This window comes from Pezoporus flaviventris, unplaced genomic scaffold (assembly GCF_033815535.1).
Source record: "Pezoporus flaviventris isolate CSIRO_AGI_PZ_B2104156 unplaced genomic scaffold, CSIRO_AGI_Pfla_v1 ptg000001l, whole genome shotgun sequence".
In the NCBI taxonomy this organism is placed as follows: Eukaryota; Metazoa; Chordata; class Aves; order Psittaciformes; family Psittacidae; genus Pezoporus; species Pezoporus flaviventris.
The window spans coordinates 15893680-16113002 of NW_026892549.1; the positions used below are offsets into that span (position 1 = coordinate 15893680).

General features: G+C 42.4%; 3 protein-coding genes and 2 long non-coding RNA genes across 18 annotated transcripts; 2 read left to right on the forward strand and 3 right to left on the reverse strand.

The window, feature by feature from the left end:
* Window positions 1–21869: 21869 nt before the first annotated feature.
* On the reverse strand, window positions 21870–36390 carry ARL5A (ADP ribosylation factor like GTPase 5A). 2 transcript variants are annotated; one of them, XM_061446151.1, is made up of 7 exons: window positions 36063–36390; window positions 35255–35356; window positions 33957–34017; window positions 30795–30942; window positions 29606–29689; window positions 26993–27144; window positions 21870–26464 (listed from the first exon to the last, which is right to left on the reverse strand). In XM_061446151.1, exons 4-7 carry the CDS (start codon window positions 30936–30938, stop codon window positions 26416–26418), a joined length of 429 nt encoding a protein of 142 aa, XP_061302135.1. In that variant the 5' UTR covers window positions 30939–30942; window positions 33957–34017; window positions 35255–35356; window positions 36063–36390; the 3' UTR covers window positions 21870–26415. The 2 variants fall into 2 exon arrangements, with proteins under 2 accessions (XP_061302135.1, XP_061302129.1); XM_061446145.1 differs by lacking the exon at window positions 35255–35356.
* Window positions 36391–36440: 50 nt separating this feature from the next.
* Window positions 36441–40875, forward strand: LOC133265526 (uncharacterized). 4 transcript variants are annotated; one of them, XR_009742005.1, is made up of 3 exons: window positions 36441–36469; window positions 38381–38521; window positions 39322–39622. It is a non-coding gene; the product is annotated as an uncharacterized LOC133265526 (long non-coding RNA). The 4 variants fall into 4 exon arrangements; XR_009742008.1 differs by lacking the exon at window positions 36441–36469 and adding an exon at window positions 36494–36630; XR_009742009.1 differs by lacking the exon at window positions 36441–36469 and adding an exon at window positions 40346–40875 and having other exon boundaries at window positions 37620–38521; window positions 39322–39490.
* A 4636-nt stretch (window positions 40876–45511) lies between these two features.
* CACNB4 (calcium voltage-gated channel auxiliary subunit beta 4) lies at window positions 45512–164640 on the reverse strand. 6 transcript variants are annotated; one of them, XM_061446091.1, is made up of 15 exons: window positions 164524–164640; window positions 164326–164409; window positions 76019–76138; window positions 75579–75701; window positions 71567–71697; window positions 69113–69189; window positions 68727–68746; window positions 68539–68619; window positions 66331–66389; window positions 62055–62164; window positions 60286–60437; window positions 58181–58276; window positions 51497–51682; window positions 49790–49842; window positions 47252–47389 (listed from the first exon to the last, which is right to left on the reverse strand). In XM_061446091.1, the coding sequence occupies exons 1-14, from the start codon at window positions 164530–164532 to the stop codon at window positions 49792–49794; spliced, it is 1299 nt and encodes a 432-aa protein (XP_061302075.1). In that variant the 5' UTR covers window positions 164533–164640; the 3' UTR covers window positions 47252–47389; window positions 49790–49791. The 6 variants fall into 6 exon arrangements, 4 of the variants coding, with proteins under 4 accessions (XP_061302061.1, XP_061302066.1, XP_061302093.1 ...); XR_009741976.1 differs by lacking the exon at window positions 49790–49842 and adding an exon at window positions 50500–50565 and having other exon boundaries at window positions 47320–47389; XR_009741977.1 differs by lacking the exon at window positions 47252–47389 and adding an exon at window positions 50500–50565 and having other exon boundaries at window positions 49791–49842.
* Window positions 117289–137156, forward strand: LOC133265539 (uncharacterized). 2 transcript variants are annotated; one of them, XR_009742010.1, is made up of 4 exons: window positions 117289–120331; window positions 126961–127073; window positions 129236–129363; window positions 136876–137156. It is a non-coding gene; the product is annotated as an uncharacterized LOC133265539 (long non-coding RNA). The 2 variants fall into 2 exon arrangements; XR_009742011.1 differs by lacking the exon at window positions 117289–120331 and adding an exon at window positions 120850–120982.
* Window positions 164641–166617: 1977 nt separating the features above from the next.
* Window positions 166618–194229, reverse strand: STAM2 (signal transducing adaptor molecule 2). 4 transcript variants are annotated; one of them, XM_061445772.1, is made up of 14 exons: window positions 194090–194226; window positions 184881–184965; window positions 181901–181976; window positions 181596–181691; window positions 178767–178913; window positions 176802–176871; window positions 175921–176107; window positions 174994–175088; window positions 174154–174236; window positions 173866–173953; window positions 173034–173088; window positions 172239–172392; window positions 170514–170683; window positions 166618–170289 (listed from the first exon to the last, which is right to left on the reverse strand). In XM_061445772.1, exons 1-14 carry the CDS (start codon window positions 194127–194129, stop codon window positions 170055–170057), a joined length of 1581 nt encoding a protein of 526 aa, XP_061301756.1. In that variant the 5' UTR covers window positions 194130–194226; the 3' UTR covers window positions 166618–170054. The 4 variants fall into 4 exon arrangements, with proteins under 4 accessions (XP_061301756.1, XP_061301764.1, XP_061301774.1 ...); XM_061445780.1 differs by lacking the exon at window positions 170514–170683 and having other exon boundaries at window positions 194090–194229; XM_061445790.1 differs by lacking the exons at window positions 181901–181976; window positions 194090–194226.
* Between the last annotated feature and the right edge of the window lie 25094 nt (window positions 194230–219323).

Sequence of the window (219323 nt, forward strand, 5' to 3'; positions counted from 1 at the left end):
GAGTAGAATCGCAGTAATGATAACAGAAGTGACCTCTTAGGCCATCTAGTTGTCTCACATTATAGGATTGGCTTTAGTTCTTCAAGAAGGTCCATTTAAAAGCCAGTATCAACAATACTCTCTTTTCATGCACTGTATCACATAATTCAGTAAATGACTGTGAGGAGACCTTGAGAGACATCTTCTTGTTCCCAAACACTTTCTACAAGTTAATATTTATATCCAGATGAAATATCATATCTCATTCACTACTGCCAAGAATTTTATACTTTGCACAGACACAGAGCTGTAGATCCTTCCCTTTTTCTTTTAGGCAATCTATATGCTTGCAATTACTTAACATTTTGCTTCACTAGGCAATCCTTCCCTTTTAAACTTATTTCTGTTTATTTAAAAGTCCTTCAGTTTCGTAGCACCTTCTTCTGAAGATGTTCAGAAGTGAATATAGCATATTAATGGAGTCTTACAAGAGCAATGCCAGCTTAACCTTCTGCTCTGTGATCCAGATCTCATGTGTGTGCATTCCAGTAATAACAAAGTCATTTTTTCTCCAAGTACTGCTTTCAATTGATTAGATGCATAATCTGACATCTACATAAGTGATGACAAACCTTTATGTAGTGAATGGCCACATTTTTTTTATTAAAAATGTAATTCATTATTATAATTTCCAGCTCAAATATCAGTTAATGCCAAAGTTAGTGCCATGGCCAGTGACTCACTATCCCCCTTGATTCTGGGTTCATGGCCTCTTTTTCAGACTCAACAGTTGTACTTTACATTGCTCTTCCTATAAGTGGCATTCCCCCATGGTTAGTGCTACAATATTGAATGTTGTTATGCCTCATTCCAACTACCTGATTTAAATTACTCTATCAACAGAAGCTTATATTCCTCTCTCCTGGTGGTTATTCTGGCAAAACCAGCAAGCATTTTCAAACAGGATGCAATTTTCTCTACAAGTTTTTCTTGCAAGTTCCTGAAAATAATCGCTCCCTTACTGATACACTCTGCAACTTCTAGGTTACTATAGCATCCCCTTCAGACTCTTTTATAGTGCCATTTGGTACATCTTATTTAGAAAGATACTAAAGAAGGCCAAAATTACATGCAAAATGCAAGTACCACTTTTTCTGCTATTGAAATGCAGCTGTCTTTGGTGTGAAACATGGCAGATCTTTAGCAGCAGCCAGGGCTGCAGTTCAGGGCTGGAAATGAAGCATGGAATAAACCATCAAAATTAGGGGTTTAAGAACCAAAGGTATTATTGCCTAAATGAAAGGTTGGACAAACATAAGATTTATGCCCTGACATCAGAACATGAAGAAGGTAGGAGAGTGCTCTTAGGTCACCTACAGCTGCTAGCAAATCTTTCAGTTCTTACATATGCTCTTTCAGCTCCAAATCTCTGAGAACAACTCTCACAAAACTACCACTGCTAGTTTCAGTTTTGTTTAAAACTGAAAAAGAACCCCCCCAAAACCAAAACAATCCACTACATATACTGTGATTTCTACTCAAGTCCACAATTGACTTTTATTGGTGAAACTTTGGTGTTCACCTCCTTAAGTGCTTTTATATACATGCAACACATACCAATAAATATTTATATATATTTATATATAATACCTAAACACATGCACACCAATCTTTACATATGTATAGACATACACTGGTCTTCACTGTGGAAGTAAACTATTATGCTCATTGTTTCATTTCGTATCATTCACTTTATCTGGACAATTAAGATGTCAGTGTTACATATTCATAAAAAAAATCAGCAAGTATTGCATGCTGAAGTAGAATATGCATGAGGAATGGAGTACTAGTGGTTAATATTCCCTTCATATCTTTTAAAATTGCTTTATTATGAAAATTTGTGTCTGTGACTTGCATTTCAAGTCACTCTGAGGGAATACTCTAGGAATACCAATTCGATTTTCTGGGAGACAAATGTTTTAAAGGCATTAGGAAAATTCTGCTGTAGGCGACAGCCTGGTTCTGGTACAGGTTAGCACACCAGACCAGACTGCTTTATCCGCAATACATAAATATGCATGCACTCACTGGTTTTGAACTAAAAAGACAGAATGCTGCGAGGTGACTAAGGTAGAGGAAGATGTTGTTTTGCATCCAAATGGCCCAAAATTTTAAAGGAGAAAATATTTTTCTGTACTTAACTTTCTAAAATATTAAATATGTTCAGTCTTACTCTACCAAAGAGTAACCACTTGGGCCAGGGGGAAAGGAAGGAAATAACACATGACCTTCTCTAGATTTGTTTAGAAGGTATATAATACTAGGACTACAAAATAACAGCCTACAAATACTCATTCTCCCAACCCACGCAGCATTCACATACAAAAACTCATGTGGTTTTGGTTTGGTTGTTTTTCTAGAACTGCCTTTGGCTTGTTTTGGGAAGGAGTCTTTCAGCTATGAAAAATACATAAACTAATCCTTGAGCCTGATCAGTAGAGGAGCAAGGACCATCGGACAGCCACTCTGTAACCCAATTGTCCCAAAAGACAGAAATTCTAGCTTTCCCCACCCTCCCTGCTAGCTAGTGACATTTGTGTATTGGCTTGGTCATTGTTTCCCTTACATTTCTTTCATAGTGCATCCCTCTCTAGATCCCAAGGTAGAATTCAGAAGAATTTTAATAAGCCAAGGCCACATCCCACATCATGAAACCCAGCTAGTACATATCACTGAACTGCAAGCCTCCAATTACCTCTTGAAGACAACTTCAAGATTCAAGAGACTTTTATCCATCCTTGCCTCTGTTTTACTGAAAATTACACAGGCTTCTCTGTGTCTTGCCCTTTGGATGAATAAACTTACTGACACCATGGGTACTATATTTAACCTCCTGAGGTAATCATGGATCACCCGCACTTAACAAGCATTGTATCATTGAAAAAAGACATTTTCATACATATTTGTGTCATTGTGTCATTTTTTAGCTCCCATTAGTAAGTTACATCTCATTGTTTTTGCCATTTCCTTTCTGCCTACAAGATTTTGCACAGGAAAAGAAAATAAGAAATTAGAAAACAATCTTGTATTTTTTTTAGCATTTATGAGGCTCTCACTGAAGTTAATTGTGTGTCCAAAACTTCCCTTTAGAGTGCAGTCTCCATCAGAAATCTAAAAATGCACTGTAGACTATAAGGTGTGAAATGTACAATGTATATATACAACCTGCAAGACAGAAAAAAGCGGTAACAACCAAGAAGCCTTAAACATGAAAGCTGTTTAGTCTGGGAGGAAAGTTTTAACTGAAGAGCACAACACAAGCTTCAGAGCCCTAAAAATAAAGTATTTCTTGTTAGATAAGCTCTTACCAGCCTCTGTCAGGAGGCGCACAACCTATATTTGTATTTGCACTCTAGGGATCCAAATGACGAGAAACAGGTGTAGAAAATGTGAGTCATAAAAACTCCACTAATGAAAAAGGGAGTGAAAAGGGGAGTTAGGTAAGGGTTTTCCCTCACTGTGCTGTTCTTGCAAGGGCTTGTTGTTATCCAGTATTTATTGTGTCTTCCTAAGCAGGTAGAGATGAACCATCACCTATTACAAACTGTGGTAATCACATCAAGGCACAAGTATGTGTGCTACCAATGCCAGCACAGTTTAATGCCTGCATGAACACTGTAGTAGACCATTACCTTGTATTTAAAAAAAAACCCAACATTTATCACATTCAGACCCTGTACAGGCTTGACTGTACCTGGCTTATAGATCCCAAGTGGACTTGATGAAGTCAGGTGCAAAGGTACCAATCAGTAGCAGGACTGAAATAGCTAAGGGGGCATTCTCCCAATTTAGGGAGCCTCAGTGGGTTTGCAAGTGTTAAAAGCATCTGGGGTAAGGAGCTCAGTGCTGAATCTGTGTGGCATTTAAGTTGGCAACGTTGATTGAATCATAGAATGCTAGAATGGTTTGGGTTGGAAGGGACCTTAAAGATCCTCCAGTTCCAACACCCCTTCCATAGGCAGGGACAACTTCAACTAGACCAGGTTGCTCAAAGCCCCATCCAGCCTGGCCTTGAGCACTGCCAGGGATGCAGCAGCCACAGCATATCTGAGCAACCTGTGCCAGGGCCTCACCACCCTCACAGGGAAGACTTTGCACAAAGGTGAGAATTTGAGCAAAGAAATATCTGCACCTGCCATACATCTCTGCAAATTCTGCAACTGTCATGCAGCCTAGTAACTAAGACTTGGTTTTGAGTGTGCAAGCAAAGGAAACTGCATGCTTTCCTAGGCCTAAAGGCCTTGATTTCTCAGTATTTGTCTTATTTTTCTTGCTACTAATAATCATGTGGTAAGAATGGCATATCATCTTAGAAGTACACAAAAGCCATATCACAAGAACTTCAGCTCTATTCAAGGAAGAGCTTACAGAAGTTGAACTTGTGCATTTTTAATGGTCCAACTAAGCTTTCTCTTCATAAACTGCAGGTGTAAAATTGACAGATGATGATATGAAATGTGGAGTATGTAACAATGCATTTCTATGCTTTAAAAAATTCATGTGCAGTCTATGCTGCAGACACATGCAAACATCTCTCTTGTGTTATTGTTTTGAAACTAAGAAGATTTATTAGCACATGAAGCCATGAGGTGTGTGAAGCATGAGTGGAAGCCTGACCAAAATCTGATCAAGGCCTCCAAGATGAGTAAGATTTAGATGTGTTGTTGACAGAGGTGCCTATGAGAACAGAGGCTGTTCTAGAAGGACTTCATCTGGGGCAGAGTGAGCATCCACAGCAAGAGTCAGCCAGGCTGACCGATTGGAACAGCTTACCTACAGGATGGCTCAACTGTGAGGAGCCGCTGCACAGGACCTCTGCAATGGGGGTAGGAAAATTTTGTGCTGAAGCGTAGAAGCATTGTGGCAAACGGGGAAATTTTTTTAAACAAAAACCATGAAGGGTTCGGTTTGACAGATGCAACTGACTGCCTTAGAATTATATATACATATGTGTATATTTCCCCAGGACAGATGTCTACAATATGACAGTACATTGAGCCAAGCTTTTTTCTTCTGCATGAAGACAGGCTAGGAGCACATGCATTGTCACTGATTGCGTCTTGGTTTAGGAATGAAAATGTCCATCTGACAGGGAATTTAATTATTTAAATTATGGCTAATCCTCAGAAATGTCAAGTTACATTGAGTAACGCCCACAGTCCATGCGTGGTAGACAGTGAACTGTTAGTTGCTGTGCAGAGGCTATAAAGGCATCTACAGCTCCAATGATCCACTGAGCCTGAGCCACTGTGTCCATGTCACAACGACCCAAAGCTGCATTTAAGAACCTGAGCATGACCGTATCACGGACTCACTGTTTTCTAAGGATTCCTGAACACAGGAGGCAAGTCAGTATCTAATGATGAATGGTTCCCTAGTTCATTAAGAGCTGAATAATCAACTCACTGCAAATCAAAAAAAAAAAAAAAAAATTAAAAAAGATGCAAACTGCAAACTGAAAAGAACACCTTCCCTTGATCCTGTTCTCTGGAATTGAAAGTGCTGGAATGAATGCTTATGTCTTTGTAAAAGTAATAAGGTGATTTTTTTACACCACTGAGACAAATATTTGCAAACATTATCTTTTTGAATGGAAGTACCATACAAATGTGAGGGGTTTTTTAGGAAAGGACACATGTTCTAACAAGATGAACTTCACCTTTTACTGCCGCTTATCCTCTTTCTTAAAGTATTGATAGAAAACATTAGATCATAACAAATAATATGCTTAGAGGCAATGCAATCAAAACTCCATGAGCAAGTCATCTACAGTGTCTTGTTTTCGTGTTTATTTTTTGATACTGACAGATTAATGGAGGGTGAGTAGCAGCACAAGCCCATAACTGTATGGTACGTAAACCAACCACTTAGTACACTGCCACGAGTCAAAAAGACTTTGCTGGAAGAGGAGGAGAGAAAGGAATATTGGTGTGAAATCCATTTTGTGCTTCCTAATGTTTTTTGACAGAGAAGAAACTGTCGTCTCACTGACCAAATTGTTTAGTTAGGAGATCTGTCTACATGACAAGGTTCTGTTTACTATCCCTCCTCACTCTCCTTGTGAGATTGCAATCACTGCTTTCTCTGACATGTCCAAGCTGCAAAACAAAATCCAAATAAATGTTAACCCAGTGCTTGATGTTCTTTGGATATAAGACTGAAGTTTTTAGCATAGAACAGCGTTAGAAAAAAACCCCACCAAGGTGCTTCTCTTCCCTCATCATCTTACATTTAGGTAACACACATTCAAGCAGCATTCAAAATCACCAACCCATACGTCTTCAGATAGCTTATTATTTGAGCTCACAAGGAAACATATATACACTGATATTGTATTTGCTTGATGCAAATATATCTCCTCAAAATCCTATATCAGCTTTTGTTCTCACACAGAACATTTACTTTCTTTGCCTGATCATGGAAATCTCCCATGGTCACCTTTGTCAGTGTCCAACCAGGATATTTAAAACATTGAATCAAAAGAGGATTCAAAGCAAAAAAAACAAAAACAAACCACAAAACCAAACTGAAAAGAACATGAAGATGCCACCAAATATTTCTTAATTTTTTTTTCATTATGAGATATCATGAAGCAAAGAGAAATTAGATGAACAAATGCATCTCAACCGAACTCTCCAACTAGTTGTAGAAACTTCAAAATTAGTATATTAAAAAAATAAATACAACACTGAAGGGACAAACATCACAGCGTAAAAGATACCGTACATTGCCACAAGATGTTTATTTGTAATTAAAAGTCAGCAACAACCTTGGTTTGGGTTTTGTTTTTCCCAGCTGACTCTGGTCATTGGCATGAAGGGTAGATCTCTTGACATAACAGTATCTGTCACAGCCTCCACTGTTCTTTACTTAGGTCCTTTAGGAGTCTTAAAAGAAAACATTTATCAACAAGATGATGTCAAACAGCCTAATTTATCTCTCCTACTAATGTTCCCAAGACAGCAACAAGGCTTTTCAAATAGGTACTGAGCAGAAAGAAGATACACCAAAGGAATAGTTCCTCAGGAATGTAAAACCAACTCTGATTTTATTCATCAGATTTCTGAATATTAATTTAAGTTAGTATAACCTAAGAAAGGAAGGAAAGGTTCTTTTCAAATATTTTCTTCTTTCTTCTATTTGTAAGATAAACTTTCATATTTTTAGAACAGATGTACAAATATCAGCTGTAAATGCCAGCAAAAAGCCATGACTGGTAGCCAGAATTTCAGTTCTCATCCTATCTCTAACACTTGTCCCTTTGGGCAGGCCTCTGCCTTAGTACTATGTAATAAAGATAACACAGATCTGTTCTCTTTTGACAAACTTTTTTATTATTATTACTACCATTGCAAATCATTAGCTTACAGCAACTACAAGAGAAGTTACAGATGTTATCTTAGAAGCAGACTGATCTATAATTAAGAACCACAGACACACAGTGAACAGTTGCAGAGGGAAAATAGTGCAGTGGCAGACAGGTATACTCTGCAGGGATAGAGATCCTCTGAAGTTACGTAGGTACGTGATCAGCAAGTAATGCCTCTCCCATTTGAAGCACCTGGGACAAGAATGGTGGCATGAGGACTACACTCCATCACATCTCTTCAGTGTCTACTGCTTGTTAGCATTGATGGATCTTTTTCCTTTCAATCCCTAAGCTGGGTCATTGTTGCACTTATGCTGAAGGAAGAAATATAATTGCTTCTTGGTGGGACAAAAGAATTGTCCTGCTGCAGAAGTGAAAATGCTGCTGGCTGTTACGACATGGTCCAGTTTTGTTACAACATGCCAATTTAATTTCCCTTTGACTTTTCAAATTTACTTATCAGTTTCAGTGTACATGAATTCTTCTCCCAACTTCTCACTGAACTCAGCAGAGCCTTACAGTGAATTTAGAGGCACAGTTGTTGTGGTTTTTAATGGAACTGAGCTAAAACAATTTATTAAGAAAACATAAACAGGTCCAGGTTCATTTATATCCCAGTCCACATTCAGATCATTTCATAAGTAAGTCTATTATTTCTTACAAAGCTTGGCAGCAGGAAAGTTTCATGTGGCTTGGAACAGCATCGCCAACTTTCCACATTGCCCCAGCAGCCACCAATAAATGGGAAGATAAACACAGCTATAACTTAAAAGCATTCTCTGTCACAAATCACTTGGGAAGAAGCAACAGGGCTGAACACATTCTTTGCCTTCTGCAAAACCCATGATCAGTCCCTTAATTTTGAAATCACCTCTGTTGCTTTTTCAGTTCAACAACAATTGCACCAATATTACTGAAAGATGTTAATGCCCTATGTGAGAACAGAGAGGATACATCCAATATTTACTACTTATGCCCCCATGCCTTTTTTCCACCTAGGACATATTTTCTTCCAAGAAGGGAAGAATATATATAAGAGAAGAATATATATAAAAGAATAAAAGAAGGTCAAGATTTAGATCAAAGCTCAATGAGTATACTTGAGAAATACCATAATAACCAAATCTTCCCATCAATATACAATTCACATTTTTTGTAGTCTTCTTGATCTGAAGAATGCTGACTAAGTAATGGACTAAAGCACACAGGTCTAAATTCAGTGTTTTAGCAAACTAACCTGTGTCCGAGAGCCATTTTTTTAAATTTCTTTTACTCTGCTCATTTAAATAGAAGACATTTATACGAAAGGTTACTAACACCTCCAACTGGAAAATGAGGGGGGAAGATTGCAACATGCTTCACATTCCTAACTTGCATTGCTGAAATGATCTCTCATCCTGAAATACAATCTGCAGTAGTCCATAAAATATTAAGACTACTCACTGGTTGCGGCCAGTAATATTTTGCAGAAGCAGTTCCCAGTGGCAGAATGCTCCATGAAAGGTCATTAACACAACACAAAGGTCATTAACACAACAGCCACCATGAGAAATTCTTCTCTGGACTATTATTAACAGCACTAACCAGCCCTAAAGAATCTGCCGGTGCTCCTATTGCTTGGCTCTGCAGCAGCACTAGGCAGTAAGATAACTACTTCATTACTGAACTCAATAAAGTGACACTTAATTGTCATAAGGAGCGACACCATCACAAATAATATCCCTTAACTCATTTGGCATTATGCCACTCTACCCCAAGAGCAACACCCTCAATGGTGTAATCTGCAGGAAATCACAACAAACTTCTGCAAACTGAAGTCCTCCCACTGACTCTCCCCCAGTGACGTAAATGGCGATCTTACCTGAGTAACTCGCACTAAGGATAGGAGGAAAAGAAACCCCCAGGAAAGAAAAAAATATAAAACTGAAATTCAGCCCCCTGGAAATTATTTATTTTCTTCCCCCTTACATTACGCAGCATTTTCAGCTCTAGGTGTCATGCCATCAGGATCAAAACAAGCCCTTGACTCCAGTTTTATGTACAGGTAAGCCATGGTCCTGCCACTCAGCCCCACGACAAAAGGGTTGTAGCTGCCCCTCAGGTCTCCCAGTCCCGCCCCAAGCACATGAAGTACAGTCTTACTTAGCCTCTTGCATACATCTTTCCACATTGTCTCACTTATCTGTCAAAAATGACTCAAGCTTCTTGATGCATTTTGTTCTTGACAATAAGGGAGCAATGGGGAGGAAAGCTTTATTTGTTAAATAGCTTTCATTTCAATGAGCAGACTTCCAGCTCATTTCTTTGAAAATGATTCCATAGGAGACTAAACCACTGGTGACTTCATGGGTCTTTTTATAAAGTAACATAATGATGGTGGATGGACAGAAACAGCTGCAGAATTACCCTGGCTGTGGCAAAGATGCCCTGAGCACGGCAGCCTTCAGCAAGTAAACCACCCCATGGCTGTCAGGCTGCTGCCTTGTAACCAGTGGCATAGAGAAGCTGAGTGTGTGCAGGACGTGTTAGCATCATCGCTGTGGGGAACACACTGGCTTTCAGGAAAGGAGACAACTTACTTTGAATAACTTACCTTGAATTTGGGAATGTGTTGTGACACACCATATCATAAAATCACAAATAGTTTCGGTTGGAAAGGACCTTAAATACAACACAATTCCAGCCCCTCTGGCAAGGGCAGGGACACTTTCCACTAGACCAGGTTGCTCAAAGCCCTGTCCAGCCTGGCCTTGAACACTGCCAGGGATGGGGCAGACACCCATGAAACAATGCCTGACCACCCTCACAGCGAAGAACTTCTTCGTAATGTCTAATGCAAGTCTCCCCTCTGTCAGTTTAGAGCCATTCCCTCTTCACCTGTCCCTACCTGCCCTTGTTGAAAGCCCCTCTCCATCTTTCCTGTCAGCCCCTTCAGGCACTGGAAGCTGCTCTCAGGTCTCCCTGGAGCCTTCCCTTCTCCAGGCTGAACAAGCCCAGCCCTCTCAGCCTGTCTCCACAGGAGAGGTGCTCCAGCCTCAAAGCATCTGGATGGACCTGTTAAAATGAGTCCAGAGGAGGCCTCAACCTTGCTACACTTGAGCACATTCTGAGCATATGCTCAATGGTGTTACGGAAAGATGGGATGGTTTAATGTGGTTGTTCACAATCTAAAAGTTAAGCATAATGATGTAACAACCACGAGCTTACATCAAGTTCAAATGCTTTCATTATGGTACATCATCTTTTGTTTTAGGTGGCCTATGGTCCTCTTTCATCAGATCGCAAAGGACATGATGAAAGCCTAAATACCAAGTCACTGGAAGTCAAACAACCCTGGGGCAACAACTGTCATTCAGTCAGCAGGGCACAGGCAGCTCTGCAGCTCTCTCCTGTCTGTTCCAAGTCCTGCGGCCAGTCTTGGGCTGGATTCAGCCCACAGCAGGTCCAAAGCACTGGAAATATGCTGTCAAGAATACCTTGCAAAATGTGCAGTAAAGATTGAAAAGTAATATAACTCTTGCAGAAGTGCTCATAATCCACACATTTCTGAGCAGCAAACATGGAACAAATACTTTTTGGTTTTTAGTTTCTGAATTTCTTTTGGCTTTGACACTGAAAAGCAGATAAATAATTTTCAGGTTTGAATGGAGTCCTTCCTACAGTGAGACTGTTAAAAGCTACCAAAACCTGTCAGGCTAAAAAGAACCCGCCTTCTTCACCATTTAAAAATACCAGAAAACATGTAGATTATGAATTTACTAAAAAAAGACTTTTTTTAAATAAAAAGAAACAAAACAGAATAAAACAAGGCTAAAGATAGACTTGCACAGGCGAAGTGCCTTTTCAAAGATCTCCATCAGACTGTCAACAGTGACGTACAACTTCTAGTGAGGCTTCTGTTATTATTCCTAGTTTCAAAAGCTGTTTTTCTAATTGCCAGTGAAATCCATTACCTTTAAGCAGCCTATAAAGATACAACAGCTTATCATTAAGGGCCTGGACCCCAGATGCCTAACACACAGACTGGCATCTTATTTTAGCCCTACAATCTTTACCCTTCAGCAGCAATGATGTTTTAAGTTGTTTCTCTTCCAGGCTGCTTATTGCAGACACTGAAGGCAATTCCTCGCTCTCTCCGTGTGCCAGACCTGACTGCTGAAGTGATTCAGGTGACAGATGCTGCAGTGACCTGAGCAAGACCAAAGATGTTCCTGGGTGATAACTGAGGAGAGAGGCACAAGCCAGGAGCAGCACAGTGTGGAGGAAGCATCACAGGCATGGCAGGAAGCCAGCGAAGTCCCCATCAAATCACCATGTGACTGTCTTTGATAAAAGCTCATCCTGAGGCACAAAAAAGTAATGTGAGTAATCAGTTACTGGTCCCTGAAACAGATCATTGCATTACTCTGTGACATTGTCAGCATTTATTTGGGCGAAGAGGCGACTGAGTTTTTAGCAGCACATTCAACTGAAGATTTAGAAGAAAGATTATCATCTACAAAAACATGATTGGCACAGGAGAGACCAGACAGGGATAACTGCTTTTGTGCTGCAGAGCCAGCTGAAAACCATTAGGCTACAACTCTAGAGCAAAACCCAGGAGCTTTTAAAAGCAGTTGCAAAACCTCCAGCATGAGCAGGATTTCCACCTGAATACTTAATGGAAAGAAGAAAAGCTGAAAATACAGCTGAACTGAAGAGCAAGGCCATGCAACTCAGAGCTTAAGTTTAAATAGATTAAGATAGGAGTTTAGGGAAGCTAATTGTGCTTTCACTTTCGTTCATGTAAAATCAGAACAAGCTGGTTTTATATATGAATACCTGAAAGACTAAAAAACTGGCCTGTTTTAACGTGACACTGGGTAAATTTGAAAGTCAGTATATGTTATATACTGACGATATATATATATTTACTCCAGATGATAAAAATATTGGCTGCTACATCTGCTTCCTTAAGACAGAGGCTCTAAAAGCATCATTTTCTGAAGGAAGACCAGTAGCAGTAGCTTTATGAGCTTGAAAGTTTTCCAGTTATAGAAACACTATTTCTGTGGAACTACAGGCTCAAATCTGAGCTACAGACAGAGGCTCAAAGCAACTCTTCTTTTAGGTGCAGATGAAGCTGAGCGCCACACAGCAGAGATTCAAGGGCAGCATCTGCATGAGGGAACAGCTACTGCACTGTAGAGCAGAGCTGCTCCTTTTACCAAGGGGCTAGCAGGAACCTCACTGAGTTTAACAGAGGCAAATGTTATGTTCTGCCTTGGGGCAGCACAATGGGAACAGACAGGGAGTCAGGCTGGAGCTGGGACACAGGCAGTGCCCCAGGGTGAGCACTAGTGACAGACCTGACCTCCCTCCTGGCAGAGGACAGGGGCTGTATACTGTAGCAGCAGCCTGAGTGGCTGAAATGCCAAGTTTTCAAACTCAGAAGCAGCAAAACCCATGCCACTGTCCCCCAGAAACAGCAGCAGGAACTGCTGCAGGAACAGGTGTGACCAGCAATAGGTTTAATCCCTTGGGAGCACCTTTGGGGAGCAATAAATTGTACAGCAAATAAAACATTTGCTTAAGAGAAGAGGTCACCTCCTTTCCCAAACTGATGCAGCGCTTCCCTCAGTACAGAATTTAGGAAGTTACGCTAGGTGCACAGGGAACAAAGACCTTGCTACCACCTGATGGAGGGAATGAATGGGGCATTCAGCTGCCAGGAGCCTCTTCACTTGCCACTACAGGACTGAGCCCTTCTGCTCCACTGCTTGTTGAAGAGCACCCACAGTGTGCTCCCTTCAGAAGCCATTGGTGAGCTAAAAAACATTTTCCAGCGTTCAGTAATTGATTGATGTTTCTATTTGTTGCCTCTCAAGTGCAGCTGCAACTGCCTCTCCCCCGCCCAGGTCCTTGCACTCTGCTGTTCTTTCTATGATACCTTTGATGTACTGAGCTTATGCATCACCTTTCCTTTAAACATACTGGACTGAGGATTCAGCTTATTCATCAATTTGACCCAGAGAATAAGATCCAGCCTACTACAGGCAAAGATCTAGATCTATGTATTTGTGCGTATCTCAGACTTAACCAGACTTTTCTAGTGGAGGTCATAGGCATGTTGAGACAAATTTCTTTCTTTCTTTTAAAAGTGAAGTGTTAAGATTCCTCATCCTTTGCTCCTTGCTTGTTTTCAGGCTGTGTTGCCTACAGGGAAGATTTCTGAGGCTGGTGTCCTGCAGGTGGGCAGAGGCAACATCTGTCTGTGGCAGCAGGCTCTCCTGTTGATGCTAGGGCAGAGCACCTCTGTCACACAGGTGGCCACTGCATTGGCCGTGGCACAGCACTACAGATTTTCTGTCATGAGCTCATCTCACATTTAATGGAGAATGTGGCCTTAGATTCCAGTTCCAGAGCCATCAGCTTGTCCATGCACTTCGTGCACAGCAGCACCTCGCAATAAAACTCTCTGTCAGTTTTTTTGCTTTCTACTTGATTGCAGTGTGCAGCAGACTTAGCAGTAAGTGTTTGCTGAACCCCAAATCCTCTGAACAACGTACAACAAACTTACTGCTGCAAAGATTGAGGAATTAACACTTACGGTAGAGACCATTCTTCTCAGCCATTAAAAATCACATTGAATCCATGTCAGATCTAGTACTGATTGGCAGGGCTTGGACATGACCGACCCCCGATGGCTCCTGCTCAAGAGCAGCACCAAGGAGCACATGCTGAGACACAGGGACATACAAGCTGCTGCTAGGAGAAGCCTCATGCATGGTGCAAGGGGTGGCTTGTCAGGAAGCTACCAGGGAGGGCTCTGGGACTTGGTTTAAATACAGAATCAAGCACTAAGGCTTTATGGTGGATTCAGTCAAAACTTTGTATCTGGATCTGTGTGTTTGCAGCAGTTCTTGGACTCTGCCCCTGGTTTGGTCATAAGAACTAAATCACAGTTTCATCACATTTTATTAGTGTTTGCATGGTGAGAACTGACTGAACCATTTTACACAGACGTCCATCACCTGCAGCTACATCACCTCCTTAAACACCTTCCCTAGCCTGAACCAGGGGTCCGGGGCTTTCCCTTCAAGCTTCCAGCCCTGCCTTAGGGACCAGCTGCTCCAGACTTACTGATGGCATGACTGGACGCAGCACACTGCTGTACCACTCACAACACACCATTGTTGTCCCAGGCACTTTCTGCTTTTCCATCTAAAGGATCTGGTTCCTAAGGAAACCACCAGCATTTGCCCACCAAGGGTTAGTAACAGTTAAGCACAATGTGCCACAGTTTGGGAAATAAGGCAGTTTGTATGACACATCCTACCCATGCAGATGGTATTACTCAAAACTGTATCTCTTGTAACCTGGTCCTATTTCCCCCATTTTTTTGCTGTGTAAGAGGGATCTGTGCAGACAGGTCACACACAAGGACACACAGTGACAACACTGCAGCTCGGGAACCCATGCACCCCGGCAGCACTGGACAGGGTCTGCTCTTGCCACAGGGTCTCCCCAAGCAGGGCATGCAGCGTGGCTCACCGAGTCCCTGCCACAATGCAGCTCCATACACAGCAGGACAAGCAGCAGCCATAAGTGGTGGTGCCCCATTTGCACAGCTTCTCAGGAGTCCTCCATCCCTCATGCTGGCCCCAAATGAGTCACTGCAAACCTCACCCAAACAAGAGACTTTCCTTAATTCTGCCACATTCACATATTGAGTTTATTGTGCCTATGAATCCTGAAGAACAAAGGCCTGGAGCGGATGGAGGTATTTTGCTGAGCAAAGGTAACGCTACCTCAGATTTTTAAAATAAAGACAGGTTTGAAATTTCACACCTTTCAGGATTTCCTTCCCCTCCTAAGATGCTCTGCCCTTTGGGTCCCTTGTTACCGATGGGTCAATTAATGCAATTATTCACATCTTGTTTGTATTGAAGTCTGTGATGATCTGCATCATGCCTAAGGACTTCAACACATGCCCTTTACCCCATAACCTCATATCAGTGACAGCCTCTGCTGGGTCCCCGGTTTGCCACTGCTGTTTTCAGCTGTTAACATTACCCGTTGTAGGCTAATAAATAGGACTCTGCCATAAAAAGGCCACAGGCTTTCTATCCACATGCCAGTGCAGGGTCTCAGCCTCAGAGCTCATCTGGTCTTGTCACTGTAACTGGACCAACAACTGTCATGTTGTGATTAGACGTTAAAACATCAGGCTAACACATTCCCAGTTACACATAGAGAGTTTTATCTTGTTTGCCCAAGACGAGATGTTACGTGCAATGCTATGCCAGAGTGGGGCCACTCAGCTCACCTCAGTTGAACAGCAAGCCACTATCTGGGCACAGGCTTCATCTAAATTAATCAAAATTATAGTGTGTATGAAAGCATGCTCAGGTGCTAAACCAGCATTAGCGCCACAGGCACCAACCCTCCCGACATCTCCAGCTCTTTTCAGTCCCACCTACATCCTGCCCTCCTTCTGCTCCTCACCACCTATTCCTAACCCCTTGACCAGTGACACAAAAAGATCTGTTTGAACAGTCTGACCCATACCAATTCAGCTCTAACTTATTCAGAGGTTACAAATAAAAGTAGTTCTATGACAGTTAGGTTCCCAAGACCCATGCAAGTATTCATGGTGCTGCAAGGGACAGAGAGGGGAAGGGGATTTCTTAAAGTGTTTTATAACCTTTGACATAGCAAAAAGAGGGAAAAAAAAAAATAAAAAGAAAAGCTTTCTACTAGAAAAGTATCTGCTAATAAAAAGGAGGATCCTGCCCCCATCTGGCCTCCTGAGAGGGAAGCAGCCCAAGAGCAACCTTCTGAAGGATTCGCCATGAGAAATCCTTGGCAGAGCACTGGGCAGGATGCGAACGCTGGTTCCTGAGGCATTTTCCAGTCCTAAATGGGTAATAATTCAGGTTTTGGATCAAGATTTGACTGGCAGAAAAACAGAGATAATTATAATCTTTCTGGAGCAGCTCCAGTCATGCTATTGTTTGTTGTGGGGTACAGATGGGTCCAACTGTGCTGTGAGAACGGGAATATATAAGCCGCACCATCTGCAGCCGATGTGGGAAGGGAACCAAAGTGCCCTCAAGAACTCTGTGCCACCACCAAAAACCAGAGAAACACTAGTTTTATTTGTTTTGCCTCTATAAATCTGTAGCACATCACATACTCTGTATTATACTTCCAGACAAAAAACGGCTTTGGGAAAAACTACTTGGTCTGCAAAGCTGAGCTGCCTCTCCTCATGTGCTACAAGAAAGGGAAGGAGAAACCCGGTGGCCAAAACCCAGAGGAACCTTTTCCTTTCAGAAAATCAGAAATAAGGTTTAATTTTAAATCTCAAATTAGCTGAAGCCCAGATACCCTCCAAATGCCATCCCCTTTTCCCTGCCCTAGCTGCCCTCCATCCTAGACCTCTCATTCCTTTGCTGGGTTCAGCACAAAATAGTGGCTGTTGTTGGTGACTGGCAGCAAAACTCCCACGTAAGAATGGGATTTTCCCACCTTATCTCATTTAAGAGCTACCTAACTTACCAATACATGCATTTTTTTTTTTTTGCATTATCCCAAGATTCTCTTTAAATGCAACAAGACGGATAAGAACTTATGGTCTGAACATGTGATGGAAAAAGTTTCTGCCAGGGCGCAGGCTGCTCTTGTCCATAGGATGGCAAAGAAGGGCTTGTTCCTCTCGTCAGAAGTTGACATTTAAGGAATAGTCGAACATTGACAAAACCAGTTTTGCTATGGCAGTTTATCAGTGCATAGATCACTAAAGGGTTCTTCGTATATGGCATCAAGAGAGTGAGCAACACCAGGATTCAACATCTGCAACTGGACTTGGGCTGCTGTTGCCAGAACCAAAAAATCCCAAACAGATCTCGCTAGTGGCTAATACATTTTATGTAAAATCAGTTGTTCTAACCACTTTGCCTCGGATATATAAGCAGTTTTGCATTTTCTGTGGAGGGCCAAAGGTGACGAGTAGAATGTATGTGCATGCAGGAGGAAGGTGCGTGGGTAGTTAAGGTCCTGGCAGAGAGGGTCTCAGCAGTCTTACCGACTCACACCACACAGCCGGCAAACGCTGACCAATGAGACATCTGGCCCAGCTTAGCAAAGACCCTCCACAACCCATGGCTGGGTGGAGCAACTGTGCTACAGGCTCCTTTGCAGCATCTTGCACACCGCTAGTCCTCAACAAGTGTAGTCACGATACAAGGATCGGTGACAATTTATTAACTCACAGCAGTTCTAGTTTCTCTTATGCTCCTGGCTGATACACGCAGGAGCTACTCTGTGGAGAGAGAAAATTTACAGTTTACATGTGTCCCTTACTATGTTAACACGTTCTTAAGAAATGAGTAATTCTCCTGCTTTGTTTCTCAAGACATGTTTTATGACAGTTTGGATGAAAAATAAGGTATTGGAAGTTCTCACCAAGATTCATGTATCAAGTAAAGTTCAAGACATTCCTTCATTTATCAGCTAGACTGTTCACTACACTGTAAATACTACAGCACCTTTGGCAAGAGAAAATCCACACATACTGACAGAAGCATATTGCTTACAGGAACATGCTACCAACAACATCAACCTGTACTCAAATATGCTGTCAAATATATTTAAAGCCTTTTGAAACAAAATAAACACTTCTCAACCAACAAAGCAACTGGATTATTTGTTGCTCAGTACACTGTATACAACTGAGTATTTTCTAGAAGCACAAGAAATCCATATTGCACCAGTAAGGGAAGACCTAAGGACTTGCAGAACCTCACGTGGTGCAAGCTGAACTCTCCCGAAGCAACCATCCCCCAAGGATGAGACCAAACATACACCCAAGTCATCACTACCCATGGGCTTAAAACCAATGCACATGTACCAATGCGAACAGCGGCAGCTGCACTGGCAAAACCTATTCTGCTAAGCAAATTCGGAATTATTACATGTATAACTTTGAAAATCAAGTTGTCAAGCTTACTCTGAAAATGGTACAGTGAGTCTGAAACAAAAAAATTATCTGGCCAATTTAATACAAATTATTAGGTTTATTAGTCCATTAATTCATGTTTCAAAGCTGTACATATCGGTAGTAATGGGGTGTCTGATAGGATTCAACAGTACAAGGACTCCAGAAGGAAGTCTTCAACAATACCAGCATTTATACTAAATCTTTATGAACAAAAAATTCAGACAATTTTCACTGTTACTATTCCATGATTTGCATCTCTTTGCATGACTCCAGTTGTTTGGCTACGGATACATATACACATAGAGATTGTGAGGGGAGGAAAAAAGCCTTCCAATTCTGAAGAATAAGGGGCAAAAAGCAAGACAAAACAAAGAAGTTAATAACAAGAATCAACCCTGAAGACACAGACTATTCTGTAGTTTTGCATCTAATTTGACCTCATGTTGAAGAGCCATATTCCGAGAAAATAAATTAATGTGCAAGAAAAGAGTCATGACATGACCTGTAATCTTAAAAGCAGCAATAGGATTGAAAAAATGTACTGCAATTTTAATTAAAAAAAAAAAACACAACAAAGAACACAGCAGTCTTTAACTTTCATACAGTCAAGGACAAAAAGCCAAAAAGAAACAGCATTTTCTGTCAAAGTCTATTTACAGTTTCATACACCAGATGTAAATGACTGTGCCAAGGCTCATTTCAGCTCTACACAAGATACTCAGTTGTTGGATGCAGAAGCGGCTGGAGTTCAGCAGTGAACATTTTTTTCGTGTGCCGTTAAAATAAAGGTATTTAATGCTAAAAATCATACTGGAATAAGAACCTTCAGGAATACTTATTTGGCATGTATTTTTAATGGACCAATGTGGTGATATACAGACCGAGATTAGACAGCACCAAGGGCATGAGAGGCAGGCAACAGGCACATGGCCCAAGAAACAAAAGAGTTCAGAGGACCCTTGTACTGAAATAGACAAAAATAAGTATGTGATAATGGGGTGTGTGTGTGTGTGTGTGTTAAAATCACCTTGTATTTAATCAGAATCAAAAGGAAAATAAGAGTTTTCAGAAAAGTTGTAGCAAAGTCAAGGAGTAACTTTGTTAAGAGTAAAAGAAACAGCTCCAGGCAGCCTGAGCGTGGCACAGCGCTGAAGATAGCTCACCCTTCCTTCTCCTCCATACGATTTTTGCTGGAGGGTGGAGTACAGCAACATGCGACACAGCCACACCAGCTGGCATCAGGGAGCAGCTGGAGAAAAAGCCCACCCAAAAGGGAAAAGGGTGTCACAAAGGAAGAAGACTTCCGCTAGTCACACAGCTGAAAACAGAGGCCAAAGGACAGAGAATGCAGAGAAGCATTTTTCCATCTCTCGCACCTTCATACCATAGGGGGGATGTGTTTACTGATTCCTCAGAACCCTGTTAACATCATCTGACTGCAATCACAACGTTACTGCACAAAATTACCACATGGATAACAAATATTGCACAGTTTGAAATCGAGCAAGAAGACCAAAATTAACAGGTGGAACAAGGCTGTGCAGGTTGCAGAGCCAAAGAGCAGCACACCTTTAGTACAGTACCATGACAACTGTACTTTTTAACCCAGCTTTGGTGTCAGCTCTTTTGCTTTCTAAGTTACCTGTGATCCCCTACCACTCCCAAGGCTGCAAATACCAGCAGGTGGTATGTGAATATGCAGGAGTGGTACACCACAGGAATTAAGATTTTTATAGGAAAAGAATATTTCACCATTCATTTTAATCTCCATTCTATGTGAAACCACCCAATACGTACTTACTACCCAACTTGCCCCAAATGCCAAACAATCTCGTAATACAAACCCCACAGTGGCGGGTGTGGCAGAGCAGTGCACCTCATCCTCAGAACACCAAGAAAACCCCATACAGTATGTCAGAAATTGTCTCTTTGCTTAAAAAGCTTCACTGCAACACACACACACGAAAGGTTTCACACAAACAGTAAGATTTTGACAAGTTATTGCATCTTAAATTAATAAATACTGATAGGTTCTCAAGAATTAGCAATTCTGACACTGTCTGTAAATGTGCATATATACTTGTACACATCTCCCTGCCCCAACAATTCTAGACCAAATTTGTGTTTGTTTCACAAAGAATTAGAAGAAAAGAATTGAGAAGACATGAACGAATCAGAGGATGTGAATAAATTCCCTTCAACTAAATGAAAATCAGATTTTAAAAGACAGGAAAGACAGAAAGAAGCAAAGGGGAAACAATTCAAGGCACATTCTGATAAAATTCCAGGAAAAGTTACTCAATAGAATCGTAACTGAACTTTATTATAATAAATAGCTGTATAAAAAGTTTTAGCCAAATTACTTAGATAAACATGTGGAAGTTCCAGACAGAAGTGCTCAAGCCAGGAAGTGCCAGCCCTCGCAAGTCTTGTATTAATTTGAAGCAATAAATTTGTACGTTCTGGAATGAAATTTTATTGCAGTATCAGGGTTAACCATATACTTTATGCATTTCTTTCAGAAAGAAGACCAACTTTTTAGAAAGAGAAGAACAAAATACAAGTGATCAAAAGAAATACGACTCTGGTCATATGATTCATGAATGTATATATACGGATGTTATTTTGCATTCATAAAAACCAGACAGATAACATACTATAACATAACTGCATCATTAGCATACTAATCTGATAAATTTATACTCAAAGGATTGTAGGTTTAGTGCTGGAGGTTAGTATTATCATCCAGTTCTTGGCAGAGCATAAGGACAAAGAGGTCAGTTCCCTTTGACGACTCCTGGAGAGACAGAAAGGCAGACTCGCACTTAGAGCAGCACGTACAGGCTGAGTACAGAACTGGGGCCACAGGATTAAAGGGTTTGGAAAAGGATGTTACAGGAAGGGCATGCTGCAAACATTCTGGAAACCATGATATAGAGACAGTTTAAACTGGACCGGTTACCATTCCTCTATCGTATACTACCAATTCTTCAATTTATTACCCATAAAAGTGCTGAGGCTTTCCAATCTGAGGAGTTTTGGTTTTCAATCTCTGAATGTCTCAGCAGGAGAGTAAATCTTCGCCATTTCTTCAACCTTCCACAGTGTTTGATGAAGAACATATTTAGACAAGAGTAACACTTAGCTGATGGTTTACAACGATTTATAGCCTTCTATGTAAAGCAGCATGTTCTACCTTAATTCAGCATGAGCTAAGTTTTCTAAATTTACAAATATGAAAAGCTTAAAAAACATACCCAGCTTGTGTCCTTACTCACAGAAGGCCTGGCTTAAAAGGCTAAGGGTAGTACATGAGTGTGACCCTGTTATGGATAAAGGCTATCTGATATGAAGAAAGTTTTCAAAACCAGTTTCTGTACAATATAAAAATTAACCAGTAAAATCCTAGTAAGGCAAGAATATAATTTCTGCTTATGATTCTAAAGCACATTGTAAAAAAGTTACAGTGGCAACCACTTACAGCTTCTCATTTTTGTACATTTAATATATTCACTGCAACAATTATAAGTCACATTTGTATTTATAATACATATCACAACTATATGCAGAGATATTTTTCTTTCTTAGTGCCATTCTTCATGACATTAAATCATTCCCATCCTGTAATGCTCAGTGACGTACCAGTTCAAGGCTCAATATTACATTCACTGGAATTAGTGAAAACGGTTTTTCAGATATAGTTAGTCTGACAGTCGCAAGAACATAATGTTTTCCTAGCCAATTAAAAAGGAACTACTTACATTAGGATGCTTACAAGGCCAAGTATTCTTGGAGTAAGTTATTTAAAGAGAGTTCCTTGAAAAAAATTATAGCTAACCAGTCTGATACAAGGACGAATTTCATATTTCCTTTTATAAAGCAAGCTAGCTATGTGAAGCCTGATAAATGGAAAAGTGCTTGGAAGGCAGAGGATAGAAAGAACTGTAACAAATTATCATAAATCATGTTAAAAGCAGTTTGTAGGGAGGGGAAAAAAACACTAATTTACAAACATTTAAATGCCTTTATAGAAATATATCTATTTTAGGGAAAATGGAAGTTGTAGCATAGGAAGAAAAAACCCCGACCACTGAATTAGTTTCAGGCACTTGAGCTGCATAGACGGTAGAAGGTGCCTATCAGATATGTTTAACATTCACACCACTACACCTAAGAACATACTATATAATGCATAGGAAAACAGGTATTAAGCCACCTGGAAAAAAAAAAAAAAATGAAGCCATGTAGATCCCTGTTCACATTTTCCAAGCTCTATATTCTGCTTTTCCTCACAATTTAAAAACCTACATAATTTGCAGGTCACAGAGGCAGCATATTATAGAGATTATTTACCAAGCTTACTACCTGCTAAACCAAAATAAACGTTTTAAGGATTAAGTTGTTGAAATATGACTTAATGGCAAAAAAAAAAAAAGGCAGTAAAATGGCATTCTGCAGCGTAAACTTAACCATTTTTAAAGACCCTTCCCTTTTTCTTTAGAATATCCTAAGAATGAACTTCATGAAGAACAAAGGTTAACTAAGGTTAAGCTTTAGCTGAAAGCAAAGGCAACACAACACACAGAGGGTGGAAATACAAAAGCAATACAAATCAAGGTCATGACTCATGGTAAAACAATCACTTCCAAACAATAACGAGTGAAGCTGAAAGCAGCACTGAGGCAAAGTTAACTTGCTTTTCTATGGACACAACTATGAGAAAAATGCAAAAGGTCCTACAGGAAGAAAAAAAGAGATGTAAACAAAAAGCACATGTGAAAAGGGGTTCTGGGTTCAGAAGTTTGCTGGCTCTTCTCCAGCTCCACTAGGGGACTAAATTTAAAAGCATTTCTAGCTTTACACAAAAGGCGAGGTGTGTAGGAAAGGACCGTCACAGCACAATGCTACCTGAGGGTACCTACTTGTATATTCTTCTAAGATTCATCTTGTCAGTATCTGAACATACACTTGTTCGCATGAAGAACCTCCAGGCAGGTGAACTTTCCTACAAAAGCTTCCACCGCAATGCCTGGATGATACTATACCACTTTCACTCTGCTTTGCTCTCTTTAAAACACACAATCACACCAACCACACAAAATGAGGATTTTGAATCCCTCTAGAGACTGCAAATCCAGCATTTAAAATGAAGGGGCATCTTCCTTCAATTCCTAAACCCCTGTCAAGAATGCTATAAGGCAGGCGATGCATCAGCAGGTACCAGCCACCACTTAATTCTAACTCCTGAAGAGCACATATCCACTCTAAGATACTAGGGGGGTCACAAAACAATAAAGAACTCATCATTGTATGTGCTTTTTTGTAGTTGCGTTAAGGCTGAATTGTTCACTATCCAACACACAATTTAATTTTTGGATTATAAACTCTTTAGGGCACAAAAGTCATTGTTTTAAACAGGTGGTATTAATGCGTGCAGTTATTCCCAACTCTGCTAAGGTCTGGGAAACAAAGATGAAGTGAACCATGCAATATCTTAGACGTTACAGAAAGAGAAAGTGGAAGTGGCCAGGTTACCCAGAGGGAAAAAAAGTCAATGTAAGTTTGCCTATGTGTAAACAAAATGTCTGGTTGCAACATAAGCCATACCTTTGAAAAAACACCATACTTTCACTACATGGACATATTAAGACCTACAAATTTAAGCGAGGGAGTAAACAGCAGAATACTGCCTCATGATTTTTCTTCCAGTAACTCATTTTCTTAAAAACAAAAACTCAATGCACACAACCTGCGTAGACTGGATGCAGACCGGATGGGGCTTTGAGCAACCTGGTCTAGTGAAACGTGTCCCTGTCCATGGAAGGGGAGCTGGAACTAGATGGTCTTTAAGGCCCCTTCCAACCCAAAGCATGCTGTGATTCTATGATTCAGACATAAGTATGCAGTATTTAACACTACTAAAGCAAAGTATTTTAAAGGGATGAAACAGAAGACATAAGACTCAAAAAACAAACACTTAGGTTTATAAGCAAGTCTGCTTTTTCTTTTTTAAGACTAGAAAATGTACAATTCCATTTCATTTGCAAGTGTGCACAGAGCTCATTTCTTGAAGATACTATCAGATAAACTGAGAAAGTCTTTGCATTGTTGTTTCTTCAAACATTTATACATTTTGCAATACACCAGTTAAATACCAATATCTATGTGCATGCACTATAAATATATGCATGTACACATTAAAATGTTTGCCAAAGACAGCAGATTCCCTAGCCAATGAGCATCATAAAGAGATAAATATATTAAAAAGTTCTTTACCTGCCTTTGTTAAACAGAAACTTTTGAAATGTCCTCCCTTCTTTTCCCCACAGATACCCCACATGACCTGCAGTGAAGGAGGCAAATGAGAAGGCAGGTGCACTGACTGTATTATCCCGTAACCAAACATAAGCACCTTAAAAAGTTCAAACTAAGCTTTTTCTTTAAAATATCTTTTTCATCCTTATCAGATGTGTGAGCAAAGGGAAGGACATTTTAAACAAAGTTTTATTTCATTTTGCTACATTCCCCAAACATCCATCTCCAACATAAAAAAGCCTATGGCTAAGGCTATGTGCACCTTCACAATACTGATAACATTTCAAACCATCCAACTCCCATCCCACTGAAAAGCCTGTATCCTTTAAAAAAGGAATGCTAAACAACTTCATATGGACATCGTCCCATCAGGTACTACAGGAAGATAACCACATAGTGCTCTGATGCTTCTTTGTAACTCACCTGGGGACCACACAAGAAAGTTTTATTTTCAAGAAGTACTGCCCTGGAACTTCTGTGGGAACACAATGAATGGGTCACTTACAGCTTTTCAAGTAGTGTCATCTGTTTTGTTCCCCATCCCAGTTCCATCCATTGCATATAGATAGGTATATAGATTTTATGCTATAAAAGCATGCCTTCCTCAGAAAAATACTTAATACAGATTGTGACTTGGTTTATAAGATTCCAGTGGTACTTTTAAACATACTTTTGTGCCTCTTCTTTGGTTAAGAAAAAAAAAAAAGATGGTATTTTTCCCTTTATGACAGCTAAAGGTACTCCTACTAGACTTGAACCATAAATGACCAGCACTGCAAAAAAAGAGCAGCAGTACCATAGGACAGCAATAGGACAGCATGACATGCACTTCTTGGAATCACCAAATCCAATTATGACTGCCATAGGAAAAAAAAAGAAAAAGAAAAACCCCATTTCATTTTAAACTCTTTGGCAAATGCTCACTGTTTGCTGACACTGTAACTCGCAGCTCAGAGTCTATATGCCCCAATCCATTACAGCAGCCTCCCTAACTGAAAAATGAGCAATGGTCTTAAGAGAAAGTTTTCTTTATAAAGTTGTGGTGAGCCAACTGCCTGATGGATGCTACAGCCATACAGATAACAAAGGAAAAGAACTTGTGACATGTTGGCAATGTCAAGTATTAGTATTACTGTCAACATACTGATTCAGCTTTACACACTGGTCTGAACAGATTGCAATTAACCTAAAATTGAGGTATAAATATACACAAATATGTACAGTACACATACAGGAAAATATTTTGCATTTGTAACATCAGTAACCTTAAAAATACTGGAAAGTTGATATCTATGCCATTGATTTGCTTGCTAATTTACTGGAATAATGAAGCCAACATCTTCAACTCGAGAGGACTACAATGGAATAATAAAACTCAAAATTAAAAGCTCCTTCCTCTCACTTCATCTTTGCCATGCTCAACATTGGATTATTCCAAGTGGCTGTATCTTGCAAAGAAGGTTGATCAGAGCTTTTAACGCATCTTCAGAGGAAAACAAACCAGAAATCAAACAGGAGCGATAACCGCATCTTTCTTTTGCTGAATGGTCTTAATTTATATACAGGTATGTGTGTGTGCATCTATGTAGAAAATAAAGTCGAAGTCAGTTCAGTATAAATACATCTAACCCATTAATTCTGCCACTGTGAAGGTAATCCTGGGTACAGCTCTTTTTAAGCAAAGTCTGTGCAAAGAGGTCATTAAAAATCATCTGATCTTAAGTCTCGACATCATCCATTCAAGTCCTTGGCACAGTCTGCAAACAAAAGAGAGAATTTTTAGGGAATACATACATTTCTTGGACTAACTTCAAAGATTAAGTCCACAGCACCAACTTAAATTCTTCCCAAGAACTCTGTAATTTTCACTGAGAAAACAGTTTTCAGAAACAATCTACTGAGTGCAGCATTTCCTAGATTTTACTATGCAATCTATGCTTGTGAGACTTCAGATCCCAGCACTTCAAGACATACACTGACGTGATCTCTAATGGTGATTACTCTTAATACACCTGAACAGATTATAGGTCTTTCCCATCCCCACCGTCATTAGGCCCAAATTATGAAAAATTTATCACTGTGAGACAGACTGTGGATTTGATGTGAAAGTTGGTTTTCAGATCATGCTGATCCTAAGTCAGTATGTTCTGAGCTCAGAAAAAAAATCCAAGATTACTATGTAAGATTATTACTGACAGGGGAGGAATGTGTGTTAAAACCAAACACCACAATAAAAATACAAAATGATTCAAGATTCCCCTCCTATAGACAAGAATACCTCTTACCCCTCTCCAGTTAGAGCACAGCATGCCTGAATGTGCCACTGGTGATCCTTAATTGAAGTCAATTTCAGAAACTGAGATATTTCAGCTACTGTCATACACTCTTTGACATCCTGCTTGTTAGCAAAGATCAGCAAACCTGCTTTTTTTAAGTCCTATGGAGAAAGAAAAAAAAAATTATTACCAATCAGCTCTCTCTTAAAATTACCAATTTTGCCTCTCTCAGGAGGCAAAAGATGTGATACCAAAGTTGAGGACCTTAAGCCCTAGCAAAAAACCCTAAACTATAAAATGCTGCACGCTGAGTGACACGTAACTTCAGAAAATCCTTTGACCAAGGATTGGACCAACGTCCAATTTTGGTCCAGGGTGATCAGAGGCATGCTGTATCGCTGTATGCATGCAGCTGCACTAACGCCACACACCAGTCAAGGCCTCCCATTTAACCCTGACCTTGCACGTCATTCCTGCCTATGTATCTATCCCAAGCACTGCATTCTCCTGAGTCTGGCTTTTATGTACATACCACACTTTCATGTATTACCATACTGTTATGATTGGTTTTAGTACCAAAATACTAGACTGTGCAGCAGCATGGGGCAAGAGTAGGTTACCACAGCAGAACTTTTTAAGCACTGGTAAAACCTTGCCCACTGGTTAATCCCACTCATTAAGAAGCATTAAGACTGCCTCTGACAGAGTAAAGCAAGATGCAGTAATATTTTATTTAAAGGATAACAGTATTTGTACAAAATCATCGCTTACACTGCTTTAGAATCAAAGGATAGACATCTACATGAACCAGTGCACTACAAAAAACTTCTCTATAAGGCACATGTAATATTTAAAACATCAGTATGAACAACTCAGAGAACTGTGACTGCATGGGCAAGCTTATCTAATCTCAAAATGCTTGGAATTACACTGGTACAGCCATGTGTTACTGAAAATCTGTCCATCTGAAAGTAGAAAGGTCTTCCCAGAAAGCCAAGTCAAGTCATTCACTTAAATGCCTATCAGGCACACTCATTTTTACAACCAGTAGAATTCCCAAACAATCTACTGGTCCAGAAAATAGTAGGAACTGACCCAGGCAACTCAATTTTGCCTTAACAGAAATTCAGCTGAACTGGTTAGCAGAAATAAAAGCTTTTCAAGGACTGAAAGGAAAAGCTATTCTAAATAAATATTTGACTTTCATCTCAGCTTATATGCATTGTTGTTCTCTTCAAATGTCAGAGCATCTGGAGAGTTAGCAGAATATACTTGAAAACATCCTGTTGTAAAACAATGGGCACATTTATTGTTTGTTAGATGAGTGCTTTTGGAGCACAGAAATAGACTCCCAACACAAAGTAAGGGCATTCATGCTGCTTAGAGTTTGACTTCTCATTTCAAATTCAGTTAATTAAAAACTTCTGCATCTTCTTATATAGATTACGAAACAGAAGATGCGGATTTTGTTTAGCAACTGCAGATTGAAGAGTACATCTCAAGTTCTAATTCTGACAGCAGCAGACCCAATGGCAACGTTCTCCTCAAGCTACATTTAACACTCCAACACAACCAAGAAAGCCACACCTACTTTATCAGAATTATATTAAACACAGTTTTAATTTAAACACCAAAAATTAGAAATTCCAGACACTAGGGAAAGCACTTATTTCTTCTCTTTAGATTACCATAATCACTCAGAAGAAATACATGGACAGTCTTTGCCCTTCCTGAAGTCTACTAAACAGTGGCTATATTTTAAATATAGATGTACTATTTTGGTATATAATGCCATCAATTTATGCACATCTTTGTATTCTGACACTTGAATTTGGAAGCTCAGTGTCCTCCATGTTATCTCATACAAACTGATCCAGTTTGCACTAAACTTGTCTCAGCAACAGTCAAGCTTATATAAACATCTTCAGCAAAAAATCAGGGCTCCAGTCCTGCTGCACTGCACAGACTGAAGCCGTCAGGACACCCAGGTCACACAATAGGTACTCCTTGTTTACACATTAGTCCAGTATTTATGAATCAGACTCTGACAGCTCAGTTTTAGACATGACACAGGGCTCAATTTTAAAGAGGTTCTTTATCAGATAGCAAATTATACTCTAAAATTCTGTAATTCCAAATACACATAGAATGATGGCTACAATAGCCATAAGGCAGGCCGTTTCTTCAGTTTTATAGCTGGTTGCTAAAAGAGGTATTATTAAGGCTGTACCTGCTCCACTGCAAAAACAGAAAACACTAAGCAATCATCAAATTATCAAAAATAGTAAATAAATTGCTGGAGGCAATAATGGGGTTTCTTAAACTATCTCATTCAGATAGTAACACAGGTTGAAGTATAAAAAACACAAAGGTCATTTATGGGTCCTAACTTCTGTTTCAGAAGCACTCAGGAACTGAAAAGCTACTTTTGTGGGAGCTCTTTTCAGTAATTTGGAATTAATTTACAGCTTTACTGGGAGCTTGACAATAGACAAGCAGGAAGACAACAGCTCTGATCCTTCCTCTATCAGGAAGAGGACAGCTCTGATCCTGCACTACCCACAGCTGGAAGACCTTACCCACAATAAACATTAAACCAAAAAAACCACAAAGTCTACTCACCTCATGTGCTAACATTTTATACAGTTCTTCTTTAGTCACAGAAATTCTCTCTCTGTCTGTGCTGTCCACAACAACTATCACAAACTTTAAAAAGTGAGAAGTTATTAGTAAAAGAACAAACTCTATCATTCTGGCCACACATTTGTCTGCAGAACAGATTAATGTTCCTAACCCACTGTCCAGACAGTCAGATATCATCAGGACCATCACATATCATCCTGTATCAGATATGCTTCTTCCAGCACTGGCATAGTTTACAACTTATGCCACAGTTTGTATACAAATGTAGCTCTGACACATAATTTGACTTTCCATTTTTCATTTCCAAATGAAAAATTTACACCAAAAGCAAAAGTTTCTCTGTAATCCAAGAAATCTTTGCTTAGCATAACTGAGGTAGCATTTCAGATACCTCAAATCATTTGCTGTAGCCTTTAAAATGTAATCTCTACCAGCTTTCTCTCTCTACTTCAAACACTAACATGCAAATAGACATTTATTTATAAAACCCCAATAAGCTCCATACTTCACAAGCATACATGCACATACATGTCACACATCTGTTATAGATAAGCACAGGAAAAATTGATTACTATTAAAAAAAGATTAAAACCCCACATTTGATAACACACAGGAAACCTTGACTGAAATCATTACTTTAATCAAGTATGTATGCTGCAACTTCATTGCTAAAGAGCTCTGAAAGTTCTTAGGAGCACTTAAGTAAACTGATTATGGAAGTTTTCACAACAGAACTCAGTCTTGGAAGAAAACTTTTAGGCTTTCAGTCTTACTCCTGAGGGGTTAGATGGGCTTTAGAGTACCTGCTACAGAAACAGAGGAGTCCCCACACAAGAAGAGACCTGCAACCATAGGGACCTGCAATACTAAGACAAACTGAGCACCTGCCCTAAGGCCACAGATGCCCAGACACAGAATTCTTGCAGACAAATGGGTTTTCATTGCAACTCCGTATTATGCATTTTATGTAAGAAATATGAAAGCAAGTCATACAACAGCTTGCTAAGGAGGAGACTTAGCAGGACATCAAAACATGAGGTGCCCTAAGGCAGGTACAGTAACATTCACTGCACAGTCGTAACAGCCCTCTGGAAGTATTTCTGGTATCGGGCCCTCCCTCCACCAGCAGTGGTGACACTAAGTCTTCTAGTAAGGTGCTCATTCTTACCTCAGTGTTTGTATAGTAGGTGTTCCATGAAGACCGAAGAGACTCCTGCCCTCCGATATCCCACATCAGAAAGCGTGTGTTGTTAACCACTATCTCTTCCACGTTACTCCCTATAGTGGGTGAGGTATGCACCACTTCATTCATGGAGCTGCAGAGAGAAAAATGCAAGTTGGTGAGAAACGGTGAGAACTGGGAAGTTACCTGCCTTATCAAGTAACTCAGGACTCCAAATCAACCTGCTTCTATAAACAATAAACTTGATGGTTATTTCAAGGTAGAAAACTTCATGGGAAAGCTACAGAAAACACTTCTTATGCAGCAAACAGGACAAGGTATAATGGTGAAAGGCAAATAAAAATCAGTAGCAATAAAAAAGGACTCAGTGAACTATATAATAATCAATTACAGAGCTGAGAAAGCATTCACAAACATAATTATAATTAATTAGATCATAAGGCTAAGAAAATATTTGCTTCAGAAGCTGTTTCAGGCAGTCAGCTTTTCTTTTTCCAGGCTGATTTTGGCACGCATGGGAGAGAGCAGTTGTTTTGCTTCAAGAGTGCGGTTAAGCCACAAGATTTCCAAGGTTGCAGAAAAACAACTCATCATCCAGCTTCATCAAACACACTACATCTTGCTTTCCTTCCAGTGTAAGCCACTAAGAGCATACTTCTTTCACAATTCAGTTGCTTTATGTCCAAACTTCCTTCTCTTCTCCCTTCAATGCAGTTCAATAACACTACTTTCTGGAAACAAATGCAGACATTATATATTTCAAATATATTGTTTTAGAGATACTAAGTGCAACTTTGTCATTAAGACCACCAGTTTCATATCAATAGTAATAAACAAATGTGTACTCTGGGCACTCCTAAAGTTCAAATTACTTAAATGTAAAAAACATAAAAGTACCTTCAAGGAAAACATCAACTATTTTCAAAGAACTTCATTATTTATTCCTCTGATAATCCAGATATATTTTTTCATTTTATATGACCATGTCTTTGAAGCTTTAGCAAAGGTTTTTGTTACACTGACAGCAATTTGAGACTTGTAACGGTGATGGAATACTTCTTCAAAACAGAGAACCAAGGAGAGAAACGACTGTCCAGTGTTCTGAAAAGGAATCTCAGTTACCCAGTGCCTTAGCAAGGGTCATCTTATTAAAAAGAACAAGAAACTCTCTCACCACACACATTTGAAGCAACTATACAAAAGAAAGAGAAGAACAAACTATAGGATAAAAATGGTACAAGATGATAACTGTAGCTGATTTCATATGTTAAAAAAAGAACAACAACAAAAAAAGTAAACCCCAAAACCAAACAAAAAAAATCCCAGGTTTTGGCAGAATTCTTTTAATGCTTGGAAGAGGTGTGTCATTAACCCCCTTTCCTTGTCTGAACCTTCAGCCTTTCTCATTCAACTTGTTGGCATCTTGCAGGGTGCAATATGATAGGCAGATTTTTCCCCCTCTTCCCGTTGAAACAAGGTGAACTTGAAGCTTAATGGCGTCTGTTGACACCTGATCACAAAAACCTCCTGCTACCTGAGAGAAAGGAGGAGATCCAAGTACAAGAATGGGAAGAAACTGAGTGTCTGTGAAGCTGCCATAATCTGTTAGAAGAATCACCACTCCAACATCTGCTGTGACCCTCCACATCATCCAAGGAACAGCCAGTGCACTAACCTACACTAGTTATCCTACTAGTTGTCTTGGTCCATCTCTCACTAAAAGTGTTAAACATATTCATTCATGCTCAGAACACCTATTTACCACGAAGAAAGGGTAAGAAAAAATAATGCAAAGATAGAGGTAGGGGTTCAGGAGGAGTCAAGCAGCAGGAACAGAGGACAGTACTCATACAGAGCTCTGTCAAAGCAGCAAATGGGAAGAGGAATACAAGAAGAGAAGGGGAAGTCCTGTGGAGCTAAAACAGACATAAGGGAAAAGAAGGCATATAGAGATCCACTGTACAAAAGGGAAAATAAAAACACTGAGACGGCAGAAATAAGTAGATGAGAAGAATCATAAGACATTTGTGGAGGAAGTGGAAAGACACAGGCAGCATCAAAGTGCACCAAGGATGGCCCTCAACTGAAGCAGTTACTAGTCTTAAAAAATATTCTTCATTCTATGTACGCTTCTTAAAATCACTCACTCACGATTTAAATAACTACAACCAACTTCATCTTTTCACTTTCTCTGCAGAGTGTGCTAGGTTATACATGGCTGGAAATACTGCATGAGCTTCATGTTTCAGCAAACCATAATTTGTCAAAACATTTTAAGTAAGCATATTTTTAAGCATAGGATTGGACCAGTATGTCCATAACACTTAAGAGGAATTATTTCTGATACTGACTCAGAAACACTTTTTAATACCAGACTACTTCATGCGAGAAATCACAAATCTGTTTCTAATATAAACAGATCTTGAGCTGCCTGTCCAACCTAGAAACTTCTGAGTCTGTGGACAAATTTGTTCCCTTTTATCAAAATGCAGTCGAGGACCAGAGATAATGAAGCTCATACAAATTTCACATAAACAAGTAGCAAAGTTAATGCAAGACAAACACAATTCAGTGCCATTACTAAAGGCAGAAGCTGCACGACAGCATGGGCTGCCACCAGTCATGGAGCTGTGTTGTCCTAGCTTCAGCCAGTGGTCAGCCCTCCTCCTTCCCCCTGTACCACACATGACATCAAAGTACATCTTGGCACAGAGGACACAAGTCATGGCAGGGAGAAGTTAGGCTTCCCTGGTTTTGCTACTTACTCACAGAACAATTTGTTGAGTATTTACATGCTATGGCATGGATCAGTTTAGCAGCATGTCTTCCTCCATATAATCATATTTTATGGAGCTGGCAAACATCCTACACTGTGACAACAAAGGCAGCTGTGATTAAGTGATAATAGCAATGTAATGTGATAAACAAAAGCTCTGAACAAAACCTTATTCATATACCAGACAAGCGACAGACCTTTACAAACTCTAGAACACGTGCTCTGATCCACTGCCTCCTATAAGTGTTCAGTAATCTTCATTGTGATGCTCTCAAAGTAAACCTTACAAGGAAAGTGGTGACCACAAGCCAAGAGTAATATATACAACGCACACCTTTAAATACATGACATCATCAGCAGTTCATACTTACAATTGATAAAGAATGGTTGTTTTTCCTGCATTATCCAGACCAACAATGATTACTTTGTGCTCTGAAATAAAAATATCACCAGTAAGTCACATAGTTAACTTTGCTATCACAATAACAACTACGCAGTGAAACAAAGTTAGTGTTGCATTTGAGACCGATTTCCTAAGCAAACACTGCCAAACTTCAGGTGCCACATTTCACAGGCCATACGTAAACGTTTATTTGTGGAGGTGTACAAACCCATGTATTGTTCCGAGCAGGTAAGTGATTGTCAATTTTTCCCCATCTGAGTATCAACAGGAACAATTTCTGAGCAATTATATGTGGATTTTTTTCCTCCTCTAACATGCTAGGGCAATCTCACTTTAGAATCCTTTCACAATCTTCTACACATTTGTGCAGACTCTTGCAGACTGCACTCCCCCAGCCACAGCAGCTCTTCAGAACACATCCTTACCAGGACAACATGTTAAATGTTAAATTTCATGTTAAAATTGTAACATATTAAATGTAAAATGTAACATGTTAAATGTTCATTTCCAAGTCTAGACCGTTATTATGGCCTACAACATCTTAATCTCTTTGAAAAGAGCTGCTTAAAAGCACAGCAACACCGATTTACACTGCAAGCAGAATGATCCACCTATCTCCCTTAGTGTCCTCTTCTAGCAGGTTTGGAAACTGGAGAACAGATTTGCCTACAAATACTATACAGTATGCATTCACACAATTTAGTTTTAGATGAACCAACAAGTGTAACACAAAACTACTCTGACTTCTGCAGATGCAGTTTGGAGCTCAATGCCAGAATCAATCACTGCTTTTATTTAGCACCTTCTTTCCTATACATCACAAAATTAAATTTGATTTTTACAGATGGGTGTTGTCAAGCACGAATTTATGATATCCAGGATAAGTGAGTGCTGCCAGCCCTCAGCTGTATTACACAACCTTTACTTGCACAAATAACCTTGGCTTCAACTGGACTGCTCATGCAAGGAAAAGTTTTGTGAGGTGTTTTTTTTCGTACCTCCCCAGTGGTCCACAAGGGCAACAAAAACTCATTACAAATGTGCCCAAGCTTTGGGCAAACAAGGAAGAATTCCTTCTGTTAGCAAAGTACACTCACACTGACTCAGCACAGAGGGACAGGATAGGGGTCAGGTAAGTGGGGTTTTCTCAGTTTTTATTTTATCAATATTGTGTGGTTTTGCAGAGTTGTCTTATATACCATCAGTAAAAATTCCAGTTTTAATAACTTTGCATAACTGCACAATATTGTAAAAATATCTGCTTACCTGACCCCACATAACTAGGAACTTTTGTTTCTGGTGTGATGTTGCCAGCATAGTGGACGTTAGGAAATCAGTGGAAAAGAAGATCTGAGGTGGGGCTGGATGCTACAAGACAAAAATACTGTTCTGTATTTGCACTAAGTGTCAACGGGCACATAACTGGGACATTCAACATTCATGTGCAGAGCATTTAAATTCACTCATAAACAAATTCAAAAGACCTTATCAACAGCAGTAAAAGCGTCAGCGTGTGTTCTATAGTTAGTTTAGTTAGTTACAACTCTCATTAAAACCTAACTGTAAGGAGACAAGCATTACAAATCTGAAGTTATAAATAACATTTACTCCATAAATGAGCAATTTTGCCAGCTATCGAGGTGTATAACTTAAAAGTGTTAGTAGAGCATACTCTGCAGACGACAAGATGAAACTACGCACTACAATGCAACACAGCTGTATTCTTTTCGGCTCATATTAATAATTTAACGTCCACCTTTCAGGAAATGAGCTTTGCATTGACTTAGAGAGGACAGAAAGGTTAAACCCCCCAACTTCTCTGGCTTCATCTCGCCTGCCAGCCACCCTGACCAGTGCTGGGGAAACGCCGCCAGCTCGCCCTTTAGCCTCGGTACCCAAAGCTGTGCCAGTTTACCGAGGCGGGCTCCCTGCACCCCCTATTCCTCACCGCGGCCGCCTCGACCCCTCCCGCAGCCCCACAGCGGGTGCACAGGCAGCGGGGATCCGCCGCGAGCGGGCCCGGCCCGGCACCTGCGCGCCCCGACACGTTCGCGGGCCGCAGCCTCGCCCTCACCCTGATGGTTGAACAGCCTCCAGATCCTGGTGAAGAGGATCCCCATCCTCAGCCGGGGCAGCTCCGGGCCTCGCCGGCTCCTCAGCACCTACCGCGGGCTCACCCCGCTCCCGGGCCAAGGGCGGCTCAGGGCCCGGCCCAGAGCCCGGTTTGCCGGCGGAAAGGCGGGCTAGGGCCTCGCCGGGCCTGCTCACTCTCGGACATAGCCGCCGCGCCGCTCCTCTCGCCTCACCGCCTGTCCGGGCCGGCCGCGGAGCGGTGGGAGCGACGCGACACGACGCGCTGCCGCGAACGACTCCGCGGCCACCGTAGGGACGGGGGAGGTGGGGGCGGGCGCGTCGCTGCGACGCGACGTAGCGGGGGCGGAGCAACCGCGCAGGCCGCCATTACGCGTCTCCGCCTTAGCGGTGTGTAGTGAGGGCTGTGGTGCGTGTGAAGGGGTAGGCGCTCAGTAGCTGAGGGAACGCAGAGTTCGCATTGGTACTTGCGGCCGTTCAAAGCATCCGGCCCGCCGCAAAGATAAATCCCTGTGCCCAGACCTGCCGCAGCGTTTAAAGCCGCAGGGATGGTGGTGCATTTGGTTGTGCTGGGGTTTACAGTTGGTCATCTTAACGGGCTTTTCCAACCTAATCGATTTTATGATTATTTTTATAACCCTTTAATAAATAGGTTTTTAGTGCCCGCACGTGGTATGCTAGAGACAAGACATGGGGTGATGGCTGCAATTTTATTTTATCCTTGACCAAACCAGTGCTCTAACAGAAGCACCATGGTGTTACCCTTATGTGTAAAGCTGCCCCGTAGCCCATGCATTTCAGCCCCAAGGCCTTCATTAGCTGCTGCACAAACAGTTTTACATGTGACAGTCATGTTTGTCTTGTGACACCAGTGATGGTGTGAATTTGGGCAACAGGTATTTCTAGCACTAGTATTCATACTCCAGGGAGCCAGGGGTAGGTTGCACAGCTGTTAGGCACATCTTCATTTTAAACAACACTGGTGGGCATGGTAAGGAAAAGCGAGGCCTGCACTTCTATGAAAGAGCAAACACAACTTTGGGAGATAATGTGGAAGAGCGAAACTGGTGGAAAGCCTGTTTTTATATTCAAAAGGCATGTTCTCTGAAGATTAGGGTTTGGAGGCTTTGCTTACCACCACAGCAATCACATGCAGTTCTTTGTTGATAGCCAGGTGGTAACTGGGCTAGCCTTGGAGTTGTGCTCTGTCCCTAGCTGGGATGGAGAAGCCTCCATCTCAACATGGGGAAGCTTATTTTGGGATGGGATGTCTTACCTGGGACAGGGAAGCTCCTTGCCTAAAGTCCTCTGGGCATGCTTGTGTTCCTCATAACGATGAGTGTTCCATAACATAACTTTCCGTCATTGCTAGTACATGTTGATGGCTTTGCTTTTCATTACGTACTGCCCTCTCACCTGCACCACAGCCTCCCTTTTCCTGTCCACAGAGGCGCTTACCACTGGCTGTGTTTTTCCCCCTGCTCCTTTGCAAGCTGACACACTTCTGCCCTCAGTTCTATCTCCACCTTCCTTACTGGCTGCCTGGTATGCTGCTTTCACCTTCTCACATGGCTTCTGCCCCACCTCTGATATGATTTACTCCTTTCTCATTTCAGAGTTTTTTGCTTCTTTCCTTCCACCAGCTTTTTTTCTGATTGTGGCTTCTTGCTTTTATTTTCCCTGGTGCAGTATTGGCCCATACTCAAAGTAGCAAGGCCAGTAGTAATCTATGAGTTTCTGTCTGTGCCTGCAAGCTTTAATGCTTTCTGTGGCAGTGAACGGGACTATATGGTCCATAACAGTTGAAAAATATCCTGATAATAAACTGGCATGTTCCAACTTTAATAGGATAAAAATAAATAATGCACTGCACTAGTAACAGATCTGTAGTCATTCAGGTTTAAAATAACTAGATATAATGTAGTATTGTCCATGGTGCTCATGCTTTACACCTTTTTCAGCATTGACAACAGTGATGCGGTATGGGCTGCCTAATGTGGCAGGGAAAGCATGGTTAGCCCAGACACCCTCCGGCTCTTCTGTGAAACCACTGTTTGCTAAACAGCCACCAACAGTCTGTGAAAAAAAATAGCATCTTGCTCGATACAAAGGCTCTTTGCCCTGTATTGTTTGGGACTGCTGTTTTAGAGCTACATTGCTAATTTTTAACCTCAAACATGACAAACACCATGAGGTTGAAAAAGTAGCAACACTTTATCCTGTATAAGTGCAATGCATATATATCCTGCCATACTGTTCAGCTGCTGGAATTACCAACATTTGTTTATTCATTCCTCTTAGTAAAAACAAGGATGTCTGCTGGCTTGGTGCAGCGGCTTCGGAGAAGCTGGTGGGGGAAGGCAAAAAGGAAATCATGGTATATAGCAGGAACTGTCCATCTGTGTGAGAGCTGCAGTCAGAGGGATGGTGTGTGACTGACAGGTAAATGAAGCAGCTCCTCCAATGTGATACTTTCCACAGGTTCAGCATTCAGCCTGCAACAGAATTAATTATTCATAAGCTGACAGTTATCCCTCTTTCTGCCATACCTCAGCTGAGAATTTCAGATGCATTTGATTCATTTCTGTTCTCAGTTCTCCTGTTGTAAACACGGAGTGAGCCTGAAATCCATGGGTTCATTCCAGGACTGGGCAGACTGCACAAATACATGAGAATGTAGCAAAATTCAATTAAACCATTTACTTTGATTCTGCAAATATAAGAGCTTTGAGGGTTTTTTCATCCATGTAGTTTTGTTTTGTTAAACCTTGTGCCTTACCAAAGCAACTTCAAAGAGTCTGCCACCACCACTTGTTGGAGTTACATCAGACTGTGTTGGACAGGACATTGACTGCAGCCAGCACCCCTTGGTCCTGCCTTGTAACACCCCATGTAACGACTACCACCGGCTTGCCTGCACACAACAGCTGCAAAACAGTGATGTTTTTACAGAATGAATGAATGTATGGTGTATTTTAGGGCTAGGAAGCTATTGTTAGGATTTCACCTCTGTTTTCCCTGTTAGTTAAATTATCAGGACATTTGTATGGCAGCCTAGTTTATCCTGTATTGCACTGCTGTTTTTCCACATGCTAACATGAATGTTGGGCTTCCTATTGCTGGTGGCAGCTTTCTAAGAAAGCACTTAAATCAGCATGGCTTATTGTGAATACAATCACAGTTTCCTCCTGGAGTTCTGAAAAGCTTTTTTCAGGTCATGTACATTTTGTTTCAATGCTCAGTGGGTCATCTGAGCATTTCTACACTGTGGAAGCGCGTTGTCTGCCTACAGCAGACTTTCACCAGTGGAGAGGAAAATACTTCTATATGGAAGAAACTAGAACATGTGGAGAAGACAATGAACTTCTAACTTCCTGGATCATACGAAAACACGTAAAAGAATACATTTATGTATACATGGCTCAGTTATATTTATTTAGAAGACCTTAAGCTTTTTATTAACAGCTTAGATGACAACTTGTATGTTTATATCTGATTCTGAACACTTTAGACAAGATAATTCAATTAAACAATTTTAAAAGCCCTGCTTCTGCATTAGGTATGTAAAAGCCAATGTTAATTCACACATAACATGCAGCTTACCTGGCGAAGTCTTTCTGTTCTTCAAAGGCAGGCTTCTGACAGAAATGCTGAGGTGCAAGCACATCATGCCACTGGTTACTGCAGGCACTGCCAGGCCTGGACACCCTGATAGGTGACACATAGCTGAACCCTGCCAGCAGCCACCACTGCTCTCCTCAGGGCAGTTGTACAGGGGAGCCTAGCAGTACAGTTGGGCACAGAGCCCTTACTGCTCTGCTGGGGCTCTGCACAGCTCTGGCTTGGTCTCCTGCTGCCATACCGAGTTTATAAGCTCTGTACTTCCACATTTTTTTGGTGATCACAGCATCTCTCTTTGGTTGCTGGCTCCTGTTATTCGCCCTTTGGAAGCAGCAGCATTTTTCAGTGCTTTCTGTTTTTCAAGCTGTTATAAACAGCATTTTTTTTTTTTTTTAATAACCAGACCTTAATGCCTCACATCATTCTGTTGTTTCTGTCCAGGAACCCACTTTACATTAGCATGAGATCATACTGAGAACCAGATCCAAAGACCATTAAAGTTCATGAGAATCCTTCAACTGAGCAGTTGGCTGCAAATATTTTACTTCCTCATGAACAGTGAGATATTATATGTATTTATGTACTTTGGAGTTGCAGCTATTTAAGAGCAGATGGATTTAAAAATAAACATCATTCATTTCACAGACCAGATGCATCTCCTTCATCAGAATCTCATTAATTTTTACTAAAAATTCCATAATACAGGAAGCTGCTGCCAAAAGCTATCGGCAAACAAAATACCGCAATGCTCTGAACGGTTTCTCAAGTGATGGCTCTGAGCTTTTTCCAATCTTGAGTGCAGAATGCGAAGAAACTTAAAAGACTTTTAAACGGTTTGTAGTTTTTTCATTTATTGTAGAAAAGTTATTGTAATGCAGTTCATTTTTGTACATCTAAATTCCATAAAACAAATCCATAGAAATGAGGATACTATCAGCATGCAGTCTGCATTGTCCTTTTTAAATGATTCTGATCACAAAAATAACACCACTTTTTTTTCTTTCTTTGAAAGCCACTAAAAGCAGAGGGAGAGCAGAGCATGCAACACTGTACACATTTGCATAGTATATTTTACCCAGCATGCCTTGTAGAATGCTACACATACAGTATCTATAGAAGGAAAACCAGAAAGGGGCAAATCAGCAGAAAACACACATTTGTGGGTATTTCTTTAGTTTTGGTTGGGTTTTTTTTGTAAAGTCAGTAACACCTTTACCAGCGTGACTCTGAACTGGCTCGCAGTGAGGCCGGAGGTAACACTGCCAAGCTATCACTGGGAACCAGTTTGGGTGAGAAACGGAGATTTTCTAGGATCTGAGAAGGCCAAGGTCCATAGTTTGCAAATTGAATGACCGTTTTCATCTTTCTTCACCCCTCTATTTCTCATGTGTACATACAGTTTGCATTTTGCTTGATTCTCTTTCTATGCTTTTCCTGTACAATATCACTGACTTTCTCTCTCTGCATGAGAAGAGAAGCTGGTGTGTTTCCAATGCAAATACACCTTGGCCACAGACACACACATTCCTTAAACTTACTTTCCTCCCATTTTAAATTCCCAGCAGTATCAGTGGAAGGTTTTGGGTGTACTTCTCCACAGCTCTTGCAGTGTAACGTTCTTCTCTCCCCACCTCCCCATCCCCCCCATACATTAAACCAAGTAGCTCTGTAGCCCCAAGAACGAACTTACTGGGAGTATTTAACTCCTGACCTTGGGTTCTTAGTGCATTTGTGGTGTATTCATCAGTCATATGCCAAAAATCTATACACCAGCCAAAATCAGAAGTTATTAATGCAATTTCAGCATTGAGGAGGAAATTAGCAAGAAATGCAGTGGACTTTCTAATTCAAAAGGTTTGTTTTTTTTTTTCCTTAATTAATATGGAAGGAGACAGTTACTGAAAAAACAATCACATATGCATAAAATAAACTGCTGACATATCAGGCAGCAAGTTTAACTGATCAAAAATGCAATAAATCCACTGACGCAGGATCAAAAAGTCTACCCCTTTTTTCAAAAATACACCTCAAAATGCAACAGTGGAATTATTGTAAATTTGTGCTGTTATAAATGTGCTTCTTTTTCCTTGCTCTGTTTGTACATCATTGGCAAAATATATTATTCTGTACTGTACAATAGATTTTCTCACTATATTGATTTCCTACTGCTTATACAGAGTAGAATGCATACCAAAGGGGACTGTGGCGTTAAATTTAATTACAATTTGTTTTTCAGGAGATATTGATAAGGCATCAGATAATCAGTATGTAATATTTGTGGTCAGACCTTGCAAATACCGACTCTCGGAGCAGACAGTTATAAACTGTGTCCAGTTGTAGGTGTCTGTAGGATCTAGTCCAGATAGTAACTCACTGCCAAAAAATCTGAGGGGAAAAGGCAGGCCTCGTAAACCTCACAGAGACCCAGCCAGTGCTATTCCCAGTTTCACCATGTTCAAAGGAATAAAGGAATGACACACTCTTACTAACATTTTTAAATTACATCTACCTTCTCCCAAAATTGTCTCTATGGATTCAGTATTTCTCTTTTTAAATGCATTCTACAAATTTCAATACTAAGTAGCATTTTCAGCTCTTTCTCCAAGTTAGTTCCTTACATATATTTCACCACGTTATTAAAATGTCCTTTTATTTTTCTATGTAAAATAAATTGAATAACAACCTAATAAAGGTTATTCAAATGCTGACTCTTCAAATAGTACATTGCTTTTGTCATTGTTTTACAGACAGAGAGAACTTAATTTCCCTGGAGTTAAAATTGGCTATATTACCATATCTTGCAGTCCTGTTACTCTTTGTAGAGCTATCTGAAGAAAAGAGAGGCAACTGCAACAAAATACATGGTGGCAGAATCCTATGAATCCAAACTTGTATTAATACCAACTGTAGTAATATAACCCAGTTTTAAAATACACATTTTTAGGAACAAAATCAGATTTGTATAAGTGGTATTTTACAAAACATGCATCTGATTTTTTAATATGTGGTCTCCAATTACTTGTGCTTTAAAAAAAAACAAAACAAAAAAAAGTCAAGGTTAAGCTTCAGAAGCACTGAACCTGTAAAACAAAATATAGCAGAGGTCACATTTAATATATTCTTAAAGAAAAAAGGACGAATGATAGCCCTAACTTACTCAAATCAGTATGTCATAAAGTAATAGTACTAGCAGTATTATTTTGAGAATGGCAGTGCCAATAGGGAGATGAGATTCTGGGATGTTTCAGAGAAGCCTGTGGCACTGAGTCCAAACTGAATTCAGATTTTCAGTCAAACTGAACTTGGAGTTACAGGCCTATGCACACCCAGAGGAACTACTGTCACCTTATTATTCCTACAGCTCACTTCCTCCTTTCTGCAATTTTCACTCTCTGAAGTATGTATTAAACATTTTAAAAGCAAGGAGCACAAAAGGTTAATATCCACCCCCCCACCCCCCCCCTTCCCAACTTCAGAAGCAGCTTTCAAACCTGGAGAAAACACAGTAAACCCTCTATTTGCAGCAAACCCAGCACTAACTGTGAGTGCCACCACTGGCAAGGCTGTGAGTCGTGGAGCCACATCCCCTCCCAGGCACACGGAATTTATCTGGGCCCATTGGAGTTAACACAAAACCATATGGGATCAGAAGCAGGCTGAGGAAACAGCAATTGCTTCACGAACCAATCATGCTTATCAAGTCCAAAGTCAGGGGTGCCACCTATTTTCATGGCAAGATGGTTTGTCAGGATAAAATCTCGGTCTGGGCCGTACTATGCCATGAAGTCTTGAGCAGAGGGACTGACTTTTGTCAGACCAACCTGTGTACAAAATGATAGTCTGATTTGGCCCACTGTTTTTAAACTAAAATTGGATACAGAACAGCTTCAGTTACATTCCTTTAAGCCTAATTTCATACTCACAAAACATAATCAGTTGCACGTTGCACATCCCATGGGATAAATGTTCATATGTGGAACTAGTAAAAGAACCTGTATGTCTGTTAAATACAACGTGCCAAAGTACTTTAAAGTTTACCAATTAATTGTCTTTATAGTGGCTTCAGGATTTTAAAAACTTTTGTTAATTCATTCACAAACATATGAATGCCCTGACATATACTGTCTTTAAGATACCAAGATTGTTGTTACCACCTTTATTGGGTAAATTGTCATTAGTGCAAAAGCATCCTCACGAAAACTCAGATAACAACTTAAAATGTTTTATCAGTATGTCTAAAATCCTCTGTATAAGCCAGAGCTTATGAACAGAACTCTGATCTTTAATAATATAATAACAAGAAGAAATGGCATGAGGACTGGAAAATTAGTCTTACTCGTGTTCATTCAGGAATACATGAACTTCACAATTGTATATAGTGCCATTGCAGAAGAAATCACAATACAGCTGGCTAGCACTGCTGAAGTTCTAATACAAATACTATGAGTTAACATGTCCTGATCAACGTTGCAGCTTTTACCGATTACCGCATTTCCTAAAAATAATTTACTTTTTAAAATAGAGTTCCCATAGCTTGTATCTAGAATAAATTAATGATCTATTAGCAAGTTCGGTATATTTGTACTTAAAGATGTATCTGTCTTCAAAGAATAAAAACCAGCAAGCAAGGAAACCTGCTGGATCACTGCTGATTTCTTACATTAAAATGGAATGGGCAGTGGGAGAAGAGAGGGTAAACTAATTGCACACAGTAGTAAACTTAAACCCACACAGTAAAGGAATATGGTGTGTTCTTTCAAGACAATACATGACTTCCCTCACAAGCTTGTTTTGATTAGAACAAACGAATAGTTTTGGCACTTCAGATGCTGCAGGTGATGGAATTTGTGCATATATGTTTTGTAGACCTTTCCCTTCACTAACATGACATGGAAGACTTAAAAACAAGGCTCCAAAAGGCTCTAGAAGTAAATGACATTTCTGTCTAGGAAATGATAAAGCAGTAACCTTGTTTACTAGAAAATATATGTAGGTGCTTCACAGCTACCTGCCATTAAAATGCAAATATCTTCAAGCAGTTAAATGATCTGATCCCTAATGCTACTACAGAATAAACAGCTAATCTAGGTTTATACATCTCAGTGCATCCTTTGCAATTAATACTTTAATGCACACAAACAAGAAACTTATTAAAGCTTATAGTAAAAATGTTTTGCCTAATGCCTTCTTTCTCATGCAGGTATGTGTGCTGTACATGTAACAAGAGATTTGTAGAAATTACTGGAAAATACTCCACTGTGCTATAGCAGAAAATATTAGAGAAGGCAGCCCAAGCCACCCTTCCCAGGCCAGATCCTGCCATGCTCTCTCAGCCTAAATGCCCTTTTTGAACCTGCAAGCACTTAGGCTGAGAAAATTATACAGGAACAGTCCTGTCACATCAATCCTTAACTCTGCTACTCCAATGGATGCAGATATTTTCCTTTTTTGATTTGGTAACTGGCTCGTTCAAATCATCCAGTGGTGCTGAAAGCTGCCTTTTAGGCAGTGAAGTTGTTTAAAAAATTAATCATGCATCCGCAATCTTTTAACGCTGCTAGAGATGTACCTAATTTTTGCTTCTACTGGATATGGGATGAATTACTTTTCTTGTTGCTAACATCAAGAAGATAACCAGACTCAATGGTGGTGGAAAATACCAGTGATCTTTGCTAACTGGTACAGAAAATAGAAGAAACAGTAATACAGTAATATTCAGGAAATTAATTTTGTGCTGCGTGGTTAAAAGCCTACTTTTAGCAGGCTTTGGGAAGAAAATAAAATAGAAAATATATTAGAAAATAAAATACAAAAGTCAATGATCCTCATTTTTTGTGGGAAAAAAAGCAAAACAACAACAACAAAAAGTTTTGACAGGAACCTGCATAAAAAAAAGGATGATCAGCACAGTTCTGTCAATTTTAGAAATGCAGTGGGGAATTCCAGGAGTCTCTGCTTAAAGACATTAGAGAGTTGTACAAAACGGTCTATTATGGTGAATTTTTCAGTCACACTGGATGTAAGGCTTCACTGATCGCATAAGACATAAGGTCCAATCACATCAACTTATCTAGTTAAAGAAATTGAAGACTCAGTAGGTGAAAAGAAGTGATTGTTAGGAAGTAAGGCAGCAACATCTCCAAAGATTTATCATAGTTCTTTGAATCAAAAATGTCAGTTCTACCACTTTGCCATGAGCTGATTTTTTTCTGATACTCCATTTTTATTGCAATCTAATTCTGACCAATGTGTTATTTTAAATGCTCATGATTTACAAGTATTTAACCCCTCTCCCTTCCTCAGATTTCATTACTGATATTTAAACTGATCTTCTGGAGAGTTCTTGTGCGATGCTGGAATTTTCAGACATTTCAGAGATGGATTTTGAAGTATGTAACACATAGGGAGTTACTCAGATGTACTGGAATGTAGTGCTCTACACACTGGGTAAGAAAAGTGTATCATTTTCCATTTAAAAAGGCAGAATACTAAAAAATGGGAAAAAAGATATGTATCTAAACACTAATGTTCCATTTTGGGACTGCTAGCTAGGGAAAACAAGAGGGAAACAGGTTAAAAAAAAGCTATTCTCAACCTCTAACCATACAAACTAGTTGTAAGTTTGTTCATTTTCCCATTTGTATTTCCCCTTCTCCTGATACAGTTCATCATTGCTGTCTGCAACAAAAATGTCAGTACTGGCTAAACTAAAGGAATTGTTTTGCTGCAACATTCACGCCAGGTCTAAAAAAGAATTTCAAACTGGAAAGTATTTTATAACTGCTGCAATAATTTGTGATATTTGGCACTCTCAATAGTTTACATTTGGTCTGTCTGAAAAAAACATTCTGGAAATAAGTAGCTAGAATAAATCCTCTTATTCTAACTTTAAATGTAAATTAAGCTTCCAGCAAACAAACAGCTGACTGTCCGGCTTCTAGTGGTTTCTAATTTTCAGATTTTTCATTTGTCTTTTTTTTTTTTAACCTGATTGCAACATGCTCAAGTCGACTTTCCAGTCAATTCACCCGAATTCCAACAGGAATTGGTTTATAAATTGGTTCCAACTGGAACTGGTCATTTGGAATTTCCAGCACAGGAAATTATTTTATAAGTGCCTTGATAAGTACCCTAAATTACAAATGGATGTGTTCAATATCTAATGACAAGAAAATATGGCTATAAATGCAAATGCTGTACTAAAAATAAAATAACCCAAAAAACAACCTATATGATCTGGCATAAACGTAAGGGCCTGGTCACTTTTTTTTTTTGCCCCCTACTTAACATCAAGTGACAGCAGAGTGCAACTTCAGTATGACCGTGTTACATCTGCCAAATTAACATGACTGATTTTTAATTTCTTTTCCTAGGTATGTTATGGCAATTATTAACTGATGGATACTATTTTTCCCCGGGTTCTTGAACTCAAAGCCTATGTCGTGAATCATGGCTGTATCCTCCAGGGGATCCTCGGTTCCTGTGGGGTTTGTACGTGCCCTGGTATGAGTCAGAGTATTCTTCTTCCACTAGAGGATAGTGATCTCGGCTGTGTTGGGAACTGGAAGACAAGCGGTTCCTGCTCTTCCGAGCCCTTTCATTGTGATAATTTTCATCTGAGGTCATTAGACTTCGTCGCTCAATTGGAGAGTTCTCTGCGGAATGGCTGCTGTGCCTCATACGCTGGCTCTACAAGTGCCAAAGAATTCAAGCATTAATGCAGACAAAAAGTATTTCACATTTATTAGCTTGTTTTGAGACTTATTCTGAGGTCTTTCAGAATCCATCCACTTTTGTGTTATTCATTTTATATTAAAGCCTATATGCTACAGGAATGGGTTACAAAAATAGTCTGGTTCCTAGAGCTGAAAGCAGACCAAAGGCAGTGTTATAGTGCGTACCTCTCATAGGATTCACCTTGGTAAATATTACAGGCCATTTAGCATGAAAAGTGAGCTGATGTATTCAGCATTTATCACTTTTCTCTGATCATGAACATAACATTTATGCTGCTATTCTGCTTAGGAAATTTGGAGCTCTGATCTAAGTGGTCTTAAAAAACATCTGAAGATGTTTGTTGTATTGTTGGGTTTTTTTAAAAGGTGCAGCTCTGAGTCCGAACTAAAAACCTTCATATGACCAAGCAAACAATGGGCTGCTAAACAGGCAGCTAAGGGGTGCCTATAATTATTAGATATTAACAGATTCTTTCAACTAAAACATAATAAATATTTTAAATACGTTGACAGAAAATCCTTTTCTAAGATAATTTATTAATTGAAAGGTTTAGCCTTTGCTATCCTTATATTCCCCTAATGACAATGTGCTACACTTGCTGACCAAAATCAGTCTGTATTTTTTGCCAGTAAACCAGCACAATGAAGAAGCTGCCTAAAAAAAAAGCATTTCATTTGCTTAAACCTCTGCAGAGAACAGCCGTCCATACTCTCAGTACAAACTTAGTCCATACTTTCCTTTCTCTAGATTAGACACCTGATGTAATTTGCCCGTAACTGCCAAGAGAACACTGCCACAATGGCTGTACCTGTTGCAGGTACAGGGAGGTAACTGTGCAGGCGGGTATTCATTTACAGCATGGCAGTCACATTTCTGTCTGATGCGACCAAGGTAATACTCACTGAGGTTCCATTTAATGAATGGCACAGAAGAGGGGCCCTTCTGCAAATTCACACACACAGGTACTGACTAGCAATTTCTACCATGTTATCCCCGAGTTCTCCTTACAGCATCAGGTTTTAGTAGTGATTATATGTCAAAGTCCACATATTTTCTTCACAAATTATGCTTCTTGCATTTATTCGGCATGCAGTTTTGATATATAATCACCTGTGCTCACACCCTCCATCTTCCTTGTAGTAATTTACCTCTGTGGCTGCAACCTGCTCTTTTCTACAAACCCTTCTGTTACCCTGCCTCAATTGTGTAGCTATTCCAATCCCATTATTTACCTCCCAAGAGGTGTAAGTGTGGCACAAAACTGGTGTGGTTACGTGCTGGTCTCATGCCCCCAATAATTTTGATCCTGCAGCACAACTGGAATGATAAACTGCATTACATTTTCTGCAGTAAAGGCACCTGAAATGCGAATCCTCTGGAGCCTAAGAAACACTCCTCCCCCAAACTCAAACTACAGGATTTAACTCCATGTGCTGAAATTAGACTGAACTATGTAGCTTTAGAGCTCAACAGGGATTAGATACAAAGGCAAATGACTGGTCCATAAAAGTTAGCAATGACAAAATTTACTCTTCCTATTGAGGACTGCCACACACAGAGCTCAACATGGACATCCTCCCCTTTTAAGTAAGGTCATAATCAAGGAGGACAAAATGACCAGCAGCTTTGGTAGGTGTACCAGACAGTGTGATGGGAGACAGCTGGAGCACACTGTCCCCTACACCTTCTCTTTAAATCAGACTCTTCTGTACCTATGCCATTCAGCTTCACCCTGATGACCTATGCCCAGAGAGTTAAGTTACATCAGAAGTTTCAGTTCTTAGTAAACTACGTTCCAAGACATAATGAGTAAAACAGGGATGGATAACTCCCAAGTCCTGATTAGGTGATATAAGAACAGACTGTCCCAGTGAATCTGTATCACTCTCAGGTGTGACTGTTACACGAGGCTCTGGGCTTTTGGTATTCAGTTCCTCCAGGTATCAGGCAAGAAGGAGTCGCAAGGTCATAAGAAGTATAAATTCTTAATATATCATAAGCACCCAAGCTGATTTAATTCCTAGGATTCACACGAGTGCTTTTTAATTACCACACTACATCTTTACACTTAAAACTGATGCAAATCCTTCCAAAGGCTTGAATTAGTATAAACCGTTTTTGTGGATAAGCCCTCCAGATGCTGGAAGTCTTTACTATGAGATAACCATGTGAAACATCAGCACTCTTTAAATGGCCCGAGCATCTGAGTGGCACTGAAAGCCAGATCCTGCAGTCTCTAGTTGGGCATCATTCACTCAGGGAGAAATTTACCCCTCTGCAGAGAACTAGCACCATTCAAGTCCCACCTAAGCCTTCACGATTAGGGTGAAGTGGGGATTATGTGATGCATACCTTCAGCCAGCCCACTGCACAGGGGTGATTTTCATCTTCAGTGTGAGTTTTCCCTAAGTAAATGGAGCAACATTTCACAGTTACTGCTGGTGTCCATTGATCAGAGAGAAATAAATGCCTGAAAAAAATTCTGTGGATACACCCAGTTTTCAAAATGAAACTGAAGAAGTGGAAGTTCTGCAGATGGCATTTTATTGTCATGAAGGGATGGAAAAACTGAAATTTTAAGGCAAGTGAAAATGGAAACAACAGTTTACATGTGCACATCATTAGTAACAGAACAGTGCTTGTGCACTCAGCCAGTGAGGAAACAGTGCCTTACTGATCCTAATAAAATCAAGCACAGCATTAGAAATGTGAGTATCAAGTAACATGCACCTCCAGTGAAGTGCAATTCACTCACAGGAAAAAGAGCTTTATGTTAATTGAAAACACTGACCAAGGCATCAATTCCTTCAAAATTGTTACCTGCTTCCAGACACACTACAAGCAGAACAAAGGTTAAATTTCTCAGGTGAATTATTCATTACATGTAATTCACTCAGCTCTACTGTTGACATGTTAGAAAATGCACACTCCTAGAAAGTCACACACATACAGAACTCCTGAAATATTCAGAATTAAAAGTTTGCTGCAATCCTAGTGTTCTCAAGCATTCATAACTATTAATCAAAAACATTTTCTGTTTTCAAACTTAGTAAAGCACGTACTTCTCATTAAGGACTATTTACATGCCACGTTTGAAGTTTCAAAGTTCAGCCGTTTTTGAGCTATCCCTGTGGAAAAAAATGGTCAGAATTTTTTTCAACAGGTTAAAAAAATGTTATTTTATTCATACTCAAAAAGGTGAAGACATTTTGCTGATACAAAAGACAAGTATGGAAGTTTTTCACCCCAAAGTGAATGTTTTGTGATGAAGTTATGAGAATAGACATCAACAGGATCATCACAGGCACTGTTCTGCATTCCTAACTACAGCTCAACTGCACTGACATACTATACATGCTTATTCTCAACCAGACAGGTCACATTTGCAATGACGTTTTTTCCAGATTAAAAAAATGGGTCAATTTCTAATATGGCTACAATGCCACTTGATACGAGTGTCATTTAACTCTTCCTCAAGAACTCACTCCTTGCCAAAAAAAATTATGAACATGTTATTCCCCATTAAAGAGCAGTCGCAGTGCTTCAGCACTTGGATCATTTGACTGCTGTTTCACCAGTTAGAGGCTCTAGCTTGACTTCTTACTGCTGGTGACCAAACAGTGAATAATCATAAAATCACAGAATGATTTGGGTTGGAAGGGACCTTAAAGCTCATCCGGTTCCAACCCCCCTGGCACAAGCAGGGACACCTTCCACTAGACCAGGTTGCTCAAAGCCCTGTCCAACCTGGCCTTGAACACTTCCAGGGATGGGGCAGCCACAGCTTCTCTGGGCAACCTGTGCCAGTGCCTCATGACCCTCACAGTAAAGAGCTTCTTCCTTACATCTAATCTAAATCTCTCCTCTTTTTAAAAATTTTAAACTTTTAAAGCTTAAAGCCATTCCCCCTTATCCTATCCCTATGTGCCCTAGATAAAAACAACTGATAAAGCAAATATAAGTTATGATATATAAAACATATTATGCTATTTCCCCATTAATTAAAAAAATCCCCATCTAATCTGCACTGGGGTTTGGGGCTGAAATGTATTTACATACCTGTAATCCAGAGATTGCAGCAGGATATGGTGAAAGTGCAGTGGATCCTAAATTTCGCCCAAGGAGAGGAGTCATGGGTGTGCTACTGGTGGTGTGAGTAGCACGCCAATACGCCTCAAGATATTCTGCCAAGTGTTCGCAAGCATCTTCAAGCTGATTTTCATCCAAAATTACATCAAACATTTCCTGATCACAACAACAAAGTTCAGTTCATTACGATATCAGAGATATACAAGTTAAACAATTCTCATCATGGTAATCCTTTAGAATTTAAGAAAATAAGAATCAGAACATGGGATTGCAAAGGAAAATCATACAAGTGGGTTTCTAAGGTGATCAAAAGCTCTCAGAAATCACTGTATCCATTCAGCAAGATTCACTACATCTTGTGTGAGCCCCGCCACACTCAAAACATTCAAAACCCGCCTGGACACATTCCTGTGTAACATTATCTAGGTGTTCCTGCTCCGGCAGGGGGATTGGACTAGATGATCTTTCGAGGTCCCTTCCAATCTCTAGCATACTGTGATACTGTGATACTGTGACTCCTTTACTGAATTCATTTTGCTCCAAGATAGTAACTGAAGCTCAATGTCAGAGTAACATAGAGGTGCTCTGCACTGGTTCTGGATGGAGGATTCACACATACTTCTCTCATCCTTATTGTGAACACATTTCCAGTGATGGTGCCCCTAAACCTATTTCCACTCCAGTGAACATGGTTTGCAATTCTCTTAGCAGCAGAAACAGTATTGCTGCTTCAGAGGCTCCTGCAGGACATCCAGCTGTTCAGAGACTTAGAGAGACTCCTTCAGAGGCTATTGTTTTTTTAACTACCTCCAATTCTGCCTGTCTGGAGAGCCTTATCTATCTGACCTCAAATCTGCACGACCATGCAGGTACGATCTTTCCCCTACTAATCTCTTTACCAGGGGATAGCCCCTGACCATTAGTGCAAGTACCGGTCCCTGCCTCAGACCAGCTCACCATGCAAACCACAGGACAGCTCTTTACTAGTGAACGTAGAAGGAATTAAAAGCCACATGGCTCCTGAGCCACCCAAGAAGTCAAATGGACACTGTTTTTAGATTAGCAGCATGACAAGTGCTGATAACAAACAGCAGATACTAATCCATCATAAACTGAGTTTCTCAAGAGAAATGTTACCAGCATATTTTCAGCAGTGAAATCTCATACCTCATCTTTAATCTTAACTCGCACTTTGTGGAAAAAAATATTGTGAAAATAGCACAGGAAATGAAAAACAAGTGCAGGTGCTGCAGGTGTTAAAGAGTAACTGATACAAACCATACGTTTATAGATCTATCCAATACGCGCAGAGCTGACACCTCTAGAATAAGATGTAAAACTGCATGATGAATTTGTCATGTACCTCGATCACACATCTACCTTCTGCCCAAAAGTCTGGTCCAGAAGCTGCTAAGGCGATTTCATTTCTTTTAAAATATATTCTCTCCTGTCAGTACAGTAGAGCAACGTTCTCTCCTCTGCCAGCAAGTGTGGAGTCTTCTAATAAGAACACTCCTAACACTACATCCTTCGTACAAATTCAGTGTTTACTGATGCGTTTTTGTTCTTCTCTATCTATACCCTTTACACCCTCCTTCACTACATAAACACATGCTGATCCATTATGTATCCTATTATATCCCTCATCATCATTTCTGGAAGTTAGTAATTCAAACAGGAAATAAATGGATGGAAATAAAAGGATGTGGTTTGCTTACATATACTTTGCTTTGGAAAATACTGAAATTAAAATGTTACACTTGGAATGTAATAGGTGTTTTCTTCAAGAAAGAAAGGAATATTGTCATTTTCTGGTGTGAGACTAGTAAGCAATTTTCCTGCTCTGCTCATTCTTGGCATAGCTGGCCCACTGATTTGAAGGCCACTCTGGCTGGCTCTACAAAACTCAGCTTTGCAAGGGAGTTGCAATGGAGTTTTAGCAGCAAGCAGGTCAATTAATACTCCAACCAACCTTCTCCTGCTAAACTAGGGAACTGTTTCTCAAGTTTCTTTTTAACCTGTATCAGCTGATTCGGGAAGCTCACAAAATGCTGCACGGGCATAACCACACATGCTGCAAGGTGTAAGCGAGACAAAGAGACCAGCAATGGGAACACCAATACAGCTGCCCATAACTTCCTTTCTCAATTTCTAAGAAATGCACAGCTCATACTCTAGCTGACATACCTAAACCAGCCAGTTGTGTGATGGTATGTAGCTTCGTGATATTTTGACAGTGAACTCAATTAAAGTGCATTTAGGGAAGAAGAACTTTTAACAGTTGCAGTAGTACTGTCACCTTTTTAACAGTTAACTGTAAAATAAGGCTAGGACTGATAATGGTGAGCCTCTCTGGCTGTCACCTGAAGGTCACCTGGAGAAGCTGCAAAATTAGCAGGATCCTGATTCCAGACCTCTACGGTGTTTTACAGGGAAAATGAATTACAGAGAAAGCACTTGTTTTTTTTTCTTGCATTTAACAGATGTGCTCATAGCTAAACTGTGTTTGTTCTTTGTATTTGGGAGCAAAGAATCTTTTAAGGAGATGCTTGCTTCTACGGGTTGTGGAGTAAAGCAATTTCTTCCTGGTTCTCTTTAAAATGCATTTTATTCACCACAGTATGCTCTCTACAACATGCCTAAAATAGCTATGAGTATTTCCATATACCACTATTTCTGAAATTATATACATTAAAGCAGTGGTCTTTCCAGAAGAGGAGATAAAATAGTTGTTACTGCGCTCTGCTATTTCTGCTATTTTTGGTTTACTGTATAACCACTGTGAAATACCCTAGGTGCATCATCCCATGTTAGCAATGCAAAATAAAATGGTCAGGGCTACAGAGGCATCCTCCTCACCCACAGGAAAGCTTGGGAGAGGGAGGGGAAGAGGGAATAAGCCTCAGGTACAGCCCAGAGTCAGTACAGGTATGGGCAGTCCCAGATGGCATTTGAGATCAGACATGTGAGCTCAAGCCCTGGGGGAACAGATGCCCCAGCCAGAAGTGTAAGGATGAAGGTGTATCCGAGAAAGAGGAATTTGAACTTGTAGATATATCTTGTGTACTGGCTATTTTTAATTATACCAATGCACTTTAGTTCTGCTAGAGTATAATTTCTAGCATTTTTGAGGTTATATCAAATAGAGCACAAGGATATGTATCCTCTCTTTACACTGGCATGATTCTAAAAGTTTAAAAAAATAATCATAATGAACTGTATACAACAAATGTACTTAAATCTTTATGGTTAGCACAGCTCACATTTCTTTGAGCCATAAATACTATTCTTGCTTAACGGAGTCATGCAGCAGTAGGCACAATTAGCACTGGCTTGAGCAGCATCAGTGAAAGATTAGCAAGGAATTAATAATGAAAGCAGTTCTGAACTTAAACATGCCAAAAAAGACAGCTATTTTTAACATGTCTAGACATTCAGCACCATCTGATTACTTAAGGCTGGCTCTCAGCAAACGAAAGAAAAGTGAGGGTTTTACGGTTTTCAAGTATCTTCATTTAAATACTCCTCTTGCAGGAATTTGAGCTGCAGGACAGATGAAGCAGGTCACAGTGCAGAAGACAGCAGAACCTTTGGTCTTAGCAGTATACTTTTACTTAATTAAGTCATGGATCAACTTTGTCCTTTAAACTAAACTTAACCAAGACTGTCATCTCCCTTCACATGCTCTAAGGCAGCAGTAATTCTCTTGAATCAAACAGTGCACAACTGATCAGATGGTTTCTCCATAAGCTTATGCCAAGTCAGAGTGGGAGGCAGCCTCTGAGCAAGTACGTTTACATGTTTGAAATCTGGATACTCTGAAATTTTAAAGTATTTATCCAGTGGGGTCTCACTTTGTTGCCTCAGGCAATAAAATACAATTACCAGATTGGGTGTAAAGGCAGAGTTTACTGGATCCTGAGGATGGACAATCTAAGTGCTGTAATGCAATGAACAAGGTACAACATGCATCCTGCTGCTGCATGTGGTTTATTTCCATCAATACAGCTATTTGCCTCATTTCAAGTGATGTGAGCAAACCTAAGTGGAATTAGGGGAGATCACTACATAAAGAGCAAAGACTGTCAAACATGCACAGGTTTCTCTGTGCAGGTGGAAAAATACATAAACCTTTCAAATGTGAAGAATGTGCAGTGCGTTGTTCCATGTGTAAGCTCAGTGGAAGCTTGGTGTAAATACCACAAGCTATATTCAGACAGGTGTAACTCCATTTAACTTGGCTTACACCCATTAGGAGTTAGGAAGGTATATGCTTTTCCAGAAATTATTCTGTAGAGTTTTGTTTCAGTTAAGGGGACCTGAATGGTTCACAGGAATTCTCAGTCACCATTTTTAGAGAGAACAATTTAGTAGATTACACATGAGAAACACAATACAGCTGAGCTCTCCAGAAGAACTTGAGATGGCTCAAACATCTTTCTGTGCTGCTCAAAGTGGAAAACAAGGATGAAAGAGTGAGCAAAGCAATCTACAGTTACTGTAACCAGAAGCTTACAGGTCAATGCAGTAACATGACCAGCTGGATGTATACGTGGACACCATCTACTAGTTTGGACAGCTGGACACCTGCAAGTGCTGCTGATGGAGCGAGGGGTACACAAAGCGTGGCTACAAAACCTGCACCCACAAGGGAAACAGCAAGCTGTGTGGGGCAGAGCTTGCACTGCAGGAACTGGAGAAAGCAAAGTATGCCCCCCCATATCCACACCACCAACAGCACTTTTCTGGATTATTTAAATTCTTGCTCTGTATCAGGCACAGGAAGAATATGAATCAGATTTCTCATTCTAGACATGTCCTTAAACCATTCAATTTTTAAGGAAGACAGAAATGTCAGTCAAGCCTGACATTTCTGTCCTTACTTTTCTCTGGTTTCTAAGACTTCAGTGTGAAACTAGCCTGAACATACACCAAAACACTACAAAACCCTGCAAAAATTCAGAATTTTCATAGATCCACATTAATTATTCTTCATTTTGTATCTGTCAAACTACTACGTGAACATAACCTGAACTCGCCAGCAGTGCCAGTCAGCTTGAAATGACATTTTTCAGAAGGCAAATCAGCACATGTGGAATTACCCCACTCTCTTGCTAATCCAAGGCAGAATCATTGGGCAGACCTGAGGCCACAGAGGCTGTTCCAGGCAGGCACACAGCTGCCGCAGAAACTGGCAGTCCCCATACACTAGCTAGCAATTAGGCGGGTCTGTCTGATGGCAAGAGCTACCTTAAAAAGCCAACCAATGGGCAAGAGAAGAGAGAAAGAGAAAGCTCTCTCCAGGTCTCCATTTCTGCTGGATGGAGTACCACCAGTCCCAGCAACAGCAGCTCTGGAACATCTGAGGGGCATGAGAGCACTGACCTGTGTGGCCCAGCCTCAATTCCAAACAGGAACATCTATTGCTGTAATTTAGGAGTGCTCAGAAATACCTGATTTATCTTCTTATGGCCACGGGGGACAAGAGAGAAAGAGGCTGTGAAGTCTGGCATCTTAAAAAGTATACAAGTGAAGTTTCATGGAAAGAAATCCTTGTGGATCATTGCTCCAGAACAGAAGCTTCATGAACTTTGTTACTTGCATCTGAATTAAGAATAAAAGCCATCTGAAATGGAGGCAGCTGCTTTAACATCTACATAACACAACAATAGGTCTTCTAGAAGCATTATCTGGGTATTAGGGTTTGGCATTCATTCGGCCTATCTCAACTCTCAGATTTGTTCCTAGACTGTTCCAAGACATCTCTTTTGTCAGCACTTTGCCTACATTCAGAGAGAACAATCGTGGAAACCTTTCCAGTGTCTATTCTGAATTTCTCTGAATTAATCTGATTTCTACTCAGTTCTCTGGCATGAGAAAGTTGGATAATCACCAAGCCATGGTGATGATCATTCCCTGACTGGACTGATCATTCCCTGGTATGAACAGTCATTTCTGTGGTACCAGACTGATGTTACACACAGCTGTTAACGCTGTAAGAACAAGTCCACATCCAAGTTTGCTTCCACTGAGTGGCTTTCTCTGTCACAGAAACCAGGTGTTGTTTTCAAAAGTAAAAGCAAGTTTGAGCTGTCCTGTCCAAACACTTGTACAGGTTTTCCCCACAGCACTGTCTGCCTAACTGGCTATCTAGCAGGACCTCTGGTCTTTAAGCAGCAGGTCATTCAGTGTGAGTAATAGGTATCTTTGATAAAATGGTTTGTGAGCGGTGGCTCTGATAGGTACCTGTATGGTGTGTCTGGACTCACTGCACAGCTGAAGGAAAGTCCTCTGCAGCCTCCTCCCAAGCCAGGAGTCTGAGACTTTGCCCCTTTGGGACCTTAAGATATTACTGCTCCACAAATGATGTCATTTGTTCATATGCTAGCAGATCAGTTTTCTACACATCATTTTTGACCTATGACCTTGCCAAAGATCATCACAAATCCAGCACAGGAGATAATAAGGATTAAAGTATCGCACAACTTGTTTCTTAGCAATAAAATCTGATCGAGAGTTGCAACTGCAGGGCTGACTGAATCACCATAAAGTGAAGTGATAACATATGAGCTTGGCTATAATCAAGGACCAACACAGCAGGAATCGTTAAAACTCCACGTATCACAAGTTCTTTGGCCTTTCTTCTGTACTTACTGGTGGGCATTGTGCAAGTTTATCGGCTGCCACCAACTGAACATTCAAGTGTTTACTTTGTGACTTTCCTCTAGATTTAATCAGCCGCTGCAAAACCTGACAGAGAAAAAGAGGAAAAAGTGAGCTTAAGAATCACATATCTCCATAAAGCTCAGCCTGCCATCCCATTGGAGGGTTTCCAAGTTTAAAAGCTCTCCTTCCTGATCAACAAAATTGGTAAAATTTTGTCCTTGAATAGAAGCACAAACCTTTCTGATAACCTCCCTGAAAGCTGCGTACATTGCACTCTGCTCACACTTCATCCCTCGCAAATATTTCAAGTGCAATGTAAATGGTAATTTTGCTCTCTTATACTTGAATAGGTTATTTTTGACAAATGTACTCTTCTAGAGGACCATGAAAATTATATGCATACAGAATTATACTGGATTGTTGCAGCACAACAGTTGCTGCAGCAAATTACATTGTGTAGCAATAATACTGTTACTTAATCTATTCTGAAGTGTATTTTGCGCACAGAGATATTTTACACACACAGTTTATATCACTCTTCTTTTTTCCTTCCACTGTGTTCATTACCAGAACCTGAGGGGTGGAAAACTTAAGAATCCTAAATCATTCCTCTGTAAAGTTTCAAGGAAAATTACAAGATCACAGAACAGGTTTTTAAGTTGGAAGGACTTCTAGAGGTCTGTGTGCCAACCCCTCACTCAAAGCAAGGCCAGGATCAGATTGCTCGGGTCTTCATCCCGCTGAGTTCTGAACACTTTCAAGGAGACCCCACTACCTCTCTGAGCCAGGACTGACCCATCTTTGTACAGCTCAACATACGGCTGATTCTCTGCTGCAAGGGGACACTGCTCACTCCTCTCCAAACTGTTACCCACCAAGCCCTCCCAGGGTCCCTGGCTGCAGAACTGCCCCCAGCCAGCGAGCCTCAGCCCAGCTGGAAGTAGGAGGCTACTCCAGCCCAGGCAAAGTAACTGGTATTTGCCTGTGCTGAACTGCAGGAGGTACCTGATAGATCGTTTCTCCAGCCTGCCAAGGTCCCTGTAGATGACAGCCCAGTACAGATTCCCGAGTGACACCCTGGCAACCAGCTGGACTTTGTACCTCTGACCAGCATGCTGAACCCAACAGGTTCTTGGTGTAATCCAAGAAAGGCTTTCATGGGCTCCTGCTGAACAGACCCCTGAACAAGCTACTTCTAGTGCCTAGGTCTGCAGTTCTGTTAATTGTACTGCTCACTTCTCTCAGGATCTTAAAATTCCACCATCTCATGGTTTCTGCAGCCAAGTTTGTCCTAGACCTCACAACTCTGTCCAGTTCTTCCTTTTTCCACCCAGAAGCAGGTCCAGCAGAACCTCCCCATCTCTTGCAGGTTATCTGCACCAAGAACCATGTGCCAACATGGCTCTCCAGAGTGCCACAGTGGTCACTCCAGCAGGTGTTGGGCATATCCCACAACTGCTCTGCTATTCCATGGGATCCAAAGTCTCTGTCATGACTCTAGGCCCCCTTCTGGACTAATAGCCATTATCATGGTAGGGTCCATGCTGTGCTCCTGAGCAACAGTCACATTCCCACTGTATGGCAAGAGCTGGCCCAGTGGCCAACCACCATGCCCTGGTGGAAGCCACAGACAAAAGCACACAGGCTTTGTTTGTGATCAACAGACAATCATCATTCACTGCGTGGGGAGTGGGCAAAGGGCCAAGTGCCGTCTCAGAAGCTCAGCTTAAGGTTAGGGCTTGTGGAGAGACAACCCAGAACTACAGCTGTGTTGTGGAAAGAGGGCTGCAAAGGGACTGCCAAGGGGAACTGAGAATTACAGGAAGAATTTGCTCATCAGGAGTATTTTTTGTCTACTTAACTGGTGGGTTCCTTCTCTAAGGCTCAGCCTAAGACTTTGTTAATGTTTAGGGCAGAAATAAGAAATTGCATCAGACGCTCACTTGTCAAGTCCTCGATCGAAAAAAAAAAATCTTTTTTTTTCTCTTCATCTTATTCTTGATTTCTTCAGGTGCAGGTATCTCACTGCTCCCTCCCACACTGCCCTCCAGGTCCCTCTCAAACGCACATTCTTTAAAGGTGAGATACATTACCTTTGGAGAAGACACCTTAACATGGACAATAATTGGTGCTAAAGATGTCTTGATAAGTTGTGCAGGGTGATTGATAGTGTCTGCATCTAGGACAACCAGTTGTAAGGACCTTGCCAGCTCAAAGATTCTTTCAATTTCACTCTGTACTTCAGCTAGCAAAGGAAAACAAACCAGGTGAAAGCCATTCGACCCCAGCATTGCATAAGACAAAAATATCATCACTCATTTATTTTCACAGAAAGTATGCATTCATTATGTGAACTCCATATGTGAATTAAAGTAATTGCCAAAAACCAACCTATTACTCAAGGCAATTTTTTAAATAAATATTACCTTCAAGACAATTCTGTACAGACTATGTCTGTACTATGTTCCTTTATAATATCAGTGTATTTAAAGACTGCGTATGATTAAATATATGATTCTATTAACAGAAAATAGACATAAATGCATTTTAAAAATCTGCTAAATAGCTTTTTTTTTTTAATTTAGAGAGAAAACAATGTTTTAACAAATGGATATTTCTTAAAACTTTTTTTTTTGTTCTTAGATTGCAATTCTGATTTAACTTAAACAAGAGTCTGTATGAAAAACAGAACTGTGACTTCCTAATTCTATAACGACAAGAAAAAGCTTACGTTAAATAATCAGCAGAGCATTATTTAAAAAGACAGTAATGGCAATGTTCGTAACAAAGCACTTTTGTCTGTAGAAAAAAGAGCAATTTATTTCCATGCAAATTATATTTCTGTTATTCACTATTCTGACCCTTCTTAATCATTCACGTGCACAGGACAAATTTTAAATAGATAAACTCAGCACAAATTGAAGCCTGTAAGTTATACCACCAAAGCACAGAAGATCTGTGTGCCAGCAACTCACATGCATTTAATCTGCCTGAGAGCTGTTCCACAGAGCAATGTGTGTTCACAGGCACAAAATGATTCAGTACTCATCTTTGCAGCACTTAATTTTGGGGTGCTATTCCTGTATTAGAAGGCCAGCTAGAAGTGAAGTGTCCTATGACCTACACCTCTAGTTCAAACAGTCACTCAGGATGTCAGAGAACTGGGTTTAAGAGCCTTTTCTTCCTGAGAAGGCTGAAAACCAACTCCTTCTAGGATGGTGCCCCAGAGACCAGCTTACTGGTTGTCATGGTTTAAGCCACGACACTGGCACACATATAATGCTACACACACATTTCCACCCTTGTGAAAGAAATAAAAATTCACCAGGCCACTGTAACCCAGCAGTCATGACACTGTGAGGAGAGGGTGGGAAGACCTAGAGTCTCATGGCCAGACAGCAAAAATAAGCTGAAGCTGTTGAACATTAAATACAAAACAAGTCCCAGGGTCACGAGCACCATGTCTCCTTGTCTGGACAAGGTGAAAAGCTATTTGGCACCTTGTAACATGGAATTGAAGCACAGGGCTGAGAAGAGGGAGCTGTGAGGCCAGCTCACCTTGGAAGGAAAGAGCAAACCATACTATAGGCCCCTAACTCATCTTTTACAAACAGCACCTGTAATACTGCTTGCTCTAGCTCAGGTAATTGCTTAACATGAGGCTAACACAGTACCCTGTGCTCTGTTCCCCCTCAGTTAGCAAAAATGTCTCCCATTTGGGTATGTGGAATTCAGAATTGTACACTAGAATGCTGTAGATACATTTCAAATTGCAGAACTGATGACATCCTGAATGCTGAAGTCCTGCCACTTTCCTCAATATGCAACCATATTCATAATTACCTATGTGTCAGTGTCTTACCTAAACTGGATCTTGTATTTGACCGCTCAATTATTGCCCTCTTGCTTGGATTATTTAGAACAGACCTCTTAGCAAGAGAAATGTCAGCTGTCACTCTAGTTATTGATATCCTATGAGTAAGAACACACGACAGAACAAAAACACAGTAGTCAAATTTCCAGTGCACTGTGCATGACTTACAGCTACTTTCTATTCCAAAGTGAAAATACAATAAAATACCATCCAGAAATGTTTTGTAGGTGAGTTACATCATCATTAAAGAACAATTTAAGATAAATTATTTCCTACACTACTGTAGACTCTGGCATATATTTTCTGCTATTCTACTTAACGCATTAGTTAACTTCTCCTCCCTAACTAAGTCATCTCCTACATGATTTTATACAGCACCGCAAACACTACAAGTTAAGCGAGTCTTGAGGCATACAAAACAACAGAGTCGTAACAGTAACAGCCCTTCTCTTCCCAGATAGTCAAACCATTGATTAATCCTGATATTGCTGGGATGTAAGGAAGGGACACATCTGGACACCTGAGCAGACCATGTCACTTATAGCTGAGTGCCTGTGAGTCACTGAACAGAGCTCCTTGCTTTGGGACATTGGTCCTCCAACAGACACCCTCCTTTTCCAGACAGGGAGCTCTGCTGATGAGCTAAATGCTTGGCTCCTGGTTGAACAGGAGAAAAGTAAGTTGAGCCACAGCTCTCTGTACTGCTGAAGCCTGCTCTTTCATTTAAGGAAGGTGATTTTTTTACTTGACCTGTCAGTGAGCTAACAAGAGACAAAGGGTTAAAAAACAAAACCACACAATCACTTCATGTAACATTCATTTAGGACGACTGTGATGAGCCAAGGAGCCATGAATAATGAAAAGAAAGCAGGCTGGAAATGACTAGCAGCTATTCCACAGAATGTAATTTCACTTAAGAGATGCATAAATCTTATCAGATGTAGGGTTAAAAAGAAGTGCAAGTATTTTTCTATATAATGCATAAATAAATAAACTGCCAGAAAATGCAGTAGAGACCAGAAGTATAAATGAATTTAAAAAAGAAATGAGAGAAATTAATGGATCATGGGTTTAGAAGTCACCACGACAAAGTGACAGTAAAACATGGTGGTCCAGATCACATCTCTGGCTCAGGGAGTTCTTAGATCTCTGACTGCTGGAATCAGAGACATGTAACAGAGAAAGGACTGAAAATGCTCACCCACTGTGCCAGATATAGGAAACATTTCATTCTTCCTGAGTAAGAAGTAATTCTAAGTATCGCTGTTGCTGAAAGATGTTAAGGGAAAAAAAAGTGCCTTTGCTATGTTTTGTATAGAGTCAGGCTGCTCTATGCAGCAGTGGTTAAATACAATCCATTTAGAAAATGATACTGTTAGAGCCTCTGCAGCAAGCATTCCCTGAAGGCCTCCTGTCAGATAGGCTTTAGCAGATTCCTTTCAGCTGGCCCGCACAGCACAGCACTCAGGCCTTTTCTTTAGTTCACTGGCCAGAAGAGGATGTTGCAGTTACAAAAAGAAGAAGCTGACAGAAACCAAGGGTATTAAGACATGGGAAAGGAGTCCTGGTAGTATAGGTCTTACTGGAGTCTTTTGAAAAGCTCATGCTTGGACAGTTAATTCCTTTCTTGGTAACGTGGACCTGTCACAAAATTGTAGAAGAGACGGAAATAAAGGAAAGTGTTGGGAAAAGAAAAACTGCAAAGCCATAAAAGTTGGCAGGAGGATGAAGCAGCAGCATTTTTCTGAAGTTACTCAGAGCTAAGTCACTGGTATCAGCTTGCTTGTGGCATTTTACTTTTTCAGTGATGAAATTTCATACTTCTACCTGATATAGTTGCCAGTATTACTAATAGGATTACCAAAAAAATACCTCTCTCCTGACAGAATCTCTCCCTTTTACCACTTTGTGCAGACCAAGGGCATGGTGGGAGAAAAGACAGAAGAGCAAGGCAAGGAGCAGTCCTGCCTCCCATCAGTTCAGGCAGCCTAAATGGGTGCATCTAAGTGTGCTTTACATCTCCTCCTCTCTATTTACGCACTGCTGATGTTCACGGATCAGGCCTCTACTGAGTACATAAGATCTTATCACCATGTTCCAGTATTTAAAGGGTAGCTACAAAGAAGATGGAGACTTATTTTCACAAGGAGTCATAAGGAAAAGATAAGGGGTAACGTATATAAATTACTACCGGGGTGATTCTGGTTGGACACAAGGGGAAACAATCAGTCATGGGAATAATCTCCTCAGGGAAGTGGTAGACTCAACAACACTGGACACTTAAGATCCAGCTGGACAGGGTGCTGGTCATGCTTTGCCTAGAAGGGTTGGACCAGATGATCCTTGAGGTCCCTTCCAACCTGGGATCTAGATTCTGTGATTCATATAGGGCATAAAAATATACCTTATAAAGGATAGACTCATAGCAATCACATTGTGGCAACTGGAGATGACTTACCACTTCCAGTTGCCATGGTTTCCTACTGAAAACAATGACTCTCAATGACAGGCATATGCCAACAGCTGGAAGAGAACATAATGCTGTGGGGTTTTGTAGCTATATGTACTGTGAACAGGCACCGGGGCTCACATGGTGACCTGCAGTGGAACCAGAGCAGTCACAATGCTTGGGAGTGGGGGCGCTGACAAGGTGCACAAACAGCTCAGAAAAGTGATAAATTTAAATGCAGGCTGCCACATACAGTGCTTCATCTGTCAGGTTTTAAATCAATCACTACATTTGTAGGACCTGCTAATATCACTTGAGCTGGGCAACAGAAGTAGGGAAGGAGATGAGGTATTCTGCATGGAAGTTGACCATTAAACATTTCATCTAAGCTGCTTGTGGGTTAGTTCAGCACTGCCACCTCCTCACTGCACCCCAAAGGTACCCCGACCATAAAACTTACTCCACCTTTTCTAAACAATAGACACTATTCATTGTCCTAGTGCCGATCTTCTAGGTATTTTCAAAGCTGACTTACTGTTACACACAGTATAAACTCCTTTCCACAGCTAGAATATACTGAACAAACTAGGATGAAGGAAGGGCAGAGCATCCCAAAGATGTAGCAGACACCTATGATTACTGATGAGCTACAGTGGAAAGGAAGAGATGCCATGGACCAAGCCTATGTTCCAAGCAAATAAATCCAAATTATCCTTCTCACAGCTCATCTGTGTTCCAGCTGAACAAGATGAACCCTCCTTACAGCTTCTGAAGTTCTGACATACTTTTTGTCTATATTTTAAGTTCTCGGCATTTCCTTCTTCAAACTGCCTTTTTAAGTGTTTTTTACTACCAAGAATATTTAAGAGTTGATTTTTTTCTTAGGTGTTGGTCTGAAGCACTGCTCTGCACCTCGTTAAAATCTGCTGTTTCTGATATTTATTTCAGGGCTAGGGTGTGATTAGTTTTATTTAGAGAACATCCTGCTGTAAAAGAGCCTGGAACTTCACAAGCGCTGGAATGAACCTAGCCCAAATACAGCAAACCTCAAAATAAAATCAAGAGGCGCTTATTATTCACACTTCAACAGCTGGCTGAGCTGGGTCCAGCAGCACACACACTTTTGCATCCAATGGTTAAGGAATTTTCACACCCCTGAAGGGCTGTGAATAAAACTGTACTTCCACGTGCAATCACTCATGCTTTCTCACCTGTTCCATGGCATGAAAGGAACTGGGCAGCTCTTTGAAAAATTAGAAAAGAAGGGCAATCCTCTCAGTTCAGTTTACCCAATGCACAGTCAGCTCAGTGGCTTGGGAGCTCCAGGGGAAAGAGGGCCAGCAACGACCTAGGTGCCAGGCTCTGCCAAAAGGGCTCTAGCCTGAGTGGCACCGTTCCCTCCAGCTCCCAGCTTAACAAGGGCCACAGCCCACCTCCAAGGGCAACATTAAAAACCTGAGCCTAGTAAAATGCCATCTTTAAAGATATTTTGGCATTTCCCATGTTCCCCAGTCACCTTTCATCTCAATTTCTCCTGTAACTTCAGGCTGGTAAGATAATGAAGCAGAATTATGCTGTTAAACCTAAGAAATCCTACTACAGGCACAGCAGATATGGAGATACATGCACTTTGAGTAATACATCAGCTGTGCTCCACTCCACAGCTGGCTGCATTTCAGTGTTGATACAGAGCCAGTAAATCAGATTTGAACATGCATCAATCTTCTTACATTAAAAATAATAATAAAAAAGAAAATCGCTAAAAATTAGTAATGCATGGGGAGGAAAAAGCATGAAAAGGACAGTATGTCTCACCTCCCATCAAACCTGTGCTTCAGGAAGTCAAACAGAGCTTTCTGCATCATGTCTGTCACCTTTGCAGAGGTGAGGAAGATTGAACAGGAAGGAATGACAGGGAGAAAAAGAAGTCAAATATAAGAAAAGAGGTAAGTAGAAGATAAGGATACTTCCAACAATCAATACCATTTATAGGCAGCAATCATTTATTTTTCATGCTCTCCGCAGCACGCTTTGTAATAAATACTTGCAAGTTTTCTGACTCATTCTCCAAAATACGGAACGGAGGACGTGAGAGCTGTCACTCTTTCTGCTCTTGTCTTGACTTGCACTGAGGCATTAGGGCACACCTCACCACCTTCCATAGCAATACCATATCCCAGCAGGCTTCAGAACACGTCAGAAGCATATCGGACTATTCAGTTGAACAGAACGTTTGTTTTTTCCAGCAGTAACATTATTAGAATGGACTTAAAACTCCAGATACAAGATTTATCATGCTGGATGACTGTTGTAACAGAAGAGAAAAACTACTCTCAGAGAAGCGTGGAAGCAGAAAAAATGGATGCTCCTATTCCTGTATATGGTAAAGCATCCAAGAGGTGCCCAGCCCCAACAGATGAGCCCCAACAGGTGTCATCTACTTTTCTGAATGAGCTCCTTGTCCTTTTCAGGACAACTCAAGCTGACACCTATTACCTGCCAGTTCTAGACAGGAACTTAAAGCCCCCAGGTCTTTGACTGTTTAGCTTTCCTAGGTTATCTTTCAAAACGGTTCCTTCAGAATTTAGTCAGAAAAACAACAGTCACAGGAATTTTTTCACATAAATTGTAAAGTAAGATCAATGAGTTTGTTATGTAGACCACTGTTTGTAATTGAAATTAATATCCTATGTTACCATTTATACACCTTTATATGTCCAAAATGTCACATTTAGTATTATTTTTGCAAACAAAGGAAGGATGGTATATATATACAGGCATGTATTTTCAAACAGCCTCTCTCCCTTCCAACCTTGAGAGTCCCTAGGCAAATTAACCTGTGGTGCAGCACCTTGGAAGTCAATGGTTGAAATTCACTCCTGTCAAGAAACATCATCATAAAATCAAAAGGTAGAGAGTAGAACACAAAGTACCTGCATTGCTAAACTACACTTCCAATCATTCTCACAACAAAACTCAATGCAAGAACACTGCATTATGCTAATAATGGTACCATGCTGTAATCTTCCAAAAAGAATCATTCCAGTATGTTTAATAATATCCTGTAAAGTACTAACAACATTAATTAGGCTAAATGAAGTGTATCTTTGATTTTATGTTCATGTTTGTTTAGTTTCCAATTCAGCAAAACACTTAACAGATGGTTAAGTTCACTGAAATGCCCTGCTAAAAGCCTATGCTCATTTAGCACGTGTTAAATGCTCATTTGAATCTGCACCAGCCTTGAAAAATGGGTGTCGTGTTTATCTGTGCGTGTTATCATACCCACTTCTATGCTGAAATAACTTAGAAGGGTTAAAGGTTTATTTATATGTGTATTTCAGTATACTAATAATCTTAAAAAGTCAAGAAAACCTGATAATAGTAAGAATCTTTAGTTCCCAATTCAGTTTCAAGTGCTGGAGAACAAAACTGAATACACTGCTATAGTCCAGCCATTCATGAATTCAGGGAAGATGGATGCAAAGCTTCTATAAGTGAAAAAAGAAGAACAACGAGGAAGCTTCTTCAAAATTTTTGCTAATTAAGTTCAAAGCATGTGCTAGTCTGACTAAAATTTGACACGTATACAGAAGTTTAGGAGTTAATTTCACTACTCCAACTTCTTGTAGTGAAGACAAATTCTCCTTTTCTTACTTGATTTATCAAAATATCTGTATTGAAAATAATGGATGTGCCCTGTGCTTAAAGCAGTAAAAGTGCCAAGAGAGCACCATGTTCTTATGCTACTTATGTTACCTATCCATTAGCTGAGGTATCAAAAGTAACAGACACCGTTGTTAAGGCAGAAAAATATTCAGCTGGTACCTCACCTAAATGGTGCAAAGTGCTGATTACGCTCTTGGTTCTTATACAACATTTCTGACAATTATTTAAGCTAAGACTACTTTAAATTATATTTAAATTATCATATCAAAACAGTCACACTGAACCACAATACTGTATGTACAAAGGAAGATCAGAGATAAGAAAACAGCAATTTCAAGTACCTAGACTACATACCTCATAGCCTTTCAGTGATGGACCCACCAAAACAACAGGCCTCATTGATGGTACTACATCATACGGGGGAATGTGTTCTGTCTAGAAGAATAAAACAACCCTTCAGATCATTAGTCAAAGAAGACCCAATCCTGGGAATTATGTTTTGGAATTAAATAAAATAAAATGGAAGCAAAAGTACTACTTACCACTTTCTGTTTCTGTTTTGCTAAAAGACCAAATGAGAACTTGGTTAAAAAAGCCACACTGTGTATAACAAACAAAATACTTGCAAACAAAAATTCCTTTGTCAGGGCACTCTAGATTTCTCTCAGTGCACCTCCCTTTTGGTCAGCCCTCTTTAAACTGGACATTCATTCCATTCTGGGGCACCTGCCACTTCTCCTGAGATTTTTTCCCAGTCCCTTAGCAACTGCCGGAAGTCTAGATATAGATGTCTTTCTCCACCTCCGCACACAAGCAATCTCTGTAAAATGCCTTAATAAGTCAGCAAAGGGGGGAAACCTGCATTTTTCATGCACATTTTTTAAAATAGAAGTATTAGTAAGAGTTTCCTTAAATAAATTTGTCTTACCCGTGGAAGTAGGTGTGGCTCGAAACGTGCCAGAAACCATTTCTCCAAGACTTGAAGAAGAATTTCCACTCGATTTCCTATGGTATCAAAAAGAGCCCCATTAACACTAAGTGCCCAGAGATGCAAATGTGTGAGGTTTTAGGCAGCAGCTATGAGAAATTGCCCAATAAGAAATCAGACAGTAAAGGAGTCTTCACCCACATTCATGCTACAAAAAAAGCTTCCTCTGAAGTGACGGGTGAAGAGAACCAGACAGGGACAAGAGGAACCAAAGTCTCTGTAATTAAGTAGACCTCCATGGCTGGAAGAGCTGCTGTATACGGGCTATGAGGGGAGAGTGGGTTCCACTACAGACTGAACAAAGCTTTTCTGTTATCTGCCCGTAGGCTGGGAAACACAGAAGCTCCAGTCACAGGCATCTGCTAAACTCAGAGAATACCCCAGCTCTGCATGAGAGCCCCCACCCAACACTCCGCTGTCTTGCTCACCCAACACTCCGCTGTCTTGCTAGATCTCTCTGCCAGCATAAATGACACATCTCTTGAGAGGTTTGAGATCTTAACTGGCGGTTTAAACAGCTTTTGTTGTGTAGCTATAGTGGTCCATTCACTGTACCTCCAAGCATCCAGCCAGGCAGTTCTGCCTCTGCTGTGCCAAGCCCTTCCCTCCTCTCCTTGCGTGATGCACCCAGCACAACTGCTTGTGCACCAAACCCACAGCAGACTGGCAGGAAACTAGTTTGGGGAGGGAAAAGATGTTCAGGTGAATAAGCTTTGTAATCCAGCTCACTGCACAAGCAGCTGAGCAGGACATGGGAGGAGGGAAGAAGAGCTCAGGACAGAGAGAAAAGGACTGTTTAAGCAGTCTGATTCCCGCAGGTGACAGCCTCATGGTACAATCCATGTCTTTACATACAGACCAGCAAGAAGATACTACTTCCCATCAGTATTTTGCCTTTGCTTTCCTGCCATATGCTCTCCAGAGCAGGGATTGTTTACTCCTGCACTTGACAAATTGTTTGTGAACATATACTAGACTCTTGAAACCCTCTTTATTAGATTACTTTTCACTGCCTTACTCAGACAAAACTAGAGTTCTTCTTAATCATGTAGAGCCTTAGTATCACAGCTGGTCACAGCTTTTAAAGAAATCTTAAGGTACAGAAACTGTATGACTGTATCTAACAAAGGTGCTCAAAATAAATTATTTCATCACTATACATTACTTCCAATTTTATCATACAAATCCAGGAGTGTTAGTGCAGGCTCCTCAAAATCTTAATAGATATCCTTTACAATATTTCTGCTCTCTTTCATACTTGATTTTATTCCCAATATTCTCCATAGGTGAGATTAGAGAAAATCTTTGCAAGAATTGGTGATGCGTGGAGTCATGCCCTTTCACACAAGCAGAGAATTTTTCTAATATGCTGTATCTGAAGCAACTATGCTAAATACTACTAGTGTCCACCTCTGAATTAGATAATCTTCTTTCTGTACATTGAGATACACTGGCTTCCTCTGAAACTATTTCAAATTTATAAACGCAATTTGGAAAAAGCACAGTTAATGCTGTTCAGTCATTCTAAAAACAATTCCCTAGATAGTTTATAGTTGAAACGATTCCTGACCTTGATTAAGTATATTAGTGTGCAAATTCCCTGACAGTACTATACAGGCTAAATTTATGCTCCTCTTACTGATATCTATTAGGTCCAGATTCAGTTGGCTCACATCTCTTCACAGTACTAAAGGTTTTGTTATCTGTCTGAACATTTAAATTTGGTTTTCAATTAGTGGGAATAATACATTAGTAGTAATTTTTAAAAATCTAAAAAAAAAAAAAAAAATGTGTTTTCAACCAATAGAAGAGTGACTTGAGCGTCTTAACTGAGATTATGAGAAATCAGTTCTACTTCTTAGACCTGTGACCAAGCTTGTATTTTTCCAGGGACTTGTAATCTCCAGCTCTAGCAGCATGGAGACACAGAATGGTGAAGCTGGAACATGAAGAATAAAGCAGGTCAAATGACAAAGTTCATATTACAAAGGTTGAAAAGTCTGGTTTTGGCCAAAATGGAGAGGAAGACAAAACAGAAAGAAAAAACCCACAACCTTAAGAACACAACTGATGGGAAAAAAATATGGCAGGCTTTGGGCACCAACACTGACTTAAAGCCACGGGGATGTGAAACTCCAGCCCTTCAGAAATTTCTGTTGTTACTACTCATACTGTATTACTGATCTTTCCTAAAGTCAATACACACTTTTTTGTTGTTTCTCACTGTCAATATCTAACACGTCTAGTCTCTGCAAATATGTATTTTCATTTGGAATCCCAAATCAAACATTCCTCCAAATGCACTGCAATAAAAACAAATCAAGTGACCTTTGAAAATATTGTCTAGTGTCAGAAATGATTTTAAATTATTTTAAAAGGTTACAGCATTCTTACCCTCCATGGAAACGTCCTCTCTTCTGCTCCTGCTGAATGCGGATATTCTCCAGTCTAAGCGGGCTTGGAATAAAGCCAATCTCGCAGCCCTCTTTAACCAGCCTTCCTATCCACCAGTCATTATTATATTTCTGGAACATAGAAAGGTTACTGGCTTCAGTTCAAAATGCTCCATGTCTGAAACTCGGTTTTTCACAATCCTTAACTCCATGCTGATCAATGAAACCAGACTCATACTGACACCTGAATGCTGGGCAATCCATGTGAATCTGAGTTAAGTCAAAGGTATTTGGAAGGTTAATGTGTTCTTTGCAGCCAGACAGTGGAAAGCAGCGTTATCTGCAGCAGTACTGGCTTATCTCTTAACTGCCCCAACACATCGTGTGTGCTGTGACTTTTCCTCTAATGTCACCCACTAAGGTGCTGAGTATGATGGTGATTTAATGAGACAAACCAATTTCTGGTGAAGAAAGGCCACCAAGCTATGTCACAGCAGCCATATAAACCAGTCAAAGTAACATCTTCAGATCACCATCAAAACAACAGTTAATGGTTCCTTGTAAAATGTAATGGTCTACACCAAAGATACCATCACCACCACTGCCAGTTTTCCTCCCTGCTTTCTAGATATTTGTACGGATGTTATTACCATGTTATCCCTTTGGAAAAACCTCATCTAGTGGAAAAGCTATACAAACACCATTCTAGAAACCCAAATAAAGACAAAATTATCCAAGACAACATAGAAAACTTACCAGCTTCAGCAGTGAACCAAACCCACATCTGGTTATGCTATGGCTATGCTCTAACCAAAGTTGCGACACCTCTCTACAAATGAGGCTTTTATAGTGCCACTGCCTAGAAGTAGCTAAACTCTTTGAAAGCATACACTTTTAAATGTATGATAGCTGAAGAAAAATTCACCTTTATGAAGAAACTTAAATATATACCTGAAAGTATAAGATTTAATTTTATCATTAACCTTTAGTAACACATTTTTCCGCATTACTGGAAATCTGCCCTAACTTTAATGACGGAAAGATGAAAAGTGGTACCATAGTGGATGTCGCAGTGGAAATAGATTTGTTGTAGCTGGCTGCCAGCAGAGCTTTTGAAGAAAAGTATCTGAAAACCTTACATTCTGCTACACTTCATTAGGCACCTCAGTGTTCAAAAGAAACATTAGTTTTCACAACTGACTGTCAAGTCATCAAGACCAGCATGAGTGTACCAATTTGCTTGCATGCCTTAAGGAAAAAGTTATCACAGAAATATCTTAAAAATGATCAGTTGTCTTGGCTGCATATTCTCAAGCCCTACTTCTTGCAGAAACACATAAATACCATATCCTAGTTGTCAAAGATACAACAGTCTCTGAAACATATAGACCCTCAGCATCTTTGAAAAATAAATTAGCCTTTTTATTAACCCACAGACACCAGTATTACATATATAGCTAAGGGAAATGCAATCCTTCTATCCTCATCTTGAAAACCTGTCCTCTTTATATAGCTGTTATTTATGCAAGATGTTCCATTATTTTAGCACTTCAACTTTTTAAGTCTCTATTCTTCATGCTATTATGACCCCAATTCAGAAAATGTCAGTAATTTCAAGTATATAGCTTCTGCTTAAGTTGACAAACTACTTGCGTTCTTTAAAACAGTCAAATACTTCCATATGTAGCATACTGCTGCTGTAAATCAGAGAAATCCATTGGATTTCTGTATCCATCTGTAAATCAGATGGACTTAAACCACTGCAAAAGCTGAGTTCCATGAGCACTACCCATTCTATTTTGGTTCTAAATGTACAGCTTGAACATGAGAATCTTTCTTCCATTAGCAGGTCATGAACCTCTGGGTGATGCCTCTAGACATGACATCAGAACCAGTGTTATGCTGAGAGTATCTGAACAATGCAAATGATAACAATGCAGCAAGGAACACAGGGCTATTTGTGTTAGGTCATTACCTCCCATATGTTATTCTTCGCATTCAGTATGTGGGAGGACTGCAGCTTGTTCCTATCCGTTGCCATGCCCATGCTATCTTCTGCATTGTCAATTATTGTTGCCATTTCATCTTTCAGTAAGCATATAATATATAGTCTTGTAGGAGACAGATGAGACATACAGGACACACTCTCAGTATAGCAACTCACTGGTTACTGCTGATGTTTCATCCTGCCAACAGGGTGACCTTACTTCTTACCTAGTTTAGCGTTATTCTAAAATCTGGAACCATGCTTGTTCTAGTCCAAGCAAGCCTGCCAGATCATTGAAAAACAATTTCTGCAAAGCCTTTTTCCATGCAGCTAGACTCCAGCATGGGGAGTTTTCCTGAAATTCCTGAAATCCTACTGAGTTACAGCCACAGCTTCAGGCAAGCTGAAGGTTTCAGTATTAACAAAGAAACTGTGCTAAACCCTTAGCAGTGCTGACAAATACCAGTAAGCCATATGGTTTACAGTTTAGTGGCAATGAGATCCTGGCTACTTAGATCTTGGGAGAAAACTCACAGAATGCCAAGACATGGACTTTCAGCACTTCTCTGGAAAAATGTTCAGGGCAGCATGGTAGGAGCTTAGTACATTAAATTCAGTCACTGGCCTGAAAATAAAGGTAGCTACCTCCTAGGTAAACCAAGATCAAACACTAGTTTTAATAGTGATGCACAAAGTTACATGAACATGGGCAATGGAGACTAGAAAGACAGACTAGAAAGGGTATGTTTCTGGTGTGGGTGGAAAAACATTGGGGAAGGTAGCTGAGAATGTGATCTGAGTGCTGTAATGGATGCAGCTGACTGCATTCAACTTTGAGTGCTAACAAAGGACCTTTTCCTGATGGGAAGCAAATTATAAAGTGGTGTACATCAAGGGAGTTCAGGTGTGGTGCTAGGCAGAACAGAACACTTTCTTGGGGAACAAACAGGAAGGGCTGTTCTGCATGCAGCAACAGGCAGGTTCAGATTCAGAGGTCCAGCTCCTCAGCAGGGGTTTAAGCATAATTCCACACAAATAGAAACATGCAAAAGAAACAAACAAAAAAATCGAAATAGAATTTCCATCTGTTTACAGCAAATTGAGAAAATGGAACTGTCCCTCCCATGTCCTTCTCAGGAAGAAAGAATTTAAAGCAACCCCCCTGTTCTATCACCAATATCTGCCTCTAGAGGTGCAGAAGCAGGTGTTTTCCTCCTAAATGTGCTCGGTCTAAGGGAGATCAGTACTCTGAAGTGATGACTGACAATTATTCAAAGAAAGAGAGAAATGAGTACTGAACACCCTAAAACAAACCTAGAATGCAGAGATGAAAAATGTTCTTGCAAGCTGCAAGCTTATGTACAAACCTACAAAACAACAGGGGTTTATGCAAGTTCAGAGGCCTCGCTTCAGGTTAAGAGTTGCAGAAAATATGCTCAACACGAAATAAAATGTATTTTTCTCTACCACGGCCATACTCAGGGCTCATTTATTCCCATTCCTTTTTCCTTACTTTTCTTTTTATTTTATTTTCTTACAGTATTATTCTAAGTCTTATTTCCTCCCGTACAAGTCCATCCCATGCTTTATGAAGACCTGGTGTAACCTGGTGCTACTCCACTTTCTGATCAATAGAATCCCTTTCCATCATGTAATTTATGATCCATTAAAATCTTCATTTGATGAAAAGAATCTGAATCTACACTGTTGAAGGGTGTTTAAGTATAACAAGATGTTACCTCCTTCCTGTGACATGAAAATCCAACAAGTCAGTAACATCAAGCATTAAAAAAGTGCAAGATAACCACACCAGGGTGCTGGAACTCCAAAAAGGCTGAAGCACCACCAACACATCATCACTAATCAGACGGATGTGCTGTGCTCTCCTGCCTCCACTCTGCTCTTGACTCTCTTATTAATCTGGTATGGTGGTATGGTTCAGCCCCAACTGTTTAAATCATAGTACAGTACTTGGCATGTAAAAAGATTCCCTTTCACATTCCCTTTTACTAGTTCTTGGTTTTACCTCTTTAATGTGTAGGAAGTCCTTGGCATCAAAAGAGATGGCAGTGCTTGGGACAGGAACATCTTCATCCAGAGCTCCACAGTAACTCACGTTAGTCTTAACAGCAAATGCTACTGGTTTGGACTACAAATAGAAACAGACATCACAAACAGTGGAAACTTCTGAATCAAGAATTTTATCAAATCACCAAAAACCTAGCAAAGGACACTTCCCAAATACAAAAAAAATCAGACCTAATAATTTCACACAAGCCAGCAGAGTTCAGCTTGAGAATATTTACACTGTATACCCCAAACATCTTGTCTGCAGGTAACTTCACTCAGTTGCCAAACTATTTCCAAAGACAGCACCTCATTATAAACCAACAGTGTGAAGTTTAACACTAGGCAAAAGATAAATGCCATGTAACTTAGTTATTACTGAAGCTGAAAAGAACATACCTTTGCCCTTTCAAGTTGTATAGCTGCTTGCTGTTCTCTTTCTTGGCGGACTGCTTCCCTGTCTTCTTCCAAAGAGACATCAGAGTCTGAGGGTCTGCTTGTGTACGAATCTGCTGAGCCCTGAAATTAAATTCATGTCACTAAGAAAACATACATTAGAAATAGGAACCCTGTCCCCAATCAGATTCATGTATAATACTTTTAAAGTATTTATTTAATTCCTTTGAGTGGGTTTTTGTCGTGGTTTAAACCCAGTCAGGTAACTTGTTCACTCACTCCCAGTGAGTGGTGCCAAGCTGACAACAATCAAGGTCCGTGTTCGTCTCCCCCCCCTCCCTGCACCGGGGCTCTCCCCTTCCCCGCTCCCGGAGGAACGGGGAGGAGGATCGAGAGAGTGCAACTCCTACGGGTTGAGACAAGAACAGTCCAGCAACAAATCACCACCGCTACTATCAGCTAAAACAATGATAAGGGAAAATAACAAGGGAAGAGAATACGATACCACCGGCCAAGAAAACGAGTTCCACCCGGAAGCCCCTGTCCTTCCGGGCAACTCCCAGTTACCCCCCACCCCGGGCATGACGTGCTGTGGTATGGAATACCTCCCCGGCTAGCCCGGGTCAGGCGCCCCGTCTCTGCTTCCTCACAGCTTCCCCTCCTCCCTGGCAGAGCATGAGCCTCACAAAGTCCTTGGTCAGGGTAAACATCACTTAGCAACAACCGAAAACATCGGCTTCACCAACGCTGTTCTCAAAACTAGAAGTCAAAACACAGCACTGCACCAGTTAACACAAAGGAAAAAACATGACTGCTACTGCTGAACCCAGGACATTATCCACCCCTTATTCCATACCATTCACGTCGTGCTCAGATCCCACATTTTCAATACACCATCGCTCTCCCACATATATACATCCATATACATACAGACCAAGAGGAAAAAAATCATTTTCTTAGTGCATGGACCAATCCCTATAATGCTGCCGAGTCCATTCGGTCCATGATGTTCCAAGTTCATTCTCTGTTGGGATGATGGCTGGAGGGAAGTCAGGGCCAGTCGCTGGTGACCTGGAGACATCTAGTTGATGGGCTATAAAAGCATTACACAGCAGGCAACAGCATACAATTGAGTTCACTGGCTGTTTTCCCCTAATATCAAATCCCCTTGAGGTATACATCGGACTTCCCCATCTTCCCGCATTACCCACCAAGTATATCCAGGTCCCTGAGCAAAAGCAATCCCACGAGTGGGTTTGCCTTTACCTGAAGCAGGAATAACCCAGACTGTCTTCCCCAGCAAATTCTTCATATGCACCACGGGAACTCTGTCCCCCTCTACAATATGTAAAAGTTCTGACTGGGCTGGGCCAGCCCTGTTGGCAGATCCTCTGGTGTTGACCAACCAGGTGGCCTTTGGTAAATGTGTATCCCAATGCTTGAAAGTTCCCCCACCCATCGCTCTCAGTGTAGTTTTTAACAGCCCATTGTACCGTTCGATTTTCCCAGAGGCTGGTGCATGGTAGGGGATGTGATATACCCACTCAATGCCATGCTCTTTGGCCCAAATATCTATAAGGTTATTCCGGAAATGAGTCCCATTGTCTGACTCAATTCTCTCTGGGGTGCCGTGTCGCCACAAAATCTGTTTCTCAAGGCCCAGGATGGTGTTCCGGGCAGTGGCATGGGGCACAGCGTATGTTTCCAGCCACCCGGTGGTTGCTTCCACCATGGTAAGCACATGGCGCTTGCCTTGGCGGGTTGGTGGCAGTGTGATATAGTCAATCTGCCAGGCCTCCCCATATTTATACTTCAACCATCGTCCTCCATACCAAAGAGGCTTTAACCGCTTGGCTTGTTTAATTGCAGCACATGTTTCACACTCATGAATAACCTGGGCAATAGTGTCCATTGTTAAGTCCACCCCTCGGTCACGGGCCCATCTATATGTTGCATCTCTGCCCTGATGGCCTGAAGTGTCATGGGCCCACCGGGCCAAAAATAATTCACCTTTATGTTGCCAATCTAAGTCCATCTGAGCCACTTCAATCTTAGCCGCTTTATCCACTTGTTGGTTGTTCTGGTGTTCCTCAGTGGCCCGACTCTTGGGTACATGGGCATCTACATGACGTACCTTCACCACCAGATTCTGCACCCGGGCAGCAATATCTTTCCACAGTGCAGCAGCCCAGATGGGTTTACCTCTGCGTTGCCAGTTGCTCTGCTTCCATTGCTTCAACCACCCCCACAGGGCATTTGCCACCATCCATGAGTCAGTATAGAGATAAAGTACTGGCCACTTTTCTCGTTCAGCAATGTCCAGGGCCAGCTGGATGGCTTTCACCTCGGCAAATTGACTCGATTCACCCTCTCCTTCAGCAGTTTCTGCAACTTGTCGTCCAGGACTCCATACAGCTGCCTTCCATCTCCGATGCTTTCCCACAATACGGCAAGAGCCATCAGTAAACAAGGCATACTGCTTTTCACTTTCTGACAGTTTATTATATGGTGGGGCCTCTTCAGCACGCACCACCTCCTCCTCTGGTGACATTCCGAAATCTTTGCCCTCTGGCCAGTCCATGATGACTTCTAGAATGCCTGGACGACTGGGATTTCCTATTCGAGTTCGTTGTGTAATTAGTGCAGCCCATTTACTCCATGTAGCATCAGTTGCATGATGTGTAGAGGAGACCCTGCCTTTGAACATCCAGCCCAGCACGGGCAGCCGGGGTGCCAGGAGGAGCTGTGCTTCAGTGCCAATCACTTCCGAAGCAGCTCGAACCCCTTCATAGGCTGCCAGTATCTCTTTCTCAGTTGGGGTATAGCTGGCCTCAGATCCTTTGTATCCCCGACTCCAAAAGCCGAGGGGTCGACCTCGAGTCTCCCCTGGAGCTTTCTGCCAGAGGCTCCAGGTAGGACCGTTCTCCCCAGCTGCAGTGTACAGCACATTTTTTACATCTGGTCCGGTTCGGACTGGTCCAAGGGCTACTGCATGAACTATCTCGCGTTTAATTTGCTCAAAGGCTTGTTGCTGCTCAGGGCCCCATTTAAAATCATTCTTCTTCCGGGTCACATGATAGAGAGGGCTTACAATCGAACTGTAATTTGGGATGTGCATTCTCCAGAACCCCACTGCACCCAAGAAAGCTTGCGTTTCTTTCTTATTAGTTGGTGGAGACATTGCTGTTATCTTGTTGATCACATCTGTGGGGATCTGTCTACGTCCATCTTGCCATTTTATTCCCAAAAATTGAATCTCCTGTGCAGGTCCCTTGACCTTACTCCGTTTTATGGCAAAACCGGCTTTCAGCAGGATTTGGATTATTTTCCTCCCTTTCTCAAAGACTTCTTCCGCTGTATCGCCCCACACAATAATGTCATCAATGTATTGCAGGTGTTCTGGAGCTTGCCCCTGTTCCAGTGCAGTCTGGATCAGTCCATGGCAAATGGTAGGGCTGTGTTTCCACCCCTGGGGCAGTCGGTTCCAAGTGAACTGGACACCCCTCCAAGTAAAAGCAAACTGTGGCCTGCACTCTGCTGCCAAAGGAATGGAGAAAAATGCATTGGCAATATCAATCGTGGCATACCACTTGGCTGCTTTTGACTCTAGTTCATACTGAAGTTCTAGCATGTCCGGTACGGCAGCACTCAATGGTGGTGTGACTTCATTCAGGCCACGATAGTCTACTGTTAGTCTCCATTCTCCATTAGACTTTCGCACTGGCCATATGGGGCTATTGAAGGGTGAGCGGGTCCTGCTGATCACCCCCTGACTCTCCAGTCTACGGATCAGCTGATGGATGGGAATCAGGGAGTCTCGGTTGGTGCGATATTGCCGCCGGTGCACTGTTGTGGTCGCAATTGGCACTTGTTGTTCTTCAACTTTCAGCAACCCCACAGCAGAGGGATCTTCTGAGAGACCAGGCAAGGTGGACAGCTGCTCAATTTCCTCAGTCTCCAAAGCAGCAATACCAAAAGCCCACCGGTACCCTTTTGGGTCTTTGAAGTACCCTCTCTTGAGGTAGTCTATGCCGAGGATGCATGGAGCCTCTGGACCAGTCACAATAGGGTGCTTTTGCCACTCCCTCCCAGTCAGGCTGATTTCAGCCTCCAGCACAGTCAACTCTTGGGATCCTCCTGTTACTCCAGAAATATAGATGGGTTCCACCCCTTGACAGCTTGATGGCATCAGGGTACACTGTGCACCGGTATCTACTAGAGCCTTATACTTCTGTGGGACTGATGTGCCAGGCCATCTGATCCACACAGTCCAGTAAATCCGATTGTCCCCTACCTCCACCTGGCTGGAGGCAGGGCCCCTCTAATGGTCGTCACAGCATTGGACACTTAAGTCGTGTTGAAAGGGATTATTCTTCGTTATCACAGGAGCTGGAGTAAAATCAGCTCTTCCACTCCATCTGGGAAACTGCTCACCAGAGACTGAAGCCGTAGCTCTCATGGGACGATCAGTCTTGGCCCTTGCTCCCCTCTTCAGTTCACTCACCCGTTCCTCCAAAGCTGAAGTAGGTTTTCCATCCCACTTTGTCATGTCTTCTCCGTGATCCAGCAGGTAAAACCATAGGGTACCCCGTGGCGTATACCTTCTGTATCTCCTCTCTTGAACAATAGGACGTCTTTTGTTAATAGCTGAGACGCGTGTTGGTACACGTGAGGAGCTGGATAAATCAGATACATCGTCCCTCAATTTGTCGAGGTCCTGGGACAGTTTTTTCACAGCTGAGATGATGGAAGGAGTGAGATTGTCTTCGAACTCTCGGAGTTTATGAACCATTTCATCCACTGTTAGTGGTACTATGTCATTCCAGGTCACTGTTGCCAATGAATGGGCATATGATGACGGTGCATTCCGTGTAAGTTTTCGCCACATGGGTCGTGTACATTCAACTTCATCTGGATCTATAGGTGTATCCCCGTTATTCGGCTTGATGTGATAGATCATCTCTACGATGGCCGATTCCCTCAGAGACTGGATGCCTTTGTCTATAGTAGTCCACTTGGCCGAACGACTCGTAACATCGTCCTTGTACGGAAACCTTTCTTTCACAGCTGCCAAGAGCCTCCTCCAAAGGCTGAGGGACTTTTTCTCTCTTGCAATTGCTTTGTCAATTCCCCCTTCTCTAGCAAGTGATCCCAGCTGCTTGGCTTCTGTACCTTCTAGTTCGTGACCATCGGCCCCATTGTCCCAGCATCGGAGTAACCAGGTGATGATGTGCTCCCCTGGTTGACGGGTAAAATCTTTTCGCATATTCCGCAGCTCGGTTGAGGTCCGAGGTCGAGAAGTTACTTCTTCTTCTTCTTCGTCATGTGAGGATGACTCCTGATCAGATTCTGGACCGGGTGGTGAATTCATTGGTTCTTCATCGCGCTTCACCCTTTTTGCCTCCTTTTTGCTTGTTCTCTTGCGTACAGGGGCAACCGATATTGGTACGAATTGGTCCTCTGGTTTGGCTGCAGTGATTATCACTGTGGTTTGAGTAGCGACTGTACTTGTTGCTGGGGGTGGTGTAGCTACCGTGCTTGGAGCTGGGGTAACCGCGCTGTCTGTTGCAGTTGAAGTTTGAGCAGCTGCTGTACTTGCCACTGGGGTAGCTGCGCAGTTCATTGCAGCCAAAGTTTGAGTAGCGACTGTCACTTTGCCCTCAAATCCGCCGACATTCTTTTCCTTTTGAAGGTGCTGAATAGTGTTGAACAAGGCCCTGTAAGCATAGGCCAAGCCCCAGCACGTTGCCGTGATTTGTCCATCTCTGGTATGGCCAGAATGACCACACACCTCATTTAAGTGTTTTACTAATTCTTCTGGATTTTGCAGTTGTTCGGTAGTGAAATTCCAAAATACTGGAGGGGCCCACTGACCTAGATACTTGCCCATACTATCCCACACACCCTGCCACTCATGGCTGTCCAGCCTCTGGGAAAGTCTCTCGGTCCTCCTACATCGTCGTTTGACCCCAGACAAGACCCAAACCTGAATCTGCTTAACTCTTGAAATCAGTAGTGGGCAAAACACACTCTGTATGCGTGTTAGCATGGTGATTCCCATCACCATCAGCAAACAAGTCTCAAGAGCATTAAAAGGCCATTTAAAAAATTCAAAACTCTCAAATGTAAATGGTCTGGGGGGACGACTAGGAGGGTAAAAGGATGTCTCCTTCACAGGTTGAGCACCTGAGAAGGAGAAAAAAGATGTGTAATTGCTAAGTACCTCCATCATATACCTCCCAAAGTATAAGGGTGGTGACCACACTGGGAACATAAACCAGATCAGTTTCATGATCAATGATTCTATTGTATTACAAGTCATTACCATAAAGTACAATGGGATAAAAACCTTAGCCCAAGCCCCACACTTGAAAAACACTAATACAGCCAATACCGGATGGACGTAAGATATGGTATACTGAAACTGTGAGATCAAGAGGAAAAACCTTGAGAGCCAATAAATCAGCATTGTGACGAGTGACTATCAATCCAGTCAGATCTGTTCTTATCTCAACCCCTCGAGCCCCACGTTGGGCGCCAAAAAGAACTGTCGTGGTTTAAACCCAGTCAGGTAACTTGTTCACTCACTCCCAGTGAGTGGTGCCAAGCTGACAACAATCAAGGTCCGTGTTCGTCTCCCCCCCCTCCCTGCACCGGGGCTCTCCCCTTCCCCGCTCCCGGAGGAACGGGGAGGAGGATCGAGAGAGTGCAACTCCTACGGGTTGAGACAAGAACAGTCCAGCAACAAATCACCACCGCTACTATCAGCTAAAACAATGATAAGGGAAAATAACAAGGGAAGAGAATACGATACCACCGGCCAAGAAAACGAGTTCCACCCGGAAGCCCCTGTCCTTCCGGGCAACTCCCAGTTACCCCCCACCCCGGGCATGACGTGCTGTGGTATGGAATACCTCCCCGGCTAGCCCGGGTCAGGCGCCCCGTCTCTGCTTCCTCACAGCTTCCCCTCCTCCCTGGCAGAGCATGAGCCTCACAAAGTCCTTGGTCAGGGTAAACATCACTTAGCAACAACCGAAAACATCGGCTTCACCAACGCTGTTCTCAAAACTAGAAGTCAAAACACAGCACTGCACCAGTTAACACAAAGGAAAAAACATGACTGCTACTGCTGAACCCAGGACAGTTTTACAGGAAAAAAAAAGAAATATGCAGAACCTAGCAGAGAAATAACCCGGCTTTACTGATCAGGTGCACTAATCCAAAGACGAAAATCTCAAAGAAAACCTCTTTCAAAGCACTTCTTCACTTTCTTACTGACACAGTGAAATACAGCTCAGTTGCAGGCACTGTCCAGGAATCTTTATACTATTTAAATCCTGTTTGACAACTGCAGATTGAAAATTGTCAAGGGCTAGGTCACATCAAATATAATTAAGGTGTTACAAAGTTTGGTTTTAATCACTCCTCCCTTTAGATACAGTGCCATTGTGTCTGTACTCCCCTGCCGCGGCTGCCACTCGCATAAAGCTTTGTTCTGTGATTCAAGAGGGAAAAAGTAGCAAAAGTTGCATTATTAAAAGCTACTAAACAGGGCAACAGAATAACTATACAGTGATATAAAATGAAAACAACACATACAAGCAGCAGCAGAATGCAACCACCTATAAAGGAGGAAATAAGATACTGCCACAGTTAAGATTTTTTTTTTTTGTCTGGGATATTATGCAGGATGCCTGGCAACATCCGAAGTATGCAGTGGCTCCTCTCTTCTTTTTATAAACCAAGCTGACTTCAGCATCCTACACAGCCAATATTTATGTTTGTGTGGACACAAGTGAAACAGATAAGGTAAAGGGAATGTTTACTCATGATGCATCTGAAATACCAATCCTCTTTTCTCCAAAACCTCAGACACTGACCCAGAGCCTAGCAAGACTAGGACCTCAACCTAGATTTCAAGGAGCACCACTGATGGAGGTGCGTATGACTGGGCTTTCATACAAAAGGTGAAGTAAATTTTCACTACAGAAGAAAATTCCTACAAAGACCTCAAAATCCTGAAGTCCAGATCTAATTTTTCACTCAAAGTTAATATTGAATGGGCAATCTGTGCCTGTTATTGAGCCATTTTCAAACCAAATGGACTTTTTGCTGAATTAATTAATATGCCTGGCTAGTGATCGATGACCTTTGCTTTAGCCAGACTCCAGCCTCGCAGAATCCTGTTCTGTTCAAGACATCATCTGACTAATTAATGCTTGGGTTGTTAGTCTGCTTCCAGCACAGGAGAGGTCTGCACTTCACCTTCCCAAGCCCAATGCTCTGCACTGACTGCAGGTGACACGCAGCAATCACAGACTCCCCAGGTTCTACATCCCGGCTCTTAGCTGGGCCGGTAACCGCTGCTAGAAAAGGTGGTATATAAAGAGCTGCATATGGTTTGCACTGCAGCCTAACTTTTCAATCTACATATTTTGCATGTCTTAGAAACAAAAACTACACAAAACCACCATCATGAAAAAAAAAGAAAAAAAGAGGGAGAGCTTCAAAAGTATCAGGATAACGCAGAGCTGCAGAAGGATCCAGCCCCAGTACTGTACTCAGAGGAATACACAGCAATGTCTGACCACTGCTAAGAGACACTATTTCTGGTTTTAAATAAGGGAAAGGAGGAATGTGCTGGACTATGTACACTGTGTTGTATTATATAACCAGTGTAACAATTTCTAAGTCACCACATTCCTAGAAAAAAATTGAAGGCATAAAAATAATAGAACATTATTATCTATATTACTACCTAGACATAATAAATATGTACCTCTATATTTGTATCTCTACAGAGCCCCAAAATATGTTACTCTATACATGTTAGTGTGAGGTGTCCATGCCCATGGCAGGGGGGGCAGAACTAGATGATCTTAGGTCCTTTCCAACCCTAACTGTTCTACAACTCTATATTCCAAGAACATGTTCTGTTTTACAGCATTATCTCTTTCAAACTTTTTTTTTCCTTATAACCTGCAGCACAGGGACACATATTCTAAGTAACAGAGTCATAGAATAGTTAGGGTTAGAAAGGACCTTAAGATCATCTAGTTCCAACCCCCCTGCCGTGGGCAGGGACACCTCACACTAAACCATGTCACCCAATGCTCTGTCCAACCTGGCCTTGGACACCGCCAGGGATGGAGCATTCACAGCTTCCCTGGGCAACCCATTCCAGTGCCTCACCACCCTTACAGTAAGGAATTTCTTCCTTATATCCAATCTAAACTTCACCTGTTTAAGTTTGAACCCATTACCCCTTGTCCTATCACTACAGTCCCTAATGAAGAGTCCCTCCCCAGCATCCTTGTAGGCCCCCTTCAGATACTGGAAGGCTGCTATGAGGTCTCCACGCAGCCTTCTCTTCTCCAGGGTGAACAGCCCCAACTTTCTCATCCTATCTTCATATGGGAGGTGCTCCAGTCCCCTGATCATCCTCGTGGCCCTCCTCTGGACTTGTTCCAACAGTTCCATGTCCTTTTTATGTTGAGGACACCAGAACTGCACACAATACCCCAGGTGAGGTCTCACGAGAGCAGAGTAGAGGGGCAGGATCACCTCCTTTGACCTGCTGGTCACGCTCCTTTTGATGCAGCCCAGGATACGGTTGGCTTTCTGGGCTGCAAGCGCACACTGAAGCCGGCTCATATTCATTTTCTCATCGACCAACACCCCAAGTCCTTCTCCAAAGGGCTGCTCTAAATCTCTTCTCTGCCCATGCTGGCTGTCACCAAGCACCTTGCTGGTTTTCATGCGCCTTAGCATGCCTTCCAGGAGAATCTGCTCCAAGATTTTGCCAGGCACACAGGTGAGACTGACTGGTCTGCAGTTCCCTGGGTGATCTATTTTCCCCTTCTTGAAAATGGGGGTTATATTTCCCTTTTTCCAGTCGTCGGGAACTTCACCTGACTGCCACGTTTTCTCAAATATGATGGCCAGCAGCTTTGCAACTTCATTTGCCAGCTCCTTCAGGACCCGTGGATAGATCTCATCAGGACCCATGGACTTGTGCACATTCAGATTTTTAAGATTGTCTCGAACTAGTTCCTCTCCTACAGTGGGTGCAAGGTCTTCATTCTCACAGTCCCTGCATCTGCCTTCCAAGACTTGGGTGGTTTGGTCAGAGCCTTTGCCAGTGAAGACCGAGGCAAAGAAGTCATTCAGAACCTCAGCCTTCTCCAAATCCTGTGTAGCCAGTTCTCCCGATAGCTTCTGGAGGGAGCCTACGCTGTCCCTAGTCTGTCTTTTACTCACTATGTACCTATAGAATCCCTTCCTGCTATCCTTAACATCCTTAGCCAAGTTTAATTCTAACTGGGCCTTAGCTTTCCTAACCTGGTCCCTAGCTTCCTGGACAACATCCCTGTATTCTTCCCAGGCTGCCTGTCCTTGTTTCCACTTATTATAAGCCTCTTTTTTTTCTTCAAAGTTTCCTCAGTATCCATCCAAGGAGGTCTCCTGGCCCTCCTGCTGCACTTTCTTCTGGCTGGGATGCAACACTCCTGAGCTTGCAGCAGGTGATCCTTGAATATCAACCAACAGACTTGGGCCCCCCTGCCCCCTAGGGCTGTATCCCATGGAACCTTACTAAGCAGGTTCCTCAAGAGGCCAAGGTCTGTTCTTTTGAAGTCCAGGGCAGTGAGCTTGCTGCACGCTCTTCTCACTGTCCTGAGGATGTCAAGTTCGAGCATCTCGTGATCGCTGCATCTAAGGCTGCCCTGGAGCATCACATTTCCAACCAGCCCTTCCCTGTTGGTGAGCACAGGGTTAAGCACGGCACCTCTCTTTGTTGGCTCCTCTATTACTTGCAGAAGGAAGTTGTCTTCCACACAGTCAAGGAACCTCCTGGATTGCTTGTGCCAGGCCGTACCGTCCCTCCAACAGATATCAGGGTGGTTGAAGTCCCCCATGAGAACAAGGGCCTGGGAGCGTGAGGCTTTTCTTATCTGTCTATGGAGTGCTTCATCTGCAGGTTCTCCTTGATCAGGCGGTCTGTAACAGATCCCCACAGTGATGTCTCCCATAGCTGTTCTCCCTTTAACCCTGACCCACAAACTCTGCTGACTGCCCACCTGTCCCCAGACAGAGTTCCATACTCTCCAGCCTATCCCTAACATAAAGAGCAACTCCCTCTCCATGCCTGCCGGGCCCGTCCTTTCTAAAGAGCCCGCAGCCTTCCATTCCAACACTCCAGTCATAGGAGCCATCCCACCATGTTTCTGTGATGCCTATTATATCACATCCCCATAGACGTGCACACATCTCTAATTCCTCTTGTTTGTTCCCCATGCTACGGGCATTTGTATAGAGGCATCTGAGCCGAGCTCCAAATGAAGCCGGCTCATTGGCTGGAGCGGCTGGGATATCGCTACATTGCTCCAAGCACTTATTATAGGTGCTGGCAGCTGACTGGGTGTGTTGGGATGGAATGATGCCCCCCACCCCCAACACATCTATTTTAAAGCCTCCTTGACCAGCCTGGCAAGCCTCTTAACCAAAACCGCTCTTCCCCTTCGTTGTAAGACGAGCTCCACCAGCCCCCACTAGACCTGGCCTACAAACCGGGTCCCATGTTCTAAATACCCAAACCCCTGACTATGGCACCACTGCTCTAACCATTTATTAACCTGGCCAATCCTCCTAGCCTTTCTGGGGTCCTCCCCTGCATCCTGGAGAATTGATGAAAAGACTATCTGAGCTCCAGAGCCCCTAACCACCTCTCCCAGGGCTCTGTAGTCCTTCTTTATGTTCTCCAGGCTACTGCTATCTGTGTCCCTAGCACACACATGGATCACTAGAAGTGGGTAATAGTCTGTGGGACTTACTAGAGCAGGCAGCCTCTCTGCCACATCCCTGATCTGTGTCCCTGGTAGGCAGCACACCTCCCTTGAGACTGGGTCAGGCCAGCAGATGAGTGCTTCTGTCCCTTTCAGTGTAGAGTCCCCTACTACTACGACCCGCCGCTTTTTCATGGTAGCACCAGTAGAGATCTTCTTTACCACTGCACCAGCCGGTTGTTCATGGTGTGTGTTTCCTCATGAGCCCCCTGCAGAACTGCAAGGTGGTTCTGGGCGGGGACAACAGACTGAGGAGGAAGCCCCTTGCTTTTAATTGTCCTCTTCCTCCCTTTTTTGTTGTTTTTTTTTGTTACTATTTCCCAGCTTCCTGGGTCAAGGGCCTCCTTCTTTTCTCCATGAACTACAGGGGACGCTTGAGGCCTCTGCACTGTTTGGGCCTGGAGCACAAGTCTACCACAGCAGTCAATATTCTTACTCTCCATGTAAAATAACATATTCTTAAATATTGATGTGAATACATATCCATTAGAAGACTTCTGGCACTGAACCGCCGATGAGCAGATGCTCTCTTTTCTGTGACATATTTTGGCTGTAAGCATGGTCCTGTCACTAGGCAGGGTGGATTTCCTCTATGGCAAGAACAGGATTCACCTCACACACAGCTTTGATTTTAACAGACACGACAAATTCCTTCCCAGGACAGCTGGCCACCCTGCACCCCAAACCCCAAGGTGAGCTGCAAAGGACAGAGCACCTGTTGGCAGCCAGGCATCTGCAGGCACACGCGTTTGAGGCCTGAGCTGGAGAGATCTAACATCAACAGGCTGAAAACCAGCATTAGCTGCTGGCAGCAGTACAACTTTTCCTAGCTCGGAAGCTAGACATGCTGCTCTTCCTTCTGCTTCCTTTGGGATGTAGCAGAGACCAGGGAACTCACCAGCCACAGCACTTGGCTAGGCATGCACCAAAGAAACTTCTCCTGCTGCTCAGTGGTGGCCAGTTATTCCTCTCTTTAATCTTATCTTGGTGGCAAGATTAAAACTTCAGCTTTCAAATGCATCACCACCAGGGGCATAAGAGTATTTCTTCCCTGGTCAAAAGCATGCCAACTCATCACACCTCGGCAAAATGAGTAGCACGAGACCTCCTGCCTAGTCTATTGTTCCAAACTGCATCTCTGTTCAGCAACTGAAGGGGAAGTCTATCAGTGGGAGGCTGAATTTATATGGTTAAATATTACAGTCCTAAAATTATAGCACATCCTCCATTCCAGAGCCTGCACTGTTCAAAGCTGGGGGGGGGGGGGGGGGGGGGGGGGGGGGCGGGGTTAGAAAAGAAAAAAAAAATCAGGCAGAAAAAAAAACAAAACAACCCAGACCAGAGGTCACAAAGACAGACCAACTATCTGATAAAGAAAAGCTTCTCATTTATTGTCCACTAAACGCTTTGAAGAATGTTTTATGGTTGCTGAGCATCACGTTTTTTACTTACAGACAGCAAAGCTTCAATAGCAGCTGAAAGGAAGAAGGAAAAGCAATCACACTTTCCAAATAACAAATCAAAAGGCATAATAATAAATAGAAATAATATACCGCAATGGGAATGGGGTTCTTTCCAAGATTTTAGTCCCACCTGGCATAATACACTGCAACAGGAATGCATCCCACCCTGGCATGCTTGAAGCCTGAGATGAAGCCACTACTGCTGTCATCGAGAGTAGGATGTTCTTTACCCACGTGCTCCCTGACCACGTCATTTCTCCCTTTATTTTCTGTGTACTGAAAGGTGTATGAGAACAAGGCACAGTACACATCACTGACAGGACTGATATCTGAATCACTGATATCTTTCAGATATCAGCATCACACACGTAGGTGGACTAAAGAAATCATGGGTATGGGGAAATGGCGAACAAGAAGTTCACAGGCTCATATCTATGTATTTATTCAAGTCCTCTAGATATGATTCAGTGTAGCTTTCTAAGGGAATTTAATAGAAATAGATACCTATACTGGATGCACGGTTTCCCATACTGGCTTTTAGTGGTGTATGTTTGAGCACTGACTTATTTAATGCTGTCAGAACAAAGTAGTCTTCACCAAAGTAGCTGATACTGCAAGGCTACCCCAGGCTGCTCTTCAATGCTAATCACTGCCTGTATGCCAAATGATATGGATTGGTATAATCACATCCTCATGATCCCTTCTCTTGCAAGTTATGCCAAACAGCAAGTGTCTTATCTGAAAGATGCAGCCCCAGGACTGTGACTCACATGATGCTGAGCTGCAGCATCACACTAAAAACAAGGCACAAATCTGCAAATAGCAGCAAGATGGACAGAAAAAGCAGTCCAAGGTAAGCAATGAAACCTGGCATTCTGTAACGTACCATCACCAGGGGCCAAGGAATACCAGTGTCCACATTCAGTCAGAGTAGAAGACCAAGCAAGATGAAGGTTTACTTCTCTCAGCTCAGTCACTGCCCCGCACCAAGCAAGACAGCACAGTCCAACTAGGTACACACACTTATCCCAGCATGGCCTCTCACCGACTTCCCAGTCATCTTTCAGGCTTCTGGTTACACCACTCCTCATTTCTGCACTCTGTATTCACCAGCCAAGCTGCTTCTGTGATTAACACTGGACTGTTGGCAGCAGTGACTTCTACTCACAAACGGGACTCAGAAGCTGATTAAGGCTTCTGGGAACTACTATAACACAAGCAGTGCATAAAGCAAAAATAACCCTTGTCATCCTCAGAAGTTCAGCTTTTGATTATTTTTTAAAACCATGAACAGACAAAAGTATCACTTCTTGTATTTGATTTTTGGTTCTGTTTACAATTTTTGATTGACGATCAGAATATTGACAGCAATATTGTGCAACAAGCCAATATGAACACTCTCGCCTGTACAGGACCAGGTGCAATGAAGTTCTGGACTGACAGCTCGTTATTTGTTAAAACTGCAATAGATGCAATGATACTAAACACTTTGATGCATCTATGCTCTTGTCACAGCTGGGGAAGGATAACTGACTGCCTGACCACACAATGAAAACCAAATTATGTTAGAAGTCTTCAGGAAGAGGCAGGAGAAGAAAGAAGAAAGAAGGCATTCACCATCTTTTTCTGTATACCAAAACTGTATCAGAAAGACCCATTAATTTCTTTATTTTCACACTGCTTAGAGCAGAAAACTGATAATTTGGGGCATACTGCATATGTCCACAGTTTCACTTTGCACATAATATTCAAGGAACAATTATCACAGAAACTGTTACCCAACCTCAACCTCACAAACCCTGAGAGATAGAGGAATTTTGTGAAGTGGGAGCATATGCAATGACTTCAAGTCCACACTAGATCTGACAACCTGAAGGAAAAAGGCTTTGCTAGATAACTGTATTATTCAAGGCAATGAAAGATTTATTATTTCACAGCCTTTTTACTTTTCTTTTTTACTTGTCTTCTGTGAATTAATTTTACCTGCAATTTATTATTTGTTTTCCCCCTCATTCATTTTCCTCTTTCATTAATTAGTACAATTCAGCTTTGATAAAAACATTGAAGCTTGAAGCAATCTCAAAAAATCTAGGTAAAAAGAGTAAAGCAGAAAGGACAGTGGGTCTGTTTATTCAGCAACTAGAAAATAATGGCAAATCATCAGTCTCGGTTGCTCACTGACTGGTCCTACACTTGAGACTGATGAAAGATAGGTGCCGAGATGGCTGGATGACTGGAAAGGATAACAGAAAATTCCTAGTTGTCATGGTGTTCCTTTGCCCCAGCCTGCTTAGGGAAGAAAAGTTCATATATGTGTCATCTTCCTGGACACTACAAACAGCTGCCAGCCAGGTCCAGTCTTTGTGCTTGCCGAAGAAAAGAGCAGAAGAAAATAGCAACTCTTAACCGTTACAGTTTCAGAAATGGGAAGAAAATAAGGACTTCAGCAAGGTTGCAAATAATTTTGTTTTCCAACTGCCATAAATATACAGATCTGAATTGCTCTCTATCCAGCCATAACTTGCAATGCTCTGTCATGCAGCTTGTGCAATTAAAGCATCAATCCATTAGGAGCTCCAATAAGCCAGATGACACACAGTCTCTTTTGAAAAGATTTAGGGTGCTGCAGAGTCCATCACAACCCAGAAAGCATTTCTGAAAACATACCCTGCTCAGAGAAAAAAGCCTCTGCCTTATCCATTAAGCAAGACAACAGGCAGCACTGCCTAACTGCAGGCATCCTTCTACAGAAGGACTAGCTAAACGCATTCTGAGTGCAGCTCTCTATCTGGGAGTAACCAGACATTGAGCACACATGGCAATCACTATGCTTAATAAAGCATACATGGCACTGAAGAGGAAAGACCTAGTATCTGTGTTCATACGCACATGTTGTTTTCAGCTGAGAACATGAAAAATGTCTTTGCAATAGTAGAGAGTGCACTTTGAAAATCCACAACACTTGAAAAAGACCAAGTATCAGGACTGGCAGCCGGCCTCCAGGCAGCCAATTATTATGGATGGTTTACTAGAGCTTGAATAATACCAGAGCTAGGGACAGCATGAAACACTTCGGGAAAAAAAAGACCCCTCCTGTCCCACACTGTCCATCTCTCCTCTTGTGTCCTCTCATCTTAGTTCCTTCCCGTAACAGGAATACTACTTGGTACACTGAAGCTTCCCTGTAGCTTTTTTAGATGCTCAAGGCGGTTTCACCTGCAAGACCCCAAAATTCCTAAAGAGCCTGTCCTGATGCTGAACTCAGAGGTGACACAGCAGACCAAAGAGTTGAACTGAGGTTGCTCCAATCTTTTAAAGTGACCTCCACTAAAAACTTCCTAACAAACACTGGCGTGTGTGAGCACACATACAGCGCAATGGAGGTTTAAGAGAGCAATATTGTACAGAACAAGATTGCTCATCATTGTTTAGCTATTTCATACTGGAAAACAAACAAACATGGCCTTGTAAAGCACAACATGACTTTCTCCTACATGCTGTTTCTCGCACTCGGCCTGCCTTGTCACATTCCTGTCTCTGCGAGTCTGGGGACAGCTAGCAAAATCCCTACTGAGGGCTAGTGCACAGACACCCTGCTGCACAGGAAGCCTGCAGCTTATGTAACAATTAGTAAAAGAAAAATTTACATTTACAGATGGATATACAGATATGGAAACTCATCTTCCATCGCAATTTGTTACACATTGATTGTGCTGCATGATGTTGACGCTGTATGGCAGAATCAGAACCGCACAGGCTGGGAGGAACTGCAGGCTCCTACCTAGCCTGATGGAGAGAGACAACAGAGTGGATCTGGCTTTCTGCAGTGGTTCTGTGGCTGTTTGCTTGTTTTGTTTTTAATGAACTACATTATCAAGAACCAAAGCATCAAAAGTAGACTTCTGGGTGCAATCTTGATGTTTAATACCCAGTTCATTCAAATGTGCTTTTATAAAGCCGGGCACTGTAACTTACAGATCTCTACCTCCGATTCCCACAAAAGCAGACAAGTACCACATTTAGGAGTGGAGCTGTTACAGTACTTCCAAGAAACACTCAACTTGCATACAAAGAAGCTGAAATTTCATTTCTTGGCTAAGATGTGGCATCATGGAGAGACTGGCTACTACTAGTCACTTTGACTGGATTAAATACTATCATGGGGCTTGGTGTTTTAGGATCTTTGCTTTGCAAGCATCAGAAAGCATTTCTTCCCACTGAAGAGAGCCATCCATGATTAACTGAGCACTTCATGGATTGTGGTTCCTCAAGCTGCCAAAACCTTTGACTGGAGAGCTGCATATGAAATAAGGTGCTCCAGGAAGGGGCTGGCAGTTTGTTGGGGTGCCACATGGTTATCACTCACAGCCTGGCTGCTACCAGACACTGCTGATTTCCCAAGAAAGTCAGTCTCAGGCTGAAACATAGAAAACAGCAAGGTAACCTTTGCTCTCAAACCAAACCATATTCCAGCCACCACCAGGCATGATTACTTAGTCTACCTGGGCAGCAAGAGAGGGAAATGTTCATTCCAAACGTGTATTGTTTTTCGTTCTTGCTGCAGTTAGTAAATCTCATGATAAAAATTATCTGCATGAGTACTATATCCGACAGTATCTGCCAGAAAAGCAGGCAGGAGACATTCTTCCTGCTTCATAGATGAAATCCCAAGATTTCATCCTCCTAAACCAGCACAGAAACCTGAGATCTCAAAAACCCTGGTGCAGATCACTCTGTGCTGAACCCACTGCTCATGACAAAAGAGGCCAAAAGTCAGTTCAGAGCAACATACACCTTGTGCGAGCCAGGAGCAGTGATCCCTGCCTGTCCACAGACCTCTCTTACCCACAGCAATTACCCACACAGGCAAAACCCATTGCTAGAAACCATGTCTTGTCCACGAGAGTAATACTTTCTGTATGACCAAAATTGCTGGCTATTTTTCAAAGTATATATTTACAACAGAATTATTTAAGTTAAATTGTGACATGGGTCTTTCTGAAATTGGCATGTATGCACATGGAAATGATCACAGAATCATAGAACAGTTTAGGTTGGAAGGGACCTTAAAGATCACCTTGTTCCAGCCCCCCTGGCACAAGCAGGGACACCTTCCACTAGAACAGATTGCTCCAAGCCCTGTCCAGCCTGGCCTTGAACACTGCCAGGGATGGGGTATCCACAGCTTCTCTGAGCAACCTGCACCAGTGCCTCACCACCCTCATGGTAAAGAACTTCTTCCTAATATCTAATCTAAATCTCCCATCTATTTTTAAAGCCATTACCCTTTGTCCTGTGACCACATGCATCTGCAAAAAGCCCCTCTCTAGCTTTCCTGCAACCCCCATTACGTACTGGAAGGATGCTCTAAGGTCTTCTCAGCTTCCAGAGCAGCATATGGAGGTCAATATAACCCCATAACAGAGGCGGCTCTTTCTGATTGCCATACATTACAAGGTTTCAACTCAAGATTTGTTTATTGTTATTACTACTATTATTAGATGGTTTTCCTTTATTGCTTTGTCACTTCTTTTCCATTGCAGTTTTATTCATTCATTTTCATTCACTTAAAAAAATAATAACTCCCTATGTAATCATTTACACTCCCATCTTCAATAATGAGTAAAGACGGCCTGCTCAAACTTTAGCATGACTTGGGATATCAGCACTGCTCAGGAACAAAAGGTATAGCTTAAGGTCTATTTCACTCCAGATCATAGCTCCATCCCTAGTTGGGGCCGAAGTCTGTTCACTGTGGAAGCAGCCAAAAACCTAAGTAGCCACCCAGAAAAGGAAGACTGGTTTCATTAGCAGGAAGGTTACATTAGCCCATCCTCTACCCTTCCCTTCACACAAGTTGTATGCTTCAAGAACTAGAGCCTCAACTTGAAAAAAGACCAAATGTCCTCAGTCCTCTGCAACTTTCTGCAAGAATTGAGGTCAATGCGCATCTCACATGGAGGCTATATGCCACCTCAACGAGTTCCCAGAATCCTGACAAAGTTCTTGACAAAGCAAAAGGAGAACAAATAGGCACAGCAATGGCTGCAGGGCCATATGCTGCCATATGCCATGTGCATTCACGGAATGATGCTTTTATTTTTTTTTTTTAACAGAAAACCTATTCCTTGAAGTTGCAGTTCTCTCTATAAACCCCACATAAACCGTCTCACTGGTCCATGTGCATCGTGCAGTCCCTCTGCACAAGATGAGCCTCTACACAAGCTAGTGATAGCATCTCTATTGCTCCCACTGCCTGAAAATGTAGATTTTAACTTACAGAGGTTACTACTAAAATTATGCTATAAAGACAGGCATTATAGAGAATAAGTACTAACATATCTTTAAATGAAAACAGGAACCAAAACTTGTGCACTTTAAAACACTCCACATTTTAAGTAACAGTGACCACTACTGCTGACCACAGTTGGTGCTCACCTGGCCTCAGCACTCAGGGAGGGCAGCTAAATTTAATTACTGGGCAGGTGATGTAATTAAGAGGCAAATACAAAACAGTGGGTATCTGTTCATTTGGCATGAAAACATTACTGTGCTGCAATCAAAGTCAGGGCCAGGAAGATCTGCATGTGCCATAACAACCTCAGTAAAACACTGCAGCGAGGTCCTACCCTAAGTGCTGGAGTGAGACTTCAGGGGGAGCTGCAGGCAGGAGGAGCAAGCCTTTGCACTAATGATACCAAAGGGGTTATTCCCACATGTAAAGTCTCTGCAGAATGAGGCGCAGAGGTTAACTGGAAGCACAGCCCCAATTTTGCTTTTAATATCCTCTAGAATTATTACTATTCCCCTAGAATTGCAGAATCTGTTACAGCTATTGTAATGTTAAATAACGAGGTCCAGTAGAGCTATAGCAAATCATTTTAGTAGGACTTTTTCACAAATTCACATCTAAGAGACAATGGGAATGTGCCACTGAAAGTCCAAACAGGACAAGGTTCCGTTCCCAGACAAATCATTTTCTCACTGAATAACTGACATACACAAGCCAGCCACATAACCACTCTGCATTGAGTTGTGATTTCAGAATTAAATGCTCAGTAATTATTTCCTACTATATGTTTGGTAAATTTATTTAGGACAACTCATTAGGTGTCTCAGCAATTCAGAAATTACTAGGTAGTTAGAGCACATTTTTTTCTTCGTGAATACTAATTATTAGAAAATAGGGCAATTGTTCTAACACTTATTTTCATCATCTCTTTTTTTCCTGAGTTTAAAATATTGCAGTCATCTCCTTTCTCAAGCTGCCTTCAGTTCAACGCAGATTGTGTTTTTACATCGAAGAGATTTGGTTTAAAAAGAAAGTACTAATAACATATACATTTACTGCCAAAATACTACATCTTTTTCCGTAATGTTCAAATGAACATGCAAGACATAAGGTTTAGCCCAATATGCATTATGGGTATGCATTCACCCAGTGTTACACATGTAAAAAGGTCTACAGTTTAAAGATCTATGTAGAATAAAAAAGAAGCCCGAGATAGTGGCCAGTGAATACATTAGTTGTTCTGACCTCTTCCTTCTCACATTTTGACAGCTGTAATTTCTTGTTATAAATCACCATAAGCTCAGATGTTATTTTGCCTTTCCAGAACCTCAAATGCTAACTGGTCAAGAGAAAACTTAGATGTTTTTGTAGCAAAAAAGACAGGATAAATTACCTGAAGTACAAAGACAGACAAATTGTTTCACTAGTTAGCCCATCACTGTCTCTATTCCCTTGAGCATAAAAATGTGTTTACACATTAGTAGTAAGTTGCCAAAGGCATTGGGGCACTGGTCAAACTGCTCCAGCTATCTCACCTCTACTGGTGACAATTACATAAAACAGCAGAAAAGTACCAAAGGTACCCAGTCCCCTTCATAAGAACCATTCATTCACAGAATCACAGAACAGTTTGGGTTCAAGGGTCCTTAAAGCTCCTCCAGTTTCAACTGCCTGCCATGGGCAGGGACACCTTCCACTAGGCCAGGTTGCTCAAAGCTCCATCCAACACTTCCAGGGATGGGGCAGCCACAGCTTTTCTGGATGGCCTTGCCAGTGCCTCAACATCACCACAGTGAAAAACTTCCTTACATCTAATCCAGATTTCCCCTGTCAGTTTAAAGCCATTCCCCCTTCTCCTATCCCTACAGGCACTCGTAAAAAGTCCCTCTCCAGATTTCTTGTTGGTCCTTGGAAGGCTGCTCTAAGGTCTCCCTGGAGCTTTATCCTCTCCAGGCTGAACAACCCCAGCTCTCTCACCTGTTATTCAGCAAAGGAATGAAGCACACACCCACATCCATCCTCTTACTCAGCAAAGCACATCAGCTTCTTCTGATTGTTGCCCTGTAACCTAAATCCCTGCAAGCACCTGCACAAGGATTTGGGTGAGTTGTGTCTCATCACCACACTGATGGGAGTGACAACCTTTCCTGGGAAGCAGCAGTAAGTCCTGGTACAAGTACCTCCTGCGAGAGCCACTGGCTAATCGTGATTAAATCTCAGCTCCAGGGCAAAGTCTGACCAGGTCTCCCTTGGCACTAAGCCTTGGGGCATGCTGTCCCAAAGAAAGAAACAAGGATTGTCTCTGTCGCATCTCTAACCTGAAATTTTTGCAAGAGGAGGCTGCCAGAATCGGCAATGTGCCTATGGTATTCACAGCAGAACTGGATAGTGGCAGACATGAATATCTGCTCATCCTTTGTCCACCCCTCCCTCCAAGTTACTACTTTTATTTTGGGTTAAGGATTTTTCTCCCCCTCGAAAAAGGAATTTAAACTCAGATTTTCCCACACAAGGTAACACCCAAAGCATTTTTTCTGGAGTTCCAAGCAAAGTGAAAGGTGAGGATCACAGCCAGATAGATGGCTACAGGCTACAAAAATGTGTCCAAACCATGAAATTTGAACAATACACAAACTTTCAAAACTCTTCTTTTTTCAGCCACAGAAGAGCAAAGATCTGTCTGGGAATGTTCTGCTCTGTGTTCTAGTTCAATTGCTTGTAGTTAGATCAGTGACTGCATCAATCACTGAACACCTCTAATCTGAATTTTGCTTCAAAATGTGCAGCTGGTCCTTCTTTATCATGAAAGCTATTCATAAGACCCAGGAGAGAAAAAAGGTGCATTTTTCAGTGATAAAAGGCACCGAACTAAAGCTGCAACAGTACAGAGATACTGCTTCATTTTTTCTAATTACTTTGGCTCTTGAAAGTATTGAATGATCTTCCCAAGGCTCCGCGGAAGCTACTACTATTGGGTTTTATGACACCTGATAATAATACACTAGGTAATAAAATTGCACCTGTAATTCTAAATGAGCTCTCCTGGAAAGATGATGCTCTGCACCTGTCCCCAATAACAAGTTAGGAAGTCAAGAATGTTCCACAGTGTTCAGAAAAAATAAAGACAAATATTGCCCCCAAACTGAACTTAATCATGCTGCCAACTACACAGGCATCTGTGTTTACCATATGTGGTCTACCACAACATTTCCTCAGACATACAGCATAAAGTCTTCAGCCAGAAAGTCCTGAAATAATACTGTGTGTTTCTAAGTCACTCCCTAAGTCCCCAGTCTCTCTCCCTGCCTCTCTGCATTACTCTCACTCCAAGTGCAGTATCCTAGAGCAGAGATACATGCAGGGCACAGAAGCAGCAGGTCTTAAAATATGACAGGAGCTTTCCTATGCTGGCTGTGATGAAGTGTTCTTGCTAAAACGGGTGGACCACTGTGGGGTATTTTTTAAATCACACCTACATTTAGTTCCTTTTTACAGCAACATGGACACTTAACTTGGCCATCTGGAAGAGGATTAGCTCCCATCTTTCCTCTTATTTCCCTCTGTTCAAGTTAGAATCATAGTTCATCCCCATTTCTCTTTTGTCTTCATATAGTTTAGCTTTTTCTCTCCTTGATGCACTCGTATCACCACACTGCCTTTGTGAAAACCGGGCTGCCCTGTGCCAAGTGGTGCCTGCTCGCATCCTGTCCTGGAACTGCTCTCAAGTATGATGGATTTTACCTTTGAATAGAGGCCACCATCAGGGTTTTGGCACTTCTAAAAATCAGCATTTATTCTTTTACAGTACTGAAAATCAGTACCGAAAATCAGTACCTTATCATTGTCATGGGTTTAGGACTATTTGTGAAGTCAGGCATAGGAAACATCACACCAAAATCACACCATGGGACTTCAAAGGGGAAGGAATCATCTGGTGATAAGGCCATCATTTGCTTGGTTTGGGTTGGGTTTTTTTACAACAGCGTAAGTTGCCAACAGGTCACTAACAATGTTTCTGTAGCAAGGCTCTCTAGAGATCATTACTACTGTTTTATTTGGCTCTGCAAGACTTCTGTAAGATTTTAGTCTTTGAAACTTTATAAAAAGCACACAGGGAAGTAACAAGAAAACATACCACTGCTTTAAAAATACTTCACACTAGCCTGTTCTGCCTGAATAAAGTAGCACAATTTTTTGCAGAAGAACACAAGGGCAGCCACACCTACCGTCTGACACAGGGGCCACTAAGAGGACATTCCTTCCTTTCAGTGTTCTCGTTGAAGATTTTTTTCTTTTGCTTTTCTCCATCCTTCTTGGATGCCCCATCCCTGGCAGTGTTCAAGGCCAGGCTAGACAGGGCTTTGAGCAATCGGGTCTAGTGGAAGGTGTCCCTGCCTATGGCAGGAGCCTTGGAACTAGACGGTCTTTAAGGTCCCTCCATCCCAAACCATTCTGATTCTATGACTGAAGGACATATACATGCAATGGGATGAGAGACTTCGCGCCAGGGCCAGAACAAGTGCGTGTTTTTAAAGTAACACACTTGTTATTACCTAGTTTACACTTGCCAAGATAGACTAAAAGTACAGTTTGAATGGAGAAACAGGCATGTGGAACATTTAAACATAGTATTTCAGCTGATTCCTTGAGGAAAAGAAAAAAATTGAGAGCTCATATGTAACAGGTAAGTTTATTTTCCTGGAGGACTGACTGTTCAGCAGCGCATGGACCTCTGATAATTATTCTTTTCAGTATGTGTGCTTTGACCCATGGTTTCTATTTCACAGTTTACCTGCATAAGAGACCTAAGTTTAGTAAACAGGATGTGAGTGCAGAAGTTCATGGCACAGAAACAAACTAGGTAGGGTGAGCCAGATTGCTGCTGTTTTCTAACTGCTTCCCTCACAATATGGTTTGCATGGAAGAGACTCACAGAATTAAGTTGCCAAGTGGCTGAGAGGCAACAATCAGAGCAATGACCCTTGCCACCACCTCCCTCCTTGTTATCTCTTTTGCACAACACATTTATGCTGACTAAGCATTACTGGAAAAGGTAAGAAGTGTCAAATGAAGGATCTCAGCAATTCTCCTCTTCCATGCATTAACTAAAATGATTTTTCTCAACATTACAAAAACCAGTACATCTCTCCTTGGGTTGCAAAGACATGGAAAAGACTTCAGTCCCCAAAGCAGGCATGTTCAAGGTAATAATCTTCAAAGTATTACAAATGTGACGAAAGAAGTGGAATTTTCCTCAAGACCTCATTGGCAAGAAGATCCTAGCCACCTGTCTGTTTTTGCTGCATGCTCCTAATTCAAACAGTTAAATTAAAGCACATGTATCTTTTTAAAGACTTATGATTACAGTGTCCCAATTTTCTTCTAGCGTGGCATCACCACTTCCCACACCATCAGATTTTATACAACCAAAATAACCCAGAATATTTTCTCCATATTTTTTAAACAGAAGTGGTTTAGAACATGCTGAACTGTCTCACAATTTGTCCCAAAGCTGATTTGGTAAAACCACACACAAACCAACGGTGATCAAGCAGATGGCTGGTTGGCTTGGCAATTTACTCACTACTTTGTAAGACACAAGCAAGTCCTGCAGGTCTGTGGGGTTCCAGGTATTCCAGCTCTGTACCAGCCCCTCCATCTCACAGCAGTCAAATCCCAAATAGCACATGCTTTGTAATCCTTTACTGAAGAAACCTGGTGGGCGGCCAAACTCCATTTATGACATAGAGGACTGCAGCTCTCTGCTGTGACAAGCTATATTTAGGTGGTAATGACTTCCTCTGAAGTCATCCATCCACTTTGCTTTTGCCTACCTCTCACAGGTTTTGCTAAGGGTCTCACCAGGGCACAAAAAACCCAAACAGACTTACATCTTCAATGCAATTATAGGAAAATTACTTTGTTTAAAATATTCACGCTGTGTACTGAACAGGAAAGAATTGTGACATGCTGTTACGGTATTGCTGAAATGAATTTCATGCTGCTTAATTTAAGCCAAGTAACTGATAGGGTTTGGGCTGAGGTTTAGTATGTTGTGTTGTACTGTGTTTTTAATTAGCTTCTTCCTTCCAAAAGCTTCCAAACTTGGAAGCTTAAAAAAAAGCTTTAAACACCAATAAATGAGGTTTACAAACACAGCATTTTACTTTTATTTTCTTTTTTACATTTTCCATTCTTTTTTTTTCTTTTCTCATTTTTTTTCTTTTCAGGGAACCATCTTTCATCTCCTATGAATTTTCGTGCAACAAGGACCAAATTCTGAAATCACACAACTGCTGAACTCACAATAAGCTATTATGTACTGCTAGAAATATCTTCGGCAGAAAAAGCCTCAATTTCCTAAATACTGTGCACTCTGTAAATAGCAGCTCCTTTCCCCAAACCCTTGCAATCTAAAAACTCTACATGTGAAGAGCAAAATACAAGTGAAAGGGCATCTTGCTATCACCTACTGAGGTAATATCCGAGTGACACTTCACAGAACTTAATTGCTATAATCAGTCTGGGATTCCACGGAATTTCTAGGACCTTGGGGTTGTTACAGTCAGTACTTTGCTGCCCACTGGGTATATGGGACTTCACAGGGACAGGGCTGAAATTCCAGTGTGGCCAGTTACAGCTACTCTGGCCCATTCCCGCAGCTCCATGAGCACTGCTGAGGTACCTGGAGCACAGATACCCTAGATAAACTAGGGGTTTTATCACTACTACTTGAAATGTGGAAAAAAATCCCCACCGACAGTATTTGTTGAGTGTTACCACATCTGTTCTGATCTGAATATTAGCTCCCATGTTGAGGAGGTACTTGCTATTGTCACATATTCTCTGGCGCTTTGTGAAGAAGGAGCAACAAAAACACAGGCAAACAAACAACAGTTTATCTGGGGGAGATTAGAAGCAGGTACAAATACCAAAGATTTGGTATTTGGGATGTCACTGGCTACTCTCTCTACATATTCACTGTTAGGATAATTGAGAAGGTACTAGTTGTGCTAGGTAGAAATGAAAACCCCGGAACAGGGAACAGCCAAAACCTAAAGCTACCTCTAAACTCCAGACATTGTAAATATTTTTTTGCAGTACATAGTGTGATGTGAAGATATCTTCCCCAAATTTTTATGCTACCATGAGCTTATGACAACCTGTTTCAATTTTGCAGAGGCCAACACTATTTGACAAGCTTAGAAAGTTAAAAATTAAAAACTCAAAGGCAAAATCTTGGTTTTGTTTTTTTTTTAAGAACTGCCTCCAGTATTATCTCAAAATGGGTCCTTAATTAAATGGCTTAAGAAAAACAATAGTGTAATATTCCTTCTTACTAGCATGTAATAAACATTCAAATCATGACAAAATCCTTTAGGAATTACTATCATACCCACAACCTCTTTGATTTGACAAAAGCAGTAACTGAGAAAGACTCTTGTGATTTCTTTCTGTGCAAAAAGCTCATTCTCCATCAAAATTCTCACATGCATCAGTAACACCAATCAGAAGAAAACAAGGCAACTTTAAGCACCTAGACATTGTTCTTTGCTGAATGACAGAGAAAAAAAGCCTTGTGAGGAGCAGAATCTGTCAAAAGCTTGAGAAGATTTAAACCCCTTATTTTGGTCTAAAGCTTTTGCCATTATTTTGGGATATTCTAGAAGAGGTACATCTACTAAAAAAGAAAAACAACCTGTCACTGCTGTCAAGGGTTCAGCTCATAGAATCATAGAACAGTTGTTGGAAAGGACCTTAAGATCATCTAGTTCCAACCCCCCCTGCCATGTGCTATAAGTCTGCCCTGAAATATAACCAAAAAGGCAGGGAATGGGTATGATGCCAGAGTGAAGTCAAACACTGGTCAAAGGTACAGCAGAAAGAAGAAAAGCATTCAAAAACCATCAACTAGAATATGAAAGTCAGAAGTAAGGAACTAAAAGTCCCTAAGACGGAAGATGGTTGCTTCCTTGCAACCACCTTTACATTGATATTATACCCATTCAGTTCCTGTTGGGTAGGTAAGCATCTCACTGAAGTCAAATGCAAAACCATTCACTGCAGTACTTCCAAAGAGAAAGATGACATTAAGGATGTAAACCAAAAGCCAGTCAGCTGAAGGTTAGGAACATCACAAATTCTTTCTCTGCCCTGGGCTAAACAAGGCAAAACCCCCCAAGCTCAATTCTTGAGCAGACAAACTCATGCTGGACAGACAAGCCCTCAACTTACGCTGCAGCTGTTATAATAAAATATTTCAATGTCATGATGTTGATCTAAACATATACATAAACAATACCCATATTTACCTCCTGTAACAGATGAGATGTGGGGATGGACATACACTCAGGCAATAACTTACAAATGCATTCATGGCACCCCTTGCATGAGACCAATCATCAAGACATTCCCACCCTCCAGAATAGTTCACTGCAAGTCCAAGTGCCCTGTGCTACTGGCAGTAAGGAAAGGTTGGTGTTAATATCATTCCAGCATCAACTAAATGTTTTGTATTTCGTTCTTTATGTGCATTTGTTGAGAGTTTTTCACGCCAGGAGCTTGCTCCCTGGAAGCTATAGAGTTGAACACTCTTCTGGTATCAGGTCTGAGTTTAGCCACAGTGGCTACTGTGTACATCCTACTTTGCACGGCACAAAACCTGTAGGAGATTTCAACTACTAAAGAGTTCTCCCCTAGTCTATTTTGTAAATCCTCGTGTCCCACTAGCTCCATGCAGAGGTAACAGCACTGCTGTACTCTGCTGTTAAACCAGCACTTCTTCCTGTGCCCAGCATCGCTCTCACCAGCTTGGAAGCAGGTGCGAAGGCTGTGGAGACAGCAAGCAGTGTGGAGGTGGAGGAAGGAGGCCTCATAATGCATTCCAGCAAACTCTTCTAACCTGCACAGAACTGACGAGCCCTCTGAGGAGCACAACCAGTCCTCCCTGCCAAAGGGACAAGCCAGCATAGCCCTGTCTTTGGAGAAACACGACCCAGCAGGAACTGGGGGTGGCAGAGGCTGCGTATGCCCCTGTTCTCCTGCAGCCTTACAGAAGCACAAGCACTAAGCATAGCACAGTCACCCCAGTCCCAGCTGCTGCAGGCTGTACTTTCATGTCTGCATGGAGGAGCTGAGCACTTCCACATGGAGTATCCACACTCACCATCCATCCCTAAGGGAAGATTTCTACCCAGCTCTACCAGCCATGAAGACTGAAAATGCCCTCTCCTTCACATACCTCCTCTCCAGAAACAGGGCCCAGGAGTCCTGGGCTACTCTTAAGTTCCTACTTCACTGCACATCTTCTCAGGGCATGCTATGGGCAAGGAACTGCGGAGTAAGCACACTGTCATCACAGGCACAGCCAGGACACAAGCTGTTTCTTGGCATTTCTAACTGTATCACTCTTGAGTTGCAGTCCTGCTGCCCTAACACAGCCCCTTCTGCATCTCCGTACAGCAGCTCTTAACGTCAAAGCTGGGAAAGAGCTGTGCAAGCAACACTACTGAAACATGAATAAATTACCAAATTAGTAAGAGATACCAGATAAGTGAGAGGGAAAAATGTGCTGAGCCTTAGGGAGGAGCAACTCCTCTTCCTCCCCAAGCAGCGACCCATGTGGTGCTGCTCAGGCAGCTTGGCCGCCTCCCTTCCATATCACAGGAGGACTGGTAACAGCAGCTGCTGGAAGAGAGAAAAAGAGAGGAGCTTGTTCCTCCTGGCAGCCAGAGCTCCTCTCCAGCAGAACCTCTCCCACCAGGCCCCGTGCAGCAGCACCGCTGCAATTCAGAGCAAAGGCAAAGAGGGACTGACTTGCTCTGGAAGAATGTAACGAAATAAAACTAACACCAAAAGCCTCAACCAACCAAACAACTGAAATGCTTCTGGGATCTCTAGGGACTGCAGCACGTACCCAGTCAGGCAGCCAGCCACTTGGGAAACCACTTCACTGATTTCCGCCCTGACATGGTTTGATGGGGCAAAAGCTGATGGCAGCAAAAGCTAATTTTCAGCTGCTGGGAAGCAGCTTTTTAGCTTTTTGGGGTTTTTTCTTTTAAATAATGCAGCAACTGCAGTTGGGTTAAGAGGCAATACAAATACAGCCAAAGGGAGGAATTGTTTAATGGCTGCAAGAAACAAGCACAAATGCAGACTTTCAAGCTACGCATGCCTGAAATACGTTAGTCTAGCTCCACTGAAACCTGGGCTCTCAGTCTGGTCCCATCCCTCAGTTCAGTTCTAGCTCAAAATTTCAGAGTTAATGAGCATATGTAATTTCTATTAGGCCAGACAGGTTTGGAAATGCTCAGCAAAACCAGCCTGAAAAGCAGCCTGGGATAACTTCGGACAGAGCTCTTCACAAATCAGTTTTCAGCGAAACAACACTGCAGTGTTTTTATTTATTTACATCATTGTTGTTTTCTGATGATGCAGACTAGGATTTCTTATCCTGTAAGAGATCAGAGCATCCAGAAAAAACTGTAGCCTGAGTTTATTAATTTGTTGTTGTTGTTGTTGAGGAATATAAAATATTCAATTTTTCAGAATAATTCAATTCGGATGCTAAAGAGATCTCATTTATCTTTTGTATATTAAATTCTTGCTTATGAAGAAAGACACAAAATACCTCTGTACAGTTACATTCCTCATATATCTTCCCACTTAGCAGCTATCACTTGCATGCAGAGAACCCAAATATGAAATCTTACAAACAGAAGCTTCCTCCTGCAGAGAACTATGAAAGTACGATGTTTTTGTGTGCTATTTCTTAGAGACAGATTTTAGGACTGAGCATATTACATATTAAAATGACTGTCACAATCATCCCTTAGATGACTCTGATTATGACTGTAGATATCATGACTGTAACTTTAAACTTGGTCAACTCCAGGGACACACTTGGCCTGATGTAGTCAAAGATCCAAGACGTTACAGTCTTAAAACACATAAAACCAATGCCTGAGGATCAAATTGAGTATTTTCAACCTGGAACTGTACACACTTTGTGTGTAATAATCTTTTCCTAGACCACTCTCAACTAGTAATATATTCAACAGTGCTCTCATCCTGAAACTGTTTTCTTCACTGGTATGCAAACTTTTTTGTCCCTGTCTCCCAAATGTATATTGTGCAGTCACTGGGAGGCATAACGCCTCTTATGAAGCACAGCGCTCTACATGTGATGTACACTGAAATATATGTACCTTTGAAGCTGTCAATTGAACACTTCTCCCACGCTGGTACGGTTTTATCTGTAGAGTACATACAGCACCAGCCACAACTTCCTTTTCTCGAAAAAATAAAAACAAACCAGGACTGAAAAAAAGGCTTAGAAGGATCAAGAAAAATAACCAAACCCATGAAGGATGTGTTTGAACAGAGACCAAAGAAACAGGGAAACTGCTCTCAAGAGGAGGGGGACAGCGGTCCATCATTCAAAACCCTGTGTACAAATTCATAGAACCACAGAATCACAGAACTTGTTTAACTTCATGAGGTTCACAGCGGCCCATTTCTGAAGCCTGTCAGGGTCCCTCTGGATGGCATCCCTTCCCTCCAGTGCATTATCAGCAAACTCACTGAGGGTGCACTCGATCGCACTGCCCTGCCCAAGATAAGCCTATAGAGTAAAGGAATGAGCTGAGAGGTTAGTATGCAACAGCTGTTCTTTAATAGCAAGATGGAAAGGTTTTACAGTGAAATGGAAAGGTGCAAATATAAAATTTATAATAAAATTTAGAATAAATCTAAGCTAACAAAAAGGAAACATTCATATGTCATACATTCAGAAGAAAGTAGCAGAGCTAAAAATTGAACAAGGTTTTTAAATATTATAACAGATAAAACATCTTCAGCATAGGTGTAGCAAGTGGCAACATAAGTACTAGAAATGACATTCAATGACAAGTTTCAAAGCCTAAGTCAACTTCCTGATTCCACTCAGCAAAGAAACTTCTACGTATCCACCACCACTCTATGAATTTTATATGTACAACAGGAAATACTCTAGCCTGCGACTCTTCTTCTTACACTCCCACTCATACTGTATGTTTACATACAGTAAACCTAATCTGTTAAAGGTAAATATTACTTAATGCATTCCTGAGATTTAGTCACTCTACGGTGCAAGACAATAGCTATTCAACAATGTAGCTGTAGGAAGCTCATTGTAGCAATGAACTTCCTAACACTACTCCTCAGGACAGTAAGTAAAATATAAGACAACTGTAATCATCACGAAAAAACATAAGGAGGCAAAGTATAATTCATTTCACTCAGACGCTTTTCCATCTGTCAATATCCTCTTAATTTTCTAGTAAGAGGTCAAAAAAAGCACGAAGTTGAGAAAATGAACATGAGCCGTCTTCAGTGCGCTTGCAGCCCAGAAGGCCAACCGTATCCTGGGCTGCATCAAAAAGAGCATGACCAACAGGTCGAAGGAGGTGATCCTGCCCCTCTACTCTGCTCTCGTGAGACCTCACTTGGAGTATTGTGTGCAGTTCTGGGGTCCTCAACATAAAAAGGACATGGAACTGTTGGAACAAGTCCAGAGGAGGGCCACAAGGGTGATCAGGGGACTGGACTTCCCGTATGAAGATAGGCTGAGAAAGTTGGGGCTGTTCAGTCTAGAGAAGAGAAGGCTGCATGGAGACCTCATAGCAGCCTTCCAGCATCTGAAGAGGGCCTATAGGGATGCTGGGGAGGGACTCTTCAATAGGGACTGTAGTGATAGGACAAGGGGTAATGGGTTAAAACTTAAATAGGGGAAATTTAGATTGGATATAAGGAGGAAATTCTTTCCTGTGAGGGTGGTGAGGCACTGGAATAGGTTTCCCAGGGAGGTTGTGAATGCTCCATCCCTGGTGGTGTTCAAGGCCAGGTTGGATGAAGCCTTGGGTGACATGGTTTAGTGTGAGGTGTCCCTGCCCATGGCAGGGGGGTTGGAACTAGATGATCTTAAGGTCCTTTCCAACCCTAACTATTCTTATATATTCCTTTTTTATCCTTATAATATTCCTTTTTATCCTTATAATATTCCTTTTTTATGGTGTACAAAAAGGTCTTGACAACATTTTAACTAGAACAAGCGCTACAACACGGATAAAGGTACATCTCATACCTTATCAGAAACCTTGCAAACAAATACACTTTGAAATAATCTTGCCCACTTTTTTTTGAACAAACACTTCAGCAAGTACACATTATTTATAACTTTGTGTCAGTAAGCTAATTCTGCTTAAAGAACAAGAGCTCCTGTGAGCTGGGAAACTGCCGTTGTCCCAGACCCACAAGGAGTTATAGGAACTTCCCCCCCCCCCCCCCCCGAAAAAAATAAATAATTCTGAGATGAACAGTTTGTCAAGACATCTGGAGGGTAAAGAGACTACCACACACTGGGCTCCTTTGGCGCTGACGTACAGCAGCTAGTGTTTGTTTGCTTCTGGTTAGGTCAGACTGTCTTTCATTAGCCCAAAAGGTAGTCCAGGCTGGCCAACAGGCCTGAGAGACAAGTTAGGAACACATCATGTCCTAACGCCAGGTCTTTGCAGTCTTTGACTGGAAATCCTGAAATACTGTACTGTCACAGAGTGACAGCATGCATGTCATTCAGCTGGACAAAAGAGAGATCATCACTTATAAGCAGACTTGCTCATTCTGGAATTCAAACATAGAAACTGTGATGGAGAGGCCTTTTTCCCCAGGGCATGTGCAAAGATGGGCATCCCCATTCTCAAAGGCTGAACTGGAACACCACAGGAGAGGGTCTGACCCTCCATGTATCAGTCCCAGTGCTAGACTCAACAGAGCAGCTGACACCTCAGCAAGGTGAGGTAAGTGCATGCACAACAGCAGCACACACAGGTTTCTGTTCATCAGCAGGGAGAGTGCACCAGGAGGTAGCAGGAAGCAGTACAATTTATTCTAGGTGCAGCACTAGCATTTAAATCACACCTGATGCTGCAGACCATGCTTATGCTGGTAGCTTGGTTGTGTTCGCACACTGGACAAACCTTTCATGAATCTACCTTGAGCCAAGAGCAAGGACTGCCTTGGTGGCAGGATGAGTACAATCACAGCCTGCTGAATCACAGGTACTTCCTTTTCTAGCTTGGTGTCACCTGGAGAGGCATTTCTGTGGTATCTGTCATTCCTGGAGTGCAGCAGGTTTATTCACAAGCGTTCATGATGCCATTTGGACAGTGCCTTCAGTGCCAGGAGCTGCTGTTAGATCTCATGCAGAAACAGCCTTTGCTGACACAGACAGGACTAGCTGCCACTGGATTTTTTTCCTTGGTGATGTTTTCTCTGCATTAGTCATAACTGAAACTTCTCTGCCCAAGAATGATGCTGGGGCTTGTTTTGTCAGAACCTGATGAGATCACCACTAATTGTTCAGGAAAATAAAAATTTACCATGGTATCTCATAACCTATATATCTTAGCAGAGACTGATTGTTTGTCAGAATATATCGTTTCCCAGGCAAGAGAGATCTGTTTTTCAGGGGATACACCAAGCATAGAAGGAACGTGGCTTAAAAAAAGTTGTCACAAAATCCCACGGAAAGGAGAAGTCTGTAAAGCAGAATAGGGGGTGTAACCATTAGAAACATTGTTTTATTCACAGGATTCTTACAATAAGAGATTAAAAGATTAAAGGTTCTGAGAAAGTCAAGTTTGAACAGGCCAGAGGTTTTCAGGTTGTACCTGACTCTGTGAGCAAGAAGGAGGAACAGGGAGGATGCCTTGGCCATCTCACCCTATAGACCATCCCATGGGGGTGAGAGGTGCAAAGGGCTCATTTAAGGTCAAAATGAACACAACTGCTGGAAAAAAAAATCCTCCAGCGTCATACACACCAAGAGCACCCAGCACAGCATTTACAGCAACACATTTTCAAAGAAAACATGGCATTTATGATAATGTAATCACTGAGTGTGATGCCGCTGTACCAAGGACAAAAAGCCCATTGGAGAAAGCAGAAAGCACAAATGAGCTGAGCAGTGAGAGTTGATTTCCAGGGAAATGTCCCAGCAAGGGTAAAAAAAACCAAGACAGGACTCAGAGAAAATGTATTTGGTATAAGCAGAATTCTCTCAAAATAGAAAGGCTTGTGAAGTTTTATATGAAGTGTTAGCAGCTCGTTCAAACACGCACTTCACCACTTCAGTACTTAGCAAGATGATAGGGAGTATTTTTTCCTCATGATTTCTTCCATGTTGCTGTAATCAAATCACTGCCAGGCTGCATCCCCCATGCCAGTGAAACAGCACAATCAAATAGCTCCATCTCTGTAACTTATATAGCCCTTGTACTACATTTTTAGGAAAAAAACCCAAACAAACAAATACAAAACCAACCACAAAACATAACAGCAGCCTCTTTTCCCCCTCCCCCAGGACTTTCCTGCTTTTCTATGCCCTTGTGAAAACTAAAATCCCCACAGCCCTGAGGACCAGAGTAGACCCTATAGCCCAACACCGCTCCTTCTGAGCCCTTTCCTCAAAACACTTAGAACTCTTTCTGACAAGGCTACCTTTAGAGAGAAACAATGCAGATCTACATCCTGAGCTGTGTATGTGCAGAATCAAGTACCATTGGCTTCTTCTCGCTCTCTGTGCTGGGTGGAAAAGCTTGCTCATTCTGAGCATGCAGGTAATCCTCCAAATCAAAAACTGAGTTTACCTGATCAGCACCTCCTTGGGGTAGGCAAAGATAGATACGTGTGCACAAGAAAGAGTTAACAGAACTTGTAGTTGGGCAGAAATCCTCCCCTTCTTGCCTCCCACTCTGCTCTAAAAGTCCTCCTTCAATTTTCAAAGAGCAGTAGAACAGCTGAGGTTGGAAGGGACCTCCTGAGCCCAGCCTCCCATATATAATATGTATATACACATATGTATGTGTATATATAGACACAAACCCATCATCTGTTCAAAGAGAGTATATTAGGAACAGAGCCAAGTTAAAGAAAGCCAGAACCTTAGAGGAAGGGAAGGTAATGAAAGATGCAGAAGCAAGGAGGAGGAGAAAGAGGCCCAGAAGTTATTCACATGCGCTAAAACTACACTGCCTACCTGTGCTTACCTCCTACTCTAGTCCACCCAGCTATCCACAACTCTTCTCACTGCTCTCTTGTGACTTTTTCCAGTGGAAAAATCCCTTCTGATGCACAGTAACAGAGAAAGATGGGCACAATCCAGTGCTCCAGCACAGGAGCCAGTAAGCTTTAATGGGGCAAGGGAGCTCCAATCCAGACCTTCTTTTCTTTGGTTTATGACAGAAACAGTTAAAAGTTCCCTCTAAGCCATGCTCCCAAATAGTTTCATACATAGGTGATGCTACATGAGGAATGACCATCAGGCAGCTAAATTCATTTGGCATGCATGCACAGGCCCATGACCTGAAAGATGTCATGAGTGAAGAGAACCAAGATGCCCATGAGTGATGGACCTCTCCTTCTGAAAGAGGAAAACTACCAGAGCAAAGACAGACTGTGCCTATTAACAGGCTGTCAACCTTGTCCTTGTGCTCCACGCAGAAGCACAAAGATATTGCACCTGAATGTACTTACACGTCGAAGGCACAGAAAGAAGGAACGAACATAGTAAAACAAGACACTCAAGAAGTGAAAACAGTTCACTGCTGGCATGAAAATCAGCAGCGAAGCACTGTAGAAAAAGACAAACCAGGATGTGACAGAATTTTGCAAGCAAATCTTGACACCACCTGAGATTCCTACAGAACTCAGCATTCAGCCAGCTAAATGACATTCTGAAATTAATTACTAGATTCCAAATGACCATGAACAGCTGTCAGGCTTGTCCTGTTCATAAAGTAATTTGCATTAGTCTAATTTGCTGAGTTTTAAAACCATGCTGTACCATCTCTGTAAATGCTTACTTAATGGAAAAACATCTAACGGCTCAGCATCTCACAAACAGAACATGTTTTAGAGAGATAGGAAAGCAAGCCATGACACCAGCAAATCCTAGGTTAAGCTTCTCCCCTTGTTACTTATCATGCCTCTGATGTGTTCCTTCAGTGCCAAGAGCCACATCCCTCCCTCAGATGCTCTTGAGTGGCTTTTGCGGCATCTTCTTAAGCAGTGGGCAATTTTTAATGCGTTCTGCAATCCAGAATCAGCACATTTGTGAGAAAACCTTCTCATTTTGGCTGCATTCCATGGTCATTCAAGGGTTCACCAGAAGGAATCCAAAAGCAGGAGTAAAGTCATAGTTAATTATACACCTTAGTCTTCATAGGAACAAACAATATTACTAAACACACACTATCCCAATCAGACAAGCTCTTACTTGCAGTTGAAGCTGAAAACATACAGAGTTAACTATTCTTTTGTTTAGATGACTTGAAGCTTTTTTTTTTTTTGCATTTTAATATATTTTTGTTGAAAAAAGCACTTCTATGGAAACAGCAGGCAGTAATTTATAAAAGTTATTTATGATTCTTACTGAAAGTTTTATTTGACTACCATACTATCAAATCAAAACATTGCCTTTCACAAACCGAAGATGTGAGTCAGATAGAAAACAATTTTTATGTGGGCACAAAAGATTGGACATGGTAAGAATAGCTGATGTTGTAGGAATGCACGGACTTTGGGAATTTTAGTAGGAAAAACCTAAGGAAAAACACCCAAGCAAACCCCAAAACAGAAAACAAGCTAACTTTCCAACAGCCCTTTATATAAAAGAAAAATGTTAGGCAGATGATGACTCATTAGCTGAAGCATTCTATTAAGAACTAATGGAAATGAAAACAGATTTGGAACTCTCAAAAACACACAAATGCTTTGACTGTGCAAAAGCCAAATCTCAATGAGAATTCAGAAGACATAATGAGCAGAGGATAATCTCTCTTTATCAGAAATTACTGACTGTGTTCCCAGTCAAGACAGACTTCAGTGCACACTTGAAACTACAAATCCTACATAAGCAAACAGCAACTAGATAACTGGTAGCAATTAGGCAAATTATCCTGGAATGACTAGGTCCTGACATTACTCATCCTTTTTGGATTAAACATCAGAAAACTTAACTAATTGAAATGGAAAAACAACAGCTATGCGTGACAAGAAGCCCAATGTCATCAACAAACCAACAGCACTGCAAACACCGTCCTCTCGGTTCACATATGCATCTAAGGTCTCTCTGAGGAGTAACAGAAAGAAAATCCAATTGCCTCCTACTATCACCCCTACAACAGAGGTCTTACGAGACCACCCACACACTGTTTTATGAAAGCAGACCTCCCAAAGAAGGACAGCATCAGCAGTCTTCATCTCACTTCCCTTCATGTCACCCATCACGAGGAAAGCTCAACATCTCACAGGCAGTCTGTACGGCTGGGTACTCAGCACACTGCTGGCAGTCTTACCCCACAATTAATTTTACCTATAAACCAAGCAAAAATTTTCCAAGTATGAAAACTCTTGGAAGAGAGTGTAAGCAAGTGCCTATGACAGCAGCACCCATGTATGAGCCCTGCAGGCACCACCCCTTCCCAGGACAGCCTGTCTGGCACCGCACCTTTGAGAGGAGCACGAAACCAGAATACACCAGCTGCGGCTTCAAACATATTTGCTGTGTAAACAGTGGCTGATGTTTTGGGCAGCAACTTCTGCATCTACCAGCACTTACCACAAGAAATACTGAGGAACAGTTTACAAGTAAACAGAATGTAAAGCACAAGTCTTAAAAATTACACTAACTGGAAGAGCTTAGTAGAATAATCACCAGAGACAGGATGAAAAACACTTCTAAAGACACATTCTGTTTATTTCTTATTCTCAACCTACAACTACTACGAAGATGTATAGAGCAAGCAAAGACCACCTTTCTTTCTCCTTTAAAGATCAGATGCACACCATACATAAATCAGTATTTGAACATGCACTTCCCTATCAAGGTTTGCTTTATTATAATCACATTTTTCTACTTGAGCAGCACCCAAAGATCTCATCTCGGCTGCCATGAGAAAAAGTGTGCACTACAACAACAGAAGGAGTGACTGGTATGAGCAGTAATGTCACCAAACTGGAGTGAGGGAAGGGAGTACACAGTCCTCAAAATGTTGACACTGATCATTTGCGTGGTGAATGAAATAAGTTTTCTTACTATTCCCGTCACCTCTTTCCTAAAAATTCTCAGCAATGCTCTCTCAAGAATTGTACACAGTAACTGGAGACAAAACCTACAAGTCAGCATGTTTTTTTACACACACATCACACCAGGCTTTTGTAGAGTGGAAGGAATGGCCTCTGCTATTGCCCTGTGTCACAGTAGGCTCCTCTCTGGCTCCTCACATACACATCATCAAGTTGTGTTACTACCACAATCTGTACCACTGAGTAACAGTACACTGGACTCCAAGCAGAGTTTGCCACCCTCATGTATGACCTAAAGCCATTAACACTGCAGATGAAATTTAAACTTAGCACCACAAAGATTGCCAGTATGATAACACCATGTGCTGTAATGATACGCTATATATTGCATCACCAGCCACAATTTCCCAACTCCCTGATACAGCCCTGATGTGCCCATGTAGAAACTGGCTACAGAGTCTAAGCAGGCTTATGCACATACAGTCCTTCTTGCTGTCCTTTTTACAGTGAACTCTGAACATGAGCCACCAAGGTCAGTCTCACTGGTGTTTAGCTCCTATAAACATCAAAGGACTTTCAGAATCTAAAATACTTTTGTGGATCTGGGCATGAATCTAATTCTTCAAAAGTGTTTATCTAATTCTTGGTGATAAAGAATTTGAACTTGTATAGTACCTTTCACCGAAGCACATCATCCTGGCTTACAAACCAGTAAGGTCCTGCTTCTCTGGTGTACTGAGAGCCCCCTCTAGCATCAGCAGTAGGAGGCAGGCTGCAGGGATGAGAAGAGCCTTAGGGAAACCAGGGCAGGGTTAAATGCAGGCCAAATGGCTAAGAGAAGTCTAGAAAAGAAGGTGCATGTACAGCTTAGGAGAAGGAGACTGCTGGAGAAAAAGCAAATAGGTAAAAGCAGTTAACAAAAAGACCTACTACAACAGAGAGGTAAGAAAAGACCACCTTTATTCCTCCTTTAGAGATCACAGAGGTGCCACACAGAAATCCAACAAATATTTAAATATTAATCTCTCGACCAAAACGACAGGCAGAAGATGAAGGCACAAATTAAATGCTATTTAAATATCTTGAACACAAGGAGGAAGAAGATGAGCAAAATGGGAAACACCGGCATTAATAAGCAGAAAGGCATGCTGCGCGGGTGCTGCAGGCTGTCACCAGTGACTGCTGAGCAGTGACACTGCACCCTCACTTCCATGCAGCCACCACCAGGGCTGTGCAATAGTGGCTTCTTGCCTAGTTGGCTCCCCAGCCCTGCTCACAGCAGGCCCTTGCTGACCCCATGCCAGGCCACCCCTCACTCTTGCTCAGCTCTGCTGCCTGACACAACCAAGCTGAACTTTGAAGCACCTATCCAAAGGCAGCTGTTCCCAACAGCCCAGATAACCAATTCAAGTACAGAAGATAAAGCCTCTCACATGCTGACAAGCATTAAACTTACACCTTGTGAGAAGTGAGGACAGCCATTTCACATGCTCAGTTGCTGCTCTGAAATGAGTGCTTTAGAGGTATAAATATAAACAATCTAATAGGGACGGTTCTGATAGTTTTGTAGATGCGAAAAGGGTGACACTTGCCACAAGTATCATTCCCAATCATGGCTGAGAAGGACCTTGCATTAGAAGTATTTGTTGCTAACTCCTGGGGATAATTTTTCAACAAAATGCAGCTTTAATGGAAAAAGTAATTTTACAGAAAATGCAGTTTCTTATGGGAAGGTTTCATGGAAGTTTGTTTCTGAAAATGATGGCATCTTCACTGAAACCATAGTGCACTGGGAAATTTTGGACTGACATACGGAACAGCATTAAGATCCTCCCCTGGCATAAACAGACACACACTTATTAGATCCCAACCATGTAGGTAAATTGGTATTACTTGTTTACCCAACAGACCTCAATGTCTTAAGTCTCCTGTGCTAAAGAGGTTTTATGGCCTCTTATTATCAAGAATGTAAAACATACTTCCCAATAGGGCAAACAAGTTTTCATTCCCAAAAGGATGACCCTGTTTAGAACCAAAGCACTAAAAAAACCCTCCCCAAATCCCCCAGTCACAGGGCAGGGCAACAAGCAAGACAAAAATCTTCATTGGGAAGATGTTTCTCTCTACAGTCTTCCATCACCTGCAAGCCGGCACCTTCTGTGTTCACTACAAGGGTGCCTGTGCCTGCAAAAGTTGTTTTCTTCCGTATCTCTGAACCTCTTTTCTTCAACATGGCAATTACTTTTCATCTACAATCACTGGTAGTGTTTTTCAGCTTCAACAGTGTAATTTTCTTCCTCCAAAAAGCCTCACACTACCTAGTGCCTCATCTACTTCATTAATCATCACAGCTGGTAATGGATCATAATACCCATGCACACACTCATTTCTTTACATATACATAGATCAAAACATGTATTTTTGCATACATTTGGTATAAATGCACACATACAAACCCAGTATAATAGCAGCCTCTATTACAAAAATCATCTATATATATATCTTCATCGTTAAATGTCATGCTTGTTCTCGGTTTTAACAGGAAAAATCTCACCTGCACACTTCTAGGGTATTCTGTGATCAGTTAATCTGTACATTATCTATCAGAAGAGATTAGGTATAAACACAGTACATACCTCAGCTTCCCTATCTTTAAATGTTGTGATTTCATACTACCTTTCCAAAAGTAAGCATGTTTACTCTGTGTGCCATACACTGACCTTTTCCTTCAAAACAAACTCAAATTTGGTATGTACACATAGGATTTACAATGGGTACAGGTTTAAAACACTTCGCATGGATATTTGCAGTCACTGTTCCATTCAGCTGACTTCTAACTGTAATACCACCTAGGTTAGCTTAAAGCAGTTCAGAGACACTCAGTAACACACATCTATTTCAGTTCAGTGGAGGCTGCCAGGGGTTAACCCTTCATCACAACTGCTGCTCTCCTCCCTGCTTTCATCGATAAGAAGACATTCATGGCGTTAACCTCAGCCTGCTACCCAGTCTCTTTACGCTGCAAGAATGGAGGGTGAATGGATTTTCATTTTGGCCCTATCATGATAGCTAGGCACAGCTTTATAAGATGTTACTGTACTAGAATGACTTTTTTTGATATAGTTTATTTTATGCTAGAAGCACTGCAAATAGCACAAATCCTCAATCACCTTTCCCTGTGGTTCAGGTAAGGAATAAGCACAGAGTACACAAGCTTGTAGTTCCTTCAGTTCACTAGCTGCACGACATCTGGGTTAAGCCTTCCAGGTCCTAAACCCCAGAACAATAAAGAGGCCTTTTCTTTAATCTTCACAACTCACAGTTACTTTCCCTTAACCACAGGGAACGAGTATTCTAGCCTTGATTTGTTTTTCACTGTATTATTTCTATTATGTTGGCTCTCTTTGGCTTTAAAGTAATACTCATGTGACCCATCACACTACCTGTTTGCCAGAATATTGTCTCAGCAGGCATACTCAATTCATGAGTCAGAATCCAAAATAATAATAAGGTGTAATGTTTTAAGCAAATGATTCAGGAGCATAAAGTGAACACACTTGGGGAATTTTACCTACTTTGTGTCTGAGGCTTTGGGTTCACAGCCTCTAGCTCTTCCATATGACTATGGGATCTAGACTGCTTTTAGGGTTTGATGGTTTGGGGTTTGTTTTATTTTTTGTTAATGAAAGCTGAGATTCTCATGTATTCCCACAGTTCTGGAAGTTAGAGCTAGTAAAAACTATCTCAAGTAATGAGAGATTGTAAAATTACAAGAGCTGTAAACAGCATTATCATGAACGAGTTAAGAGGGTGTTAAGGAACCTGGAAATGACTTCTTCATCCCAGCCCTTCAAAGCGGACAGCTAAAGACCTAGGCCTTCTCTTTGTTACTAACATGATTCTTACAGTACAAACCCTAACACAGATGTTTAACGGGAAGGTTTCTGCTCTCCTGCTGTCATTAAAACTGTTTTTCCCAAATAATCTTGAAAGAAATCAGTGGGTTTCACTGAAACACATGGAGTTAAGCATTTCAGAAGCACCCTTGAATCCCACTAGACATTTACCTGCATTTTCTAGTAAACTTTAAAATCTGGCTTGTACAGATAAAACATTTCTTCTACAACAACCACTACACAGCAAGTTAGCCTTCTTAGCCATGCTACTATACTTCTAAGCTGTCTTTTTAAAAGCTTATTTATACTCCACTGAAAGACCAGCAGAAGACAGCTTCAGGACTGTGAACAGTTTCCAAGAATTCACGCTTTGCCTTGCAAATACCTGGTTTACATACAGAAAGATCCAGCTTGATCCTAAAGCACATCCCTAAAGGAACCAACACGCTCATATGCACTTGGCACAGCAGCGTGTAAGCAGCAGCAAGAGAAAACACAAAACAAATTAAAATACATATGCAAACAGGGCAGGAATTTCTAAATTGACCCAAAGCAGCACAGTTTTGAAATAAGTCAAACACGTAGTACTGAAGGATTAAAAAACAGGGATTCCTCTCAGCACGGTGCACTGCATTAATTCAATTCTGCAGAGTTGTGATTCCTCTCCCTCCAAAATCAACGGATGCCAAAACAAGTTGCTAGTACGTGAGGCAACACATTGAAAGATTACAGTTCCCAGTCCCAGACTGGCATGACCTTATTGTTAGGCAAGGAAAAAAAGCCTCATCTTAAGAGACATGGGAGCTTGTCCATCCTGCTGGGGACACCGTATCATACAATACATACGTCTGCACTGACGCACGCTATTTTATGTTATAATCTGTGTATTTTACGAGCTGGCCACAACACCTTATGTAACAGACCCCTGTTTAATATGGAACAGCATGTTCCTCGCCGCGGCAATCCCAGCAGTTTCCCTTGCCCCGAGCAATTCTGCCCCGCCGGGCTCCTGCTCAGCTACCGCTGGACAGAAAGGCCACTCGGGCAACCGCCGCCAGCCGTTCTTACTTGGGGCGTCGCGCCCCGACCGCTGTAACGGGGCCTCCACGCTGCAAAAGAACCATTTTGTGAGGCATGTCAAAGGCTCCCCAGCGAGGCTGTTCAGGCTGGCACGGGGAGGAGGGGGGGGGGAGATGGTGGGGAAATGATTTCTCAACGAGCGACGCCAGCCTGTCCCGGCTTCTTTTGGGCGACACAGGCACTGCCGCGCCGGTGGTGCCTCGGAGGCTCCGCCGCTTCGTGACTCCACTCGGAAGGCGCCCGGGGTGACCGGCCGTCCAGGACCCGCACGATGCAGATGGCAGCCGAGCAACTTCGGCTGCTGTTGTGCCGCACACGCACCGAGCGCGGGGTTCATCACCGGCTCTCTCCGCAGCTCTTACAAACCTCCCTCCGCGGAGCAGGAGCCGGCGCTGTCCGTGGCTGCGGAAGCGCAACCACGGTGACCGGCAACAAGCTCCCCCAGGACCCCGAAACACGGCTGCACCCCCACAAATTACGTAACAGAGGAGCATTTCGGGCGGCTCCGACCGGCACCTCCGGTTGCAAAGCCGGGAGGGGGGTGTGTGGGTCTGCCCCCTCGGGATCCCCGCCCCGGCGGCGGCACTCACCGCCTCCGAGTCTTCAAATCCATGCAGGTACAAATTGTCGTACATGGAGGTCCGCTAAACACCGGGCGCCTCCCTGGGTGCAGAACCGGCGCTGCGAGGCGCCGCGGGGGGTGCCGAGCGGCAGAGGCCTGTGCGGCGGCGGGGCCGAGCCTGCCCTCTCAGCGCTGCGGACACCCCAGCCGCGCGGCGCCGCCTCCCGCGCCCACCGCCGCTGCAGGTGCCCCTGCCGGCGCCACGCCACCCCGCAGCCCCCCCACCGCCTTCCCGCCCGACGCAACCCTCTCCCCGCGCTGCCGCGCACCATTGGCTGCGACGTGCCACCGCCGCGCCACCATTGGCTGCGACGCGCCTCTGCGGCCGCCGCGCGGGGCTGCCCCCTGCCGGCTCCCTCACGGTGTTGAGAAACTATCTGCGGAGCTGGGCTACCTGCTCCAAGGCCGCCCGCGCAGGAGCCGCGGGGGACGCAAATAACGGCGGCATGTTTTCCTTTTCTTTTCCTTCCCTCCCTTCTTGTTTCCCTCCTTTTTTTCCTTCCTTCTTTCCAACTCTCGCTTCACCACGAGGTGCTGTTCTCACCCACAGAACAGAAGCTCATTTTTGAGGAGAAACCCCCACACCACCCTTCCCCATCCCCAAGGTCTGGAAACGAACAAACAAAAGACTGAAAATGAAAAGACTGTAAGTTTGAACCTTATTTACAACTAAATTAAAAAGCAAATTTCTAAAATGCAACCTACTCAAGCTTTAAGACTGAGGTTTCTGGTTCCACACACGTATGCTGTACCTCACAGTACAGAGCGCTGACAGACAGGCAAACCTCGTTCCACAGGTGGAGAAACCACGTCCAGAGAAGCTGACTAACAGAGACAGTCACACAGTGAGGAAACTGCAAAGCTGGCCCTCCGTGCCTATGTCTCCTGACTTCCTATCTTATACACTTAAGCACTGAATGTTTCTCCTTGCAGTAAGCAAGTATAACACTAGAGAATAGACCTACATGATAAAAAAGTAAATAAATAATAGAGAATTATAGAGAAATATTTTACGATTTACTTTCCATTTTAAATCTCATCTTCAGTGCAATCTGACACAGCATCTCAGTGATCACAAACACTTCTATTTGTCTTTTCCACTTCCTTCATCTACTATTCCTTCCAAAGGCTTAATTTAGTTCTGCGAAGTTACCACTAGTCACTTGGGAAGCATTCAACAGACGTGTATAACAAAGCCAAAGGTGTTATTCTCCCCATAGTCACAATTTCTTACAAATTTAAACAAAGATTCACAAAGCTGTGGTCTTATTCCCAGTTTACTACTTCTATGCTGTCAATGAATTCTTTTCTTCTATCCATATAACCTCCTGGCTTGCAAGAGTTTATGTAACTACATATAGAGGAAGCACAGTCCCACTGATGAACAAGAGACCTGCTGGTGAAGGGAGGCGATTCTGCCCTTCTGCTCCATTCTTGTGAGACTCCACTTGCAGTGCTGTGTCCAGCTCTTGAGCCCCCAGCATAAGAAGGACATGCAACTGTTGGAACAAGTCCAGAGGAAGCCACAGAGATGCTCAGGAAGGGCAGGAGCACCTCTCCTGTGGTTATAGGCTGAGAGAGCTGGGCTTTTTCAGCCTGGAGAAGAGAAAGCTCCAGGGAGACCTGAGAGCAGCTTCCAGTGCCCAAAGGGGCTGGAAAGGGGCCTTTTACAAGGGCAAGTAAGGATAGGATAAGGGGCAATGGCTTTAAACAGACAGAGGGGAGATTTACATTAGACATTAGGAAGTTCTTCCCTGTGAGGGTGGTGAGGCACTGGCACAGGTTGCCCAGAAAAGCTGTGGCTGCCCCAGCCCTGGCAGTGCTCAAGGCCAGGCTGGACAGGGCTTGGAGCAACCTGGTTTAGTGGAAGGTGTCCCTGCCTGCGGCAGGGTGATTGGAACTGTATGATCTTTAAGGACCCTTCCAACCCAAACCATCCTGTGATTCAATGAAAGTTCAGGTCAATGTTTTTCAGTGTTGAAGTGTTTTGGTTGGTTCTGTTTTTCAGAACTGAGTACTCAGACTATGAGATCTTCCAAGGAACAGCAAGATTGTCTCTGGCCCTATGCAGTGAGCTCACTGCCAATGTTAAACCAACAAACAAAACGTAACAGGTAGTTAATGAACCTCTGATGGCTTTCAAGTAGTCTGTTTCAAACAGGACAGCACTTCTGTCAAACTGGTCCTCGTAGAACAGTTGTTTAGATGACAGAAACTATTTCTATGATTGACAATAACTTGCTCCTTCCTGGCCACCTCCACCAAGTGTGGAACAGCCGCAGAGACTGAGCAGCAGTTCCTTCTCCAGAGGGTTATCTTTCCAGTTATTACAGGGCTGGAGGACACAGCCAGCACGATTTTGGGAACATCGTGATGGTTTGAGAAGATGGTTCAGATGAAGGAGATTTCAGTTTCTAAGGTTGTCTTTAAACTCTCTATACGTGAGTCAATGGATTCATTTTTAGGGCCTGTGTTACGGAGCAGTTCCCCTCCCCAGCTTGAAGATCCGTGATGTTACAAATTTAAAGAAATAAACACATTGTTGGTGGGAGACTATTAAAATTTAAAAAGAAGGAATTTCTAAGTGCGACATCAGAATCATTTGTTGATTAAAAATAAAAAAAAAGGCATGAAATTGCAAGAAATAAAAAAAAAAGTGACTGAACCTCACATAAATTTGTAATGAAATAATTTAATTCACAAGTCAGGGGTATCACTATTTGATTTCCAGTACTTCCGTTTTACACTGTCCTTAAACCTGGAGGTTATTAAAAATACGTATTTAATGACTCAACTTGAAAGGCTCGTAAAAGTTGCTATAAAAATATACACAGCTCATTACACAGGGATTGTACTTGAAAAAGATAGAAATGTAAGGGACAGTCACACAACCTACTTCAAGCATTTAGCTTAAGTGCCTAAAATGCAGTGCTCGGGGTGGTCAGTATGGCAGTGCTGCCTCCCAACACCTCTGCAGGGCCACCAGCACTGGGTCCTGTCCTCCTTCCTGACCACCAGCGACGTGGGGAGACCTGAAGTGCATCCCCCTGCAACAGAGCTAACCTCTGTCAGCCGAAACTTACACATCCAGTGCTCATTTTCATGATCTAAGTTGAAGAAAATTATTAGAAGAGCCAAAAAATATCCAGGAGCCCCTGTAATTTTCAGTTGTTTTCCCCAGCCATGCACCTAAAATGCAAATATACAAATACCTGTAAAATTTTGAGGAACTCTAAATCAAAGACTATTTCAAATGTTATGAAGTAATTTATCCAGGAAACATGCAACAGAAACCAACAGAGGTAGCACACCAAAGCGAGAGAGGAAGACATCCAGCTCTCTGGAAATTGTCTGAAAAATAATCAGGCTCCCAAAATATACTGAAGGAACAGGAGACTTGGATGCAGCTCAGAAACATGGAGTACAGAAGGTTTGGTAGGGGAGGATATACAGATGAAAGAAAATACCTCAAAATTAATCTTATTGCCAAGCCATTGCTATTCCAGTCTTACCTGTAACACAGGCATTTCTATATATGACTACCAGGTATTATACAGGGAAAGCATGTTATGCTTTTACAGTGAGGGATACTGCGTTACCACAGATACACAGGTGGTCATCTGCTGGCTTCCAGAAAGTCAAATCTCTTTTTTTTCCACTTACAGGATAGCTTAGCACAGGCAACATGGAGAGAGTACAATATGAGAAAGAGTAAAAAACTTAATCTTTTTTCGTTGAGCTTCCTGAGGAGTGGTCCAAAAGAACAAAAAAAAAAAAAAAATCCACTGCAATGAAAAATAAGGCTCACACATTAACTGAAGGTTTTGAGAGATCAAAATCATCCCCAGCCTGCTTCCAAAAGAGAATACAGATGATCTGATACTGCTGCGCAGGGAGTTCTACTGCCTCAGGCCACAGAGAAACATTCTGGTACAGGGCACCTTCAGTGGGTATGTGGCTAACACCAAAGCAACCAGCATCCAAAACCCCATTGGTTTGTGTGTGTACCATGCACAGCTGTGAGAGACCTGGTGAAAACATGAATGGGGAAATCAGACAAACTGAGTCTTTTTAAGTTCTAACCCTTTACAAAACGTGTGGTTTTGTAGGTTTTTGTTTGTTTGGGTTTTTTGTTGTTGTTTTTGTTGTTGTTTTTTGGTTTTATTTTGTTTTTTAATGGTGTCCCTTGCTGCAATATACATTTTGTTTGTATTATACATTTACAATATGATTCTATCATTTGGAATTACCTTAAAGGTTATGAAATATATTAGAAGCCTCCTCCTTCTCAGGACTTTTTATAGGCTGACATAAGAAGACTGACATAAGAAGTCTGAAGCTAAAAGGAAAGGCTTGCCAAAACAGTGTGGTGGACCCAGAGCAGAATGGGAAACAACAGCTAGCAAATAAGTCAGTCTTGTTCCCTTCCCACACTCAGCATCAGCCAAGGTGAAAGTGATCTCATGAAGAGAAACTCAGTTTCTCCATTCCCTATAATGGCAACCTCTGCTTTGAAAGCAAGGTTAATCAGGGAACCCAAATATCACCTGTGCACTGAGCATCCTTGTGCAGGCAAATATATTTGGTAGCATTATCACAGCTGCCTGAAAATCTTTGGTCTCAGACCTGTTACATGGAGGAAGCTGGTTTTCTGTGCTTCCTTTTTAATTTGGGCGTTGGAGAATGATCCTGCAAGCACTTACTTTAAGATAGCACTACCCATGGCTGCTGTTTCCACATGGCTACCTACAATAATAATCAGCATTTGGAAAGAGTCTTCTAAGACTTCCAACAACTGATAGGTCACTGGGAATGTAACTCAGACTAACTAGTTTCTTCTGGCCTCAAATAAATGCTTTACTGCACCCTTTTAGGTTGGGGGTGAGGGGAAGAGAAGGGTTTGGAAATCAGAATGCTCTGAGCATCCCAGAGACCTCTGAAGTACTTATCTTCTTCCAAATAGTTCAATCCCACTAGAGATTATCCAAGTTCTTATTTTTTTTTAGAATCAACCCTCTCTGAAGTACAAAGGAAGTCTCTTTAAAACATGCATCCCTATATTCCAGAATGTGAATTATTTAGTCATTTCTGACCTATCCAAATGTGGGAATGATGTTTTTCAAGGGGCATGAATTTTGTACAGAACCATAGGAAATTTTATTTAAAGCTCAATCTAAACATTACACAATCAAATGACAGCACTTGTATGGTTCTTTTAGGAGATGTAGCAATGATCTATTTGCATAAACACACTAAAGTGCTATTTGAATAAATGCACAGTAACTAGATTGCCAAGTCAAGTAAATGCCTCAGCACTGCAGTGCGCAAAGCCAGAATGTAAGTCAGCAAGTTCTCTCTTTTTTGCACTTTTAACAAATTTCACTTTCACCTGGGATTTCGCTGTTACTAACTCAGTGCAAGTCATGCAGCGGGACTGCAGGCCTCAGTGCCTCTTCTGCTGCTACTGTGGAGGAGAGAAGTATCAACAGGAATATTAACACTGAAGTGACAAAATCCCAACAGCAACTCAGTGGAGGTGGTCAGAAGTTCTTTATGGGCTCTCTGCTCTGACAGTAAGGTTACGATCCTGGACTCGTAATATTACTTCAGGGAATGAGACAGCCTCCCTGCAGCAGGCAAGAGCATCTTAACACAACGCATTAGTGGTTACACTAATAGCACATTTGGATATGAACCCACTTTTTCTAGCACTCTTATGCACACAGAAGACTCCCAAACCCACAGTCTTCATCAGCATGCTTCATATGGAACATAAGCATTGGTTTTGATCTCTCATTGTCAGAATTCTGGGACCTGTTGAAGAAAATTGTTCTCCCCCATATAATGCTGCTCTTGCTGAAATCAGCAAAACATCCCAAGTTTGTATTTCATTAGAATAAAGGAAAAGGACCGTCAGCATTCTCCAGCAATCCACCTAAGGCAGAACTTGCTTCCACCAGTTGGAAGGAGTCCAATTCCTCACTTTTCTAAGTTATTTGGCACAGCCCAATTGCTTACCCCTTCTCCCTCTAAAGCAATTTCTTTCTCTCTCTCTTTCCTCTTCTGTTTTATAACAGAGATTAGATAAGCATCTGGTTCAGTAACAACAGCTTCTGCCTTGGAGTGGAGGTATGAATAAGATAACCTCTTGAGATCCATACTAACCCTGTTTTCCAGCACCTCACAAGCAATGATAACTGGATGACATTTGTAGTACTTGGCAGTCCTTGAAGCTATCAGATGAGTAAGGATGTATCTACATTTCAAAACAAAGAAGTGTTGTGCTGTTTGGGATATGTCGTGGCACAGAGAATTCTGTACATTTAAAGGTTTTATTAAAAAAAAACACTCTTGGATGGCATGCTTTAATTCTTTGAATTGCAAGTAATAAATTAGTCTGGTAGGGTCTAATTTGACAGTTTTTCTGGAGGAAGTGAGGTGCCACCTATCCTAAAACACATTTATCTGACACTGTTATGTAAAGGCTGCTATAATTAAAGAGAGTGTGAAGACTTCATTGTCACTTTCCCTTGGTTTCAAGCACCTACAATAAGAGAGGTAACTGGGCTACATTTGTAGGTATCCTCTATATTTAACTAGTTGTGAAATTTCTCTTTCCTACAGGCACTACAGAGATTTGCAAGTAGCTGAGCTGTGGGGAACTCAGGAACCATAGCTAGGGCCTTCCAGGGTGGTTTTGATACAGAGGAGCAGATTATCTCCACCTCCTGAGGCAGGTATGAATGTGTTCTGAGGTTTAAATAACTCAAGCCAGCTTTAATTGTGGCTTCCACTTTTGCACAGATTCAAGCAAAGCAAATCCAGAATTACCTGCAAAATGTTGCAAGACACAGCCCAGAGCCGTATCACTGTATTAACACAGGTCTCCCTTTTAAAGACTTGGAACTTGAAGTAAAGTACCTACACTGACACGTGGGCAGTTGAGCAGTCATGGTGATATTCACAGGCACTGAATGCACAGAGATCTCCCTCCAGCAAAACTTCCATTGATCAGTAGCTCTCAGCATCCACCAGGCTGCTACCGGCTGAAGGTCCAAATCACCAAGTCATGCTAGAAGTACCAACCAAAAAGACAGAGTGGTCTTATGGCTGGAACTGCATCATATTTCTTTGTTGGAGTGAATATAGGGATTTCTGTTTTTAGAGAAGATTTTTATCTTCATGCCAAAAACCATCTAGGCCAAAGGATTAAGCATTTATTTCATTTCTTATTTTAAGCTCCTATTCTTTTCTTATGAATGTTAATCTCCTTAACTGCCGAAAGTGCCGATGTGGAGTGCTTCCGTCTATCACTTTAGGCTGTAACTGATGAAATGATGGCAAAGTATCACCAACAGCCAATTACAAAGCTTATGGGAAGCTGGTGCTATTTTACCCAGGCAGTGAAAGTCACCACTGCATTCTGGAAAGCCTCATCAGTTCTGAAACGCACACAGACACACATATCAGAGCAACAATATCCACCTGGGGCTGATCAGAGAAAAGCTGCGATGGAGGATGGAGCTCTGCAAGCATAAGGCCATGGTGGCCAGGAATGCCAGGTACATCAAATCAAATCACAGCTGTTTGTTTAAGATTATGCACTCTGCGTATGGATCATCTCCAGATCTTCAGCATCATCTGATACCCATTATAACAAAAGAACATATAAGCTGGTGGCAGTAATACACTGCTGTCCTAAATGAGTTCATCAAAATCCCAAACTCACGAGATGGAGGACCTCACAGGAGTAGACAGCCATAAGCAGAAAGATCTTCCAATCTCATAAAAGCCATAGAGCCCAGAAAGCTCCTGGTCAGTGTTAGCTTCCCAGATGCATTCAAATATTTGTAGTTTTATAAGTATACATTCATAAAAACGTTACTCAAAATATATTTTTGATAAATTACAACTATCAGGTTGTAAAGAGAACTGTTAGTTCTTTAGAGAAAACAGAGCCTTGACTGAGCAATCAGAGCTGGGCAAAGATGACCCTGCTAGCTAAAACAAAATGCCAGCATCTGTTAAAAACATGATCTCACTGGAGACTTTTTCCTTTAGATAAACTAGTAAAACTACAATTTCTATTTTGTATTTAGGGTGTCTTAGAGTGTCTTAAAAAGACAAAGGGTGTCTTAAAAGGAATGAGACCATTTTTAAGTTTTTAAGTCCTAGTGCTAAGAAGAATTTGTTAAGAGGCTGAAGGAAGAAATAAATAAAATTAGGCAAATGTGACACAAACATCTATAGTCTGCTGCTTCTCCTTGGGATTTTACAGGGATGGATTGATTAGCCTGTTGATTTTATTGCATTTTTGTATGATTTATAATCCAATTACCATATACTGCAACACAGCACTTCCAAGTTTATGGCAAGGGACTGTAGGAAAGTCTTCAGTTCATTTCAGTAAATTTCTATGAAACCATCCAAGTGGAGAAACTGATCCAGAAACAACAGATCAATGAATGAGGAACCACTTATCCAACCTGATTTCTTTAAATATTTAGTCATGAGAAAAACAAAGATTCAAGGATTTGGCTCTGTATCTTTATGTGAGTTCTTGACTGTAAAGCCTCTGGGAGACTTTTCTTATCTGATGAAACCATGACCTCGTGCTATTCTCACCATCCAGAAGCAGAACATGAAATCTGTGTAAAAAATTCTGAAGATGATCACTGCTCATCATCGTTATGAGACTCTCCTAAAACATATTTCTAATGCATCTCCATTTGAGAGGTTCGCTCTCTTCCACTGGCAATTCTTCCTCCTTCTTCAAGGAAACAAACAGCACCATTTCCAGTAGGACTTATTCAAGCTTGCCAAGAGCCACTTTGTGCTAGGTAGGATGGCTCAAAACAGACACCAAGCCCCCAAAATGTTGTCCTTCTTCCTTCCACAGTACACTCTCACTGCACAAGCACTTCATGCCACGTGGGGTCTGCACCAGCAGATCCAGGTTCAGCTGTGACTTGGCACAGGACAAGATTTCAGGGATCCCTGGGCACCAACAACCCCCAGCAAAGTCAGGTGGGAATCTGGGATGAATTCAGTCATCTGTGGTTGGCTCAGGGTGATAAACACCTGCAAATCTCACTTAATTCATTCAGCATCTCAAAATACTCCACACGCCAGCAGCACTGTATGAGTCCTTTCACAAATCTGAGGCAGTTAAGAAACGACTAAAAATACCTTCTGCCTTTTCCTTACAAGAGAGAACAATCATAATTATAAAAATCCTTGCAGCAGCAGAGCTTATCTTCATGTTGCAGGTATAAAAAGCCCTGTGTGTTTTACATATGGGGTTCAATGCATGAAGAGCTATTAAATAACATAGAATGGAATCTGTTCCTCAGCTTTTAGGCAAGGATGTTTGAACCCATCAGTAAACCTTTAAAATTCACAGATTAACATGATGTACCAATGCACATGATGTTAGGAGGTTCTGTGAAAGCTCAGGTATAGTTCAGAAGCTTGATGATATCAGGTAATTTTACATGAATACTGATTTTTTTTCCCCCTTTCATGCAGTTGCTAAACATGTATTTTCCTTAATCTCTCAAAACCCAAATCATGCATAAAAAACCCAAACAGAATGATTAGTTTATTCCAGCCTTTGACAGCATCCTTACAGAGACTACTTTAAAAAAAAACAAAACCAAACTCTAAACAGACTGCAGAAATGAAAGTTCTGTCCCATATCTAAAACTGTCTATGAGACAGGGAAAAAAAAAGTAGGAATAAATGGAAAAAGGATCAATATTTAGGCTCTAATATTTGCTATGGTCCAAAAAAAAAAAACCAAAGAACTCTTCATTACAATAGTGATGTTCTCACATGAAATGAAGTTAATTTGAGAGCGAGCATGGAAAAATTCAGCTTGAACAGCTAAGCTTGACAGAGTTACAAGCAGAAAACAGAATATTGTAATTGGAAGTGTTGAGAATAATAACAGCAGCTCTGCCATTCCTGCCTATAATCATTATGAGCAATAGAGAAGCAGATCGGAATCCCATGTTCTCAGAATTTAATTCAATATCCACATGAGGGAGCAGAGAATTAAAAGGTGATAAAAATCAATATTCATAAAAGGGCATATTTATCCCAACTGTAGAAGAATTCCAGACCCTATTAAAATAAACAATAGAACTTAAAACCTGTGAGCTTATCCTTAAAAAAAGTATTGGACATTTATTTGAATATTACAACTATTGTAACTCTACACATTCAGCTTAGCAAAATTTGAAGGGATATAGTTAAGCTTTGCTTCCAGCCTTGATCCCTTGACAGGGACAGGCTTAGGAAAACACCTAATATTGTTGACAGGTTATTGTATATGTGTTTTCCACTGCATTTTATTTTCCAAAAATATCTCCCATTAGCTGCTGTGATGGACAGAATACTAGATTAGACTTATATTCACTCTATTCAACTACGGTAATTATTACGTTCTACAACATTGACCCCTGTGCAGCTAAAGGTAACCACACTTTTAGGTCTATACCAGAAACTTATAAACTTTATTTTCAGACACACTGGTGTGCAATAACGAAAAATTGGTTTTACTCCAGGTCAGACTGGAAATAAAATGATGATTCGAACACTCACTGCTGCTATTAAAACTCATACTAAAGAAAAACACATCAAATGTCTTAGTAGGGAATACTGCTGCTATCTCTTGGTTCAGCTGAACAAAAATAGCAGAATAAAATTACTGAGTAGTGTTCTGCAGATGGAGCGTATGTATGAGGAGCTTTCATTAATATCCAACATGACTTGTACAGTCAGAAACTGGGCCCTTGGAAACCTGTGGTTCTAGGATGGCTTCCTAAACCCAGCTGGTACTGGGATACTCTGAAGTCTGCTGACCTTGACTAAAGTAGATTGGCTAGACATGGAGCAAATTTGGACAGGAAAACTCCATGTTTTGGTTTTAGTATTTTATCATTCAAATTCTCCTTGGAACTGCATCAATGAACGTAGCTGCTTCACATTTGGAGTGCAAATCTGGAAACATGGGCATGTTACAAACCGTAGTGGTACACTGCTGTACCCAAGGGCTGTTTCACCCAGGAAGCAGGACTCATTCACAAGTTCAGAGTAGGCAGTGATTGCGTTTGACCTCTGGTAAGTCACAGACCAAAGAGTTTCACCTACATAACCACAGCCCTTAACTGAGACCTACAAATTTGTGTTACGAAAAATAATTTAGAGTGGATGAATATGATTTCCCAGGAAAGAATTTGCTCTCAACTTGAAGACATCAAGCAAAGAACAGTCTACAGCTGCCCTTAGCTCCAGAGGTTAATCACCAAGAAACAGAACAGCCCACCAGTTTTACTGGATGCAGGTCTGGACTCCCATGGTCTCTGGTTCCCACAGGCAGTGCTCCTGGATGTGAGGTCCACCCAGGGTAGCCATGGTGTGGTTCAATACGTGGTGCCTGACCTGCTGAGCCTCCACATTTGCTTGGATTGGGTCAAAACATGATCATGGTCGAAGGGAACAGCTAGCCTCATTAAGGGACCATGGCAGCACCAAGTCCCTAGCGATGCAATGATCCTCCTGAGGAAGCTGTAGGACTGTGGCTGTTCTGCAGGACAAGAAAGCACTTCCCAGTTCCTGGTCCCAGCTGGGTTTCCTACCCTCAGGTCAAACTCACATCAAAATGAAATCCACCCAGACATCACCAGTCTCCCTGTCTCTTCCTCCCCAGCTGTTCCGCTCCCTGGGCACAGCAGCCATCGCTCACTCTGACCACTTTTAATCTGGACATCTGGGGACTATGATGCAATACAGGCTACAGTGATCACTACAAGTCTACACGTGGCCTGAAATTATCAGATACCTATCTCAGGATATATATAGCCCACCCAAAAGCTACCCTGTCTTGCATCCAGCAAAACCCACTGGTCTTTCTGATCATCCGTTTCAGACTGACTCTGTTTCTCAGAACACTGTTCTGCTGGAAGCTTCAGAATCTTTAGCTATGACTCATCTCCATCAACTCCTGACAGCTTGATCTTGTATCACATGTGAAAGTGGGCAGTCCAGCTGAAGGGACCTCTATGATCACCCCAGTTCCACACCACTCTACACATTGCTTCGCCCCCTTCTCAACAGTCAGCATCTCTCCCCAGTGCAAACTGAACTTCTTTTCCTTCCCACTCAGCCTGGATTGAAATTCAGCAATAGGTTCCAGCCTGGGTGGGGTAGGAGCCAGGCACTGTGGAAGTAACAGGCAGAGGGAAGTGATAGGGGGGGAATGCAGCTATCATCCCTGACCAAAAATCATAAAGCAGAAATCACTAAATTCATATGCAATACAAGGAAAAGAAGCAGGGAAGGACCACCATGAAAAATATATAAATAGCATTAATCCAGCCTAATGAAAAGATGTAGAAGAGCCCACTGCTTATTCCTGTGACTAATCAGAGAGGTGAACTGATTGAAACAAAAACTGAAGAACTGCATGGCTTTGAGCACAAAAGCAACAAATATATGATGAGAGAACACTGAATCAGCATTTTCCCAATTCTTCAGCTGCCTTTGTGTGCGATGTTCCCTGTATTTCTGTATTAGTATTCCAACACAGTTGGATCTCCATAAATCCCTCCACAGCTACTTGTCAACATAATTTGCTACTGCTTCTACTTTTGCTAGCTGCCTGGATACAGGAAGAGGCACACCAGTGTTGCTTCACTGTTCCAGGGTGTATCATTTATGCATCTTCTTGCTGCATGGGGCAGGCCCTGCTATGACTTGTTGAAGGTAATAAATATAATTGCTTTGCAGATGTACAGGAAGCAGCAAGGTGAAAAATTTATAATTTGCCCCATCCCTGGCAGTCTTCAAGGCCTGGATGGATGGGGCTTTGAGCAACCTGCTCTAGTGGAAAGTGTCCCTGCCCCTGGCAGGGGGGTGGAACTGAATGATCTTTAAGGTCCCTTTGAACCCAAGCCATGCCATGATTCTGTAACCAAAATCCTGTGCAGGCACAGATTACAATAGTGAGATAGCCAACCACCACTACTTTCAGAACAGGTAAAGGTCCTTCAGGAAGGTATTAATATGCAGCATCTTAGAGCTGATGAATGTAACCCAAGATCAGTATAGCAGCCTTACAGACTTAGTCATGGAAATTAAATAAAAGACTTTTTATTAAATGTCTTCAATACTTTTCATAGTAGCAGGAAGCAAGCATTAAGGATTTAATAGCTTCTTTTGTCAGTGGACTCATTCCTTCCCACACACATGTGTGCCTGCTCTCCCCACTGAATTTGAAAGCCTGTATTCTTCTTTGTGCGACTAATGTCGTTTTATTCATCTTTTGAAGAACCCACCTAAATCTTGGGGGTGGGAAAGTAGGTGGTAAGGGCATAGGTGACAAAGGAATAGCAGTGAGCTGAATTACGCTCTGAACTGTGACTATCTAGCTCAATAGGTGAAGCTTGATGGGTCTGATACATTCATGAGAACATTTTCTTAAAATACCAATGTCTTAAATTCTATGCAGATTGTAAAACAGACATTTGAATGCCTTTATCTTAAATGAGCAGTGATGTAGGTTATAAGAATATTCCATCTACCTGCAGACAATTTTTCCTCTCCCCTCTGAGCATTAACAGACATTAGCTCTCAAAACTTTTTTCTATCCTTCTAATGTCCACCAAGCAGTCTAAACCATCAGTTTTAAGAAAGTGAGAAGCTATTTCCAGGAAAAGCTGTGACTGCCCCATCCCTGGAAGTGCTCAAGGCCAGGTTGGATGGGGCTTGGAGGAGCCCGATCTAGTGGAAGGCGTCCCTGCCTGTGTCAGGGGAGTTGGTCTTTAAGGTCCTTTCCAACCAAAACCATTCTGTGATTCCATGAAAACTCAGAGTTTGCCAACCACAGACATATAGCAGACAGCCCAGAAGTATTGTCAGATGTCAGTGTAATCTTCACAGGTAATTTATAATACAGGCAACACTTTAATAAGCCCCTTAAATACATTTAATGAAAGGAATAAGCACATTATGGCCATTTGTGGCACAGGTATACTTCATGCATTCCATGTCATCGTCTTTCAAATGAGCTCATCTTTGGCTTTTGCCAAGACCTGAAATCTGACACCTGAAACAAGTGTCAGTTAATGCTAGAGAGCTGGACTCTGAATTTCAGCATTTCTGTTAGGCCACTCAATATACCCCTGAGTAAGACAAATATGCTTACCAGCCTAGGCTGGATGTGGTCCAGTAACCAAAAAAATGAAAAGCTGTAGTCGTTGTGGAACACTAAATTGCTATCTTGCTTCTGCTGTTACAAAGCAATGCAAATCACTTAAAATAACCTTACAGAATGAGGAAATGGAACCATACTAAGTGTATCATGGCAAAAACAGCTTTATGCTTGTCCTGTATCCTTCATTAAGCAAATCAAAGGAAGGAAAATATTTCAAGAATCTCTTCCTAAGAGGAGCACCATGTATTTTCAGATAAGATAGGAAGTACAGACGAGCCAGCTTCCACATCGGTGTTTTAGGCACAGTGAAAACATACCATGAACTTGAGTTTCAGTTCTGCATCTAGGCTCTGAGACGTGATGCAAAAGTGAATTTTCAAAGGCTTCACAGACTGTATTCTTACAACTGCATTTCAACCTCACCGAGCATTTTCTGGGCATCCACTGCCTCAAACAGAACTGTGCATAAACCCACCCTCTGTATGGCTGGTGAATGTGCTGGCAAGTAAATAATTGGAAGCCATGAAAGAAAGAACGCATCCCTGTTACGCTTCACTGATCACAAACAAACAGATAAATAAAACCACACAAGTTTGCACCCACTAAATTCATCTCCTGTAGTCATCAGTGAAATAATATCCTTCCCATTCTCCTCCTGCTAAACAATTAAGTTATTCACCATCTGTTTTAAAGTGCTGGGTAATTCTGCTGCATTCAGCTCCCAGGGCTCAGATTTTCTGTTCTGACCGATGCGGCTTACTGCAGCCTGCCCCCCAGGCCTCCCCACACACCCTCCTCTGGCTCATGGGACATCCCCAGCACTAACACTTCTATCACTTCCATGCTTTTGAAGAGACACATCTGTTACAGCTGGGTTGTTTTTTTCTTTTTTCCCAGGGAAGACTCTAGTAGCTTTACAGCATGAAAGCCTTGTTTATTTACAAGTTCAGTGCTACCAATCTCTCCCCATTCCCTGCCTGCCTCTCCATTACACACATTTGGGACCCACCATAAAGCAAGGAAACAAGTTTTCTGCATCACCACCTGCGGTGGCATCCCCAGAGCCCCTTTCACATCAGAGCTGCCCCTACCACCCACCTGCAGACATCATTCTTTGTTGGGTCTGTGTAGGCTAGGCTCAGGCTCTTAATCAAAAAGCCAGGAAGGCATTATCAGGATGCCCTGATACCTTTCTCTGCAGCTATGCTGGGGAATGACTCATAGCAGAAAGCTCATATTTTTACACCAATGAGTAAATTTATACAGGATGAGAAAGTCTTTCAGTTTTACCATGAGTGCTGTAACCTCAAATGCTTTCCTGAACGCTTCAATTTCTGGAGAAAGAATAATATAATAAATAAATAAAAATCTCAGTTTTAATTCAAAAGCTTCCAGCCAAAACCATTGGGAGAAACTGCCTTCAAAAAAAATCACAGCTGCAAACCACTTTAAAACAAATATACACCATATGCACAGGCATAAAGTAAATCCAAACCAGCTATTTTGAAAACAACTGAAGTCAGCTTTATTTCTGAGAGTCAATACTCTCGACTCCTAAATTCTTGGAGTTGTCAAACCCTCAAAGATTACATCTGCATGAGATCCTTTTAGCTCAGTTGATCATACAGCTCAAGTTTCTCCAAGCCCAGAGCTATAAAGTGGAGCTACAGGAAGCACTGCATAGAACTTAATTGCTGTGACTTCAAGATGCACCTAAAAATAGGCTACTTTGCCGACCTGGGATTTCTGCCTCTAACAGCCACTTGTCCTCCCTTACTAATTGCTGTTAGTCAGAAAAGTCAAAAATACATATCACGCATTATGCAAAGCAAAAGGTTAGCTCTTCTGCAAGAGAGCCACCCAGCAAGATCAGTCCTCGCCTTGGCATAGGAGGATTCACAGCACTACACCATGACTGCAACTAAAAAGGGAAGCGCCTCCATTTTAAGGATTTCTTTATCAAAATCTATAGTATGCATCAGTTAATAACGGATGAAACCCTTTTTTTTCCTTAGGCTAAGTGGCTTTATACTGCTATTTTGAATGTGGGTTACCATGGTAATCAGCAGAATCTAGAATGAATTTGTTTTGTCATAATTGCTGCATAATTTTGTGCAAACAGCTAAATACTATCTTACTATTTCTACCAGATCGACTCAGTAGCTGGAGCTTTCATGTAGCTCATAATTTAATGAACGAGCCGTCACAAAATCTGATGAATTAAAGCAATTATAATTATTTAGAACAACTGAGCTTGAGTACTGCAAGCATGTAGGAGTGTTTATTAGTGTTTTCATGACTCAAAACAATTCCATCTTTAGAGCATCTTCAAGATTTTCCCTGTGCTCTACGACATCAGGAGAGAAAGCAGAGAGATCTGCTTATCAGCGTACCAAGTCTGAGGCTCCAAGGAGACAAAAAGAAGGACCAGCCAGCTCCAAGATCACCCCCCCCCCAGCCTGCCCAGTTCTACCAGCCTAGGACATAGAGAGAAGATAACCCTATCCCACACTCCAAAGAGATGCTGGAAATCCTACAGGCTGCCCTAAAATGTGCAAACACACACAGGTGGAAAGCACTTATCAACTGAGCTTATGAATTCCCAATCAAATAACATGTTATTGAAGGGACTGGTTGTGCCCAAAGCAATAAGTTAATGAATTTGAGCCAGCACAATGAGTCTTCAAGGCTGTGATATAACCCTACGATTAGATTTTTGCATTTAATTATAAATCTATGCAGTCATCATGCAGAAGACATCCAGAGACCTTTTCCTCTGCTAGTTTCCATGTGTATGGCATTTTTCTAATTCTTAATTTTAAATCCATGGATTTAAAAAATAAAAATAAAACCTCCAAAAAACCCACAACAAGAACATCTGGTCAGGAGTCACTAGCTAGACATGGAAAATCTCAGGGCAGTGGGGAAGCTGTCATTCAGATACAGCAACGTGGTCTTACCTTGGCTTCCAGGGTGAAAATAAGGCTGTGACCCTTCCACACAGAAATGCCAGGTGCAGCATGGTGGGAATAATATCCTTTTCCCTATTAATTTTGTATTGCCAAATGAGTAGAAACAGGGTTGTTTGCATTACCAAATCTGGCTGCCTTCACCAATTTTTGTTTTTACAATTTAATCTGGAAGAAAAGCCAAAAGCTTACGGCTTTTTTGTAAAAAAACAAAAAAAAAACCAAAAAAAAAAACAACCTACGATCATTTTTGCATAACCCCAGATCTCAGCAGTGCCACCATATATTACAGCTCCCTACTGCGTTGCCTGGTAGGCATTTATATATCTAAGCACATCAGTATATCACAGTGCTATAAGCTAAACAAACCAGGCAAAGCAAGTGCAGTGTTCCAGCCCCTGGCTTTTATGAGCTTCAAATGCAGAGGTTTAATGGTAAATTAGGTGTGTATTTGTGGTCTGATAGGATGTAATTTTCTTCTTCCAAAAGTGTGTGCTGTAATTCCCATCCTTTACTCTCAGGACAAATATTTCTATGAAACTGTGTCAGCCAGCACCAACGCACTCTGTGCAGACATTGTAAGGTGGCAAAAAGAAATCAATAAGCACTTTTGAGTAAACCCCACCAAAATAAGGCAATAGTTGTTTGTGGTGTTAATACAGAAACAAACCCCAAATGCTTGGACATACATATGGAGGAGTACAAACCATAAGATTATTCTTCAGTTCCTATTCATCAGCGGCTTAAGCATTGCAGGCTTTTATAAGTGAGGCTTTAGGAGGCTGAGTTTCAGACAGCTGCTGATACAGATGTCAGCTGTGTGAAACACAGTGCTAGCATTCCCTGGGCAGAGCATTTGGAGTTGGACTCTTTGGCTGCGAACAAGAGGCAACAAACAATGTGAGGACTGAGCAAGAATACCTTGGCATGAAGACAACGAGGCTGTATTTGCTGGGGACTGAGAAAGAGACACACACAGGAACTCTGTGTGTCAGCAGAGTCCTAAACGTGGAACTGAACAAGCACTTTCTATTGCATGCCCAAAGAATGCTAACTCATCACAGAAAACATTTTTTTAATATATATCCCCTTCAGAGAACATATTTCAAAGAGTGTACAGCATGCTGTTTATTTGCCTTTCCAGCTTTTAAAATGCCTTTATCCAATCAGAGGGGTTTTTTGTTTGCTTTTAATCTGTGGGTTTGCCCAGTAACTATGGGAAGACAACAGAGAGTGCAGATGAGAAAAGGCGGTAAAAAACCCCAACAACAACAAAATCAAATCTGTCTGTCTGGGAGATACATGACTGTTGTCAGAATTGGGCTCCTTACCTGCTTGAGTGTAATGAGGATCAGCTTTTCCCGGCACCTAGAAAACAGACACACAACCTACACAATGGTCTGTTGTAAAAAATTACTTGCTGGGAAGAAAATGCTCTTTCCAGGAAAAATACTTAATTATGGAGAATAAAGAAGAGTAGAGAGTCCACCTGAGTGGCCCAAGAGGACAGAAACTTCTCCGTTTGTGTACTAACATGGGATTTCTATCCAACAGCCCAATGCACAGGCAGGAGGAAATGAGTTCGGGACGACAGCAGGCAAGGGGAAGAGGTCTAGCCTAGTGCCCAGCTGACACAGAAATGCTACTGTCTTTTCAGTTTCCATCACCAGTCCAAGATGTCTCATTCAAAACATCTTGACTATTTCTTCTATAACATCAATCCTTGATATATCACTAGCCCTTATATACTATAACTGCACATATTAGTCATTTGCATACATTTATCGAGAGGTGCTAAAAAAGCAAAATCCTTGTCACAGGGATCCCCATTACAGTTGTAGGATAGAAACCAAGTCAGAAGAGAAAGGCAGCAGCTGCAGTGTCGGTATTTGTAAGTTATAAGAGCTGGGAAGCTCTGTCTGCTGAGAGCCAGAGCCTGGCATGGCAAAGGCCAAAGCATTTCTCACATGGAAAGATCTACATGGCCATAAAGCAGCAGTTTTGAAGGCTGGCGGAGTATTTTAATTATTTTGGGGGTTTTGCAGCTCAGTTCACGCAGCCACAAAGTGCTGTGAATCCTGCCCAGAAATTACAATCACTTCCCCTTTTACAGCTTAATGGTATGGGAAATATTTCATTTAAGAAGATAACAAATGTTTTATAATCATGAATGTTCACTTTGTCTTGTGCATCCTGCAAGCTGAACACCTACCACAGAAGTGGCCTGAAACATTAGAAAGATGTTAAGCTGTTGGAGCAAGTCCAGAGGAGGACACAGAGATGCTGGAGCCTGGAGGGGGAGGGAGCACCTCCCCTATGTGAGGGGAGCTGGAGCACCCCTCCCTATGCTGGGAGCTCCACCCCAGCATAAGGGCTGGAGCACCTCTCCTATGGAGACAGGCCAAGAGAGCTGGGCTTGTTCATCCTGGAAAAGAGAAGGATCCAGGGAGACCTTAGAGCAGCTTCCAATGCCTAAAGGGGCCAATAAAAGAGCTGGAGAGGGGCTTGTGACAAGGGCAGGTAGGGACAGGAAAAGGGGGGATGGCTTTAAAATTACAGAGGAGAGATTTAAATTAGATGTTAGGAATAAGCCCTTCCCTGTGAGGGTGGTGAGGCCCTGGCACAGGTTGCCCAGAGAAGTTGTGGCTGCCCCATCCCTGGCAGTGTTCAAGGCCAGGCTTGATGGTGCTTTGAGCAACCTGGTCTAGTGGAAGGTGTCCCTGCCCATGGCAGGGAGGTTGAAACTGGATGAGCTTTAAGGTCCCTTCCAACTCAAACCATTCTAGCATTCTCCAAACATAAATTCAAAGCAGGAGTGAGAAGTTGTGTCTTTCCTACCTGGGCTACAAAAATGAGACATTCCTGGAAGCAGCATTCCTCACAGCCCCAGTAACTCCTGTCCCATGAGATAACCTCAGTATTTTACCAGACATCCAGCACTGCAAATTACTTCCCAAAAATCAGCTGGAGCAACCATTTGGAAATTAATGATACTGAGCTTGTGATGTTTGTGCCTAAGCCTAGCTTTCTGCTGATGACTTTACAAAATATGAAGACTACATTTTAATTACAAGGAGGTCACAGACTTGATGACATGGTGCTCGGGGAGTACACTATCACAGCAAGCCTTAAAGTAACAGCGCCACCTTGTGGCTTTTACCAGAACTGCAGGTTTTTAGCCCACCTAGAAGCACAGCTCATGCTATCGAGTAACTGTGCACCTGACACTTTTTCCTGCATGCAGTTCTGTCAAAAAAGTGGTTTTTATAAGCCATTATCTGAGATTATTAAGAAATGGGAATTGTGTGTTTGATAAGCGATAAAACACCTCTCAGTATTCAAGAGTCTCTTCATCTTAACACTACCACAAGAAGATAAGGGCACAGAGAACTCCAGCTATCTGTCCTGTACGCTGGTGACTGACACTATTACCCTTAGTATTATATTCACATTTACCTATCAGAATCTGTGCTCATCGGATAAGCCAGCTTTGCCAAGTTAATCTTACCTGAAACACAAAGAAAGAATTTTGTGAAAAACTTTTAAAATGCACATTAATTAATGACTTTTGATGGCTCGGAGGTCTGAAACTTATCTGAAACGCTGCTCCTGTTTCTAGGATCAGGTACTTAATTCCCATGAAATTCAGTGTTGTCTATCTTTACAAAATATCTTAACTGATGGTATTAGGGTGGAAGGACTACAAAACATGCAAGACAGTGTCAATACAAGCTAACTGCCAGGTGAGACCATCCACAGCACAGGGACTGGAGTTGATCTACTGCTGACAGCACTCAACTTAAGCCAGTCTTCCAAATTCTGCTGCCACACAAGATAAAAATCAGCAACAATAACAACAAAAAAGACACTTCTGAAGCCTAAACCAGTATTTGATGTTTTAGACAACAGCCCATCTGTTTGGGCTCAACTCCTGTGGTCTTTTGTTGTTATTCATTTGTAGAATAACAAATGACTGATGATGAGAACATGACCACGGCAATAGCCAGTTGACTGATATGAGCCAGCAGCATCCCCCCCGAGCTGTGACCCTACGGTTCTGCCTCTACAGCCCAAATGTCCTAGCTCCCATTTACAGGGGAAACACAAGATCTATTTCTGTCATTTTGGAAGATTATTATTACCACTGGCTATCCATCAGAAAAGCAAGGTCATTTGTGTCTGCCCCCTTTATGCACAGAAGACCTAATGATCTGCTTTGCACTCCAGGAGGTGATTCCTGCAGGCATCTGCCCCCTGTAATCACAGCAGGGCACAGACAGATCTGACCCAGATTAGTCACAGCGAAGATAATGCATAAGGAGGATGGGCAAAGCAGCAAGGACTGTGGCATCTAGTAAATTGCACGGCTTGTAACAGAGCATATGGCACTGGGCACAGCAGCCTGAGCACATACCCACCACATGGGTAAGCTGATCGACTGAGTGCTGTACAGTAGCCACCAGACTGAAGACAATAACCAGGAGTATAAGGAGCAACATGGTCTATTAGAAATGTCAAAGACTTGTAAAGGGAAGCTGGACTTGCAATTTTCCAAGCCCAGCTGATGGATCAGATGGATACCACTGAATTTGGGGTCAAGTAACAACAATAATTATGCTGCCACTATAAAGAAACACCAACGGCAAATCCAGCACTGAGACAAGCACACCAAGGCAAAGCCAGGGACCTTGGTCCTGGAAGATGCAGAATCAAAGCCAGGGGGAATAGCCATTGCCATCAGTGTGCTCTGACTCTGGAGGTGGGCCAGCCTCCAGGACACTGGCAATCTCCAATGCCACCCATGGCACAGAAGCACCCTGGCAAGTTTGGGAGTCAAACCCATGAGGGAGCCGCCAAACCCCTTGGGAGCTACTATTTAAGGAGCAGCAGCATCTGAGCCTTGCTCCCACTGTCATGTAAACACACAGCCATCTCATTACATGGCTTCTCCCTCCAGATGGTCACAAATTTCCAATAGTGTTTTGAAATTTTGGTGGGTTTTTTTCATTGCATGGCATTTTGTTTCCATAGGAATAATGCAAGTTCATCAGGCCTAAAAAGTTGGGGTTTAGGTACCTGCATTTCAGGTACAAAGGTTTTTTCCTCCTACAAAACAGTAACACATAGGTGAACACAGCAGAACTCATCAATGTGAACAGTCCTGAAAGGGGATACCAGAGAGCTAGTAACCATCTGTACAGTGCATTTTATTTTGTGATTGCATTAAGTATTCTAATAATAGACCTGAATAAGAAAAAAAAACATGGCTTGAAACTGCTGCATACAGCAATGTTTTCCATCTCCAAAAGCCATGTGTAGCTGAATTTCAAAAACCCACAGAACTAATGCTGTAAATTAATACAATGCATTCTCACTGCTTGCTAGCAGCTGGATTAGCAGGGCCTGAACTTAAGTGCTTCTTTGTTTGACAAACAGTGTATTGGATGTGGAAGTGGAATGGCAGCGGCTTCCGAGGGCATCCCGTGAGTGGCCATGCCCTCCTCCTGCTTGCTGCGCAAAGCCAGCACAGCCCCAGCCAGGGGCACACACTTGCCGCATCCCAGCACCTGTCCTTACAACCACAGGGTCAAGTGAGAATAAGACCTGAACAAAAACACATTAACTGCAAGGACTGGGAAAGACTCAAGCCTGGAACTGCCCAAACTGCATGTAAGGCTGGAGACCCAGCCTAGCCTGGGGGAGATAGGGAGTGGAAGCTGCAGCTGGAGATGAGTGAAACAACACCTGATACCTTTTAGGTAGTTGTAAAAGACAATTTTCACCCAAAGATATTAGTAAAATTGGCTGAAGAGCTCTTTGAATTGTTACAGGTTGACTATTTTCTTTTAAAAGTAGTCTTTAAATATTGAGAACTTTTCTAAGAACTAGGAGAAAGGTAGCATTGTGTAAATATCTAAACAGGGATAATTTCCAGAATGAACTAAGGAGAGATGCTGCAGCCATACGGCAGTGCAAGTCCAGAGAACAGTCACCTCTTCCCAGCGCACGGAGCTCTCTCCTCATGCTCCAAGCCTTGCCTTTCATAAGGCATGCCCCAGAACTTCACTTTTTTCACTATGGGGCCAGACTGCCCCATAACTTCACTTTTTTACCACCCTCTTCATTAATGATGGCCATACATCTTCTCTTTGTACTAAACGGAGGTCGCGACAAAAATATTATCATAGTCCGTTATGTGTAAACTTCCATAAAATTGCTCAACATGAGTATCAAGCACAGGGGGAATGCAATTTCCAAGTACATAGTTTTGTATCAGCAGGCAAAAGGTCTATATGCCTTCAAAAAGTAATATGTGCCTATGCAAAAATGGAGACAAACTCCAAAACACAGCAACACTGAGTGGGGAGACTAGGGGACTAAAAGGCTGAATAAGCAGCTGCACAGCACCGGGAAAGGTAGCCTCTGGGGGCCTGAACACAACTGAAACAACAACCATAACAAACAAAAAAGGAGCATCAAGTAGCCACTGGGAAGACATGACATGACATTTAGCTCGAGAGAGGACACCTTCAACACCGGAGCGGGGGGGAGATCAGCGACCAGGAGCCTCACCTCAGAGCGAGAAGAGTCACCGAGGGAGCCTCAAGTCCTCGACAGGACCCGCCCGGCAGCCGGCAGCTCAGCTGACGAGAGCGAGCAGCTGACTCACACGGGGCGGAGCCAGGGGCAGCGGCACCAGCCCTGAGTGGTTAAAACCTGCCCCAGGGAGCGCGGCGAGGAGGACAGTTTGTGCGGGCAGGCGGGCGGGATGCTGAGCACTCGTCCTATGAGCAGGGCCTGCTCCGGGAGCTCTGCTCTGGCTGCCCCGGCGGTGGCCAGCGTAGGCACCCAGACAGAGCCGACGAGAGGGGAGGCTGCAGTGCAGAGCTCGGGGTGTAGAGAGGAGAGAGAGTGCCTGCACTGGTCTGGTGAGGGGGAGGGTGCACAATGGGCAGGGCTGCGCTCGGTGCTCCCTGGTGGGGGTCCTCCTGCAGCAGGGGCTGAGCTGCGGGATGCTGTCAATAGGCTGCGAGATCTCAGGGAAGCTGAGAGGAAGCAGGAATGGTTGCTCCAGGCCCAAACTGTGCAGGGGCCTCGAGCTTCACCTCTCCCTCATGAAGGAAAGAAGGAGGCCGTTAATCCGGGAATTAGTGACAAAAAAAAAAAAAAAAAAACAACAAAAAAAGAAGGAAAAGGACAGCCAAAAGCAAGGGGCTTCCCCCTAAATCCCCTGTCCCCACGCAGAACCGCTTTGCTGTCCTGCAGGGGGCTAATGAGGAAGCGCACTCGAGCCAGAAACAGCCGGCTGATGCACTGCTAAAGAAGATCTCTACTGGTGCCGCTAGGAAAAAGCGGCGGGTCGTAGTAGTAGGGGACTCTACACTGAAAGGGACAGAAGCACTCGTCTGCCGGCCAGACCCCGTCTCAAGGGAGGTGTGCTGCCTACCGGGGACACGGATCGGGGATGTGGCAGAGAGGCTGCCTGCTCCAGTAAGTCGCACAGACTATTACCCACTCCTGGTGATGCATGTGGGTGCCAGGGATATAGATAGTAGTAGCCTGGAGAACATAAAGGGCTACAGAGCCCTGGGGGAGGTGGTTAGGGGCTCTGGAGCTCAGGTGGTCTTTTCATCAATTCTCCAGGATACAGGGGAGGACCTAAAAAAAGCTAGGAGGATTGGCCAGGTTAATAAATGGTTAAAAGGGTGCTGTCATAGTCAGGGGTTTGGGTGTCTTGAACACAGGACCCAAGCTTGTAGGCCAGGTCTAGTGGGGGCTGGTGGAGCTGGTCTGATAAAGAAGTGAAAGCAGTTTTGGTAGGAGGCTTCCCAGACAGGTCAAGGAGGGTTTAAACTAGATGTGCTGGGGGAGAGGGTCATCATTCCATTCCAACACACCCAGTCAGTTGCCAGCACCTATAATAAATGCTTGGAGCAATGTAGAGATATCCCAGCCGCTCCAGCCAATGAGCCGGCTTCATTTGGAGCTCGGCTCAGATGCCTCTATACAAATGCCCGTAGCATGGGGAACAAACAAGAGGAATTAGAGATGTGTGCATGTCTATGGGGATGTGATATAATAGGCATCACAGAAACATGGTGGGATGGCTCCTATGGCTGGAGTGTTGGAATGGAAGGTTACAGGCTCTTTAGAAAAGACAGGCCTGGCAGGCGGGGAGAGGGAGTTGCCCTTTATGTTAGGGATAGGCTGGAGAGTATGGAACTCTCTCTGGGGACAGGTGAGCAGTCCACAGAGAGTTTGTGGGTCAGGGTTAAAGGGAATATAGCTATGGGAGACATTACTGTGGGGATCTGTTACAGACCGCCTGATCAAGGAGAACCTGCAGATGAAGCACTCCATAGACAGATTGGAAAAGCCTCACGCTTGCAGGACCTTGTTCTCATGGGTGACTTCAACCACCCTGACATCTGTTGGAAGGACGGTACAGCCCGGCACAAGCAATCCAGGAGGTTCCTCAATTGTGCGGAAGACAACTTCCTTCTGCAAGTAATAGAGGAGCCAGCAAGGAGAGGTGCCATGCTTGACCTTGTGCTCACCAACAGGGAAGGGCTGGTTGGAAATGTGACTCTCCAGGGCAGCCTTCGTTATAGCGATCATGAGATGGTCGAATTTGAGATCCTCAGGACAGAGAGAAGAGCGTGTAGCAAGCTCACTGCCCTGGACTTCAAAAGAGCAGACTTTGGCCTCTTCAGGAACCTGCTTAGTAAGGTTCCATGGCATACAGCCCTAGAGGGTATGGGGGCTCAAGACTGTTGGTTGATATTCAAGGATCACCTGCTGCAAGCTCAGGAGTGTTGCATCCCAACCAGAAGGAAGTGCAGCAGGAGGGCCAGGAGACCTCCTTGGATGGATAAGGAGCTCCTGAGGAAAATTCAATTGAAAAAAGAGGCTTATAATAAGTGGAAGCAAGGACAGGTGGCATGGGAAGAGTACAGGGATGTTGGCCGGGAAGCTAGGGACCAGGTTAGGAAAGCTAAGGCTCAGTTAGAATTAAACTTAGCTAGAGGTATTAAAGGTAACAGGAAGGGATTCTACAGATATGTAGCAAATAAAAAACAAGACTAGGGAGAACGTAGGCCCCCTCAGGAAGCTCTCGGGAGAACTGGCTACACGGGATTTGGAGAAGGCTGAGGTTCTGAATGACTTCTTTGCCTCGGTCTTCACTGGCAAAGGCTCTGACCAAACCACCCAAGTCTTGGAAGGCAGATGCAGGGACTGTGAGAATGAAGACCTTGCACCCACTGTAGGAGAGGAACTGGTTCGAGACAGTCTTAAAAATCTGAACATGCACAAGTCCATGGGTCCTGATGAGATCCATCCACGGGTCCTGAAGGAGCTGGCAAATGAAGTTGCAAAGCTGCTGGCCATCATATTTGAGAAATCATGGCAGTCAGGTGAAGTTCCCGACAACTGGAAAAAGGGAAATATAACCCCCATTTTCAAGAAGGGGAAAATGGATGACCCGGGGAATTACAGACCAGTCAGTCTCACCTGTGTGCCTGGCAAAATCTTGGAGCAGATTCTCCTGGAAGGCATGCTAAGGCACATGAAAATCAACAAGGTGCTTGGTGACAGCCAGCATGGCTTCACTAAGGGGAAATCCTGCCTCACCAATTTGGTGGCCTTCTATGATGGGGCTACAGAACTGATGGACAGGGGTAGTGCAGTTGATGTCATCTACCTGGACTTGGGCAAAGCATTCGACACTGTCCCACACGACATCCTTGTCTCTAAATTGGAGAGACATCAATTTGAAAGATGGACCACTCGGTGGATAAAGAACTGGCTGGATGGCTGCACGCAAAGAGTTGTGGTCAGTGGCTCAATCTCCGGCTGGAGACCAGTAACGAGTGGTGTCCCTCAGGGATCGGTGTTGGGACCAGTCTTGTTCAACATCTTTGTTGCTGACATGGACAGTGGGATTGAGTGCGCCCTCAGCAAGTTTGCCAATGACACCAAGCTGTATGGTTCAGTTGATACGCTGGAGGGAAGGAATGCCATCCAGAGGGACCTTGACACGCTTGTGAGGTGGGCTAATGCCAACCTCATGAGGTTTAACCATGCCAAGTGCAAGGTCCTACACCTGGGTCAGAGCAATCCCAGGCACAGTTACAGGCTGGGAGGAGAAGAGATTCAGAGCAGCCCTACGGAGAAGGACTTGGGGGTGTTGGTCGATGAGAAACTGAACATAAGCCGGCTTCAGTGTGCACTCACAGCCCAGAAAGCCAACCGTATCCTGGGCTGCATCAAAAGGAGTGTGACCAGCAGGTCAAAGGAGGTGATCCTGCCCCTCTACTCTGCTCTTGTGAGACCTCACCTGGGGTATTGTGTGCAGTTCTGGTGTCCTCAACATAAAAAGAACATGGAACTGTTGGAATAAGTCCAGAGGAGGGCCACGAGGATGATCAGGGGACTGGAGCACCTCCTGTATGAAGACAGGCTGAGGAAGTTGGGGCTGTTCAGCCTGGAGAAGAGAAGGCTGCATGGAGACCTCATAGCAGCCTTCCAGTATCTGAAGGGGGCCTATAGGGATGCTGGAGAGGGACTCTTCATTAGAGACTGTAGTGACAGGACAAGGGATAACGGGTTAAAACTTAAACAGGGAAAGTTTAGATTGGATATAAGAAGGAAATTCTTTCCTGTTAGGGTGGTGAGGCACTGGAATAGGTTGTCCAGGGAGGTTGTGAATGCTCCATCCCTGCCAGTGTTCAAGGCCAGGCTGGACAAGGCCTTGGGTGACATGGTTTAGTGTGAGGTGTCCCTGCCCACGGCAGGGGGGTTGGAACTAGGTGATCTTAAGGTCCTTTCCAACCCTAATGATTCTATGATTCTATGACATGACATGACCTTGCTTAGGGCATTGCTGAGGTCATTCATGGAAATCGCTGTGTCCTCTGAGCACCCGTGATTTGGCTCCATCCGAAAGCCAGGAATTGTAGCCAAGTACTTGACAGCCTGTGAAAAGATTTCTCTCCTGATGGTTTGTCTGTTCCCTTTTTGATTTGATCTACTTCATTTTGGTTTGGGTTCTTTCCCCCACAGCATCCTGTGGCAAGGAATTCTCCACCTGAAAGACAGTGGCTGAACAACTCCAGAAGATAATTATTCTCACTGGCTAGTGAAATGTCTTATTATCCATCCACATGGAACCCTTAAATGTCAAGTTGCAAGACCTAGCACTGTTTTTATCATGCAAACCATCAACAGGAGAGTTTATCAGCCCACTGCTACCTAGATGACTAGACTATACAAAACCTACTTTTTCTAATCACATCGCTTTGAAACATGACTGGCCAAATGATGTCATATGTCATTCCCCTGAGCCAATCCTATTTCATTTTTCTGTTGGGAACTAAATTGGTTTTGGTACCATTCCCACAAATTTTTTTCTTCATTTTTCAAAACATAGACGTGCAGGGGCAGCAAACTTCAATTTACTGACAACGCAGGCAAGGGAAAAAAAATCCATTTGTGTTATTAGCTCATGCAGTCCTGCTTGCTTTGCACATGAAAGACCCTCACTGATTTCAGGAAGAGCAGGACAGAGGCAAGAAAATACGCAATCACTGTTTGCTTAGACACATCAAAGGAAGATAAATACTTGTGCTTAAAAACTAACATAAAACAGGGAAAAAACCCACAGAAAAATATTCAAGAAAGCACGCATGAGATCAACTATAAATATCCTAGGCAGGCTCCTAACACATGACGATAAATTATACCGAGTACCTCTCTTTAGCATCTTGAAATTGCTTTTTCCACATCCATGACAAAATCAAAATGGTCTTCCAAGACTGCCCCCACCCTCCTCGCCACTAAAGCCCTTTCTCCCTCACATCTCTGCTCCTCCACTCCAGCCGAAGCCTCCTGCCACCCCCTCTCCCAGGCTTGCCTACACTGGTCTACCCACACCTTTATTATAATGAAAATCACACTTCTCTTTAACTTGTTCTTTCCATAACATTCTGTATCCTTGTAGCAAGCTGATTTTAGGTCCAAAGCTGTTCCATCTTCTCATGTTCCAAACAACTGTTCCTCATCTTCCAAATTCTCCTCAAAGCACTTTTCTTCTCTAAGCCCTTCCAAAATTGCTTCTTCCAGGCTGGTGCTCTTAACACTGCTGTCTAGTAGAGGGAGCTCTGGCTTTGCAACTGCTTCTGAGCTGAAGTTCAGACCAGAGCCCTACCAGGGCTATATGCAGCATTCCTCTAACCACCCCCAAGCTTCACTAGCTTATGGCCAAATAAATATTATATTTATACATTATACCAAGCATATACACTGCATAGTGGACAGCTGCTTTCTTTGTGAATTGTTTGCAACACAAGGGCAGGCTGCATCTTCATAAACATATTTATTCACATACATCCTTACTACAACAGCCAAGGGATCTCTTCAGAGATGTCCAAAGCATAAAACGTAAACTCTCATGTGGGAAGGCTCTGGGAGAAGTAGTAAATTCATGAGCCCCTTATCAAAACAGGGTCTTAAAAGAACAGGTCTGTTATAAGCAAAATAAAGAAGCATCCGGAGCGGCACGTTTAACAAAAGTTCATAGATGATCTAAAAAAAAGGTGGGGCAAAAGGGAGATACTTGAGTCAATGTATGTACTGTAGAAATTTAGGGCATGATTCATTAGCCAAAAAAATCTGAACACCCTCTGTAGCTATTTTCAAGGAGGTACATGCATAATTTATGTGGAACAAGAGTGGGCTGCATTTCCCCCACACTGCTTCTGCATAAATTACACTGGCTTGTAATTCATCACACTTCTGTTTTCCCTGCATGTAAGTGGTAACCTCTCATTTAACAATTCCAGAAAACAGAGTCATCTGCAAAAAGGAAGGTGAAGTATTTATACGTGAAAGAATTGCAAGTTTGACACACACATGTGATCCAGAGAGCTGGGAAACGTACTGTTCTCTGGTGAGAGGTTGGTTGTGTGATGACTTTTCAGTTACTTCATTTTCAATGACCACAGTTAACAAAAGAATACAGAAGTCTTTCTGAATCACCAGCACTAATCTCAGAGAGGACCTAAAGCACAACATTACCCAGAAGTTTAAAATATTAGGAGATTTGTCATGGAGAGATGTAAGCTGCTCAATTGTTAACGGTCTAAAGCAGAAAAATCCTTAAGTGCATTAAATGAATAAACACCTTTGCTTCAAACACGAATAAAACCCACATGAACCTGATACACAGAATAAAAACTCCATTATGAGCAATTACCCTGTTGACTGAATGGAGTGCAAAATGCACAGGCATTGCCTTGTAATACAAGCAGCACGGCTTCTGTCAAGTCCACAGGTCTTTCCTTAAGCACAGATGGGGAAAGAATTAACCATGTTCCAGTTGTTCAACAAAAAGCTGAGCAATAGATAGGCACTAATAAGAAATACAAAGCTTGCACCAAGACATACACTAAGAACATCAGTAACACATTTGTACCACCACATCTAACAAGAGGACAGTGCATTAGAAATGAACGGAAACAGACGAGGATAAAGGGTGAACATTGCACAGCAGGGACACACTGTCTGTATTCTACTCTTTGCACCGCTGTTCAGAAGACAAAATGAGCCTCTGTAATAGTTATTTCAGCATTTACAATGAGAAGCAATTTCATTATAAGAATCCTAAGAAGGAGGGCTTCTAATGTACTTTTGGGCTCTGAAGATCATATGTTTGACAGCAAATGCTGTCTATCTCCTGACTACTGAACATGACTGAGAATAAAGCAACTTCTTCTATTTAGTCTTTTCTCCTTGAGGTTGGTGTTTGGTGGCTAAACATTAAGACTGGGAATTCATGCTTTCACTTAAAGGCAAAAAAAAAGAAAAAAGAAAAAAATAGATTTAAGAAAATGCAAAAAAAGGGTGATACCAACAGTTGTCTTTTGTCTTTTGTCTCCTGCATCTTAACATCCTGCCATGCAGCCTACTGCAAGCCACACATCTCACCCTTGGGTCCTTCATGCCAAGACAGTATATGACTGGAACAGGCCAGGACTCTATGATCATTGCAGTAATTTTGTTAGAATTCCCCTATCTTAATTTTGTTTCATAATATCTCTTTCTGCAGTAAATAAGGTTCTTACTCTTGACTGGGTGGTGACTTCCCTTGGAAAGCTGCAAGCCAGCTAGAGACATGTTCTAGATACGATATAGAGATATGTTCATAGTCCCCCCTTTCATACTTCCTTCTTGCCTTGTTCTCTGCCCATGTTTTTTATTGAGTTTTTGAGGTTTGGGGGTTTTGTTTTGATTTTTAACTGCTTATCTTTTCACTTAGCTAATTTGATGGCTGCCATTCTGTACACAGGGCAGCTCTCATTAGCTAGGGAGCAAGCATCACAACATGCTGAGTCCATTATCAGCGTTAAAAAAGAAATACAAGATGTGACTTACAGAACATGAGATAAAAAAGAGTAACAACATTCCCAGGAAAAAGGTAAACAAAAAAATCCCACATACTGTGCTTAGTTAAATTTTAATAGTTACTTCAGTAAAAATCTGTGATTACCCTTCTTTCTACTGTTTTTGACTTGTACAAAACTGGGTAATAAGGCAGCTGCTGAAATTCAAGTGTAGAGAAAAGAAAGGCACGTGGGGTGAGAGAAGACAGACAAGCCAAGGGCAGTGACCAGAAGGAGTTTTCAGAGTAGGACAAGAATGACAACAGTGGAGTTGGAAGAGGCCAGAGAAGAAAAACAGAGCCTTGAGCTGCAGGAGGCAGCACAAGAGCACTGTGAGTGAATGCCATGAAAGGACAGCAATTCCGTGATGGGAGGAGAAACAATGGCAGAAGAGGGATACTAGTTTAAAAAGGGGTGACTGAGGCAGGAAGGAAAGGATTACACAAAGCTGGCACGTGGTGACACCCATTTACCCACACGTCCAGTATGTCACTTCTAAACCTGCTCAATCCTCCCCTCATTTCACAAATACCCTTCCTACCCACCACTCAACCCATGCTCTAACTAAGGTCCTGGCTCTACCATATCCTCTTCTTTCACCTTTCCGATGCCTTTTTAACCCCATCCCATCCTTCATTTCTCTGTCTCCAACTTGACCCTTTTCTCTGAGGAAGTAGGTTACACTCAGTAGTCCTGAATTCCCTCTCCTCCCATCACAGTCTGCAGAAACGTGGGGGTAAGCTTTGTTACTGCTGCCACTCAGCACTGCTGCCACCAACTCTCCCGTCTAACACCCCCAGGTCACACATGTCATATATCCACAGCCATTGTGTTGGAGCAGCTCCTGTTATTGCCTGTGTGATGGAGGCTTTCTCCCCAGGACGCCAACATGTGGGGAGGGGAGAGAGGGAAATGAAGATGCTCCTAATGGCCCAAGATGATCAAAGCCAAAAGAGGAGAATAATATTTAAGCCATAATTGGTACCAGGCAGTTTGAAGATTAATGACTGGCTGGATGTCTAACATACGACCCAACAGATCATTAAGCCCTAAGAAATGCCTAGTGTCGATGTATTTTTTTTTTCACTTTAAGAGAGGAGGGTGGGAACAGACCAGATCTGAAATGTCTCCTAATGGGAAAATCAGTTTCGATTGCTAAGAAGAGATCAGTCAAGGAACAAATGCCCCTCCAGGCAAAGCAGATCAGGCAAACCAGTCTACAGGAAGAACTGAGTTTGGATGAGCTTTCCTTTCAGTCCTCCACATCTTCTGTATTTAAGAAGAAACGATCCCTTTTGTGACTCAGTGTCTATGACCAGTGCTGCGCTGCCGGCTGGCCATGGAGAATCTGCCACTGGAGGGGCTCAGGAGTATCTGACTCGGCATATTAACCAGGGAAGGCAGAGGGAAAGGATCTCCATTTCTAAGTATAACCACTTCGCTTCTGCAGTATTTGTAGATACGTCCTTCATTTCTAAATGTGATCACAAAAGCTGCCATAACACACATAGATGCTTTAGCAGAACTTGCAGATGAATTTCAGCAGAATTTTATTTCAGCTAATTCCTAATACAAAACTTCCAGTCATGAACTTCAAGGTACCATAGTGCCACAGCCATAAAAGTGCCATTGTGCCACAGCCATAAAAGGCTCCAAAAACACTTCACAAAAACTGGAGTAGAACATTCATGTGTGATGTCACCACAGAGGTCTTACACAGGACAACGTACCATTGAACCCATAGGGTACAAATTCAAGAATAAATCTCACCACAAGAATCTGGGCAAGCAAAATCCAAATCAAAGATATAATTTGTATAATTTGGTTGGAAAACCATAAAGTAATCTACCTTTCTCTTTGTAAAGAGACATGCACCATGGAACAGCTTGGCTTCCTGAAACCATGCCAGAAGTGCCACCTCCTCTTTCAGCACACGGGTAAGTGCCCTTACAAGTCTCTCCTGCCTATGGTAATTCAGGCATACGCTTGGTTTTAGTTCACAAGACCCAGTGTATTCCCACCAAAGAAGTAGTACAGAGCAGTTCTTAATGGAAAGCAGAAGAAACAAAACCAAAGGGCCACATGAAGCACAGTCAGCAATACTGGGAATGTCCCTAAAACACCACGAAGATGCATTTTCTTCATGAAATGCTCATAATAATAAATAATAATAAATAAATAAAAATATAAACAAACTCTGATAAAGAAGTAATTTTTGTAGGCATTACACAAACAGAATATACTACTTTGCCTGAAAACGCAGACCTCTACAACTTCAGCTGAAAGAAAATTCCCCCCACAAAATAATCACCACAGGAGGAGTGCTTCAGGAGGACACTTCCTCCAGCCCCAATGGGAATTTGATTACAGAGCTGCCCACCACACTGCCTCACCACACTGCCTCTTCTTCCTCCCAGAGAACAAACCACTGGAAATCTTTCTACAGCTGAAATGTGCAAAATTACTGGAATATGACTGAGTAGAAGCTACCAGATTATCCCAATGAAAGGATTATCTTGACTTTCATAGAAACAAGAGTTTTCAAAAGGCGTTTTCAAAATTCTGATCTGTAGCATTTTACTACATTATCTGAATCAGGTTACTAAATCCTGTAAGGGATATCAAAATGCATTAAGTGCACTAACCTAAAGAAATACTGAGGCACAGGGACAGCTCCTGCTGTCTGTACATATTAATGGAAAAATGATGTATTATATAAGCTAGTTAAGCACTAAAACCGTCAGTCCAGAGAATGACCGTCATAAAAAAACAAATGACAGCAGAAACAGAGTATGAGTAAAACCAAATGAAGATTACAGATAGAATATTGCTTATTCTGTTCAAGGAAAGATGCCATAACCCAGACCCCCAAGCAGCACATAGTCATCAGAACCCAGTGTTCACCCACCACTCTTTCTTACTTAAGGACACTGAATCTCTTACATAGAACAAAAAAGATTTTCCCAAAAACTGTGATACTCATTGCAAAAAGTGTCAAGGAAACAGAGTGCAAAGAGCATTTATTATTAAGAGAGAATGTGACAGGAGTGTAACTACCAAGATGTATTTTTACCCTAGTACTTTAAAGCATTTAACATGCTAAGGGCCAGATCTCATGAAAAAACACATGCAAGTCACTTTGCAAACAGCAGAAAGCACAGAGACTGGTGTGGGACCACTGACCTAAGAGAAGGTCCCTGTGGCAATGCTGACACCAAGACTCGCAAGTGGCATACAGGAACGGCACCCTTTTACAAGCCATGTGATTCGTGAAAGATGATCAAGTCAGTTCACGGCAAAAATACATTTTATTCGTACTCATCACAGGTGACTTGCAGGGACAGAGAACTGGGGCAGAAGGGGATCTCCGTCCCTCCTCCCCATGCTTTAGAAAGCATCCAGTTTTGACAGAGGGGTAGAGGAAGGCATGTAAGACCTGTCTATTAGCCATCCCACTCTGCCCCAAGCCATCAGAGACAGCTGGAGACCTCATCACAAGGCACCAAAAACTAATACAACAGCCAAGAGATATGTTGTTATTCAGACTCTCTAAACACGTTTTTTACATCTTTCATCAACTGTCAAACTATGTGACATCAATTATCAGAATCACTTTCTGATTTTTCTTATTACATACACACATTGAAGACAGCACTGCAAAAGCTGTCTTCAATGGGAGATCTTTTTAACATCTTAAGTGGCTGAAGAAGTTCCCACCTAAATTTTATTTTGCTAGAACTCTGTTTTATTATTTTTTAAAACAGAATTTTGAAGATTATACATGTCAGGTTTTCCCATATAACCCTGAAACCAACAGGAAGGTGGTAAGAAGCTATTTTTTCCAACTCTGTGGGTCTCCAAAGGCCTAAGGATTTTAGGAAAAAGCTATTTCTGTCTCTACGGTATTCTTTTCAAAGCAACAGAACATATTTTAACAAATACAGGTTTGGAGTCCCATGTAATCATCTCTGCTTCCTCCATATTCAGCACAGACAATTGCACTGAGATTGCACTTGACACGAACCATTGGTGTCCATAGAAACTGCATGACAGCAAAGGCAGGCAGAGCCTGTGCCTGGCTTGAACTCTGAAAATCTGCTAAAAAGGCTCTAATCTGAGGGGTTACACTATAATCACACAACTGGAGTTTCACACGATCTGTTACTGTACAGCAAAAGTATTGGGGGTGAAAAACCTCGGTGAGACTGTCAGAAGGTGGCAGGTGATGGGAAGTGCGCACGAAGCTGCCCAGGGTCCCGAGACCTCACTTTAGCACAGAGTTTATCAAGTCATGCAGCACTTCTGCCTCCAGTCTCCCCATCACAGAAAGGGGGACAGTAAGGGCACCTTGCATTAGACTGTTGTAGGCTGTCCATGTTGGTAAAGAGATTTTTTTAATGGTTACCTATTAAGTATTCTGTATTAGGTATTATGCTGGTATTCTAAGTGTTACTGTAATCATGTAAATATTTCATTGTAAAAACACTGAATGAATAAAGAAAATTAATTTTATAGGTCACACTACAAAAATACATTTAAACAAACACCCACAGTATGTACAAAGAGACAGACAGCTCCCAAATACCAGAAATTTTGGGTGAGGGATAGCCAAATCCTATTTTTTATTCGTACCTACGCTGCTTATGCTATTAATATCTGACTTCTCTTTTGTGACTTTAGGCTATTTTAAAAATGAAACCTTGTTACCATGGAGACAATAAGCCGGTCAGCACATCTGCTGAGGAACAGGACATAAATTTTTTAAAGTGAGAATTTCAAAGGCTCCGACTTTTCATGAATCAGTGCCAATAATTCCATCGAATACACATACGAGAGCCTGCTAATTTAGTTAGCTGTCACCTAACAGATTTCTGACAATCTTATTAACTGCTATTGTGCACCAGTACCCACTAGCAGAGACTGCAGCACTATGAGCACCGGCATGCTGAGGAGATGAATCATGTTCCACTTCCATGTGCCACACTGGCCATGCTCATGAAGTGGTAAGGGTGAAACTCATTACAAATATAATCCAGTGAACCTGCCTAAAAGGTTGATAGATCGCTTCAAACAAACAACAACAAAACAATAAGGGGATCTGTATTTTTTTAAAGAATGCAATCATGATCATTATTTGCTTGCAAACACACACACACAAAAATCTCCTTCCTTTTTCTAACAGAACACTAAGCGGGCATGTAATTGAGATTCAATTAGTACATTAAGAAACACTCAATTAAGCTTCCCAGTGACACAGAGATACACAGCTACACTTGCTTTCCAGATGAAGAAATGAACCTCGCAGAAGTCTGCTGGCTTCTTCAAGGTCAGATGAAGTGATGGCAGAATTAAGGAGAGAAACCAACTTTACTACACTTTGTTTTTATAATGAACAAATCCATTTAAGTTTCCTTCTACTGTTACTTTGCCCTTATGAAGTTTATCCCCCACCCACCTCTTCTTCCCAGCTGTACAAGGAGAAACCTAATCAAGGCAGGATTTTGAGGCATCTGGGAACAAAGCGACACTGCTGGACAGTACAAGGCAGCTTTCAGGCGGGTAGATGTGCACACACGTATGTGTGACAGCCACATGCCACCAGCTGTTACTCACAGGGAAGGCAAGAACAGGGGATGCGCTCCAAGTTCATCAGCTTCCCAAGGTATATCAGAAGACAAGTCTGGAAAACCTGCCAGGTGCATATCCCATGATTCTGACTTAGTCCACATAGGCAGCATCCCATAGGAAGTTATGGAGAGATGTCATCTAGTCATCATCTAACCGCTGGGCTCACCAGTGCTGAAGCTGCTCAGATGTAGCACCCTCCATCACTGAAACACACGCAGCAGAAGCAGTGTGGTTCTGTTTGACAGCCTTCATCATTTAAGTATTTCTCCTAGTTGCAGCTGTTTTATGAGCCTCACCAAGGGGCACAACAAACCTTCCCTTCCAAACCTACCTGGGCCCATTGGTTGGAAGGTCTCTCTCAAACTGGCAGGAGACAACTCCATGTAAGCTTTCCAACCCATCCATCACAAGCAAATCCCACCACTGTGGCTCAGATCATGCCACTACCAGGCTGTACCACCCAGGACTGCCCATGGGCTCCTGCCAGGACCTGAGTACAGCCCCTACATAGCACACAGCCTGTGCTGGCCCAAGGGATGGCCTCATCCCTATCCTCCAGAAGCAGGCCATCTTCACAAATCACCTCTGTGGTTTGGAAATTAAATCCAGGTCACAATGACATTGGTGGAAACCGCCAACTCCTCCCAAAGCCAAGGAGTAAACGTACTCCATGGTTCTGTACACAAGAGAAAACTGCAAACCAGGCTGAAAGTCAGATGGGTGTAGAGCTACTACAGCACAACACTCCAGGGACATTTACGTCAGTTCAAGGATGCCTTACTTGACCTTATTGATTTAACCTAAATACGTACATTTACAAAGTAAACTATTTTTAAGCACAGTTTAACTTGAGAGATGCAACTGCTGTACTAGCTAACTACACTGACTTAAGAAGAAAGGCAAGTTAAAACAATGTCACTCTACTGTGCAGACAACGCTTATGTTCTTTGGAGAAAGGGCTGAATCTTTTATTCACCTGTCAAATGCTTTAACAGTTTCTAAACGCTGTATAGAGAAAAATAATGATTGAGTCCTGTGGCTAAGGAATAATCATAGTCTATGGCAGTAAATTATATTTTAGAAATTAATGACTCATCATAGAATTGAGCTCATCTGGTAAATTACTAAAATTCTAATCTGCTCCTTTGCTGTATGTATTTTATCAATCTAATCAGCATTTGATTTTGAGAAATGCCTGGTTCATTGCATACCCACATTGGAATGGACCACACTACTCAGCATCATTCACCTCCTCCTGTGTACCAGAAAACCTGTATTATGGAAAACCAAAGTTTCAAAAGTCATCAACTGAGGTCTCATCTCATTCTGAGGAAAATAATTTTAAGACCAAAAAAAAAAAAAAAAAAAACAGAAAAAGCAGAATGGAAGGAAGAAATCAAGAAATCAAATGCACATTAGAAAGATTGTTAAGAAACGATCACTGAAGCTGCCTATGGACATCACTGGTGAGGAAAGACCAAATGTCAATTCCCCTTAATTCAGACAGTTACTTTACAGGACAGCCAGCAAAAGTATCAGCTACAAAACTCAAACCTGTACTCAAAGCCATGGATTGCTCTTGAAAATACTGGTGCACATCACTAAGCCAACATCTGCCAAAGCCAGTGAGCAGCCTTGTGTGCTTTGCACCTGCAAAGGCACACCTGAGATGGCAACTGGGTGGTTCTATGTCACATGTGCCAATGGAAAGGCTTTCAGGCTTTATAAAACATAAATGAAACTTAGACACCCTTAAAGCTTCCCAAATCTGATTTACAGCCACTTTTGCTTGACTAAACAAGAAGATATCTGAACGCAGATGCCAACATGCAGCTTGCTAAACCGCTTGGTCTTGCAGAAAGAACACTGCAGTCCCATCTCCACACATACACAAAAGCTCTGAAAACAAGGCAATAAACACTTTTGAAGGAGTTGCCTCCTTTTGTCAGAATGTCAGTAGCTGTTAAAAATGCTGTTACAGCTTGAGAGCTGTTCTAATAACAGAAAATGTTTTTTTTTCTTTTCCACTCAATGTCACAGAGGAAAAATGATACTTAAAAGGGGGAAGCACAAGCATTGCTAGAGATGCAACACGAGGTGTAACTATGTCTTAGCAGAAAATTGATTTTAACTTCAACTATTTCTAAGTAAAAGCAGCAGAAAAATCCAAAAATAAACTGCGTATCTCAATATAATTTTATATGAAGTTAAACAAACTTTGACTGAACAGGTATACCCAGTTGTTTCACTTGAAGTCTCTGGCATGAGCTGGAATGAAGTTCCACTGATTACCATGAGTGTTTTAAGATTTTATTACAAGGCCCTGATGCTATCAAAAAGCACATAATTCCATTTCACTTCAATCATGTAAGTTATGGTAACGCTACCCAGCGAGGCAATCCAGCACAAGCAGAAAAGTAACAGCCCCATTAGGGAACAGACCAAACCCTCAGTCCAAGACCCAACCACAGTTTTGGTTATGTCTTCAGAAGTGCAGCTACTTGACACCTATTCAAGAAAGGCCACCTCACAGACTCACAGAATCAGCTAGGTTGGAAAAGACCTTTAAGATCATCAAGTCCAACCATTACCTCAGGACTGCCAAGACCACCACAAAACCATGCCACTGAGGACCCCATCTACACAGTTTTGAACGCTTCCAAGGATGGTCATTCCACCTTTCCCTGGAGAGCCTGTTCCAACACCTGATCACCCTTTCTGAAGTAATTTTTCCTAATGTCCAACCTAAACCTCCCCTGCTGCTGCTTGAGGCTGTTATCTCTTGTCCTGTCACCTGTTACTTGGGAGAAGAGACCTTCTTTAAACGAGGAAGGGCATGGTAAGGAAAGACCTAAAATAAGGAGACATTCAATTGGACCTGTACTAAGGGCTGCAGTTTGGACAACAAGATGTGAAATGTATAAACGAGCATGGCCATGGGGAGACACCCAGCTGAGGAGTAGCAAGGAGGAAGAGCAATGGAGCCTGAGCCTCCACCTCTGGCAGCACAGGACCCCTACTCAGACCTTTGTCAACCCACCTCCAAGTGTAAATGTCCCTATCTCAGATGCTGACCTTCCCCTGGGGCTCCCCAGTACTATTATGTAGATGGAGACATGTACCATGTGTTATTTTCCCTCCCCAGATTGTATTAGCACATGCATAAAAAGGCTTTAATGACTTCTGGCACACACACCCACATATCTGGAGTTGGTCCCACTAACTCACCTGGGATCACCCACAGTAAAGAGTGGCCACTGCAGGCTTTCTTTTGACAAGAAATGATGCTCTAAGACAACCTTTGGGTGACTGTTCCTCACAGGTCACTTCACTTTTATCAGGAAAATAAATTCCATTAAAAATCAGAGGTAATAAAACTGATACCACCAGAAGTCAAAGGGAAAAAACAAACTGCATATACTCACTAGTCACACCACGTCAAAATAAGCGGTGGAAACACAAAAACATTCCAGGAAAAAGCAATAATGAATTACTATGACAGCATCTTGTAAAATTATAAGCATATGTTTTCAGCTGACCTACTTGTCTTATAATTGACTTCTGTCCCTTAAGGGGTTTCTTAAATATAATTGAGCAGCACCTGCCATGTCAGAGGAACAGTTTTGTACATCCATGCCTTGCTCAAATACTGTACTTAACAGCTTCAGCACCAGGGTTACTCACTGCTTTGGCTGTGCCACTGGAGATAGAGGTGCCGATCCAACAACCAAGAACCTCCTGCACCCCTGGTTATCCTGGGACATGAGTGATCATACTTGCTGAGCAGGCCTTCTTTTTTATACCAGCCCATTGACTTTCAGCACATACTGACCTATTCCCACTTGTACATCACTCTATCCATGTCTTTCAGTGCAGCGTTTCCCACAGCAAAAGGCAATTACGGGCAATTCCCACACTGGCAATGCTGGAACTGGTAGCTCTGCCTGTGCTGACACACATGTGGGACTCTGCCATGGACTGTCTCTGCTCATCACCATGCCATGTGACAAAAATGTGAATTCAAAAGCTCATCCATACATGATTCCCTTACTAAATTAGACTGACCAACAGACTGAAACCAAACATTAAGTGCAATTTAATGAAAAGTCAAAAGTAAAGAGTTCAAACCTGTGCCTCTCCTGACACAAAAGGAAACCAATGATTAAATTTCCATTGGTATTTTGGACTTGGGCAAGAAGATGGTGCACACCTCTGAATGCATCAGAGATCTGCAAAAGATTTAAAGCCTTTTGGGACATTCATTGCAAATCTTAATGACATAATTTATATGTTTTTAAAGCTGTACCTACAGCGACAGCAATGTTCCTTCAAGTTAATCCCTGCTTTTAGGACTTCTTTTTTTCCACTTATGCTTCTAAAGCTTTATTGCTATTAGGGAAAACTTCATAGGGGAGTAGACGACAGCAACACTCGACAGTTGGCACTACTCTGCATCCATGGAGCCCAGTTCTCCAAGAAAATCTCTTTCTCCAAGAAAAACCACTAACCACAAAGGCTGAGAAAACTCTCTCATTCTAGTACCAAAGGAGCAGCAGAAACACCATTGTGCAAAGGAAGTGTTCTCCTGAGAAGCTGAATCACACATGGTGAGGAGTATCGCATGAAGTCCAAGTGAAGGATCAGCGAGACCCTCACCCCAGCATGTCTCCAGCTCAGCCCCACCATGGTCTCACCCAGCAAGGGCTGGGGAAACAGAGTCCCAGGGCTGGCTTTGTTGCTCTGCTCACACAATTTAATAGAATCTTCTCACCAATCTCCTAACGGGAGCTACCGCACTTGCCTGTTTAAAAGGTCTTAAGGCGGTTACCTCTGAAAGTGACAAGTTTGTGTTATCCCACCCTTCTCTTGTGGGATAAGCATGTTCTGATACGAATTGATTTGTTTTGCTGTATAATGGAACATGGAACTGAAGTTACGTTGCTGTCCTAGCTTCAGCCGACACAGTATCATCCTCTGCCAGAGCAGAACAGAAAGATGCTGGCGGAGAAAGAGCCCCGATGCTGGTGCTGGTGTGGATACTCTGCTGGGCCCCTCGGCTGCCATGCAGTGTGACCCACTGGTCTGCAATCATGATGGAAGGAAAACCATCTCACTACCCAATTTTCCTATTATTATTATTTGGCAGTGCCCCACAAACTGTCACTGAAGGTAAAGAAGTCCCTTAGGAAAGTGAGACAGGAATAAAAGCAAGCTCCCCATATTCCCCCAAAAAAGACAGGACAAGTGCAGCGTTTGCACAGCACAGCATGTCCCGAGACATGAGCCAGAATAAAAGCACAAAGCGCAGGAAACGTTCTGCATACGAACGAGGTGTGTGATGGGACCGTGTACCGCAGCTGTGCCTGTGTCAGGAGCCAGGCTCTTCCCGCAAGCACTTCCGCCTGCAAGGCTTTCAAAATCCCACGTTGTGCCCTTGCTCCCTCCCTCAGACAGCCAGTGCTCTGGTGGCACCCATCACCCTCTGCCTGTCTAACCACAAGCCCTCAGTTTCCATGTGAGCACAGCACGAAAACCACCTCTTGAAACAACACTTCTGACAAGCTGAAGGATTCTCCAGGACATCTCCAAGAAGGGCCCACAGCCGCCTGCAACAATCTCCTCCCACCACCACACGGGCTAAAACTCCCTTTATATTTGTTTGTCCTTGTTTCAACCCATGGCTGAGATCACATTAAACGTCAGATTCATGCTGCGACTCTCACATGTCATTCTCCCGGTGCTGGGAACGGGGACTGCCAGCCCGGCACGGCTGCGGTTCTGCTCTGGGCTGGAGTGGTGACAAGGAGACATCACAGAGCAAAATAAAACTTCCCTGTGTTATTTATCTCTCTTTCTCGTTCCCCGGGCAGACCAACCTCGCAGCTTCCATGTCCTGAGCAAAATACGCTTCCACACGAGAGGCGTCCCCAAATTTGTCAAGGGCCCAGTTATGCTTTCCTTGCGCTTCCTTAAATTTCTACCAAAGTCACTGAGGAACCGGGGGGAGGGGGAAGTGGCTGGATACAGGCTTGTGCACCAAGACATGCTCTACCGCCTATACTTTTAAAGCAAATTCATAGTATGCACTCTAAGCAACATCTCTTAAGTGAAAAAGTGCTGCTTTGGGGAGACTCGGGATGTTAGTCTTTGTTTGCCCGAGGGACAGCTGGCAGGGCTGGAAATGGAGAAGGAAAGGGTAACGACTATTAACAGGAGGTTCATCTAGATCGCTAATGCTGCTCCTGCAGCGCCAGGGGAAGCCGGGCTGATATATAATTAGCACCAACAAGCCCGAAGCCCCAAACCGAGATGCTCTTGACACCTTTACAATCACCTTTTTCCAGAAACCCTTAAGCCGGAGGATCACTCCTCAGCTTCTGTTCTTCACGGAAAGTGTGTTTCTTGCCCTCAATGTTTTAACTAGAAAATCAGCCCAACGTGTAAACTGCAGCTTGGGAACCGAAGGCAAACACGATACGCGCATTTACCAGGATAAATCGTGCCTTCAGTCAGATATTTTAGGCCCCTCTCCTCATTCCGGAGCAATCCGGCTTTACAGTTTTAAGCCCAGCTCCGACCGGTGCCGGTCCCCGGGCGCAACGGCGACCAGCAGCGATCCCAACTTGTACGGTCCGCGGAGCCGGAGCATCACAGGGCAGCGGCGCCGAGACCCACAGGACGAGGTGGCTCCTGAAGCCAAGCCCGTTCGCCCCCCCCCCCCCCCGCCCCTTACCTGCCGCAGGATGAAGCTGGTGGAGGTGGTGCTGCCGTCGGAGCGCTTCAGCCGGCTGCGCCGCGTCGCCGTGCCCCTCGTTACCTGCCCCGGGGGAGGCCAAGACATCAAGGTCGCGTCGCCGGCACCGCGCCCGCCACCGGAGCCGCGCCCGCCCACCCCGCCCGCCCTCCCCCGCGGCCCCCGGGCTGCACCCACCGCGGCCATGGCTGCCAGGATCCGCGGCTCCCTCAGACCCGGACCCGGCCCGCGGCACCTGAGCACAGCCGGGCTGCTGCCGCCGAGCGCGGCCGCGGCGGGAAGCGCGAGGGCGGGCGCGGGGGGGCCGGGGCGGTGTCGGGGCGGGGCCGCGACACGCGTGTCCCCCCGCGCGGGCGCCGGGGCGGGGAGCAGCCGCCACACGCGAGTGCCCGCCTGGGGAAGCCCGCCCCGCAGGCGGGTTGCGGTGCAGCCGCCCGACGTGGTCCGGCTCGGCGGTGAGCGGCGGTGTCACCGCCCAGGGAGCTGGGGCCGGGGCCCCCGGCGGGGAGCACGGGTGGCTGCGCGCCGGAGCAACCGCACGCTCAGCAACACCAGTGACCCTCATGCTGCGCCCAGCTGCTCTCTGCACCGACGGCCCCTGTCACCCACCCCGGCTCTCTGCGGCCTCACAGTGAAGATGAATGGGCCCAGCTTGACCTCCTCAAGCTGAAAGTGAGCCACATCTGCCACGACCATGTAAGCCGCAGTGCAAGCCATCACTGTGTAAAGCAACACTCTAGCTATTGATCAGAATTGATTTGTATCAACTACCAGCCATGAGGACAGAGGAAAAAAATGATAAACCAGGAAATTAAGGGATTTGCTTGAAGTTAAAGAGGAAATCTGGGGAAGAATTTGAAGCAGGATGTGGATTTCCAGCTTCCCATTCCTGCACTTTACCTACAAGCACATTACACCTCCCACCACGAGTTAGAGGGGAAACATGTGCACTGAACTGACCTCACTTTTACACCAGAAAGCTGTGAACACACACACACACTCCTAATCTCCTCTGGTGACGCTCCAAAGCACAACAGTGCAACCGTTCCTGCCTCACTACAAACTGTGTACTTCTTTTTTTAATTCATTGGATGGAATTAGGCAGCCCGGTTTCTTTATCAGAGATGAATGTGGGCCATGAGTGCTGTAGTCTAAATTAAGACTATTTTAAAACGCAGTTTAATCATTAAATCCGTACTTGGAAGGGTACTTTGCTTCAGCCTTCATGTAACACAGTACCCAGCCAATTTCCCAAGTTCAGGTACTGGCCAGAACCCCACACCCCCTTGCCTCACTTCATAGAATCATAGGATCATCTGGTCCAACTATTCATGACCTAGACAAGATGGCCCAAGACCCTGTCCAGCCAAATCTTAATAGTGTCCAATGCTAAGGAGTACACCACTTCCCTGGGGAGATTGTTCTCAGCATGAAACATCAGTGAGACACAGCATTAAGGTTGAGATTCAAAAGGAAAACTAAACCAGTATTTGTCGCATAGGCTTCAGCTTCATAAGAACTGTCTAAGATTGAGGTTTACAGCCTGAAGTGACCCGAAATGAACCCACCAGGGTGAGTAACATGGCTGTAAATAAGTGCTGAAATGCAGCATAAATAAATTGTATGCCTCAGTAAAGGTCTTCGCAAGCAGGTTCTGTTGTCCAGTCACAGCAGTAGCAGAAGGTACCTTTAAAGCACAAGGATTTACTCCTTTTTGGCAGGACTCAGAATTTTCTTCAGCCTTTGTGAAAACCTACAGCAAAGCTGTAAGCAATCATGGCTCTCACTTAAGATGTAGAATACAATCAGCTTTAAAAGCACAGTGTATTTGCTTTCCTTATTGTTTCTGGTGAAGTATATTATCACTTCACATAGGATTATTACCTTCAGTTCCCCAGCAGTTAACACCCAGCATAGAGCAGTGTTTTCTTGCTAACCTGATCCCGGCTGATGGGCAAGCTATAGGCGATGGACAGAGCCCTGGTTCCCCAGCAGAAGTGCTCCTCACCAGCAGTTAACCGCAGCACAGCTGTGAAATACCAGTCCTTCCAGAGCAGTGTGAGGGAACACACCGAGCTGGAGGTAGCTGGGCTGGCAGCCGAGCCTGCAGTGCCAGCCCAGGATGCGCACCCATAGGGGAGTAGGGTTAAGGGAGCAGGGAAGAGGAGGAGAGAGGGCTGCAGCAGCAATGATTAAACAACTCACACAGCTTGTGCCTCATTTCTGGCAAGGACTTAAGGACATAGTAAAGAGAAGACTCTTCACCCATGCTCGTTAAACAAACTTTAATTCACACAAGGCAAATGCACACATATTACAGACAGGAGGCCAAATGATATTGCAACAAAACAGGTCCACTCTTCCTTAATACTGCAAACTCTTTCAGACAATTTTCTCCAAGAACTGTGATACCTCTTTGCTGTAAATCCCAGACCAGGGAGAAGCACAACCTTGATCTGAAATTCAGGTGTGCTATCTGCTGGTGGCCAGGTTGCTCGCTGGCTGACCAGAGCCATGACAGGTCAGACATGCTCAGAACCTGCCCTGGTTGCGTTTCCTTTCCTTCATTTTTCATTCTGATCAATTCAAAACAGTTTTGAGTCAGTTTCATGTAAAATTTAACTGGCATGAGCCATAAATTCAAAGATTCAACAGATACATCACAGTGCTCAATGTAAGCAAGAGTAGTGACTTCTTAGAAAAGATGCATAGATAAATAATAATAATAAAAAATCATCTTCCTATCAGAAAACCATTCCTGTAAGAGATTGCAGTTGCAGCCATGTCCCACTCAATGTTCTGGTTAAGGGGCAGCCTTCAAAAGCTCTACACTGTTCATCAAGTCCATGAACATCTATGAACAAAATCTAAAGCAACATGAACACACAGCATTACTTGTTACAGAAACAATCTGATTTTTATAAAGTTGTCATTTCTGTACCAAATTAAATGGACAGTACGTTTGTCACACTATGGCTGGATGAAAGACCACAATGTCTCAAAATGTGTGGTGGCATTACAGACAAATTGAGTTGTTGCTTTCAGCTGACTATAACTGAGACATAATAGGTGCCAACTCATACTAGAAGAAAGTTTATCTAGTATCGATCTTCTCAACACCCATGACACAAATATATTACACTAAAATTCTCATTATAAAGTTCCACAAATTTTTATGTTAACCATTAAAGTTTATATGAAAAAGCAGAAGTTATCTACCTATTTATTCCTGATATAAAACAGTAGGTAGAAACCTAGTGTAGAAATCTGAAGTTAGATAAATCCTTTGGCAGCATATTCAGTTATAATCAGGCCTTAAAAATAAATATGATCATGTCTAGAAGTATGAAGAGAAAGAACAGATCCTATTAACACCAAACCCCTCTGAATACACTATTTTAATAATAATTAAATTATTTTACACTATCTACAAGTTGTGTATCACAGGTTTAGGAATATAAGAGATGACAGGATGACAAATCCTGCTTTCATAAAATGTCAGGCTTTAAGAGTATGCATATATGTAGCTGTATAGAAAATCTCAGACAAATGAGTATATACATTATTTATATTTAATAATTAACTGAACATCACCAAATTACATCTGTCTAGTGATCTCAGTTTAGATTACTCAGTATTTCTGCTGGACCAAAGTTTTGAATCCAATAAAAATACCCACCTTAATCTCAATTTACTAACAAACATGGAGAATATATATAAATGACAGCAAGGTTTAGTTTGACTAGGTATCAACTTGGAACAAAGTAAACTCTTACCAAAAAACCTCCAAACAATGAGAAATTTGAAGAGCAGCTTTGAAATTAATTATTTTTCCTTAGAGAATGCAAGGAACAAGTCATTAAACTACTTCAGTATTTCAACACGTGTTACTTGGCTACTTCAAGGGGAAGGAGAAAGACAAAGTCATGTCAAAAGGAAAGACAAAAGCTTCCTTCCAATTGCACAAAATTTAAGTAAAAAATTACTTCATGAGCAGGTACCGAGTACCTTAATGTGTAAAGCATGAGGCTGCAAATGAATAAGGTTGTGATAACAAATAATTACATAAAATGTAAAAGAAATTGAGGTGCTGCTGAGTGGAGGGTGATTTTTATTACACGTCAACAGTCTGGAATCTGAGAGTCCCACCTTGGTAGAGAATTCATATATCAAATATGCTTATTTACACATCTGGGAGTTTCATGCACTTAACCAAGATGTTTTATCTGTGATCTGCTTCTATTATTTTGCCAATCTGAACATTATTGCTTATCATAAAACCATTAAAATAGGTATAAATGACTAGGCTGAAGTGAGTAGGTGACTAGAACAAAGTGATTTTTTTCTTTTTCAGAGGCTGAAACAATTTAAGAAGTTCCACATTCCCAAAAGATAATTCAACCCATCTGCTCCACTTGTACAAACCCCACCCCTTAAAAAAGTGCATCAGGGAAGAAACTCCTCAATTTCTTTTCTTAGCCACCAAATGCTGCACTTCCACAGTTCCAAGGCAATTCCTTTCCCAAAGACACGTCTGTCATTTTCAATATGCAACCACTCTTTATATTAAACGAGGAGCACAATCCCACTCACAAAGCACAGGTATTCTGCACACGTATTAGGTGTCACACATGCACCTTTTCCAAATGGTGTTAAGTTTCACTGACTGCAATGAGTGTTTATTTAAACATGGTGGCAGAGAAAGGAAATTCAAGAGAGGCAAGAACCTTCTGGTCCCATAAAGATGATTTCTGTTCCACTGAACTCCCCATTAGAAAGGTAACAAGGTAGATTCTCACAGCCTTAAAAGTTCAAACATTCTTGAGCCCCCTCCTTTATCACAAGGACCTGCAAGACTCCTTCACTTCTACATACATCCAAGAAAGAAAAGAAAAGATATTCTGTACAAGTTTCTGGCTCAGCACCTTGTATCCACATAGTGCCCACGCAGTCAGCTGAGAGCAGCCCTTGCCTGCATTCGCAAAGGAGACTTGTGCTTGCAGTACCACCTCTGCTGAAAGACACAGGCCCTTTTTAGCAAAACCCCACCTGTTTTCTTCAAGAGAAACACATCAGAAGTTCTCCAGAAATGTACCAGGCAGCACTGTAAAATCTCATTTCTCCTGCTCCTGTAGGTACATGGTCCTCACTGTCACATTATCAAATCATTTTCTCTTCCAGCTCTCATCTGCTGAACTTGCACAGTTGTTGCCATTATGCAGTGCACATCATACTGTGAAGCTCACTACAGCACTGCAGAGAGAAGGTGGTCTCTAAATCTGCAGAGATTCTCTAAAGCCACTTGGATAGAAGGATAATAGTAAGATAACCAGAGGAGGGAATGCAAAATGGGAGCAACACATGACAATACTTAAGTATCCTCAAGTTTTCAGAAACACATTTATAGGAAAATTATGTTTGGACAATCTTTTAACTTAAGATTCACATGTGGCACTTTTTGAAAGCACTGAAATAAGGGCTCAAAGTAATCTCAAATTATTTTAAACCATCAGCTAATCCAGTTCAAAATATCTTTATGCAAATGCTTAACAATCAGATCTGATGCATACTTTTACTCTGCATCACCTTAATGCAGTGAATTTGGTTATTTAAAAGGAAAATGTATCTTGATATCCCATGACAGGTATTCATAAAAATCACAAGGTCAACCTTTATTCATTAATTCAGGAATATGAGCTGGTTTGTTTTTAAAGAAGAGGCTGTTGGTGGTAATTTGCTTGTTGCTGTAGAACAGAATGAGCAGGAACTGCCATAGGATAACCTGGTCCTTGAGGCAAGCCTGATGTACTATTCTGGTAAGCCGACATATCCACCGACACTCCCATCTGCTGCTGCTGGGTGTACGCAGCTGGGCTGGCAGCCGATGGAAGGCTGGGGTTCTGGTTCATGTACGGCTGGTTTAACACAGAATCTGGTCCTGGGCTGTAACACAACAAAACAAATCAAACGCTGACAAGTTCATGTCTATATATCTGACAAGCAGATTTGCAAAGGAGAATACTGTTTAGTCCAAAAGCAATCTATTTTCAAAGTTATCAAACAATATTACACGTTATTGTAAATATCCCAAGAACACACAACCTTTAGACCAAGTAGTAAAACTACCAACAGGAAGAAGGTGATTTAACAGTGTGCTGAAGCGATACCTTAAATATGTAGCTTGAGCTGACTGAGTTGCTCCAGAAGAATTTATACTTTGAGGCAGAGACCTCAACTGCCCCATCTGATCTGGTCCTAGGCTATAGCCTGGGGAAATGGTGACTTGGTGAACACCCTGGATCATGTAGTTTCCACTAGGTGGCTGCACAGGATATGACTGTAAAAAAAAAAAAACAAAAAAACAAACAACAAACCAAACAACCCATCATTGCGTATCTTTTATTTTCAATTAAGTAGCAGCAAACATGGCACTGAATGCCATTACAGTAGTAGGGTTCAAAGACTGAATAAGCATCCATTCATTTTTTTCAACAAGGTTCTAAAACTGAAACATGTAACTTCTCAACATTTTAAATAGGCAACTTTTATTTCACCAGCAGCTCTCTTTCCACAACTGCACTGCTAATAAGGTCAGTGCTTAACATCTGAAGGAAGAACATCACATACAAGACCTCTGCCTCTCACAGAAACTTTATTTTTTCCCCCTATAATTTGCTTTGTCTTTAAAATGTTTGATCCTGACATATTTTGATGCACAGTCAAGTAGGAAGACAGGCGCCATACAAGATTTGCTACTTAACACATTTCGTAAATTAAAACATAAGAGCATTCTAAGACTAACACAAAAGTAGAAAATGTAGTTTCTTGCATTTCTCATTTAAGATTATGCAAGTCTTTACCCAAAATTCAGATAGAACAGGTGGTATAACACGCTTCGTCTACAGAAGTCTATGCTGCTCATTGGTTTTGGACTTTGTATATGGACATTGTATATGGACACTGAAAGAAGGGACAGTTTCATACCAAGTAACAACATTAAGCTCAGCACACTTAGCATTATCTTGTATTTTTCACCACTGAAGTATGCACCTTGAAAGAAACGGTAAACTCCAGTTGCCTTTTGGCTTACATTACTTTTTAATCTTCAAACATAAAGAATTTTCCATCGTTACCAGGAGTTAAGGACACGCAATTACTTTTAACTGACATATTTTCAGATCTAGCAGTTGCTATGGCAACTATTCTTTTCCCACTGAACAATTAACATTAAAGCAAAATTCACTTAAAGTAAAATCGCTCATTCTATGTTTTCTCCAAAAAGGATCTTTAAAAATGTTTCTCCTCCATTTTTGTTTTCTTAAAACATCAATATGGCACATTGGAGATACTGTAACAGTTTTGGGCAACTACACCCCCTAATACAATATGTTCATTTCTTAAAGGAAAAGAAAAGCTAAAACAAGACTAGTGTTTCTATATTTGAAAAAGTACACTGCATTCATGATTAATGCATTAATATTAAAGTTCACTCACATCCCCCCTATTAGATAAGAAGGTAACATTTTACTTTAAGACTGAGGACATGACTCACAGCAAGAATTTCCACCAAGCTGCTGAAACACATAATTCTAACTATAAAAAAAAAAAAAAATCAACCAGGGAAGGGATCTTTTAGTATTTTCAATACAGTTATCTTTCTGTTAATTAGAGAAAAATTAACAACTATACCTTATTGTACAAGCAGGTGCCTGCAAACTAAAGTATGCCGTTTTAGTGCATAAATGATATTTTATTCTAAATGCTATAAAAAGCCACCAGGCAAGGCAACTGTTCATAGGCTAGCAAGAAAGCATGCACTTCATTTTTGCTGTCATCGTTTTAAATAGAAATCTATATTAGGAAAGTGTCTATTTCCAGAAAGGGATACTGACCTGCACTGAAACACCAGAAGAGGTAGGTGGGTATTGTGCAGGATGGTGGAGTTTTGAGTAGGCCGAATACATTGGTGTTTCATTCATCAGTTTGTTATACAGCTCCAGAGCTTCTAGAACTTTTACATTCAATTCCGATAATTCCGAATGTTTCCTGTTTCAAAACAAACACATGCAAACACCAAGTTTCTCTAACACCTAGTGTCAGCTGGTCAAAAAAAAAAAAAAAAGTGTCTCCTTGAATGGTTTTGAATATGCAAGAAAAAAACCCAAGCACTTAAAAGGTCAATTTCTTACATGTCTATACTGTAAAGTGGCCATTCTGTTTCTTATACCAAAGGGACTGGAAGGAGGGTCTAAGAACTGTTCTTCCCTAGCTGCAATAAGGTAAGCAACTCCACAGGTCTTAAGTAACTTTTCTTTCCAACCTCAAGTATCCCTAAGAATCTGAGGGGAAAGAGGTGAAGATAGAGTTGGACAGATTTTCTTGTCACAGATGACAGCCAGCAGAAGACTGAAAATACCAACCTCTAGACAGACTGCAAAAGGCTACAGTCAAAAATTGCTAATACAAAATGCATCCAGTAACCTATGCAGTAAGTTTTGGAGAGCAGCAATCTCTGCTGGGACTGTGGTACCTAAACACTAAAAACTAAAGGTAAAGTTGCCAAACCTTCTTTCTTGCAAGACCTTCTAGTTGGGGAGATGGAAGATAAAGCACCCAAAAAAATGAGTACAACTGCACAATTTAAAGTAAATCATAGTAAATAACACAGAAGCTACATTATGGCTCACCTATCTATCTCTTCTAGTTTTTCATCTATCATTGGACCCATCTGTTGACAAATATCTGTGAAGACAAAAGTGTCAACGTAGTTAGTGTCTTGCACAATTAAAAGATTGAATGCATCTGAAAATTACTTTATTCAGTTCTACTAAAATAGCATACAGAATTGGAGATTGCAACTAGTTATCATGTGCATCCCATTCCTCAAGCCCAAATAGACAGGAAAAATACTTCAGTGGTTCTGCTTTGTCATCTTCTCTCCTCTCTTCCCTCTACCCACTCAAACAGAAGACTATTAATGAAACACATGGAAAATTTTTCATTTCTGCTTGCACTGTGCAAGATCTATGACTTTCATCTCTACTGGAATACCCAATCTGTATAAATCCGCTGTATTGCAGAGCTTCCTTTGCCTTCACATTTTCCACTACAGAAACACTCCTGTATTAATGTACATTCAATTGTTATTACATAGCTTGAACTAACTGGCTCTTAAGTGAATGGAACTGCCTCTCCCCTCCTAGCCAGCAGTATTTTAGGGAAATTTTGACACAAATTTAATTGCCTATTTCAAGAAGGGATTCATAGGTAGATGGATCTTGCAAAGATCAGGCATTTTACACTAGCTGGAAGTTATGCAAATTACTCTGTTGAACATGGAGTTGGCTTGGCAACTATTAGAAAACCTAGAGTTATACATATAGCCTCCTGCCTTCATTGTGAAATAGGCTATTCTACAGCACACTGTTAGCACAGGCCAGTTTCTCTAAGGTTAAACACAAAAGAATTACCAGCCTAAAGAAGAAGAAATAAAAAAAACTAGCTTAGTGCTCAAAGTACCTTCTGAGTCTAGAAGATCTGGAGAATCAAGCTTTAAATCTGTAGGATCTATACTCTGTAGTACCTGCAGCGTTTTATCCATCTTATCCTGAAAGGTGAAGAGAAGATGAGGAACAGTTATTTCTGAAGCATGGCAGAAACTGTTTTAACTTTCAAATTAAAAACAAACAAACACCCAAAATTTTTTTACATGAAAAGAATTGGCTGCTAACATTCAGTAACAAAAGAACGATTCAACCAATGTAAAATCTCAGTAATTTCTTTTTTTTATTGAAAGCGACTGCATACCTCATCTATATAAACTGGCTCAGGTTCTGCTTTCTTAATTTCTTCTGTAGTATCCTCAGGACCAGAATTTTTATCCACAGTTGCTGAAAGAACAAACATTAGTTTCTTTTCTGCAGCTGTGTTACTATACTATCTTATACACAATTTTTTTCCATGCTTTCTATCAGTTCTTTAAATGAAAGAGAAGTTGGAATAAGTACTTCAAGCAGTGATTACACCTAGCTACTGGAGAAGGGAATTTGAGTTTGCCTAGAAAGCCTTCTGACAAGCTTTTTCCTTTGGGCTGTTAGCCTGATTATGAACCTAGCCCCAGCAAGAGAAAGACAGTTGAGTCACATAAGCATCTAAAACCACCTCCAATACATGTACAATTACTTTCAGGCAAGTCATGAGTGTTAAGTTTTATTTTGGCATCATGAACATGAATAAAGCTAGCAATGTGATTCATATTAACCACTGACATGGATATAAATGTTATTCTGTGCTAGGCCTGAAGTCTTGAAAAGAGACTTTAACATTTTAAATGGCAAGTTACTGGATTCAGATCTAATGTATTACTGACAAAGAACTATGGTAAATTGAACTTGAACAGAAATTGAATTAATTTCTATAACATGAAAAAGGTGGCAACTCAGCAGAGAATTAGAAGATACAAACTCTTAAAGTGAGCTACAGCAGTGGTATATGCTTGCTTGCTTGCTTGAAACAAGGGCACGATGTCTCTCTCAATTCCTTCGTTGGGCTGATTTCAGGAAATTATGTTGCTCATGGGCTAGTTAGTAGTTCCACCATAAGCCCACCTTTCTAAAATAATCTGTCAACTTTTAGTAGCTAACTTACCTGCCTCAGGTTCCACATTTAAGTCAGAAGTCACAAAGTTAGATGGAAACAGTCCTACTCCTCTGTGATTTTCACCTTTCCACCAATTGGTGTCACTGGGAAAATAAATATGTATTACAAAACTCTGAATATTAACACTTAGTATCAGCAACATTTTCGGGCTTTTGACAGAAAACCTGTGGTATTTAATGCACTGTTTTCCTTCATATCCAACTATGAAGGCAAAGGAGAACTTCTGTATAGATTAGCAGTAAAACCAAAAGGCAGAAGTGGGGGCAGAGGGCGGGGAGAAGGGAAGGATCAGGGGAAGTAAAATCATTCAGTAGCAATCACTCAGAATTTAACTTTTCAGTTCTTTAGGCTGATAAGATGATAGCCCGTTACAGCTTCATCTAAAAGTTAGTAAGTTCACAAGTGGGGACTAACATTAGAGATATAATTGATCTGTCACAGTCTATTCAACCAGAACAGCATTTAGGGGGGAAGAAGTTAGCTTCTCAGCTATCATTGGGGCAACAGTGATAAGTATTTTTTCTTCAGTTTTATTCTTTGCAAATGTCATGTTAGATAGCCAGAAGTTCAACAATTTGTGAAAGTAACTGGAATTCAGCACTGTAATGTGTATCCATATTCTTATGACATATAACTAACATCTTAAAAACTACAAACAAACTGGATCTACACCAGAGTATGAAATATTCAGTGTAATACAGTGAAGTTCTCCCTGCACCAATCATGACCTGAGTGGGTACAGAAAGAACAGCAGAAGATAAAGGGATTTGAGGAAGGCCCAGAGTCACAATATACATTTTGGGCAGGTTGGGGGGGGATGGGGGTTAAAAAGCATTAGAGGAAAAATTTGCTATCCTAAGGGGAAAAAAAAAGCCAGCTCTGGAATAAAGGCACCTTCACCTGAGTAAATTATACCTGTCATCCAAAACAAAAATAATTTCTCCACTTTTAAAGGTGAGTTCATTGTCCTCGACAGCTTCAAAGTCATACAGAGCTCGCACCTTCCTCGAGTTCTGATTGTTTTGCTGAATTTCTGCAGATGGGTACAAGGATTTCGTTTCCATTTGTTGCTGTTTCTGCTCTTGCAAAGACAATTCGATAGCTACAATTCAGGGAGGGGAGAAAAAAAAAATAAGCTTGTATGTTTGATCTCTGTATATAAAGGTAGCTTGCTTTTCTAATAAAAATATTTACTGCTATATTATTAACATGGTATCTCCTTCTCTAACGTTTTAAGTTTAAAATCTTTGCTCCAAACTTTACTCTGCCCTGCAACGGGATTAAAAGACAAAATGCAATCATGCACAAGTAATAAAACATTTAAAAACCCCTCTGCTCTTTGTGGTACAGCTCACTACTCGTAGCAGTGCATACACTACTAATGTCGGTAGCATCATTAGCATGATCAGAAATACTAATAAATTCTTCACTTTGACATCTGAATGACAGTAAGTACATTCAATAGAGAGAAAAAAGAAAACATTTAAATGTTCTTTTTTTTTTAAGCATCAAGATGTAGGCTAAAATAAAACATGTGCGTGCAGAAGGGAGATCAATCTCTGGAGAGAAAGCAGTGACAAAACAATGCTAATGGCTATGTGATGGGGAAGAATATATTTTCCCCCAAGTTCTTACCCATGAGGATAACACCTTGAATAATACACTATACTAATTACCAACCTGCTGTGCTCTTGCTTTCAGTTCAATGCAGAAGAGATTAGACTTCCTATTTCTCTACATTTTAACAAAACTTTTAGAGCACAAGTATTAACCCAAGGCTGTGACTAGCAATTTACCTTTAGCTATATCTTCATCTTCTTTGTTTTTACTTAATGATGAACCATTCTTAGCAGCATTTGTAGAAGCCTGCAAATGTATTAACAATAGAAGTAGTTCAGATTATGAACAAAAAAGAAAGCTCTATAATTATATATTTTAAAATTAGTAATAAGTTGTTCCTGGTTATTTGCCTTACTGTAGTATTCCATTACTGAATCAAGATGACCTTCTAGAAGTAAAAATTACCACTCTTCAGAATCTCACCCACATTTTATTTTGTTTTCAGCAAGGAACAAAGTAAAAATAAATAATCAGCTCTCATTTAAATAACTAATCCCATTTAAATAATTATTTCCATCTCATTTGTTAGTAAGACTACTTATTTAAATGACTACTCTTTCCATTTTTGTCCTCCACTCTTCTACCCCAACCTTCAAAAGGGAAGAAGAGCTCTTTGGATTCCTACATCAGAAAACATCAGGAACTGTAGTAATAGAACAAGGCATAATGGGTTTAAACTTAAAACAGGGGAAGTTCAGGTTAGATGTAAAGAAGAAGTTCTTTACTGTGAGGATGGTGACGCACCGAACAGGCTGCCCAAAGAAGTGGTAAATGTTCCATCCCTGGCAGTGTTCAAGGCCAGGCTGCACACAGCCTTGGGTGACACAGTCTAGCGCAGAGAGTCCCTGCCCATGGCAGGGGGGTTGGAAGCAGATGATCTTAAGGTCCTGTCCAACCCAAACCATTCTATGATTAAGCAGCAGCTGGACTTACTGAAAAGGGAGATCTCTCTCAGAGCAAAAAGCCATCCTCTCTCTCTGCTGGTGGGACAATGGGAAGGAAGAGCAAATGTACATCAAGTTGGAAGCTGCAGACTTAAATAATACGAATTTCCACAACAGCATAGTGAAATCATTCCGACAAGGAAGTCTTTCCACACATACCAGGAATGAAGTTTCAGACCCTAGCTGTGTCTAGGACTTCCAGTGGTCCTTGAAAACAGTTCTGTACAAGGGTACCAAACACTAATAAGCAAGCTTCAGCTTTGCTTGTTTGAAGTAAAGTGTATGAGGTAAAAACATCAAGACATCATTTCATATGTACTTTTAGGAAAAGAAGCTTAATTGGTTGCCAGTACTCTAGATCTTCCATGTTTCTGCCATATGTTCTAACATATATCCTAGATTTAGAAGTCAAAACATCTTTGTATAATTAAAAGTAAAAACCCCCCTGTGTTGAATATAAAGAAAAGTAAACTTCATTTAAGGAATACATAATAGAAGCTGTAGCTCTAATTTTCATGACTGATCTTCACCTGACTCCTAATTAGTGTGAAAATATTTAGATATTTATTCCATCAATAAAGTGTTGGGAAAAACACACCTGTCATTATATCTACCAGCTCAAAGATTAGGCATAATATATCACCAGGAGGAAAACACAAGGGGTATAGGGATTGGAGCACTCCACATACTACAAAGACACGGACGGTAACTGCATAAACAAGAAATGGGGACTTGAAAAAGGAAAGCATAGCACAAATCATCTTCAAAAATGTCCCCAGTCCAGATACTGCCCTTTGTTTTGTGAGGCAGTGTGAAGAAAAACAAAGGTATGTGCTCCAAGTCAGCCATCAGGACCATGAAATGCCAAGTACAAAGTGTGGGTGTAGAATTGCTTAGATTTAAGGTGATGACAGCCCAATGAAGCTCTGAAAACGATCAGAAGAAAACAAGGATCTAAATGGAACAACTCATAACGGCATCATGAAATAGCCATTAGTCTGTTCTTTTCTTTGGTGTGCAAGGACACAAAAAAGAAGAATGAATAAAAGTGAACCCAAGTATAAGGACACTGCTAGAACGAGGTTTCTACTCTCACCTGATTGAAAACACGTAAGTTCTCATTTGAACAGTTTTTCATTTGTTCACCACCAGGAACAGTGAACCTACCAGTACCATGTATCCCAAAGCAGCTTTTACCTGAGATCCAGCTGCAGGAAAAGTTACACCTTCTTCTTTTAAAGACTTAATAGTTGCAGATATTAAGCTACATTGTGGGTCCTTCTGAAATTCTTCTGACCACTCCACCATTAGTGTTTTTAGTTTTTCACATACTTTTGGATGAGCCTAGAAGACAAAATTGCATAAAAGGGATATTTGTACCTCAAAATGAGAAGAAAGAATTGTTCCCTCTCACTAAAACTTTGTTACCAAAACCATTTTACTATAAATATCCTTTTAACTATCTTGATTAAGAAAATTTGGAAAGCAGAGCCTAAGATATATGGTCTTCTATACACTGATTCTGACCTTACAGGTTAAGATGCTGAGCTTCTGGAACATTATCCTTTCTTTGGAAAGCTGACACAGCAGTTTCCTACACCACTACCCCAGTGCAGTGACAGAATGCAGGCAGTTCAGATTTCCCTGACTCTAACAAACAACTGGTTATTTTAAATCAGGGCTACTTCAACCCTCACAGCAATCTTTGGAGGCAAATTCTCTTGCATAGTCAAAGCTTAGATCTTGCAGGCATCTCACCTACCTATGCTATTCAGTCAATTTTAGGTGGTTAAAGATGGTTAAGCAAAAGGACTGACAAACTTTTTGACTTTCAAATGTTAGCCATATTTCCACCTCCATAGTTTTGAAGAAATTCAGGCTCTCTACCACATTTAACCCAACTTTTCTGCACCTCCATGTTAGTTACCCTCGATTTTACCTTCACTACTTCTAATTTGTATTGTTATTCCCCTCCCAACCACTTAAGTTGGTCTAATATAAGATATCATCTTTAACCTCTGCTGTCTTCTCCTCACATGGCAGAACACATTTCTCCCTGTTGACTTCTTGGGAGATAGGACCAAAAAGCCTGATCTTTGCACCACCTCTGTATATAAGTACGTATGTATGTTTCCTTGACTCAGATTCTCTCACAGAAAGGAATTACACATCATGTATAAATTATATACAGGGCCACCCAGCTCACAGCACAGGTCATTCTATTAGCTCCTTAATTAGTAACCAAGGTGCAGGGACGTAGTCTTAAAGGAAGATAGTGGAGGCAAACCAAGATCAAGTTCATGCTCTGACCGCAATTCCTCTGGCTCCTACATTCTTCTCCAGCCTCTCACATGACAGCCCCTACAGTTCCCCTTCCTCTACAGGATTTATAGCTAAATCCACATAGGACCACCGATTTCATTCAACACTGCAAATTTTATGTCTTAACAACCTCACCCGAAGTCATAATCCACCTTCAGTAAAGCAGGTCAGTCATGTGTTACTCTACGGTTAAAGAACACCTTTCTGTAGCATTAAACATCAGTTGATGTTAATCATGTAATAGCCTTCAAAAATTTACTGGAACAAAAAGAGCAAGTCTTGAATAGAGCAGTTAATGTATGCGACAGTCATGCCAACACTACAAGGATAAAACATGGACCTTCAGACTCCTTACGCTTTCTGGTTTTGTTGACAGTTGATGAAAAGACAAGAGTTTGAACCAAAAGCATTCAAGCCAACCTCAGGATACTTCCTGGTGAATAAGCATTCCAGGGTTGCTGGGCTTACCTACATCTGTTTTACTTGGCTTGTCTGGGTAATAGCCTGGGGCTGCAGAGAAGCAGTGCACGGCCAAGATTTCTCATTTGAGTGTAGTTCAGATCACACTGTAAGCCCGTGCCTCACATGCAAACATATGCTGAACAGTAAGAACACTGACAAATTTAGGCTCAAGCATGCATTTAATTGAAAGAAGTACTGCAGTTTGATAGGCTCAGTGTCAGCACAGAGACGTTTGTTACACTTGCCTGAACTAATTTTCTTTTGGAGAAAAGGGAGAAAGTACAATTTTATCTGCCCTCTGAAGATTATCCCTCCAAGTGGGCCAGGGACATGGGTGAAACGAGTCTTTCCCAACAACAAAATAAATTATGCTCCAAATCCACTCTTCAGTGTGATTAAAGGTTTCCTTTTATATCCCCAAAGTGCTGTCAAACCATGAAGGTCAATGTTCTGTTTCAGAGTGGACCACCGCTATTGAGAACAAAGGGGAGGACTTTAAGACCTATTTTTCCATACAAAGCAAGAAACAGAGAAGCTGTGAACTCATTTTGCTTCCCAGCAATTTTATTAGTTTCCTTAATTGCTTTGCTCAACCTCTGACGATTTCAGGCCTCCAATATATTTGAAGACTAAATGCTTTTTAACCCATTAGCCATTTTTGTCTTCAACTGGAGCAATAATCAAGGGGAAAGCTGTTTCTGCTCATTCAGTTACTCACATCCAGATTTAGTTCCCATCAGCTGCTTGACCCTAACCATCTATGTCTTTATTTCCTCATTTAACATTCTGAGAATCTCTAGCAACTAAGCAAGTCGTCTGAAGACTTTATCCTTTTCTTCGTAAAAATGGAATTTAACTTCTTCACACTTTTCCCTTTGCACTTCAGCCTATGAGTTTCATTAAGCCAAATAAAAACTCTCTTAAAGAAAAGCTGCCTTCACCATTACCAAATTACCTGAGCTTAGGAAGAGCCACAGATTTTAATGAAAACTGCTTATGTAATTTTGTAACAATTTGGAGTGGCATTATAAGCCTGTCACTTCTTTAAGACATTTGGTTTTCATAGTAAAAATCAAAGTACACAAATTTTAGTAATTAGACAGTCAGCACTATCTGCAGTTGCACCAAAACTAGAAAATGCATATTAACTAGAACATTAGTTTTGCCAATCCTTTGCTATGCTGAGATAAAGAAGTTACCAAAATAATCCTCCCCCAATACTTAAGATTATAAAAAAATTACCTTATTTATTATACCTCGAGCTTCACTAGCAAAATCCCGAGAACATACTTCTAAGTGAAATATTTTCCCACAGTTTGATACACAGGCTCCTAAAAGCTGACAACACAAATACAATTGTGAAAACACGTGACAACAATTGAAATAATCCAAAACAAAAGCACAGATAGTTAAATGTAATAATCTGTTCAGCATGCACTCTCTGACTTCTACTGATGATAAAGGTATTAATTGGTAAGTACACATTTAATAGCTGCATACATAAAAGAATACAAAAGGTTTTTTGAAAATGGTGATTGTCTACTCACTGTAAGTGCTTGCAAAGCCACATGGGGAACTTTATGATTTACTCTCTTCATGATGGCTTTAAGGCAATCCTTTGCTCTGAAAAAGCAGCAAAGAAACTGTTAGTGATAAAAGTTAGTGACATACTCTGTGGAATGAATGATACCAGGTACTCAAGCTGGGTCTATTGGGAGGAGGAACCAAAAAAAAAAAAAAAAAGAAAAAAAAATGGTAACTCAACCTAAACTTTTCCCAGAGCTAGCCTGGAAAAAAGTACGGAACAACTTGTTTGTTCTTATGTGTACTGGATTGGAACATTTTTACAATGGCATTTTGTAGTCATTTCTATAAAACTGCTGACAGGTCATAAAGGAAGCTATTGTCATTAAGATGAGGAAATTGAAAATTTCCATCGAATTGAGGATTTGAAATAGGCAATGAAGTCTACATAAAAGAACAAGGAGCAGTGATTAAATAAATAGTTATTTTTAGTGGCTACTGTAAAGGGTCTCTATAGATCTAATATAAAAATCGTGCTCACAGGTTGTCAGCTCTGGGATCCCATTTTCAAGGCTGTATGGGGACATGAAGATTTTATAATTTGTTTTGGCAAAATCTCAGACAAGTATAGAACAACAATTAGCCTTACAAATGTTACTCTACTAAGGAGTTCCATACTTAAAATGAGCATTAACGGCATGCATGATCGACATGTATGCTAAGGTATACATACGGCTTCATTAACAATACTCTTTAGAGCCCCCTAAAATAAAGAAATCTCTATGCAAACAGCTGATGCTGCATCTTTACAACTAATATCCCTTAGAGTGTTCTTGAGCTACTGTATTACCCAAGCACAGGAATGTCTTCACAAGGTTGCATGTCTCCATGTCACCCAGCAAACTCAGCTCAAACAATCACTAAGGCTCTGCTTCCTCAGTCACCTTACGCAGGCACAAGAGAAAGCCACTGATGAAAAGTGGTGGACCAAACATCTACCATCTCCGCCTACAGCAATGCATGCAGTCTTCCTCCCTTCCTGACTTGAGGCTTTAGCAGTCATGCACTGCTCAGATCAAGGAGATGCTCTGACTGAGCATGTTAGTTGTGAGATCACAAGGAACCTAGCTCAAGGGGCTAGAGGAAACATTTTACAACCCTCTTCAATGCAAACTCTCCTGTCAATTTAAAGCTGTCATGGAATTACAACCTTAGGCAAAAGTTGAGGAAAAAAAAAAAAGCCTGTGCAAAGATGAAGCCAAAACCATTTCACTGTGAACACTGAAAAAGATGCTTGTTTAAAGGTTTTGATTTATTCTAAAAGATGTCTCCTTCAAGTTACTGTGTGTACAGTAGTGAGAGTTTATGCCGCTACATTAAACAATGTAAGAAGCTGCATCTATATTCACATTTTGGTTAAAGCAGTACTTTGGTTTTGCAACAAATTTTCTGTTCATTCCCACATGTTGCACATTTAGCCCACAGTGGGAGTTTTGTGCATGCAAATATATTGCCTTTTGGGAGAAACCAAGCCAGAAGCTCCTTTGTGCACACCTAATGTGCTCCAACCTCTCGAAAAGCTATGAGAGTCAAAGCCACTGGCAGGATCTGCAGATAAATTTTCACCAGTGCTGGCACGGATATCAAGCTCAAGAGAAGAGATTAAATCTGTTCTGAAGGGGGGAAAAAACCCTAATGTCCTGACCTGCAAAACTGGATGTATGCAGGGGCTTCATCACCAACTTCTCTGGTTTTCTACTCCAGCCCTATTGTGCCAAGTTACTCAGCAATGTCCACACAGCCAAAGTAGTACGGTCTTACTCCTAATACTGAGTATGTCTGGTCTGGTCACAGTTAATGCACAAATAATCCAACAAAGTCAACTTACTATTGTTAAGCTATATATTTATTTAAAGGTAGGCAACAATATTTGTTATTTTTGAAAGATGGCTCTTCATAAAGGGCAGGAGGGAATAAAACTACACAAACCTGAAGTAAAATAGCAGCAGTAGCATTCCAAGACAGAATTCCAAGGCATTTTGTATATACAAAAATAATACATTAAGATTTAATTACATATTTATGTATATATATTTTGCATGTGTAATTAAAAATACATTGTCTTACAGTCTCCCCTCCTCCAAAACAAGTAGATTTAAAACAGCTCCCTCTACAAAAGTCTTTCGGCACAGCAAAAAAATAAAACATTTTTAATAAAGGACTCAAAGGACATCTTACACTTTTTTCCTTCAGAATGAAAGATTCTCAGAATAGATTTGCTATTCCCTTTGGGAGGCAATTAATACCAGAAAAACCCAAACCAAACCCTTTCCCAGTGTAGTAAACTCAAACTTTACACATAACTCATAAAAATTCTAGGACCACTTAAGAATACAGCGTATGCACTAATTCAGGTTTTCAAAACTGAAAACAACATTACCACTCAAAAAGATTACCTTGAAATTCAGCAAATTATTTCAGCTCTTCTAAAAATCACTGATCTACCACTTATGTTTCAGTATTACCACTTAGGCTAAACGGATTCAGACTGTGTTTTGATCCCTCTTTTTTTTTTCTCTCTCCCCCTCCATCAGTCCCATTCTTCCTAATGAATAAACACAGGCAAGTTTCTCATCTTAAACAGCTAACTGTCCTAGCTAAAGAATTTCATGCAAAGAAACTAGTTTACTTTTTCCTACTGGCACAGTTGCCTCTCAAAATTTATGCAAGATCATTAAATACAAATAACTCATTCTGCTGTGTGAAACTCCATAAAAATTGGAATGCACTCAGAATATACAAACTGCTCTACTAGAAATCCTGTTGGAACATTTCTTTCAAAAAATTTCAAAGCCAACTACATATATCTGTAGAGCTTGCAGAGGCAGAGTGGAAGCACTTTTTGCATAGCTGACTACGATGAGCATTTTGAGATGCATTCTCTCTGAAACCTATTCTTCACATAAACACGAAATTGCATGTCGTAACTGAGGTACAGCTTACCCATTAGGAGTACTTCCAACTTTGTCACATATATCCATAATAAGACCCCAGTCCTCACTGGTGTTACATTCATTTGTGGCTTTTTCTGCAAAAAAAAAAAAAAAAAAAAAAGCAAGACTGATGAAGCGTAATACCCTATTAGGTTCAGATTCTAGTCAACAGATGCTTTCTCAGCCATGCCAAAAAAAAGAGACTTCACACACAGATTACTGAGAGGCAGCATCTTCTACAGATTAGCACCAACTCTTGCTCTCTTGTAAAGTGTTACCTACAGTTTTCAGCACTGGACTAAGAGATGTGATAAATATTAAAAAGTTCCAAATACATAAGAGACTCTCAAAGTGCAATGTTGTAAATGATGAAAAAGAAACTCCTTCTGTACAGTTCATTTAGTTACTCCAGGTTTAAGCCACAGCCCTAGTTTAGAGTTCGCTCAAGGTCTTTTAATATTTGCATGTCATTAAATATTTCACATTTCAATATCCAAATGTATAACTGGATATTCCAAGGTGGGGTGGGAGGAAATATCTCTTTAGGGCTTTAAAGGAAAGCCATCTCCTCATTCAACACACTTACAAAACATAACATTTTTCTCTCAGATTTTTCAGGAAATCTGAACACCAAAGCAAGTGTTGAGAAAAAATGCATGCCATGGAAGGCTTAACAAAAACATACACAGAAAGGGGCAACAAAAACCAGACTGCTCTATTAAAAGAATGTATCCTTAATTAATATTTGCAGCATCTAATTCTAAGTATTAAATGATAAGGCTTAATTTTATTTGTGCTAAGTTTTTCAGAGTCAAGTTAATTTAATCACAAATAAATATAGCAGTTCTATTAAAATAGCTTATAAAGAGCAAATTAAATATTTTGTACGTTGCATATGCTACCTTAGGATTTAATTTTAAGCCATCAATTGAATATTTTAACTAAATTCAAATATAGGTGCATTTAGATTTTTCTGTTATATATTAATCCTATCAAAATGCAATTTATAGTCATGGCAATATTACAATCAGTACTTCTACTTACTTTGGTAAGAGAGGCCTCTAAGTCCCTTTGGGACAGAGTATTTTAAAGACTATTTAGAAGATTAAAGCAGAACATAATGGTAACTCACTATTAATGTGATAGTGTTCTGTGACAGCAGCTGTTCCAAAATGACAAGGTTTGCTGACAGCAATATTACCACAGGATAAACTCAATTTCATGTGTGCAATTAAGCATCTCTGATAATCTGCTTCACTACTTAAGTTTTGCTGTCAAAAGCTGCAATGATACTCAGGCTGGCTCATCAGAATGCCTTCCACAAAGAAACCGCAAGCATACCAACTAACAGTGCTCCTGAAAACTTTTGTTATAGATGTCAAAGCAGATCAAGAAGGAAGAATAGAAATTGTAATTTTGGACATAGGTTATCTTCATAGGGTAGACTAACTACTTACAGGAAGCCAATATTTTGTTGAAAGCACAAATGGCGCAAATATTGTGAACTACTGTTCCCGCAGCACAAACCTTCTCAAAAACTTACCCACAAAAGACTTCATTGTTAAACTTTCTTTTAAGTGTATCAGCATTTTTAGGACACTAAAAAATTAATTGCTTGTTCTTGGAAATAAATAAGTGCCTGCAATTTTAAACACTTTTAATGTCTGACTTATGCATGTTTCCTGGACATGTGAACCCCAAGTACTGAACAATCAAAGGAGAACAGCGTAACACAATGTCTAGTTCGCATAACTTCAGCCTGTTAGAAATGCTTTTTAAAAGCATCACCTTGCATGTCTCCATCCCAGTGGTATGAATCCTCCCATCAAAACTTGTCAGTCAACTTAATCCATCTCATCAAATGACAGGAGCCATCAGTTGTGTGTATAAAGCCAGCCCTCCAATGACAAATAGCATGGATGCCTATAAAACAGACTGGGCATGTTATTTAATGGAACTGCCTGATCTGAAACCTGTTGCCCCTCTGAAATTCACAAATATTTTAGAGATGCTTCTTTCCTCAAATCTCCCTCTTCCATGAGCAGAGAGGGAGTAAACTGCAAGAAACAGTAGGTCAACAAAAAGATATGGAATCCAAGAAAAACTGAGATTGTGTTTCATACCTGAGCCTTCAGAACCATAAAATGGCACAAACAGCAACAACCAACACTGTATTTAGGCTCCTTCAGCACACAGCAATGCCCACTGATTAAGGAGGGTGCAAGCTCATCTGAGACACTGGAGTGTTTCCACACATGTGGGCATAGCAAGGGACGCAAGCCTAAGGACACGTATCATCACCCATGTCAGCTCCATTTCTCATTTCATTCGCTCCAAAACACCAAAGCCAGACCTCCAAACTTTTTTCTTCCTACACTCCCTTCTCTTTCCCTTCACTACTCTCCTTTTAAAGTGGAAAATATATCAAATAGTTTACTTTTGGAGAAGTTATTAAAACAAAACAAAAAAACCAACCTACAAACCATAACTGTATCCACAAAATACATCTAAGGTGCTTTCAGAGGATACACCTATCTGATTTGCTAGTAAAAAGCACTCTTCTAATATTACAGCAAAGAAAAAAAACTGAAATAGAACTCAGACATAAAAATATGTAGGAAATTTAACATTAATTTGATTGTTTACAAGCCTGTCAAATGCGAGCTTGTAAACTGACCCCGCTGCGTAAACACTGCAAAACCAAGCACCTCATTTTTGTACATGCTGTCATGCAGAGCCAAGAAAAAGATATCCCACAAAGAGTAACAGACAAGGAACAGGGCAAAACAAGGGTAGTGGTGCAGCTCTGTGAGGCTCCAGCTCCTTCAGTCTGCTGGGACCCATCAACACCTCTCTCTCCCTTATGGTGTTTGTTAGGTAGACACAAGTGCAACTTCTGTCCTCTACAGAAGGCTCAAACATGCTTGCCTGAGGATATACTGAAGTGTTCCACAACCGTTAGGGGAAATCAAAATCAGCTTTGACCACCATGACAGATGTTCCATCTATCCTGATCAATTCTTGCACTGTCAATAGGAAAGTTTAATGTTTACCAGGCTTCACTGTGAAGTTTTCAGTGCCACACCTCATATACCTTGGAGAACAGCATGGCTACCACGACACTTAGCCCTTCTTACTCACGGCTCCTTGCTTCTTCTCCTCACCCCCGCCAGCACGTTCATGCATGGAGACATGTCAAATGCAAACTCCCTCCCCTCTTCTATCTACATGCTGTTTCTAGGAGCAGATGTGGTCCCGGTGAGAATAAAAAGGCTGCCACAGCAAACTCTCACAACTTTTGAGGTTTTCTTCCCTGCCAGCATGACAAATTTAACAGCATCTGGTTTCCAGCTTAACACGAGCTCCAGCTGAAGAATCATCTTGAAGGATAATTACTTCATAGATGCCAAGACATGGACTTTGATGAGAAGAAACAGATATGGGAAGATGTATTTTCCAAGACTTTCAGTGCTGAGAGAATACCAACTTAAAAAAAAAAAGCTATGACTTACACCCTGTAGTCTTCCAGTGAAGGAACACCAGACTCGAGCCTGCTTTTACAGAAATAATGATAAAAGCAAAATATTCTTCTTTTTATCACTGCTTGGTTTATTTTTAAAAACCACCAAAGAATTAAAACCACAATTAAAAATTTTTAATTGGATCAGTTCCCTAATCTGATTTGCCATGCAGCTGCACAAAAAACTATGCCAACATAAAAGAGATAGCACTAAAATGAGCATCTGGGAAGAGGATGGGAACTGTTTATTGATATTAGTGCCAAAATAAGAAATGCTTGTCAAGCTACTGCCTTAAAACACTCTCACTAACTCTTCCAGAGAAGAAGGTAATGTTTTACCCCTGCATGCTAAAGTCAAGGTTTTCAGGACTCTGCTTCTACCACACAACATCCAAAAGATGAGAGGAACACTGGCCTTTCCAGCTGAACTGCATTAATTCTTTTTCTGTTTTTTCCACAAAAGGGGTGAGTACTACATAAGAAACAGACCAAAAGATGGGGGGGGGGTGGTTGAAATACTATGAGGAGTGCAACTGGACAACACATGGCCATACTCAAAAGCCTCCCTGTTTACATCTTTTCAAACACCAAGTCCTCAGGCTCTAAAGATCCTGGCATAATGTCAAAGTGTCGCAGAACTACATTTGTCATTAAGTATGCTACCACATGCTCACTCTTACAGGCCTGGAAACACTACACAAAGCTCACAGCCTCCATACTCTGCAGCTTCTCTTGAGGCCTGCTGCAATTTCAGCATTGCACACCCAGAACTGTTGCCTCAGGTTTGCAAATACAAAAGCAACAAACCCCATTTTCAATATGACAATGAGAACTCTGTGGATATGCTCGAATCTATATTCACAATGGCAAGGAGCAAAGAAAACAGCAAGAGCAACCAGAGCAATCTTAAAATACACTTATGAACTTGAAAAGGGGGGTAAAAAAGGAACTGCAAGAACCTCACAGCCCCGAGGATTTCCCAAACATGATACAAACACCCCAAAAGTTCTCTGGAAATCTCAGGCAAAGTAACCAACATAACACGTTTGAGTAATAGCAAAAGTACACCACACTGTTACACAACACAGATCTCTCACTGACTGCTTCTGCTGGAAATCTGTATCCCGTTTAACACACAGTGCTAGCACTTGACACTGACACAGCAAAGTCAGCCGTCCTGGTCTGATGACAGCTCTACCTCTGCACTGCCCAACACATATGACCTTCAAATTTGCAAAATATTTTGTTATTTCAGTCCCGAATTCCCTGGAGCCAGGCTTGCCAACAGTGCCAGATAAAATGCCTGTTAAAAAAACATAAAATACTAGAAAGTAACAATTATTTTCCACCTGGGTCAATTTTTATGCTAGAAACAAAGAAAGCAAGCACCCAAGCACTGATTTAGCAAAAAAACCCTTTCCAATTTAATACAGCATTCACCAAAGACCACAATCACTGAAACAGAATTTTCCAGGGACTGATTTGACCTGAAGCAATGTGAAATAAACTCTTGTTTGCACATAAACATTTCAACATCTACACAGAGCCATTCTAAGTTTGCAAAACCAGTGTTCAGAGATGGAAAGTGAAAATAAAAAGCCAAAATAAAAATAAACCAAAGAAAAACAACAACAAAAAAAAAACACACACAAAAAAAAAACCACAAAACCAAACAAACAAAAAAAAAAAAAACCAGCACCAACAAAAAAAAAAACCACCACCCAACACCAGACTGCTGTTGCTCAAAAGCTGAAGCAGAACTACATGGATGAAAACAAGAAATTTAATCCCAAACACCTTTATATTTTTTTCTTTTTTTGCTTTGCCTTTGTATAGCTACATTAGAAAATTCCAGTTTTGATTTTATTAGTGATTATAGATGTGATGGCACTGCAATCATATGACTTGCATTTCCAGAAACACTGCATGGTCCACTTGGTCTTTGCTGAAAAGCCAACCCTACTCGTAATGATCCCTATTCATTACAAGTATTATAATCCAAAATAACTTTTGCAATGGAAATCCAGTTCACTAAGAAAGCTTTACGAGATAGAATTTTTGCTTAAAAAGCGAGCCTGACATTCTGTTTCATTGAGTCAATCTGCCAATAACCTGAAAAACAAACAATTCCATTTATCAAACACTCTGCAAACTATAAGAAAAACGTTAAATAGACTAGGGAGGGATTAATGGAAACTTCTAAAGCCCAGAAAGAACCAAAATGAAAGCTACCAACAGTCATACCATATAATATCAAGGCAGGGTCAGGGGAGCACACCAGTAATAATATCAAACACTGGTAAAGAAATGCCATAAAATTGCAGGCTCAGAATTTAGAAATTTTAATCAGGCAAATCAAGTTAAAGCTATAGACTTAAGACTGGAATATATTGTTCCTACATTTCAAGAAAAGAAGAAACACCCGAGCAAAACCCCAATTATCCTCAAATATCTGCATGACTTTACTTCAGATGTTGAATACAATAGTTTTTACAGAATAAGAAATTAAGGGGAAACATGGTTAATTGTAACAGAAAGCAGCCACTCTTCTAGGCAAGGACACCTTACCAAAGACTCACCTAACATCAGTTGTCTGTTCAAACTGCAGAGAAACAGAGGGTGGGAGAGTTTACTCCCCAGATGCCTCAAAAATCAGTTTTGATATCAGTATTAATACAATCTGGCTGACACTGACAGAAGGATAAAGATGCTAGTGCAAAGTTGGAAGGTATCATCAATAAAAGGAAAGGCTAAAATATAAGTGGAAATGTAAATCCCTGATGACTGCATTAGGCAGAAAAATAGAACAGGAGAACAAACTGCAAATTCACACAGAGTCAATAAAAGATTCTCCTAGAAACCTAAGTGCTCAGCAGTTGGAAACAAGAGGAGAACGACCAGCATGCAAAGTTCTAGCACAAAGTAAAGTCACCAAGGTAAAGCAGCCACAAAAAGGCAAATATGACCCCAGAATGAAACACAGCAGGTAAACACTTCAGCAAAGCACAAGGAAACATGAAAAACTATCATACACACTATCAGCAATCCATGGTATTGTGCACAATTCTGGATGCCAGTCAAACTACACATAAAAGCACTTCCTACTCCCTGGATCATGTCAACAATCTTAGGAAAGAAGGCTAACTAAACAAAAGATGAAAGGGAATAGGCTTGCTGTCTACTGAAGGAGCAACTACTTAAGAGATGAAGGTTATTTAAGATGAAGGACAACGCTGGGAAAACAGCAAGTGCACATGAACTATGACAGGAAATCAAAAAGCTTTTAACAGTTTGAAAAACTGAAGTTCTGCAGTATGCTCTTAACACGAAAAACAGATGGAAGAAACCACACTCCTCTAAAACACTATTCCATAGGTTAATCTTGCAACAGTGCATCTATAATACAAAGACACCAAATCAGATGCCAAGGAACTAAGGCTCTGCACAGCTCAGCTGAAGAGTAAACATACAGGTTTAGAACCAAAGAGGCAAAAACAGCTGTGGCAAAGCAGAAATGTGTTTACCTACATTTTCTAGAGGTGCTCTGAGAAAAGAGCAGCACTAGAAATGTGGTCTGAAGAGAATGCTGGATCAACGCTACTGTTTGCTGCTAACAAAAGTCAGGCCCCATTCTTCCTATCAAACTTTGCAAGGGTGTCTTGCTCCTGTTTCACTCCCATTTTTCACAGCCTTTGCTGAGCTGATTCACATCACCAAGCTTTCATCACCTGCCCAGGTGATCAAACTCATCAGATAAATGCTTTCTTTTGGTAAACTAGTTTTCCAGCAAAAAAGCTGAACCAGCTCAGTGGTAGAAAACAAAAACAAAACTACACAAACCCAAAACAAAAAAAGAAACCTGGGTGGATGAGGTCACGGAAAAGGATCTGTCCTTTCCAGTAGCATGAGGCCACCAGTTGGGCTTAACTCTTTTCTTGGTATATACCTTATTTTTTTAAATGAAAAAGAAAACAAAATGTAACAAGTTAAAGGCATGAAAAATCACTCACATAAATACAACAAGTTAAAGTACAGACCATCCATACCTGATGAGTTTGTATTCTGGGTGGTTTCATTTACAGTGGAGTAATTAAAAAAAAAACAAAAAACAACCTGTTTTGAAACTGCTTCCAATGACAAACAGTTTTTTCTGGCAATGGACTGTACAATTTATCTTCACTAACTGCACAGTTCTCATTCCATTGCACTTGTTTAATTGTAATAAGTGCAGACGGTTACAGTCAGTATATGTAATGCATAATTTAAGAAACTGCAAGTGAGCAGACTGCCACTTCTTAAGTACTACAGTCTTGATGTCCTCGAAGCATTTGGGTTTGCCAAAGGCTTCTGCACAGCTGTGAGAGTCCCCAGTTAAAAAAAATCTTAAATTGTGCAAATACATTACAGCCACGTGAAAGGTAAGTCTAGCAAAACATACATAAAACTTCACACAGTATTCGAAATAACTCTGCCTAGCTGGTCTGGCAAGTTTCTGCTTTCAATTCAGTCATAGGTCAACACAAAATATCTCACGATGGTTTGTGAGGAAATAAAGAAAGGAATGCCTTTATTACACAAACTTTGAGGACATATTAAGAAACCAGTGCAATTTACACTCAACAAAAAAAGAGATGGTGCACTAATAGGTGCAATCACAACAACCTCTTCCATATACACACATCTCCCCCTCCAGCCTTGACAACAACCCCAAGAATGGTGAATTCTTCTTTAACCTAAAATTCCAGTGTAACAAGTGCAAATCTGACTCTGGATCTAGCTTCACTGAATCACTTTTTTTCCAGTGCTACCATTCAGAATAGGCACTTTTTTTTTAATTAAAAAAAAAAGCAACACACAGATCAAGTTTGATGGTCAAGAAAGCACAAGACAAAGCAGAGGCACAAACCGAAACAACTGAGTCATCATCTTCACCCTGGTGATGGCACCAATTGCAGCACAAGTTGCTTCATGGTTTTGTAATGGGAAGAAATGTCAGCTCGGGCTTAACTTGATGCCCCCAGATCAGCCTCTAGACAATGCCTGGGTATTAAGTACTGAAACACGCATAAAAATCGGATCCTAGTGATATTAATAGAGTCGGCTTTCACCCCCGATAGCTGTACATCAGAACAACAAGCTTAACATACCACTTCACTCTACTGGAACTAAGCAAACCGAGAAACATGATGTGAAAGCCAGGAGGTAACAAGACATCTCAACGACATGCTGTAAAAGCTGTAGAACGTTACCAATCACTGCACGACGGGTCACAAAAACTTCCTTTAACTGAGGATCGCTAGCGGGGTCGGGCAAAGCCCGAGGCCGCCGCACTAGAGCACCCGACCGGCCACATAACTCCGTCAGAAAGCCGAGAACGCAAGCGGGCAGGGCAAGGCAGGGCAAGGCAGGGCAAGGCAGGACGGCGGCCCGGAACTGCAGGACAGCCGGGTCCTGTCACAAACAGAACACCGGTTTTACCTCGAAGCTTGGCGGCGGGACTGCCAGCGCCCCGGGACCCGGCTGCTCACCAAACAGGCCTGGAAAGGCGGCATCCACCGCGGGCCGTCATTACTCTTCCTCCCTGAGGAGCCCAGGGCCCGCCGCGGGGGGCGGAAGGAGGCCGCCGTCCCCAGGCACCGGCCCTGCTCCCAACCGGGCGTCCCCAGGCCTCCCTATGTCCCACCATCCCACTCGCTTACCTACGTCCTGCTCGAAGGGGTTGGGTGCGAAGAGCGGCATACCGACACCGCCAACCGCTCACCAGCCCCTCAGCCGAAACACCCTGGCCAGCGGCCGCTCGATCCGTCGCCGCGCCCGCTCGTCGCCTCAGGCCCCCGCGGCTGCCCAGCCGCGCCTGACAGCGTGCCGGAGGAAACGCCACAGCAGCTGAGCGACGACGTGCCGGTCAGGCGGGGTTGCAGGAAGGCGCCAGTACGTCCCAGTGGTTCCGGCAGGATCGGCATGCGCCGGCGTCAGGCACTCGTTGGGGCACCCCGGTGGGACCGGGGACTCGCGGGGGCAGGGCTTTGGGCGGCCTCTCCGGGCGGGACGGGATGAGGGTGTTGTTGGTTGCTCGTGACGTCACGCGGGCGCCATCTCGACGCGGTGGCTGAGGTTGGGGTTGAACTTCGCCGTTGTTGCGGTCTCAGTGCAGTTGTCACCGCTCGGTGTTCCCCCCCGGTGTTCAAACCTGTGTTCAAAAGCTGCTTGAGGACATGGGCTTTGTCACCTTAGTGGGTGTGAGGAGGGGTGGAGGGCGAGGAAAGCGTGCCCAGCAGCGGGTGCGGTGGGAGTGTGGCTGAGGAGATGGTGACTGACGGGGCGCAGTTGGGGTATAGGGCTGGGTGAATGTGGGTGAGGGAAGTATGGTGTATCGGGGCATATAGGGCTTTTGGGGATGTATGCGATACCCAATTAAATTAGTGTTTCACTCCTATGAGAGACTTAGGGCTGTAAGGATTCTTATATGAGTATTTCACTGTATATAGACTTAGACAAGGCTATAAAGGTTCTCTAGATAAGGAAGCCATGCAACAAGAGGATCAGATACATTCTCTCAAACCAATGTAGGCCTGCCTCCTGTTGGTAAGGCCTAAGAAATAGATAAGCGGCTGGGAAATAACTCAAGGATCCTCTCTGGGTTGTAAATTAGACCGAAGAAGAACATGTAGTTAATTGGCATGACTAATCATGCACTCCAATCTCTAACTAACAGATTTCCATAAAAGGATAAAATGAGTGCGCTTATTTCTTCCCAGATAAACACCATGACCCCCAGAGATCACTCCTCAAAATTCGCAACACCTGAGCCGTAGTTTTATCCACACAAATTACGCATGAGTAAGGAGAACTGGGTGGGTATTTCACAGAATTGTAATGAATCTGTATAAGTTGTAAACTTGTCTTGGTGTGCATGATATGTGGAGCGATCCCCCATTCACCCTGTACCGCAATGTCAGTTTCCAACCTGTCATTCTGGTTGGCAAATTTATTTCCTGAATTTCGGTGACATATGGATGAGGGAAGTATGGCCCATCTTGAAGGAGGGGAGGGCAGGCAGCCTCCTGCTGGCTGTCCCCACAGCTACACATTCAGAGTTGTGCAACCAGGAGGGGAAGCTGCCTAAGAAAACACTTCTGGGGCACACCTGAGGCCTCCTGGCCCTCTCCTTCCTGTGGGCAGACATCAACAGCTGCTTGCAGAAACATGGGTGCTCCATGCTGCTGCCCGGTGTACCTCCTTTCTCAGAGGGGTGATGTGGCTTCAAATGACCTCAGACCAGTTGGCGTGTGAGTTGGTGGTTTCATACCCAGCACCATGTGCTTGCTGGAATATGCAGAGTCATATGTTCTAGAGCCACGTCTCAGAGTAGTCGTGAGCCTTAGTCATCACTGTGGTGGTGTCAGTGCATTAGTCAGAGCCTATTTTTGACTTCTTCAACAAGAGAACTTGTGGAAAAGCGAGTCACAGCAGAACTATAATGGCAGTATTTCTTTTAGAAGAGTAGGACTTTGAAAGTACTGAGAGCAAGATTCCTGAAAGCTTCCTGTATGACTGTGACTCTGGTATTTTCTTGCCCTCTCATCTCAAAATTACAGGACGCATCTCTTACCTCAGCTGTGATGTGCAAGTATAAAACCTAAAGATATCTAGGTTTCATTTACACACACAAAAAATATTTTATAGAATCATAGAATAGTTAGGGTTGGAAAGGACCTTAAGATCATCAAGTTCCAACCCCTGTGCCACGGGCAGGGACACCTCACACTAAACCATGTCACCCAAGGCCTTGTCCAGCCTGGCCTTGAACACTGGCAGGGATGGAGCATTCACAACTTCCCTGGGCAACCCATTCCAGTGCCTCACCACCCTTACAAGTAAAGAACTTCCTCCTTATATCCAATCTAAACTTCCCCTGTTTAAGTTTTAACCCATTACCCCTTGTCCTGTTACTACAGTCCCTAGCGAAGAGTCCCTCCCCAGCATCCCCATAGCCCCTCTTCAGATACTGGAAGGCTGCTGTGAGGTCTCCATGCAGCCTTCTCTTCTCCAGGCTGAACAGCCCCAACTTTCTCAGCCTATCTTCATACAGGAGGTGCTCCAGTCCCCTGATCATCCTCGTGGCCCTCCTCTGGACTTGTTCCAACAGTTCCATGTTGTTTTTATGTTGAAGACACCAGAACTGCACACAATACTCCAGGTGAGGTCTCACAAGAGCAGAGTAGAGGGGCAGGATCACCTCCTTCGACCTGCTGGTCACACTCCTTTTGATGCAGCCCAGGATACGGTTGGCTTTCTGGGCTGCAAGCGCACACTGAAGCCGGCTCATGTTCATTTTCTCATTGAACAACACCCCCAAGTCCTTCTCTGCAGGGCTGCTCTGAATCTCTTCTCTGCCCAACCTGTAGCTGTGCCTGGGATTGCTCCCACCCAGGTGTAGGACCTTGCACTTAGCATGGTTAAACTCCATAAGGTTGGCGTCAGCCCATCTCACAAGCGTGTCAAGGTCCCTCTGGATGGCATTCCTTCCCTCCAGTGTATCAACCGAACCACACAGGTTGGTGTCATCGGCAAACTTGCTGAGGGCACACTCAATCCCACTGTCCACGTCACCGACAAAGATGTTGAACAAGACCGGTCCCAACACCGATTCCTGAGGGACACCACTCGTTACTGGTCTCCAGCCGGAGATTGAGCCACTGACCACAACTCTTTGCGTGCAGCCATCCAGCCAGTTCTTTATCCACCGAGTGGTCCATCTTTCAAATTGATGTCTCTCCAATTTAGAGACAAGGATGTCGTGTGGGACAGTGTCGAATGCTTTGCCCAAGTCCAGGTAGATGACATCAACTGCTCTACCCCTGTCCATCAGTTCCATGGCCCCATCATAGAAGGCCACCAAATTGGTTAGGCAGGATTTTTTAGCATATTTTGTAAGGAGTTTTAGATCATATGTTAGAAATTATAAACTGGTATTTCTTCAAAATGATATCAGAGTTCATATTTCTTATGCGTTTTGTACATCAGAAGCATTTATTTTAAATCATCTGGGGTCTACAATGGTGCACTGTTACCAAATGTGCTATTGTTTTTATCTGATTACAAACTTACATCAGCTGATCCCTTGCTCTGCTGTACGGCCGGTCTTGCCTCTTGGATGCAGTTTGCATTTTGCTCCCGTTTTCTAGGGTTTGAGGCAGCCTGCAGGTGGCACCGTTGCTTCACGTTCAGGGCCATCATTGACTATCCTGAACCCATTGCTGGAAATGAACTCTTCCCGTCAGGTATTTAAGGCAAAATGGAGTGTCGTTTTCTCAGTCTTAAATTTCGTAATTATATTGAAACTTATAATTTCACTTAATGAATCAGACAGAATAAAAAAGGCACTAATTTGCTCAATTGCTTTAAAAAAGGAAGGATGAATCAACTTGTCCAGTAACAATAAACATTAATGTTGTCTAGCTGAATCAGAAAATTGTAATGTGTTCCGCATCATTCAAGACAATGAATTTTCTATTAACTCCACAGTATTGCAAGTGGTGTGATAATCACAGCAGCTGTGCATGGAAATGAATGGATAGCTTCTCCAGTCCTTCAGATCCTGTAATGTTGGTTTTGTTACCTTGGTATTGAATCAGATGTCACCCATCTTCAGGTATGTTGGCTCTGCTTTTTACCTGGTCATGGTGGGACAACGCATTTGAGATCTCTGTCCCTCCTAGAAATGAAGGACTGCAAAGGACCATCCACTGAGTGTAAGCTTCTGGGTTCAAGCAGTCATGAAGAACATACAGTCCAGAGGCATCTACAGAACTTCTGCTCTAGAGAACACCACAGCCAAGGCCACGGGTTGTTTTCCCAGTGGGAAAACCTGATTCCCACAGTAAATGATAAAATGCAGAGTAAGAATAAGACCTGGGAAGAGAAAAGGAAATACTAGGGCACTGCCAGTTACCCCAAGTCCTGCAGGAACAAACTGTTCATTAGAACATCTTTAGGCAGCACTAGAGAGGACAGAAAAAAACTATTAAAAAAGAAAGAAAACAAGCAAAAAAAAGTGATTTCTGAACCCGTTCCTCGAGACTCTAGGTCTGGCAATCTATGCATCCATCTCTGAGCAGTGAGCAGTCTGTGTGCCCCCCGTCTCAGGTATTTTAGCATCATTTGGGCTACCTGCAGACACTGTTGTCCCTGTTGCTGACGTATCACTCAGGCTTTGTGGAAGTCAGCACTTTCCCTGCCTCACCACCCTGTCATGAAGCAAAGGGGCCAACTGTGAGCTTTCCCACTTGCTTTGTAACAATGTGTTGTCATAATATTTAATCTCAAGCCTTAGTTTTAATAACAGATGTTTTAAAGGACAATTTATATTGTCCAGAGTATTTGCTTTTAGAAAACTCATGTAACTCTTGGGAAGCTTTTTCCTAGTGCACAGGAGCAGCTTGCTAAGGCTTCTAGTTTTGTTTTTTAGCTGACTGGATTCTCTGTATTTCTCCAGCTGCCCTTTAGTTTACTTTGTGGTTTACTGAAATATTTTTCCCTCCTTTCATAATGGTCTCACTCCTCCTGTGCTCTGTGTAGGAGTCACGCAGACAGAGAGACTGATTAAACAGAGAAATGCTGAAAAGAATTCTGCATAAAGCATTTCAAGATGTATGCGAGGTCTCTCTCCCCCTGAGTTCTGGGTTTACTGTTAGGTGACGCTTGTGATTAAGGAAGTCAGTGAGAAGTGCATTCTTTAAAGTGTTAATGTTCTGTGTTTTTACAGCTCTCTGCTCAGCAGATGAACTTTGTATCCATGATGCCCTTGCATGTGAAACGATACTGCATTGAACAAGTACAGAAAAGCTTGAGCGTTTTTAATAACAAATTTTACTGTACACACAGTCTGATGCCACTTCAATGGAACATACCCTTGGTGTTTAAAGACTTTGATTCATTATTGTGAAGTTTTCTTTGGCTTTTGTTATTCAGCTCAGGCACTTGAGTTCCCCAGTTTCCCCATAAAAGCATCTCAGACACTTTTTCATGTGTAGGTCTTACAGCACACTTGGAAACATGTTGATGTTAACTGGAATACATTTATTTTTCTAAGCATAGATTAGCTGCCATGGAGGAGAAAGAGGGAGGGAGATTCGGCAGCTGAAACTGATGCGTCCCACTTTTCACCACGTTTTTCATGCACAGCACCCAGCCAGCGTCTAAATCCAATAGCCACCCAAATGCAGAGACGATTTCAGTGGCCAAGGACCTGGTTAATGGACCTTGCCCTGGAGTCTTAGCACCTCCTTCCAAAAAACAGCCTCAGCCAGGGTGGGGTTGTGCCAGTGGAATGACCACTACTGGGGAGCCCATCATCTAGTTCCAACCTCCCTGCCATGGGCAGGCCTTCCACTTAGACCAGGTTGCTCAAAGCGCCGTCCAACCTGGCCTTGAACACTGCCAGGGATGGGGAGCCACAGCTTCTCTGGGCAACCTGTGCCAGTGTCTCATGACCCTCATAGTGAAGAACTTCTTCTTATATCTATTGCTCTTTCATGGCAGCAGAGGCAGGGAGACTAGGGTCATTCTGGGGCCATCTTTCCTACCCACCCATCCCCTCCAGCCAGCAGTCAAGAGGAAATGGGTGTTTTGGCATGTGGGTAAGTGCCCCAGTAACCTAGTAAATTTGCCTGCAAGAAGTGATTTTGCTCAGCGGTGGGTTATGTGGAGAGTTTCTGTGCCTGTCCTATATGGCAGGAGATACTAAACCAGAGTCACAGGTTTTGTTAACAAATTTGCCTCACTTTGGTACCATATGGCCTCCCAGCTATGTCCTTGTGTCTGAGTGAATGTATTCCAGGAGGAATGCGGCCATCAGGCAACTTGTTTCACAGTGCAAGCCAAATTTCAGATCAGATGCTTCCTCTCATGAGCTCAAAAGTTCAATGTCCTTTTACTGCAAGCATTTATGCACTGAATGAAAAATGCCACACGCTGCTTTGTATCTCATTATCCCATAACAACATGTGCCCAGACAGTGTGTAAGCAATTCTTTCTGCAGGACCAGGGACCAGATTTGGATCTGTCTGCATCTCTGCCAGTGAGATTGCATTTAGTGTACTGAGGCAACCCTAGCTTTATACTCCTTCACAACTGCCATATCCCAAAATACATAAATTGTTAAGAGTCCCTTATGAGAGCGATTCATGCTTTTCAGAACTGTGGCTACAAATACTCAGAACTCAGTTCTCAGCAAGTTTGCTGGTGATACTAAGCTCTGTGGTGCAGTCAACACACTGGAGGGAAGGGATGCCATCCACAGGGACCTTGACACACTTGAGAGGTGGATCCATGCGAACCTCATGAAGTTCAACAAGGCAAAGTGCAAGGTCCTACATCTGGCTCAAGACAATTCCAAGCACAAATATAGGCTGGGTGGAGACTGGATTAAGAGAATTTGCCCTGCAGAGAAGGACTTGGGGTGTTGGTTGACGAGAACTTCAACATGACCTGGCTGTGTGTGTTTGCAGCCCAGAAAAGCAACCATGTCCTGGGCTGCATCACCAGCAGCATGACCAGTAGGTCAAAGGAGGGGATTCTCTCACTTTCCTCCACTCTCGTGAGACAGTCCCCTTGCAGTGCTGCATCCAGCTCTGGGACTCCCAACATAAGAAGGATGTGGACCTGTTGGAATGAGTCCAGGGGAGGCCAGGAAGATGCTCCAAGGGCTGGAGCACCTCTCCTTTGGAGACAGGCTGAGAGAGCTGGTCTTCGTTCAGCCTGGAGAAGAGAAGGCTCCAGGGAGACCTTAGAGCAGCTTCCAGTACCTGAAGGGGCTGACAAGTAAGCTGGAGAGGGGCTTTGAACAAGGGCCTGTAGGGATAAGACAAGGGGGAACGGCTTTAAAATGACACAGGGTATATTGAGATTAGATATTAGGAAGAAGCTCTTCCCTGTGAGGGTGGGTGAGACACTGACACAGGTTGCCCAGAGAAGCTGTGGCTGCCCCATCCCTGGCAGTGTTCAAGGCCAGGTTGGACGGGGCTTTGACCAACCTGGTCCAGTGCAAGGTGTCCCTGCCTGTGGAAGGGGGGTTGCATCTGGATGAGCTTTAAGGTCCTTTCCAACCCAAACCATTCCGTGATTCTGTGATAAGCAAATGTACATTTTTGATTAGTTTTAAATACATACAACCATCTGTATGAATGTACAGGTAGAGGAGAGGACAGAGCACCATAGCTATGCCCCAGACAGCCAGTCACTGTGTCAGAAATGCCTACTCCATCATGTACATTTATGTATTCTCAGCAATCAGCTGATTCCAGATTACAAAACCTGTGTCCAGTTTGTGCCGCGAGTCTTGTTGCAGTTCTTCAGCAGAAAACCAGAACAAATCAAAACAGAACCACATCAAAGAGAAACTCAGTAGACATGAGACACATTAGCAAATGACAAAATTAACCCCTGCAGGTAAGAAGCAACACAGGTAAAAATTAAATGTGTCCAAAAAATGGATGCAGTGGGAAGTAAAAGGAACCAATAAATTAAGCACTGGATTATGTCCTTCAGCTTCAAATAAGATTTAGAAATCCAGACTAATACTCAACAGCAGAATCCTGAGCGTGACTCCAGCATAGTGTCCTGGGTTCAGCCGTAGCAGTTATTTTTTCCTCTAAGTGCTTCTCACGACACATAGTCTAGAACAGGGCTGCACAGGGAGGCTGAAATTGTGTGTCCCACAGTTGGGGCCCATGCTGAGGGCAGCAATAACACCATCAGCCATAGTGCCCTCTTCCTCACTGGGTGGAGGCTGTTCCCCCTAGCACAGTGGTGTGTAATACTGCTGGCAATTCAGAGTTTTACCTGTAACTTCCTGTACTGTTTTAAAGTGTTGCCCCATCAACTCTCTTCCTCTCCTAAATGGTATCAAATACCATTTTTTTTTCTAATGTCAAAGCAATTAAAGTGAGAGATACTTGAAGAATTGCACAGTCCTTACTCCAGTCCCAGAACCTATGGTATGTTTAAAAGCAGAGGCACCTGAAGGTCTGCTCTAGGTGCAAAGCTTGAGGACAGGTCAGGAGACACCTCTAGAGAGGAAGTCTGAAAAAGAAAGAATGCTCCTGAGACTGACAATAGCACATAGCAGAGGAGAGTCAAGTGCACACCCTCTCCTGTCCAGGGGCATTGTCCAGGATCAGAGTAGCAGCCGGCCTCATGGAGATGGGAGGCAGAGGTGCCCATGCTCTCTGCTCCCTCTGGCAGCTTGCCTTTTGGAGTGTTTTCTAGATAATTCTGCTTTCTCTGCTGTTAGAATCATAGAATGGAGTTATAGAATAATTTGGTTTGGAAGGGACCTTCAAATGCTTAATGTCTTCAGGGATGGTGCATCCACCACCTCTCTTAGCAACCTGAGCCAGTATTTTTTCATCCTCATTGTAAAAATTTTCTTCCTCACATCTAATCTGAATCTCTCCTCTTTTAGTTTAAAACCATTACCCCTCGTCCTATTACAACAGGCACTGCTAAAAAGTCTCTCCCCATCCTTCTTACAAACCTCTTTTAAGAACTGAAAGGCCACAATAAGGTCTCCCTGAAGTCTTCTCTTCTCTAGGCTGACCAACTCTCTCAGCCTTGCCCCGTAGGAGAGGTGCTCCAAAAGGGCTAATAGTGCCTTTGGAAGTGATCAGGAGCAGAAACATCCTTTGCTCCCAGGTGTGTATCCCACTTACAGTGGGATCCTGTTGTACTTCCATGAGTAAGACCAGAGGATTGCCCAGGTACCCATATGCAATGCCAGGGTGCTTCTGCCTCAGGACCAGCAACGTTGTGCTGGTACAGTTTGCAATCAGCACTGCATCGGAGAGGATTGCCTGAATTTCCTATTTTAATAGTTTTTATAGTTCCTTTAAGAAAAATGTTTTTCTCAGTTTTCATGTCCTGTGTTGGGTTTTTTTTGTATGCATTTAAAATCTGCCACAGTGAGACCTCAGGGAAATTCCCCAAATTGTAAGGAAATGGCCTCTCCTGTGCAAAGCTGGTCAAGCTCTCTTTCTGATTACACAGTGTACTGATTACACACTTGTTGGACAAGTATGAGAGGATTGGCCCTGCATGGGTGTTTTGTGGCTTTATTCATGTTTATAAACTACTCTGAGATCTTCAGATGAAAAAGGATTTATGAGTGCAAAATAGTAAGTTGCCAAACTGTTTCTAACCTCATAAACAGATAATTTTAAATTCAAGGAGACACTGGGGAGGACAAGATCGCACAAGCGGTCTGGGAACAGTTTCCATTACTTGTCCTGAGAGCTCCAAATGCAGAATTCCCTTTGTGGCTGTAAACCCAGCTAGCATTTTATCATAAATTGAGAAAAGCCTTTCTAAATTTATTTCTAAGTTTTAAAAATGGAAAACTCATTTGTTTTCAGCTGGCCTCCTTCTTCTTTTGTTTCTCTATTTGTGCTGTACAGACACGGTGTTAGAACAAAGCTTCCTGTAAATATTAACTGAAATATGGGCATCAATTCAGCTTAGTTTGACTTTGTTCCTTTATGTGACATAAACTACAGCAAATGTGTTCGTTGTAGGACCATTCACTGAAACAGCTAATTCAAACTGTGTGAGCTGAGTTGGGAACCCATGTCTCCATTTCTGTTGCTTACAGTCTTGCCATTGGAAAGCTGAAATTGGTGTGCAGGCAGCCTGCAAGCTGCCTGGGGCAGGGCTGGACCCTGCCAGTCATGGACGGCACTTAGTGAGCACTGAACACATTGGGGAGGTTTATGAGTTATTCACAGGCCAGTCTGCAGAGTGGGCTGATCATTAACTGGAGGCAGCAGTGGGCGCCTGGGCTGGACCTCTACATGGCTTGGTGGCCACAAGCTGCTCACCTAGCCTCCCTGGGCTTCCCTGTCCCAGGGAATGGGCAATCTCAGCCCCCCCAGTTCCTTCAAGGATGTGCGATCCCTCCCTAGGCCGGTTCTTTCTGAGTATTTCTACCTGTAAAGGCAGAAGCTCCCCTCAGCCCTGAATGGAGTAAGTCTCTAGGTAAAGCGTTTCCCTTCAGAGTGTTTTGGAGGCTCCTTCCAGCACATAGAGGGAACCTTTTGCATTCAGCGGGAATCCAGCATGCCTGCGGGGAGGCACCTGCCCATGGGCACTCCTCACTGGGGCCAAAAGCAGAGGATTGGGAGTCTCCACACAAGGCATGGTGCTCCTCAGGCATTTCAGTGGACAACTGGAGGGGTTAAAGCCAGGCTGGATGGAGCTTTGAGCAACCTGGTCTAGTGAAAAGTGTCCCTGCCCATGGCAGGGGGGTGGAATGGTCTTTTAGGTCCCTTCCAACCCAAACCATTCTGTGATTCTGTTATTGGCAGTAGAACTGCCTTCCAGAAACAAGCTGTCCTCCATGTGATGAATGTTGTGCTATTTGATATTTTAACAGAAGGCAACATAATTACAGCTTACTCTAATTAATGAATCCTGGTAAGACCATTGTGATATTTTCTCTTCAGTACTTGTGCTGCAGTTAGTGTTTGGCGCTCAGTATGGAGCAATGAGTTGGCAAGTCAAAACTGGCCACCCATGGCCAGGGATACTGCGCACATGCGGATGCTGCAGCTGAGTGGGGGTAAATGCAAAATAAACAGCGTGGACAGCCATCTGCCACTTTGAAAGCAGCAGCCAGCACTAACACCCCATTAGGACACAGACCAAAAGCACAAATCTGGTGGTTTGGCCACTGGCGATTTTAATTTTTATATAGAAAAGGCTTCTGGCATTTGTTAAAAAAGAAAAAAAAAAAAAAGAAAAAGGAAGAGGGGCAAGGGATTTGAGGACTTGTTTAAATAATAGAAAGGCTGCTGCTGCCCATTTTGCTTGTGTCATCAAAAAAGGTTACAGCTTTGAACTTACTTATGGGCAACCACAGAGTTGACTTAATGCAGTAGAGCTGTGGTGTTGCTGATTTGCTCACCTTTCCAGAGCAGAGATTCTCTCCAGGTGACTGCATCCAAGCGGGCTGGGTGCTCACTCCCCTGCTTCTGCACGAGGGCTGCTGGCCTCAAAACTAACTGATTATTTTTTTTGTTTTAATATAGAAAAAGAAGCAGGCAAGGATCTTAACATTTCCCTTCTGCAAAGCATTTCATGTGCTACAGCCCACTCCTATGTCTATGAAATGCTACTGGAAATCCAACAAAGCACAAATCAGGGGGAGTGTCACCCATCTTGCCTGTAACTGAAGCTCATACTCCTGATTTGAGGCCTCCAGATATTAGGAATAATTAATTGACTTTGAAAATCATTTTATCCTTCATTTTCCCTGTTATCCCTCATTTCTCCCTGTTCTAATCTTCAGCCAGTGAGCAGCTCCAAGAAAATGCATTCATGCAGTCCATCTAGTGTTCTATCTTTATTTCTAAATAAAGCCAAGCTGGATTATATACATAGGATAAATGTGACAAAGCCAGCACAGCTTCCACCAGAGAGTGATTTATCAGGAGTTATTTAATTAACAGAAAAAGCATCATGTCTGCTGGCAAAACTCCTGCTTGGCCAGGCTAGCCAGGTAAGGGTTTGCCTCCTGCAGCCCTGTGACTGTGATGAAGCTGGGCCAGGAAGAGGGGAAGGAGGTTTCTCCATACTGAGAAACATGTGGATGTGTAAATGCCTGATCTAGACATGTTGGTATTGTCAAATAATTCCTGTTTAACTACTTCTAACTAGCTGCATTTCCCCATCAAATACTAGGTGGGTCATTTGAATACCTCCTCCCACATCTCCCTGTCTCTTATTTGTGTTGAAACCCAAACTATTCTGTCTTGCCCGAATCTCAGAAAATGAGTACAATGAGTAAACGAGTGTATGAGTTGAAATACTGTCACACAAGATTTGTTTATGTTTAAAAAGATGTTACTTTGTTGCTTCTTCAGAAACAGCCTTGGATGACGTTTACTATGGGATACTACGTGGGTTTGGCCGCTTTGGCTGGAGAGGAGAGCAGGCGCTGGTGGTGTCTGCTGGGCTGTGTGAGATCTAGTGCACGTTTAATAGCTACCCAGAAATGAACATCATCTTGTCCGAAAGCTTGTGCACAAAATAGCTTGGCTATTAGAGCACTACAGGTCCTCTTTCATTTGCACCCCCACTGCTTCAAAGACCCAAGGCAGGCTTCAACTGAACTGCTCCAGTGTACGTCTGGGCAGGATCTGGTCCCATCCACTCACCAAACTGCATTAATGGATCACATTGGTATGCAGCAACTGAGCTCAGGAGACCATGCCACCATAGCTTGAATGGCTCCGTGAGTCCTGCTTCTCACCTAGAAACAAGGGCTCAGCAAAGCTTATGCCTTGGCATTGGAGTGTGAACAGTCATGGGTTCCTCAGGGTTGTTAGTAGTATCACTTTTACCCTTCTGATTGCAATTATTGCTGTTAATGACTCACGGAAGTTTGCTGGGAGGACTCTGCTATTACAGCAGGGTTTTCTAGTAGCTTCATTAACGCTAGTGCTGGCGTGCAGGAGTGATTTGTATGATTGACAGTTCAGGCAATGAAATTTACCTTGTTTCAGTGTGCTGCTTGATGGGTTCGCAACGGGACAGGGCTCTGGCCACCAGGCAGGTCTCCCCAAGCCCACAAGGATGGCAGTGCCGTGGTCTACTGCTGTGCACCACTTCAGGAAGCTTTATCATGCTGGGCAAGCTTTGGGAAGAACAGCTCCATCCCAGGGGATGCCTGCTCTGGAGATCAGACATTAACCACTGCTGCTTCCTATGATTTTAGAGGAAAGAAAACTCAGTTAAAAAAGCTGGAGGAATGTCACTGACTGCATTCTACATCTGTTACATCTCAGAATAATTTATTTTAACCTCTGAAGATGTAAGTGAAAATATTTGAAGGAGATGGAGACTTGCCAGTATTTCCAGTTCATTATAAGCAAAGAACTGTTGCTTATAGCACTTTTTTTGGAGCAGAGAATAGTCTGGTTTTAAATCCCTCAAGCAATGAGGAATCATGTACTCACCAATGGAAAGTGTTCTTCAGTAAAGAATTTACTAATTAAAAAAGTTTAATGTTTAAATTCAGTCTAAATTTCCTCCCTTTACATAAATGTTCTGGCTGCTTTCTCTGGGCATTGCTGGGTCCCTGCTAACCTCAGTTGGGGTTCACCCAAGTGTCTTGCCTTGGCAAGCACACAGGCTTACACAGTGGGGCTGGCTCCATGCAGGGAACAAAGCTCTGAGCTTGGATGTGCTCAGAGCTGGGGGAAAGCAGGGCAGGGGCAGCTGGAATAGTGATTGTCTTGGAAGATGCTAAAACTCTCTGAACAGATGAGGCCAAGGACAAGTGGTGGCCAGTGGTGGATCTGCATTTTGGCCACTCTGGGGACAGTCAGATCTTCCATGGGGGCAGTGGGGACACTGGCACTGGTGGGTGCTGCTGAGCAAGGTGTGACAAATGGCTCTGCCACGGGGGAAGTTGCAGATGCAGCCCCTCCATGACCAGCCCATGCAGTCCCTGTTTCACCATCACCAAACTGCAAATTCACTAAAAATGGTTCATTTCCCACTGCAGACTGCTTGTTCAGTAGTGCTTTGCACAGAACCACACAGGCCCTGTGCACACAAAGAGGCAGTTTCTCCCCACTCTGCTTGTGTGTGGGAAGGGATTGAAGGACCTGGGGGCAGAGGGACTTGCTCAAGCAGGATCATCTCCAACTGGGCTGGGTGAGAAATGTGAGCATGCCTGATGACAAGTGTCCAGTGAACTGAATTAAGAAGACCCAGAGACATAAATAGTGAAGCAGCTTTACTTAAAAATGCCACTGTATAAGCAGGTATGTATGTGTGTTATCCAGATTAAAATTTAATTAAATTCCTGCAAGATTTTTTGGGTCTTCATAAATTTCCTTTGAGCTTTCTGCCAACTAGGATATGCTCACTGCCTTCAGAATATAAAAGTAAGTGTTGTTGTGTTTTGCAAATATATTTTATAATGCATGCAAGTGCTGACTATGCAAAAGTCTCACTGGCTTCCAGGATTAACAAAATTACAAAAGCACAAAGGAGGTAGCAGTTCTTCTTGTTTTTGACTATCCTTTAAAAACAAGAGATGGATCAAAGTATCCTGTGATTAAGTTAATTAATCACACCCACGTCGTGAAAAACCATTGACTCTTCTGAACCCCCTTTTCAGAGTGGAGGACGTGAGGAGATGGCCAGGGTGGATTCTGGTGTGGGCTGGTTGTTTATTTACTCATTTTTCTCAAATGAGGACCTGGATGGATTGGCATGGCCAGAGGGCAGAGATGTTTCTGGCTGGGAGCAGCCAGGTGGGTGAGCACTGGCAAACTTCCTACCTTGCCCTCACTGATCGGGGTGCACAAAAAGCTCTGCTGCTTTTAGCCTAGTTTTGGGTGATCTCTAGAAGTGAGGGAATGAGCTGCAGGGGCAAATGCTCAGCAGGCAGAACGGGCACAGAGACATTTGTCCTGAACACGGCAGGAATGGACTGAGAGACAGCGGTGCACTGGAAACACACCCCAGGAGCGGGAGTCCCATGCCCTGTCATGCTGCTCCCACAGGGTTTGTATCTTCCTTGCTTTTCATCCAGTGCTTGTCCTTGTCAACACAGCGACAGCTTATCTAACGTAAAGACTCTTTATCTGGTATATCTGGTAACTGAGTGCCACACGAGCCTTCACAAGATGGACGTGCAGATCGTCACCCCTGAGCTCAGTCCCCCCCCCACATTGTCCACATCACACTCATTTAAAAGGCTGCTGTAAATGTGCTCTCTCTGGGACCCTGTAGCAATCTTGCTAGACATGTGTTAAAGCACTTGGAAAATTCGACAGCAAACTGACAGTTACGTTACCAAGCTTTCAGATAAACAAGAAAGGGATTCCATGTGATTCAAGTCCAACCCATAGCTCCACCCTTACAAGCGGCATCTGACCACAGGAGGTACACTTGTGCTTTTCCAAGTGATGAAGCTGGAGAAGCTCCCAACCAGCCAGGAAGTCACAGCAACCCACTTAGGACATAAATATCCCTTGCCATGTTTAGCAAAAACTAGAGCTTTTTTTGATGCCTGACAATTAAGTGGACACTGAGAAGGACGTTTACCTATGAAGGTCTTCCCCGTCATGCAAGCATAGAGGACCTGGACCTGACTTCTGTCCAAAGACATCCCTGTCTGAACTGAGCATCCCAGAACAGACCAGGCTCTTGTGCTACCTCATGCTCCTTCTAAAACCAGCCCACAGATGAGTTTTTGATCAAATCCTACCTTTCTGCCCTCAAAAGCAAACTTGCATCAGCTTTGGTGGAGCAGGAGTCGAAGACTGCTGCTTACACTGGCTGCAGGGACCCAATCTGACAGGGGCTGGCTGTGGGAGGAAGGGAGCATTTTCTTGCCCCCTCTTCAAAAACATTTATCAGCCAATTCTGTGGCTGGCTGAGATACACGCTCTTTTTAATTCTGAGGGTCACTGGATTACAAACAGTGATAATAGAACTGGTTTGCTGGTAAATGGTGATTGCAAGGTCTCTCCCTAGACTGGCAGCTTTTGGCTCCAGCTCCTCCAAGAGGACTGTGAGGGTCCCACCCAGCAGCCACATCAAGGAAGGACATGCGTACGGATGTTGCTCAGTGCTGTCTGACCTCCTGGCAGCACTCCTGTATCTTCTGTCCACACTTAAGATCTGGGAACTTCAGCTGGAAAGGAGATGAAGATTTAAACGACAGGAGAACCAAAGGTCCAGACAGCTTTCTATCCTGGAGAATTACCAGTAGAGGATACACTGAGAAATGTATGAAAAAGAATGTTCTTTCCCTGGTCATTTGCTATCTGGAGCATCCTCAGTCCAGAGATGGGACCTTCTCACTCTGAGGCTGTACCTGCACTGCTCTGTTGAATAAATCTCCTCCTCCATGAATCAAGCCAGTTTTGAGTCCCACAACTGACTAACTTTTTGAGAATTAGTGAACCACCTCCCACGATGGTACAGACTTCCATCACACATCCTCTTTGTTGTCTCCCTTGCAGAGGTATCCCACCTTTTACAACCTCTCTGCTCCAAGGCTTTTGCCATCCCTCCCATCCCTCTACCTTCACCTCTCACACTAGCCTCTCTGACACAGAGCCAAGCCAGGGTCCCCTGCAGCTCATGGAGAGATGAAAGTGTCCAGTACAGATCCAAGAAAGCTGCTAGCCCAGCAAACAGCAGCCCAGGTTGGGCAAGGAAAAACAAAGAGGGTGAGGTTTGACTTAACCCTTCTCCCAGGCTAAGTGCCTAAATCTGGAGTTCTGAGTGTTGTGTGGGGTTCACAGTCTGAATGTTTTACTGTCATTGAGATAATGAGGAGAGAGCTGAGAGTGTCTTGCACACCACAGTAAGTGATCTGCTACTGGGACATTGGATAAAACATCCAATATGCTTCTCCAGCTGCTATCTGGAGGGGATCAGGCCCAGCAACAGTGAAGGCTGTGAAGATTGTAATTTTGTGAGAAAATGTAAAAAATTTTCTCCAGCCCACACCCACAGATTAAGCCACAACCAGAGATGAAAACACCTGATTATGGGTGAATATGCACCAAACTGAATACTCTGCATTCGGAGGATGAATTACTTTCAGTAAGTGGCACGGCACCACCCTGTCATCCTACTTGGTGTGCCATTTGCTAGGTGCAAAATAAGCCTTTATATACCACCATTTATTTAAAGCTGAAATTAATGATAGGGCTTGGATTGCAGAGTTTAAATCTCAGTGCAGCATCGAAGGGGTTATACCAATAAGCCAGCAGCTCCACGTGGAACAAAGCTGGCATTTCAGGGAGAAGACAATGGATTGTGTTTTCTGCGTTCATTCTAGTCATCCATTTGGCATTGAGACTGAGGTCACCCACCCAGTCGTGCACTGCAGTATCTCTGTTCTAGCCAGCAAGGAGAAGCAAAACAAAGAGGAGCTGAGTCAGCAGGAATCAAACAGCAATCATGTATGGAAAAGTGCTCCGTTAAATGGCTTTTAGAAAACGTTGTTGCAGTCCATTTCAGGACACTGTTTAAAATCCTTCTGAATAAGCATTTTCTCTGACACACATTTTAGCACTTTGCATGCCCACTGGTCACACTCAATTCCCATTTCACATCCCAAACAATTACTAGCTTGGCCTGGTTTTGCAGTGGAATGATATGATTTGCAATGCAAGCATTCAAAAACCAGCCAAAAGGATGTAGCGACTGCTATCCATCTGTAAATATTTTCTCTAGCAACAGCTTCATTTCCTTTGAAACATTAAAAAGGTTGTAGTTCTAACATGCACGCATATGCAGGCACGTGCCTTAAAAAAAATACAGCAGGCACTCACATGCACACATCTTGGTTTAGCCTGAGTTTCGAGCCATGCGAAGAAGAGGCTCAGTTTGTCACCTCATCCAGTTTTCTAGGAAACGTGCTTTAATTGTGTTACCACCAATTCAGAAAACAGCGTGCTCTGTCATATGGCTTTATCCCCAGGGAGGTGGTGCTGCGAGCTCCTCCGCCTTGTCAGCAGAAAGTGCAGACAGTCAAGGACGAGGTGCAGTCCTTCCAGCTGTGCAGCTGCTGTTGGTAACAAGAGGAGAGCATGCAGTGGGCTCTGAAGCAGTGCTTTAGTGTTTGTTCCTTGCTTTGTTCTGAAACAAATTGGGTGTGAGCTGGTACAGGACTACACCACCATCACACTTTTCGAAGCTCCTCAGACAAAGTGTCTTGTTGCTGGCTGGGAGCACAAGATCTCTGAGGTAGGGGTTACCTTGATGCTGTCCCTGAACCCCGGCCGACCAACATCACAAGCATCTCTCCAGAGGCAGGAGGGTTTCGGATGAGCCTTTCAAAGACAATGCTGGTACTCATGGCAGCATTGAAAGACACACACAACTGCAACCATCAGACATAGCTGTACAGTGGGCCAGAAAGCAACAGGGAAGTTAGAAGTCATACCAGATGGTTTATCCAGTCCCCCACAGCTGGCTTCTTAAAACAGCTATTAAAGATGCAGCAAGTTGTCTTCATGCTTCCTGCATCTAACATCATTTCACTCTTGCCTGGGTTCAGCCAAAGTCAGCCAGTCTGCCTTCAGTCCCCTGTTTCACTAAAGCAGTAAATAATTCAGTGTGAACTTCTGTTATCCTTGTCTTGTAATAGAAGTGGAGATGTTTAGAGTTCATTGGAAAGGGGAAATCTTTCTTTTATGGAAAAACTCACATGGTTGATCTTTTGTTCAATTTAGCATCAGAACAAAACCTTGCACTGTGGGACCTGGAGGGAAACAGACCTCCTGGACACAGGGCAGGAGCAAGGCAGTGACTTGTCCAAGTGTCCAGCTCCCAGCAAGCTTGCTGGTCAGCTGAGGAACTCCAGACCTGTGTACCTGAGCTCACATAGCAGTGTGTTTTGCTACCCTGAAAAGCCATCAGCTGAGACTGATGAATCTCAAATCAGTATCCACTACAAATAGGGTGTTAGAGGTAAAGAGAGTCACACCAGTTTGAACACATCATAGGAGCAGGTGGGACCTCACAGGCTACAGCTACACACAGAGAAGCCATCCCCATCTTCACAGAGTTGCTTGTTTGGTGAGCAGTGGAAAGCATTCCTAGGAAAGCTCACACTCCAGCTCTCAGGGATGTGGAAATGGGTGCAAGCAACATTTTTGCTTGGGAAATGCAGAAGAGACCCTAAATTTAAAACAACAGCAAAGAGAGGGCTGCAGCACTGCCAGCCCTGCATTGCCCTGATGTCTGCATGGGAAGGGAGGGCCCAGCACTGCTGGGACCTTCGACCACTGCGAGATGTTGACAGAGAGCTGGTGAGATCAGAAAACATGCTTTAAAGTGCAAGGTCTGGAAAAGGTATTTCCAGTGACTGCACAAACCTTGCTCTTGGAAATCTTCCCCCTCCCCCTGCTTTGCTGGGAGACAAATGTTATTAATCAGTCCTGTAAATTGAAATCCATATTTTTTCTCATGAGTTCTGAAACCCATTTAAGGCTTCTAAACAGCTTCTATCAGCTGAAAAGATTAATTTTATTCCTCTTGCCTAACCATCCTTGGGAGTTCTTTGTCAAGAGCCTTTGGTGAAAAAACAATGGAAACTTGTGGGGCATTTCTGTCCGAATCCTGCGTGGAAGCACACAGAGCTTTCCTCCTGCTGTGGGCACAATGGCCGGCATTGTCCCATGGCTGTCGTTTGGAGCGATGAGCCAGCTGAGGGCTGAGGAGACGACTGAATGCAGCCCCTCCACTCCACACACTGATAGCTGCCCCAGGAAAAAAAAGAAAAAAATCTTTTTGCACTTAATAATAACAGTCCACAAAGGTTAGAAAATGTCCCTGTATTAAATTATTCTGTCCTAGCTATGGTTTTTACAGCCAGTTTAAAGCTGACAGACAGGCACACAGATACACATCTACTCTAGCCTCTGTCTCTGAGTTCAGAAAGTGCAGCTTTATACTCAGATATAAGCGTTATTAAATTTTGACTCATTCTCTTCCATTATTTTCTGCTCCATTATCTCAGTTTCATTAGCATTTACAATTCTTCCCCTTTCTGGGAATTCAGAAGTTGTGTTTTGTCCGCTTGCCTTCCTGCCAATAAATCATGAATGAGCTCCGGGCCAGAGTGCCTCATACCAGAAAATAACACTTGTGTTACATTTACTCATGAGTGAGATGGCATGAGGCTGAACACAGAAATCCCATGTCTTGCTCTGGATGTCACCATCACAGGCTCTTCTCACCACCCCAGTACAGGGTGGGTGCACATGCAGGGGCTCCTCTGGTGAGCACTGGCTGTGGGCTGGAGGCTGTGATGCTGTCAAGGGCTTTGGGGCAAATGGAGTGCTTGGTGCCCTCTCACTGTCCACTGCTCTTCTGGGGGATCCTCTGCCCCAGCCTTTGCACTCTGTTTCCACGTGTGATGCTCAAGTTATCTACAATGTGTTGGGAAGAGGGAGAAAGGAAGAGGCAGGGTGTGTGGGTTTTGTGCCAGCTGGGTTCCTCATGCTGGGGAGACCCCCATGTCCCCTTAGCTCTGCTTTGCTGGCTTGTCATTTGCTTTAATGTGACTGCATTCGCAGGCTGTGAGCCACTGCCAGTGTTCAGACCCTTCTCAGCAGTTCACCTCCTCCATCAGGCAGCCCAGCCTAGCAGCAAACTTAATGTACACTGACCAAGCATCTCCTTGTCAGTGCACATCCTGGGAGCTTCTCTGACATGCACAGACACAGGCTGAGTGAGGATCACAAATCTGTTTCCTCTTATTTCCAGTGCATGAATGTTTTAGCCTTAGTTTTTGTTGATTTCTTGAAGAAGTGTAACAGATGAGCAAGTACCTTGTTTTCGTAAGTGCTTCTCTCGGGGACGTTTTAAAAGCAGACACTCTCTGTACTACATCCCACAGAACAAATGCTCGTGCTGTTTTCTATAACTGATTCTTTCTCCAAACTGTAGCAAATCATTCAGACTAGCTGTCCAGAGAAGAAGAATCTGAGCTTTACTAAAAATAAATTGGACTGAGTCCTCAGCAGCCCATGGTGCCAGGCAGGTTTGTACTTGACTAAGAACAACTCCAGTTCTGCCAAAACAGTCTGGCCTCACCTTTAAAAATTAACAGGATCCTGCACTGCTCCTACCTGACAAGACCCTGGAGCTATGGTTGTCAGGCCTGAGCGGGGTGGCGGGCAGCACCCTTCCTCTGCCTCTGACTTGGTGTTTCCCAGGAGCCATTCCAGGGCTGATCTGGGGCTGGACTGCTGCTGGTCTATGCTGGACTAGAGACAGGGGAAGGTGGGGGTCCTGTGCTCATCCTTCTCCAAGGTTCACCTCACCTGTATGGTGCCACTGAGGGCATCTGGGTCTTCAGGCAAGAGACTTGCTCCCTGAAATGCAGCTCTCAACCACTGCAGCCCTAGGATGCTTGTGAAGGTGGACGGTGCTGTGAGAGAGACAGTCCAGGCAGGGCTGATGCAAAAGCTGCTGCAAAAATCAGACCTCCATCGTGGTCTTGTGATCCTGTGTCTGCTCTTCTCACTAGGCTTCTCTCCAAATGAGAGAGAAGGGATCACAGACAGCTCACCCCCTTCCCTTGCACAGGGAAAAGAGAAAAAAAGGAAGTGCTATGGGCTGTCCACTGGTTTGAACAGATGGCAGTAGCATGGACCAGGACAAGGCGCAAGCATTTAAGGACAACAACAGGCTCTAGGTGCCTGCATGAAGAGTCAGATAACACGTGTGTTCCAGGCCCTGCATTAAAGCAGCCAGGTGGGATGAGCTGACTCTGCAGCCTTGCCTTCTGTCTAGTTAGTGGGCAGAAAACCAGGCATACGCCTGACAGAGACATGGCAAACGAGTATGGGGGCCTTACTTTACATCTCAGAAATCCAGGTCAGTAAACCAGCAGTGGCAGAAACAGGGCTGTTTGCCACTACTGCAGCTTTTCTGTTAAACACATCTGCTCAGGCTTCCTCTGAAAAGCACTCTCTGGACTAGCAGGAGCTTTCACTGGTGAACCCTGATCCACTCCCCTTGCCATGCTGCCCTTGCAGACATGTCCCTCAATTTCCAATTAAGCCAAGCAACAACTCAAAAATCAGAAGGAAGATGCAAAATCATTATGCTAAGTATTTCCACATGGCACTTCTCCTCAAAGCTGAGAAAAAGCAGTACTGTCAGGGTTGCACTTGATCCTGTTGCATGTTGCTGTGTGTCATTCCACGCATGGTGTGGGGCTTGCACACAGCCTGGCTTCAGGCTTGTCAGTCCAGTACCATAGGCTGGGAGGTGTCCCTGTGCCTTGGGAAAAAGCAGTGAGACTGAAAAGATCGATTGGTCTTGGATTAGGCGGGTGTAACTGTATGCACCCTTCCTGCAGGAGATCTGGATGTGATATTTAGTGCTTGCCGGTGGTAGAGGAGTGGTCCTGAGCAGAAACTGGAGGCTGATCTCATCACTATTGACATCACAATTTACTTTGATGAAGCTGCATCTGATCTGCACAAGCAAGTGTTGGAAGTAAGTGGACGTCAGCACAGTTAAACCAGAGCATAGCTGCTGCAAGTAAATCAGATTCAAAGTTAATAATTTGATTTCTAGGAGACAGAGAAAAACCAGAGGGCTAATAATGTGTGAACCTAATAACTCTGTGTACTGGGACTCAGCATTTCCATCTGTTATCACTAGCTCCGATCTCAGCACAAGACGCAGAAACAGCAATTGTCCAATGAGGATGAGAACACAGGCATGGAAAGAGACAGTAGAAGACTGATGCACATGGCCACCTATGTGGCAGAGGGTAGGATCAAAGCCAGTGAGGCTTTATGTGCTGAAAATGCTGTAGAAAAGGTGTCGATATGGCAATCGGTAAGGTCCTTTGGAATGACTGCAAACTTTCCAGGTGGTTTTTAGATTTGTATTTCATTAATTCTCAAAAAAAAAAAAAAAAGAAAGAAAAAAGAAAGCAGCATGCTGTTCTAAGATAACCTACAATAACACTAAGGCTAACAGGCCTGACCATTATTTTGCAACTTATTTCTACAATCTGTTGAGGTCAGATAAGGCAGGTTTCTGGTACTTGTCGGAAACTGCTATAAATAAAAGACTAATAGGCACTGAAGTAGATAGCAGATATGTCATGCTAGGTAAAACATGATGAACTGAAGTGAAACTTCACCTTCCTTAACAGTGGATGTGCACGAGGATAAAGACTAGCAAGTATTTATTTCCTATCATCAGAAAATCCTTGCAGCAGCTCATTTTCTTTGAGAAGACTGGTCTCAGAAAGCAGCCTATTTTTTTTTTTACATTTATTGCAGAAGAAGTCCTCTGTAGTTGTCTAGGCAAGGTCAGCTGCTCATGCGCTGCAATCAATAATCTCTTCTTAAGTGTACACTGCTCAGCTCTCATGATGGGAGTTTATGGTTGCACTACATCTTTATTCTGAATGAATACTACCTTTACCGCTACTGAGCTAGGATTTAGCTATTTATTAAAGCCTGACCCTCCAGCTTTAAGAACATTTTATCAGATCACCAGGAACTTCACTGAATTGTCAGCTCAGGATCTGTCTGGAAATGCTGAGCAATGGGGGAACATGAGGGTTCATAAAACAATCTTATTTTACTTTTGGAGTTTCTTCCATAGAACGCTGGTTCAGAGGAGGACTTGGCTCCAAATGTCCATCTTTGTTTCACCTGTGGAGATGCTGGTGACAAACAGAAGTATTGGTTAGCTTCAGTAAAGGTTGAGAAGTATTTGTCTCATTCCCCAGTGAAATTCCACATGTGCACAAGGCAAAGGGCCTTGCAGAGCTGGTTGCAGCCATTAATCCTGGTGCAGCCAACGACTTCCCTAGTGGCCATCCCCCAGCATGAGCTGCCAAGGTGCCTGGGATGAGCTCTATAAATTACACATTGTATATCTCCTTATTAAATAAATGTAAAAATTAAGGTCTTGTTTATTAATGTGGATCGCAGAATAGACTCTTTAGCTTAAGTGTGAGACAGGTAGGTAGCTTTTTTATTTAGCAATGCTGCCACACTAATTTTGACATTTGCAAATGTCAACATCCCAGTTACAGACTACAACAAATTGCTCAAAAATCATCTTGTTCTTTTAAAAGAATCCTTTGCACTACTGCATAAACCATCACCATACATGATGGTTAGTTTCATTAAAAATTTTGCAAGTCTGTTTTTGTACTGAATATGCCTCATAGCACAACTTAGAGCTGCCTTTGGCTTTTTGCCTAAATGTAAGCCAAAGAATCCAGTTTGCCCTGCAATTATCCTAACCTTTCCCAGGTATGCATGGCTAGCAGCGACTCCCAGTCCCCGAACAACTCCCTTTGTCCAGAGTGACTTAGAAATCCCCTTGATTCAGAAAACTAAGGCTCACAAGTGCTTCCATGGTGGGAGGTCTTGACCGGAAAATGCCAGGACTCCTCATTATTGGAGTAAAGTTTGTTGTTGCAGGTAACTAACAGGACACTCAGGTTTCTCTGTAAAGCTGTGTCATGTTCCTTTTCCCATATGCAATGTAAGGCAAGTAACGCTTCCCTATACCACGTAACTGCTGTAGATGGGACACTTCAGTGCTGCGTTTGCTGCTGGGTTTGAAAGGCAGCTGAGGGCTAATGGTGGGTGATTCCTGGTTTGCAGTGCTCAGCTTCAGGCATCCTGCTCCACCACAGGAGCCTGGGGAAGGGTGACTGCTTAGCACAGCTGGCAGTCTGCTGCTGGGAGAGTGAAGGATCCCTGGCTAGAGACTGTCTTCAGTGCCCTGACCCTCATCTGTTATCTGTGATAGTCCAATGCTCCTTTATCTCACAACAGCTTAATTAACTGATTAATCTTTCAAAGAATTGTGATAGTCTTAGAAAAAAGACATCAGGCAAAGTATCTGTTACTAATTCCTTCACTATTGACAGTAACATTGTTATGAACTCCCAAGAACTGTCCAGGATTTTAAAACTTTGTTTAATAAGAACACTGCAAGAATTTTAGGCTTTTAACAAAAGAGTTATATGAAATTCTCACCTGTTCCTCACGTAACCATCCCTGGCACCTGTGGAGCGGAAATCCACACCTTCAGCATCACTCAGGGTCCCGGGCCAAGTCCTGTGCTGGCTGATGCTCCATGGGCCAGGTGCCCTGGTGAGCTGCAAGCCGGGACAGGGTGTGCTGCTCACCATCCCAGTTGTGAATGTATTATGTCTTTGTTTAATTAGAATTAGTGCACTGAATTTAGAGGTTTAGAGTACACACAGGGAAAAGCCTACTGTCACTTCCTTGGGTTTTGACTGCAGGAGTGTGTGTTGCAGCACATGACTCCCAGCATGTTGCTTTTGTGGCAGCTTTGTAAGCTGTGCCTCTAGGACAACTGTCATACCAGATAATGAAA

What these genes read in the sequence shown, in the direction of transcription:
- CACNB4 (XM_061446077.1), bottom strand. An exon ending in CATCACTGAAAGGCTATGAG is followed by an intron (nt 66,390 to 68,538) that starts GTATGTAGTCTA and finishes ACCTCTGCAAAG; the next exon opens with GTGACAGACATGATGCAGAA. An exon ending in AAATACAAGATCCAGTTTAG is followed by an intron (nt 60,438 to 62,054) that starts GTAAGACACTGA and finishes TTCCTTTGCTAG; the next exon opens with CTGAAGTACAGAGTGAAATT.
- STAM2 (XM_061445772.1), bottom strand. Translation starts at nt 194,129, where the DNA reads ATGCCGCTCTTCGCACCCAACCCCTTCGAGCAGGACGTAG. An exon ending in CCCCTTCGAGCAGGACGTAG is followed by an intron (nt 184,966 to 194,089) that starts GTAAGCGAGTGG and finishes TTTTTTTTGCAG; the next exon opens with AAAAAGCCACAAATGAATGT. An exon ending in AGATGAAGATATAGCTAAAG is followed by an intron (nt 176,108 to 176,801) that starts GTAAATTGCTAG and finishes CCTGAATTGTAG; the next exon opens with CTATCGAATTGTCTTTGCAA.
- ARL5A (XM_061446145.1), bottom strand. Translation starts at nt 36,108, where the DNA reads ATGGGGATCCTCTTCACCAGGATCTGGAGGCTGTTCAACCATCAGG. An exon ending in ACAACCATTCTTTATCAATT is followed by an intron (nt 30,943 to 33,956) that starts GTAAGTATGAAC and finishes TTCTCTCTGCAG; the next exon opens with CTCCATGAATGAAGTGGTGC. An exon ending in CCTACTATACAAACACTGAG is followed by an intron (nt 29,690 to 30,794) that starts GTAAGAATGAGC and finishes CACTTTTTAAAG; the next exon opens with TTTGTGATAGTTGTTGTGGA.